This window comes from Meriones unguiculatus, chromosome 3, assembly GCF_030254825.1.
Source record: "Meriones unguiculatus strain TT.TT164.6M chromosome 3, Bangor_MerUng_6.1, whole genome shotgun sequence".
NCBI lineage: Eukaryota > Metazoa > Chordata > Mammalia > Rodentia > Muridae > Meriones > Meriones unguiculatus.
The window spans coordinates 105,192,671-105,439,708 of record NC_083351.1 but is presented as its reverse complement, the minus strand read 5'-3'; the positions used below and the strand labels follow the sequence as shown (position 1 = coordinate 105,439,708).

General features: G+C 42.3%; 2 protein-coding genes, 1 non-coding gene and 3 pseudogenes across 4 annotated transcripts; 4 read left to right on the top strand and 2 right to left on the bottom strand.

Moving 5' to 3' along the window:
• Window positions 1-4,141: 4,141 nt before the first annotated feature.
• Retreg1 (reticulophagy regulator 1) lies at window positions 4,142-132,285 on the top strand. Of its 2 annotated transcripts, XM_060380413.1 has the most exons (9): window positions 4,142-4,610; window positions 46,148-46,254; window positions 51,980-52,010; window positions 123,155-123,281; window positions 125,309-125,393; window positions 126,979-127,116; window positions 127,838-127,902; window positions 128,995-129,121; window positions 130,190-132,285. In XM_060380413.1, the coding sequence occupies exons 1-9, from the start codon at window positions 4,321-4,323 to the stop codon at window positions 130,681-130,683; spliced, it is 1,464 nt and encodes a 487-aa protein (XP_060236396.1). In that variant the 5' UTR covers window positions 4,142-4,320; the 3' UTR covers window positions 130,684-132,285. The 2 variants fall into 2 exon arrangements, with proteins under 2 accessions (XP_060236396.1, XP_060236397.1); XM_060380414.1 differs by lacking the exons at window positions 4,142-4,610; window positions 46,148-46,254; window positions 51,980-52,010 and adding an exon at window positions 98,516-99,059.
• On the bottom strand, window positions 86,352-87,042 carry LOC110566380 (GTP-binding nuclear protein Ran-like; annotated as a pseudogene).
• LOC132653269 (U6 spliceosomal RNA) lies at window positions 97,611-97,713 on the top strand. The gene has a single exon (XR_009591049.1). It is a non-coding gene; the product is annotated as a U6 spliceosomal RNA (small nuclear RNA).
• A 6,911-nt stretch (window positions 132,286-139,196) lies between the features above and the next one.
• Window positions 139,197-151,512, top strand: Znf622 (zinc finger protein 622). Its single transcript, XM_021629190.2, has 6 exons — window positions 139,197-139,985; window positions 141,587-141,838; window positions 141,952-142,114; window positions 144,179-144,291; window positions 150,229-150,372; window positions 151,255-151,512. The coding sequence occupies exons 1-6, from the start codon at window positions 139,355-139,357 to the stop codon at window positions 151,380-151,382; spliced, it is 1,431 nt and encodes a 476-aa protein (XP_021484865.1). The 5' UTR covers window positions 139,197-139,354; the 3' UTR covers window positions 151,383-151,512.
• A 25,560-nt stretch (window positions 151,513-177,072) lies between these two features.
• On the bottom strand, window positions 177,073-177,432 carry LOC110542638 (small ribosomal subunit protein uS10-like; annotated as a pseudogene).
• A 47,875-nt stretch (window positions 177,433-225,307) lies between these two features.
• LOC132653296 (U6 spliceosomal RNA) lies at window positions 225,308-225,408 on the top strand (annotated as a pseudogene).
• The last annotated feature ends 21,630 nt before the right edge of the window (window positions 225,409-247,038 follow it).

Sequence of the window (247,038 nt, the reverse complement as noted above, 5' to 3'; positions counted from 1 at the left end):
TTTCCCTTTCTTGTGCTCTGTGACCCTCTAATATTGGATAACACAACTAGAAGGCACTTGCCAGATGCTTTTGGATTCCCTGATTCAAGAACTGAGACAAAAAAAAAATCACTGTTCTTTATTAAATACCAGTCATCAGGTACTTTGTTACAACAGCAGATGATGGCCTGACAGTGTGGTCTCAGCTCATATTAGTTTTTATTATTTATTTATTTTTTTATAATCACAATTAATGTATGCCTGTGTGCTCATACAGGCACACATATAAATGTGCAGGGAGGTTGGAAGGTAGCTTGCAGGAGACAGTTCTCTTCTTTAGCCACATGGTTCTCACAGACCAAGCTCAAGTCATCATGGTTGCTAGCCTGCACCTTATCTTGCAGAAATACCTTGTTATCCCCACTTGTTTATAATTAGCCATTTTGAGGCCTTTAAAGAAAATCCATACTGGACTTGGGGCGATGGTTCAGTGGCTAAGAGCCTGCATTGGTCTTGCAGACAATCTGAGTTCAGCTCCTGGTACCATGCCAGGTAGCTCACAGCCACCTGCAGCTCCAGAGGATCTAATGCCCTCTTTTGGTTACTACCAGTACTTAACAATAGCATGTGCACCCCACCCCCAACAAACACACACATATGTGATACATACTTTAAAAGTAAAATTCTTTTAAAAAAGATCCTTTTGGAAGACAGACGAATGACCTTGTTAACTGGAAAGTGACTTGGAGCAATAGACAGTGGAATCACTAACCAGTGATTAATGTGGAACGATTCTTTAGTTTCCAGTGAGGCCAGAAGGGCAGGAGTCCTGAATACAGCAGGAACCAGCCACAGCTCACGTCTGCTGCCCTTCTTCCCTGTGAGGTGCTACCACCAAGAGGATTCAGAGAAGCTGATAAAGAATCAGGTACAAAGAACCTTTAAACCAGACCTCTAGGAGTTAAATGATTTTGACATTGGTGTGAAGGATGAAGGAAAGCACAAAGAAAGGATGGTTACCTTGGGCAGAAGATTCCAGGGTTACTTGAGAAATATGGAGGCTTTCAGAGTAGCCTCTCAACTCTGAACAAGCAGACTGGTAGGGCAAATGATCACTGATGGACAGTCAGGCAGTTTCTTCAGAAGGACATCTATGGAAGGAGTGAAGGTGAAACTCAGCCTGGGCTCTGTTCCCTGAGCTAGCTTCCTGCTAGGGGGCTGCATCTGCTTAGAGTTAAGGCTACCTTTCCTGATTTGCACAGTCACTGTGCACATGTGCAGTGGTCCCGAGAAAGCCTTTGTGTTGCTCCAAGCATATGATCTGCAGATAAGGCCTCTTCTCTGACAGGCAAGTATGATCTCTCTTTGGTGTTCGGTAGCAATAGGTACCCCAACAGATGTCTGAGAGGCCAGCCCTTCATATGAGACTGTTTGTGTAAACACACCCCTTAGGAAAAGCAGGACAGACAGACACTTCTGGCTTGGATAGTCCTGGTTTTTACAAGCACCACATATATTCAGCTGAACATGGAAAGAGTATTCTTTTTGCGATTCAGGTACTAGGTTAGGAAATGAGGTCAGAAGAGGCTGTGAAGTGGGGATGGATCTCCTTTTCCATTGTTACTGTTAGGTGATGTTCTTATTGATCTGTGCTTCGAGTGAGCGACTGGGGCTCTTGGTTTGTGACTAAAATGTCCAGAAAGTTAGGAAGAAGGAATAGAAAGCATGGTAAGAAGATAAGATAGAAATGCTTGAAAAATGTTAACCCACAAAAATTTTATCTGGGACAATGATACAATATGCACAATGCTCCTTTTTCTTGAGAATGGTGGATTCACTGAATGATTCCAAAAGGGAAAATAGAAAAACAACAAAAACAAACAAAAAAACATCACACAAACAAATAAAAACAGTCTTGTTGGCATGTTTCTGGCTCTTTAGTTTGATTTTGCCCAATGAGGCTTAATTAATTATTCATTTTCTTTTTCTTTCTGTTATAAATTTTCTATCTAGTTTTAAAGGAGAAAAACAAGAACCCTCCAAGAATCCCTTTCTACTAGGTTTTTCAAGATCTGTTATTTTTTGAACTGTTTCTTTTTTTTCCATTCAGTAGGTACTTTTTTTCTTCTCTCTGTTTTTTTTTTTGGGGGGGGGTTACCTTCCTGGCTTCCTTGCCCTTTTCTCCTATATATTGTCTAATTGTGTAGCTCATTAGTATTCAATAACTCTGTTCCCAGCACACATCAGGGTCAAAATCAGAAAAAAAGTCACAAGACTCATTTTTAATTCTTTACTTATTTTGAGTCAGGGTCTCGATGTGTAGCTTTGGCTGGAGCTTGCTATGTAGACCAGGCTGGCCTTGAACTCACAGAAATCTGCCTCTGCCTCCTAAGAGCTAGGATTAAAGCCTTACACCACCACTCCTGCACCACAATGCTTTTAAACATCAAAGTTGGGACAAGCAGTGAACAAGATTTATTGCATCCACCCAACCTTAGTTTTCTGTGCTCAGGGCTGGATAAATTACTCAGGCATTATGAAGATAATTAGGCAAAGAATAACTACCCAGGAGTACGAGTCATGTCTCTCCACTAGTGTCTACTCTCATGCTGCAAGTTTTCAGTAATTATTACAGGCCAGAGGTAAAGACAAATATAGGGCTAGAGCAGTTAATCCAGCCTTCGTCTAAGCAGCCTTTTCTCTGTAGCTATTTGGAGAAAGGGGCAGAAAACCCTTCAGAAAGCAGAGCTGTTGTAGAAAGATCTATCATTAAAGGGAAACAATGAAGACTGAAAAGCACACAGCAGCCAGAGCTTAGCCTTTTGGCGACTCCCCTTGCCAGAAGCCTTTACGCCACCCACAGATGCTGAAGACAAACCATGAAGAATCTTGTAAACTTGTTTTGGAAACCTTGTTTCTGAGTTTGGACCGCAGGGATACCAGTTGTGGAATCCCACTGCCCTGCATTCCCAGCTCAGGTCTGTGTCAAGTGCTAAACAAAGCCCAAGTTACACCAAAAAGAATCTTTTATCTACCCAAAGCATCTCCAGCAAGGCCAAGGAGACAAACTTTGTCTCCACCCTGGACAAAGTTTTTGGGGTGGTGGTGATTGAATTGTTCCCACATTGTCTTTTTACTGCTTCCAGGACCACTTTGCATGGAGTTGTCACCTGGATGCCCCTAAAAAAAAAAAAAAAAGAAAAAAAAAAAAAGTAAAACAAAAAACCGCAAGTTGTCCCTGATGGGTAACTGAATGTCTTTGAAGAAAACAAGGGCTGATTTCTTCCTGCATCTCTCATCTAGGCCCTTTCTCAAGCTCAACTCCCAGCAGAAAACATTGCTTCCTCTGGCCACGCCCACTGTGTCTCTCTGGGCTTTACAAGTCAGGAAAGACGTCATCTACTACAACCCAAACACTTTCGACACCTGATTTTGGATGCGGTTTAAAGGAGGAACGTCTTGGCACTGAGGATTTCCATCTGAGGCTCCTTGTGACACGGAGAACAGATCCACTGAAGCAACCACCTCCAAAGCTCCGCACACTAGCACGGTCGGGTCACAGGCTACCCTCTGCTTCGCTGTTTCCTGATCAGTTCTCTGACATTCAGCAAAGAACAAATCTCACTTCCGAGCCAACAGTTCACTTAATCCCAGCTTCGGAACCAGCATATGCCCTTTACTGCCTTCTTGACCAGTCCTCACTCCTAAAATCAGAGGGCCAGATCACGGTCCTTTCTTGACTCAAATGTACTTTTCGTCCTTTCCCAAGTCATTGTTTTTTGTTTTTTTTTTTTTAATCTGACACAGTTAGGCAGGGTGTTCTTGCAAGGGCCTTGGATAGGGTCGTGCTGAAATACAGGACCAGGAGTATCCGGATATTTTCTTCAATACTGAAGGATGGACGACTGCCTGCTTGTGGCTGGAGAAAGAGAAAATACTCTCCCTTCCTCCTTTTAAAATCCAAAACCCAGACTCCCCTTGAGATGAGTCCTCTACCTGGCCTCCTCAGCTGGAAGGGAAGAGGAAGCGTTTTCCGTTGGTCCCTAGCTCCCTAGGGACGCCGCCCAGCTCGCACTCCCCCAGCAAAGCGCAGGATGTGCAGCCAGGCCCAGGGCGGCCCCGCCCCTACACGAACTTGACCGCACCCTCTTCCCCGGCGCGGCCCGGCCTGACGTCACAAGGCACCCAGCCGCCGGCACCCCGCGGTGCGCACCCCGCGCCCCGACCGCTCGCTGCTGCTCTCCGGGCGCTCACCGCCAGGCGCGCGCGTGCCCGCTCTTCCTCCTCCCCCTCCCCGTCCCGGTCCCCATCCCCGTCCCTGCCAGCAAAGCACCGCTGAAGATGGCGAGCCCGGCGCCCGATCAGCACGCCGCACAAGGATGCCCGGCCCCGGCTACGGAGGGGCAGGCTCCGAGGCCCGGGGTTCCCGGGGAGGAGGCGGCGGTGCGGAACGCAGGGCCGGCGGGCGCGGGGCCGCAGGTGGAGGAGGCCGCGGGCAGGGTGGCCGCCGCCCTGACCTGGCTGCTCGGGGAGCCGGTGCTGTGGCTGGGCTGCCGCGCCGATGAGCTCCTGAGCTGGAAGAGGCCGCTGCGCAGCCTGCTCGCCTTCCTGGGTGCCAACCTGCTGTTCTGGTGAGCGCTTGGGCTGGGTGGGGGCGCCCCGGAGAGCAGGTGACCTTGGGGCGCTCGGAGCCCCGATGTGGCCGATGTGGCCCGGCTGGGCTGAGCTGGGCGCTGCGGTGGAAGTGACAGCTACTTGCTTGGTCACCTGTCTGAAACAGGTAGTCACCTGCTTCAACTTCCCTCCAGACGCACTTCCCTGTGAGTGGCTGTCACCCTTGCTGCGGGTGTCCAGTCTCCAAGAGGAGGTGATGGTCAGCTGACCCACGTGCTCCTGTATTTAGGGATGTTCCAGAGCTCTTGAAAACTTCGGCCTTGGTATTGTCAACTCGCAAGTCTTGACCTGTACTTCCAAGTATGAGTGTACAGAGGAGGCCCTTGGACTTGAATTAATTTTTGCACACACACATCTGAGGCATATCTGGACCAGCTTAGGTACAGTCCTATACACTGCTGCCCTCAGCGGCCACCAGAGATGGGCCGTGAATGGTTTGTTTTTCCCTCCCTAGAGGGTAAGGTTTATAGTCTTTGCTCCCAGATGAGAAAGCAGGAGGTAAACAAACAGGTGGATTGAAACAACACGCCCCGCCCCAAGGCTGCACAGGGGGGAGAGGGGCGGGGTTGGAGTGGTGGTGGCAGGAGTAATTTCAGGCGAACTCCAGAGGGAATGTGGGCGAGGGATGTTTTGAATAGCACCCCAATCAACAGGTTTGCCTCACCAGGAAGTGGTCTCCCTAGGAAAGCATCAGGCAGTGTCTGGCTCCATCGCAGAAGGATGTGTCGTATTGTCTGGTACTAGACCAGCAAGGGAGGAGGAAAACCTTTGTTTGCTAAGTGTCTTCATGACAGACATGACCTTCGCAGTTTTTCTAACATATACCTATTTACAGGATGTAGGTTCCTTAATCCCAATGTTGGGAAATAAATAAATGCACAAGAGAGACACAGCCTATCCTTTTTTTTTCTAAGTTAACTTGAGGAACGTGAAGGATTTCCTTTAGATCCCTCCCTGCTTTCTCGGTTTTCTCCGGAAACGAGCTGGGTCTTGTTGCTGCCTGTGGATGTTAATTAACTTTGGGTCTCTCAGCTATTGCTGTTTCTGGAGTTTATCCCAACGGTCTATCCTATTGTAAAGTTACCTGAGCCCTTAAATAAAGAGATTATATTATGTTGAGCTAGACTGGGCAGGAAGCCAAGTCTTAGGGCTTGTGTCTCATTTATGTACCAATAAGCAGCGTATTTTAAATTTTTTGTTTTAAGTTTTATTTACTTAAGAACACCACTGTTCCAAAGTTTGAAGGTACAAAATTGTAAACATTTGAAAATCTTTTTCCTTTGAAAATCTCTTTCCCACGCCCATCCCCAGATCCTCAGCTTCCTCCCAGAGGCTCCCCCCCCCCCCCCCCCGTGCGTCTAGCTCTCTGTGGGGCGTGTGTGTGTGTGTGTGTGTGTGTGGTGCTGGGGTTAGATAGTGCCTGTCTCAGCAGAAGCACCGCTTGCTGTGCAGGCTGTGGGCTGGCATAGTAAGGATTCCTCGTTTAAGGGTGGGTGCCTTGTTGAGCCCTCCTTGTTTTTCCAGTTCATAGAATTCCTTTCTCAGATGTCTCAGAACTTTGGACCTGCCTCCTAAGGAAGCTCAGACGTGCATTTTGAGTGCGATAGCCAACTCTTATAACGTGTGCCGCTTTGTATGTATGAAAACACTTTATAAGATGATTCCCACAAGTGAAACTGTTGAGTCAGAGGGCATGTGTCCTTGTCCTTTTAATGGCTGTCACTGTAGTGTCCTTAGGGTTCTACCAGATTATTTGCCCATCAACAGTGAGTGTGACCGCATGCTCCTCTTGCTCTTGCCAAAAAGATTTTGAAAGAAGTTTTAATCTTATAAATCTAGTAGGTGCAAAGGGTATTTTGGTATGGTTTTAAATTTGCACTTGTGTGAGACTGAATGTTTTTTCTTGTATTCAAGGCCCCCATAATTATCTTTTTTCTGCAGTGCCTGTTTACCTGAACAACTCTGGTCTATTTCTTCATTTTAGACATTGATCTTCTTATTAACTTACTTGAGCTCTTTTTATAGGATGGGTTTTAGCATCATTAATGTAAAGAGTTGCAAACACTTCCCTATGACGTATTCTTGCATATGTGTGTGTGTGTGTGTGAGGGGTGTGTGTGTGGGAGTTTATGTGTGTTCTCGTTTACATCTATGTGTGTGCATGTAGTAGAGGCCAGAGGCCCTCTTTAATTGCTCTCCTTAGTTTGTTTTTTTCAACAGGCTTTCTCACTAAACCCAAAGCTCATAAATATGGCTGGATTGGTTGGTCATTGAGCTTCAGGAATCTGCCTGCCTCTAGCCTTGGAGTTACAGAAACATGCTGTCACTCCTGGCTTTGATGTGGTGCTAGGGATCTGATCTAGGGTCTTCCTGTTCCTGTGGCAGGCCTGTTCCTGACTGAGCCACTTCTCTAGCCTCCGTATGACATATCTGTCAGAACAACTGTTGGAACTTTTTTTTGTATAAATAATTATAAACTATATTTAATATTTTTCATGAGTATTGTCTCCCATCCATCTTATTTATCACTTTGATGGAAGACAAACAGTGGCTGGTTGGAATCTTAGTTATTTTATTTTTCCTGTTTGCAGTAGCTGGATCCCATGCAGGCATTTTCTCTAACAAATAACCATTCTGTTCTCAGAATTCAGAAGTTCTTGCTGCTTTTGTGTTATAATCCATTGGACTTCACAACTCCTTTATTAATGCCATAACTTTTTTGAAATCTTCCTTACTTGTTTATCTGGGGTTAAACTATGCTTTTCACAGCCTAAAACTTAAAAAACAAGCTAGACTGTCTTCTCAAATGATCTGATCGTTGTTTTCAGTCCTTCTTTCTTTCTTCTTTTTTTTTTTTTCTCAAAAAACAAAACAAAACAAAACAAAACAGGGTTTCTCTAGGGTGTAGCCCTAGCTGAATTTCACTCTGTAGACCAGGCTGGCCTCAAACTTGCAGAGATCCAACTGCCTCTGCCTCTTGAGTGCTGGGATTAAAAGCATGAACCACCACTGTTCAACTTTTTTTTTTAATAAAAACATTTTATTATTCTGTTACCCAAACTGGTCTCAAACTTATGATAATTCCCCTGCCTCAGCTTCTTAAGTATTAAGACTAAAGGTATGACTCATCATTCCTGGTTATAGATGACTTAATTTGGTTCTTTAATATTCTATGTCCCTAGAATGCTAAAGCGTTTGTTTTATATGAAAAAAATACATTTAGTTATGTTAAAATATAATAGGCTATAGAATGAGAACTTGACTCAAAACAAAAGAAAAACCCAAATCTTAGCATAAGTAGTGGGATGCTTCATTCATTATTGCTGTTGTCCCAATCTTGTGTGGAAGTTAACTTTGTAAATACACAGTTTGCATGATTTAATCTCTGCTACTAACAATTGCTTTGAGGATTTTGAATTTGACTCGGGAAATTTGACATTGATTACCCACCCAGGACCTGCAGTAGTTAATTCATTGGAAGCCGGGGATTGAAACAGGTCCCGGAGAGTTAGGCTGTCTCTAGTACGCATTCAGCAAGCACGTGGAAGGTTTGAGGAAGGGTAATTTGCTCACATTGTCATGGCCTGGGTGGGACAGAGTCGTTGTGGGTGGGAGAGACTTAGGATCTTCACGGATAGTGCTGAAACTGGACCTTGGTGAACAGGAGTGGTCTTAGTAGGTCTTGGACCTGGACAACTGTAAGGGATACACTGAATGAAAACAGACATCTCAAAGGCACACTCAGCATTACATCTACAGCTCAGTGTAGTGGAGAAAAAAGCACCAAGGAGACAAAAGGCAGGTGAGGTTGGCTAGGTGTTGTGGGGATATATTGCTTGCCAGAAATGCTATGCTTAGTGTTTGGGCTTAATTTTTAATTAAGAAGGACAACAAAAATGACCTGCGAAATGTGCATAAATATTAAAATTGGGCAAACAAAGTGGTGTTCCTCTGTTCCCACCACAAACAGCTGCACAGCTTGAAGATAAACAGTGGTACAGGCAATAGTACAAATGAGCTTTACAAGTGTAGTTTGGGGATCCAAGAAACACAGAGTGGCATGCGCAACTGCTGGCTCTCGGGATGCTGCACACTGACTTAATTTACAGTTCTAAGATGTGTGAAAGTGAACCAAACTGACCTAGGGACACACACATAGGAGATAAAACCACAGACATAGCATTCTTTAATCGGACACACATCCACAGTCTTATGGGTTATGTGCTTATATACTTGCATTTTCCATAAGTATATAAGAAATGACAAAAAATAGATCTTCAGTCATTTTGTGGAGAAGTATGACTAAATGTAGGCTGCATGTAATGCCAGTCTCCAGGATCAAGGTTTCCACAGTGGAAACAAACAGAGCCACAGTTCAGCAGTCCTGGAACTGTACAAGGCTTTTAACTTAAAAGGAGTAAGTTTTCAAAATGATCCTTCTTAATTTTTAAAACAACTAATATAATGTCATAATTCCAGAGATTAAAAAGGAGAAAAGGATAAGCATTGTAGAACTCTTTCCCATCATGCTTGGCAACCCGGCCTCCTCGCAAGGGCAGCTAGGGTTACAGTTTAAACACAGCTTGAAGTGAACCAGTAAAACAGAAGTGACTGTTTACTTTTTAAGAGATGTTTTAATTTCTAGTGTGTGTGTAGGGGTTGTATGTGCATGTGAACACATGTGCCTGTAGAGGTCAGAGGTCACTGAATCCTCTAGAGCTTGAGTAATGGGAGGTTGTGAGTTACCTTAGGTGTGTGCTGGGAACTGAACTCAGGTCCTATGCAAGGGCCACAAGTGCTCTTAACTCCCGAGCCATATCTCCAGCTGAATGCTTTTAGTTTTAAAGAATCATTTTTTAAAAATTTATACTAAGAAGAAGATATTGTATGTGCATAGTTAAATATATGCACATGTGATCTGTGTGTGTGTGTGTGTGTGTGTGTGTACATATGTTTGTGATCACAGTGGCAATCAAGATTTAGAGTACTCCCATCAACTGGTACCTTAGTTAATTTTCTTTCGCTGTGATAAAGCACCATGACCAAGGCAACTTGTAAAAGAAAGCATTTAGTTTAGGGGCTTATGGTCCAGAGGGTCAGGGTCCATGCCATCATGGTGGGGAGCATGGCGGCAGGCAGGCAGGGACAGTGCTGGAGCTGGAGCTGAGAGCTTTTATCTGATCAATAAGCATGGGACAGAGAGAGCTCACTGGAACTGACTTGGACTTTGAAACCTCAGATCCCACGCCCAGTGACCACCTCCTCCAAGAAGGCCACACCTCCTAATTCTTCCCAAATAGTTCCATCAACATTTACTATATGTGCCTATGGGGCCATTCTCCTTCAGACTACCGCAACCTAAAAGGGTGTTTTTGGTCTGTTTCCTGTCAATCCTCACCTCAGGGTCTGATCTCCTTTAACATGATGTCAACTATCTTTTCTAAAGTTCCACATAATGATAATGTGTGGCATGCTGTCCTTTGTGTCTGTCTGACCTCACTGAGTGTACACCAACTTTGAAGCTTCATTCCTCCTTGGTTTTTGTTTTTCCAGACAGGGTTACTTTGTGTAGCCATGGCTGTCCTGTGGAACCATCTCTGTAGATCAGGCTGGCCTTTATTGTATCACCTACCTCTGCCTCCTGAATGCTGGGATTAAAGGCTTCTGGTGAATTTGTTCCTCTTCTTCTTTTTAGTTTTTGAAACAAGAGCATTTATTTTATGACTTATTGAAATCCTCAAGATGAACTGGATGCTGCAACAGCTGTCCTCTTGGGTTTAGGTGGTGTTCCTTCCTGGCGTTCAGATTCTCTGATAGACAATTTTCAGGTGCCTCCTCCGCCTGGTCCCTGTAACGTTCTGTCTCTTAGCTTTGGCACTCCAGTCATACTTCCTTTTGCGCTTGACAGGGTAGCCACGTGAGCCACAGGCCGACTTCTGAGCGGTGCCGGTACAACGTATGCATCTCAAGGATGATGTTCCTTGTGTCATCTTGCTGCAGCTTCTGCCAAATACAGAGACTGGAAGAGTTATCTGTTCTTATATTGCTGAGTGTTGTGCTACTTTGGAGGAATATGTCACCGTGGTGCCTCCATTTGCAAGCTGATATCCATATAAAGAATTTTCATGCTTGCCTACTACTGTTTACTATTATGAGAGTTATTGGAGATCTCAGGTAGAAGCCTGGGTGTGCAGCTTTGTTTTTTGGTAATGGGAAGTAAGTGGTAATTTGGGGTTTTGTTATAGATTCATTATAGTGGCCCTGGACGAGGAAGGAATGGAACAAAATGCCCATCTTTTTTTTTTTTTAAAGATTTATTTATTATTTATACAACATCCTGCCTGCACACTAGATCTTACTATAGATGGTTGTGAACCACCATGTGGTTGCTGGGAATTGAACTCAGGACCTTTGGAAGAACAGTGAGTGTTCTTAACCTCTGAGCCATCTCTCCAGCCCCAAAATGCCCATCTTACAAGTCACCTTGCTGGCCATGATTCTGAAATATATTGAGTCACATGCCTCTGCAGCTTAAACAGCTGCTCTGTTCAAACTCTGAACTCATTTGTTGGTGACTGTGACATCTAAAAGTCTATGTTGTGGAGCTTTTCTTCACATCTCAGCATTATGCGAACATAGTTCCTCTCACCTGTGGAACAATTAAAAGGCAGTGAATTGGTATTCTTGAGATGGCTACGCAGGGATCCACCTTGCAGGGACCTTCGGTCCTTTGACTTTCAAGGCATCTTGGGTACATTCTGGAATGCTGGTGGGAACCACTGAGAGACTTCAGAGTGCCATCTGTGGGGTTGGCTCAAAAAGCTGCTCATCCCAACCTCCCACTTGGCTCAAGCATGCCCTCCCCCTGCTCTGACTGCTCCCTAGCTTGTGGAGGAGCGGAACCCAGGGAGGTAAGCATGCACCAGCAGCAACATTTCCTGTTGGTCAGCCACGCAAATACCCAAGACATCTCCAAGCCTACCAAAGCAGAATCCCTGGAGGTGGGATGGAGATGCCGGGGCTTCTCCAGCTCTCCAGGAGACTGACACACACTCACGCTTGAGCACTGTCAGGGCTGAGAACCTTCTGGAGTTGTGAATCCTTCTCTGTAAGATACCACTTCTACTGCTGGATGACGCAGCTAGTATACATCCTTACTGTGGGGTAATGGCTGCATCTTGGTTGATATGTGCAGTCACCAGCATCCGAGTCGCGCCTGTAACAGACAACTCCAACCTTGGTGGCTGTATGTATATGCGTTTGCGTGTGTATCACACACTCACCTGTGAGGCTAGAGGTCAATATTGGGTGTCTTCCTCTAGTACCCTCTGTCTTAGGTTTTGAGACAGGGTGTCTCATTGAACCTGGAGCTTGCTGTTTTAGTTAGACTGCCTGTTAAATCCCTAGGATTTGCTTTGCTTATCTCTGTCCTCTAGCACTGAGGTTGCGGGCAAACAGCACCTCACCTGGCTTTTTCTATGGGTGCTGGGGATTGAACTCAGATCCTCATGCTTTACCTACCCAGCCATTTCTTCATCTCCTTGAGAAATGATTTTTAAATTATGTTTAGTTTATAAACATAAGACATCCTATGTGGCTAGTGGCCATCCTATTAGACACATAGTTCTTGATGATAGGTACAGGGATGAATCATGAAGCATTCCCATTTTCATAAATCCAATAATCTTTCTACTTCCTTACACTAGATAATACCGTGAGAAAACTTGGCTCGTATTTTCCAATATTACACAATTGAAGTTGGTGATTCCAGGACAGAATGAAGACACTGTTGTTAGAAGGTGGTTGCTTCTGCATCAGGAAGAATTACCTTTTCAGCTTACTAATGGGTCCAGTCCAAATTCCTTGCTCATCTCTAGTGATAAGAAATATTCCCCATAGTCTCAGGTATTTGAGTATTCAGTTTGCAGTTGAATATTCAGTTCCCAGTTGATGCTACTGTTTGAGACTTAATGGGTGTGACCTTGTTGGAGAAGGTATGTCACTGGGGGGCTGGCTTTGACAGTTTAAAGATTTATGCCATTTCAGCTTTGTCCTCTTTGCTTTTTCTTTGAGGTTCAAGATTTGAGCCCTCCACAGGGGTCTTTTCTGAGACTGATACTCCAACCAAGGACAGTTCATTGAGATAACCTAAAACCCCTGCACAGATGTAGCCCATGGCAGCTCAATGTCCAGTGGGTTCCATAGTAATGGGAACAGGGACTGTCTCTGAGAAACTGATTGGCCTGCTCTTTGATCACCTCCCCCTGAAGAGGGAGCAGCCTTACCAGGTCACAGACAGTACGGCCACTCCAGATGAGACCTGATAGACAGGATCAGAAGTAAGGGGGAGGAGGACCTCCGCCTTCAGTGGACTTGGGGAGGGACATGGGTGGAGAAGGGGAAGGGCAGGTGGATTGGGAGGGGAGTTGGGAGGGAGCTACAGGGGGGATTCAAAGTGAATAAACTGTAATTAATAAAAATTAAAATTAAAAAAAAAGATTTGAGCCCTCAGTTTCTCACTCCTGTTGCCATACCTTCACTCTACCATGAGAGACTGTAACACTTGGAACATAAGCCAAAAAAGCTCTTCCATAAGTTGTCATGTTTTATCGAAACCATAGAAAGAAATAATTAGCTTTCTCTTTGACCTGGGTTACCAGAAGAAACGGCTGAGCATATGTTCAGTTTGGTGCTGGGTCCAGGGATGGGGCAGGAGTCCAAGGGCTACACTTGCCCTAGAGCTTTCCTCCTGCTGGACATGGCACAGCTGGTTCACCAAGTTGAGGCAAACAGCACATCCTGGCTCTGAGTTGCATGTCAGAGTCTCCAGGACTTCATAGCTTAGGGCGAAGTGCAGATCTGTGGAGTTCGGCAGTGCTGGTGAAAGCTTTGTGCAGCATGTTTTATAGGTTTAAAAGGAGGAGTTCAATTTTAAGAGTGAGGTTAATGCCATGAGATTTTGACATACGATTAACTAGGAGTAAAGAGGGGGGCAAGCCCCTTTAGAGGCTCTCACACTAGGGAGACTTACCTGGATCCCCCAGTGATGTGACTGGGGGAGTTGGAAGTATAATATGGTATATATAAATGAGTAGAGGCTCTGAAAGGCAGATGGCCAGATGTGATGGTTCTAGGGGAGCCGGATAGTCTTCCTCTTGCCCCGGCAGGGTGGACCTTTAAAGTAGAAAGGACTTGGTCCACTAAAACAACTCTAGCCCTTTAGATACTGAGCCTGCGGGAAATGTTTCTTGAGCAATGGCTTCCTGATGGACAGAGTGGCTCTCAGGTGAAATGTCCTCTCAGCCTCACTCAGTACCAGCAAAAGCAGGGCTGATTTCAGCAGACACGTGCTTATCCTTTAAACCAGTCGGGGTTGCTTCTGTGCTCTGGCAGCCATGAACCTCAGGGCCAGATTTTAAGGCAGCTTCACTGATTTTTTTTTTTTTTTTTTTTTTTTTTTTTTTTGCACAGATATAGTAAACACTTTACCTCAAGTCCATTTCTCTTGTCTGTCTTTTTGTCTTGTTCTGGGAATGAATGTTCTCAAGCTGCCTGGTTGATCCAAATGAGTATAAGTAAATGAGGTGTGTCATTACTCCTTCTGCTGGGAACAGGGTGATGATGAAGATAGTCTGATCCCTGGGAGCTGGGGACGAGGAGAGAAACGAGTTAGTGACCATGTGTAATGCTAGGTTATGCTGTGAGTACCACACAGGAGCCAGTAGGAAAGCAGCAGGGATTTTTAGGCAGTGAATGACGAGACGCTATGGTTTTAAAGTGTCCTCTAAAAATTCACACGCTGGAAATGTAATCCCCGAATTCATCTCAATGGGATTTTAAAGTAGGTACTTTAAGAGGTGGGAATTAGGGTTAGGTGAGGTAGGGCACAACCCCAGAGAGGGAGAGAACCCCAGAGCTGGTGTGCTGCTCTCTCAGCAGCCTCAGCCTCTTGCTGCATCAAGAGGCCCTTGCCTGCTGACGGCACCACATTCCTGCACTTCCCAGCCACTAGCAGCTTAGCCAAGCAACATTTTATTCTTCAGAAATTTCCTTGTGTATGGTTGGTTATTCAGTTAGATCAGCAAAATAGACCAAGACAAGAGGGTATCGGGATTGAGGGGGGTTGGGGGACACAGGCTGATCAGTATGTAGAAAGTGCAGCTGAACTACTATCAGGTGTCTATTTACTCTTCGGCATGAATCAGGGGAGCACGAGCCAGGAAGATGGGGACCAGCTAGGACACTGCTGCAGAACGCTTGATGGCAGGAGAGCTGAATGAAGGTGGTTTCAGTGTGGGCGGGAAAGAGGAAACGCATTCAGGTAAAACTGAGGGTAAAAACTTGGAGGTGGGAAGTGGCTTGGATGACCCCAGTATGTGAGAAGTTGAGGGTGCACCATATTAGGACTGCGGAAAGGAGGGGTTCTGTCCCGTTTTGGGGATTTTGAGTTTGGTGGGCCTGTGCCCTCCCAGGGAGATTACTCATATGGGCGGCTCTGGGGTCAGATCCACAGACTTATGGCCAGGTTTTGGGCTGAGTGGAAGTGCATAGTCAGGTATGTTGGGGTTTAGTTCTTGCAGATTTCTGGGTGTGTGGTATTTCTGGGGAGCATTTGTTGGGAATGATGAGAGGGAGAAGGTGCTGAGGAAGCTGGTATTACCGAGTTGGGTGACTCAAAGAGGCAGCGTGTGGAGAGGAACATTGTGGGATAGGCCGAGACTTAAGTTGCTCCTGAGGAGCCAGCAGAGGCCAGCGCTGAGGAGAGCGAGCACTTGCCTTCTTCAGCATCCCCGGCCTGTTCAGCATCTCTTTCCACAGAGACCTGAGGATCCCAGACCCCACTTGACGGCACGTGTGTGTGTGTGTGTGTGTGTGTGTGTGTGTGTGTGTGTGTGTGAGTGAAGATAGCAGGGCCCAATTGGAAGCATGTTGAGCGCAGACCACTCACTGCCACCCACACCGCTGACACTGGCTGCAGACATGGAGCATCTTCAGGGCTTTTCAGAGTTGTCAGTGTTCTTATTCTGTAACAGTCAAGGCTGAGAACACCACGTAACAAAATGACAGAAGTGTATTTGGGGCCATTTTAGAGGTTGTTAGAAAATCTGTCCTAATCCCTAGCCTAAATTCATTTTTTTAAAAAATGAAACTGGAGCCCCCAATCCAAACATCAAATTAAAAAAAAAATCAAATGTTCTAACATAATACAGCCCCCAAACATATAAAATTGATATGTACAGCTGAGGAATGGTGGTAGGAAAATGTGAGAAATCTTTGTTTTCAGTGACCAAATCGTTAAGTTCCTGTAAATGTAGGAAACTCTCCACAGTAGAACTCAGATTCGGTGATAGGATAATCTGGGGTCCGCACTGAGACGTTTCCAGAGCACTTGCTGACATGTGTTAGGGACGAAGGCCAGGAGGAAGTCGTGCAGTGCATCAGGGGGAGACTGCTAGGGACACCTCATTACGCCTTTAACTCTGAATTGATTTTTGGTCACCGTGTGTTCAGAAATCCTTCACTGTTGCCAGATTTTTCAGGTCCCTCATGTTCAATCGCGTAGCACCCCGGTTTAAGAATCGATACCTTAGAAGGCAAAGTCAGCTCACTCCTCCATCGGAAACCCCAGCTGCCTCCCACGTAGCTGGCTTTTCCTATCAAGCTTTTAGAGAGGGAAATTGAGTTTTTCCTAGCATCCACAGGGACTTCATTCCCACAGGGACTTCCACACTCCCTGCCACTGAGGGATTTCCCGTTCCTAAGGGACCGCCCACCCTCACAGAAGTCCTCACTCCCACAGAGGCGACCTTTGTTGTCTGCTTCGGGCCTCAATTATCCAGACTGGGTCGCATTTTTTTTGAGTTGTGACCTGGTTTCCTTGTATTTCACTTCCTTTTTGTATTTGCCCTTTTGACCTAGAAATGGCCCTTTGTGTACAGGTAAAGTGTCTTGTGGACTCGCTGGTCCAGATGCCTTTGCTGCTCTGTGGGGTAGGGTGGGGGTGTTTAGGACGCTGCCTTGGGTGACCCGGCCTTTAAGGAGGATGTTTGGAACACCGTGGGTGGACTTGGAGGGCTAGGCTGCAATTCAGGTGCTTGCGTTACAGGGCACAAGAGGGTGTTGGGAGATGTGCTTCTCCCTCGCTGGGCCCCATGACCATGCTGCTGTTAGGGCCCCATAGACCATATCTCCTGCTTCAAGGCTCTACCCCATCTCTATCTTCCTTGCCGAGACTCTTCTCTGTCACAGTCACCTGCTCAGCCAAGATGTTTCTGGCCACCTGCCATAGGGCTTGCTTCTTGCATATGTGATTTTCTGTTGTTTAAGTATTTATAAAGAACAGCTTTGTTTGTTTTGTTTGTTTGTTTGTTTGATATAAGGTCTTACTATGTAGCCATGGGTAGCTTGGAATTCACTTGGTGACATAGAACAGGTTGGCCTCGAACTCACAGAGATTCACCTGCCTCAGTCCCCCCCAATGCTGGGTTGAAATGTGTTCGCCACCATACCTGGCAGTATCATGAATTTATTGATGTCATTCTGGAGTCTGGGAAGAACAAGATTCTGACAAACGCTGTTCTGCTGTCTAAGAACACGGTGGAAGGGGGAAAGGCAAGGAAAAGGAAGAGCAACAGAGAGGAAGGGGCCACATTTACCTTTGTAAGGAACCCAGTCCTGTGATGACCAGCTACTGCCCAGATAGCAACATTAATCTAGTCACAAGGGTGGAGCCCTTAACCTAAATCAGTTCTATTGCCCCATCTCCTAACAGTGTTGCACTAAACTGCCAGCATATGAACTCTGAGGTACACATTTGAACAATAACATCTATGAGTTTCTTTCTTTCTTTGCAAAAGAAATATATCTTATTTATAATGTTTATGGGTGATATACTAATAAACTAAATTTGCCAAAAACATATTTTGTAGAATTTATAAATACTTCAGAAATTAGCTTGGCAAACAAAGTTGTTTGAAGTTAATTTAAAGTCACATTTAATAACGAAGGTAAATAGGAATCTGGAGAAGTGCTTCCTTTAATCTAAATTACAATATTTAAACCCAGCATCCGTTAGAACTGAATATCCCAATAAAGGCCAGTGAGGCTTCTGCCTCTTGTGTGTTAAGTGGGTGAATGGAGGACATGGTGGATAGGATATAGAATTTGTACTGAAAATGAAATTTGACCTCATGAATCAATGTGATGGCCCTTGCCTAATGCAGAGGGCTGTCAACTCTTTAAAATAAAACCCTGCCCAAGAACAGTAAGAAACCTTGTTTGTGTTCAGATCTTGGTGCAGAAGGGCGCTTTCAGAATAAGTGGTCTCTCTCACTCACTCTGTCCAGAACCCAGATGACTGGAATAAGGCATGCCAATATCTTCTTTGAGGGTATTTTTTTTCCCAATCAAATATAACTTAGGAAAAACACACACCCATTAAGACTTTGTTGGCCTTATTGCTTATTTTGTACTTTATAAAAATTTTGTACTGTAAAATATATTAATTTTTTGTATATATATATAAATATATAATTATTTTGTACTGTAAAATATATTAATGCTATGTAAGGCCTTTCAAGGTGAGTTAGAAATAGATTTGGGGGAAAGAAGTCGAGACAGACTAGCCTGGAAGTTATGTCATAACCATTGTCCTATCCAGAATTTCAATTTCATGAATTTAGTGAATTTCAATTTCAGCTTGCTTCTGTTCTTCAGAAAATTTGGTAAAATTTGAAGACATTTTATTTATTTCTCTGTGTGCTTTTTTTCCCCTAAGTTTTGGAGACAGATTTACAAATTCTGATAACTTGATTTAGATCAAAGGCAAAATTAAAACACAAACATGTACATACACAGACACATGCAAATACACGTAACACAGGCATTTACTAAGATGCACATGCACACATACATACAGAGACACACATTTTACATAGCTGACTTCGCTGGCCATCTTCTGTTGTACATCACTTGCCCAGTCCTGTTTCTCTCAGCTCTCACATGCTCAGCTCTCTGTAGACTTTCCTAATAATATTCCTGTGATCTTCTTAAAACACCACATCTTGATTTAGCAGTCTAAGGGACACCCAGGCTGGAGGTCGGGAGAGAGTGGGGGTCCCATTTCTTCTGGAGAATAGTGTAAGTGCTATTTTTTTTCTGAGTTCTTTGTTTTGTTTTGCTTTCCACATAAACTCTTTCTGCCATGCTTCTGTTTCTCTGGGGTCTTCCATCTTGTTTTCAGAAACAGGGTCTTTCACTGGCCTGTAGCTCACAGCTCACCTAGTAGTCTGGGTTGGCTGGCCTTGGAACTCCAGCTCTGCCTCCCCCAGGGCTGGAATTCTAAGTGACACCTCATCCTCTGGCATTTAATTTTTTTTAAATTTTATTTTATGTGTGAAGGTTTCAGATCCCTTGAAATTGGCATTACGGACAGTTGTGAGCTGCCATGTGAGTGCTGGGAATTGAACCTGCGTCCTTTGGAAGAACAGACAGTGCTCTTAACCATTGAGCCATCTCTCCAGCCTTCACTCTGGCATTTTTAAAGTGAGTTCTGGGGATAGAATACAGGTCTAAATACTGCACAGAGCTATTCCTCCAGCCCTTTACCTCTTAGACCAATTTGCACTGCTGTTACTCTTAACATTTTTGTCTAGTTGATCTTTTAACCTCTCCAGCATACCTGGAAAATTCCTTCAGATAAAAAGCGAGTACCTGGCTGACATGTCAGACACGCCAGTTTCTCCATTATCACCACCAACTCCCCTTGGAGTCAGCCTTTGCATTCTGAGTTGTCAGTGTCTCATAGAGGAGTGGAGCTTGAGGCCCCTTGTTCTGATCTTGTCTGGTGGTCCCCTAGTGGCCAGCTAGTCCTGCTGAGAACATCACTGTTTTCCTCTCTAGGTCTCTACTATGTTGGGGACTCTTACTGGACCCAAGCTGCACCTGAGGAGCTGGAGAGGGCAGAGTCCTCAGCGGTGGCCACATTCCCCTTCCACCCAGAGAGTATTGAGCATGATTTAAGACTTCCCTGTGCTTGTTTGTTTATATTTCTGTTTGTTTTTCACTGTACTGAACTCATTTTTGATGCTCTTCTCTGCCTGGAGCACTTGTCCTCCAGTTCGGAGAGAGCACAAAGGAACCACATGTGTGCAGGAAATATCTTTAGCTTTGCTGATTGCTGCTTTGACTTGATTTAGAATTCTGGGTCAAAAAAACAAGTTTCTCTTCAAACTGGAAGTATTTCTGCTCTCTCTCTCATTCTGTGTGTGTGTGTGTGTGTGCATGCTCATACATGAGAATGTATGTGTTTGCTTGGGCACACACTTCATGGAGTTGAACCCCAGTGGCTTTGCACGAACTGATCAAGTGTTCTGCAACTGAGCCTCACCTACACTTCTCCCATGGATATTTGACCTTCAGGCAGGGTCCTGCCATGGGGTCCCAGAAGTCCTGAAACTCATTATATTCCTGCTGCAGCTTCCCAGGTAGCAGGGATTAGAGCCTGTATTGTTCTGCGTCTTCCAGAGGCCTGGATGACACTTGGCTGAAGGTGCATGCTTCTCCCGAGGGAAGGTCCTACTGTCATTGGCTTTCAGGTGAAAGAGGGTGAAGTGCAGGATCATCCGTTTCTCCTCTCCCAGGAATAAGGGTCTCCACGTGAGAAGGGTGGAACACGAAACTGAGATGTGGAGGAGCGGGAGAAAGATTTCTCTGCAATGAGTGGTACTGCTCTTTTAGCTGGGCTGCCAGCACCAGGCCAGTTGGCAGCTAGGAGCTCAGGGCTCCAAAATCTTAGGGCTCAGCCTTTCTTGAGCAAGTCGGTGGCTGCTTTGAGAACAGCTGGTAACTAGTCTCTGAGCTCCTAAACTGAGAGACAGTGACAAGAGCCTGGTTTGGTTCAAGTGGACATCGATGTGAGAAAGATGGTGGCAGAGATCCAAGCTGGCATGTCGTGTCAGGCAAATGACTCGTGCCATGTCAGGCACGTGGCTCCCTAACCCCTGATCAGCAGTCAAGCCTGGGGGTCCAGCAGCAAATCCTTTGGGGAGAAAGGGAGCCCTTCTTTCCCCAGAATAAATGAAGATCATGGTGGCAGAATGGGGAGAGAGTGTTTACTTCATGTAAAACAGACTTACAAGCCTTGGGCAGTGGGAGGAGTTTCAGGGATGATGTGTTTGAGTCATTGAAGCTAGGATTGCCAGGGATACTTGATTTACATGCAGCAGCACAGTCCTATCATAAGAAGGGGGTGGGTTGAGGGATTGGGGGAAGAATTCATGTACAGTTAGAGGTATGAAAAAAGGTCATTGGCTGAGAGCTAAGGTACCAAGACATCACATTAGCATGGGGGAGGGCATTTCCTGGAATTCCCCACGTGCACACTGAACAGGTTTCTTATCAGGGAAAGGGTGGGGCCTGTAATACTAGAGAATTTGGGGTTCCCCAGATCAGGTAGAGAGGAGAGAACCCAGCTTGAGGAAGGGAGTCCATCATTTTAGCACAGAGCTCAGGAGCTTTCCACTAATGTCAGACTTCTACCTTAATAGCAGGGTCTAACAGGCCTGAGCCACTAACCTGGCCCGGTTTGCATTTGGATAGGAAGGCTTCCATTGCTGAATTTCTTGATTCTTTTTTTTTCCCCCTTTGAAAACTTATAGCAATTCTTTCTATCCTTGGTTTCCTGACATTTCATCCTAACAGACACTACTTGTTCTCTTTTAATTCCTCGGTCTATGTTTCATTTGCAAAGTCAGCCTTAAGTTGCAGAAGGCTTTCTTAAAACATTGAGTTGGCTTCTGTTATTATTTTATTGTGTTTTATATTTTTGTTCTTCTGGAAATTACATCAGTCAAACATTGGATTTGGGTGGCTTCTGATTTACTTGACATTTGTCTCTAGGTTTATCTTTGCTTTCGGTTTTCCACTGGGATTCTATCTTTCAGTCACTTAAAACTTATTGTCTCGTTAAATATCTTAATTTTAAGATATTTTTCTCATTTTAGATTTCTCCTTTTAGAATGTTTTTGTTTTTGTTTCTGAATTTGGGCTTTTGGCTTTTTCCCCTTGAGTATTTCAGAGGAGCTGACTTAGGTTTTCCTGTGTTTATTCAGTGTTTAGTATACCTATGTGTTTTGTACTCTGTTAGAGGTTGGAGGCTTTCTCTAAATATTTAATAGGGAGCCTTAGACTCCTATTCCCATTTCACAGCGGATGATTCTGAAAAGGGGCGAGGTAGGTCAAGCTGTGACCTCACCCTGTGGTTTATTGTGGCTCATCTGATGAAGATTCTTTCTGCATTCTGAAGCAATGCTTTAGCTTGCGGACTTTTGGAATGGGCTGACTCCCACATGCCTCCTTTGGCAGAAGAGCAGGGTATAGAAGTAGTAGAAGCCTGGCTATGTTCTGTGCACCGAGTTTGAGAGATAGAATGGGTAAGGATGGGGACTCGGGTATAAGAGTGATAACTGGTACCTGCTCCCGTTTTCAGCATGATCCTCATTCCTGCTCTCCTCTTCTTGGAATGTGAAGCCTAATTTTCAATGTCGTTAGAGAACAGCCCTCTATTTCTGTAAGGGGTTAAGAGAGCATTTTTCCTGAACTTGTGATGTGGATAGTAAGAGGAAATGTGGAGTTCTAATTCTTCATTGTAAAGATTTTGGTGCTTCCAACCTCATTGGCCCTGCTGACTCAATTATCTTCTTTGCTTCCTTTCAAAAGACTCTTTCCTTCCTTTTTTTTTTTTTTTTATTTGGTGACATCTAGGTTTCTGTTCTTTGGTCTTCTGCTTGTACACTTTGGTTCCTGTTTTTCCTGTTTTACTTTTGACCTGGTGTATTTGGGAGAGGGAGGGACAGAAAGATGCACTGTTTGGAGTGCCGTATCTAACTACAAGTCAGTCCTTCCCCACTATAGAGCTGTCTGCAGGGGATGGCATAGTTGTCTGCAAGCACTGTGATATGCAGTAGTTGCTCAATAATCATGTAGGTGCAGCTCAAGTGTTGGCTTTCATGAATGTGGGAAGAAGTGTGTGTGCAAGACTTCTGCTTATCTCCCTGGAGGACACATTTTATTCCTCCAGTACTGGCTTTGCTCTTATGAAAAATCTTTCCCAATCAGAGTATGTGACACTTCATATACTTTTCATATACTTTAAATTAAAAATTGGCCCAGCAGTCACTCAGCTCTCAGTAACTCGTATCCATGATTTGAAGGTTTCACAAAGAATAATAATGAGTATGTGGGTAACTTTCATGTCTATGACTAAATACCTGACACGAAGCAATGCATGGAAGGAAGAATTTATTTTGGCTGATAGTGTGAGAGGATAGAGTCCATCAAGCATGGAAGCCATTGCTGTAGGAATGCAAGGCAGTGTGTTACACTGAGTCTATAGACAGAGTTTAGCGAGATAAAGGCTGGAATTCAGTTGACTTTGTCCCTTCTACCTTTTATTCTATCCAGGCCTCCAGCCCATGAGGTGGTGTCAGCCATATTCAGCATAAGGCTTCATTAAACCTCTGGAAATGCCCTCAAAGACATGGCCAGATGTGCATGTCTTCTAGATCCTTCAAAATCCAGTCACAGTGAAGATTAAGCACCACAAATATAAGATGTATTAGGTTTTTCCTGTTAGTATTAACTTGAAGATGATATTTTATAGATCATAAAGTTTTATTTCTAAAAAACTTTAATAGAGCAAACTTCGTGGATCTTTAGGTCATTTAGATATGACATTGAATTAAAAATTATTCTATTTATGTTTTGCTGGCATCTATGTATGTCCATATTGATGCTGGGAATTGAACCTGGCTCCTTAAGAGGAACAGCTAGTGCTTTTAACCTCTGAGCCATCTCTTTAACTCCAACATTGAGTTATTAGGTGTCAATAGGTTTTGATAACCTAGTATAGTCTAGGAGGAACAAGTAGTTTGGGTTCTCTTTACAAACGTAGATCCACTAGAATCTACAGATCTTAGCATTTGATGCTAACATTGGGAGAAAATACAGTAAGTAATAGGTACCTTGGCATATGAAGCATGCGTATAACATGTACCATAGGCTGGTAATGGGAACAGAGTTTCTATTTTGTAAGTGGGATTCTCTTGGGATAGCTACACCATAGCTGAGTTGGTAATGATAAATAGAAGTGCTTTGGGTGAGAAGGGTCTTCCAAGGCTATAAGAGTGCCATGAAGAATGCAAAAGGGGTGACAATAAATGACTAATTCATTCTATTAGTGAATGTCTAGTGGGGACATATCAGGTAGAAGTCACTGAGTCTGATATTGGCTGTGTTGTGCATTTCCTGAAACTTTGAGAAGAAACTACAGAGAATTGTAGATATCTTCTAGATAATTCTAAATCTGGTCACAATGACGATTAAGCAGCACAAGTATAAGGTGTATTTGGTTTTGATGGTTGTGTTAACTTGAAGATGACATTCTGATATGGTCCTTTCAGGGTCATAGGACAGTATATAAGAGGGTAACCACATGGCTGGTAGGATCTAGATATAGTGATGGTTTGGCAGAGACCTTAAATGATCAGTAGAGCTGGCTGGGTCACCAGGTGTGCAGCAAGAAGGAATTGTCCCAAACAAGGGAAGCAGTGTTTGCAACCGACCAGAGAAAAGAGCATGTGTATGGGTGTGGGGCAGTGGCAGGGTGAAGTGACAAAGACAGAGGAGGCATGAAAGTCAGGTCAGCCATAAAAGGTCTCTGTGGTAGAGGGAGCTCCAGGCTTTTCCCTGTCTGAAGCAGGGTCTAACCCTGGTAGCTTAAGTATCTCCTGCTTCTTCCTAAGGACATAATGTTTGAAGTTAGCAGGAGATGAGGTGGAACGAAGCCAGCTTGGATCCACAAGGCCCTATGTACTTGCTCAAGTATGGGGGCCAACCCTTTTTAGACCTGGTGAGCCTGTAGGGGATTGCATATATGTTTGGCACTGACATGAGGCTTTCTGTGACAGAAAATGCTCAGAGGTGAGAAGGTGGAATGTGTGGAGACCATTTAGAGACTAGAGAATGGGGAGTGAGGAGGACATCTGTGAGGGCCCTTAGATTTCCATCAGGGTACACTGGTTGGAATAGTCTGAGGTCACTGTATCATGATGAGAGGTCGTGGGGCAGAGCAGGCAGATACGCAGTGACCCTTCTCTCCAGGTAGGAGTGGGAATGTTCACTGACATCCCACCAAGTCTGAGGCCCCGCTCAGACCAGCCCAGAAAGGAGCTGTGTGAGACCCCAGGACCTTTGGAGGGTGCTCATATTCTAGAAGAGAAAGGTAATGTACTTTTCATTGTTCCAAGGTTAGGGCTCATCATTTGGGCATTAATAGAGAGTTGGGCCTTAATGAAGTACACGGTGAATGATAACAATGTAATTCACAACCAAAGTGTGAATGCTTGTGCCAACTCTTTTAGGCAGCTTATCCCATATACGTAATGACCAAATGAGAAGCCTTAGGTATCATTACTAATACTCCCAGTTTATGGATGACCCCAAGGACCAAAGAAGCTAAGTGTCTTGCCAAGGGTATACAACTTGTGTGTGGTTAAGTTTGCCTTATAGTGCTTGCCCTTGACTTTTGCCCTTTGTGTATCCACGACAGTTTGCCAACCTGCTTGTCAGTATTCCTGGAATGTCACTGGTATAGACTCCCTTCTTTGTGTTTGGTCTTCCTGCTGACTACAACTTTTAATATTTAGGGAAGCAGACATCAGGTGAATTCTCATTCTTTAGGCTTTCTGGGCAAGCTTACAGCATTTGCCTTTTGCCTTTTGTAGTCCAATGTTCAGTTGGCTGGTTTGAATGGAACTGCTGTGTTGCATGTAAGGGTGATCCATGAAGTTATGCTGGAGGGCTACCTGGCTTACAGTTTTCTTCTTCTTTGATTTACTGAGCCTGCGGGGTCAAAGTAAGGCCTGGCAACTGACCTGGCTTTTTGAGAGCTTTAAATGATTCTAAATTAAGTTGTTCTTGAACACCCTATAAGGCAGAGAGAAAGTCATGCCCAGTCTTGGTTGTATAATATTCAAAACAAATATTCCAATCTGTCATTGTCTAGGATACATTGAGTTGATGGAAGGTCATTGCTGTTGATATTCTTGGTTTGGTTTGAAACTTAGTGTCACAAAGGAGCAGTTTACCCTTCTGGGCTTCCAAATGCCATGTTGGCACTTTAGGCTGTTTTGCCAGTCTGTGTACCTGAACAAAATATATCTGAGATGGACAGATGTCTGCCAAGGAATCACAGACTTACTGGGGATATCGAACTGTCCATCACTCTAAAGGCACCAACTTGCTTCCAGTCTCCCGACATGTGGGTGGTACTCCCTCACTGCTGTGACCAAGTTGCACCAACAGTGACCTAGTAAAGTGGCTGTTTGGCTGGCAATTAAATCTCTCATGAGAAGGCATCTCTGTGATGAAATAAAGGGAGAGGGAGTTTTTGTCTGAATTTATGGACGAAGAAACTGAGTCTCCATGTAACCACAGGAAGCCACTAACAATAAGACCAGTGTCTCTGTAAATTGTGCTGCTAAGTGTTGAACCAGTGAATGATACAAAACTCAGGAAGCAAAGTAAGAATGTTCTAGAGTGCTCAGATCACTGGCTATGTTTTGCGGATCTGTGTGGGAACTTGACTGTGTTGACCCAACTATGTCTCTGGGACCTTTTTATTAGCATATATTTATTATACACAGTAGTGTATTTATTATGACATTTCCATGCATATTTATAAAGTATTTTGATCATATTTACCTCTCAATATCCTCTCCAATCCCTTTTCATTCCTATTATAATTTTTCTTCTTCCTCAGGTAACCTCTTCTATTTTCATATCTTTTTTTTTTTTTTTAATGACCTAGTGAATTCAATTAGGGTTGCTTATAAGAGACCAGGCACCAATGGAGCCTTTTGAGGGTCTTCCATGGATTCTCTCACAGATGTCTCCATGCTCAACCAGGACCTTTGAAAGCTTTTAGTTGTGCCCTTCAGGCCTTATCCTTTCACTTCTCCTTCTTGCTTCCGGACACACGAACCAGCTTGTTGGAAGTCACTTTGCTAGAAGCACACAATGGAGGGCATTATCTTGCGCGCAGTAGCAATGGCTTGAGTTTGACTACTTGAAACAAGGCATTGGGCTCATTGCGATGTGTCCTTCTTTCAGATGAAGAGGGGGGCTCCATCCTTCACAGGCCTTCTATCTAGGAAATTCTTGGCAGCTGAACCTGCACACTTACTACCCAAAGGAAACATTTTCCCTTTCTAATTATGAATTTACATTGGTGTTTACTAAAGCAACTTGAAGACCTGTTAAGATGGACACAGTCATTTTGATGGCTCTATTAGTCATCAAAGCATGACTTAATGAAATTTTTGTAATGGAATATTTGCTACGTCTCATGTTGCCCTTTCTTAGTTATTACACATCATGTGACTTTCATGAGTCCGGCCAGAGTGTCCAGCTCACAGCCTGGAGGGTGACATAACAGCACAGGAGAGCTATGAGTCTGTCTACTACAAAATTCATAAACCCACCGAAACATTATGAGACATTTTTAATGGTTTTGTAACTTGACTGTGAAGTCTGTGACTAACAGTTCTTCTTTGTTAACGTGACCCAGAAAAACCAAGAGGCCGGACACCCTTGAGAACTCCCATATATACCCAGTGCCTTAAAACTTTGGCCTTTTCTTTTGAAACAAAACCAGAACAGAACAAAGACCAGAGACCGGAGAAGTCCGCCAGAACACACGTTTTAGGGGCAGAGTGTACGAGATGTGATTGCTGTGCATTTGCACGCAGCCAGAGCTTGACGGGGTATTAAACCATGAGCCAGAGATGGCTTCATATCGGGGCCATCTGCTCATCAGTTGCACAAAATCCCAATGCGTCTTTTCTTGTGAGGAGAAGTGGCTCCTAAGTGGAAGGAGGGACATTATAGGGACACTCTTTCTGCAACCTGGTGGGTGTTGCTAGAGGTACTGACTGTGCGAATCTTTATCCATGTCTTCTAAGGAATGGATGTATATCTTGTTAGCATACTTTAGCCACGAAATAACTTAAAAATGGGATTTTTATCATGGAATTTTTAGTGTGAGAATTTTGGCCTTCCTTTTTCATTGTTTGTGAAAAATTAACAATTTAGATTTTTTATTCTTTTCATTATAAAAATTGTCTAAATATTTAAGGACAGTAGTGAAATTTCAGTTTGGACTCACGTGCTCTGTAGGTTTTAAATACTGTTCAGTGCAAATAAAGGTGGAACTTCAGAATTGCTTTTGTGTTCTTTCAAATCCAATAGTATTAGTGAATAGTAGCTTTCACTAATCAAAGTGGGAATTGAACCTCAGGGCAACTTATTTCATTAGTTAGTTTTGGTTGTTTGATCCCGAGTTACACATAGCTCAATCTGGTCTCAGTTTGGCTATGTAGCTGAGGCTGCCTCTGAACTTCATCCTCGCACACTCACCTCTCAAATATAGAGATTAAAAACACGTGTGGGTTTATTTTTACTAGCACCACTGAACACATCAGTTAGGTTTTATATATATCTGACGCCCTGTGTGACTCAGGTACTGGCCTATGTTTTCAGTCTGAAGTTGCCCTGTGAATGTTTTTTGTGTGAATTTTGCTTATGACACCACAAGGCATCCCATTCTTGCTATATTGCCTCCTGCATTCAAGAGCATGGCTGTTGAGCAGCAGCCGTCCCAGGAGACCACTGAGAACCAGTTTGGGGCCAAAATTCCCAACAGGCTAATGATGACTTAAAAGTAAAAGTACGTCTTCTACAGAGAATCGCAAATACATTATTTGGTGGTCAATAGCCTTTGCTGTAAACCTAGCTGCCTTGCCTTGTTGCAGGTACATGGGCTCCTGGTCCACTGGTGATAAAGAAGTGCAAAAGGTCCCTCTTGTGACCTTTCCCACTCTACATGGTTGCAACATTGCTTTAGCTCACGGCATGTTATAAGAACCTAGAGTATTGTCCAATGGATGGCGCTTTGGTTTGACTATAGTTTTTTCTTTTTTTGTCAACATGACATAAATTGAGTCACCTGGGAGGAGGGAACCTCAATTGAGGAACTGTTTCTATCAGATTTGTCTGTGAGGAATTTTCTGATTGAGTGGGGCAGGGAAGCTCTCTGTGGGCGGTGTCACCCTGGGCAGGTAGTTCTGGGTTACATGTAAAGCAAGCTGGGCATTTCTCCATGGCTCCTGCTTTTGTTCCTGCCTCTAGCTCTCATTCTGGCTTCCCTTGATGGACGGAACCTGTGAGCTGAAATAACTGCTCTTCTCCCCAAGTTGTTTTTGGTTGGAGTGTTTTGTCACAGAAACAGAAACATAGCTAGAACCCACCCTCTGAAACTCATGATGGAATTGAATGCCCATCATAGTACTATAAGAGGCCAGGCCTGTTTCTGCTTCAGGAATAGACTAACCTGCTTATACGATGAGAGGTTTCATGGGTTAATAACCATCTGGACAGTAGTCAGTTCTTTAAGTTCTCAGTCTTTGCCTGGAACATATGATGTCTGCGCTCCTTTGGGCCTCTGTCAGCAAGAAGGCCACTCAGCCCTTTGACCTTAGGTGTAAGGTCTTGGGTGTAAGCTAAAACAAATCCCTTATCATTACTAGCAGTAAAAGATGTACTAAGGCAGAGAGGCTATCAGAATCCAGGTCTTCTACTGAAGAAATCATCTAAGCCAGATCCATGGGGCTCTCATACTAATCATTGCTTCTTAGAGCATCTTAAAAATGATATGGACGTAGTAATGGTCTCTGCATATTTTTGTTTAGTTCATTAAGATGTTACTGTTATGACAATGTGCTACAGGAAATTCAAGATTGATCATTACATTGGTCATATCAGTGATGGATGTGTTATGTTGAGTCAATCATTTGACAACTGTTGAATAAACTCCAACACCAAGCAAATAGCTATTGAACACTGCTATTGGCAAGGCAGTGCTAATGTTGGGGAGATGCTGGGGAACAGGGAAGAGTGAGCTCATCCTGTGTAGAGCTCATGGTTTAAAATGGAGGACATGGTAAAGAAATTTTCAAGGAAATAAACATGCAGTGAGGAACCATGAAGAGCACTGTGGGAGAGGCAAACATACTCTGGGGGAGCAGTGGGCATCTGACTTGATTGCAGGTGGCCAAGGAGCCTGGTTGGCTTTTCCTGGCTGTGTCACTGAAGAGCGTACCCACTGTGTGCATTTGGTCACAGTGAGTCACGAACTCCCAACTTTGCCTTCGTCAGTCTTTGTTGCATGGTTAATTGCCTTTTGCTAGAGAGTGTGGGTATTTATTCATTGGTCAAGAGAGACAATTCTTTCTGGATATATGGATTTGAAGTTCTCATGTAACAGACTTTGATTGGGTTCTTTCAACAAACTTTGCTCAATGGCGGACATTTCTCTTTAGTATTTAAAAGCATAGATTTGCCTCTCATTTTCTCCTCATCTGCTGAAAATGGAATGGAGGCTCTAGGTTCACCATGCTGATTGGAAATGGAAGCCACTGGTTGGTTGAGGCGTTTTCTTTTCATGTTCGTGTTTGATGTCAGATGTTACCAACAGAAGCTGTGCCACTCATCTGGACAGCTTAAAGAAAGGCTGTTATTTCTCCTCATTACATATTCTTTTATTCTTACTCCATACCGTGTGTTCATGGGCTGTATCTGTCTTGTTTGCAAAGTTAATATGGTGCTGCCACTCTCAGGTGGAATTACCAGGAGAGACATATGTTTTCCACTGGAGCGTGGGGAGGACTGGTGCTGAGGGAGGGCTCTGTCTCCCTGTTTAATTAGAGAGTTGTTAGGGTTGTTTGTTCTGCTGTGCACTGCACATGTATGCACACAGAGGGAGCAGGCAATGAGTGAGCCTGCTGGGTGGAGGCTCCACTCTGGCACACCCATGTGGGCTCTTACCACGGTGTTTACTGGAGGTGTTGGCTTTGCTCCCTCTTGTAACACCTTTAATCATTTCTTCTGTCTTTCTAGTTAGTCACTGCTCTTTGGCAAGAAATGAAGAGCATAGGCACTAGCACCCACAGAGATTCATGGTGGAGGGGTCTGGGTGGTGCTGTTCTGTTCATTGTTCTGGCTCACAGATGCTCAGAGAGCCTGAGTTGGTCATGTGCTGGTTGGACAGAGTCCATCTTGCTAAAAGCCAGTTTACCTGTTTCCAGAATTTCTCCTAGCTACACACATGTGCTTACTCATGCACGCACGCATGCATGCACGCACACAGGCACATGCACTCGGATTCTAGGGTTTCTTGCCTTTGTTCATGGATTCTTTTTTAATGTGACAAGACAGGGATAGTTTCCTGTGATAGTTTGACTTCTCCTGTTCCGTTAAGAATGCACCGCACTAGCAATGAAGTTTAACCCTGAAGGATTCGTCTAACTTTGTAGCTGTCTTCATGCATTTCAACTCATGGTTTGGATTATTGTGGATTATACTGTTAAGAGTCACCTTCATTTCTGTGCTTGGATTTTCCTTTGCCCAACATTTTTATCTTTTATGTTTATGCTGTGCAATAGATTTTTTAAGCTCTCTAAATTATTGTTTGAACAGAGGTATGGAATGCTCATGGAAGCAGGCAAGTTATGTGAATGCATTTTTGTATATGTGCACGTGTGTGTGTGTGTGTGTGTGTGTGTGTGTGTGTGTGGTTAGGAGAAACTCTGGAAACAGGTGAACTAGCTTTTTAGCAACATGGACACAGTCCAATGACTATTTTTCTTAGCTGCCATTGTGTTGTTTGTAAATAAAAACAAAAATAATAACAACAAAGATAAATCTAAAACCAAACCAAACAGCAAACTCAAAGAAACATGTAAGACTCCTCACAGCTGTGGCCACCCTGTGGTCACAGTCCACTTCAAAGTGTGTGGCCTTCAGTAGCCTTGTCCTGTGTTACTTTCAGTATATCCTGGTTTTCTGCTTCAAAATGTACCATTAAACCTCATATTCTGTGATTTTGAGCCATGTACTGAAGGTTATGCTTAGAATGATAAGATGTGAAATGGGACTGTAGAATGTGATCTCAAACACAGACATCCATCCACCTGCAGGAAAGCCTGTTTTACAGCCTATTGTTCATGAAGCTGGAGATTCAATTTCTTCCGTGCAAGCTTGTGGTTAGAGGGTGTTTGCTGAAGTGGAGCCAGACCCTGCAGGCTTGCACATTGCTTCTGTCAGAGTGGAAGCGTAGCCTGGGTGTGTGTGAGGACTGGGACAGCAGAACCCGGAGAATTGACATTTGGAAGAGATTCATTCTTACCCATTCTTATCTCTTAAAATACTATGTTCTAGAAGTCCACAAGTCCACAAAAATTAGAAGTGTGAGGTCCTGGAAGCAGCTGTCAGTTTTCTCCCTTTTCCCGTTCTTCATCTCTCTCTTTCTCTCTCTCAAGTTAAAAAAACCAAACTTAAATGCTTTGCTGATTTTGGAACGTTCTTAAATCACACGCGTCCATTATACAGCGTGCTGTGGTACACGGGGCAGTCTCACACACGTGCACCTTGCTGGTCTTTAATTTTGACCCTTAGGAAAGAACAAGAAAAGGTCTTCCTTCCTAGGGTGAGATAACTTGAGGCAGGCCTGCCAATCAAAGACCAACTGAGATATAATGTGTCCGCTGGCACCAAGTGGCCATTCCTGAGATGTAATATTAGTGACCAATGTCTGCCTGGTTTTGTCCCCTGTTAGGTTTGGCTGGAGAGTAGTCTTCTGTCTGTGTGCAGTGCATGGAGTGCCGTGCCATGGTTCCTCTCTTCCGTGCTAACAGCTGAAAGAGTGCCCACTGAATGTGCTGTGGCTGTTTTTGTATTGTTTTCAGACATCACTTCTCACAGTGTGTTGGTTGGGACAGCTGCTCCAACAGGGATTAGCTTCAGTTTTGAATTCCATATCCTAGAGCTGCCTTGCCAGGAAAGACTGTGACCCAAGAGGGCCATCTTGATACTGTGCCCTGAATTTGATGACAAGTTTCTAAATCTGATTTTGATGTCTTGTTTCTTGAAGATTTTGTCACTGAATGAAAAACAAAAATGATATGATTTCCAGAGCAACTGGTGGATACGTTTTGAATATTAAAGGCTGTCTGTGAACACAGCCCCTCATACACCCAAGGATATTGTGACCTTAGACCAAGGCCTGTGTACATAAGCAGTGTGACCAGGTCAGTTCTGCTAAGAAATACAAGTTTACTACAAGTAAAAGATACTTGATCATGGCATTCAAATAAGGGTCCTCCAGATAAGAGTTAAGAGTTCTCTCTTCCATATACTTTATCTTTGGGGTTTTGGAAAGAAATTAGATAGTTGCATCTCTTTGTGGCATACATTCTTATGGACTCTGAGTTGGATGTCCTAGAACTTACTGCCTAGCCCTAGGTAGGCCATGACTGTGTGTAAACTAGACATTATGGCCTCAGGTCTTAAGCAAACTGTTCTGTTCAGCATAGTTTCTTGTGGTTTGTTCGGATCATCTAGTTTTGCTTTCTTTGTAGCAGCCTAAGCACCCTCTGCAAAATGGATGGCAGTGCCCATTACAGGGCTAGTGAATGCTTTGGAATTGAAGCAGATCTTAGAGCAAGTAGTTGACTGTCCAAGCATTTGGTGTCATGAACTGAACCATATCCTTCCAAATGGCAGACACGGAAGTCCAAACTCACAGCATACCCCGGGGATGTGGTTGACCGTGTATTTGGAGCTAGGAATTTTAGTGAGATTCTTAAGGTTAAATTAGGTCATATGAGTGGACCATCACCGAAAGCAAGACACCAAGGACTCTGAACAAAGACCCTGTGAGGACACCACAAGAAAGCATCCATGTGCAAGCCACGACACAGGCTGTAGGGCAAACCGGATCACCAACACTTTGATCTTAGACTTCTAAATCCCCAAACTCTCAGAAAACGCATGTTAAAGTCATGCCTACTCAGCTTAGCATCCAGGACTCAATTGATTCAAAGCCTCAAAGCGTGTTCTGGAAGGGAGAATCGTGGCACTAGATTGGGAAGGAGGGTTTGGTAGTGCAAAACCTTATTTTTGAGTCTACAAACTTGGCGAGGAAGACCATTAACAGAGGTCAATCTGTATACGGTCATGACCTTGATAGGGGATTATTAGGATCCAATCAAGCTTCAATTTTCTAGAAATGGGTTACCAGGATCCCCCACCTCCAGAACCCTGAGGAGGAAATCTCTGCTGTTTATGAGTTACCTAGACAATGGCGTTTTGCTGCAGTAGCCAGAATGGACCTGAGAAGAGAGTCTGTTCATTTACTGACTTGAGTTCCCCAGGGCTGCATTTGGTGTTTGGCCTTTTCCATAGCACAGAATGTTTGAGTGGAGGAACCCCCAGGAACATGCTGGTCTGCATGCTCACAGGTAGACCGTACATCTCACCCATCATCCACCTGACCCAGAGTGGCACCGAGGAGTCTGGATTCTTAAAAAGTGCTTCAGGTAATTCCAATGATAAAAATGCACTTTGAGGAATGATCATTTCATCAGGACCCCAGTTTAAATATGAGAAGTCTTGGTCAGATGCTGTGCATATTTCTGAGCTGTACTGGCCTCTGGGCTCCTGGGACTGTTTGCACCCAACCTTCAATCAGGTGAATGTCCATGAGGTAAAGTTTCCTCATCTGTTTTATTTAAAAAAAAAAAAAATTAACCCCCCCCTGTGTGTGTGTGTGTGTGTGTGTGTGTGTGTACACTCAAATGTCTGTGAGTGCCCAGGAAGACTAGAAGAGCTACCCAAGTGGGTGCCAGGAATTGAATTCTGGTCCTCTTGAAGAGCAGCCAGAGTTCTTAACCACTGAGCCATCTACCTCCCAAACCAGATGTTTCTTTTCTTTTTTCTTCCCACTTTCTATCCCTCTTAATGCCCTTCTTCCCCCTGACCCCTTCCTTACTCCATTGCATGTGATTTTGAGTGATGTTTCCCTCCTGTTAGCTCCTCCCATGACTGATCTGGTGGTTAGGATTGAACTTGCTAGCAACCCAGCCAGAGCAGGTTGCAGAGCGTCTGACCTCCCACCCTGGGGACTCCTCTTCCTCCTCTTCCCTGTCTTCACCAGGCCATATACGAGGTGCCAGTTCAAATGTGTTGTCTGACATTCAGCTAAACTTATGGTGCTTGAAGGAGCCCACCACACTGCTCAAAGCTCCACCTGACTTCACTTTCTTGAGACCTTTTTTTTCACAGTTAGAACACAAGGTGGTTGCCAGGGAGTGATGCCCATTGCCTTAGTGTCAGATGGCCAGGAGTTCACTGCAGCTGCACCCTGGCTTCTCCCTCAGCTTAGCTGGACCCAGACTGCCTGCTGTCCCCCTCCCCCACCCCTCTGTTTCTTCACCGGCATGCCTTGCTGACAGGGCACATTCCCTGAGCTCACTGGATTGCCACAGCCTGTGTCACCACTGTGAGCCAGTTCTCTCCTCTTGGAGGAGGGAGCAGCTTCACAGTGCTTGCTGCTGCCCAGCATTTCCTCATTCTTCAGGTATCAGAATTCCTCATCTTCCTAGAGAAAGAAGTCACCACCCCCAACCTCCATTTCTCCTCTTATTCACTCTTTTGGCCATTACAAGAATGGCTTCTCAGAAAAGATCCCTTTGCCCAGATTTTGGTTTTGTTCTGGTGCTGTCCTGTGGAGTTTCTATCCCCTCCAGGTCTTTCTATCTCCCCCTTCTTTCATAAGATTCCCTGCACTCTGCCCAAAGTTTGGCTATCTCAGCATCTGCTTTGATACCCTGCTGGGTAGAGTCTTTTAGAGGCCTTCTGTAGTAGGTTCCTGTCCTGTTTCCTGTTTTCTCCCTCTGCCTTTCTGAATGACAATTAATCATATTACCCGTGGTCCTCCTTTTTGCTTAGTTTCTTTGGGTGTACAGATTTTAGTGTGTTTATACTCCAACCAAGGACCATGCATGGAGATAACCTAGAACCCCTGCACAGATGTAGCCCATGGCAGCTCAGTCTCCAAGTGGGTTACCTAGTGAGGAAAACAGGGGTTGTCTCTGATATGAACTCAGTGGCTGCCTCATTGATCATCTCCCTCTGAGGGGGAAGCAGCCTTACCAGGACACAGAGGAAGACAATGCAGCCAGTCGTGATGAGACCTGACCTGATAGGCTAGGGTCAGATGGAAGCGGAGGAGGACCTCCCCTATCAGTGGACTGGGGGAGGGGCAAGGGAGGAGAAGAGGGAGAGAGGGGGGGATTGTGAAGGAATGAGGGAGGGAGCTACAGCTGGATACAAAGTGAATAAACAGTAATTAATAAACAAATAAAAAATGATAAAAAAGAATGGCTTCTTAGGAAAAAAAAAGTTACCCAAGTCTGAATCTGTGATTAAAATTAAAACTGTTACTTGGGCCTAGAGAGTCGGCTCTGTTGGTGATGCCCTAGGCACGCATAAGCTGAGAACCCAGCACCCACACAAGAAGTGTAGCAGTGAGTGCTGGGAAGTCCCAGTGCTGGGGAAGTGGAGGCAAGCAGATCCTTGGCTCTCTTTGGCTAAGCAGATGAGCAAGACTGATGGGTTCCAGGTTCAGTGAGAGCTCAAAAACTCCATCTCAGAAAATAAGATAGAGCGTGAGAAAGACTCTTGATGTGGCTCTGCAGACTGCTCATAACATGTAGAGACATTACCCCCACCCCTGCCACCAAGAAATTATTACCTTATCTCATCCCTCTCTATGACTAATCTCTTGGCAATTATTTGAAACACTTTTTAAAGTACTAGGTAGGGATCAAACCTTGGGTCTGAGGCATGGTAGGCAAACACCTGACCACTGAGCTTCCTCCCCACATAGGTTTCAAATCAATCTAAAATGGGACTCATGTTATAATTTAGAGCACCTGGTTTTATTTGGTGCCCCCTTCTCTCTCTCTTGTTTTTTTGAGACAGGGTTTCTTTGTGCAGTCCTGGCTGTCCTGGCATTCACTCTGTAGACCAAGCTGATCTGGAATGCAGAGATCCACCTGCTTCTGCCTGCCAAGTGCTGGGATTAAAGGCATGCACCACCACCACCTGGCTTTAGAGATTTACTTTGTTACTTAATTCTGTGTACCCTTGTGAATATGCTCATTAGTAGCAGATGCCCAAGGAGGCCAAAGGTACCAGCTCTCCTGATGTTGTAGATGGTGGTGAGCAACCTGATGTGAGTGCTGGGAGCCAGACTTGGGTCCTCTGTAAGAATAGCAAGTACTGTTGACCACGGAGCCGTGTCCCCACCGCCTGTTTTTCTCTTAATGGCATGCAATGTGATTTCATGTGGCATTTTCAGTCATTAATTTTGCAGAATCAATATGGAAGATTCAGGATTTTCTGATATTAAGGCAGATGGTGCCTGTGTGCCAAACACTTGGGAAAATAAGTAATCATTTTTCTGGTGGGGTGATTCGGGCTTTGAATGATGCTTGGTAAATTATTAGGCTCTTGAGATCTTCACTTCCCCTCTCCTCCTCCTCCAACACTTCATCCTCCTGTACTTTCCCTTGGGGTAATTGGAAGTGAACTCCAGGCCTCATGTATGGTAGGCATTTGCTCTACCACTGAGCAGCTCTGCCACCCTCCTGCTTATATCATGAGAGCTACTGGAATGTTAGATGAAGCTGGCATAGATTGAAGGCTGTGTCTGCGCCCAGTCTGCAGTCACATGTATTTCAGTGAAGGGGAACAAAGCTCTGCTTTTAGACCCCTGGTTCGAAAGATATTCAAAGCTAAAGATTCCTCGCAGTTTCCACACCAGAGCCAGGAAGGCGTCCAGTGGTCTCTTTACAGACCTTTCTTTCAGCTCTTGACGCTATTCATCTCATGGTACAAAGTGGGGTAGCGGAGGTCAAGCTTTTGCACGTGGGAAGAACCAGGCCCTTCCATTCATTATTTAAAAAATGTGTCCTGGCACCCCCCCCCCCTTTCTGTGATCCTTCTCTTGGCCCTATAAGAAATTTATTCAGTGTGGCTACTTAATTTGACTTTGCAAAACTTGCCATAGAGTAATGGGGGGAAAAATGCAAGTTTTCCTTGTCAAAGGCTTATAGAACTAGCTGAAATAGTTTTTAATCATAGCCACCCAGTGGTGCTTTTTTTTTTTTTTTTTCTCATCTAAGTTGTCCACATAGCCTGAGGTCTATCTCCCTCTCTGGCCAGCTTGCCTTTTGGTTTGACTTTATTTCCAGCCTCTGCAGCCACCCAGACCCAGGTCTATGAAATACTTTAGACATCAGTTTAGTGGCAGGAAGGGCTCGGGTCTGAGTGATCTGTGCACAGAAAGCTAAGCCTCTGGACTCTCATTTCCTTGTTGAGTGTGGAACAAGTGCCTCAGCTCTCTTGTGGCCTGTGAGCATCAAGTGCAGACTGATATTTCTTACCTACAGGATTTTTTCCTCCTTAAAAACTATGGTGTGTAATCCCAGCACTCACGGAGGCAGATCTCTGTGAATTTGAGGCCACCCTGGTTAAGGACAGCCAAGGCTACACTAGAACCCCTGTCTCAAAAAGGTCAAAAAAGCAACCAGCCAACCAACTAAACAACAACAACAAAACCTCAGAACAAACAAACAAAAACTATGGTGCATTCTGAAAGGGAAATAATGTGACCATTACCCAGGTTTTTTATTTCCTCAAGGAAAGTGTTATTTTTGCATTCTTTGAGTCTTTCTGTGCACCTTTCCACATTTTCTTACATTTGTATTGGTCTACAAGCATGTGAGTTGGGTCTCATTTCTTTCATATTTTTTGAGACTATAATATAATCATAATTTTCCTTTTCCCTTTCATTCCTCCAAACCCTCCCACATACCTTTCCTTGTTCTCTTTCAAATGCATGGCTTTCTTTCCTTTAATATGTAAACATATAGTTTATATATTTAATGTATAAATTTGCTCAGCATGTATAATGTTACACACCACACACGCATGCACGCGCACACAGCTCTTTTAGAGCTGATCACTTGGTACTGGATAACTAGTTGGTGTGGTCCTCACTGGAGAAAGACTATTTCTCCTACTCGCAGAATTCCTTAGTTGCCTGTAGTTCTTTGTCTAGGTTTGAGACCTTGTGAACTTCCCCCTTCCATATTAGCACACGTGTTGTTGCTCTTGTTCAGTTCATGTTTAGGTGGTCATGTTGGTGACACTTCATGGGTGTAGCTTCTCTGACATTTCTAGGAGAAACAATCTGAAAGCGAACTGCCCTGGCTCTTACATTCTTTTTGTCTCCTCTTCTGCAATGTTCCCTGAGCCTTAGTTGCAAAAAAGTTGTGGATCTCATTTCTGAACTGACTCAGACAACTGAACTATCCCAATGATGGCAAGTGGGAGGAAACAGTTGGTTCCATGGCAACCATATTAGAATTCAAAATGATGTTAGTGATTCTGGGAGTGGCACAGAAGTGAGGATAAAAGGAAAAAAAATCACTGGGCTGGAGATACGGGTGTCAGGAGGTGTTTGTGTAACAGGCAAGGAACCCAGGTGTCCTTCTTCAGCACTAAATAAACTAAGCAAGGTGTTACACACCTATAACCCCAGTCCTCAGGAGGTGGAGGCAGCAAGATCAGAAGTTCATGGTCATCAACCCTGTCTCAGAAGTTTGGGGTGGGGGTCAGTTAGAATAAAGCAAGTAGACAGATTTATTTAGTACAAAAATAAATCTGAAATCAGGCCAGAAGTCATCTGTGGGTGGGGATCCTGAGACGAGTGAGTCACCTGGGTGATGTGGCGTGCTTGCTCTTAAAGCCACCATCGTGTTGGGGTGGAGAAGTAGGTCTCTCACTGAATTTAAGTACATGCGGCGATTTACAGAACTATCCACCATGGCAGCAGCTACACGACACGTAGTGTGTCTTTATGAGACTAACTGCCTTTTAGTGCACACGGATAACTTTGTTTTATATGTAATGTAAATATATATATGCCTTATGTAATGTTTGCCCGAGACATACACATGCTCGTCGTATTTGTCATACATGTTTGCCTTTGTCTCCAAAATATGGAATATCCAGTCAGATAGCAGTAATAAATATGTCAGCTAAAAGACGATGGGTTTCCTTTTGTAAATAAAACACACATTTTAATTACGCTATAGTGGTCTTTGGGTATCGTAGTTAAAGCTTACAAGAAGTTCACTGACATCTAAAGATGTTCCTGGTTGCAGGGATTAGGGATTGGTGAGAATGGTCTGTCTGGATGTTCTTGCTTCTAGGTCCCTAGGCTAAACATTATAAACACAAGAGCTAACCACCTTTAAGAAAGGAACTAAACTTTATTTTTTAAGAAGAAAAGACTTTGTTGGTCAGTGAGTGAGGGTAAAGCTTATGTATGCCCTGCTACTTGGGGCCTGGCCCTGCCTAACTCCCAGAAGGAAGCTTGTGTTCCACTGTGGTGGTTGTCCTTCAAGGGGATGTGGGGACAAGGCACTGTGCTCCACAGCCACAGACAGGCACTGGTAGTCCTCTTCCTAGAGGTCAGTGACGAGGCTGGGCACAGCAATGGGGCAGAGGTCTTCTCCTCTTACCTAGATCCAGGCCCCAAAGATGTCCTGGAGTGTAGACCACAGGAAGTAATGCATCTCCCCTTTTTGGTTGGAGTGACAGGAATCCAGGAGCGGCTGTACTGACGTTGTCAACCATGCAGCATGCCATCATTTTCATTTTACCCTGGGCCTCGATCACAGTGAGGCTTCTGAGTAAGGATGGTGTGTGTCCAGCTGGAGATCCTTCCTTTACACTGCACAGTTTACCTGCTCTTATGATCTCTGGAGTATGCGCTGAGCCCATCCTGTGATAACTGCAGCATGTTAGAATCAGACAGCCTGCTTATAACTGTCTTCACCCCAGCATCCCATCATGGGCCAGGTGGTCGCTGTATGGTCCTGGGAACTATTTGACAGGGTGGACCAGTGGAGTCACTTGGGCTTTGCTCAGGCTTTGCCCCATGAAATCCTTGGGATGGTCTGAGGGTGTGACGATGGGCTATCTGATGGGTCTTCTTCAGAGGACAGTCGAGTGTTTCATACTGTTGGGTATTTCATAGTGTCAAATATCTCATAGGTTCCCTACAGTACGCAGTGAAGTGACTAATGGACACAGAGACCTTAGGATGCAGTAGTATTCAAATCAAGGTGCTCATGAAAAAGTCTCTCATGATGGAGTGATAGGGACTACCACACAGCAGTGAACTGATGGCCTGCTGAAGTGCTGGCTACTAAGTGGGAGTCACCTTGCTGCTGGGGAATGGCAAGACCCGAGGGGCGTTTGACACCTGTGATCACTAATGTGGGTGAGGACTGCTGATACGCAGATATTAAATGTGCAGGTGTCCTGTGGCCAGACAAGGGAACAGATGTGATTGATGTCACCATCAAGGTCTGTCAGTGTGAATGATGGCCTATGTCAAACAAGAACAGATTTAATGTAGTTAGGCTCAAACATCATCTGAAAAATAGAACCCCTGGGGTTTTTGAGTGTCTATGAATTTGGCACAGGCAGCATGCTGCTAAAAAAAAAAAAAAAAGGAAGTTCACCACAAATTCGTCATACAAATCTTTTAGTCTTAGTAGCTTCTGGTCTGAATTGTCAAATGCTGGAAGCAACCAAGGTCTTGTTAAGTGAATTTTAATATATTATACAATATGGCATTATATGCAAAGGATTAAAAGAAGCATGCTGTTAATCCACAGAAATACAGTGTGGAATCTTCTTTCCGTGTTGCTACGTGAAAGAAGCAAAATGGAAAAGCTACTCGTTAAGTGAGTCCACATAACTGTGTGTGATGTTCTGGGAAAGGCAAAACAGTGGAGGCAAGAATAAGAGTAGCTTTCCGGGTCTTGAGAGAGGGAAGGATACAGAGGGGATTTTTAGGTTAGTGAAGTTGTTCAGCATCATCCTGTGATGGAGAATACAGCATGCATTTGTCAAAACCCAAAGCATGTGAACCACAAAGAGCAGAGCATTAGTAACTTCAGTTAATGTCACACACTGAAAATGGTTTGCCCTCTGTAACGAATGGGCCACCTCCAAAATGCAAGATGTCTATGATGGGTGACATGGTAATCAGGGGAGAGGGAGTGTATGGGAGCTCTCAGTATTCTCTGCTGAAGTCTTTTATAAACCCCAAACTGTTCTTAAAGATTATTCATAAACTGTTGACAGCGCCTCTAATCCTTTCCACATGAAGTGGCATGATGATAAGGCTGACCTAGAACTAGGCAACTGGGGTTCACATCTCAATGCCACCTACCTCGCCCTGGAGCCTTTAGGCAAGTTCCTGACCTCTCTTTGCTCATCTGTGTAATGGGAACAATGATCATACCTTCCTCACTCAAGTGACTGTGAAACTCTGGGGACAGAGCTCTGCTCATTGCACGTCAGCTATTTCATTCATCTGGAAAACACCCTGCCCTGGCAGATGGAAGGGTCAAAGGCTTAGGGCACACCTCCTAATTCTCAGGTTTCACATGCTCTCATATACATGGTGCTCCTCAACCTGGAACATGCCTCTCCTTCTCACCTGGCTAAAGCTGACTTCTTTCGGAAGACACAATTTTAAAGCCATTTTTTGCCCTAGACCTCTCTATTTCTTATGCAGTTAGGAGCTCTCCTCTGCTCCTACAGCAGCTTGAGTGGTACTTTGGTCCAGCGTGGTGATTTACCTCTGTGCTTTCTTGTATTTGTTGGGCGGACCCGGGATTCGATATAGTGTCAGCTGCTAGCCCAGGACCTGGCACATGCTCAGCAGCATGAAAACAGTAATGATTACCTACTTCAGGAAGTTGGATGATACAGGATGGTGGTCCTATTAGGTGAGATGTATTAAACAGAGATAGATGATTGCATCTGAAGGTATTCAGGGCCCAATGGAATGAAGAAGGTTCCTTTTACCTTAGTTGTGCTATGACAGTGACCACATTTTTCAGAGGGTTTGGCACAGTCCTGGCAGCAGGGTCATGCATGCACAGGTGATGGGGACTGCTGTTTTCATGTCCATTTTCATGCAAGGATTAATTGAAAATTATTTGCTTCAACACAAAATCAGTTATATTATTCATGAGTATTTATCTGAAGGAATCAGACAGCATATCATAGACATGCTGCACAGCCATATTTATCATAGGATTGTTTACAGTAGTAAGGTTATAATATTGTTCTAAATGCTTTTTGGATAAACGATTAAAGAAAATGTCACAACACACACCCATACACACACACACATACACAAGCACACACACAGCTGTTAAGAACAAAACAATGGAGTTTTCGGGGAAGTTGGTGTAAATGGGGAGATTATTATCCTGTTAAACAAAATAACCCAGACCCAGAAAGCTAACCAATTGTATGTCTTCCCTTACATGCTACATCTAAGCAGAAGAGGAAAGCAGGGAAGGACACGGAAATGAAGGTGGAAGGGGCACTATTAAAGAACAGGAAGGGGATCAGTGGAAGGGCAGGAAGGATAGGAGTGGGGGAAGCTGAAAGAGGGATATAAAGTACCATTATATACATGTGTGAAAATGTCATATTCATTCTATTTCACACAGCCTGTACACATGAATTTAAAAGCAAGCTGACTTGGTTCATCTTCTTTTAATTGTAAATTTGATTTCAGTGGACCCTAAGATAATATCATCTGGATATTACATAGTCATTGTGTTCATGACAGCTGTGATTATTTACACAACATCTATACAAGCTTGGACCTGTCAACATTTCGTCATAGGTGGGAGAGGGTGTCAAGAGGTGCTATCCCTCTCTGTTGGCAGTGGTTGCTAGGGGTCATTTTTTCAGTAGTCTGGCCACGAAAAGGCAGCCATGATCCGGTAAATAACTTCTCATGCAAGCAAGCTTAATCGAATGCACGCACGCACACACGCGCACACACACAGACTTGAAAGTAGGCTGGGGACTTGTTGGGATTAAAAAAATGTTTTTCTTAGAAGAGGATGGGGGGATGGAAGCTGATAATAGGGGTAGAAACAGCTAAGAATCTCTATATACAGTCATGAAACTGTCAAACAATAAACATTTTTTTTTATTTTACAAAGTTACAAATTTAAACACCCTCATTTTTCTTTGCTTTCAATTTAATTAATTTTGTGGTTTTTTTTTACAATTTTGTTCATATGTGCATTGTTGTGATCATATTTGACCCGCATTACTCTTTCTTCCCCCCCCCCCAGACTCTTGCCTACCCTTTCTCCCAGCTCCCGCCTCTACTTTCATGTTTTTAATTTTTACGCACTGAATTTTATTAGCGGTGCTTGTGTGAACACCAGCGGAGGGTTATTTCCTGGTGTGTGCCACTTTCAGCCTCTGGCCTTGTTGGATCTTCTGTCTGTCCATCTGAATCTGCAAAAGTGGGTTCGCAAATATGAACATTGACAAGGTATGTAATGACACTGAGGATTAAAGCAAAGGATGGAGGGAAGGCAAGCAGCAAAATGGTTCAGCTGGTAAAATTGCTCACCACAACGGCCTGGTGACCAGAATTCAGTCGCATGTAGACTGGTCCATTTGGCTCAAGGTCAGGAAGCGGTGGTGAATGTTGGTGTTCACTGCACGGTCTCCTTGTTCAGTCTAGGGCTGCTGCTTCACTGCTTTTTGCTCTCTGTTCTCATTCTGGTTTCTCATTAAGGCCTGGCCTTTGTTAGCTTTGAGTGTGTTTGTCTGGTAATAAAGTTCACGGAAAGCAGTACACAGTACACATAATCATTCTCCTCTTCCCCTTCCTCCACCCTCCCACTCCCTCCCTCTCCCTCCCTGCCTTGGTTTTGTGAAACAGGTCTGTCTCTTTTGTCCTAGCTATCTTAGAATTCATTATGTAGACTAGGCTGGCCTCAAACCGACAGTTTTGGCATTAAAGGTATGTACCACCACATCCAGCACCTTTTCTGCTTTTTACAGCTTTGCCTTTACATGTTTGCTTGTTTGTTTGTTTCATTTACTACGTTTAATATCACAAGAGAAACTGGACAGTTAGTAATGGAGGGCACAGGACAAACATATAGACAGAAATCCCGTTGGCTTCTTCCCTAGGTCGAGGAAACCTTGAGCCCTTCCAGAGTTTGCTTAGGTCAGTGGTTTCTGAACTGAGTGGACTCTCTAGGTTGGTTGTTCCTGCACAGGGCTTTCCTGTGACCCAGTCGATAACTCCGCCAACTTTGTTAAAGTCACTTTTCTAGTGATCTCTGAGTACATCCAACCTATCCAAAAAGGAGTCTTGCAGGTATTATATGTTCTTTATGGGAAGGGAATTTGAGTTTGTTTTTCTCCAGAGAGGAGATGGGCAGGTGGACTAGAGGGTGATCCTAAGAGAGGAAGTGCTAACAAAGGGGATCTTTTTTTTTTTTTAAAGAACTGTGACCTTTTCATTATTTATTATTATTTTATGTGCATTGGTATTTTACCGGCAAGTATGTCTGGGTGAGGTTGACAGTCAGATCCCCTGGAGCTGGAGTTACAGACGGTTGTGAGTTGCCATGCTGGTACTGGGAATTTAGCCTTGGTCCTTTGGAAGAACAGCAGGTGCTCTTAACCACTCAGCAATCTCTCCAGCCCACAAATTGGATCTTAATACCATTTTGCATGTGTGTATGAATGTGTGTATGTGTGTTCCCTTGTGTACCTCTCTCTCTCTCTCTCTCTCTCTCTCTCTCTCTCTCTCTGTGTGTGTGTGTGTGTGTATAAGCCCAAGATGATGTTCAGTGTCTTCCTCAATTGTTCTCTACTGTGTATATCAAGGCAGAGTTTGTTTCTGAAACCAGAGTTTGCGATTCTGGCTAGTCCATCTTACCAGCTTATACCAAGGATTCCCTGTTACTATCACCAGACACCTAGGAATATGGCAGCTACCATAGCTGCTTGGCTTTTACGTGGCTGCTGGGGATCCAAACTATGGTCATCATACATAGTACCCAAAAATTACATTTATTTTATGTGGGGGCGGGGCATGCCAGAGCACATCTACAGAGGTCAGGCAATGTGTTCCCCATGGGCATCCCACAGCTCTCATGCAGATCATCAAGCTTGGCACCAAGTACTTTTACCTGCTGAACCATCTTGTCATTCCCTCTTAATGCCAATTTTAAGAGACAGGGCATCTCATATGCATGTTCCATGTTGGTAAAGCGCCCTGTAGCTGTGGCTCTTTAGTCAGTCAAAACACAGCTTCTAGCCACTGCCATCTCCACCTGCAGCAGCCATAGATGCATTTGAGTCAGACCCAAGAGAGAGAAGCCTCTGTCAGCATTAGAGGCTAGAGCAGAAAGCCTAGTGCTGACTACTCATGGCCTGGAGGTGTTGATTTTTCTGACTTTAGTGCAGCAATTTTCACTGGGTTGGTTTTCGAAAAGAAAAATTATTATTGAGTGTAGTTTTTGTTTCCATGAGAGAAAGCCAACTTATATTTAAAAAAATAAAAACCTTCACATTAAAATGGTGATTTGTCTGTTTCTTTTGGTCGTAGGTTCCTGGCATTGACCCCATGGAGAGTTTATCATCTCATTTCTGTCATGATACTTGGTCGTGTTATCATGCAGATCATCAAGGACATGGTGCTATCCAGGACAAGAGGTGAGAAGACTCACATCCAACTTTTATGGATTTTATTTCTAGAGCCTAAATGTTGAATCTTTGTGCAGACATACTCATTTTTTTGAACCTGGAGACAATGTCTCCCCCCGACTTGTTTTCTTTTCCTTCTTTTTCCTCCATCCTTCCCTCCCTTTCCTCTAGGTTTTTGAGATGGGGTCTTGCTCTGTACCCAGGCTGGCCTGGGACTCTCAGTGATCCTCATGTTTCAGCTTGCTGACTACTAGGATTATAAACATGAGTCACCGTATTGTCTGGGTTTTATATATACATAATTATATGTAAATATAAAATAAATATCTAGAAATGTATAGAATAAAAATATAGTATTATATAAATAAACATATAAAATATATTTACATATATAAATAAATATGTATAAATAAAAATTTCAGTTCTGGGGCGAACAATGTGCCACTGAGCTACATCCTAGCTTATAATGAATTTCAGAGTGAGTAAAAAGTTTATGTCTTCTGGGCTCTTTCTTAGTTTTAAGCTCTTCACAAACCAGGGTTTTCTTTGAGTAGGCTGCTATGAGAATAGCAGTTAAATATTGCCTCCACCCTACAACCTATGCTGGGCATCTGGAAAATGTGCTAGTTTATGTAGTTTTCTTTCATCTCAGTGAAGGAAAGCAGTGAGCTTTAAAATCACTGAGAGTTACATAAATGCTTTGAGTTTGATTAATGCTGCTGAAAACAAGATCAGCTGTAAACATTACATTTTAAAGTGAGAGCCTGAATCATTTTTAAAGATTGCTTCAGTTTTTTAAGAGCTATGTACTATATTTTTCCATTCATCTCCATGCCTCTTCTACTAGTGTTTGAGCTAGTTTTGTAAGTGGGCAAAAATATCTCATGAACATAATGAGCCCTATGAGTGTACATGTAGCAAGAGCCATTTGATCAAAATCACAAAGGGAGGCTTTGGTTAGGGTTCACATGAACTGCTGTGTATAAGAACTGCCCAGATATGGGGACATATTATGAGAAGGGAACCATCTCTCAAACAAGAACTTGAGCTCTGGACTGAAAGTTATGGCGATTTTTACCATCATGGTGTTCTGTGAGTTGGCCTTTAAGGCTGGTTTATGTTTAAGTCTGTCCAGTTCTTAAAGCAAACCACCATAGAAATGATTTTTTTTTATAGAAATGATTTTTAGTGTGTTCAGGTGTGGAGGTAAGTCCTTCATACCTAGCCTTTCTGGGAAGGTAAACAAATTAATTTTTGTTTGGTATTTCATGGATCCACAGATGTAAATTATATTCTTATGTACAGAAACCCTTTTCGCCTTCTCTCCCCTTTTCTTCCCTCTAGCACCCACTTTTCCAAAAAAAGATGCCCAGTTCCTCACTTCCAGCCCCAATAACACTTGCTGTTGTATTCCAGTTGCACAGAGACTTCCTGAGGCCAACACCACCTCACACCTCAGGTCCTGTGGGGAACTTGGGTAGGCCCTGGAAGTCCCGTGTATCTGCCTTGATTCTTAGCCAGAAGAAGAGGGCTCTTTGTTCTTGAATGTGCTTTTGAGCAGGTTCTTCCCTCAGGAGAATGCAAGAAGGCAGAGACATTCGTGCATGTGCTCAGCAGCCTAAAAGCAAGTTGGGGCCCAGGAAGCTGAATACCTTAATATTTTTATATCATATGTTCACTTTGGCCCTCACCTAGATGTGAGTTAAAAAGAACAGATGAAAGAAGAGAGGGAAAGCTGGAGATCTTGGCTTTTGGATGTGCGGCCAGGATTGGAAGCAGAGCTGTTTGGAAGCCTTCAAGCTCTAATGCTCAGGACCCATCAATGTTTTCAGTTTTTAGCTCAACCAGTTATTGGGTAGTTACACAGTGGAGAACTTATTTATTTGCAAATAATGTCCTTGAAATCCCTCTACATGGCAAAATTGTCCTTGAAAACACTGAGGAGGTGGAGCTGAAGGCTGCCAGCAGCCTAAAGTCCCTAATTCAACGCCAGGTTAACAGAGCAGGCCTGTAATCTCACCAAGGCTAAGGCAGGAGACCAGAATCTGAGGCCCCCAGGGCTAGGGAGGAAGTGCAAAGCCACAGTAGGACTGCTCATTGAGATTCTGCCTTAAAATAAAAAGGTGATCTAGCTCAGCAGTACAGGGCTCACCAACACACACTAGGCCTTAGGTCCGGTCACTAGTGGTGCAGAAAGAAAGAAAAGTGACATGAGGTGGAAAAGAATAATTCTCAAGCTAGCTTAAGGTCCTTTCCTAGCTGTGGAGAAGCCGGATGATAGATGGTTTCCTGTGGCTGTAATGGATTACCACACACTTGGTGGCTCAAAACAACAGACAGCACTTTTCTCATAGCTGTGGAAGCCATCAGCTCAGATGGCACACCAGCAGGGCTGTCTTCATCCTGGAGGCTCTGGTGAAGGGCCCATCCCTGCTTCTTCCTGATGTCAGTTGGTACTGTTGGCTTGTAGCTGCATCATCACAGCCCTGTCTCTGTGGTCACATCAGCTTCTCTTGGACCTCCTGAATTCAACCCCCCCCCTCCAGCTCTCTGCAAAGAATGCTTGTGATTGTAATTGGTGCCCACCTGGATGACCTAGGGTGATCTTCATTCTTCACCTGATGGCACCTGCCAAGTTCCCTTTTCTCTATGAAGCAGCATTCACAGATGCTCTGCCTGCTCTAGTGATGGAACACGTCATCCTGTAACAGAAGAGAACCCATTCTTAAACCACGGAATGGAATTTGGTTCAGGTGAAGGGCCACAGTGAGTGACAGTCCATAAACTGGCAGTCTCCCCTTTCAGCTGGCACAGTCAGGGCATCTGGGTCTCTGTCTTCTCATTGGTCAGGCTGTGCTGTGTCTTTTTGTGCCAAAGCTAGTTATAAACACCAGCTTCTAAGGGGGATGCAGAAATACTGGCCTTTGCCATCATTCCTGCCCCCTTCCCCAGGCCACTGCAAAAGGCCTATCTTTCTCTTAGGCTTTTCACTGAATGATATTGTTCTGAACACAGCATTTCTTTGCACGAAAAAAGATTAAAAAAAAAAAGTAAAGAAAAGAAAAGAAAGAGATGGGCTTCCTTCTGCTGCTTTCCCCAGTCACTGGCTGGAGAAACCTTAGGGTTTCTTTGTCCTCCCTTATGGAGTCTTTCAGGACAAAGACCCAATTGAGCTCGTGAATAGCTGGCTGGAGATGGCGGCAGGGTTTCCAGCCCCACACAGTACTGGCTGCAGTAGGCTGCTCTCAGGGAGATGTAGACTTCGTTTTAAACTCTATCAAGAAGCAGCTGTGACATCGCTATGGCTCTCATCAGAACCATCAGTCACTTTCAGACACCCCCCACGCATGCTGCCACAGCAGCCAGGGAAGCCTCGCTCAGCTCAGCAGAGCTGTCTGGGACCTTGTGCCTCTTTCCCCCCTCTCAGCTGCCCGCTTTCCACATCCTTGGCTAAATACATGAACTTTGCTGGTTACGAGCTTAGTTGTATATCCTCCCCCAGTGTTTTTTTTTTTGTTTTTTTTTTTTTTCAGTACGCTTCCCACATTTTAAGTTGAACATCCCTAGGAAGTAACTCTGTGCACATTACTGAATAGCTGATCGTGAAGTGTTTTTTTTTTTTTTTTTTTTTTTTTAATCTTAGGAGACAGGAACTCTGTACCCACCGAGAAGCAAGCAAAGCCCTCCCCACTTCTCCTTTCTACTTCCCATCATCCCCTCTGATACACTCTCAATACTTCACGGAAACAAATGGAGAAAAGGGAAGCAGGGGTCCAACCATGTGAATTAGCTTTTCTCTGTGAAACCTGCAGGTCCCCAGGCCTTTGGTTAGTGAGTCATTGCGACCTCCAGCTGCAGCAGACTCCTGATGTAGATGTCAGAAGTGTGCACCCCAGATTACTGATTACTGCTGCTCACCCACAGGCTCTGAGGCTGTCTTTTGTAGCATGTAAAACTCCCCCTACATCCTCAAACTGGGCTGTGAACCTTTTCTCCTCTACCCCCATGCTAACTAGAGTCAGCCATCTCCGCCTCAGGCTCTAAGGTCTTCACATAGTACCTGTGAGGAAAGAGGGCCCAGTAGGTGTCCCTAGCTGCACTGCACTCCCACAGCCGTGTGGCAGGGGTTGGTCCTGTAAGCTCTGGGTCTTTCTGTCTTTCCACCCATGAATCCACGCTATCTATTTATGCCACAGCTCAGCAGTCTCTTGCTCACTGAGATTAGACCTAGTTGAGGTTGGGCCTGTGGTCTCTGGTCCCTCGCACACTCTCCCATTACTGTTATTCTGACTTGGTTTATCTCAGGCCTGGAATCAGTAGCCTGTGCGGTAGCCACTTGCCCACACTTAGCCCTCCCAAGGAAGCTGTCAAGCCTCCACGTGCAAAGCCCCAGTCCTCGGTACACTGTAATCACCCGCTAGGTCTCTGTCCCTGTGGAATCAGCTGACAGTTTACTCGTTCCCTCTGTAGCCCTTTGCTAATTGTGCTGTGCTTGGAACCCATCTTGGTCAGAACTTCCCCCTCTATACAAGCATCACCGGATCTCTGTTCGGTGGTAGTAGCAATTTCGGAGTTGCCCAGTTCTCTTGTCCTTCAACCATAATACTTTCTCCACTTCTTAACAATAAGACAAACATCTCAAGCCAGCCTCTCTTTTCTCCACTGAAGACTCCAGAGTCGTTGGAGAAACTGTGAAGACACAGGATAGGCTAGTATGAGGTGAGGGCGAGCCAGTGTGTTTTCTGGCCATATCTCTAAATCTAGGTGAGTCTACAGTATTGCTCACAGTCCCCTGCATTAAGTTAATTTCATTTTATATGCTGGTCCACTCGAGAAGGCTTGGGTCAGGTACAGGAAACACAATTGTTTCTGAGGCCTAGGAGGAGCAGTCTCGTACCATAACACCTGTGAGGAAGGGTTCATCCCTTTGCTTAAGCAACCACAACAATGAAGGAAACCAGATTAATGGCATAATTCAGTTGTTCGAAGAATCAGAAGCTTAAGAATTTTGAGCAACTTTTTCCTACAGTGAATGTTAAGAGGAATTTGACAGGGGATGTTCAACCAATAGCGGATATTGAAGATCATACAAGGCAATACCTTTGATCTTTGGTTCATTGCAAATGCAGAAAATGTCTCCTGGTTGTTTCTTACTGAGCTCTTTTAAGTCTGGTAGCTGGCATGTACTTTCAATACTTGGTCCAGTAAAGATAGTCCCTGGAGTTTTGATAAGTAGATCTGTCTGTCTGTTTGTCTATCTATTAATTATCATCTATCTGTCTATCTACCTACCTACCTACCTACCTACCTATAATCTATCTTCCTCATCATCATCAAGTAATTTTTTTTCTGTTGGTTTCATTGGAGCTTAGATGGAAGTTTAAACTATCTGAAGACTGTACCATGTCTATCTCCCTTTCATTACCACTTCCATTTGTCCTACTTGTCTGTCCTTTCTGAAGTATGATGGTTTGCATCCCTTGTCAAGTCTTAAACTGATTCTTTGACAGCACTTTTTCTGAAGTGCACATGAGGCAGATATTGGGTCCTAGAGTGTCCTACCTTTATGATACTCAAGTGTTTTGTAGACTGTTGGCTGCATCCATCGTAGTGTTGATATAGTCTAGCATTTAAGAGATGTAAATGCTGGAGAAGCTTGGGATGTTGCTAAGCTGGCAAATGCCCCCGGAGAGTGACAGCTTGCTTATGTTTCACATTTTACTTCCTGTTGCAGGTGCACAGTTGTGGAGAAGCCTCAGTGAAAGGTAGGGAATTTTTCCATCAACGATATGGCGCATGGATGGTAGGGTGGTGGGGAGGGTAGGTGACTTGAGCTGTGGAGGTGTATCGCTGACGTTACATCTTAGCAACGGGGACCTGAGTCCCTATAAGGATCTGCAAGACTGTGGAAAGTGAAGCTGAAGGAGGGGACAAAATGGGGAAGTTACTGCAGGAATACATGTGTTTCCCTGAGTAGCTGGGCAGTGGTTTGTGGCTCACTTGTGTGAGGATGCAGCCATGAGGAGGAGGGGCCTTTCTGTTTCCTTTCAGATTCAGTTTTGGAGTGTGAATGACAGTTGTTGCAGAGAAACGGTGAGGGCAGCAGTGAGTTATGTTCCAGTTATGTTGGAATGTTCCAGAAGGGCTGGATATGCTGACAGTTCAGAGGGCTGGAGAAAGGAGGAGAAGAAAAGGAGAAATAAAAGCTTCAGATACTGATCAGCCATTTGGCTTCTGTCCCACTAGGGCTACATCAGCTTCTTGACCATCATCTGCACTGCAGGGAGGTGGCTGTTTCCAAATGGAAGAAGGACAAATTAGAGCAGTGATGAAAGGGCACAATTTACTTCATCCATTGTACATATGAGACATAAAAAAGATGAAGAAAGTTTAATTATTAATATTCCAGTGAAGCTAATGTTTGTTGGAACTGATTTTTTTTTTTAAAGAATGGATTTGGCCATATATATTTGTGTTACTTAAGAAAGGATGGTGGGAATACATGACTTGTAATGGAGGTGGCATTGAGGAAGGGTTTATGCCATTTTCATCCTGTCAGCATGATTTATGCCTGCTGTCACCATGAGCCACTTGGCCTGAGACTGTCTCCAAGTTAGCTCTCCTTTAGAGACTGACTGTTGGGAAGCTGGGTAGTCAGGAGACTGCTGATGAGAACACAGTCAGACAAGGGGATCTGGGTTCCCAAAATAGCGTTCTTGAGGCACTCAAGTGGCTCCTTGCACATGCCTGGGGTTGAAGGGGTCTAGTCTTGGCTACATGTTGGGCCACAGCAAGTAGCTTATGCTTGCTGTGCTTTCTATACACTGGGAGAAAAGAAGGAGGGTTGCTTTCTAATTGTAGTTGCTGTAAGATCGGACCAAGGATAAAAAAGTAAGCAAGGTCATGTGCTGTTTGGCCCAGAGTTCTCTCTGATCAGTCCGACTATCTTTCGCTCTGCTTTGGAAAGTGTTTGTCAAAATCCATGAGTCAGATGACAGTGGCTAAAAGAGCATGACATTACATTGTTCGCTAGTAGATGGGTACAACTGGAAATAATCATATTACATGAAGTAAGCCAGTTTCAGAAGGACAGATGTCATATGTTTTCACTCATCTGTGGTCCCTAGATCTTATGTAGTTACTTAAAGGCATGTATGCATATATAAAATGGAAGTAGAAGTGAGAGCATCTGTGACAACAAAGGGGAGAAACAGAAAGAAGGTGAGGGTACGGCAGGAAATATGTTCAGTGTACAAGGTATACTTGTATGAAAAACATTTGACACAATTAAATGAAAAGCTAAAAGAAAACCTGCATGTCAGAAATGTAATCCCCAAAATAACAGTGGTTATTTTTGTGCTATTTTAATGGTGGGTCATAGTGGGAAGGGCCTAGGTCACAAGGACTCCTCCTCATGAATGGACTCTGGCTATAGAGGGGGTTGCAGCTGGGAATTACAGCTCTTGCTGTTCTTACAACATGGTGCCCCTGCCCAGCAAGAAGGCCGGTATCACACAGGCCCCTGATCTCGGACGATGTGTTTGTTCTCCGAAGTTTCCAGTGTAGCATGATATCGGGACTTTAGTGATGGGAATTTCTAATATTTCTGCCTGAGTTTCATAGGTGATAACTTGGCATACATGTTCTGTGGTTCTCAGCATCTGGCCTTGGGTAATGCTATCTTTAACAGTGAAAAAAAATTGAAAAAGAAAACAACTTACAGGTTAAAATATGTGATGGGAAGCAGATCACTGGAGATAGAAGGGAAGGTACTCTATGCTCATGGCAGCCATGTGGGATTAGGATCTTTTTAGTCCGAGTACATGGGCACAAACCTTAACCAACTCTAGCCTGGACTCTCACCCTCTTCCCTGGCAGCGTCTGGTCATTGTCCCCACTGTCCTTTGGTACAACAGCTGAGAGACTCAGATTACTCAGCAAGGGTTAGTTTTCCCTCCGCCAGTGTCTGTTTTCAGTCTGGGCTTGGTCTCAGCGTGAGCCTGCCTTCCTGTCTGTGGGGCTTTCTTCGCTGTGGGTAAAGTGTTCAGCAACACTGGCGGCGCACATGCACACAGAAGCACGTGCACAAATACTCGAGACGTTTAAGGACTGTCTGTAGACTCTGCAAGTGTTGGCGCTGCAGCAGTTCATACTGCCAAAGCCTGGCTCTGATCTTCAGCAGCATCAGCAGTAACTGGGAAACTTAGCTCAGATGCCACCTCATGTCTGCACAGGTTCCCAGAACAGTTGCTTGTGCAGATGTGATTCTAGGTGAGCACGCTTTGAGAAAAGCTCTTTCTTCAGCTGTTTGACAACTGCAAGCTCTATGCAGGGTTTACACTGAGGTAGGTTGCTGTCCTCTGGGCTAAATTAACAACTCCTATGACTCCTTCCTAGCGTTGGGTTGAGGCCCACTCTAGAGTCTCATGTTCTCTTCTGGTTTCTGCAGAACTATGGCTGTTGATTTAGTAAAATCCTCTGTTAACAAGTGGTAATGCATTCTATCTTTTCCTGCGTATGTGCCTTCCTTTTAAAAACAAAGTGGCCTACTGAGTTGATCTCAGTAGATATGGTAGGAAGAAGAAACCTTACTTAAATTTTTGCCACTCAAGTAGTTTTTTACCTAGCTCTTTAAAAGTGTGTTCATTATAACCCAAATTAAAGGTCTAGGTTTTCTTCATCGTAAGTCATCTTATTGTTCACTATTGATTTATCTAAGGTCTATTTCATTTGTATTAAAGTTGTAGAAATTGAGACTGGCAGGCCCTGGGGGATTTCTGACAGAGCTTCAGGGATGCCAAGGAACTTTTAGCAAGGAGCTGTCTGTAGCAGGCAGTGGTGGGCCTTGGATTCAGCTACAGCTGAGACCTGTACCAACTTGACTCACCTTGAGGCAGAGCACAGGTCATCCTAGCCACAGGGCTAAGCAGGAGTCCCAGGGTTTTGCCCCTGTGTGACCAAATCACAGATTCCCCCTCTTGTTCTGCTTTCTCCTCCTCACACACCCAGAGCAGCAGCGTGGGCACTGACACTTGGCATTGGCCTGAAATGCTCTTTTGTGCCACAGGCTTCCATATAGTTCCCACAGTAGTTGCTCTTGCTACTCTGTATTTTGAGGGACAGGGAGTGAATCTTTGACTGTTAAGTCCAAATTGTGGTATCCATCCAGCTCACCAGCTGGACTGAGTCAGAGAACTAAGCAGATGCTAGGACGTTAATTCCTAAGACAGTATTCCTCTTAAAAAATAAATACTCACCTAGTGTCTCTACGTTCTTGTCTTCCCTGACAAATGGAACATTGTTCAAAATTGTGTGTGTGTGTGTTGCTAGGAATTGAACCCAGAGCTTTTTGCATACAAGGAAGTGTTTGTTCTACCACTGAGCAACATCACCAGCCTGAGAACCATTATTTAAAATGCAATTATAACTCTTGCTCATATACAGTCTATAGGCAAGATTGGCAGATCCAAATTCCCAAGCGTAAGGTTGGTAGCTTAAATGTGTAACCTCTCCCAGTGACAGTTAACTCCCATGTGTCAAACTCTCAGACCTCACAGCTTTAATTTTACTTCATGCGTTGTAAGATTTCTTCGTTCTTTCTGCATTGTAACCAGGACTCCCCCCCCCCCCCCACACACACAGGAAAGTGTGGCATCTTGCGCTGTAGACATGAATTTCAAAGGAGTATCTTCTGGTGAAAGGTTCATTTGGTTGGGTGAAGTGAAGAAGAGATTTTCCTTTTCAGAAAGAAAATCAGCCTCAGCCCAGAATGTGCTGGATGCCTGTGTAAGCCTATTTTGGCTGATGACACCCAGGCAGGCCTGGTAACTGAGCTGCACAACTTGAAAGCCTGTCTTTTGCCAAAATGAGAACTCCAATAGGCCTTTTATGCCTTAAAAAAAAAAATAACAGTTGAGCACAATTCTGTAGTTATCTATTGTTCAGTGGGGATCAAAGCCCCTTTCTTCCTCTCCTGACAAAAGAAGGGGCCCATTCATGGGCAGAACAAACCCTCCCAGGGGCTGCTGGGCTGGGTCTCCAGGCGATGCACAGGGCTCCCCTAAGAGTCCAGCCAAGTCGATCATGTTGTTCCAATTGCACTTTGATATTGAGACTCTTCAAAGTCAACTACAAAAGGGGACTCAAATGTGAAGTCACCCTGGAGGAAAAGACCTGGAGAACTAGGCTCACTGTCTCTCACCACCAGTGGTATACTTACCTGAAAATTATTTATGAGCCTTTTTTTTAATATTTAAATCTCAAATAGTTTATTTGTTCCTTTTTTTATTACTAGTTACATTTTATTAACTCTGTATCCCAGCTGTATCCCGCTCCCTCCTTCCCTCCCAATCCCACCCTTTCTCCCTCATCTCCTCCCTGCCCCTTTCCAAGTCCACTGATTGGGGAGGACCTCCTCCCCTTTCATCTGATCCTATCAGGTATCTTCAGGACTGGCTGCAAAGTCCTCCTCTGTGGCCTAGCAGGACTGTGGGGGGTGGGGAGGTCAAAGAGCCTGCCAATGCGTTCATGTCAGAAATAGTCCCTGTTCCCCTTACTAGGGAAACCCATTTGGTTACTGAGCTACCACGGCCTACATCCAAGCAGAGGTTCTAGGTTATATCCATACATGGTCCTTGGTTGGATAAACAGTCTCATATAAGACCCCTGTGCCCAGATATATTTGGTCCTTATGGAGCTCCTATCCTCTCCACATCATATTAACTCCCCCTTCTTTCATATGATTCCCTGCACTCTGCTGAAAGTTTAGTTTTGAGTCTCAGTATCTGCTTTGATACACTGCTAGGTAGAGTCTTTCAGAGGCCCTCTGTGGTAGGCTCCTGTCCTGGTACTTGTTTTCTCCTACTCCAGTGCCCATCCCATTTTTCTTTCTAAGTGAGGATTGATCGTTTTACCCCAGGTCTTCAACAAGGACATTTGCTCAACCATGTTTGTAGCAGCTTTATTTGTAATAGCCAGAACCTGGAAACAACCAAGATATCCATCCACGGAGGAATGGATGCAGAAATTGTGGTATTTTTACATAATGGAATACTACTCAGCAATTAAAAACAAGGAAATCATGAAGTTTGCAGGCAAATGGTGGGATCTAGAAAAGATCATCCCGAGTGAGATATCCCAGAAGGAGAAAGACACACTTGGTATACACTCACTTATATAAACCTGTAAGATATGATAAACATAATGAAAGATAAAGAAGATAAATATTTATCTTTAAATAATAAATATTAAATATTTATCTTTAAACACCTAAAGAAGATAAATATTTATGAGCCTTTTAATGTGTCCTGTACTGGATATTTAAGGCCCACACTCTTCTTTCGGGAGACTGTGATGAAGAAAGTACCATCCCAGTGTGGAACTCCGAGCCCCTGGTGTAGGTGTTTGCCACTGCAATGAATGTTTTTTTTTTAAAGTGTTAAAAATAAAACTCAGGGTATTAAAAATAAGGTTGGGGATGAGGACGCACTCAGCTGGCAAAGTGCTTGTCTAGCATGCACGAGGCCCTGTGCTCAGTCCCTAGCACCTTATAGATACAGTGTGGTGGCTGTGCCTGCCCACCTAGAGCCCGAGTTCTAGGGAGGTAGAGGGAGGTGAATCAGAGGTTAAGGCTTATCGTGGGCTATATAGCGTGTTGGGGGCCAGCCTGGGATATAGGACATACTCTCTCAATAAGATATTATAGTTGTGTTTCTGTCTGGCTGTGCTTCACTTACGTCTTAATGCTGTGAAATGTTCCATCGTATGCCTACAGCCCAACTTTTTAATCCCACCTATTTGCACGGCCAATAGTTTCGGTGAGTCTCTGAACTTGCTACATTGCAGTGCAAAAGCTTGAAGGAAGGGAAAAGGGAGGAAAGCCTGGTGCATAACGTGAGCAGCTGCTGAACTGAGGAAGCTGCATCCACGGAAGGGTGTGTGAAATCGGCAGTGGTTTTTGGGCCCAGACAGAATTTAGAAACATTGCATGCTTTCTGGATAGTTACCCTTTGTGGTTAGTTGAGTCCGCTCAGCGCTGCTTCTCCTCTGGTGGTCACTAGGGGGCGGTAGGAGGCGGGACCTCTCAGCTCTGAGAAACGGAGAAGTAACCCACTGCTAGGGAAATGAAGCCGCCCACTCCAAAGCAGGGTTAACACCTAGGCGGTCGGGCAAGACAAAACATTCGTGCTTTCCCAGTTACAAGAAGAAAAGCCAATTAAAATTTACATCTGTCTATGTGTGTGCAATGTAAAGAAGAGTAAAAAAGAAATAAATGAACATAGACTAAGAGAAGTGATAGGACAGTGTGAAGAAACACGTTCCCACGGAGAGTAAGACAGACTGGGCGAGGACACTCACAATGAATGGCAGACTAGGGACAAATGGCCGTAAGACGTAGTTTTCAAGGCTAATGGTTTGCGAGAGCGGAAGAACTCAGAGTTCTGGGTCGTTTTGCTACTGTTTCTACCCTCTGTCAGAATCTTCTGAATCGCTCTATTGTTGCTGTAGGAAGTCTTTCCTTCCCCCTCCCCCATATTTGATTTGTTCCTGAATCAAAACACATAGACAACCCTCTTCTCCCTCCCGATTCCAGAACCCTACAAAAAGCCAAATCACAAACCCCAGAAAATACCTTATTTTTTAAGCAAATTGTGTAGAAAGAGGATAAATTGGTGATTCATTAATTCTGGGTATAAAATAACCATTTAAACGTATAGGCAAATCATCCCTGTTTGTTCGTAACATACCCATGTCCACGGTGCCGTGGGATGTTTCCAGAACCTTGATGTGCTTAGAGTGGGCCAGGCAATCCTGCTCTCCCCACTACATCTGCAATCCCTCCCTATGGCAATAGGGACTCTGCAGATGTGGGGTGTAGATATTTTCTGGGTTACATGGACCCAGGGTCACCACATGGCCCTGTCCAGATCAAAGCGGGATGGGGTGGAGAGGAGATGCCACGGTGGGCCGGGAGGTGATGGAGGGGAGTCGAAGAGCGTGGGCAGCTCCAAGGTGCCAGGAGAGGCAGGCCTTAGCCTCCGGAGGGGAGCCGACTAACAGGCCACAGCTGTAAGACTGCTTGTGACAAGCTTTAAGCCATTAACCCGTGGTGGTAGTGCAGCAACCGTGGGAAGCTAAAAGAATATTCACGGTGATGTGAGTCAGTCTTCACTGGAAATTGTCAAGGGCAGGTTGGTCAGGGCGCAGCTCCATCCACCAGAGCAATGCAGTTTTACCTGGTTTGTGCGGTAGTTGCCTCCTGACGGGGTTTGACCCAGTTGGTCCAAGAGCAAGCCCCTCATGCTGGAGCAGCAGTGTCAGGGCTGGTGGAACAGAAAGGCAAGCATTGCGAAGACAGCCAGCCAAGAGTGCACCTGGGAGGATATTGCCACTGGGTCAGAGGGAAAAAAATGACGATTGCAGAAGGAACTAGTGTGGTCAGGAGGGTCCTGAGTAATAGGACTGCGCCATGCTGGGAGCCAGGGTGGAGCATTGCTTGGGGCAGGACAGCGCAGTGTGTGTCCTGAGAGCCAGATGGAAAGCCCCGGGGAGCATCAAAACATTGGGAGACCTCCAGGAATAGCTTTCTCTGAGTTTCATTTATGAGACTTCTAGGACTGAAAACAAATCCAGGCAGGGGCTTAAAGACAAGAGGAAAGCTGAGAAAATGGGGGTCGCCATGATGAGCTACATCCTGGGAAATGATGGGGTAGTGAATGGAGAGTCTTAGCTAGTGACCAGAAGGAAAGACTGGCGTTGCTCTCTGGTTCCAGACTGTTTTCATTCCCCTCAGGGGGAACCTCACCACTGTCAGGGAATCGTTTCCATGTGTTTCCATCACTTCCTCTTGCTCTAGACAACCACAGTCTGCTGCTCTTTGTGCGTTGGCCTCTGAGTATTCGTCTAAACAGCCATATGTCCTTCATTAATTTTGTCTGGCTTCTATAGCTTTGCATAATCACTTCAGGATGCACCCAAAATATAACCTTTACCATACCTCATTCCTCCTCACAGCCGAGTAATACTCCTCTGCCTAGATATGCCACATTTTGCTCTGCCATCACTTAATGGTCTCTCTGGCTTTTTCCATCTTATGGCTAGTGAGAAGTTTGATTTCAGCTTGTTTGATTTTGTTCTAAACACAGAGCACTAAGGTCATTTGAGTAAAGAACAGGTGTGCGTGTATAAGGACGACTGCACGGGACTTAACGGGGGCCTCAGCCCTGTGTATGGCTGTGGTGGGCTCGGCTTCTGATGGACTTTGTTAGAAGCCTACAGGTCTTTTGTGGAAAATTGGAGCTGACATGAAGTACCTCTGCAAATGCTGAATTCTAGGCGGTATTTATCTGCTTCCCTCCTCCAGTCCATGAAGCCAGAGCATCCCCCCTATGGAAAGAACTTGGGGCCATAGGGGCTGTTCATCTGTCCTTTAAGTCATGCTGCCTCTTAAATCTGTATTTTAACAGTAGCAGGGAAAAGGGAAGTGCAGGGTCAGTCTTGTTGGAGTTCTGCATCAAGAAAAGGAGCAGGTCTGTGGTGCCATCCCTGACTGGAGAGCATTGCTGTATAACTCATGTGCTGGTCATTCGTTATTTTGAAGGCTATTCTTACTTGTGTCTGCTTTTAATACCTGGACAACTGGGAGAGGACTTATAATCCTGCAGCCATTTGGCTTGTATTCTTCAAGAGTATTTTTAAACTAAAACATCCAGAGCTGTCTCTTGTCACTGAGAACACAGGCAGCACCCTCTGTACGCTTTTCTTTTCTCATTTAGGTTTCAAATAATATTTTGAATTACGCAAATCCCCACACACATATACTTAAACAACATTTCCCTTGGTGTTTTTATTGTTAGTTGATGACTATTCTTATTAAAATGAGCAAGGAAATTTTAAATCATGTCTCTGGAGCCATCTGCTATGGAAAGAAAACTGCTGTTTTCTAAACAGCACCGAGCTGAACAACCTCAACTCAGATATGGACATTGAATTTCAATAAATTGCACATGTAAATATTTCCCTCAGTCTTGTTGTAATGTTTAAGGGGCTTTTAATGAATGTACCATGTTCAGTATGTAATATTACCTAATTGGGAGGAATTTAAACATTTTTTAATTAATTTCTATTTTGTGTTTTTATGTGTATGAGTGTTTATCTGCATGCTTGTCTGTGCACCACATGGATTCAGTGCCCTGGGAGGTTGGGGGCAGAAAGAGGTATCAGCGCCCCTGGAACTGGAGTTAGAGGTGGTTGTGAGCTGCCATGTGGTGCTAGGAACTGAAATGTAGTCCTTTGTGAGGATAGAAAGCTCTCTCAGCCTTTAGCCTCTGAGTCTTCACCCTATCCCTCAAGAGGCTTTTAAATGAAATTGAAACGTGTTTTTAAATTGAATGCTGGGTCTCAAATGATTTTGGGATTTAAAACAAGATGACCTCAGGTCCTTTCTCATAAGCAGAGAAGGAAAAATTTGGCATTTTCGTTGTTGTGATAACATCGTGGAGAAAAGTTAAAGGATTCATCTGGCTTATAATGCAGACACTTTAGAGAATGGTCTCTTGACTTTGCTGTGTCTGGTCCCTTGCATAATGAGCTGAGACATCATGGTGGGGACCATGTGTAGGAGCAAAGTGGCTCATCTCATGATGGACAGGAAAAAGTGGGAAGAAAAGGAATAGACCAGCGACAAACTCTGCGTTTCACAGACGTATTCTCTGAAGGGCCTGCTAGTCATCTACTTATCTATGTTCTCATTCATTAGCACCCTCACAGTTTGCTCTTACTAGCACCACCAGAGGGGAGCCAAGCCTTCAACATGTGAACACTTTATGGGGACATTTCTCATCCAAGCCGTAGTTAACATTTATAAACGAGTTATCTGGTGGCGATCAAATCATACCCCCCTTTTCCCTAGTGGAAGGAGGTAGTGGTTCTAGGTTAAAGAATCTGTGTTGTCTGTGTAGGAATCATGGGTACTAGAAACCAATTATCAGTTTGTCTTTGGTTCCTCAGTCAAGGCATAAGAGCTTTCCAACAGTGAAAGAAGATATGACTTGCAATGGATAAGCGCCTCTTGCCGATCATAATACGGGGTTCATATGTAATCAACAGCTGAAAGGCAATTGTAAATTCCAGAGGAAGCCTTCCTGCGTGACTGCTGCCAATGGATTCTGGGAATAGGAGAAAAACTATTCTCTGGTAAGCAAGTGATTAAAAGAAACAGAGAGAGGCCAGTGAGAAGTGGATTGACAGTTGTTCAACTCTGATGCCACATCAGCAACACTTTCGCTCTTTGCCACCTTGGCTTCCTATGACCTGTTGGCTCAGACTCTCTGTTTCTTGGTTGGATTGTTATTAAAGAACGCTATAGACTGGGCTACTTAAAGGGCAAGCATTTATCTCTCACTTTGCTGGAGGTTGGCAGTCTGTGATTATGGGCTCTTAATATGATCCCTCTTCTGGGTTTAAGAGCACCATTTTCTCATTGCATCTTCACATGGCAGACAGAGAGCACTCTGGCCCATCACCGCCTTCTAAGGCAACAGTTCCACCATGGGGCTCCATCTCATCAGCTCACCAAAACCACACTCAGCTCCAGAAGCTTACTTTTGGGAGTTAGCGAGTTGCATGTAAATTTAGGGTTTGCAGATGGTCATCCCAGGACTCTCCTTCATCAGCCTCTCATCTCTGTCCTTTTGGATATGGTGAGGGGGGACGTGGAGGGATGGGAGGGGTTGAAAGAACGCCTCAGAATGCAGAATTAGGGAGTCAGGTAAAGTCCCGGGCAATCTAGACCCCGGAAAGGATCGTGATGAGGCAAGAGCTGAGAGGCGGTCTGCTCTCACTGTTTCCGTGGGAGGGACTGTCTAATGCCTTCTGGTTACATGGTGCTGGTGTTTCACGGCTCCCTCAGATCCCCAGTGGAAACGTTCCTCACATACTTTTAGATGCTTTCCCTTGCATACAGGCCAACTTCATGGCCTTTTGTCTTCCTTGCCTCAGAGGCTGCGCAAGGTGTATCATACTCATAGAAGAAGGCAGGAAGAACATGGGGACTCAGATGCAGTCCATCTCTTCCTCTTCATACCCAGATAACCAAAGTGTATCACCTGGCCAAGACAAAGCCAAGAAAGGGAAAATACTTATGGACACTGTGAGGTCATGACCAGCATAGATGTATAAACTACAAGACAGACAGCAGCAATTGTGTCTCCATAATGTGATCTGTTGTTAAATTTTTAAGTGGAGATGCTTTTCACATAGTTTCAGGGGTTTTTATTCCTTCCTTTTATGCCTTCCAAAGCTCATTAGAATGATTACTTTTGAATATATGTGTGTGTGTGTGTGTGTGTGTGTGTGTGTGTGTGTGTATATATGAGAGGTTTGTGATATATATACATTTCATTTACAGGATAAATGGATAAAATTTCCCAAGTGTATCTGTTCATCTAGATACCTATCTATTATATATTTATCAGATCTATCTATCTATCTATCTATCTATCTATCTATCTATCTATCTATCATCTATCTACCTGTCTTTCCTTTTCATTCATTCCTTTCCTACATTACTCCCTTCCTCCCTTCCTTTCTGCTCTTCCTGTTCTATTCTTCTTGACTTTGAATTTTTGGGCTCTAGTAAACCTTCTGCCTTAGCCTTGCTGGGAACTGTTCATTTATTTATTTTACCTGTTTTTTTGATTTAGGATCTAATATAGCCCAGGGTGTCCTCAAACTAATTGTGTAGTAGAGGATGACCTTGAATTCTTGATCCTTTTGGCTCCACTTTCCAAGTTTAAGGACCATGTGGAGCTTACCCTTTCAAATATTTATTTACATACATACTACTTACCTATATTTTTTTTGTTTACTGTTTGAAAATTTCACACATGAATATAGTATGTTTTGATTATATCCATCCTTCTCTGCCTCCCACTTCCCCATGCTCATCCACTGGCGTCAGACAGACCTGCTTTTGGATCCCTGCTTACACTTTGGGGCCACCTTCCCCGTCATGTCTGGCTCTGTAGCCAGTAGATTCATTTTTCCCTTGAACACTTGATGTACGTGAGGCAGGGTGCCAGTGTTAAGATGTTATTACATTTTCTCTGAAGTTAGAACGGGGGAAACCAGTCAAGTGTCAGAGTACTGCTGAGAGAGCAGGGTGTGGTACGCTGCTGGGCTCAGGGGAGCTGTGAGAGCTCACCTATCAAAGGATTCTATCGAGGGTCTAGCTCATAACTGTAAGTAAAGAGGAGACTGTGTTGCTACGTGAAATCAGATGGGAGAAATTTCCATTGGTTGAGATAGGATTATGTCACTGTTAGAAGTTTTCATTGGTTCAAATGGGAGAATTATGTCGCTGTTAGAATGTTTCATTGGTCCAGATGGCAGAATTATATCACTGTCAGGGATTTCATTGATTCTTTAAGGCCTTGAGGAGACCAAGTGAACAATTACATTTAAACCAATGCTGTTTTGATCAAAACATGCTCACTGAAATGATAATTTCAAGACAAAGTTAAAAAAAAAGGTAGACAGGAGAGGGGTGCCTGAAGGAATGCTGGTAAATTAATTGTACTCACATGCTGTCAGTGCTGGAGCTTGCCATTAGCTCCTTATTTGGAATCTGCTTTGTATTTTCTTCCTGTTTTCCCACTTTCTGTTGACTCTGCTTCCCGTTCAGGTCAAAGGGAACTTTGGTGCAACTTGCAGATTCTAGAAACTGACTGCTTTTCAGAAGTTTATTGTTCATCTCAAGAATATGCGCTTTCGGGGTCTTTGGACAGGCAGATATGCCACAGACACTTTCCTCTCAGGGTTTTAATTCTTCGTGTTTCCATCCTTGCATGCCACTGGTTTGACGTGAGTGACGACAGTGCAGTAATGGGCTTGTTCAGCGGCCCCAGTGGAGGCAGTAGGACTTTCAGTTTAACAACCATCCTGGTTCTTGTCCTGGTTCTGCTGTGCACCTGGCCCCGTGCACCCTCCCAGGCCAGCTGGAATGACACAGGAAGTAGAATGAGGGGCCTGAAGAGCTAATTAACCTGTCTCTTTGAGGAGGTTTCAGTGATGACAAAAATTAGCAACACTTTATTTCCTTCTGTCATGGAAATGAAGTGAAATTGTCACTTGGACTCTGGGTATGTTCTGGCAGCCAACAGTATTAAATGTGAGGGAGCACAATGGAATCAGGAAGTTAAGAGGAACAGAGGAGGACGGGAAACTTGCAGTGAAGTGAGCAGCCATCGGTGGAGGATGGCCACGGATGACGATGATGGTGGTGGTGGTGGCAGTGGCTGACTGTCTCCTGTTAGCGCTTGCCCTCTCTGTGCTCATTCCTTTCTGTGTATTCACTAGTTCATCCGCAGGACAGGGCCTGAGGTGGAACAAGGAGCCTCATTTAGAGAGCTCTTACCTGTTGTCTCCTCCATGCCAATGGCTTTAAGTAGTATATTCTCTTTAGAGCAAAATCTCATGTTTTCATTACATGCCCATGTTAACAGGCAATGATATTAATATTATCTGTATTTGGGAAGTAGAAGTAGTCAGAACCCATGGGGGTGGGGCTTAGCTGGGCAGAAATAGCTCTGACCCTTGGTCCCTTCCAGATGCTGAAGAGACAAGGTAAGACATTTTTTTTTTAATTTTATTTTTATGGCCAAAAGTGTTTGCTTGCTGTTAAAAGTTTTATGTAGGAGGTTTAAAGGTTGCTCTAGTCATGAAAATGAGGCTGTGCTTTTACTAGGGGCCCAGTGAAAGCAAGCTTTTGAATGGATCAGCTCAGCTGCCAGGGCTTCAGTTTCCTTACTGGCTAAAACAAGCTGAGCAGACTTGCTATAAAGCTGTGGAAATCAAGATGTGGTCCCAGCAGATGGAATGGTAGCACCCATCATTCCAAGAGTAAGTCTTCCCAACTTGATTAGCCAGGTGTAGACATCTGTCACAGATATGCTCAGAGAATTGTCTCTTGCATGATTCTAGTCCTGTCCAATTGAAAATGTTAACTATTGTAGTGCAAACATTGACACAGCCACACTTGAGTCCTATGTCGAGTTTACTTGAGGGTAGCCTTTGTCCACTGTACTAGCTTCCTGTCACTGTGACATAATACCGCAAATAAACAACTTCCAAGGATGAAGAACGTATTTGAGTGTTTTAGAGGTGTCAGTCCAGGTTGCTTGGCCCTGTTACTGTAGATAAGTAAAAGCTCTGTATATAACAGTGGAAGCTTTTGGCACAGGAGGCTTCTCATGTCATCCAGTTGGGAGACAAAGAAAGGGAAAAGGAAGGATCCCTTTGTGGGGTACACCATCAATCACCTACATTCCTTCAACCAGACACATGTGCTAAAAGTTCTATCATATCTCTATAGTAGGAGGGACCAATTCTCAGCCCTTGAGCGTGTAGGAAACAGTCAGACTTTTGGTTTTACTAACGGCGAGAAGAAAAGGCTTTGAAGACTGAGTCTGAGATTCTTATTTCTTCCAAATTCTTACTTTTCTTGTGTGTCTTTTCCTTAAAAAGAAGAGCAGTGGCCTGAATGAATTGTTTCCTCCATCCTGGAGGCCCAGGTGACAAGCCAGCAAAGCACCCTGAGATGAGGGGTGGGTACCAAGTTGGAAGTGTTCTCTCTCTTGCTTGTGGTGGTGATTTAATAGGTGGAAATATGTCAGACTTTTACATTTCAAGGGGGTAGTTTATTCTTTGTAAAACCTTTGTCTGCGAAGTCTACACCTTTCTTTCTTCAGCCCTGAGCCCCTAGCTCTAGAACATTCTGGCCACTGAACACAGGTAGCAATAAAATAATTATATTTCCTGCCTGAGTTTTTCTCAGACATACAACCAAAACTTATTTTTCAGTTATTGTCTCAGCCACAGGCATTGCTGTGATACATGACTTGTCTCTGAAAGATCCAGGTCTTGGAGGCTGTTCCTGAGCTGGGTCTGGTTGGAAGTATTATTATGTAAATATTATAATAAAAGTACCAATAACAAAATAAGTTAATAAAAAATATATATTTTTTTGTTTTAATCATGAATATATGTATATATTTCTATAGTGATAGCTGAATTCTATGTCTATCATCTGTCATTTCTAACTCTGTAGCTATGTATCTATGTCTATCTCTGTATCTATCTATCTATCTATCTTCTATTATCTATCTAGTCTGTGGTTCTAAGGGAAGTGTGAAGTGTGAAATTGAGGCAGTGTATTTTCAATAGCACTACTGTATCAAAATGCCTTAGACTGTGGATATTTATAAAGAGGAACAATATACCGATCAGAGTTTTGGACAGGGGGGAGCTCAAGGTACAAGTGAGAACCAGTGTTTGATATGGGCTCATTCCTCCCCTCTATGTTCTCACATAGTAGGCGGAACAAGACAGCTCCCTTCAGCAACTTTTCAGGAGGGCACTAATCCTACTCACAAGGGGAAGCCTTAATGATATAGCCAACTTCTAGATGGCCCTACCTTTTACTACTGTCATGTTAGTCAGCAGGGTCCAGCGTATGACTTTAGGGGGACACAAACACTTAGGCTGTGATATTAGTGGATTGCGAGCTATGCTTTCTTTGTTGTGGTGACTGGAAACAGCCCAGGGCCCCAGACAGCGTTTACCCTGCACCCCTAGTACAGTGGGCGCATGTCAATACTAGGTACTGTACAGTTGTCCGACTGTGTGCTTTTGCCTTGTCAGTTCGGAATAACCCCAGTACCTTGGGGCAGGTCACACAGCCAGTAGCCATGCCTTCTCATGTCCTGTACCTTCTGTCTTGTTCCTCATTGCTCTGTCAACATTAGGTAGCCTGCAGCTGGCTGAGAGGGCCATGGATTTCCTGCCTGAGTCTGTCCAGGGCGGCAGAGGTGAGAACACTCAGAGCCTTGTTAGTGTAGACTGGGTGCCGCTCTATCACCCCCTTCCTTTCTCTTTCACACAACCACCCACCAGTTAGTTCCAAGTTACTCATTAACAGGCCCGGAGCTGTACCAGACTAGGTTTTCTTAGTGAATCATCCACTGGGCTGTGAATGAAGTCTTGAAAGGGACAGAATGAAAGGATTTGAGACGTTCAGTCACTCAGGCCCTTTTCTTCCCCGGATTTGTGATAGAATGGAATGTACGGCATCACTCCTGGGTGACAGTGACATCTGTCCAGTGCTCACTCCTGACGTTGCAGTTATGCCTTGGCAGGTATGTTCTGCTGTCTGAACCTTTCCAGGCACCACCAGCACCTTTGTTGACGTGGCCAGACTCACTAACTAACTAACTAACGGTGCCTGAGAGGCTGCAGGTGCGGATCCCCCACCAGCAACTCCAAGGTCATCATCACAAAGAACCTGACAGGCTTGTTTTGCTGCCTTTTTTAATTTTTATTTTTTTATGTTGGTAAATGCAAGCTTGAGTTAAGAAATTCCCTTTGGATTCCTAGAGCCAAATCAAAAAAGTTCCAAAAGTGCTGGCGGGTTGGCCTACAAGTATGGCACTTGCCTGGCTCTGGGTTTGATCCTTTGCACTGTAAACAAAACACAAAACAACAAGCCAAGAAAAAAAAAATCCTGAAGAACTGATTTTGCCAGCAAGATGGCTCAGCAGGAAAGGGCATATGCCACCAAGGGTGAGGACTCCAGTTTGAATCCTGGGATCCACATGGTGGAAGGAGAGAAAAGACGCCTCAAAGTTAACCTCTGACCTCTGTACATGTGGCAGACACACACACACACATCATACAGGCATAAATAAGGAATTAAAAACCCCCAATTTTTGATAAAATATGTATATTATGAGCCATATTCTTTTCCTGACCAGAAAGCACAGAGGAATATGAACACAAGAACTTTGCATTGAAAATTGTTTGATCATGTAAGATCGTTCAAGAAGAGCTCCTCTCTGCTCACTCCGTGTTATTCCCATTTTTTTCTAAATACAAAGCTACATTACCTTCAAAATAAAAGTTATTTTTAAAACACGTCATTCACTTCAGTCATCTTTGATAAGTAGAGTACCAGTAATTACTTGACATTAACTCTCTGGTGAATAAAATTATGCTTAACATCTGACAAATACTCCAAACACACTCAAGGCAAGTGCAAGACCCGATGGTTATAGCTGCCCACGATTTGCGAGCTCTGCTTCGGATGGTGAAGTGTTGGTAGGATCCTAACACCATGGAGGGTGGTCATAAGGCACATAAGGGCCCAAGACATGACAGCAAGCAGAGAGAGGCTGGCTTGGGGAGTTGGGTGGACGCTTGAACAGGCTGCAAGGGCCGGGCCGGGCCAAGCCTTGACCTTTCCTTGTCTCCTGGCTCTCCCGAATCGCAGCTGGAGATTACGAAATGTGCTCTGGATGTTGTTTCCAGAGGGCACATGTCCTTTCGGTGACAGCTTATTTCTGGATTCCCGGTGCAAATGCCTGAAGTCTGATGACATTCAGGGGTGTGTTTCCCAGCCCAGCATCTGATTAGTCACCAAATTCCAGGGACTCTCCCAGCTGGCTCAGAGTGTAGCACGTGAGTGCACAAGTAAAACAACTTATTTCCTCTAGTCTCATTTTAACAGTCCCTGAAGCCAAGCCTTGTTCTTTCCCTGCTCTCAATCTCTGTGTGTCTCTAGAACCATTTATAAATGAAACCTTCTGTCATTTGTGGACAAATAGGGTTGCTAAGGCTGGATGTGGGGCCTCCTTATATTTTATATCTGAAAAGGTGACTTGAGTCACATCTGAAAAAAAAAAATCTTAGAAAGTAGAGTGAGACTATGCCAGATTCTTACAGCAGATTCTCGGTGTTACTTTAACAAATCATGTGCCTGTCTTCCCTCTCCATTCCCCAGCTGTGTCTGTGATTCCCCTGTGAGGCTCAGGGGCATAGATCAGGTCCGTTTTATGCCAAGAGGAAAGGCTCTGTTAGTTAAGGCCATGTGGGTCCTCTGGATCTTGCTCTACTATCTTTAAAATGAGGATAGTAGGAGAAACAGAGCCCCAGCAAGGATGGGAGGTGATCACAGATGGGATTTGACAGCAGCTGGGCTAGGTGCACACTGGGCTCCTCTGGTCTCCACTGTTGTCTCTGCTGTTACCTTCTGATTTGAGAAGAGCCACTGATCTGAAGCTGCGTTTACGCCAAGCCCAAGACACCACAGGAGCAGAATCCAGCACTAATCCTGCAGCTGCCTGGATCCCTCACATCACAGTCTCCTACCATCCAAGTCCATCTCTTCATCTGTCCCCTGGGGTTGGCGTCTGGGTCTTCACAGTGGGAGCCAGGCGCCATCTGCTCTCCACTTGAGTGGAGGTAGATGTGTGGCGGGGTAAAGTTTCCTAGCTTTCTCCAAGACACACGGTTGCACCATAGCTCTGGAAATCTCTTCGGATTTGGGGCCCTCTGAGATCTTAATGTCCGACCTTGCAGCCACCATTTCCCTCTCTTGTCTAGGCTATGGTAAAATGAAGTGACTGGGCCATGCTGATCTCAAGTTCCAATGCTTGGTGAAATCCCACGATTCTGTTGAATATAGCTGAAGGCTGAGAGTTCCTGCTCTAAGTGGGCTTCCCTGGCACAAAGCCTCTCTCTGAGCAGAGCTGTTAGATTCATGCAGCTAAGTTATTATAGGTCGTTGTGCCAGCAAAGGATGAGACAGACAGGGTGATGATGACTTGGGGCCGGTCATGGGAAGAAGGAGGAAGGGAAGTCAATTGTCATTGGACCTTTCAAAAAATTTTTATTGTATTTTTATTTATTGTGGGTGTGGGGCTTGGGTGCCATGGCACACATGTGGACATCAGAGGACATCATGATGAAATTGGTGCTTTCCTTCCAGCCTGTGTGCCCTGGGGATTGAACTCAGGTTATTAGGCTTGGTGACAGGCATCTTTACCCACTGAGCCCTAGTATTGAACTGTTTTGCCTGAACCTTTTGGCAGTGGTAAAGGGTGTAGTTTAAAATATTCCTCAGAAGGTTCATGTGTTGCAGATTTAATCCCGAAGTTCATTTGTTAATGGCATTTAGAAGTAGAACTTGTAAGGGGTGAGTGTGATTAGATGTGGTCATGATGGTGGGATCTGCATGTCACTAGTGTGCTAAGAAGAGGAGAGACCTAAGCTGGCAAAATTGATGTCTCATTGACACATTATAATATTAGACGGGGCCTTCATCAGATGGCAGGGCCCAGTGTTCACCCATTTTTCAGCCTGCAGAGGTGTGTCCCAGGACTTACCATCTTAGGACTATTATGATAGGAAGTCAACAAAGAGTCCAGCCTTGCTGCCTTGGCCTCTAAGCATTCCCTTCCCCACTCAGAGTTCATCTCTGGAAATCCTCAAGGAGATCCTTGGTTTGTTTGTTTCTGTCTTTCATTCTTTTGTCCTTCCTTCCCTCCTTCCTTCCCTCATTTTTTCCTTCCTTCCATTTTTAGACAAATCCCACATTGTGTATCTCTGGCTGGCTGGAACTTACCATGTAGATGAGGCTGGCTCCAAACTTGCAGTGGAATCTCTGCCTTTGCTCCCCTTGTACCCGTTATACATGGTGAAAACAAATCCAGGTTGGAAAGCATTGTCTTCTTCCTCAAAGAATTGCTGTAAGACAAGAGAATGAGGTAAATTTTGAACCCCATTAGCTTATGAAACACACCTACTCTAATTTGTTCTCAGGCATTCATTTATTTTGGCATTACCTACTACCTTGTACCATTTTTCAGTCCTTTAACACCTTATCATGATCTATGAGTTTTCATCTGATACAGTCTGGCATAATAGTTAATATTTTGTATTGGATGAGACAAAGACTAAATGTCAGAGTGTGAAGAAAACAACAAAGAAAATGGGTTTGGTGGTGCAAAGCTGTAATCCTAGAACTTGAGCACCATAGGGACCAAAACAGAATTTCCTGGTTTTGAGACTGAATGAGTACCAAGCTGGCTAAGGTTGTATAGTAAGATCCTGACTCTAAAAACAAACAAGCAACAACAAACCAAACCAAACCAAACAAACAAACAAAAAAAGGAAATGGGACATAGGGCCATGTTTCATGTCCTTGAGTTGTGAAGTACGGGCATTTTCTTGAGATGGGGGATAAACTGGGGTAAGTCAGTTTGGAGAGGTGATTTCCTCATGCTGAGACCACCTCTAGCAAGCAGGTCATTCATGATTGCAGGGGTAGGGAGTAAGTTTGGGCTGGGCTCTTATTGACAATACTGCTGGGCTCTAGCATATTATGTGGGAGCTTGCCTCAGAAGAAATCCTTGCACTCACTGACTTTAAGTCCACTGCTGGTAGGAGACAAAATTTTGCTCCATGAAAACTGGCTGCCTCATCCATTTCAAGAAAGAGAAGTAAAGTGGGTGAGAGTTCATTAGTTTCCTTCCAAGGACAGGCTCCAAAGGAGATAAAGGGACTCAGCCAACTCTTGCTGTGTGTGTCTCCTCTGAGCTGAGAGTATGCAGATGCACAAGGTGGCTCTTGCTGTAGCCCAAGACAGCATGTACCTAAGGGCCACAGCTCCCATCCTTGCAGCATGCTCTCTGCACTTGTATCATAGTGATGAAGTGTAACATTGTGATCTTTTGAGGGCTGACCTTGACCAAAAGCCTAGGAGTGGACAGACAGAAAAAAGATGATATACAGAGAAAAATGAAAATAGAGTGAGAAGCATTCTGTGGTGTGAATCTACATATTTAGATTTTTGTTTTGCTAGAGTCTTGTTATATAGTCCAGGCTGGCCTGGTTCCCACTCTATATCCCATGCTTGTCTTGGCCTCTGCCTCCCAAGTGCTGGGATTCTGGGTGTGTGCCACCATACTCAGTAATCTTTTTGTTTAATAAAATTTATTAGGAACGCAGATTCCAATTGCAACTTCTCATTACTTTTAATAAGAATCTTCATTAATTTAATATCTACCCTGGGAGGTAGGGCCACTGCTCTTTCATGCCATGAATCTCCAGGCTTTGCTGTAGTGCCGGCAGTTAGTATGCACTCCATAAAAAGTACTTAATGAATGGATGATTTGACTCTTATAATAGAGGTTATTGGCCAAAGACAGCTCTTGCTGAAGTTTGGCAGGGGAGTGCTTACAGTGGCGCAGTGTATGGTACACAGCAGAATTCTGACCGCATCCCTCCCAAGCCAATAAATCAGAGGATAGGAGTCCCACATAGAAAATGGCTAGCGACAGCTCAGGAGAGGAAAGCTGGCTGGACCGGAGGTGTGAATGTTGATATGGGTTCAGAAATACCCGGGCTACCCCTTTGGATTGATTCACACATTATCACATGATTGCCTTGGCCTTGATAAGGTCGGCTGGCGTGAGCAAGCGTGGCAGTCTCCCTTCCGCACCACTCTTGATGTCCTCGCTCTGCAGTGCGGTAGGATGAGGGAGGAGCCCTGAGCCCTTGAGCGTGGTAACCTTGGAAAGTTCCCCTGTTAGCCATGGGTAACTCATAACTTAGAGCATTTGTAGACAGGAAGAAGCAGACACATAACTGAGGTCTTAGCTCATGTGAACATACTTTGATGGTCTGTTTTTGCATATGGTGAGGGTGGGGGGGTGTCTTGATGGCTATCAGGGTCTTTTGAAGGGGTTTTCCTGTATACGAGTCTAAGCCTTTCCAAAAGAGAGGGTGACTTTAATTTCCTACCTCCACGGAAGAGTGAAAGCCTGCAACTGTGTGACCTACTTAGCACATGCATTCTGGCCACACTTCCCAGTCACGACTGGGAAGGGAAGAAGCAGGCTTAAAGGATCCACCCATCATAGCAAAGATGGGGTCAACACATCCTTTTCTCAAATGGTGGTGCTGGGGGCTCTAGCATCAGCAGGGCCTCTGTGAACTGAACCCTGCATGACTGCTGCTGTTTCCAGTAGAGTACTGTAGTCTTTGGAGTGATTTGGGTCACATCTGCCAACTCGGTCTTTGGTCTTCTAGAGATTCACATGGCCCCTTAAACAATTCCTTTCTGATTAAAAATTTTTGCATTAATTTGTTTGTTTGCAATTTATCGTATATGTATGCATAGTATGCATGTGGAAGTCAGAGGACAATGTGCAGGACTCAAAAAGGATGCTTTCCTTCTAGCAGGTGAATTCTAGGGATAGTCTTGGGTTTGGAAGCAAACACTGTACCCGGTAACCCACCTCACTGGCCTCAATCGCTTTCTGTTCAAACAAGCCAGGGTAGGTTTATCTTCTGTGTTACTAGAAACTGCAGCTGAACTTGTAGATAAATCAAGTTTAAAAAATACGGTTGGCCTTCACATGGGTCCTCTGCAAGTTTCCATGGAGGGTTACCCATTCCTGAGTATCAGCTGAGAAGGATTTAGACCTGCACACTCCCAGGAAGTCCCACCTTTGGATATTCCTTCTTTCTTTCTTCTTCCTTCCTTCCTTCCTTCCTTCCTTCCTTCCCTTCTTTCTTTCTTTCTTTCTTTCTTTCTTTCTTTCTTTCTTTCTTTCTTTCTTTCTTTCCTTCTTTCTTTCTTTTTCTTTCTCCCTTCCTTCCTTCCTTTTTTACAGGAACAACAGGAATTTTACTTAATCATTCTCAGATAATGTCTACTAACAAGTTAACAGTTAACAATGCTCTAGATCAGAGTTTCTTATGCTGTGGGTTGTGACCCTATATGTAGTATATAATTGTCTGTTGGTGTTACAAATAAGTTTGACAAGCGTAAAGGGTTTTCTGATTGTACAATGAACAAGAGCGAATTAAATATGAAACACCAAATGACGTTGTGGTGTTTTGGGCAGTGTTAATCTGTGTTGCATCCCTTGGTTCTGGGCTCACAGCATGTGCACTTTGCATTAGGCATCTGCCCATACCTTGAAATAACAATTGACATTGCATGAAACACCTGAGAACATATTACAGACTGTTGAATGTTTTTTTGAATTGCAATATTTATATTACAAATATACATATTTCTTCTTTTACAGAAAACTTTTTATTATGCAACATAAAGTTTTAGTAATTTCCTACCATTACTTCTTAGAATATCTATCACAGCTTTGAATTATATTTTTTAATTTTTTATTAATTAGTTTATTTACTTTGTATCCAAGCTTTAACCCCTCCCTCATCTCTTCCCATCCCTCTCTCCAAGTCCACTGATAGGAGATGTCTTCTTCCCCTTCCATCTGACCCTAGCCTATCAGGTCTCATCAGGACTGGCTGCATTGTCCTTTTCTGTAGCCTAGCAAGGATGCTCCCCCATCAGGGGGAGGTGGTCAAAGAGCCAGCCACTGAGTTCATGTCAGAGACAGTCTGGATATACTTTCTTGATGTTGGAACTTGGGTATTTTTCTTGAGAGATGAGGGGAAAGGGATGAGACTTGCAGGTTAAGCATTTAAAAGAATCTTAGAGGATTTAAGACATTTGATAGTCACCCTATCAACTGCCTAAGTATGTATTTGAGTTCCTTGCTAATTTCTTTCAGTTCTAGAATTTGGGACAAACATTTTCCTAAAAGACTTTTCTTTATTTTTATAGTGCCACATACAATGAATTCATTAAGCTGGTATAAATTTCTCATGAGTCTTTTACATAAACTGCATTATATCAATTCTAACAGTTTACAAAGCCTTTGCTTTTTCTGATCAACCATGAAGGGTCCCAGCTGGTTTTCCCAAGACTGATTTACACTTTGGACACTCACGCTTCGAGTGGGGAACTCATGTAGGAACTCAGAGAATCAGGAGCAGCTTTTCAGAGATATGCAGTTAGTAGGAGCACACGGAAAAACGTCAACAGTGTGATTGCTTCAGTCAGTCTTCCTCTGAATTGTCTTCATGAAGACCCAGCATTGGGCAAAGAGAGAGATGGAGAGGAAGAGGGAGAGAGAAAGAGCAAGAAATGGAGAAGGAGGGAAAAACAGAAAATATTTGAAGACTAGCAAATTAAGAAATATCAGTAGTCCAGACAACTGCAACATACATGGTGGGCTGCCAGATGTTGAGTGCTAACTACTAGAATTAAATGTCTTTGGGTCTGTATCGGAGACTGCCTTTTTATGTGTTCAGAGACCATGGAGACCCTGAGTCTGTTCCCTCTGTGCAAGCAGGCTGGGTGCTTTTCTAGCGTAGGCACAGGACAGACAGAGGGTCTACCCTTCCTGAATGCCACTGGGGAAGAAGCCTGTAGTTCAGAGGTAAAGCATGTGCAAACCTTCCTAAACTCTCTAGGCTGTGAAGGAGAGGCAAGCCAGTGGTGACCTGTTGGTGAATGGGTCCTCCTTGTTCCCTCTCAGTTCTCTTGTGTCTCTTTGCTCACATCAGATGTGTTACAAGGCGTCCGACTTGTGTGTGAATCTCTGCTCCTTTAACATCCCTGGGCATGCCTCCCTTGGAAGGCCTCTGTGCAGCCCCAGTCCTCAAGGCTCATTCCTGGGCTTGGTGTGGGCTTCCAGGTCATGCGGTACTTTCTATCCTGTAATAGCCTTTATCATGCTGCTCCTTAATTATTGATTGGTTTGTCTCTTTTCCACCAGACATAAACGTGGTAACAGCAGGGACCATTTCTAATCTTTGCCCCCCTGGGGCCTGACTTGCAATTGGCAGCAAATAAACAGTTGTTAAATGAGTTATTCATTTAACCAGACGATGTCATTAATAAGCACGTTTGATGCATGCGTAGCTGTTGCTATAAGCAGTAGGTGATTCCAGGATAAGAAAACATAGCCCTGGCTCTGCTGTTTACCAGGTCTGTGACCTTGGGCGGGATGCTAGGCTTCTCTTGACTTCATTTTCTTTAGCTCTGGAATGGCCTAAGAGCACCTTCCTCAGGCAGCCCCAGGGTTCTGCAGCCAGCAGAGGACCTGGAGTCTAGTAAGAGCACCCTGGCTGCTGCTCTTATTACTTGCCATCAAGCGTCAGTAAGTGAACAACTAAAAAAAAAAAAAAAAAAAAAAAAAAAAAAAAGGCGCCTAGGACTCAGTCTTTCTTTCTTTTAAAAATATTTATTCATTATTTTGAATATGTGTTGTGTGTATGTATGTCTGTGTGTGTGCGCGCGCGCGTGTGCTTGGAGGCCAGAGGTCAGTGTTGTGTGTCTTCACTCTCTCATTTCTTTAGACAGGGTCTCCCATAGAACCTGGAACTCTATTTCAGCTAGTCTGGCTGGTGAGCAAGCCTCCTGTGTCTGCCCCTCTTGCACTGGAAATACAAGTTGTGTGCCACAGTACCCAGGTTTTATGTGAGTGCCAGGGATCCAAATTCATGCCCTCATACTTTAACCACTGAGACAGCTCCCAGACCCCTTTCTTTCCTTTTGGCCTTGCTTTCTTGGAGAGATTTTTGATAAAAGAAAAAAGGAAAGGTCATTGTGATAGGGGACAGAGGTGAGGAACTCTTTGTCACTCTTGAATATTTTTATTGAATATATATATTTTAAAAGTGTATTTTATTATACTTGTGTGTGTGTTTGTGTTGTGCACATGAGCTGGGGAGGCCAGAGGTGTCATGGGCCCTCTGGAACTGCCGTTATTGGTGGCCATCTCTCTATAGTCTTATTGAGTATGTCTTTTAACAGACACCTGTGTAGGAAAGCCAGCATGCTAGGCATTGTTGCTTTGTGTATGATTACTCTCATTCAGTCATTACTTTGTCTAAGCCAGTCACACACAGACTCTTCCTTGTACACATTTTTCTTTTTACAGATTCTTTGAAACAGCTATATGAAATACTGTTTTATCCCCATTGCACTGGGGAAGAAAGGGCCACAGAGCGGTAAACAACTCACCCAAGATCACAGAGAACCCGAGCAGTTACACTGTAGAAATCGCTCAGGAGAAATGCCCCCCTTGAAAGCATATGTACTGTCCCACCACAGTGAGGTGGCACCAGTGACACAGCCCTTTAGTGGGGTCCTGTTCAGCTAGCGTTACAGATGCACAGACTAGTAAACCCAGTTTAGGGGGGTTGCAGCCAGGTGGTCTCTGTGGGAGATGCCTGTAAGATGGAGATGAACACTGGGTCCATGCCTGGGAAGGTGGAGGGGCATGAGGAGACCCTGGAGGGGAAGTAGAGATGAGGTTGCATGGCCTCTGGGGACAGCAGGACTGGTAAATGGTGTGGAGAGTTGAGGGCACAGCACTGTAGGCTCCTGTCAGGCTTCCTCGGGGTTTACTTAGAGTTGACTTACTCTTTGAAAAACACAAAAACCTCACCCATTGACCATACAGGCTAGACAAGGCTGTCAAGAGCTTGAGCTCTTTGCACCAAAACAACAATTACAACTCATTCTTTGCCCCATCCAGTGGCCGCTGGATAGATGAAACAGGCAGCTAAGCACCTGAGAATGTGGAGGAATTAGCCCCAATTGGCTGGCAGCTAAAACCTTGACATCCAGGTGTCAGATTGACAGTGGGGTACGGCTGCTTGCCACGGACTTGTAACCACCCAGTGCATCTCTGGTGGGGCGATGGAATAAGCAGTGAGGTACCAATCCATGCAAAGAGTTTCTTATAGTTGAATTACCACATTAGCAGCGAATGCTACTCTCTTGATCAGCACCTGATATGATAAGAGGCTAATTATATGACAGGGTGACCCACGTGGCAGGGCAGTGTAGGTCCTAGCAACACAATATTTATCTGGACAGCAAAGGCAAGCTGCTAATTCAAGAGGCAATCTTTTTTCCAGAGACTCAGCCAATGCAGTAAAAAACAACCTTCCCTGTTTCTCACACAGGCACTCCCCACCCCCACCCCAGGTCGTCAACACCCAGCTATAAGTTATTTCTTGACACTACTGACTTGGAAATTGCGATTCAGTGACCTTCCTTGTATTTTCATACTACATAGCCCATAAACAAAACCAGCAGTCAATGGAAGGACACTATGCATGACTCGCAGACTTTGTTTTCATTTGTTGAATTTTTGAGGACAGAAATTCAGACTTATTTTTTCACTGGAAGATTTTTACCTGACGTAACAGGATACAGGGCGTTGTGTGACACTATTACTGTGCAAATGGGAACAACTGTCTACTCACCTAAGATGGGCAGCTGATGGCAGAACAAAGTAAGGACATCACTAATGTCTGCCTTAGGGAAGTGATGAGTTTTGTTGGGGTTACAGGATGGTGGGTGAAGTATTACTTACAGGAGTAGCAATGACGCAAAGACATCTGTGTAACCCAGCATGGGTGACAGCTCATGAGAGCTGGAAACCTGGAAAGTCCTGCACAACCTGCAGGCAGCTCAACGGCTTGGAATGTGCCCTTTAGAGGTAGCTCAGGTGGTCTAGCCTCTTCCAGGCAGTTTGACTAGTCTGACAAGCTTCCAGGCAGCTCAGCTCATCTGAGAGTATCTCTTATAAGTTCTTACCACTTATATAGTCATGGGGAGGGAGGAACATAAGGGAATTTTATTGGTTTCAGGGACTTCCTGAAACCTTTGAGTTGTTTATTTCTTGAGCTTAAGGAGCTTCCTTCTAGGATGGAGGATTTATCTTGAAGGAAAGTGCTACACTGTGAAGGACTGGGAGAAGACTCAATGGACAAAAGGCTTGCTTTGCAAACATGAGGATCAGAATTTGAATCCCCAGAACCCACATAATGGCAGATGCAGTAATATGTGCCCATAATCTCAGCCCTCTATTTGTGACATAGCGACAGAGATGGAAGGAATCCTTAGAAGCTTGTGGGCCAGCTAGCCTGGCATACACAACTGTGAACCAGAGACCTTGTCTCAAACAAGGTAGAAGGTGAAGACTGACTCCCATGGTTGCCCTATGACCTCCACATGTAGTTCATGGCACATGTATGACCACATTTACATATACCCCACAAAGACAGAGTTGGGGGTGTTAAAAATATACGAGGAAATATGAGGAAACTGTTAATGTATATCAGAGTAAAGAATCAAATTAAAGCCAGGTGTGATAGCACATACCTAACACTGATCAGGCTGAGGCAGGCAAGTTGCAAATTTGAGGCCAGGCTAGGCTATGTTTTGGGGCACTCTTAAAACATACATACATACATACACACACACACACACACACACACACACAAAATATACCAAGGTACTTCATGTTATTAGTGGCTATTGTGATGGGTGTAGTTTTCCTAATTTCTTTCTCAGCCCTTTTGTCTTTGGTATGCAGGAAGGCTACTGATTTTTTTTTTTTTTTGAGTTAATTTTGTATCCAGCCACTTTGCTGAAGGTGTTTATCAGCTGAAGGAGTTCTCTGGTTGAATTTTTGGGGTCACTCATGTATACTATCATATCATCTGCAAATAGTGATACTTTGACTTCTTCCTTTCCAATTTGTGTCCCCCTTGATATCCTTTAGTTGTCTTATTGCTCAAGCTAGGACTTTTCAAGAACTATGTTGAAGAGATATGGAGAGAGTGGGCAGCCTTGTATCCCTGATCTCTCTAAGACTTTAAACATGAATGAGTGTTGTATTTTGCCAAATGCTTTTTGTGACATATAAGGCGATGATCATGTGGTTTTTCTCCTTCAGTTTGTTTATATGGTGGATTACATTGATTGTTTCTGTATATTGAACTACCCCTGCATACCTGAGATGAAGCCTACTTGGTCATGGTGAATGATATCTTTTATGTGTTCTTGTTTGTCAGTATTTTATTGAGTATTTTTGCATCAATGTTCATAAGAAAGATAGGTCTGAAGTTCTCTCTTTTTTTTTTTTTTGTTTTGTTTTGTTTTGTTGGGTCTTTGTGTTGTTAGGTACCAAGGTAACTGTGGCTTCATAGAATGAGTTTGGTAATGTTCCTTCTGTTTCTATTTTGTGGAATAGTTTGAAGAGAACTGGAGTTAGCTCTTCTTTGAAGGTCTGGTAGAATTCTACGCTGAAACCATCTGGCCCTGGGCTTTTTTTGGGAGGAAGATTTTTGATGACTGCTACTATTTCCTTGGGAGATATATGACTATTTAATCTGTTTACCTGATCTTGATTTAATTTTGGTAAATGGAGTCTATCAAGAAAATTGTCCATTCATTTAGATTTTCAAATTTTGTGGCATAGAGGCTTAGAGGAATATAGAATGGCAGAGAAACACTTAAAGAAATGTTCAATGTCCTTAGTCATCAGGGAAATGCAAATCAAAATGATCCTGAAATTTTGGCTAAGATCAAAAACTCAAGTGACAACACATGCTGGAGAGGATGTGGAGAAAGGGGAACCCTCCTCCATTGCTGGTGAGAATGCAAACTTGTATAACTAGTTTGTAAATCAATCTGGTGCTTTCTCAGAAAATTAGGAATAGTGCTACCTCAAGATCCAGCTATACCACTCCTAGGCATATATCCAAAATATGCGCAAGTATACAACAAGGACATTTGCTCAACCATATTTGTAGCAGTTTTATTTGTAATAGCCAGAATCTGAAAACAACCCAGATGCCCCTCAACTGTATTCCATTTGCACAATGAAATACTACTCAGCAATTAAAAACAAGGAAATCATGAAATTTGCAGGCAAATTGTAGGAACTGGAAAAGATCATCCTGAGTGAGGTATCCCAGAAGCAGAAAGACACACATGGTATTCACTCACTTATAAGTGGATATTAGATATATAGGATAAACATACTAAAACCTGTACACGTAAAGAAGATAAGCAAGGAGGAGGACCCTGGGTAAGATGATCAATCCTCACTCAGAAAGGCAAACAGGACAGATATCGGAAGAGGGAGAAAACAGGGAAAAAAAACAGGAGCCTACCACAGAGGGCTTCAGAAAGACTCTACCCAGAAGGGTATCAGAGCAGATGCTGAGACTCATAGCCAAACTTTGGTCAGAGTGCAGGGAATCTTATGAAAGAAGGTAGAGCTAGAAAGACCTGGAGGGAACAGTAGCTTCACAAGGAGAGCAACAGAACCAAAAAACTCTGTGCAAAGGGGTCTTTTCTGAGACTGATACTCCAACCAAGGACCAGGCATGGAGATAACCTAGAACCTCTTGCTCAGATGTAGCCCATGGCAGCATAGTGTCCAAGTGGGTTCCCTAGTAATGGGAACAGGACTGTCTCTAACATGAACTCAGTGGCTGGTTCTTTGATCACCTCCCACTGAAAGGGGAGCAACCTTACCAGGCCACAGAGGAAGACAATGCAGCCAGTCCTTATGAGACTTGATAGGATAGGATCAGAAGGAAGGGGAGGAATCAGTGGACTCCTAATCAGTGGACTTGGGGAGGGGCATGGGAGGAGATGAGGGAGGGAAGGTGGGATTGGGAGGGATGAGGGAGGGGCCATGGCTTGGATACAAAGTGAATAAACTTTAATTAATAATAAATAAATTAATTTAAAAACTTAAAAACACAACAAACACATAATACCCACTACTAGAGACAGTATCGAATGCATTAGTGTATAAGTGTAATTAATGACATGAAGAAATTAACTAAAGAAGCTGGCATCAGGAGCTTAATTAGCTAGGTATGGGAGCACACATCTTTAATCTTAGCGCCTAGGAAGCAGAGGTAAGTAGATCTGAGTTCAAGGCCAATCTGGCCTACAAATTGAATTCTAGCCCAACTAGGGCTACATAGTGAGACCTTGTCTCAATAAACAAACAAAGAAAAAACAAAAATATCCCAAGCAAACAAATAGAAAAGGAAGCTGAGAGGTTGTATCCCAGTAAACACAAAGCAAACTGATTAGAAGTGGGGCAAGGGCTATGAATTCTCAAACCCTGTTTTAATTTTATACTTCCTTCAGCAAGGTTGCACCACCTTTCCAAACAGTGCCATCATCTAGGGACCAAATGTTCAAGGGTGCACCTAACGGAGTCATTTCTCATTCAAACCACCACAGCACTTTATTAAATTATGAGAAGTGTAGAAGTCCCTTCTTGTGGATGGTATTTTAGAACTGAGTTTTCAAATAGGCAACGTGTTCTTTCATAAGTTGAGTGGGAAGTGTCTCTCTCTCTCTCTCTCTCTCTGTATAAAACACAAGAGTTTCAAACTCTGGCCTACACTCCTGTTTACACAGTCTGTGCCCCCTTCTTGTGATAATTGGAACCAAGTGGTTGTGACAGAGACCATCTGGGCTGACACAAAGTGTTTACTGTCTGGCCCCTCCTACAAGTTTGTGGTCTCTGTTCATAATATGTCAAGCATCCCACAGTATCAGATGGTCCCCTTTCAAGTGCTTTCAAGGACTTCGTAGTGTTCTGCTGTGTGAAGCTGTTGATTCCCCCTGTCCTGCAAAACACACCTTCCTCCTTCAGCAAACCCTCTTGGCTCTTTCTTCTTACTGTGTCCCAGGTGCCTCTGTCTTACCTTGGGTGGTCAGAGCTTGGCTCTTAGCCCTCTTCAGCCTCTGCCCTTCTCTTGAGCCCAGTGAGCCTGGTCCCCTCACCATCTGGAGTTAATCTGATGGAGTTGCACCAGATGCAATGCATGTCTGACATAAAGGGGTCTGGAATACCCACCTGTATCAGATGACCACGGCCCCCTTTCCACTGCCAGTCTCTTGGGAAAACTGTTGGCCAGCTTAAATGTATGATACCCAGGAATGTAAGTTTAAAAGAGGTACATTTTCTACTAAACGTTAGTTTCTGGAAAATCATGTCTTGGCTACATGGTACATACAAAATCACATTTCTTTGTCTAACGTATCAGTTCAAGCATGCTCTGTTTGCTATTCTCCCCAGTTTCAGTTTTACTGACTGTGGCTACTTTTTGAGACTGACATGTTTTTCAGAAGAGTTATCTTCACCATTATGCTGTGGCAGAGCACTTTCGAAAACTAGAGTTGCTCAAGTTTTTATTAGGTTTACAATCACGTGTTCTCTATCATACGGCTACGAGCTATACTAAAGAAACAAGTTTGTTTGACACTTGGCCTTTTTGATGTTGAGTGTACCTGAGCCTTATGAAATACGTGATAATTTTTTGTTTTGAGTATCGCTGTTGCTGTTATTACTGTTCTTACCTGTTATTACCTGTTCTTACTGTTATTACCTATTTTCTGTGGTAACTTCCAGGACATCTACAAGCTCCCAAAGTAGCATCAGTTGGTGCCATCTCTACTATTTTTCCTTCCCCAGTACCATTCTATTCAACATACACTGAATGGGACAGCTCTGGTTTAGCGTAGAATCTGCAACGTCACAAGCTCCCGAGGCTACACTGCACTTTTGGTTTTTGGTTTTGAGAAAAGGTCTCACTCTGAAGTTCAAGTTGGCCTATGGCATCCTGTGTAGCCCAGGCTGCCCTCAAACTTAGGCCATTCCTCCTGCCTCTGCCTCCAAAACTCTGGGGTTACAGTTGAGAGCTGCTGTTCTTGATGTACGTCCTAGTTTTGAGGGCTGCCTTCAGACAGAACGAAGCAAAGCAGATTAATTCTGTTCACCTTCTGTAAAAGATGAACTCTGGAGTTTGAAGTCCGCCTGGCCCTAAAATCCCTGCCCATGTGACCTGCTGAGCCTTGTATGGGCTGGTGGGTGGTTTTTTAGTTCTACCCAGAGCCTGCTTGTCTGGGTTAGAACTGCAGCCCTCCCATGGACCAGCGCATCCAGCTTGAACCCTGGTACATGACTTGGGTGCACTGTTCTCTTTAGGGGCCACCAGAGCCTGATGCTGAGTTGGAGAGGCGTAACTGTGAGGCATACTCTAGGAATCACCATCAGGGAGGGGTGGGTAAGAGCGAGAAGTCTAGATGAAAGCCTCCACTGATACCACAGAACTTTCTAGAGCCAGGACAGCCATACAGTGCCATCCCAAACCTGCAGTCCAAGAAGACGAAAGCTGGCATTTTTATCCCCGGACTGATCAGCCACTAATGCACTGCTATTGGGAGAAGCAATTTTCTTTAGCCAAGCTGGTCCTGCATCCTTCCCTATAACTGGCCAAGTAAGTCTTTCTTGTCCACAGGGGATGTGGCAACACAATACAGAATGAGCAACTTGCTGGTAGTTCCTTTCTCATGCAGTACCTGGTGGGGCATTTATTTGGGCATGGTATCTGTGAGCCTCGTTTCTGTCTCAGATCCTTGCAAGCTGAGACCACTGGCACTTCCATGGCTGACATGTGATTGTAATGCCACATGGCATCTGTAGAGGATATGTTTACAGAGCTTGAGATTTTCTTGTCTCTTTCACAGAGCCCAAAAAATTATTATTTTTTTATTTTTTTTATTTTTCTTGTAAACAGAATGTATGCATCTATGTAATCTTCTTGTTCCATCTGGCAATCAGAGTAATAGCCCTCCACAAACACTGGGAGATTCCACCAGTGCAATGCTTACATTGTTGTAAAGTCGAGGGGACTGGAGAGATGACTCTGTAGTTAAGAGCACTTGGTGCTCTTGCAGAGGATCTGGGTTCATTTCTCAGCACCCATGTGGTAGCTCACAGCTCTCTGCAACTCCAGTTTCAGGGAATCTGACACCATCTTCTGGTCTCTGCAGGTACTGCATGAAAGTGGTGTAAAGACATGTTTATGCAAAATACACACATAAAATAAAAACAAACAAATGTGTTAGTTCATCTAGGCTACAGTGTGTGGTCATTTGATCAAACACTCTTTATGATACCATTGGGAAGGTATTTTTATATGTAATAAACTCAACAATAGACTATGAATAAAGCATATCATACTTCATAATTGTGCAGCCAGTCGAAAGCCTTGAGAGTAGATTGAGGTCCACTGGAGAAGGAGTTTGGCCTTCAGACTGTGTATGGACTCCATCTTGGGGCTTCTGTCCAGTCTGCTGCCCTGTCCTGTAGATGTCAGCCTTGTCAACCCTCTCAATTACATGAACATTTTTTTCTTTCTTTCTTTTTTTATTTGAAATACAACTTTATTCTGATTCTAAACAAAAAGAACGGAAATGACAGTAACAAACAAGATTTCACCAGTGAGTATTGTGATGTGACTGTAGCAGTCTTATCTTTGAAATTCAGGACGGAAACAACTCTGTTCCAAACAGCAAAATATGCAAGTCCAAAAAAAAAAAAAAAAAAGGTATGTTTTAACTGCCACATTCACTCCAAAGCACATGCATCTCCTTCAGCATCCCAATGAACCTCACGATCTGTTAGCTAAACACAGTGGCACACACACCATACCGCTGACATCACAGGACACTTGCCTATCAAACTAGACTTCTGACGCAGGGCTCCAGCCTCTCTTTCTCACAGGTCATCATCCTCATCCGGGAGGGCAGTCGACTGAGCAACCTCTAAATCACGCTCATGCTGTGCTGCCACAGGTGGGTCCATGACCACCTCAGGCAGGGCAAGAGCAGGCATGGCAACAAACTCCAAATTAGGATCGCCAGTGAGCTTTCTGGTGAGATGGAGGAAAGGCTTTTCAAAGCTGTAGTTACTTTTGGCAGAAATGTCATATCATAGTCCTGGAGATTGTCCTTTTGCTGGAAGACAATAGATTTTGCCTTCACTTTCCTGTCCTTAATATCCATCTTGTTGCCACACAATACAAAGGGGATGTTTTCACACATTCGTACCAGATCTCTATGCCAGCTAGGTACGTTCTTGTAAGTAACTCTTGATGTTACATCAAACATTATAATGGCACACTGGGCTTGGATGTAGTAGCCATCGCACAGGCCCCCGAACTTCTCCTGGCCAGCTGTTCCCACACGTTGAACTTGATGGGTCCCCTGTTGGTATAGAAGACAGGTGGGTGTACCTCCATGCCCAGGGTGACTACATACTTCTCAATTTCACCCATCAAGTGGAGCTTCACAAACGTTGTCTTCCTGGTGTCGCCCACCAGGATGAGCTTGAACTGGACTTGCGGCTCTCCCTGAGCCATGGCCATCACTGCGATCCTTCCAGAAGAGCCTCTGCGCCTGTCTCTCACTGGAAAGATGGCAGAAGTGCGACTCAAATCCATGAACATTTTTCCAAGTCAGCCTTTCTATGTGTTCATCCTCTTGGTCTGTTTCCCCAAGAAACCTAGCTAATGCTTCTTGGAACCCAGAATTGCGTTAATCTCCATGCCCAAGTCCCACCCTGACTGTTGCCATGCGTAAGTCCAGGAGCAGCTCCATCTATACTAGCCTCAATTGTAAGCAGACTGGCCCCAGAGTAGCCTTCCTCTGTAGCTACAGGGCTTGGTCCCTCTGTGTCATCACAAAGAACTCAGAAAAGGCTGCTTGTCACCGTTGACAGGAACTTCCTGCCTGTTTTCGCACATGAGGCCAGCCTCACAGCCATGGGGAGAAGGGACATCTATTACCCTTCCAGGCAGTATAAACATGATGTCCTTGCTTGCACGTGATGGGGACTCATGTTGTTTTCTGGCCTCTCGTAAAGCTTCTGACACAGGGTGTCCTTTTGCTTTCAACTTATATTTAGGTCTGAGGTGATACTTACATTTTAACTGCTTTCCTGGCCAGAGAAGCTAGGGCAGGAGGAGTCTGAAAGCAGGTCATTGCACTTTGAAATTTTCGGTATGGTTTGCGATTTTGTCTCAGGAAACAAAATAATGTAGTGTCGAGTTGAATAGGAAATATTCGTGTTGATTATGGGTATGGCTGAAGGCCAAGCCTCCCGGTGGGAATCCAGTGTGAAAACTTCTGAGGAACTGTGTGTGAGGTTGCCATGGCTTGGTGCTAAAAGTAGGTGTGTGCAATGGAGCCAAGTTTTGTTTTATTTTTAAACCATGGGCTTCACCTAATAGTCTCCAGAGAAAAGAAACAAGGAAGGTCTGGACTGATGACCCACATCGCAAGGAAATCTGGGCTTGGTGTATTACATTTTGTCAAAGTTGGGGGAAAGTAACAACTTTTTAGTCTTGGCTTCAGAAGAGCACAGTGGAAAGGGTTTGTGGTGCGGTTCTGCGGACACTGCTCAGACCCGGTGCCTGCCATCTTTTATCACATGCATTCTTAGGGGTAGATATATATGGGATGTGGACATTCAGTGCCCCTCTGTGCCACTCTCCTCTAACTTCTGGCTACTGCTGTTGTCTCTTAGCTGTGCTGATACGGGTGGAAGGAGGTCGGGTCATTTTGGAGGTAACTCGGTGTCTTGCCTGTCATGAGGAGTTATGCTAGGTGGGCAGGAGTGACAACCACAGAGGTGGCCTCTAGCTGGTGAGGGGTTAAGAGGGTGAATGTTCGGACAGAGGAGGTAGAAACAACTCTGTGGCTGGAACAATTGAACTATGGTTAATACCATAATGTAGAATGAAGACAGGAGCCCAGGATCATAAATGAGTCTTTAAAGAAATGGAAGAGAGAAGAACCCCATGTGTGCCTGTACTCCCTTGCTAGAGTAAAGACTTTGGTCCCTTGTGGTCCATCCATCTTTCTTTGAGTGAAGGTTGGATTAAGTATGGGAACTTTACAATGTGCCTATCTGAAAACACTGCTGTGGCCAACTGATCTAGTTGACATCAGTGGTAAGTCATGTGGGTGCTTAAATACTACATGAGCCTGATACACTCTGCTTCAAGGTTTTCTTGCTGTCTTTCAGTCTAATTCCGAGAGAAATCACAGATGAGTCCAAACAGAAAGCTCTCTACAGAATACTTCAGAACTATTGAGTTCCTAAAAACCCATGAGAGACCCCAGCAGGTCTCATCATCCCCAAGTGGCAATGTGTATTTAATGCTTGAATGCAGTGTACTGCCCTGAATGGCACCCTTGAAGGGGAAAAGTGTCGGTGGGATGCAAAAGGAATATGGAGTTTAGCTCATGGGATGGACCCATGTTGGCTTTTGGTTCTGACATCTTTTGAATGTGGGAAACTGGCGGGGGAACATTGCAGGGTCTGTAGCAGTCTGTATGTCTCTGTGGCTGTTGTGTGAAAATTAAAGTGATTCAACATAGCACATTATAAAAAGGTTTGTGTGTGTTCCTGGAGTACAGCCTTCCAAGGTGTATGGTCAGAGAATTGTGAAACAGCACTAGAATAGCCTACTAGACTCAGTTTATTAAGATTGAAATTTTGGGGTTGTTTAACTCCGATGATACATTGAAGGGCTCTGTGATTTGGATGTGAACCAAGTTCCTGTGTTGGAAATTTGACTCCCAAAGTCAATGTTGGAAGTGACCTTCAGGGCTGACTAGACCATAGTGGATGAATGCTGCTGTCATGGGTTTGGCTAGTTACTGTGGCAGGACTGTCCTGATGAAAAAAGGTGAGTTCCACCTACTTTTCTTGGATGCATCCTCTTGCTTTTCTGCCTTCCACCATGGGATGAGATAGTAAGATGACTTTCATCAGATGTGTGTGCCGTGACCTTGAACATCCCAGCCTTCTGAAATATAAGAAATAAAACTTCATACTTTATGAATTATCCAGTGTGCTGGCTAGTTGTATGTCAACTTGACACAAGCTAAAGTCACCTGAGAAACCCAATTCAGAAAATGTCCCCATAAGATCAAGCTATAGGTAAGCCTGTAGGGCATTTTCTTCATTAGAGATTGATGAGGGAAAGCCTAGCCCATTGTGTGTGTTGCATCCATGGTCTTATGGTTCTGGGTTCTATAAGAAAGTAGGCTGAACAAGCCAAGATGAGCAAGCCAGTAAGCAGCACCCCTTCATGGCCTTTGCATCTAGGAAGGCTGTGCTCCAAGAACGCAGGCTCCTGCCTCCAGGTTCCTACCCTGCTTGAGTTTCTGTCTTGATTTCCTTCAGTGATGGACTACAAAGTGGGAGTGTAAGCCTAATAAGCCATTTCTTCCTCCCAAGTTGCTTTTGGCCGTGGTGTTTCATCACAGCAATAGACACCTAACCAAGACACCCAGTGCCGTGATTTTTGTCAGTGCAGCAGGAAAAGGGCTGAGACAGAGAGGGTTTTGTTCTTAGCCTGCCAGAAACAAAGCTACATATGGGATCCTTTCAGGCTGTCCTGTTAGTGGAACCTTAGCTGAGCCATCCTACTGAGCTGTGTGGCTTATCAGCAGGCAGTTAGAAGCCGTAAGTAAACAGCAGCCTTTCGGGTTGTCGGTGGAATCGTGCCTTACGTGGAAGTTGTGAGGTGGCACCATAAACCAAACTCTTCTTTCCCCACTTCTCAGGGTCAGAATGGCACCAGCCTCCCTTGAAGAAAATCCCTTTTGAAGCGACTGTTTTCTCTTCAAGAAGGCCCAGAGGCTGGAGGATGCTGGCTAGTAATGTGGTTCCCCAAACCCTAGGGCCTGAGGAAAAGTTCCTGCAGTGTCTGAGGACATTTGTCATTCTGGGCCAAGGCTGGGTCATGGTAGAGCTCGCCTGGCATAGGCCGCTGCTTTGCCACATGGCCCAGGACAAGGTAGGACATGGAGGAAGCTTTCTGTCACCAAAGCCACAGCTTGAAAAATGACAGTAGAAAGAAGGAACTATCATAGTTGTGTGGCTGGTCACTTCCAGCTCAGCGTGGCGTCTTTGCGAAAGAGCTGAGTAAACATAGCCAAGAAACATCTTATCAGCTGTTGTTCAAGTGCAGCAAATGTTTAGCGCTAACATAAGTGATATATAATAAGGAAGATCAGCGTATCACAAAAGTCATTTCACAACCTCATTAAACAGGTGCTTATGTGTAAATTGCCTCTGTGTTATACTGTGCCTTTAAACTCTGGAGATAAAGTTTGTTTTCAGCTCAGCACCACCCCCATCGAGTCATTCTGCCTTCCCTGTCCTCAAAGACCTCTGGCTCCACCCTTTGTGGCCTTGGAAAGTTTCCATTGCCTCATGCTAGTGAAGGGCAGGGAGGCTTGCCAGGGTTTCCTCACGTTATGGCTGTTTGTTCTAAATTTCTTGGAACTAGGGTTTCCCTGTCAAGGAACTATACCACTCAAATACACACGCTGCCTCAGAACAGAGTTGTGTGTGAGTGAGCCAGCAGCAGCCGCTGAGGCCTTTGGAGGACCTATGATGCTCCTGGGTAATTTGACCCCTCAAGAATTAGACTGCACAAGTGTCTAAATTCTAGTGGGAATTTTGCAGGAGCTTTCACGAGGGGCAGTATAGAGGGCACAGAAGAGTGTGTGGCTGGAGGAAGGATGGCAGAGAAGAAGAAGAAATTGATTTGGTAGCAGAAGCTCATCAAGTAAAGGAGGGTGGAGATGAGGAACTGAGAAGGAACAACGTTAGTCCCAGGGGATCAATAGCTGCCCCCCCAAAAGACAGCCAAGTTGCAGAGAGCATGTTCAGTGTTATGAAATGGCTCTCAATAGTGGCTGGACACACAGGAGAAATCTGTGTGGTGGGGTGATATGATTCACAAGGTAGGGGCCGGGGGATGCCTGCTGTCTTCCTGCTTCTTCTCTAAGCTCTTGCCAGAAAGCCACCTCTTCCTCACACAGCTCCTCAGGCTACTCCTGCACTCAGGATTCCCTGCCAGTTCCTGCTGCTCTTCTCCATCCACCATTAAGCGTGGCAGCCTCCCATGTTTCTGGCTTCCTCACACCCCTCCCCTTACTCCCTCCTCATCCTCTGCAGGTTCATGTACTATACCTCTGGCTTTTAAGACCCCACTAGGCTCTGGTGGTGCTTCTTCAGCATCCCTTGGATGGCTGCTGCATTCTCTGCAGAGCATTCTGCAAAACTTCACTTTGACAAATTTTAGGATTAGACAATAGATGCGGCTTAAACAGGACAGAAAAAAAAAAGTATGTGGCTCAGTTTACCACTGCCAAATTGAATTGATTTGTGACAAGGAAGTAATTCTATTTTTTGGTCCCAAATGAGGCCATCAGAAGTTGACAAAATACAAGTTATGGGGTCAAGAAAATAGGGATTATCATGCAATTTATGTCTCAGATAGCGGCGAAGGTCATGGTGGAAGAGGCCGCTGATAGTTATACAGGGCAAGGGGTGCAGCCGGGGACTTTCTGCCTCAGGCTGACCGGAAATGGGACCTCACTGATCATCTGAGTCTATAATATTTGACCATGAGAGAACACATAGGTTTGATAAGTTGGAAAGTATTTAAGTCAAGGTTCTGGAAGTTAAGAAGTTCAAGGATATGGCCTGTGTCTTAAGCCCACTCTTGTGCTAACTAACTTATTCCTGCCGAAAGGAGATGGACTTATTGGTAGAACTTCCATCCTCAGGCCCCATCACTGATCCCCATCCCCAACCATCACCAAACTGGAGATTAAGCATCTAATAAATGAGTTTCAGACACATCCAAAGTGGAGAGATTTGTAGAAAACAGATAGGAGGAAGGGGACAAAGCTAGAAGTTTGGAAAGCTAATGTATTGGTTTTTACAGAGTTGCTGTTTTTGGCTGAAAAGAACTTTGGGGAAAACCCCCCTGTGTGATGCCTCCAGAAAGGCTGCACTGGGTTGAGTCTGGTGGGATTATGAGAAAAAACAGAAGGGAAAGTTCCCGTTTTCTCTTTTTCAATGTCTAGCAAGGTGATCCCACTTTTCTCACACCTGTATCTGGTATGTGGGTACACAAGGAGCCCTGTCAAGATGCCCTTAGACTGAGGCTCTGTAGCACACCAGTCCCCATGGGGATTTCATGAGCACATCTTCTTTGTTTATGTTTGTCTTGATTTTTGGAGACAGGGCTTCTCTGTGTAGCCTTGGATGTCCTGGATCATGAACACGTCTTCTTTTTGCCATTACTGTATCTTCTCTGTGTTAAGGTTTGGCATAGCATTGCACTTGAGAGAAAAAGAACTTGGTGTTTTTGTCAGGGCCACTAATCCAGGGTGGGCCTCAGTATGACGCCATCAACCACAGAGCAGGAGGGAGGCCTGCTTGACACACCTGATTACCCAGCAGGCTGATGGCACTGCCTGGTATTGTTTGTGCCACGAACATAAACATGCAGGTTGGGTCCTTTGATTTAATTTGCTTTTCTTTCTTTTTTTTTTAATCCGAGAAGAAAAATGTTCTCTTTCACTTAGCTCCAGAAGTATACTGGCCTTAATACTGATGCCATTCCTCAGTCCACAATTATAAAATGTATGCTATGTACTCTGAACTTTTCTAGTAAATGAATTCTGTATTGACATCAGTGGGATATGGGCAGGAGGAGAAGGGCCACTCTTACCCTTTGAGTCAAGCTATTGAGGGTGGAAATGTCCTGTGGACTGTTCTCACTCTCACCTTGTTGGCATGTTTTGTGATCTCTACTTTGTTCCTTCGGCTGAAAAGCAATTCTAGAATGTTGTTGAAACAGTTGCTAAGGTTGTGTTAGCACTGCAACTTTAAACTTTTTTGCTTTTATTTTATTATTTTATTTTTTATTTTATGGGTGGTATGCCTGCAGGTATGTGTATGCACCATGCCAGCAGAGGGTGTCGTTGGGTCCCTAGAACTGAATTTACAGATGGCTGTAGCTGACATGTGGATGCTGGGAATTAACCCAGCTCCTCTGCAAGAGCAGCATATATGTGCTCTCAAATGCTGAGACATCTCTCCCGCTCTCACTGCAACTTTTTGCTTTATGTTTCATTTGGACTAATTCTGATAGCTAATTAAAGCTCTTGAACAGTTCTAATAGAACCCAATAGCATCATCTATAGTAGACATATCTTTAAAAGGTTAAAAAAAAAAGCAACAAGTGAAATTGCTTTTCATATGTAATTAGCCAGTATATTCAAAGTAATTCTTTCAGCACGATATCCATTAACAATTATTAATTAATTAATTATTTTTACTTATGTGCATTTGTGTTTTGCCTGCATGTATGTCTGTGTGAGGATGTCAGATCTTGGAATTACAGACAGTTGTGAGCTGCCATATGGGTGCTGAGGTTTGAACCTGGGTCCTCTGGAAGAGCAGTCAGTGCTCTTGACTACTCCTTCATGTAACAATTATTAATGACATGCTTGACATTCTGTTTTTCATTTAATCTTAAAAGCAAAGCATCATGTATATCTACAACACATCTCAATTTGTATTAGCTACATCTCAAGTGTTCAAGGTCATGTATGGTGCATTTCTGTGCATTTTGTAGCCCTGAATGCTAATATAAGAGATAGTATGGTTCCCAGTCCTGACTGATACATCTACAACACAGTAGTTCCTGCACCTAAGGCTTAGGGAGTATGACGGACTTCAGCCCTCAACAAAGAGCTACAGACAACTAAGGAATGCTGAGAGTGGGAGAAGTCTTCTCACTTATTAAGAGCACGGATTAGTTTTCCAATACCAAGTAGTTATTCCTGAAGTCATATGTATGTGTGTGTGTGTATGTATGTATGTATGTATTTATGTATGAATGTATGTATGTAATAGATGGGTAGATATGGATGTGTGTGTGTAACATTACATGGACTGAAGAGGTTGTAGTTATATGTTTAGGAGTGTGTGCATCTCTCTTTCTCTATGTGTAACAAAAATTGAAAAAAGGCTATAAATTTGCAGGACACAGGTAAATGAGGTGAGGGTTGGAGTGAGGAAAGGGAAGGAAGCAAACAATAGGATTGTGGATCACTAGGTAGTGTTTCTTTGTTCTAAGGGCCTCCCTTAGCTCAGCCACAAACACCCCAGACAGAGGTACACAAGGTATTACCACTGCAATAAAGGAATGCAGAGAGAAGGCAGCAGTGACTGGCAGGCTGCGCTCACCTAAGAAGGCCCTGGCTGAGGGATCCGGTCTGCTCTGCAAGGTGACAGGGGGAGCAGATCTGAGATGCAGGGGTGAGGAGTAGATGGGAGTAAAATACTGAAGGCATTAAGACCCTGAAGGGACCCTGGAAAACTCTGGCAATGACTGAGGAAGATCCAGAAGGATCCAGAAGGGATCCAGCTGGTAGATGGAGGAAGAAAGGTTCCCATCCAAGTCATGCTTCTAGACCTCCCTCTGAGACCCAGGGAAAGGGCTGACAGTCTTGGTATTGAGGACTTGTGGATTATAGGAAATCCTTTAGCTACACCAGCTCAGATTTCTACCTATAAGAAAGCTTCTGGAAATCCCCTGATGTTACACCTACCCCAGGTCCAGCCATGAGCCAATCCACACCTCCAGTGGAATGTGGTGCGGAGGTATGCTCAGAGCTTACTTGGCTGTAGACCACTGAAGGAACTGTGAGGTGGGCACAGATAGGGCCTCTGAAATAGAATGAGCCTCCCCCTAAATCAGCCAGGACATCTAGCCCCACATCAACTGGAAAGACCTCTGCCTCTCACTTTGTGGCATGCCTATTCCCAGCTGCCTGAGCTAGCACTGAATGATGCTACTCAGACATTACTTCCTTGAGCTAGGCCCTCTTGTTTGGTTTCACTGCCATGTAGGTGTGGGCCAGCACAGTGAGAACACAGAGATTGAGAGCTTCCTACAGCCTCTGAGATGGTGATAGACGCCTCGAAGCTTCAGCAGCTGTCTAACACCCTCAGCTGAGGTGTGGCTTTGAGGATAATCAGGCTCACAATGTACAAGGAAGGCTTGTTCTCCTTGTAGCCACATATAGTACCCAAATTTGAGTGTAGTGACATTATCAGGGATTTTGGTTAATGTTCCTCTAGGCTCATACTTCTAGGGAAATAGTCAGGGTTAAATTTGGGTTGAGTATGGTAGTCTGTCCTCATCCATAGGGGATACATTCCAAGACCGCAGTGGATGTATGAATCCATGTGTTAGTGCTTTATGCACTACTTTTGAAAAACATCCATGCACACTTAGGATAAAGCTTAATTCATGAGGTAGGCATAGTACAGATTTGTAATGTCCTATAGAGCGCAGTAACCTTAGCATAGTTTTCAAAATTTTATTAAACCAGGAACTTTCACCTTATTGTTTTAAAGGAAACAGCTTATGTTTTGCTTTTTGTGTGTCTGGATTGCCAGAATCATTGATCTTATGCTTTTACTGTTGGTATTGAAAAAGGGTGTTCCCCATGTTGGGGTAAAAAGAGAGCCAGGGCAGAAAAAGTACGACAGCACAGGATGATTTGAGATGAAAATTGGTGATTTGTTGATTCCGAGGACTCCCCACTGGAATTTTTGTGGCTAACTGAAAGCATAGAGAACAAAACCATAGGTAAGAGGAGACTACTCTAAAGGTAGCTCAAAAAGAAGAGTGCCATTAAACACATTTTATTTCTGTCTCACTTGGAATTTCCAAAAAGTAAAATGTTATTCATGGCTGTTGGCTGCTCTCGGTGTCCCGCGCGGCAGGCAGCTTCTTTATCATGAGGACGCTGCCATGCTTGGCCTGTTCCACAAGTCACACCTCACCCAAAGTGGCTTCTGGAGATCCAGCTGAAGTCTCCCTAGCAGGCGGTAGGAGGACACTGGGATGTTGTACATGTCCTTTAGTGAAAGTCCCCAGAGCTTCAGTGGATTTGCTGACACCCTCCCAGTCAGAACTTAAACACGAAGCCTCATGTTGCTCAAATGGGGTGAGTAATCTGGTTTTTATCCTGGAAGGCAATGCATACAGCTAACCCAGGTTTTCTGCTATCTGGTGAAGCTGGAAGGGAACATGAGAACACCCATTTCCACAAGAGCCCCGGCTTTTTGCCCCTCATTGCTCAGACTGCTTTTTAACCTCTAAGAGAAGCAGTGTTGGGAGGGAGAGGAGGGATGGCTGTCCTATTATCCGTGGTGGAGTCAGAGCTTCCCTCAAAGCTGCTGTTGAGGATGTAGCAACAATATAAAACTTTTAGACTGAACATTGAGTGAAGGGGCAATAGATACCATGGAAAGAAGACAGCATTGAAATGCTAAGTTTTTAAGGCCATACAGAATGGCAAAGAGAAAGTGAAGTATATTACTAAAAGTAAAAGCACACACATTTGAGGACAAGGTAAACAGAGGCTATGATGACATCTGAAAATCTTGGTGAGAGCTTCCTTGGGTTGTTTCAAGTTCTGGTTGTGTATTAGAGTTTCAGGTCAGTAGCGATGAAGAAACCCATTGCACGAGTTCCCAGGACAGAAGGCGACAGGTAAAGTAGTGGCACTCGGAGTCTCGGTAGTGACGGCCATCAGCCATGTAGCTCCACTCTGGGATCTGTGGCTTATGCTGTCCTTGTTTTCCCTTCTTATCTTTGTGATTTTTACAAAATGCCTCAAAAGTGTGTCAAGGGGAATCCAGCTGGAGCAAGGAATTTGGAAACACACAAAGGCTTCTACTCCAAAGAGGCGTCACTATTTCATAGTAGCAGCTTGTACTCTGCTACAGTGATAACCACTGGATTCTTGTTAGAAGTGAGAGACAAGTTTCAGGGGTCTCTGGATCTGTGATAACCAGAAGCAGAGATCCCTTTAGCTATTTAATGAATAAACGAGAGCTTGGAGAAAGACAGGGTAAAGTTAAGGTTATACTGGTCAGAAGTGAGTGAGACAGCCTTTTGTACTGTCTAAGTTCAGCGCACGTGCTGACATCGTGGATTTCAGCATTTTAGCGTCTTAGTTCTTACAGGGCTGCAGTTTCTAGCAGTGTAGCGTGTTGCTTTGGCTCCCTGAGGCTACTGCTGCTTTGCTCTACACAACTCTGAACGTGAGTTTACTTTCAAGTCATGCATTTGAGAGTGCTCACTTTGGCAGGGCATACATTAAAGATGGAATAATACAGAGAAGATTAGTATGACCCGTGCAAGGATGACATGTGGATTCCTAAGGTATGTCGTATTTAAAAATCTGAGTTATGCATTTGAGTGCGTCTACCACCTTAGGTATATGTACTTCAGACCTTAGGACTGACGTACCATTGTTTGTGTGAAATACTGTATCATTTAAGTACATCTATTTTAAAGTATGGCATGTATGCCTCGCAAAGTGGCCAACATCTCCCAAAAGAAAGCAGATAATTATTTAAAATTCTCTGACCTTTTAATTTCTCAGTGATCTTGAAAACCATTTTTTAACAAAGATGCCATGTGAAACACCACTTAAAAGGCATTTTAGAATTAGCTAATACAACAAATGGAGCACAATACTTCCAAAGGAAAAGACATTATTAGATCTTGCTTTGAGTCTTCCCTTATGTTCTTAGTTAGAAAAAAAAAAAAAAGAAAAAGAAAAGAAAGTGGGCTCAGGTTTTAACTCAAAGCTTTTATGAGAGAGTATTAAATGATTCTCTGGCATTTTGCAAGCAAGACACTGGAGGGAGGAGCAGCTGAGAAATGGACAGCCAGGAGCTGAAGTATCAAGCCTCCCAGCTCCTGTGGCCACTTCTCAGGCCACTGTGAAGCCCAGGAAGGGAGGACGCCTTTTGGTCGCAGGGACACACAGGTCCATTCATGTGCATGCTTCCTGTGAGTTAGGAACCTTTTCTTGCAAAATCGGTGTCCCTCACAACTGGATTGTTCCAGGACTTTGTGTTTTTCTCCTTTTGGGTAAGAGACACTTCGCTGAGTGGCAGGTATTATGCAAACAAACCTCCCACTCTCTTCCCGGGACAGCCCCTGTTCTTTTTCCTCCTCCCTTCTCTCCTCCTGTCTCTTTCTGCCCTCCAAATCCCTACTGTGACTCAAAGGAGGAGATCTGATAGCTGGAGTGAGGTTTCAGTGTTCCTGTGGCCACTCCACATTATGGTAGCTGCCTAGATCTTGCCAGGAAAAAAAAAAAAAAAAAGGAAAGAGGGCAGGCAGGTGCTAGGTGAAGTCATCCCTGGTGACACCTTCTCACACGACTTCAGGGAAAATGCTGGGCCCCGGGCAGCACTCCCGCCCAGCTGCCTGTCACAGTGCTTGGAGTGAGAGGTGACCTCTTTATTTTTAGCAGGGGGCTGTCATAATAGTCCAGGGCTCGCTTCATTCAAGGCACTTTGGAAGTTTGTAAACAGCAACTTTCTGAGTAGAGGAGGAGCACTTTTCTCCAGAAAGGGAAGAATTCCCCTGCCGGGATTTCCCTCTTCAGAGAGTCTGTTGTGGACAAGACAGCATTCTCAGGTTGTTTTAGCTGTGGCTAGCAGGTGCGGCTGCTGTCATTCTTAAAGGGCAGAAATGCCTGAAGGCGACGACTGTGGACCAGGCCGAAGGTAATTACAACATTTTATTTTTCTGGAGTCTGTTTCCTTAGCTGTTCATTTAAAAAATATTCTGACAAGTTTAAATATGCTTAAACTAAATTATAATCCTAGGAAATTTCCTTTGGCAGACACTGACAGAGTCAAAATTAGCACTATAAGCTTAGAAATACATGCAAAGGAGTGTTTGTTTTTTCCTCAAAATAAGGAAGTAGTGGCCTGGAACTTTTAAAACTCATTTCTCCACACACAGTTTGAGTCTACTCCAAGCTTTTGATGTTTCTTTTTAAGTTGAGATGATGGTGGTTGAAATCTAAGCTCCTGGAGCTTTTTTTAAGTTTGCATTTTGAAGATTTGATGGACAGTTGTGAGTTAAATGTTACGCCAGTTTATCAATTTTGACAAACACTTAAGCTATCAATGTTGAGACTGTGTTCATCTCCCTGCTATGTGGTACATGGTTTTCATTGCTTTGTTACTGCTAAGCAGTGGGTAGGAGGAGGGCAGCGATGCCGGTAGGTTGTGTTCATTGACTGGACTAGAGCTGCATCTATGCAGTCTCCCATCCAGCCCAGACAGACGTTATAGGAACCAGCTAGACATACCCATTGGGCTTCCAATTGAGATCACCAAAATTTGGATTTGAAGAAGTAGAAAGAAAATTATGAAACAAAGATATTGTGGTTCATCTTATTGCCAAAGAAAAAGAACTCTCTTGGAACAAGACCCCTCAGACTATTTCTGTAAACCACAGCCCTGTGGCATGGTTTGCGTGGAGTGATTTAGCCAATTGTGATACTTTCCTTAAAGGCTGCATTTCTCTGTGGTTCCCTAGTTTTCATCTTCCCCAGTCGTAGACCCCTCCCTCCTCTCCTCCTGATCCCACCCTCCTTCCCTCTTTTTTTGTGTCTCTCCTTCCCTCCTCTTAAGATAAGGGAATCTACCCCTCCCCACCTACCCATCCCAGCACATCAGGTCATATCAGGACTGAGCGCATCCTCTACCATGGGGGCCAGGCAGGACCGCCCTGCTATCCAAATTCTTTTAAATGAAAAGAAGCAGATTGATACTGTATTGAGCAACTTTCTGCATAAAATGAGACTAGGCCAAGCACCTTACTGTGTCCCTTCTAACAGTGCTTGGCACACTATATGGATTAATTAACTAGCTTAGAGAGCAGTTTTAGAGACATCGAAGTGGCTGTACTTCTTGATCGATTGCTTCATGGGTGTTATTCGTTTCCTTTCCCCTACACTTGAACATCCCCGAAAGCAAGGCTTTCTCTTCTGTAACAACTCGGCAATCCCTGGGCAGTGTTTTGGACAACCAGGCATTTTAAACAAGTAAAATGCACTGATAAACCATTTACACCAGGGGCCCAGGCATCCTACTTGCTCTATAATTCAAGGAGAGGGACTTGGCAGAAACGGAGGAAGGGCTGCTCTCATGAGAAGTGGCATTATCAAAATCAAATTAAATGGTAACTAATCGTTGATAAGGGATATCTTGAACTGTTTGCGATGTGAACCGAGCAAACTAGATTTTTTTTCTCTAAAAGTTTCACGAATAAAAAAATAAACAGATCAAAAGTAGCATGTGTAGACACACACAGGTGCACACATATGCACATGATAATGACTGCCATCTCCCAGGACTGTAACATATTTAATGCGGGTGAAAACTTACCTCTCTCATAACTCTGAGGTAACATCTTCCTGTCTCTTGTTTTTATTCTGACGAAGTAACATTCATTCTCTAACACTTGGCAGATTTTATTCTTTGTTTTTCTCCCATGTTCTTGTTTGTTTTTCCTTTCTGTGTGTAGAAATGGTGAAAGATTAGAGCTAGGCTAGAAATAAAATATTTATAACTGGGGGAGAATTTTCCTCTTGCTAAATATGAGATTACGTGTCTTTGGATAAGTCCTTTGGTGCCATGTCTAAACAAGAAATAACTATTATAAGTCACGAATCTGCTGACAAATGTGTTCTCTGAACTTCATTGCAGCAGCTCCTAATTGCATCTCACATCAAGGCTGATTATGTTACTTGACTCTCATTTTGGAATTTGATGTCCTGGATTGCTCTGTAACTGCCAGGGAGCTAAATAAGAGTTTGGTCTTTGATAGAAAGGAAACTTGAAAAACAGCAAAGCTCATGATAGGGATGCCTGCTGTGGGATGTGGGCCTTAGGCATCACGGGCACCCTCTGCTAGGTGGCATACAGTCCAGTGGCTCTGGGTACCATTTTACAGTCACCTGATGGAAGAAGAAACCTCTTTCTCTTTAGCCAGTGGTAAACACTCTTAGTAAGAACACTGGAAGAAGCAGTGCCAGTTCCAAGGTCAAGAGCTGAGGGGGAAGGGCAAAAGCCCTTTTCAAGCAGGCTCGGAAAGGTAGATAGATATCTAAGCAAGGAGCACCAGATGCCAAAGAAGAAGGGGGAAAAGCAGTAAAGTAGACTAGTTTCAGGCATGTGGGAAAGTTTATAGGGTAGCCTGGGGCTTGGTGCTTCCTTATCTGACCTCCTTTGGTTCCTGCCTTGGAGCAGCAGCCAGGCTGGCCCTGTGAGGTGCCCCTGTGAGGTGAGTGAGACAGTCATCCCTATTCCAGATGACATGGAAGGGGATGGGCCCGTGGCATGAGGATGGGGCCCATCTAAACTCAAAACCCACTTTACACTTCTAGTGTGTCTTGCCATGAAAGCACCTTAACCGTGTAATTGTGTTCGCACATTTAGTTGTTCAGCCAGTAGAAATTTGTTAATCTGGAGCTAGTTGCTGTACCACGTGATGGATTGACAGGTACAGACCCTGCAGTCCTTGAGCGATGGCACAGGGTGAGCAATCAGCAAGCAAGGGCTCTGGGGTCATAGGGCTAAGGACACAGTTTAAAGTGCGACATGAGAGAATACATAGTGTATGTGCTAAAGCTCAGGTGTCTTCACAGGGAAAATGTGCCCGTTCTAGACTCTGGGGCAGTGCTGTCACTCTACTTGCAGCTCAGTGAAGACAAACACAGTTGTTTACAAAGGCCACCCAGACTTATGTTTCTAGCTCTTTTGTTGTTCTCTGCTCTGGAGTGGTGAGGCTGTTGTATCACCTCTCTGAACTGCCTGGGTTTCAGGGTCTTCCATCTCTTCTCTAGATTTTGGCCTATTTGCATATCTGTAATATCTTGGGGATAAGATCCATGTCTAAACCTGAAACCCACTAAACCCACTTATGTTTTACACATGCTAAATTTTAATTTCCTACACTGATTTTAGCATGCTTATGTTGTGACTATGACTTGCATCGTGACCATGAAATCAGGGATGGGAGTTTTCACTTGTGTGTGGTATCATGTAACTTAAAGAGCATTCCAGACTTGTGGTTTTCAGATCAGGGATGTATAGCCTGTATTTGTTTCTGGGTTTAAGAAAAGCTGTTGTGTTTAGGAAAACCAAGGCTCTTTTAGACATACAATGGGCTAATTAGTATGAAAATGTTATTAGCAATTTTATTGAATTTTAGTTTTGGGAGGTTAAAAGAAATTGATTTAAATACATTCTTGAGTTTCCATTGTTATAACAGTTCAGACTGGCAGGATTTTAGGTACAATTTTATATTGCTGATCAGGCCCATCCATTAAGAATGCATTTCTTTAGAAATCTAAGGCGTAATACAGGGATATAGGCTAGGTACCTCAGACCCAGTTTTGTGCACTTTGCTTGTAAGTTGAGGTGAATTTCTACAAGCAACCATATTTGAGCTTCTATGTCCTTGAATGTCTTCATGCTGTCTTTCATTTGGAAACCAATGCTGAGAGGTGGAAGGAGTTAAGTTCACACAGCTCTTCAGAGAGGGGGTTCTGAGATCACTGCAGATAAATGGGAGGGGCATGTGAAGAACCCCTTGTTTGGCCTGGGTAGGAGTGGCACTGGTAGATATACAACAGTCACACTCTGGGGGAGGGGACCCCCCATATTTTAGCATTTGCTGATTCTTGTGGTTAGAGAATTAGTGAGCCTGTGGAGGGCAGCTCCAGTATACAAATGATTGTAGGCCAAGGTCAGGGTCAGCCTTTACTTTTTACAGGGCTACGTCTTCTCTACTTACGTATCCTGAAGCCATCACAGACGTTTATCAAGTTTGGTTGAAGGAATTAGTCCTTTATCTTCCTCTATTCTCCCATACAGTCATGGAAAATATTTATTACTCTTGAAATCGTACCTAGACCCAGCTGGGCTAATATTTGAAGCTGATTAAGGACATGTAGAACAATACAGCCTGTGCTTATTGCAGCAGAGTTTGTTTTGTGGGTGATAGCTTAACCAGCACTGAACCAGAAACCTGCTTCCTAAACCCTGAAGTGCCCCAGTAGATTTCTGGCATTTCTGCCTCTGGAGAAGCTGATTTGTATTTTATAAAGACAGAGTGATAACTTCTTTGCTGCCATCACTAAAACATGATAAAGGTCTCTAGTTACAGTACCAAAAAGCCACAGGGTATTTGTGACAGGCTATGGGCAGATCTATCCTTGGTGACTGATAGCACAAGGTCCTAATTGGGTGGGCCATCCCCCTTTTGGCCCTGTGTGCCTTTTAACCCTTTATGGCAAGTTGGCATCTAAATACATTTTACTTTATCAGTTCTTGATGATGTGTTTTCTGGGTCATGCGGAATGTGTGGGGGCACTACTCTTTCCTTGAGGGGTCAGTCTTGCTCACTGTCACGAGTATGTATTTAAAGGACGTCTTCCTATTGAAGATGCTCCACTGAAGGGTGATTTAGCTATTTGTTTGGGGACATAAAAATGTTATTGTAGAAACAGAAGACTAAAGCAGAAAAGATCAGTTCTAATTTCACGATCCAGAAAACATGTAATTATAGTATAGTTCCTTGATTAATTTTCTTGACAAAGTTATGATAGGCATATGGTATGCATACATACACATACATGTATATTCTATATTGATTTTTACTCATAAGCACTTTCCAGTGGCATCTAAATGGAGACATTTAAAAAATGCCTGCTAGAATATCCCATCCACTGTATTTTTCTGTACCTACTAATCATTATTGAAATTAATTATGTCACTTCTAAATGAGATGGGATATATACTGTGGCTTTTCTAAATAAGAAATGAGGAGGTTGAAAAGTAGGAAGTATCAACTGCCATTTCCTCAAGACCTGGGCTCAGAAAATGGTACAATGTCACTATCATCACACTGTATTAGTTGAATGGCTCAAGAGCCCCATTTTGAGGGGAGGGGACAAACATTCTTCCCTTTACTAAGAAGCTTTCAAAGTGTTTGAGTTTACTCTCTTAAAAATTCTATGCTTAGATCTGTACCCCATTTTTTATTGGAGTATTTGGACTTTTCGTATCTAATTTCTTGAGGTTTTTAAAAATGTATTTTTAAATATTCTCTATTGGATGTGGAATTGGTTAAAAAAAAATCTCATTCTGTAGGCTTTACTTTGTCCATTGGCTTTGACATTGTCCTTTGCCTTACAGAAGCTTTTCAGTTTCATGAGATTCCATTTATTAATTGTTGATCTTAGTGCCTGTCCTAACAGTGTGACGGGCCATTGTTAAGTTCTCAGAAGTAGCAAATGATAATATTCATGACACACATCCTTGAGCAACACTAAATGGGTCACGCCTGAGTTCAGACCTCTGTCACTGTGGTCTAACCCTTGTGCACATCCCATTGGCAGACAGAACGTGAGAATCCGCCCCTCCCTTGATGGTGGCACAGTTGTATGGCAGGGGTGCAGAGTCACCAGATCTCCAGCTTCCCAAACAGCTCTGGAAAGGTCTCCTGGAGGATCTAGTGTAGGTGGTTCATGTGTTCTCCCTGTTTCCAGTGGGACTTGGGGGCTGTGTTTAGCTTACCTTCTTTTGACCCTCTATAGTTGTTTTAACCCATGTGTGTGTTAGTGTAATGCCACAGACTACATTGAGTGAAAAGCACGGCTATCTCTCTGTATCTACAAAGGATAGTTTCCAGAGCCTCATGCCCTTAGTACTGGGTGACAGAATCTGCCCTGTACAAAGTCTGTTCATCCACGGGACAAGTATAATCTTCTCCCCGACTATGATCAGCCTGAGTTGGTAGCATTCGTGGACATGGATCTTGTCAGTCTGAAGGGCCAACAGTACTTCTGGGTTCTCAGGGGAAGCAAGGATGTCTACACAGTCCATCTTGTGAGGCCACAGTTCATGGTGAGAACATGCCTAATGCTCATAGGCATTGGGTTGGTTGCATCTTATTGGCACTGTGAACATTCTGATTTCTATTTCCAGATCAAGAGGTTTGAGGTTTTCTTCTGTGAATAAAAACTACAGCCATCTCTTCTTATTACAAATACTGATGCCCGTTCCCCCACAGACACCAAAGTCTTCTCTAGAAATTATATGTCCCTCCTAGACAGTAACGAGGGTATTGGAAGCACTTCTGAATGTTCTCTGGCATGGCATAACCATTGTCTTTCCCTTCTAGTCTTTCAGCCTCAATCTCTCGAAGGCTACCCTCCCTCCATGGGTACATGGTTATGTTCCCAGGCACTAGGTATGAGAGCCAGGGTAGGGCTGGGACTCAGGCAGCTTACTCTGCTTTTGGTACTCATGTCCTGGGTGACGGAATGAAACTTTGCGTGCTCTACAAATGCATTTTATGTCCACAGATCTAATAGGGGGTGTGCACAAATTTAACACACAAGCACACAGAGAACATCAAGTGTTTTAGTCACCTGATTTTTGACCTTAAGACTAGAGAACAAAAGGGCTTCTGTTCTAACGATCGGTTAAGGGCCTGGGATTTGAGTACAGTGCCTCAGTTCTCATCTTTGTGTTTGAAAATGTAGAGTGTTACCATCCAGGGCAGAGAAGTTGTTTTAAAAATTGATATTTTTCTTCAGCCACCAAACTTCTTTTTCAGCTAAAATCTAGATATTTTAGTTTGTCTATGTTTGGGTGGCATGGCTGCAACCTAAATTCTTTACATATAACAAGAGCCAATAAGGATGGGAACTCAGAGGAAGGATTTCTGAGTTTTTAAATTCTGCTTATGTTTTTCAGCAGCTATTTGTGATGCCACCAGAAAACCAAAGAGGAAAAATAAAAATGACTTCATGAGGGAATGCTGTACTCAGGCTCTTTGGTCTGGATAGGAATGGCCTCATCTAGTGACTTGTGGGATAGGAGGAAATTGAGCAAGACCATCTGTATTCACAGACCCTAACACACACACACAGCCTCAGGCTCTTCCGGCCAGCCAGCCTCACTCTAATCTTTCTTCGCTTCTCTCCTGTCTTCAGTGACCTCCCTTCTCAGACACCTGCTGTCTCAGAATCCCAGACTGAGAAAGGCAAGGGGCAAACCCCGGATGTAGCAATCTCTGTAGTACATCTGGGTCACAAAGTGTTCTGATGCTGAAATTGGGCAACCAGGGGGCAGGAATGTCCCAGCTGTCCCTGGAGACACATAAGGAACACAGTGGCTAGAAAGGCAGTTGTGGTGCCTTGCTTCTGATGGAACAAGTAGCCCTCTCTTTTGGGATCAGATTAAACAACAACCTCAAAGAGAGGCTCTGGGGATCATCCAGATCTACCTCTTCTCTACTTCAGCCTTAGTTTTGAGGAGTTGGCATGCTCTTCACTTGCTAGGTGAATACCAGCCAGGGCTATTAACGATCTGGCACGCAGACCTGTAGTGATGTCTCCAAGAGGCATCACCAGACTACAGCAGACTCCTTGCTTAGGGAGGGAGGGCTGCAGTTGTCCCTAATATGGAAAGAGGTAATGGAAAGAGTGAAAGCCCAGAATGTTCCTTCTGCCTGGCAACAGCGAGCTATGAAGGTTCCCTGAATGCTCACCCTCATCGTGCAAGTGTTTCAGGGGTGGAGACTGGTGCTCCCAGAGCTGGGCAGACTCCCCCACACAATGATGTTAATGAGTGCCACACAGTAATTACCATGATGATGATGATGATGGGACATCTTGCTAGCCATGTGAACAGAGGAGAGGCATCAATGTACAAACATTCCTGACTCAGAATGTGGCATTTTACTCTGAGCTGTTGGAACTTCTAAAAGCTTCAGTTTGAAAACAAACCCACTTCCAGTGGGGACTCTTAAAATTATGCCATAAAATTTATAGACTCCACCCTCAGATAAGGAGAGGGATTAAAAAGAACTTATGAAACTTAAGTTCTCAGAAAAGCAGGTTCCTGCTTTGCTGAGAAGGCTCTCAAGGATCAGATCCTATGGCGTATGCTCAGTATTTCTGGGGTAGCTTGGATCACTCTCCAGTGGCTGATAACATTTCCCTCCAGAAATGGCTAAACAGAACAGATTCTAAATAGCCCTGTCCTTTTCGTTTTGAGACATTGGGGGAACTTGCTTATAGGAACCCATTTATTTGTGCTAAGAAAGGCTTTGAGATACAAGTTTCAATATAAAGCCAACACAGAGAAATTACAAACCTAGATTTAATGGACTTGCTTTCCAGTTTGTCTCGGATATAACAAAATCAGCATTGACTAGAAAGGAAAGAACTTATACCCCTTCCCCCAGAGGGGAGGGACAAGAGATGGGAGTTGTTATGTCCTAAGCACCAAGGGTTTGATGGCAGATAACGTCATTTTCCTGTGCCAACTCTTAATAAACTGGAAGTGGTGCTTGGGGCCCTGATAAGGATCATGAAGCCTTGTCAGGAAGTTTCTGGAAAGAGTGCCATAACACATTGACATAGTCAGCCTTGTGTGGGAAGCCAATGGTATGTGTTTGCCTCAGAGCAAGATGAAGAGTGATGACAAGGGATCAATGCCCTCCTCTGCCTCTCTCAGCTTTGGAAGACCCTGCAAGTATTCAGTGACTGGGATGGAACCTTCACATTTATAGGCCCTCATTAGTTACCAAGGCTCCAGCACGTAAGACCTTGGCAGTTGTTACCCAGGCAAAGCTGAAGGGTAGGTGCCTCCTTGTGAAAGCTGGGAGAAACCTCTAGCACAGGGTTATTTTAAGCTTTGCTGTTGCGATATGTTGCATGTTAAGCCTGGTAGAGCTGCTTTGCCGGTGGTACAATAGGAGTTCGTGTGCATGTGTTTTACTCACAGTGCACTGCAGGAGAACATTCTTTTATCTGGAAGAAAAAAAAAAAAGGCTTGGAAGCTGCAGGGATGGGTTCTAATCCAGGTGCTGCCTTTCTTGGCCGTATCTGCTTGCCTTCTGGAAAACGGGGTCTTTCCTCATCCTGTTAGAAGTGAGGACAAGAAGTAATATAAACAAAGCACTACCCGTAGCTTCTAGCCCTTGGTACATTCCCAGTAAATAGGAGGGCTCTCCTACTTGGTTATGGTTCCTGGTTTGCCCCGGTAGCCATGTTTCTGAAGCTCATGACACTCTGAGGTAGTACATCACTCTGGGTTGTGGGACAAATCCATTCTGTTGCCTGTTTTTCAAAGTCAAGTTTTATTGGACCACTACTCTGCTCTTTCATATAAATAAATGCAGGGAAGATGCAAATGTGATCTTTCTGGACCTTTACAGGTCCAGAGAATGTTTGCCTACCACCATGTATAGAATGTATAGGTACATGGCTTTAGAGAGAAAAGGGAAATGTTTTACTGACACTGTTTCTTCTTTATGTTGGTGATATGAATGAGTTAATTGACTATATGAAGTAACTGTCTTGGACCATTTGAGGAAGTGTGGTTTGAGAATAACTGAGCAACAAAACAGAAAGGGTCCGGGTTTCTAACACTGTGGGTGTGCCTGTATCACCCTGGACCTTTATGCTCAGATGTCATATAGAGAAATGAACTGTTTTCTTGCTTAAGCCTCTGTTACTTTGATATTTGATATAGCAGGCAAACACGTCTTACCAAGAATAGTTCTATATTTCTATGAAAATAGTTCTATATTTCTATGAGGGCATTTGGGAGAGTTGGCAAGAGTAAGTTGCTATGAAATTGGGTAGGGAAGGATTTGGTAGGAATTGGGAGGGTGAATTATCAAAATACATTGTATGAAACTCAACAAGAATTAATAACAACATCATTAAAATAGAGTAGACAGAACAATCACAAAGGGTAGAGATAAATATTTCTAAAGTCCCTATTTTGATTGTGCCATTAAGTTTTTACCCATCTACAAATAAGTGAAGTTAGAAATTCAAAGAATATATTTTTAAAATTCTTATATTGATTTATATATGAAAATTAGTCTTTGTCCCTAGCTCTGAATCAATTGATGACCTTCAAAGTCCCTAGAACTTATACATATGCTTCCTCCTTCCTGGATTGAATTGGATATCTTCAAGGTTGTACTTGGTTCATTGATGGTAAATTAGCCTCCAAGTTAAAACATAAGCCTACAAATATCCATACCAGGTTCCCATGAACATGATTTAGAATTAATACATAATCTAGATCACAGTGAATAAGAGGAGCTGCTATATAATACTAAAAACCAAAATGAAACAACACAACACAAAACAAAACAGCTTACAAGTGACCATTGTTGGTAATATCACAGCATAGGAGATCATAGTCTTTTTAATGAAACTCAAGGTGGTTAATGCCTGACGTTTAGCTGTAGCCAGTGTTTTGGTATACTTTCTCTTTATACCCTAATTATGCCCTAATTTCAGTTTCTGGGATCTCCAGTACCATGTTTGCAATAAAGTCCATGGTCTTTGCCCTAATCACATGTAGAGGTTTCAGATCTGTATTTTACCAACTTTGTCAAACAAGGAAAAAGCACTGGGGAAGACAGTAGTTTGTAGGTGGCCCTCGTAAACCCTGCTGGCTCTGTGGGAGGCAAAGCAGCAGGGCAGCTGTTTCAGATCAGAGTTACCAACAGCCTGATAATTAGCTGAGACATCAGAGCAGCCAGTCCATCAGAAATAATATGTTTTGAACTTCTCTCCATGGTAGGACCACAGACATCACTATAACCTGATTGCAGCATTTTATATTTTAATATTCTTTATAACGCCAGAAAGTGAAATTGTCTCAGTGGGTGTTTTTCCCAGCATAGTAGGAGGTCTGCTGTCTGGGAACCATTAGGTTGTAGATATGACATTATGATGGTACTTGAAGGGCCACTGATGGTTGCTGTCCAAGATGCCCCCACCCATCTGTATCACCATCGATGTTTTAAGCAGTATTGTTAGCATGCATATTATTCCCCTCTTAGACAAAGTTCTAGGTCCATTCTTCATAAGAAAGTAAATATCCATTGCATAGAAATATAGGGCTTGAATTATTCAGTTTTCTCCAACTTCAGACTTTAGAAGACCTTCGAAGTATGTAACCCAGGGCCCGAAGATATTTCAGAAGAGGCCATGATTTGAAAATTTAGTTGAAAGCTATTTATGTGCAGGTCCTAGGACCCATAAATATTTCAGAGGGAGCCATGATTCCAAACTTCAGTCAGTGTCTCTTTATGTATAGCTCCAGACTTACCATGTGGGACAGTCAGACTCCTGAGTACCCTAGCTAGTGTGAGTCATGCTGTAGCTCTACTAGTCCCTTTCTCTCACAGCCTTAGTGGTGCATAAAAGAACACTACCTTCGCATGCTCTTATAATGCCAGCGAGTTATTTTAGAGTTTAGAGAAATGTTTCATTCTTCTACTACTCATCCATTTGTATCTTAAAAATATCATATTGGAAATTGATGCAAAAACCTGGATGAATCCAAACATATATGTAATCTTTGCTTGGGGTATCTTATGGCTGTGACGGGTAGAGGGGTCATTCTAAACCTGTTAGAACTGGACAGTTTCACTTGTATATCCAGGATCCAAAGCCCAGGGAGTGATGCTGCCCACAGTAGGCAAATCCTCTCCTCTCAGTTAACGTAATTCAGGTGATTCCTCACAGGCATTCTTAGAAACCCTTCTCCCAGGGTGACTCTATATCATGTCCTGTTGCTAATTAAAACTATCACATCATCAAAAAATAACCCAAAGCACAGAATAACTAACAAAAGAATGACGATCTCTCCCTGTTTCTTTTATATGTTGTTTCTTCAAAATAGTTACTGTTTGTTTAAAAAGAAGTGGTTTTCTGTCGCCCAGCAAGCCCTGTTAGTCTTATTTGTCTGTGTCTGCATTCCTAAAGACTGCATTCCTAAAAGACCTTTGTAGTTTTCACCTAGGGATATGGGTTCCCAAGTCGGTTGGGATAGAAATGTTTAACACCCTATTTAACTGATCTACTTGCCTGTGTGAAAAGAAAGCTCGGGATGGCCAGACTCAGTAAAGGAATGCTCCACAGTAGTTTTATTTTTGTAGTTCTGGGTGCTTCTCACCCAGAAAAAGTAAATGGTTGGGGTTGATCAGAGAGCCATTTCTCTATATTAATTTTCCCCCAATCTTGTTCATGTAAGTAACATAGCGTAGAAACGGAAAGCAGAATAGTTATTACTTCTTATTAGCTGTGTATTTTCTCATCTGTATGTGTCTGCTCACCAAACAGAAGGCATCTAAGGTCATTTCACTACCAGGCATGCCCAGTAAACCGTGCCCCTGATGGAGAAGAGAAAGGGGCCAATTTCCTGTATTCAAGGGGCTGTGGTGGGTGGGCATGTACATACAACCTCCTTGTGCCCTCTGATATCTCGAAAGTGATTTCCTGAAACTGATTTTGGCTAGTTGGTGATCTAAAATACTGCTTGACATTTTACACACACACATATAAATCGCAGGTGGCGGTCATTAAATTCCCCTGCACACCGCTGGCAGAAACTTGAGCCAGCTGAGAACTCCAGTGGCAAAGATAAGTATCTGTCACCCACAGGTAAGAATGAAGGAGGACTTCAGAAGAGCAGGCGCCTGTCACTGGTATGGTTCAACTTAGAGTGTTTCAATCCCTTTAGTTACACTTATTCTCTTTCACTTGTGGAATGCTCATTTTTAAAAGAGAGGCATCTCAAGTAGATTAATAATGTGCATGGAAATGAAGCAATTGAGTGGCTCTTTATATAACTGTTTGCAGGCAGCCCTTCATATATATATATATATATATATATATATATATGTATATACATATACATATATATACATACCTGCTGACTTCTGTATTATAATTCAGATACACTGAAGGGCTAAGCTTTTCTATTCATAAGCAAATTTCTATTGCTATATGTGTGCATAAGGAAGTAGAAGAAGTATGTTCACATAGAAATGTCCTCTACACCAGGCAGGAAAATTTTATATTTATAGTTTTGTTTTACTGTAGGACTTATGGACTTGCTTCTTTCCATATTTCTGGCAGCATTTAAGGGATGTCACCTTTCATCATCCTCTTTCTTGATTATGCCTTCCACACCCCCAAACTCATACTGTACCCATCCTCCCTTCATGCTGCTCATTGTTATTGCATTGTACCTAATTTACCATGAACACATGCAGTGTTTAAACCATATCTTATTTTCAAAATCTGCTTGAGTTAGCAAAGCAGAGATACCACATTGAGAATGCAGTTGTTTTTATGACTGGTGGGGGTGTGGTTATCTTGGTATGGCTGCATTCTGTTAAAAGCTACTGGTTATGTTATTCGACTGCTGGCTTACCTATAAAGAGAAACAAATAAATGTTCTCTTTAAAGGAATGTGACCCACAGTCAAACAGTCCAACACGCTAGTTGGTAGTTGATATCTGTACTATCCATGAGAGTCACCAGGTTTTGTCATAACCTAGGCTATCCTTCTTTATCACATACAACAAAATTAATTTTCATTGGCCTTTAGATTAGACACACTTTGGAATGACTCAGTAATTCTGTCCATTTGGGCTGTATGTGGTGCTCAGGCCCAGTGCAATGGCTCTAGCATCTAAAGAGCAAAATTGGGAATTATGCTGTTAACTTTTTAATTTTCAGTTCTAAGAAACATAACCACCAGGTTCATACAGCTAAACCAAAGGTCAAAAAGCAAGGACAGAACACTTACTTTTGAGCCTGGCTGCAGTAACCCCTGGGCTGTAATTTGTTGGAAACTGCAGCTCAGATAGAGTGCCAAGTTAGCAAACTCCCTCCACCATAGCAGCTTTCCCTGAAGCCGGGTTCCTGACTCTGATATTTATCTGCCCTTTGAGGATAGAGGGGAAATCTTTTCCTGCTTAGGGACAGTGAAGTGATTGAATCAAATCTTGGCTGTGGTATTCCAGAAGGAAGGGCCTTTTAGTCTCCTATGTGTCTCAAGGAAGTGCTTGCCTTGGGCTTGTAAAAAATGTTCCCTTGCCCAAGCCATTGGTTACAGAATCTAGTTATTAAACACTAACAGAAGTGGAAACGTTGAAAATGGCTGGCATCTTGTCCTCGGGCACTTGACAAGAATACCACAGCTAGGAGAAGAAAGCATCCTTCTAGATGGTGGGTTAAATAATCGATGCTTTTCCACCCCAAAGAGGCAGTGCTTAATTTGAGATAGAAGGGCAGGGACCATCTCGGGGAGGGGGCATTCCTGTACCTTTTCAAATTAAGGAGGGAGGGAGAAGGGGAGAGGGGTGTATGTGTGGTGTGTGTCTCTCTGTGTGTGTGTTTGCATGTGTGTGTCTATATGTGTGTATGTATGTGTGCATGTGTGTCTCTGTGTGAATATGTTTGTGTGTATGTGTGTGTGTGTGTCTGTAGGTCTGAACAGAACACTAACTGGCCCCCAGAAGGAGGGCTCAGCTTCCCTGGGTGGGAAACACAGGCATGGTGCCTCTTTGTCCCTGGCCGTGGGAGAAGCTGCTCCTTGGCTAATTGGTCTGAGAGAGTGAAAGCTTCAAATTGAGTGCTATGTAGTTTCTTAATCTCCGGCTTGCTTGTTTAATCCTCCAGTTGACACATCCCATTTGCTTTGTCACGGCTCTAATTCTGTGTTCTGGAGAGAGACCTTGCCTGCTCTTATTTTGTTTCTCTCCCTGCTTATATCACTCGTAGAGGGCAGAGTAAGTCTCCAGAGGATTAAAAAAAAAAAAAAAAAAAAGTCCGACACATTACACTAAGAAATGTTAAAGTCCGTAACCGGATATTAACTGACCTTTCTAAGAAAAATTCAACAGGAATTAGCATCAACAGATGGTCACTAGTGGTGAGCATGGGGCCCTGAGTCACTAGCTGAGAATGAAAGGTCTCTAGGCCAAAACATATTTATAGGTGTGAGGGCTGCAACAGATGTTTGTCACAGTCGCTAGGCGACAAATTACTACAAATCCCTTTTTAAAAGTTCCTCACATTGTACAATGACATGGCTAACTTTCTAAAAAATAGTTTAGCTTCAGTGTATATCTCCTATCTATAATAAAATCACACTGTGAAAAAGTCTCCAACACTGCTCTGCCAGGAATCTTCTAAAGGTGATTTTAAACGATCACAAATTCATATATGAATATGAAAAACTACCAAGTTACCAGGAGCGTGCGTGTGGCAAGCGCTGTACCAGCTGAGCTAAATGCCTCGCCCTTTCTGTGTGCCTTAGAGAGGTCAGAACAGTGTCCGCACAATTTTTAATGTGATTGAAAGTCTAATGGGGAGTTAGCATTACAACAACCACAAACCCATCACAACAGAATTTCTGCAAGGAAACAATATAATAATCATGGCTCAGTAGCAGATCTCCTGGCTCCCATTTTCTGTTGGGTCAAATGGAGATCACAACGCCAGTCTTGACTTGTAGGGTGTTGTGATGAGGGAAGGGACGGGGGTCGTGTGGAGACTACCTGAGACAGTGCTCACCGACGGAGCACTTAGGAAAGCGCAGCTGTGGCCATGATTATACCGCAGGATGTAATTTAGTCTGAGAAGCTACACTTGGATTATAGGATAGCTTGTGAGGACTGCATAGAAACTGCCAATGCGCTTGAAAGAGAAAAGAAGATCCCAATTCCTTAGGCCCGAGTTTTGCCTGGAACCAGGGTTGCTCTTTCCACGTGTCTGTTTTGACTGGTTTAGCTTGTAGTTAGGGATGGACGTCCTTTGCCATTTGTCTCTGTATGTTTCAGTGTGGACAGTGGGCTTCCCCTGCTGGTTCGTCCTGTTCCGTGCCATGACCTTGATCCCCCTAGGAGAAGAATCTGGACCTCCACTTCTTCAGCAGTACCCTGGGCTATAATAAATCAGACATGATGATTAAAGGGGGTCACTGAGCTTCTAGGAGGCAGAAGCATGCCTGACCCCTGGAAGGAGTTGCCGGTTGTAGTTGTGGTGCTGTAGCACCCTGTACTTGAAATGGTTTACTGCTTTTATTTGAATTGTTATTCAACCGCTTTGGCTCTTCTCAGCTAAAAACTGCGGCCTAAATAAGAAGCCTTGCTTGTGTAATCTTATTCGGTAATTCTTTTTTAATAGTTCTGTCTACTGTATAATTTAAAGTGCACAGCTTTTCATTACTTCAGCTGAAAGATGTTAGTACTCTATTTTGTTACAAATGGCAGAAATAAAATTGAGAAACAGCTCTGTGCAAAAGGAAATTGGCTTCAGTCTGTGGATGGCTTTGCTTTGCACATCATTTCTTGCCATTTGGTCCTAGCAGTACCAAGAATTCAAACTGGACCTTCAAGATTCATTTATAGCCTGCCTCCTCCCCTCACATACTTAGTACTTGGTTTTTCCTCTCTCTCTTCCCCATATATTCTCTTTGGTAATTCTCTCCTTTAACCTAAATTTAAAAATATGTGAAAGAATTTGAGTTTTGATATATTACAAATAGAAGTTTTGTTTTGAGAAATAGTCTTCAGTTTTAAAGGTACTTTTCACTTTGGGAAAGTCTGTAACCACACAGCTACAGTTTTATTAGAGTATACAACGTGAACACTTTGTGTTAACAAGTTTGTCCCTCCCATCCAGCCCCAAAGATAGTTTTCAAACTCATTTTCTCTAAAAGCCTGAGATTAAAAGCTATTTATAACAGGGGACTTTCATGTGTGAAGTGTGTGTGTGTGTGTGTGTGTGTGTGTGTCTGTGTGTCTGCGTGTGCGTACTACGTGTGAGTGAGGGTCGGTGTTCTCAGGCACTGTGTCATCTCGTGTACGCTTACTTAGTGACCGAGGGCTCTGCCTCCTCATTTGAAGTCTCCGGAGTCAGGCATAGAAACAGGACGCATCTCTGGTGTGTACTTACTGGACTAGCAGAGATGAAGTGCAGACAATGAGAGATGTTACTTTTTGAAAATGACACCAAGGCTCATTTGTTTCAGTGTCAGTGCTCTTAGTGGTCAAACACTAGCTAGTGCGTTTCCCCTCTTTCAGAATGCCAGTTTATTTTAAAGGAGCACTGAGTGTCATGTTCCCTAATCTCAGAGACCCCCCTAATGGAGAATACTGTGTGCTGCACCGTGAGGCCACAGACAGGTTAAATGCTTACACTACAGCGAGCCCTTTTTACTAAGCATTGCGGCACATGCCTATAATGCCAGCACTCTGCAAGTAGAAATCTGAGAATCAAGAGTACTTACTAGGCTAGCTTTAGCTACATAGCAAGACCATCCATGGCTACTTGGATTTTCATAGCTTTATATATATTTAAGATTATCTGTTATGGTGTGGACCTGTGCACATGACGGCAGTTATCCTAAGAGGCTAGAGTTGTTGGATTCCTCCTGGAGCTGGGATTTCAGGCAGTTGGGAGATACTTGAGGTGGGTTCTAGGAATGAAACTCTGGTCAGTGCCTGCTTTTAACTGCTGAGTCATCTCTCGAGCCCTGATCACTGTAATTTTAAAGGGAAAGAAGTACAAAATAATGCAATACACACACGCTCAAGGTGAAAAACAAGCAGTTCAGACCCATTTGACCTTTTGAAACATTGAATGACTGAATCAGGGTGGTCCTTTGGGAGCCTTTCTTGTAAAAGTTGCTCTGGGACCAGAGCAGCTCTTTGTTCAGAGGTGATTTTCTTGGCTGTTAAGTCAAGACCCCACTGGGTGCTCTGTTAATGGCTGTGGATTTTGAGTTTTTTCTAGTTGAGTTCATGGGATGAGGAGTTGTCCTGGCACAGATACTGCTCTTTATGGGCATTCCTCACAGCCCTTTTCTGTTGCCTGTTTCTGTTCCTCACAAAGGCACAACTACCAGTCCATCAAAGAAAATGTCAGGGATTCCCCTGCAGACCTACTAAGTGCTCTCCTTTTTGTGTAGCCCTTGACTCCCCCACTCTGGCCTGCAAACTCCACCATCTTGGATCAATTCCGAGTGGCGGCAGGTTCCTCCTCCTTGCTCTGGGGTGTGGAGTGAGCTGGGAAATCATTAGTTTCTTGGTGCTTCATGCCATCCCTTCTTTGCCTGATGTCCAGGGAATGGAGTAAATCTGGCCCCTGAGACACCAACTTGCCCAACCACTTATCTCTGTCTCTTATTCATTATTTATTTATTCATTTGTCTGTTTATTCATTCATTCATTTATAAAATAGGACTTCCACATAATTTTCTCACAGTGACTCAGGGTAAGAACCAGGAATGCCTGGCACACTTATCCTTGCAAATTTCTGAGTTTCCCCCAAAACTGCTCTGCCAGAATCTTCTGAAGTGAGGCCCAGGCCCATTTCAGTAGCCGAGGTGCCATACACCCCAGTGAAGAGCTCTGAAGGGTGGACCTCAACACAGCACGAAGTCTAAAAGGACTGTTGAGGCAGAAAGCAAGGATATTGCCTTGAAATTCAAATCAAAGCTCTTTCTTGTTGGAAAAGGTGCTGCTTGTCCAAGGAGCCATCATATTATGTTTGCAAGGGAAACCATATATCTTCAACTGTTGACAAAGGACTTTGCGGCTAACGGCTCATCAGTAACCTGCTTATTTTGGCTGTAGAATGTCACTTGTATAAAACCACCAGAGTATTTTCCTTTTGAAGGAGAACCTAAGCAAATGGCATTTAGCCTTTTTCTTTTCCTTTGGAGAGAGGAAGATTTGCAGATTCCAGGGTCACGCCTCTTTGAAAGCTGGAATGGCTACAAGGGGACTGGGATCTGAACCTGGGAAACTGAGGCTGATAGGAATGGGGACGGGGCTGATGTTCCAGTGGACCTTTGCTGGTGGGTGCAGTGTGCTGCTGGCTCAGTGCCTGAGGAACGTGGATTGGGAGGGAGGCATGCGACACCAAGAGCATTGACTTCCTTTAAACCTGGAGTTCGTGTGTCCTGTCTGAAAGGAAGGAAGTGATATTAACAACGACACTGGTGGTAATGAAATTTTCTCCTTTAGAGAAGCTTTCATCATGGATGGTATATAGTCTTTAATCAAGAACTTAGTAAAATCTTGAACTACTTTGAAGGCTAAAGTGTGTTTCACCTCCCTGTATCATAGCTAGGCCTTGCCTTGAATATTGGTTACAGCCATGGAAAAGATGTTGCCCAAACTTTGTCCAGTATTCACAGAGATTACGTCTCTGTTTCATGTTTCCCAGGCTTTCTAGGAAAACCTAGAGTTTTGTGATGGAGCAGCTGTGTGTGCACACGTCACTTGTACTGAGCAACCCCCAGCATCACACTTTGGTCTTAGTTTCTGCTGAGCATTTGGATTCTGCACATGACATGCTCTGCTTTCCTGGAAAGGGCTGGTCTTGCGTGAGCCCAGCACTGTGTGGGGCAATCACAGCTCCTTTTCTTCATTCCAGGAAGCAGGGAAACAGGAATGTTCCTTATTCTCAATAATAACATTTTGTTAAGGGTACCACTGAACTTATTTGTTGTTTGAAGAGTCATATTGTTTAAGAAGAACTGTATTGGAAATCAGGAATCTTGTTCTTGGGTCTTGACTCTGTCCTCAAGTAGGTGAGACTACTTGGGTGGTTTCGTGTTTATCTACAGCATGAAGGAATGTGAGAAACTGACATTATGTCTGACATTTCTGTATAATTCTATGTCACCCATCAAACTGGTGACATAAATTAATGGTTAACTCACTTGGAGAATTTATATGTAGGGGTGTTTTCATGTATGTATATCTGTGGACCACATATATGCCTGATGCTTGTGGAGGTTAAAAGAGGTAGTTGATCCCTGGAACTGGAATTACAGATGGTTGTGAGCTGCTGTGTGTGCTGGGAAACCAAGCTTGAGTCCTCTGAAAGAGCAACAAGTGTTCCTAACTGCTAAGCTATCTTTCCAGCTCCTCACTATATAATTTTTTATCAATTAAACTCCACTCTTCTTTGGGTCCAAGTCATATTTAAATGTGAAGATATACCCTTTCGTCAGTCCTAAATTAGGTTTTTCTGTTCAGCTCATGTCTCCATAAATTTTTATTTTGTTCAATCTGAACATTATTCTTGTCTCCAACATTTATTGCATTTTTCCCAAAATTGTTTGGTTAGATAATATTTTCGACCTGTGTACTATGGATTTCTGTTTGGGATTATAACCATTCAATTGTCAATGAAAATTATTTGTCATACTAATATCAATGTTGGAAACAAAGGGATATGTTTTTAAAAATATCACATGAGATTTTTTTCAAAATGGAGAGATTGAGTGGTTTTGCACGCCAATGAAAATAAGTTACAAATTGAGTATTTTTGCCTAAGCAAATGATGCAATCCATGGATGTAGTAAGAAATGAGTATTTTTCCTAAGCAAATGATGCAATCCATGGATGTAGTAAGAAAAACAACAGTATAGGTATTCGTGCCTTAGAAATAGTGTATTCATCATAATGAAATGCACAAAGGGGAAAATTGATCATATTTTACTGAAAATGTAAATGAATTAACAGATAATGCCCACCTGAAGTCCATCAGAAAGATCCTTTTCATGATCTCTGCACTGGTAATTTACTATTTTACCAGGCTCATTTCCAATGTTAGGGCATTACTTACTAAATAAAATATATCATGTCATCCTTGAGACACAATGCTAAAGGCAGCCTTCGGAGCAAAGTTCTGGCAGTTTAACAAAGTAACATGCATTTAAAAATAATTTTCTTTTTATTTTTTACTTAACAGAAGTATTATCTTTACTTTGCAAGTAAGTAAACTGAGGAAAAAGCTAGAAATATTTATATTTAGGCAATAATGTATAAAAACAGCATCAACTGGTGTGAGAAAATGATTCATGAAATGAAATATGAAAGCTTAAAAAATAAAATGCTTATATATATATACATATACAGACACATGTGTACGTGTGTGTGTGTGTGTGTTTGTGTGTGTTTAGCCTTAGTAGTCACATTACATTGATTTCCACACCACCATTGCCCAAGTCAAGAAGCAGATTGTGATCAGTACCTAAGCACCTCCCACCTGCCTGGCTCATGTCACCCTCTTCATGTCATCATCCCCTCTCTGAAGTAACTGTCTATTTTATTTTATTTGTTTTAAAAGTTCTACTTACATTTATTCCTTTGGGAGGAGATGTGTGTGTGCTCATGCAGTGGCACAAACGTGGAAGTCTGAGTTCAGCTCATGAGAGTCACATCTTCCCTTTCACCATGTACATCCCAGCAACTGGACTCACATCAGGAGGCTTGGCAGCAGGTGCCTTTACCAGCTGCCATCTCACCTGTTGCTCAAGTACCTGTTCATTCCACCACACTGCATGTATCCTGGGATTTTTTTTCTATTGATATTATCATGGTAAAGTTGATACACAAACTTAGGGAGTTCAGTTCATTTGTTTTCCCTGCTATTTTATCTTCTCTTGTTTGAGCACAACTCACATTACTCATTCTTCTGATAAAAGTATTATTCTCCTGATAAAAGTATAGTTTGGCCAAAATATCAGTTTTTCATTTCATTTCAATATTTAACGACCAAATACTCAAATCATCATTCTGTTATGTTTTGATTGATTTGGTAGAATTCTATTTGCCAAACAGTTCAACCATACCCTTAAATACAGATAGTACAGGAAAAGAGAAATGAAAATGTGTATTTGTCATCCTCCTGATCTCACTAAGCTGAGCCGTGGTCTAGCCTGTGGCAGCAGCAGCAACTTTGCCATATCTGATAAAATAACCCCAGTTGAGCAACCTTGTAGTGCTTCATATACTGATTTGGCTTTCTTGTGTAAAATCTCACCCGATTAAGCAGACATACTGGATTTTGTTATAAATAATGGCTTCTTTGCCATGTGCTTAGTGTTCTTATAGTAGGTCTGGAATCATGAACCAGGTATTCATACCTGGTGCATGATTTGCTCACTAATGAAAACCAGCATGCTCACTGGCTTAAGACAGGGTGATGCTAATTGATGTCTGAACGACTCCCTGAAAGCCAGGCATTCCCACACTTGACATGCATGAAGTCATTTGGCAGATGTCTATCTTCTTCAGAACTTCAGCTTGACAACTGACATTTCTTGATTCCCTGGCAGAGCATTAGTTGAAGCAAAGAAAAAGGAAAAAAGAACATGGCCTCCTCTTTTCAGCACTATGACATTCATTTATGCTTAGATTGTAGTAATGGAGCCTGAACCTAGGGCCTTGTACTTGAGGAGGTAATCATTTTTTCACTGAGCTATCTATACCATTATCTCTCTTGCATGTGTGCTCTCTAATGCTCCCATCCCTCTGCTGCTGCTTATTTTCTTATTTTGAGACAGGGTCTCACTAAGACCTAGGCTGGCCTTAAATTTACTCTGTAGTCCAGTTAGGCCATTGACTTAAATTTTTCCTGCTTCATCCTCCTGGTTAGCTGAGATTACAGGCCTATATCACCAGGGACAATCAAACTTTATATTTAAAATGCTTTTAATTAATCAAAAATTTGCCTTATTAGGCAAAGTATTACATATATATATATATTCTGTTACTCTATATGTACATAATTTCCTTGCAGTTGAGCAAAGAGGGCTGACGTTTTGTTCTGTTTTGGGGATACTGGGGTTGAATCTAGAGATCAGCCTCACCCTTCCTGAAAGTTCACTAATGCCATCTGCTGGAATCATTGCTGCATTTCTTTATTGCATGTCCATGGCTCCGCGATAGCACAACTTCGACTTGGTAGGACTAAATTATCTCTCAAATAATGAACTTGAGACTGTTTACCAGAGCTTGTGTTTCCATGAGTTAGGCATGTACAAGTGATTTTTAAGGGGTTGAGGCCAGATGAGGGAGGGAGGGTGGGATTGGGAGGGAATGAGGGAGGGGGCTACAGCTGGGATACAAAGTAAATAACCTGTGATTAATATAAAAAATAAAAATTAATAAAAAGAAGAGCTTGAGGTCGCCATCATTTCATGGAATGGTGTGTAGTTTTCACATATCTCCTTCCTGGAATGTTTCTAATGTTCATCTCCATGAGGTTCTTGTAAAAGGCAAGAACATGGCACGCTGCTGGCCTCTGCATCACCCATAACCCATCTAAAATGATGGGGAAAGGGGCTTCAGAAAAATAGGGAGACTTGGGCTGGTGAGATGGTTCATCAGATAGAGTCATTGGGACCAATCCTCAGAATCCATTGAGAGCTGGGAAGAGAGAACACACTTTATAGAGTCTTTGACTTCTACTCACACTCTGTGGCATGTTTACACGTACGTGTAACACAGCATGTGCATATGTACCCACATACATACTGATTTTGTTTTCCATACAAAAGGGGGCTATTGTAAGACACCATACTAGCTACCACATATGTTGAAAACATGTTCTTGATGTTATTAATATTTACATGTCCATTGTCCCTGCCTCTACAGCTGAGCTGTGGCTCCTATCCTTCAGGTTTAAGTTTTCAACAAGTGCTGAAAGGCCCAGAATGAGCTATGCCTCCTCCCCAGAAGCTTTATACATTGTTTTTCTCCTTGCTCATTTTTCTGGTGCTGCACTGGGGCTAAAACAGGGCAGAACTTTCAGCTTTCCCTATGCTAGGCTCTCTCTATATAGTGTGATGTTCATAGTCAAGTAGCTTGGGTAAAGTACTAATTCATTCCAGGTCTGAGCTAAACAATGAGTTCTTTAGGAAATATGTTCCAAAGTCCCAGCCCTGGCCTTCCTAACATGTCCCATCCTATAATCAGATAACTACTCATGTTGCTAGTCATTTCTCTCACCATTTATGCCTTTTGAGTTGGGTATCTGGCTGGTTTAGCCTTCTGAACTCAGAGCGTAATGAGGCCTTTAGTGTTTAATAGATGAACACTGTTGTTGGTGTCACTATTATTGTTGCTGAAGTTCAATTACATTTTTTTCTCTCTTTAGCTGGGAAGTCATCAATTCCAAGCCAGATGAAAGACCCAGACTGAGCCACTGCATTGCAGAGTCGTGGATGAATTTCAGCATATTTCTTCAAGAAATGTCTCTTTTTAAACAGCAGAGCCCCGGCAAGGCAAGTTTTGAAATACTCAATGTAACTTGGGAACAAACGAGGTGACTTGTTTTAGCTGGTAAAGACTTTTTAATTTGAGCATTCTATAGCATAAAAGCTGCCTTCAACAAGGCTCAGACATGGTCACATGTGAAACTTGGGCATTTATATAAAATAGAGATTTATTGAGCACATTACTTAGAAGGAATTGAGATTGGGCTTTTCCTTACTTAAAACCAAAAGGGAACGGAAAGGGGTATCATTAAGAACTTTGGTTTTCATCTGTGGTCTGTTTCTGAAATCAAAGGCAGTTGAAATAAACACACAGCTTTTAGGGTGTCAGAGGTAATCAAGTCTCACTTGCAATCTAAAAATGTAGTAGAGGCTATGGTTTGACTTATTTTTAAAGAAACTTTCAGAGTGTGGTGATCACAGTGATTTCAACACCTGGATAGGTAAGAGGATCATGAGTTCAAGGTTAGCTTGAGCTACACAGCAAGGCCCCCCATCCTGGAACATCAAAAGAGAGAAAGAATGAAGAAACTAAACAAACTTTGGCAAGAACATTCCTTGTGAATACATAACTGGAATAGGATAGGTTTTGTTTTTTTTCTGATTAAGATAAAAACCCACTCATGGAAGAGTCTCAAGTGATGAAAGGGATTACATGGAGAAATGCACATTTGAAGACTGTTATCTGTGGCTTTGTTTGGGTGAGGCGTAGGGCCATCAACAGACCTTGCTGGTTTCCAGCACTGCTTTTAAGTTTAAATTGTCCACCAGTACTAAATTGTCCAGACAATTTAGTAGAGCTAGAAATATCCACTTTAAGATATGCTCCATGTACTATGTACAGTCTCATAGCTTCACCAATATCAACTATAAAGGAGCACTTGGGAAGGCATATTGAACTGGCAGTTTTAGAATGGACACACACATGGGGACATGGCAGATTTTAGTGCTGATTTGACCATCATGACATGACTGTACATATTTTTGGAAGATTCTCAACTTAAAATGTCTGCTTTGTTTTGCATTGATATGCTCCAAGGCCATTAGCTAAAGCTTACGATACTACAGAACATAGGCGACTACAAATCCCTTTGCAGAACTGCCTTCTGGGTGTAGTCATGTCTTTCTGAGACACTTCTGAGACATCCCTCCATTTCTAGAATTACAAACTCTTTCAAGGGCCCATGTTGTTTCTGAAATAGGCTCCTAGCTTTGTTCCACACATTCGTGTACACTCTTCCTTAATGGCATGGCATGAAATAGCAGTTAATGTGCAATTGAGAGTCCTTGTTCTTTGCCTTAATCAGTTTTTGGTCAGAGATATGTATCTCTTCCTATTTTTGGAACGACCCCTCAGTGAATTTGTTTGACAGTTAGGCACCAGTTAGGAGAGTGTAGGAAACAAATGAAGATTTAAAAGAGAAAACTTCTCTCTCTTGACGTTTCCCATGTGGATCAGGATAGGTTTCTATGGACTGGTTAGAACTCTAAGACAACCAAAGACTTTGCATTTGCTTTGTAATTGAGAGAGGGAGGGAGAATAATTAGATTTCACTGCAGAAGTTTCATTTCACTTGCATTTAGTTTTGAGGTAACCTAGATGTGGGCGGATACAGTCTGGAAGGGTTAAGAAGCTATGGGTGCATGCCAGTGGTTTACAGATTACATCGGATTCAGACAGGTGCTCCAATAGCATGTTTGTATCTCTCTATGGAGTTCAGCAGTTTCTTGGTACTGGCTCGAAGGTGCAGATTTACTTAGCTGAGTAAAAGTTGTTTCTGGGGACATGTTACTATTTGAGTCTCTTGCACCTGGCAGCAATACATCAACACAGCCAAGTAAGGGGAGTTGTCATTCTTAGTACCAGAATTAGCTCCTCTGCCTGCAAAATGGCTATTATGAACTAAGTGTAAAGAGTGCTGCTGGAGAAACATGTGACATACATAATGGAACACAAAGAGATACATACCATGCGTGTATTTTACGGTGTCTCGCTGCTGTGCATGACTGTCTCATGCTATTTCTGTTACTTCTAGTTTTGTCTCCTGGTCTGCAGTGTGTGCACATTTTTTACAATCTTGGGAAGTTACATTCCTGGGGTCATACTCAGCTACCTACTGTGTAAGTATGGTTAAAAACACTTTGCTAATTTGTGTGATGCATATAGCTTCCTCATTGCTTATGAGATCTTCCGTTGTTTGGAAAAAGGTGAGCTCTGAATTACCAAACAAGTCTCCTGAACTTGTCTCCTAGAGACATTTATATTTAAACAACTGGAAGAACAGATGCACAATTACAGGATCACAAAAATAATGTTAAATTGTACCCTCTTGCTTGTTCATGGTTGGTAGGTAGAATCGTGCAATCATTTCAGAAGACTGTATGGCTGGCCATCCCAAAAGTTGGTATTTAACCAAGAGAATATATAGAGACATCTCTGCAAATATTTCTACACAAATGTTCATAGCATGCTTGTTTTTAGTAGCACAAAGAAATACAATTCATCTGAGCCTTACTGAGACAAGGATAAACTGTGTTATATCCATATAAGGGATTATTACCCAGCACTCAAAATTGATACATGCAATCCTGTGGATAAACTCCAAAGTAATTAGCCTGAATGGAAGAATCCAGAGCATGTACTGTATGGTTCTATTTATACATAATTCCGGAACATTCAAAATACTTGTTAGTGAAAAGTAGAGCAGTGGTTGCTAGGATGAATTGGGTGGGGTCAGGGAGAGGCCAGAGGCAAAAAGGAAGCATTAATAAAGGCATGCGAAAACTTGCTTGCAGTAAACTGTTTACTGTCTCGATGGCTCCAAGGACTCTTAGTTGTTTACGGATCAGAACTTAGTAAATTGTGTGCTTTGTGTCATTTGTTATATATGAATTATAACCCTAAAAAGATCTTCCAGCTATAGACTCTGCTTTTCCTAAAGCACATGAAGATCTGGCGCTGCTAGCTTTGCAGGGCAGTTACCTCTGCTAACCCCACATTTCCTTCCTTATACTGGCGTTTGTGTTTCACACGCTGTCCACTGGCCTCTAAAGATACCTGCGTAAGGGAGGGTAGTGCTCCACCACAGCAAAACAACCACCGCTGAAGAGACCCCTCTCTTGTATTCCTGAGGCACGGCGCACCTGGTAAATGGTTGGAGCTCAAATTCTGCCGTTCAGATGGAACTTGTAGTAGTTACTTGATGTGCGTTATGTAGGATACGTGAGAAAAGTCCTGGCAAAGGGGAAAGAGGAGCAAGGCATCCTTCCTCTTGTTTGTGCTGAGCTCAGCCCGGCAGCCCCACAGGATATCATCCCAGTATCACTGAAAAGATGCTAATAATGGGTAATCACTGTCTCATGGTGAATGGCGATACTAAAGGAGGCAAGATTTTAGCCTAGCACAGAGGATATAACTTCTTAAGTTGTAGAGAATTAAGAGAAGAAAATCAACCTAATTCCAAGTTAAAAAAAATAGCTGTGGTATAGTGTGTGTGTGTGTGTGTGTGTGTGTGTGTTTGTGTGTGTGTATAGTAAACTGTGTTATCACCAGAGTAAGAATAGAAATTAGGAACTTACTTTGCAGATTACCCTAAGAACAAAGTGGCTATTTTCCCCATAAATTAAACAATGTCTTGTAAAATACTAAAATGTAAGCATTCAATGTGAACACTTTACCTGTATTATTTTCTATTTTATTTTTCAGTACTGTTCGCTTTTTTGTGTCCATTGATTAAATGTAATGATATTGGACAAAAAATATACAGCAAAATCAAGTCCATTCTATTGAAGCTAGATTTTGGAATCGGAGAATATATTAACCAGAAGAAACGTGAGAGATCTGGTAGGTCAAGTTTGAATGTTAGTTGTGTGTGTGAAAAATGAGACTTTTGCTGAGAGGTACTGTAAGAGCTCCCAGCAAAGTGGGATCTGCGTAGTTGTTGTTTTTTATTTGTCCTTATTTAGCCTTATAGTCTTCTCTCAAACATACAGTTAAGTAAATGCATGTTTCTAAATGAGACATGGATAGAATCACCCCACCCTAGCAAGGGCCGATGACCAGCAGGCATGGGTAGATCTTGAGAGACAGAGGTTGGGGTGGGGGATGGACTGCTGAAAAACAGTGTCTGCTGAAAATGACCCGCCAGCTGCAGTCATGGGTGCACTTACACAGAGGTAACCTGCACCAAGACACACAAGACCCTGCCTGTCAGTGTCTCCTCCTTTACAGTTTCCCAGACTTTAGGATGCATCAGGATGACCTGGAGACAGTGTACCGCATAGAGTACAGTCGAGAACAGCACCTGAGAATCCGCATTGCCACAGTATTCCCAGGGCTATATCTTCCTGGTCATGCTGAGAACGCAGATGTCCATATGTCCCCTGGAAAGCAAACATTTGCAGACAGGCGAAGCTCCTTCAGTACGAACAGTTACAGGAAAGCACTTGAGCGACATAGATTCCAGTGATCTAAGGAGCATATATATTGAAATAAATGCACCGCGTCTGAGCTTGGAAGGAAACTAAATGCATCCCCTCCCCCAACCCCCCTTTTTTCCTCACAGAAGCAGATAAAGAAAAAAGTCACAAGGATGACAGTGAATTAGACTTTTCAGCTCTTTGTCCTAAGGTATTTTGGGTCAATTTGTTTCTGTGTGGTTTGGCCATTTATTTACATAAAGTAGAGCGATTGTCCTCATAGACATCTATAACATGCTTATCTTATTCTGTTTTACAAGATGATTGAATAATCTCCAAGGAAAATGATCATTGTTTTTTTCTTTAACTTTAAAATTTAGGGAGTTAGTGTGGATTTTTAAAAATGTCATTTTATTTTATTTTTAATAATTTATTTTATTTTATGTGCATAGTGTGAAGGTGTCAGATTCCTTGTAATTGTGGTTATAGAAAGTTGTGAGCTGCCATGTGGGTGCTGGGAATTGAACCTGGGTCCTTTGGAAGAGCACATAGTGCTTTTAACCACTGAGCCATTTCTCCAGCCCCAGGGAGTTAGTGTGGATTTTTTTGTAATTTCTTAAACTTTTATTAATTACACTTTATTTACTTTGTATCCCCCCATAAACTCCCTCCCCTCCTAATCCCACCTTTCCTCCCCCTTCTTCATGCATGCCCCTCCCCAAGTCCACTGATAGGGGAGGTCCCCTCTCCTTCCTTCTGATCCTAGTCTATCAGATCTCATCAGGAGTGGCTGCATTGTCATCTTCTGTGGTCTGGTAAGGCTGCTCTCCCTTCAGGGGGAGGTGGTCAAAGAGTAGGCCAATCAGATTATGTCAGAGGCAGTCCCTCTTCCCATTACTATGGAACCCACTTGGACACTGAACTGCCATGGCTACATCTGTGCAGGGGTTCTAGATTATCTCCATGCATGGTAATTGGTTGGAGTATGAGTCTCGGGGAAGACCCCCGTGTTCAAATTTTCTGCTTCTGTTGCTCTCCTTGTGGAGTTCCTGTCATCTCCAGATCTTACTATTTCCCACTTCTTTCATAAGATTCCCTGCACTCTGCCCAACAGTTGGCCATAAGTCTTGACGTCTGCTTTGATAGTCTGCAGGGCAGAGGCTTTCAGAGGCCCTCTGTGGCAGGTTCCTAGGTTGTTTCCTGTTTTCTTCTTCTTCTTCTGATGTCCATCCTCTTACTAGTGTAGATTTTTAAAAAGAGTTTTTCAGTTTAAAATGTGCCACTGATATTTCTTTTGACACAGATTAGCCTCACAGTTGCAGCCAAAGAGCTATCTGTGTCAGACACAGATGTGTCAGAAGTATCTTGGACTGATAATGGGACCTTCAACCTTTCAGAAGGGTACACTCCACAGACAGACACTTCTGATGGTAAGCTGATACTTCTGGGTTCTCTTACTTTTATTGGTATTGAATACACAAAAAACCTATGTAAATTGGGTCAACTACTGAGGGGTCAATAAAATGTGGACTATTTGCACCATGGCATATTACTTGGATTTGAAAGTGAGTGGAGTCCTGATACTTCCTATAGCATGCATGAATCCTGAAAGCACTGTGCTAAGTGAAAGAAGCCTGCTACAAAGGCCACCTATTGTATCATTCTACTTAAGTGAATTCTGCAGAATAGCCAAGTCCACACAGAAGTATGTTACTGGTTCCTACAGACTCCTAGGAAGGAATGATGAATGATTATTAAATGATACAACTTTCTTTCTGGAGTGATTGAAATATTATGGAATTTGGCACCTGATGCCAGGCCTGATGACCTGAGTTCAATTCTTGGGTCCTACATGGTAGACGGAGAGAAACTACTCCCCCAACTTGTCCTGTGACCTTCACACTCGCACTGCGGCATCCCTCCCCCATACACACAAAATAAATAAAATGTTTTGAAAGCAGAAACAAAATCAGTCTGCATTTTAATTTCACACTGCTTTCAAATGTCTAGAATGTTGGTATTATCACTGATGGATGTACCAGAACTCACAAATACCTTTAATTGACCATGTTGAGGGTGGGTCTTCCCAACTCGGTTAAACCTTTCTGGAAACATCTTCACTGATATGCCCAGAGGTGTGTCTCCTACATAATTTTAAGTTCAATCAAATTGACAGTGAAGAATATCAGAAACACCAAAATTTCAGTTAAACCCCATTAGCTCATACTAGACAAAGCTCAAGCTGAATGTCCTTGCATACACTAGTTTATGCTTAATTAATTAATTACAGGGAAATATATAGTATTATTTGTCCACCTGCAGGGAAAGTTGTCATAGATTTGGGAAAGGCCCAACCTGTGGTTAAGGTGATTCTACTAGAGTGAGGAAGCCAGGTGAAGGCCTGGTTGTGCAGAGGGTGCAGGTCAAAGCCATCTTAGACAGCTCTTGCTTCAGTTGTCTTCTAGCACTCACACACAAACCTCCTACACATTTTACAGATCTTGACCGGCCCTGTGAGGAAATCTTCTCTCGAGATCTCTCAGATTTTCCATCTCTGGAAAATGGGACGGGAACAAATGATGAAGACGACTTAAGCCTTGGCATACCTGCTGAGCTCACGAGAAAAAAACAACAGTTGGACAACGGTCACAGACCAAGCAAAGACAGGCAGTCATCAGCTGGGCTCTCCCTTCCTCTGAACAGTGACCAAGCCCTTCACTTGATGAGCAACCTGGCAGGGGATGTGATCACAGCGGCCATGACTGCTGCTATCAAAGACCAGCTAGAAGGGGCCCAGCAGGCACTGGCTCAGGCTGCACCCACTCTAGGAGAAGACACAGACACGGAAGAAGGGGATGATTTCGAACTACTTGACCAGGCAGAGCTGGATCAAATTGAGAGTGAACTGGGACTAACACAAGACCAAGAGGCAGAAGCCCAGCAAAGTAAGAAGTCTCCGGGCTTCCTTTCCAACCTCCTTGGAGGCCATTAACTGGGAATCAGCTTGCAGCAAAGCACAGATAACCATCCAAAAATTTCAAACAAGCAGGGGGAAAAATGAAAAAAAAAAAAAATTGAATTGTAAGCTTTAATTACTTTAGATTTTTTTTTGTTCTCTTTTCCCTTCTATAGTGAGTTGGATATGTATCGACTGATAATGATAGACTGACATTTCTGATAGCTATTTTTATGTAATAAGCATGGAAATGAACTTTATAGCTACATATAGACATACTGTGGTGTCATAAGTGATTAGGGGTTGTTTTTAAAGTGAAGAGAAAATAGAACACCAAAAAAAAAAACCCCATCAAACTATTAAGATCTTTCTATGAGTATTCTTTTTCTTTATAATTTTTAAGCATGCAGAGACTTATCCTAACTTGTTGAAAAGTAACAATTGTGAACACATGCTCTATCAGCTCCCTTATACTTGGAAGCAGTTTATCAAACTTTAGTAGATTTTAATGTAAATTGGAAAAATTATCAAAATGTTTGTAGTTGAAGGGCTATGGAAATGCTATAAAAATTAATTTTCTAGGAAAAACTTCAAAAGTAAGTACTACCTATAGGCAGAAATATTTCCGTGTTGTTTCTACAGTTGTAGACATAGGCTTACTTGTCAAGTGGCATGCTCCACTGATTGCCACATCTACTCTTGGAAAGAGGTGGTACTGACTCCCAGAAAGCAAGTGGTTATGTATCCCATAATAATGCTCTTGTCATGTTTGCAATGAGGAGGTTGTACGTGCAGTTGTATTTTGCACGCTCAGATGTAAGTAAAACCTGATGTTTTTGTATTATGTTATAGTCTCCTAAGATTGTGAAAAACTAGCTACTGGTATATCCTAAGAGTGATGTGGCCTTTGGTGATATAAAACAACTTTTTTTTTTCTGGTTTACAGACACAGAGGAGAGGAACTTTCTTGAACTTTAAAGTTCATTTCTTTGCCACTTCAGCCTAAATATGTAAACTGTTTCTTACTGGGAAGCTAGAATATTTTTTTCCTTTAAACTTTTTTTGATCACCTTTACATAATCACATTTGACTTAGAGTGGAAACCAAGATAGTTGTTTTGTGAAACAATTTTAGCAGTACGGAGGGACCATGTCCACAACTATCTTAACCTTCAGTTTTAGCTGGCATTTCTGCACAGACATGCGAGACCCTTAAGACTGTAGACATCTGTGTTCTCTTTCACTTTCATCCCTTTTATTTCTAAAGAGGAATTACAGCTAACTTGAAATTTTAATGTACTATCTCTTATTTATGTTTTTTTGGAGGTATTAAAATATCTAGACTGAATTTTGCCAAATGAAAAGGGAGAGAAGTTACTGAAGACTCTGAATACTTGCTCTTTTTGATTGACCTATGCTTATGTCATTAGTGCCTCACAATCGTGTTTGATGTCCTTTATTGATTTAAAGTGAGCCTGTGCCTTCATTCTTTTGCCCAGTTTGGTAGCAATGTAAATCTGTGTTAGAAAACCTTGGAACTGTGTGAGTCTGGGAAGAATCTATCTGAATTCTATTCAATGCATTTGCTGGATGTGAAGAAAAATACAGCCACATATTTATAAAATAGTTGTTACCAGTACTCTTTTTAATGTGTATGTTTCTTCATTTAGAAAGTATTCTTAGTCGCGGCATTATAAAAACAACACCACCACCACCACCAACAACAACAAAAGTCATCTCAATTTCTTCACTGAAGAAAAAACAAGAATTATAATCAATAATCAAAGAACATGTTTTAAGTCACTGGAAAAGCTTATAAAAGAAATGTAGACTAAAATGTTACTAGATACAAATTAAAAGAAAAATTGGTAGGGGAAAATAGTCACCGCTGTGGGGGAGAACCAGAGAGTGCACCGCAGTTGCTTGCGTTTCAGGGTGACTTGCACAAGACTCTGTGATTGTCACTACCCACAGGACAGTAAGGAAACAGCGCTCAGACGCAGGATGTTGAAGTGCATGTGTGCTTCCTGTGGGAACAGTGTTTCCACTTTTAGGCTTTCGTAGTAAAATGAACATTAAGACTGATTTAGTGTAGATCCATTGCCATGAGAATTTGCACAAACTGCAGCATTTTCTCAGTTAAGACCCAGATGGGATGTAGTCATTAGAACACAAACTATTTTAAGGTTTTCTCTTTTCCTGTGGAAAGGGTTGAGAAAACCATACCACGGGCCAGCCACACTGATCATGTATTTTGGTAACAATCAATAAAGCAGTGCTCAGGAATGTGAGGTCTGAGAGGGAGGGCTAACCCAGGCTTGCATATCCTCATCCTAAAACACTTTTTCCTGCACTAAAAATCTTCAAAATGGATTAAATTTCTTCCTGCCTACCTTCATAGACTATGGGAAAGACAAACTGTTATGAAAGTTTTATAATTAGCAAATTTCCCCATTTTATGAATTACGTAGAGACTTATTTGGGGGAAGGGTCTTACTGTGTTACTTAAAGTTGGCCTTGAACTCATGACAGTCTTTTGACTCAACCTCCTGAGTGCTGAAATTAAGGCACATCTTTGAATATGATGTCTACTTACTTTAAAAAGCACAACTTTCTCCTTTTCAAAACAGGTAAATGTCAGCATCCTACTGATTTTAGGCTACAAGTACACAGAAATTTACGTAAATTTTAATATTTTTTTGTAATTATTGCAGGAAGTTATTGTGAACCCCTTAGAAATCTGTTGTACAGATCATGGAAGTCCAAGAACTGTGCATTCTGTCCCTCCGTTTTCACTGCAACCTTTGGGTTAGGATTCATTGTAGAGAGCTGTCCTCTGGGCCTGTCACCATCATCATTGCCCATGGAGCAGCTGTGAAAACTCACAGGCAACCCTTAAACTTGGGCCTGTTGACATTTTCTTACAGAGGAGGGATGGGAAGGGTCATCAGATCCTCATCTGAGATCTTTGCTCCCTCCTGCTGAGCCTTCCTGCCAGTTCTACAGAATTGTGCCCTAACTATATGTGGCCTCATGAGGTGCTAGCCTATACAGAGTGTGGAAGGTTAGCCAAAGTGTGTATGTGGGCCTCTGTCTATACAGCTTGCAGAAGTATTGTCCGGAAATTTCTTTTTGGTGAGTTTTTTGTGTTTTTGGTGATGTGGGTGCTTTGGGCTCACCACACTCTTGCATAACACTCTTGCCCATGCTCTGTAAGTAAACTCAATAATCTCACTGGTCTGCCGAGCTAGACTTGAACAGTATTGTACTTTGGTCTGTCATCAGTCCCTATCCATGGTGATTAGACATCTGTTTGTATTTCCCTGGGAATGTCCTAACATTTTTATGGCCCTAAGACATGATGTCCAAGTCATATGATGATCTTTAAGCAACAGCCTGGTAGCCTTTCACCCAGACATATTTTGAGAATGAATTTTAAAAGCAACTTGAAGCACATTAGAGGAGAATCCTCATACCATAAAATCAAGACACTGATATTTTTTTCCTGCCTACATAGTATCTAAGCCTTTATTTTATATCTTAAAGGCAACTTATAAGTACCTGTTTACAGGAAAACTGTGAAATTCTCCTAATGGGTTTAGAGCTATAATGGCCTTATAGTTCAATAAACGCCTGTGAAATAAACAGATGAAAAGTGTTTTAAAAGAGTATATTGCTTTAGTTATCATTGTGGACCACGTATAATGTTCTATACTTGTTATTTTTAATGGCTCTAACACTACTTGGTTGTGGAGCTCTGGTGAGGTCACCTAAACCTTTGTATCTGTTTCCCTCACAGACAATGATTAAAATAGCAGGGGCAGGATGGAGAACTATGGCATGGTAAATACAGGCTGCTACCTATTTATACATAGGATGTATACTAAAAATAATTTTAGCTCCCTGAGACAGGGTTCTCATTCTTAGCACAGGCATATCTTGAACTCATGGCAATCTGCTTGCCTTTGCCACATAAGTGCTGAGATTTTACGCATGATCCATAATGTCCACCTGTATTTTAAATTATTTTTTTTAAATTCTGGAACCTGTAAATAAACTTTTATTAGATATAACTGTGCCTATTGTGATTGGCTGCTTTTATTTTATTGCAGCAAACCCGAAAGGCCTGAATAAAGACTAGAGACTAAAAAGCCTAACGTTTTTACTACTTTATGGTAATTATTCATCTAAGTAATAGGAAATACTAATACGATTTTGTTTAATCTTCAAGACCCATACATTTAATAGATGACTTAGTCTATTTCCTGTTGGTATGACAGAACTCATGAGGCTGGTAAGTTTATACATAAATATATATAGCTCTCAAATCTAGGGGTCCAAGACGATGGGATTGGCATCTCTTGAGTTTCTGCTGATGATTGAAATGCCGCTCCACATGTGGAAGAAAAGTAGATGTGAGAGTGGATGTATGTGGAAGATAGGCGTCACATGGTTACAGGGGAGGCTGACCAACTTTCAAGGGCAACTGTTGTAGTAACCAATCAAATCCCAGTTTCTTTTTCTTTTTTTTGTAGGGGAGAGATGAAAACCTGCTAGCTCATAGAGGCAGAAAAAGCACCCAGCTGACATTTCTTCTCAGCTCAGTTCTGGATGGAAAAAACCCCCAAAGGGCTCACTAGCTCAACTGACAATGCAGGAGGAAAAGGCCAGAAAACCCAAGGCCAAGGGCTTGCTAGCACAAAGCCCCAAAAGCTAGGTGTCTGAGGAGCTGAAGCCTTAGCTAAAGCCAGTGCTTAAACTAAAAGCTTTTTCTTTTGCACTCTGTCTTAAATACCCCTCAATTCAAAGTCTCCCCTACTCTTTAATACCTGTCAGCTGGTTTCTTGCTCTGCCTCTTGACCTAGGGTTAACTTTATTAAATCCTGTGTACAGAAAGCTCTTTAATCAAAGGTGTGTACTAGGCTGAATCACACCATAATCACTTCTTTACAATACACAGAAAGTTCTTGGGTTAAAGGTGTGTGATAGGGCTCAACCACACCAAACAGGAAACAGGGTTTTACAGTTCACAATTTTGGGGTTTGTCGGGAGCCGCATTCGCCATTACAAGATGGCGCTGGCTTCCTGCTTCCTGGTTCTTCTTGCCAGAACTCGCCTTACAGCGGCGCATGCGCCACATGATGCTAATACGGATTTGAGTGCTCTCCCTATCAGAGAACACATGCTAATTGGGTATTGTGCGGAGCACCAATTACAGACGAGCACGTAGCCCTGCGGGCTATTTAAGCAGAGCACTCACAAGGCTTGAGGTCCTTCTCCATCTACCTACAAGAGCTTCATAATAAAGATTCTGCTGGACAAATCTTCGGTTGCCGCGTCATCCTTATCGGCGAAGGCTGCGCACGACAGGGGTTCACAATGGGATCAGATATCCTGCAACAGTCCCACCAGCGGGAAGTTATTGAAAAGCAGGCAACAGAGTCCATGTCAGAGAAAGCCCCTGCTCCTCTTTCTAGGGGATCCACATGTTGGCCTAGCTACCAGTAGTCTACACATGTGTAAGGGACCTAGGTTGAGCTCATGAATGGTCCTTGCTTGATGCTCCGTAAGGCCCCTTGGGCTCTGGTTAGTTGTCTCTGTTGGTCTTTTTATGGAGCTTCTGTTCTCTCTGGTTCCTTCTATTGTTCCCTCATTCTTCCACAAGACTTTCTGCACTCTGCCCAGTGTTTGGCTGTGAGTCTCAGCATCTGTTCCTATCTGCTGTTGGATAGAGCCTCTCAGAGGACAGCTATGCTAGTCTCTTATCTGCAAGCACAGTGGAGTATCACTAGTAGTGTTGGGTTGGAGCTCTCCCTTGAGATGGGTCTCAGATTGGGCCAGGCATTGATTGGACACAGTTTTTTTTTAATACCTGTTTAATTGACTTATTAGATTTATTGAAAAAATTTTAAAGTGATGGGTTTCTCACACACACCATCCAATGGGTTTCAACAATCATTATGAGCTCAAGTATTAAACTCTTATGAGCTCATGTATTTAGCATATTTATTGCACTAGTTCTAGTTTCTTGACTAAAACATTAATCCACTCATTAGTGCAAAGCTCCCATGACTTAATTACCTCTTAAGTGTTCCACTGCCTCCCAACACTGATAAACTGGGGAACAAAATTCTATCACATGAATCTTTAAGGGCCACACCATACCTAAATAATGGCAAGCACAACTAACATATTGAAAAAGAGTGGTAAATAAACTAAGGCCACACTGCAAGCAGATGAAAAACTAGACTGCCTACAAAGCCCAATTTTTCAAGTTCTCTACAGAATTAATTGAGGCAGCAATATTGCTTTAAAAAGAAAAACTAGAGAATATTGAGAAGCCAAAGATGCAGAACTAGGATTGTGACAAACAAGAGCAAGAAGAGAGTTAATAAAGATATGAAGTAAGTACAAAATCAAATGGGAAAAAAAATCCAGAAATGTTTTAAATATAGCTTTAAAAAAAAAGCTTCAGGGAAGCTTTGAAAATACACATATTTTGCTCAGTTCAGTTGATGACTAATACTAGCTACAGTTCTCAAAACAGAATCTGTCTAGAAAGCTCAGTCATTGCAAAATTTTTAGATAATCTTGAAATAAAGCTTTCTGCAACAAAATTATTAAATTTCACTTTTGCGCTTCAGAATTGTAGATTTAAGAAATTTTGAATAGTCTCTGTCTTGGTATTATTCTAATGTTGGGTATGCAGCAATGGAAGGAAAGCCTGTTTTCATGGAATTTATACACTCAAGATGACTAACAGGATGTGTGAGTAGGGCTTCTGATTTGTCCATAACTGTATGGTATCCTCAGATGCAGGACTTCCATTGTAAGCTCAGGAAAAACAATACAAGCTAGGAGGAGCCACTCTCAAAGCAATCCATAAAGTCCACTTGGCCCCACTCCCCTGTTACTCATGCTCTTATGAAAAGTCTTCTCATGTTAACTGAGATGACACACATTAGAGGATATTGTAAAAGTACGTAGTCAATGCTTGAGAGTCATGGTGGCTCTACTCTACTTTTTCTAAAGGGAAAAGAGAAACTAATTGCCATCGTGAGAAGACAAATAGTTGTATGGAGAGATTCAGTTGACAAGGAACCAAAATCTCTTGCAATTAGCCATTTCTGATGAGACTCTTCTAGCCATAGTAATACTTAGACCTTGTGGTGACTTCAGCCTTGGCCACAGGTTCACCACACAGCCATAGAAGAGAGAGTGCACAAGAGCCATCTAACTCAGCTGCAGTTTATGCTTGCCTTACTGAAACTGAGATGTTTTGATGCCAAATATTAGAGTAATACAGTACAGCGCTTTAGATAACTAAACAGGAAGAAAGAGAAAAGCAATCCCTAGTAAGAAATTGGGCGCAGGCACTATTTTTGACTAAAGGGTCTAGAAAAGGCCCTCTTAAAGGCATTTGGGCAATGACCTAAAAAAGGGAGAGAGTTGGCAGAAAGATGTTCATGCAGTATAGCAAAGGATCTCTAACACAATGCCAAAAATGTACTTGCTTAAGTGTTAGGACAATTGCCGCCATGATTAAAGCAAGGTGAATTATGGTTCAGGGATAGAAGAGATGAGGCGGTGGGACGGATGCAGATCCTGTAGCTTCGGAGAATGCTTGGTTTGGATTTTTTTTAGAATCAGAGGAAAGCCACTTGATGATTTTGGGCAAAAGGAACACGATCTAATCTGAGTAATAATTATAAACTCTATCGGAGGCTTCGACAAGGTTCAGATCTGGGTTGAGCCAGGCAGTGCAGATGAATCCATGAAGTCTTCCAGATTCATATTATCCTACGAAACACTGCTGCATATATATGAAGTTATTCAGGCATACTGAGCAAATGAAATGGGACAACTTCAAACTGATATGGATTGTTGCTATTATACACACAGGATCGCCAAAATTGAGTACCAACGAAAGAATGTAAAACTTTCTCACAAATTTTTTAGCTCTGAGATGCTGAGATAGTATTTAGAACATTAAAAGCAACTTCACATAGTTTTACTTTTTATATGGCTACTTGGATTTAAAGTTTTACATGTGGCTCGGATTATAATTCTGTCGGACAGTGGCTAGGCTGTGCTTTTGGCACCCAGCAGGAAAACTTTTCATTCAAGAGTTTTGTTCACTCCCTATGCTGCAAAGGCGGACTTGGGTCTGGGACTCGTTTCAGGTCATTAGCACAGCTGGCCTGAAGTAGACTTCGGAAGTCTCACGCTGTCGTCGCGTTTGGTCTTCCATTCCAGAGGAGCAGGAGACTGTCCTGACGGAATCTACCTCAAGCGAGAGGCCTTGCGAGACTTGCCAGAGCAGCCCCAGGCGCCCACGCCCTTCATCTCCCATAGCTATCACTAACCGCGTCACAGCACACGACACAACCGCTAAACACCGTTAGTCATAAGGAGGTGACAGCTTCCTCCAGGAACACCCACTTCTGATTGACAGGGCGGATCCATTAGCACCTGGACAGAAATGAAGCGCCACCACTTCCGGGGCGTGGCTAAAAGGAGGCGGGACTTCCCTCCCAGCTGGTAATAGCTTCCAGTACGTAGCGGAAGTTCCCTCAGTGAGACTCCGAAAGCCGGGGTCTAGTGTGGGTTTTGGTGGCTGTGGGCGAGGTGGTGTCTTAGGCTCTTGTGGGACTAGAAGGCTGATCTTTAGGTTCTTGGCTAGGTCGTCTCTTCCTTCCGGCCCGGCCATGGCGTCGTACACCTGCATCACCTGCCGGGTGGCGTTCCGCGACGCGGAGATGCAGCGCGCACACTACAAGACCGACTGGCACCGCTACAATCTGCGGCGCAAGGTGGCCAACATGGCCCCGGTGACGGCCGAAGGCTTCCAGGAGCGGGTGCGGGCGCAGCGCGCGGTGGCCGAGGAGGAGAGCAAAGGGACGGCCACCTACTGCACCGTGTGCAGCAAGAAGTTCGCCACCTTCAACGCCTACGAAAACCACCTCAGGTCGCGGCGGCACGTGGAGCTGGAGAAGAAGGCGGTGCAGGCCGTGAACCGGCAGGTGGAGATGATGAACGAGAAGAACCTGGAGAAGGGCCTGGACGTGGACAGTGTGGACAAAGACGCCATGAACGCCGCCATCCAGCAGGCCATCAAGGCCCAGCCGTCCACGTCTCCCAAGAAGGCGCTCTCGGTGCCCACGGAAGAATCCAGGAGGGCGGCGGGCGCGGGCAGGCGGGGCACTCAGGAGCGAGACCCCGCGGAGAAGCCGCCCCGGCTCCAGTGGTTCGAACAGCAGGCGAGGAAGCTGGCGAAGCAGCAGTCGGAGGACAGTGAAGAGGAGGGAGAGGAAGAGGAGGATGAGGATGAGGAGGAAGGTATTGGCCCTGTCGGGGTTGGGGTGGGGCTCTGGCTCCCAGGAAACCTCCTGGTTGAGATTGAGTTCTGGGCCGGGCTTAGCGATGGCCCCCCACTGGAGATTGAATCAGGGGAGATTGTCGGGGGAGCACTCTACTGACGCCCAGCCGGTCCTTTCTGTCATCTTTCCCAGGCTGTCCTTGACTTTCTTAATCCTTTTACCTCAGCTTCTGCGGGAGCTGGGTTATAGGCCCCCGATATCCTTCCTGGATAGAACGTTGTTACCTGATTTATTTCTTTCAACTATTTCGGCAGATGGATTGTGGGCCTCCCATTTTTATGCTTGCTCCCGGCCCCACCAAACTCACGGTGGACCAAGGGAACAGTGCGATTGTTTAAGCATTTTAATTATTGACAAGACAAGGTTTAAATTGTTTTTTTATTTATACCAAGTCTTCTTTATATGTTTTGAAGGAAGTAGCATGTATTCATTGTATAAAATGATTGGCTTCATTATGACATTTTAGAGTGATGGCCAAAAGCAATTTAAATGTCTGCTTCTCTGTTGTGGATACAAGACCTAAAGTGTTGATTGAAAAAAGAATAAAAGAACAGGTGGAATATGCTACTTTTAGTTTGGATGAGGAATGGTTACACCTGAGCACAGAAGGACAGACTGTTGACACACTCCTGTAGAATTTGTCATTATAGTGGCTTCTTAAGAGTTTGCATTTCACTTAGTTGATTAAAACTGAGTGAGGGGTTCAAACTGCCTGTAAGCCTGAAATGTGGTCTTCCAGCCAGCAGCCAAGGCTTTTACACTTTATGAGCCTTTTATTCATTCACCCCTACAGCACTGTTAATACTGACAGTGTTTGTGTTCATATATTGGTCTGTTTATGCATCTATAACAAAATATCTTAAGCCTAGTAATTTATAAGCAGTATGAACCTATTTTGCCACAGTCATGAAGGCTGGGAAGTAAAACATCTAGCTGCTGGCAGCTTGATTATATGGTGAGGACCTGCTCCATGGAGGGTTATTTTTCTAGGGCTTTGTTTACGATGGAAAAGGCATAGAGTTCTAGGTAGTATACTCATGAAGGATGAGCAAAACGCTAAAAAACGGGAGGCTAGCAAGTTCACCTAAGTCCTCTTCTTAGGATATGAGTTCAGTCCTGAGGGCTCCTAGAGGTCTCACTTGTCACATTGATGATTAAGTTGAACTTGGAAGGATATGATAAAGCATTCATATAACACCCCTGCACACACCATAGTATACACTAAAGTATTCCTGTGAAGGGGAAATGGTAGACACTGCCAACTAACCAGGTAGGAATCCACTTAACTCTGTCTAGTACTGCGCTAGGGGCTGTGAAGCACAGGAAGCAAGTTAGAGACTACTTCAAAGAGCTTACCATGAGCTGGAAAGGAGCAATTAGTTTCTTATCATTCAAACTTGTCTGAGGGGAAATAAGTAGCTAAAATTGATGTCTTGAAAGAGAACTTGGCTTCAGGGGGACAGGCAGGGCTTGTACTATGTCGTGAAGCATTTGGTATCTGACTGCTTGCTTAACCACACCTCTAAAAGTAAAATTGTTTTTCAAAACTCTGGCTTGAAGATTGGGAAGATATTGATTCAGATGATGGATTGGAATGTGAGAACCCTGGAGTAGACGACGACCAGGATGCAGAAGATGAGGAGGCTGGAGAGAGCCCACCCCTAGGTGCCATCCCAATAACAGACTGCTTATTTTGTTCCCATCATTCAAGCTCCCTCGTGAAGAATGTGGCTCATATGACTAAAATCCACAGCTTTTTTATTCCTGATATAGAATATCTTTCAGACTTGAAAGGACTGATTAAATATTTGGGTAAGTTCAATCATTTTGCTTTTGATGAAGAAGTGTCTTCAATTTGTGAGAGTAAATATTGAGATTTAACCTGACTTCAGAAGATTGATTTCATATTTTTCCCATATGACCAGGAGAAAAAGTCGGTGTTGGCAAGATTTGCTTGTGGTGTAATGAGAAAGGGAAATCCTTCTACTCCACAGAAGCTGTCCAGGCACACATGAATGACAAAAGCCACTGCAAGCTCTTCACAGATGGTGATGCTGCTTTGGAATTTGCAGACTTCTATGACTTTAGGTAAGATGAGTTTGTGAAGTGATTTGAGATCATATTTATACTGGAGTGCTAATGGATGATATCTGTCCTTTTCTTTTGGAAATGAGTTGGGCCCACCATGCTGTGAGCTGTGATCTCTCACTCAGCTTTGTTTGATATATTCTTAACCCATATTACACGTATCTAAGCTAAAAGCTTACTCAAACTAATCTAGAAAAGTGGAGACCGCCAGCCCAAAGTGAGTATGAATAACTTGGTTTTGTTCTTTGTGATTAAATAGTCAGAACTTTAATTTTGATTAACAAAATTACCTTGTGAATAGAAATACAAAAATTAGGTTTCACAGTTGGGTTCCCTGAGAGACTTTGAATCACAGACTAAAGAAATTGAACTGCTTGGTATTTTATGCCAGATCTTGGCCTTAGGTAGCTCTAACAGTAATCTTGAGCACTTCATACTTATGCAACAAGTAGGTTAGATGTTCATGAATAGTTAGTTAAAATGTCAAAATTTCTGTGATACAGCATAGTGTATGTGCGTGTACCATGCCAAGCAGCCACAGCTTGAGTAGATGGTCAGAAAATTTTTAATCTTTTAGAACTTGCTCTGCCCTCTCTTCCTGATGTTGTAGTTTGCAGTTGAGGGTGGCAGTTGGATTGCATAATTAGGAGAGAGGTGGTAGCAGATAGAAGACAGATTTGAGTTTCTGCTGGAGATAGAAAGCATCCTCCCCCAGGCAGTGGAGGCAGGCAGATCTCTGTGAGTTCCAGGCCAGCCAAGTCTACAGGGCAAGCTCCATGACAACCAAGGCTACACACACACACATTGTCTCAAAAAAAATTTGTTTTGGAGTATCACTTTCAGTGGACTGGTGGAGAGGGATGGGGGTAAAGTGGGAGGGAGGAAGGAAGGGACCAGGAGGAGATGAGGGAAGGAGCTACAATCAGGATATAAAGTGACTAAATTGTAAAAAAAAATAAAAATAAATAAATAAAATAAAGCATCCTCCCCAAGCAATAAAATAATATCCCTTTTTAGTTTCCTGCCAGATAGCAGGGTTTGACCTTTAGAACGAATGACTAATTGGGAGTAGGCTAAGCAAATAAGTCAAGAGGCCATACTGCTGGAAATATTGAAGTATAGATAAATGTGCTGACTTTATCTACATCTGCTTCTTGTATATGTAGGTTCCTACTCAGTCTTATATTTCAGTGCCTTCTATAGACTATGACTGCCACTTTATACCTTCTTACCCTCAAACATGGAAGGTCTCTTTAACATTATTGTATTGTATTGCATTCTGCTATACAACCCAACTTCCTCCACCTTATATTAACGGTAATTCTGTCTTTCTCATTCAGCTAGACTGGCTGGCCAGCAAGCTCCTTAGGTACTAGTGTCTTCATGCCCCTAGTGCTATGCCTTGTTTTTATGTGGCTGCTGGAAATTGAGCTCAGGTCTGGTTTCATGTCAGGTACTTTATCCCTGAGCCATCTCTCCATCACTGTCTATAGTTATTCACTTATTTTTGCATGTCCAGTTAATATGAAAATTTGGAAATATTTAGAAACAGATTCTTCTATAACTGTAATTACTGTAGTAATTACTAGGCATATTCTTAACGGCCACTTAAAAGAAATGAAATAAAAGATTTATATTAAAAATTCAGTGCTTGTGCTGAAAAATTCAGTGATTTAGTCACATTACCTGCATTTTAAAAAGTCCAGTACTTAAAGGCCTGTGTATCTAAAGTGAACATGTGAGAGACATAGAAATGTGTTTTTCTGTCATCACAGAATTCTGTTGGGCTGAAGTTTTCTAGACCTTGTTTATCTTGTAAATGGTATGTAACTGCATGTCTAGCTCTGGGCTCTTATCTTCTGCATTTGGTGACCTTTCTAGAGAGAGGGAAACATCCTCTTAAGGGCCATTTGGTTAGTTTGTTGCAGAGAAATTTTGGCAGTAGTTTTATCCTTCAGTCCTTCTAGTGGTCATTCCCTGCAAGCAGTTGGCAGTTTGCTCATTTACAATTGCATGTCTCTCTTTCAGGTAAGTCTGTTTATTACAATTATTTCACTGTTACAGGAGTAGCCACCCAGATTACAAAGAGGGGCAAGACCCTGATAACCTTGAAGAGTTGTCCTCAGAAAAGATACTGGAATGTGACGATGAAACCATGGAGCTGATACTTCCTTCTGGTAAGTGTATTTGTCAGAAAGAAGTAGCTGGATGCTGGTTTGTTGTGGAGAAAGCATGTCTTCATCAGTTACCTGCCATACTGAGGGTAAAGAACATGAAGCTTAAAGTGTTTTTGTGTGTGTGTGTGTGTGTGTGTGTGTGTGTGTGTGAGTGAGTGAAGTGAATGCATGCATGTGCTCTCAAGTACTTGTAAACTTTAAATGTAGCTACTTAGCTCTAAGTTGGCTGTTCCATTAAAATTGAGTCATTGTTTTTCCTTGTTTCTTTCCCGATTTAGACTATTTTGACTAGGTTTTTAAAATTTTTTTTAAAATATGTACACTGATAGATCCCTCATCCTCTATCTCTCTGTATATGTATATATGTCTTTTTTCTTTGTGTCTAGTAAATCTGTGTATATATGTTTATAGGTACATGTGTGTGGAGGTCAGAGGTCAATGTTGGGCATCTTCCTGAGTTACTTTTATTATTGCTCCATATTATTTGGTAGTTTCTCTCTCATTTGGCTAGACTGGTGAATGAGCTTCAGGGATCCATGGCTCCAGCTCTGGGGCTACAGAGGTGTGCAAACATTCCCAGCTTTTGACCTAGGTTCTGGGCATTTGAATTCAGGTCCTAGTGCTTACATGACAAGCACTTTAGCAACTAAGCCATCTCCCTGGCTTTTCTCTGAGGTTGATATTCCTCTCCCTCTTTGAACTGATTCCTCTGATACCTGTGTCCATACATAGCTCAGGCTATATATTAGTTACCTTTACCCTGGCTTAAACAAAGGATTTATCTTGGTTCATGGTTTCAGAAGATTAGGTAAGAATAGGTAAGAATATCATGGCCATGGGACTACGTGGTAGAGGAGACTGTTTACTTCATAGCAGATAGTAGGGACAGAATGAATACCGCCAGGGACCTGGCTGTAGTGATGCACTTTTCTTAACTTGGTCTTACCACCTAAAGTTTCTAGTTTCTTCACTTGGGGAGCATCTCATATTCAAACTGTAGCAAACTTCTAAAATAGTTTCGTATGTCGATATTTGAATAACAATGCTTGGATTGCCTATCTCTAGTAGTTGAGGGGAGGCACAGAGGATTAATTCTGCCTTTTCCCTTGGAAAACAAGAATTTCCCAGGAATGAGAAGATGAAACAGTAATGAATATGAGAAGCATCCACTGCGGTTTATTGTGTAGGAAGAAAGAAATGAGGCAGTGAGGAAGAACCTCTGAGGCCATTGTTTGAAATGAAAGAGAAGGGAGTGTAGAGATGATAGTAAAGTATTAATAGATACTTCCTGCTTACTGAGCACAGAGCACACTCAGACTATGCCAGCTCTGTAAAGTAGATCCTCTTGTCTGATATATGAAGCTGACACAGTACCAAGCAGTTTCTTCAGGACCTTATACCAAGCCTTTCTTAAGTCTCTGCATGGCAAAGGAGTTTTGCGTATATAGCAGTAGTGGCATCTTCCTGCCAGTGAAGGTATCTGATGAAGCATTATATGTGTGGAAAGTCTTGCTTTTCTGTTTTAATGTACCTAAGCAGCAAAACATATCTAGTATCACCATGGCATACAGGGAGCTAGTCTAGGCATATTAGCTCCAATGAATAATCTTTTAATGCCTCGAGCAGAGAGGGTGTGTTGAGGATAAAATTCCTCCTACATAGTGAGGAAGTTTTATTGTAGTGTATTATAGCCTACAGTACACAATACACAGTGGTAAGCGGGAGAATATAATCCCCCAAACCTAGTTTTCATAGAATGAGAAATACTGCCAGTCTTCTCTGTTCATGGTTTCTGTACCTGCAAAATTAGCCAATTAAGAATTGAAGATGTTAGGGAAATAACATTGTCATGTACTGGTTATACTTGAAACAGTATAGTATAATTGTGTTCAGTCTACAACAGTACAGCATATAGGAAAATATGTGTGGGTCGCATGTAAGTGCGGCCGCTTTTGTTTTTATAAGGAATTTGAGCATATTTGGATTCTAGTATCTAAGTGAATTATGGAACCAGTGTCCTTACACGTACTAGGGGCTATGCAGATATTTAATTCGTCTTGTGAGATAATCTGTCCCCATTTTGCTCATTCCTAGCTCTTACCTGGAGAGTAAGTTAACAACAGATCTTAAATAAGCTGACTAAGGTGATTCTTACAAAGCATGTCTGAAGAACACTGTAATTCTACTTCATTTTGTATCGAGTTAAGCATTATATCACAGCCATATCCTATTTGAGAATCACTCTCAATTTGGGTGAAGTTCTCATTTGGACTTGACATTTTTGAAAATTGGTAAGGAATACTTAATTATGTAGAAAATACTTCTTAGGGTCGTTGAATATTCTAAAGTTAATCAAAGCCCCAAATGGGTATCTCTTTAGGAATTGTCTTCTCCCATTCAGATAATTGAGTAATTAATGTCTTTTGGATATTTTTCTTCTTAGGTTATTTGGTCTGTGTCACAGTTCTTCTAGCCATCATCTGTCTGGTTTGGTTTCTTTATAATGACCACCACCTTCTCCAAAGCATGAGTATATTTTCTTTACCCTGTATGGTTCCATACTGGGAACCATTGCCTTCAAGGAATATGAAAGCTTATGGTAACCTCTTGCCACACACCGGTCTCCTCTGGGTCTCTGTATGAGTGGTTCTTCTGGTACTCCACCATAAGACTCATCTTGGTTTTACCCCGTTGAGAGTACTCCTGAACATCTCCTCTGCTCCTGGAATACTTGTGCATCTGTTTGGTAGTTCACTTTACTCTTTTATAACTGTTGTCTTGCTTGTCTGTGTTCTACCTTTTAAAAACATGCATATATTTTAAGTGAATGCATATTAATTTTACCTATTTATGAGATACAGTGTGGCAATTCACTACATGCATATAATATATAATGATTCTGCCAAGATGACTAGCATATTTATCATTGCATACTGTACCATTCTCTGTGTTGGGAACACTAAAATTCTCCCTATTGGCACTTTTGAAATAATTGTCCTCTATCATCATTAAGGTATGTACATGCAGAGCTATAAAGCAGTAAATGTGATTCCTCCTCTGCAACCTCTCATTACTTTTGAGAACAGACTGCCTTTTCTCTTTCATCTTAGTAATGGGTCTCAGACACATTAAAACAGGATGAATGTTTGTTGACTGAGAGGGTGGAAGTGACTTTCAAAGGGAAAGCAAGCTTGAGTCCTTTCGTTCTGTAGTAGTAAAGGCAATGTGAGCAGAGGAAGCTTGTAAGAACTAAGAATCATACTTGATTTTCTCTTGTGCTTCATTATAGGCTTGTAATAACTCAGAAAATTGAAATCTCTGAACAAACATTGTATAAAAATGTAGTGGCAGCATGTGGATCAGCTAATTGTTTCTCAATAAACAACCTCGGAAATTTCTGGGTATAGTCATTTGTTTGCCATGGTTAGCATGGCCAATTTGGAAAGGATCATACACCTAAGGGCCTGCTTTTAAGCTGGTTTCAAAAGCGTTAATTGTGTGGCACCTTAAATGTAGATACATACCCAGACTGTTAATTAGTAAAATCAGCAGCAAGACAAATCCAGAGACTATGAAAAAAATATCCAGTAGAGGGCACTCTGAGCATTTCTCTGGAAGATTGTAGCTTGGCTCAGTTCTTTTACATTTCCTTCATTACTCTTCAGTTCATATGGAGGAAATTGGTGTGAAAGATACATTGATTTATTTGCCAACTGGCCAGATGAGACTGCTGTTACGTTCATGAGAAAAGCACAATTAATCTTAGGAAATTAGATTTGGAGATTCTTATATCAGTTGCATTGGTTGTCCAGCAGGAATAGACAGTTTTATAAACAGCTACATGATGAAAGCTAGATAGACAGGAATTTCTTAAATAGACATAACTGTTGTTATGGGGCAGTCACAGTGTTCTAAAGCTAATCTGTTCTTCCCACGAGCCTTCAGGTTGAGCTGCACTTAGTACTTTATATGATATTAATGCCAAGTTCTCACTGTTAACTGACAGCAAGAGTAGCTCACTTCTCTTCTGACTCTGAAGCTCTCTGAAGCTGTAAGATGTATTTCTAGTATTGCTTACATATTGACTTACTATATACTAATTACCAACATTATCATTACTCAGTTAGGGATAATCATCCATGCAAATCTGGGCCATCCTCACTTAACGTTGTAATTTGGAAATTCCAGTAAATAATCCTGAATTTTTTTCTGAGAGGACTTTCATGTATATATGGTTCTTTTCCCATGAGAAATTAATCTCACACGGATGTTCAGAGAACATGTTTCCCTGAATTGAGGCATGGGTGTAAACCAAGGTCTCGCCACAGAAATGTCTAAATCAACACCTGGCTTTAGAGAGATGTGTTTTATCAATTCATAATGGTAACCAAAGAACATGAGATTAAAATTGAAGTTTCTTTTTGTCAACACCTGAGTCTGATGAAAAAACATGACATCTGGGTGGCAAGTAAATATCTTTCAAGTGTTATGCCAGGTACAGGGACTCAAATAATTCAATACTTTTCATGTCCGTTATAGGTGTAGATCTTAAAAGCAGATAATGCTTTCTACAGCTTCTGTGATATACTGTTTCATGTTTGCATATTTGTTAATGGTTTTACTTAACATAGGTTGAAAACTACTTTAGAAACTAGACACAGGATTTTACCCATCCATATTTATTTATTTTCAGTGGGAATGGCTATTTCATGCCATGTTAAATATCTTGTGTTTTTCTATTTGGAAAGGTATTTGATTGCTTATATCCTAATTAATATTTTTCTTAAAAACATAGCCTGCTTTTATTAGTAAACCCACAGGGGGTTGATGCTACTGGCCTACGGACCAGTCTCTGGTTGTAGTATGGGAGAATCACCTATTGAAAAGCATTTCTCTAGTGGAGCCTAGAGTTAGCCATCCAAAAACCACGGCAACTAACAAATACTAAAAAAATATGGTAGTATTTGTTAATTTCTGTGATCAGAAGTCAAGCCGTACTATTTGGTAATTTTCCTATAAATGACCAGAAAGCAAAAATTTAGGATTTGTTTGCCATTCTGTCTCTAGTAGCTGTTCATTGTAGCACAAAGGCTGATATCTCTATGGATGAATGTGGCTGTGTTACATTAACAGACTACTGGAATAGATTTTGGACCTCTAGCAGATATAACTAACCCTTAAATAGCAACCTCACTCAAATTGTTCCTCTAGCAAACAACTTCGCTTATGTAGGGATTTATTAATCTAATTATAGAAGTTCAGACTTTACATGGCCAATACTGTTGTCCCTTAGTTTTCTGATTTGAAACGTATGTTTTCTTTTCTTTGTTTAAAATTTTTAATTACTCTTATTGTGTGGGAGTTGGGGCATTTGTGTGAATGTGCTGTGGTATGTACGGGAAGGTGGGAGGCCAACCTTGTGAGGTTGATTCTCTCTGTCCACCTTAATGTGGTTTCTGGGGGTGCTGGGTTAGTACAGCATGCACCTCTGCCTGCTGTGCCCTCTCACTGGCTCTGTTGGTGATCTGCCTGTGCCTTTTAATTTGTTCAGTTGCATCTCTTTCAGCCACTAGATGGCAGTAGCACTCCACCTGTAACAATGAAGATGTTTACAGCAGGTGCCAGGTGTTCTTGTGTGGTAAAATTCGTTCCTGTTGGAGGAATGCTGGAATAGAAAACTGAACCAGAAAAAAGATGATTTCATTTTTGTCCTGCTCCAATTCTCTTAGGGATTTTTGGCCTTTATCTGTACATACATATATATTTTCATAATACTGGTGTATTTTTCTGTTATTAAATAAACATTGTCCAGGTTACACCTCTTTTTCTACTAGAATCCCTAAGGCTTGGTGCCCTTGACGATCTTTTGGGAAGCCTTTGGCTTATAGCTCTCAATTGAAAGAAGAAGTATTTGAATATTGCTCTTTCAAAAAACAGGTGCCAGAGTGGGTCATCGCTCCTTGATGAGATACTACAAACAACGATTTGGCTTGCCAAGAGCTGTGACGGTTGCTAGAAATCAGAAGGCTGTGGGCAGAGTACTCCAGCAATACCGAGCCCTGGGGTGGACAGGCAGCACAGGTACACTGATGCTTACATGCATGGACTTCATGGGGGCTTGGGTGCCGTGTTATCATTTGTTGTTCTTCTGGGTCGTTTCCAGGAGATGCTTGACTTCTTAGCTCTGGGACTTCCATTACCACATGATATTTAGTAATAGTAAGTCTGAAACGCCATGATTTAAAAAAAATTAATGTTTCCAGCCTAGTAACTTAATATGCATCATCAACATTTCCAGAAGATAATAGTTATTAAAAGAATCTTAGAATTTATGACAAGCTGAAATTACTTGGAGGTAACAGAAATTAAATAGTATCTTAAGGTGCTGTGGAGACATGTGTGGTCTCATAAACTCATGAGAATTACTAAGTTTTAGTTTCTCTTTGCTCATTCATACAAAGAAAATGATTAACAGTATCTACCTTAGAGCTGAGAGGTTGACTATCATAGTGCTTGTATGATATAATGCACGTTACTACAGGTCTGTCGTCAGTCTTCTTTGGTAGCTTCTTTCATTATATGTAAAGCTGACAACTGAAGGTACTAAGCTTTGAAAGCACACTCTCATAGTGTGCTGTATAAAGCTGTCTTGTTTGTTCTTCTGGGAAAGAAAGTCTAGGTGGAGATGGTGAAGATTAGGGAACTGCCTTTCTGGTCCCAGAAAGCTCTGGTGCCTAAAAGCATTGCACATGTGTATACTGTTTACAAAGTTCCTGTACACAGTTCTGGATACATGTGGATATCTGAGGTCTTTTGCTTGGAACTCCCACATTAGCATCTGTCTTTAAGTATAAGAATCCACTTACCCTAAGCCAGCTTTGGAAATTCTGTACAAAGATTCGACTTTCTCTGACAGTAAATAAGAGACCCTTGCCTCATTTCTTACCCTTGTTCCAACCGCAGGAGCAGCTCTCATGCGTGAACGGGACATGCAGTATGTCCAGAGGATGAAATCAAAATGGATGCTGAAGACGGGAATGAAAAACAATGTCACTAAGCAGATGCACTTTAGGGCCCAAGTGAGATTCTGAGAGGCTGAGACTGAGATGTATCTCTCACTGCACTTCCCTCCTTGTCTGAGGACCAGTGAAGCCAGATTGCAGAATGGATCTTTTGCTGCTACTTCATTTGTTCTGATCTAATAAAGTCAGAATCATGTTAGTCTTCAAAGTGTCATTTTTGAGCAGTGTTTAAAGCTTTTGAGTGGTGACGTGTTTGTTGGGCTCTGGGACCTACATTACTGCCTGACAGTTGCTTTATTGCCTCAGCTTTCAAATGCTTTCTGGCTGTCAACATAATGCAGGAAACATAAGTGATTTGTCTATTCCAAAATTAGTTTAAAATCTGGAATAACTCATCACATGTTAGAGAAACCTACGTCAGGGGCTTTGAGGAGCAAACCTGAATGTCACTGCCAATGTGTTTGGCTGAGGAAGTAGTCCAGGGCTCTGGGCACATTGATGAAATGCAGGTAAGGAAAGAAGAGAGCATGCCAAGGGCTTGCTGTGAAGGTTTTTATTTCTAAATAAGAATGAAGGCTGACTGCCAGCTTGTATGTAGTTTTTAGGACTGGCTTGCAGTTAAATCTCTGAAGAGATTCTTACTTTAGGTCGCTTAGGAGAAGGTGCTAATAATAGATTAGCAGAGAAGCTAAGCTCAGTATTCATTGAGCTTACATTGTGACTTTGGAGAAGTGAGGCAAATTTTGCATATTTTGGGGTTGTTCTTACAACCCTTTTATCTCACAAGTGTGAGGGTTCAATAAACCAGTCAAAGGACCCATTCCATAGTGCTCCCAGCAGTAGGTTCGTGGATAAAGTCTCCTTCAATATAGAAAATGCCATGCCAAGGTCAAAGCTCGCATGGTACTATGCTGTAGTGACTGAGGATGCCAGTAGGCTGCAGGAACCTGAGCCCTGTGCTCAGTGACCTCTGTCAGTCCTTTTTGACACTTAAGAGTACAGAATTGAATTATATGTTGCTCAGGATACAAATTAACTATTATTTAAAAAGAGAAATTGCCTCCCTGGTTTAAATTTTGTGCCTTCATCTCTTCTAGCATCCTCCTACAGAAGTACTTAGTCTCTTGACATCTCTGACATATACTTAACTCTATACCTTTGTAATGTGTTTCAGGTGGTGTGGTTTTAATTTACACTCTACTGAATATCCGTACTAATGGTGTTAGACCTCTTCCTGGTTTATTGTTCAACAGGTATCAGGCATCTAGCTCATTACTTCTGACTATTACCTGGTGTTCTACTACATTGTACTTTCTCCTGCTCAGCTGATAACTTAGTTGTCTCTAACCCATTAATACTGTATCAGGACCTGAAGCTTGTACCCCCACTTTGTACTTGGTTATGTACACACATTGTTGTATCATCTTTTCTTTTCCCTCCTCTTCCTTTCTTCCTACCCCTTCTGCTTCTGGAGTAGGAGACAGTGGTGGTGGTACTTACTAACCTTTCAAAAATACCAATACTACCTCCATGAGAGCCTTTGTTCTCATTTTGGGTTTTCAATGCAACCTAGTTTTCTACTTAAGTCCACATAATTTTATTAAACTTAAATTTGCCATTTTGGTTTTTGTGGAGGCTTTCCTTATGGGATTAATGTCCCCACCAGTTTGGCTTGTCTGGCTTTAACTTGAGACATCAAGACTGTATCACAGTTGAAAGAAAATAAACTTGTTCTTCCCTTTTCTTGTTGCAGAGGCACGTGGTGTTGGTGTGGTTTTTCACTGCCCATCTCCAGAATAGACTCTGTGTTCATGTATTCTTTTTGCGTTCTGTTCCATAAATTCATGTTTTACTGAGTATAAGCACATTTTATAAATTTCTATTGTAAGGTATATTATTGCTGTTTCATAGAGGAGGAAATGGACTCTGAGAAGTTCAGTAAATATTTTTTTTTAGTATTTTATTATTATTTATTACAATTTATTCAATTTGTATCCTGACTGTGGGCCTCCTCCCTTGTCTCCCAATCCTACCCTTCCTCCCCCTTCTCCCCCTGTGCCCCTCCCTTAGTCTAGGAGACATTGATAGAGGACTGACATGATTTCTTGCCCAGGCTTCCTAATACTGCTGTACTGTTGGTTCCAGCTGGGCCTGTTTTCCCAGATACTTCCAACAGCAGGTTGCAATGGTGTGACTGAATTTGTGCCCATGGTGTACAAAGAGAGGGTGGTACAGTTAATTGCAGGTTAACCCTGAAATAAACTGCTTTGGTTCTGCTTCTTATTCCCCACAAGCTGGAAATGAAGTGTGTAGTCATCCATACAGATAAGGATGATGCCTGTAGGATGGCAAAGCAACAGCATGAATGGGTTTCCAAGTGACAGGGAGTAAAGCTGTCTTGCCAGTTGGATTGGCTGGGTTAACCTGAGAGAAAGTGAAGCCATAATGCTGTGGAGTTTGTATTAGTGGCCCCAAGTGTTGATAACAAAAGGGTATATGCAATGCAAATTTGTTTAAGATACAGTTGACAGTAAATGTTTCTTCCCATGTGACTGTTCTCAAGCTGAGGTGGGTTTAGTGTAGAGCTTGGTTTAGAGATAGTGGGAAATAAGCACCACTTAATATTATTAATGTTATTAATATAGCAATATTAATATACAACAAAGTAACAATATTAATATATTAATAAAATTAATAATATTAAGGATCGTCTCAGGGCCTATCTCCTTCCTGGCTTGACCTTCAAGGCTTGTTCAGCCTGCTTTCTTGTAGAACCTGGTGCTACCAGCCCAGAGGTAACACCACCCACTGTGAAGCGGATCCTTCTACATTACTCATCAAAAAATGCCATAGGCCAATCCAGTAAGCCTTTTCTTACTGGAGGGTCCCTTTCCAAAATGACTCCGGCTTCTGTCAAGTTGATATAAAACTAGCCAACACATGGGTTAATTGAGTTTTTTCACTAAGTTACAAAGGAAAGCCTGTGAGGCCAGGCAGTGTGTAGCAGGATCAGATTCCCCGTGTGACTCTCCAGGGTGGGCGATTTATGAATCTCTGAGGATGAAGCCTCAACTACAGTGGAAACCCCAACAATTAGTAATCCAGGGCAATGATTTTATAGTCTCATTTTTCTTCTTTGATTTCAGATAGTACAGACGAAAATATTTTCATTAATTGAATAGCAACTACATATCTGCTTGCTCCTTTGATTCCTCAGTCTGCCTTCCCTTCCCTTGTTGATGGGCTGGACCTGCTTACTCTCATAGTAAAATGTAGAAGCAGGGCTGCCAAGTTTCCAGGGATAGTCATTAAAAGCAAGTTGGCTTCTATCTTCCTTTCTTATACTCTTGACCAGGCAAGAAGTCTGGTTGTCTTGAGGAGGTCATACTGCGTGGAATCACAGGCCCTGTGATAGTCTCTGGTTGATAGTCCCAGATGAAATCCCAGCTCACAGCCAGCATTACCTCTCAGCATCTGAACACCTTTCATGGCATGCACATGACTTCACATAATGACAGTCCCTGCCAGTTTCCAAATAAACTTAGAGCCAAGCAAAAACAGCCTGAGAGCCTTTCTCAAACTGAACAATGGAACTGGCCATTAAAGCACAGTTGCTTTACATGACTGAATTTGCACATTGGTATCTACAATGGATTGTTGATGAAGTCTTTGCCTTCCACTTCCCTTCTAGTGTGGGGGTTTCTTTGTCAATATGCTTCGAAGGTCCGAGGTTTACACATATTTATCTTAGCTCTTTCTGTTACCCTTAAGAAGTAGATAGTTACAATTTACAACTGAGGACCTTCTGGAATTACTGAACTTGAATTTTGGCCAAACATTGCATCTGGTTTAAGTCACTACCCACCATTTCATCCTTCAGCCTCAGGTTTTGATTACATGTGAAAATCTGTACTGTGGATGGTACAATATAATTTGTCTGTGGAACACATTAGTATTTGACAGCAGGAAGAAACATTTCTCCAGATGTGTCTGTTTGCTAACCACTATTCTGGAAACTGTTTCCAACTAGTAAGGTGTGGTTTTGTTTTTGATTTGTTTACTTTTCTGCAGAGTGTTGTGCATTACGCATGCCTTTTGCCAGTGGAAGTCATGAGAGGGTGTCGGGTCACCTAGAACTGGAATTACAGATAGTTGTGAGGCAACATGTAGGTGCTGGGAACCAAACCTGGGTTCTCCACAAAAGCAACACATGTTCTTAACTGTGGACCATTTCTAAAGCCCAAGTTTGTTTGCTTTATTATTATTTTCTGAGTAAGCACAATAATGTTTAGAGGAATGAAAAAAAACATTTAGCATATACCTATATTTAATACACCTATATTAAGATAATCAAAACTACCGAAATCAGCCAAGTTGTATTTCTTCAATCTGTAATTTTGATTTTGTTAAGAATTCCAAACATTGCCCCAGAGAGATAGCTTAGTGGTTAAAGAGCCGTGGTTGCTCTTCCATAGGACCCAGGTTCAATTCCTAGTACCATGGTGGCTCATCACCATCTGTAACTCTAGTCCTGGGGGATTCAATGCCCTTTTTGGTCTCTCCAGGCACTGTATGTATGTGGAGCAGGATTCAGGCGAAACACTTACACATAAAATAATTTTAAAAAATTTGAAGTCCTGAATTACTCATTATCATACCACTTGTGTTTTTATTAAACATAAGTCTAGCATTCCAGTCTCAGTACCATTACAGTTGGAGTCAAATATCTCAGTATGTTGGGTGGTTCATTTCACTGTCCACACACAGTGTCTGCACATGTGGAAAGTAAGAGTCTAAGTGAAGGATTTGAGAGCTTGTGAGGGTATTATGTGCTGCATGAGAACAAAATTCCTAGATTGACAGTAAATAGAATGAAGGGAAACTTTGTGTTTGTGCTCAGAATGACTTGTCCCAAGATGTCTTGTATTTCTACTTCAAGCAAATGAGATTGGGACAATTTAGAAATGTTTTCTCCTTCATCTTGAAACTTGGAGCCGGGATTCCTGGACATACTTATATGTGAGTAATGTGAAAAATCAACAATGCTAAAACTTACTAAGATGCTCCATGTGGTTTGTATAGGCAAACTCATTTAATTTCTAAACAGTTCTGTGGATACAAAAAAAAAGTCTACATTTAGTAAGTGGTAAGGTTGGGATGTAGACCCAGGTATTTAGGCTATACAGACAGCACTTCACGTTAGCAATTGTAAAGCAGTTTGTTTGGGTTATATTGTTCTTTTAAGCTCAGATCCTATTAGTGTACTAAGGTCTCTTAAGAGCTGTTGTTGGTGATATCTGCATCTGTTAGTTATAAGTTGTGACTGAGAAATTTAAAAATGTTTATTTATTGAAAAGTAATAAAATCAGGGCTGGGATGTAGCTCAGTTGCTAGAGTGCTTGTCTACTATGCAGGAAGCCTTGGGTTCGATCCCAGCACTGAATAAACTGAGTATCATGCCTCATATCTGTGACCCAAGTACTCCAGAGGTAAAAGAAGGAGGATTAGGAGTTCAAGGTCAGCCTCTTACTACAAAATCAGTCAACCTAGGAGGCATGAAACTTTGTCTCAATGAAATAAAATCAATATCATTATTTTTCATGAAGTATCACCTGAAGCTATAGCAAGATGAGCAAGTTTAAATTGCCTTAATCTGTTTTATGATGCTACAGCAATGCCACAGACCAGTGGGTTTTTGTTTTGTTTTGTTTTTTGTTTTGTTTTGTTAAGAATTTTGTTTCAGCTCTGGAGGCTGAGTTCAGTACTAAAGTGCTAGCAAGGCCTTTGATGAAAGACCAAGAGAGAGCCAAACCTGCTTTAATCAACTCATGCTTGTGATAGTAAACCCTCTGTGCCAGCAGTATTAATCAGTTCATAAGGGCAGAGCCTTGTAATGGTCCCAGTCTCAACACTTGCACTGGGGACTCAATGCATGAATTTTGGAAGGCACATTCAAATAGTACATGGGATTTCATGGCCAGCCCTGCCCCAAGTTTATGTACTTAAACAGTATACAATTATTCCATCCAAGTAGCTCCCAAAGACTTATCCAACAGTTTTTGTGGGATGCAGCTCTCCCAGACTTCAGCTGCCCGATTGTGACTGTGCAGATTTGATCTCAAAGGCTGCCTGACTCCTGAGAGTACTGGATATTCACCCCAGGGAATGTTCTGTATTAGCTTTGTTTGCTCTTACGGATCTCTGAACATTGCCCTAATTAGGGCTCTCCGCAGTGGCTCTGCCACTATGATGTTTCTGCTTGGAACTCTTAAGTCATTTGAAATCTAGGTGAAAGTTACCACAAACCCCACAGCACTTGCATTCTCCATGTTTGCAAAATTAGCATCACATACATGTCACTAGGTTATGTATTTTCCAGAGTAACGGGTCAAGCGACACCCTTGAGTTTGGGACGACTTGAGACAAGATGTGGTGACAAAGAAACACTGAGTTTGAAACTCAAGAAGCAGAGGCTGCTGGTGGTTTAAGAGAACAACTGTTGTTATTCCGCAGACACCTCTGGAAATTTGACTTACTTTGCCTCAGAGATTTCTGGAAAATGCCATTGCGGTTACTCCCCTGTTGTTTTGTTGAAACGAACCTGTTTTCTGTTTACACCAGTCTCTTGTAAGAAGGTTGACCACAAACTTGATTTTCTTGCTTGAACAGAATGTTTTATTCTTAACATGGTTAATCTAAATCTTACAAATCTTCCATTACACACCTCTTTTGATTGTAATTCCCACCCTGAAATCACTTCTCTTGTCTCTCATCTAATTGTAAATAACCAAGAGAAACTATGTGCTATCTTAGTCTCTTTCCTGTTTAGATAATTCAAACTCTTTTCTCTTAAATTTCATTTTCTACGAAGACTTAGAGCATGGACACAATTCCATCAAGTTCTTTGCTAGTTTAAGGCTGAACTTGAGTTTCTAATACTTAGTTTTTCATTTCTCTCTGATGCCTCATTATAATGTTCTTGCCATCCATGTTTTTATCTGTAGTCTGATTAGACCATTTTCTTTTATCTTTTGTCTTTTGAACAAAAGGTCCCAATTCCCAGATTTGCTCTCAGTGCACCATTCATAGCAATACAGGACACTTCTAGCCTGCTATTTCAAGTTTTTCCAGCCTCTGCCCACTGATCATTCCAAATCATTTCCCCCACTTTTAGGTATTTTTTATAGTCATGGTTCCTCATTTCAGTACCGATTTTCTTAATCTGTTTTGTGTTGCTGTAATAGAGTCCCACAAACTGGATAATTTATAAAGAAATTTATTTCTCATAGCTGTGGAGGCTCAGAAGTCCATGTGAAGGTGTAACTACCTAGTAATTATCCTGCTGTGTCATCATATGATGGAAGAAGGACAAGGAAGAAGCAAGAAGAGATAGTGGCTCTTGTTTGTAATTCTATTACTCAGGAGGCTGCAGCAGGAAGACTGCCATGAACTTGAGACCAGGCAAGGCTGCATAATCCATTACATAGCCTGAGTTAACATGTATGGTCTTGTAAAAAAACAACAAAATGAAAGAGGAGGAAGAAGGAAGACAGGGAAGTGGAAGAAGAGGAAGGAGGAGAAAAAAAAACAAAGGGTAAGGGCTAGCAAAAAAGGGCTGAACTCACAGGTAGTTTACAAACATAGTAGAGGTATTAATCCATTAATAAGAACAAATCCTTGGCTGAGGAGATGGCTCAGTGGGTAAGTGTTTACTTGGCAAGCCTGAGGACCTAAGTTCAGATCCCCAAAACTCATGTGGCAGACAGTCTCTTGCTAAACCTTGTGCACATTCCAAAATCCACTCAACAATAGTCTCAGTGAATGCTAAGATACAGATGATGCCTGATCAAGGTTAGTTCTTACTTCAGATTGGCTAAATGATAAACAAGATCACACAAGCTAGAAGGGGAGGAAAAAGAGACTCAACAAGTACAGATTCCCAACTCTTGTTTAAAAACCTTTGAATTGGTTTACAGATCCATACACTTGGGATTCTAAAAACTTTATCTGGTCCATTAAGTGTACATGTTAGACCTAGGACCTAGAGGACTGTCAAGCAATGCCTTGATTTCTCTAGAAAAGAACATATTCCACTAACACCAAAGCCTTGGTATAGCCTCCTGTCTATCACAGTACACATTAATTTTTTTGTCCTTCAAAGCTGTGGAAATTTAGATTATGGATACGAATTGACAGGCCTTCTCTATGTTGTGCTAGTATAAAATGAGAGCTAGTGACCATGTTATTTCATCTCATTCTCTCAACTCCATGAGTAAGAAACACATGTCTAAGGATCTAGAAACCAGGAAGTTAGATGTGTGGTGTCCCTAGTTGCATCAATAGATGTATTAATGAAGGCATAAACACTTTATATTTGTCTTATTGAAAATATCCCTGCCCAAGACCGTAATACCCCACAGAATAAATATAACATGAATGGAAACAATAAGCTTATTAGTCACTACATTCCAAGTAACAGAGACTAATGAGGCGAAAGCACATAAAAAACTGTAAATAAGAACCCAAACACATTGCTCGTGACTTCCAACATACAACTATTCACAGAATAATTAACCCTGGAGTTGTTTGGGGATAAAAGTTCTGCTTACAAATGAATGTTGGACAAAAAGAATTATAGGACTTGAAATAACACTTCTGAAAAATTTATCAGAATTTGAAACTATACAAGTGTTACAACAATGCTTTGAGTCTTGAAAATTTTTGAATTATTAATTTCTGTAAAATTTAATAAAATTGTAGTTTCAAAGTTCAAATAATTTAAAAATTTTTACCTACAATTATTTTGTAACTTCTGGAGGAAATAAGTTACATCTTTTTGGTATCTGCACACACCATGGCAATTTAGCTTTCAACCAACTTAAATACATATCTATTTTAATTTACAGTAGGCCCTCTGAGCTTGCCACTGTCACAAATTCAACAGTATGACACTTCCTCTCCCATGTCAAAAAGTAGAAAAATATTGTTTGTTAAAAGGTGGAGGAATAGAGAGGCAGAGACTGTTAAGCTATGTGTATGTTCAGTTTAAGGAGAGGTGGCTGCTGTGCTGAATTGGGAGGATATGGTTTTTTTCTCTCCTTTCACCCCTTCCTCCCTCTCTCTGTGTCTCTTTTATTATTTTGCCCTTCAAAAGTTGACATTTAATTTTCCATATACACCAGACCATGCTGCTTCTTGCCTTTCTTGCATAGAATGTCTTTAGGAAAAAATTCAATTAGAACAATTAGATGAGCCCAGGGCTTCTGCCAGGATTCCTGGTAACAGGTGTGACTGCTGTAGTGGGCTGCCTATCTGTATTCTTGCTGAAGCCATTGGCCGTGTGGCCCCATCTCCCTCACAGACCATAGGAACTCTCCCTCTTAGGAGTGCTGGCCTTTGCTTTGCACAGGCATGTCCACCAGCCTTGTAGAAGGAAACTTACTGCTCAAGCCCACACCCCAGTCTGCAGTTTGGCGATGGGGTGGGCCAGTCTGCACTCCATGTCTGGCCTCCTTCCTTGACTAGAACAAATCTGACAGCAATCCATAGGATTGCACAAGCCTGTGTTAGCTGAATTACAGGTAATTTTCTCCTTCTGTGGAATTCTTTGTCTTCTGTTCTCATATAAAAATTGATTCTGAAAACATTTAACAATAAAAGTTCTTCACAGAAATCTCTTATTCAGAATTCACTCTCACCTAAAACTATGAGGGCTAGAGTCAGGCCATGGAGGGGAACTCTAATTTGAGACTGATTCCCCAGCTGCCTAGCATGGCCGTCAAGGATTCCATAGCTGTGTGGTTGGAATACTGATGGTGTTAGCTGGCTGCAGCCCTACAATTACTGCAGCTTTCACTGGGATGAGATGTGAAGGCAATGTACTTGTGGGTGCAGTGTCCAGAGTCCTTAGGAGGTCCAGGGCCAGTGGTAATTGTTGGTAAAGTGCAATTTGATGGCAACTGCTTAGTGCTAGAAAATGAATTAGAGGAAGACAATGAAGGCTACAGTGATTAATCACCAACTTCAGACTAAGTGTGAAGGCTAGAAGGCCTGTGGTCATTTATAAAGAGACTCCAATTTTCCACAGCCAGAAGCAGAAACAAGCTGGGTCACCCTTTGTACTTAATTCTAAGATGAGCAGAACTCCAGAGAAGGGAAAATTCCTAACTCCAGCATGTCTGCTATAGCAGAGTCAGGGACCTGGCTTGATTCTGAGACTAACACAATCCCCTCAGCTCAGTCTCTAATTAGGAACTCCTTTTGCTCACTCAAGTGAAGACAAACCAGAAGGCTTTGCTTTATAAAGCAGCATGCTTCCAACTCAGGATCTGCCCTGATCCCAAACACCAGACCAATAACTAGAATCAGCAAGGGTGGTCTCCAAGCCAAATCCAGCCTGAGTCTGTTGGGAATAAAATGTTGCTGGATTCCAAGCACCACACCACTAATGCCATTTTTGTCTCTGAGTGCTTTCATGCTACATTGGAACTGATGGGTAGTCTCAACAAGAGGGCAATTGGCCTACTTAAAATATTGCCAGTTGGTTATTTTAGGATAAATCTGGTGGCTGATTTATCCATAAGAAGTGCTGGTTCTAATAAGGAAGAAAAATTAATATATACCAAAGATTATGCAAGACCTAACATGAGATCACATTCTGAAGAGCCTGGATTAAGTAGGATGGTATATAGAGTTGGACAAGGTTTGTCTATGTGGGAGCTGTCCTTGGTTTACTTGAAGAATATATTAGCAGACAGTGATAAAAGAAACCAAAATGTTGAAAGAACCAGACATGCTACCTAGAATGGATATGCTCTATAAGAAAAGAAAATCTCCTGGGCATAGTGGCCCATGCCTGTAATCCTAGCACTTGGGGAGGCAGAGGCAGGCAGATCTCTGTAGGTTTGAGGCCAGCCTGGTCTACAAAGCAAATCCAGGACAGCCAAGGCCACATAGAGAAGTGCTGTCTCAAAAAACAAAAAGAAAAGAAAAGAAAAGAAAAGAAAACACACAAATTCACTGATTAGATGACAAGCCACTTACAAAAGCTAAAAAAGGCATGAACTGGTAAGGAGGACCCTCGACCACTGAGAAATTTAATGGTGACTGTTCTCTATCGGGCAGTGATGGTGCCATTGGCGATGCTATTATGGAATTGGTATCTCTATCAGCAATGGGGATAATACAAACCGAGTATGATAGGAACCACTTGACAGAACTTAGGTGGAGAAACAAGAATCTTGCAATTATTTGAATGAATACCAAGGCCAAAGTGGTAGTTAGGAAGCCCCCATCTGGAAAGAGCTATTTAGATGCTTACGAAAGCCCTTCTTAAGTAAAGTAAAATAAAAAATAAAGATTGGTGGCTTTGACTTCCTTAAAAAAAAAATAGCCCTTCTTCATCTGTGGCATGGACATTCTGAGACTCCAGAAGGTTTCTGAAAACATGGATAAAACCAAATCCTATATGTGTTGTGTGTATGTATGTATATATAGATATATGTATGTACATATATAGATATATACATATCTATATTATTCTCATTCTCCTTGTAATAATAAAAGATGAAACTCCCTATGTGATGATGTGAAGTGGGGTTAATGACATAGTACTGTGATATAAAAGTGGGCTACTGTGCAAGGTATGCCCGAACAGAAGCACTGTGATACCACAACAGTGGATTTTACACCTAGGATAGTCATTGAGTGATTAACTTTGTGCGTAGGTCACATAGCATGAATATAATGAACAAAGAATAAGTCATGTCCAGATCAGTACAAAGGGAGATTTTTATCATGCTAATCAGAATGCTGTGTAATTTAAAACATGAATTGCTACTAGAAGTTTTCCATTTGTTATTTTCAGACAATAGTTGGCTAGGAATAACTGAAACAGAAAAGAAAATACCAGACAGGGGGAAGGGTATTGTATTAGACTATAGTATTCTCAGGAGCAAGAAATGAACAGATTGCAAGGTAATAATGATACCAATTATGGTTAGATGTAAGATGTTACCTGCAGGATGAAGTGTTTGAACACTTGGTCCTGACTGGTGGTGCTATTTTAAGAGGATATGGGACATTTAGTAAGTAGGGCTTTGCCGGGAGAAACGGGTCTCTGAAAGCAAGCTTTATGGGAAATAGCTTGGTTCCATCTATCTCCTCCCTGCTTCCTGATCAGCCAAGATTTGAACAAGCAGCTTCCTGTTCTTTCTATCACAGCCACTGTCATGCCTTCCTTCTCATGGTGGATTATACCTTCGAAATTCGAGGAAAAGTAAATCTTTCCTTAAGTTGCATCTTATCAAGCATCTGATCACAGTAATGAGAAAAGCAACAAATATACATCAAGATTATACTGAAAATCCATGGCTAATATAGAGACCTGGATCAGACCTTTGATGCAAGACCTGTCCACTAAAACTGAAGGTGGTTGAAGAAGCGTCTTGCTCTTTTATGACAAGTGCTTAGATAATTATTTCTCCAGTCTATACCAAAGGGAATATGTGGACATTCATTGGGATAACTGTACAATTAAAACATTTGTAAATCCCAAACACTTAAAAAGATCCTTCAGTATGGCAAACTCAACTGATGTGTGAGGAATTTTATTTTGCATAATGAGCTGTGGCTAAAGTGAAGGTTGTAGGGTGTAGATACCCTACTTCCCAGTGGGTTCTTTGACTGGAGATTCAGCTGGTGACAGTTTGCTCCATTTCTGGTTGTGTAATTGGAAGTATTATCCACGGGGTTTGGCAGAATGCCCTCGGTAGCACTGAGGTGTGTAAGATGACCTCAGAGTTCAGGAGGACACACAGAAGCTTCTGGAATTTCTCCGCCATGGCCAAGAGAACACACTAAAACTAAGCGTCTCTAAAACCACAGTGGCAGATCTCTCTCTGCCATTCCAAAAACACCCAGAAGTGCAAGAAGTACAGTGTCTTCACAGTACCCTCACTTAATTCACTATCTAGCACCCTTCCAAACCAAAGGAGGTGGGGAGTTGTGGGAGAAGTTGGGGAAGAGAGAACCATAATCAGAATATATTGTATGAAAAAAGTTTATTTTCTGGCTAAGATCAAAAACTCAAGTGACAGTGCATGCTGGTGAGGATGTAGAGAAAGGAGAGCTCTCCTCCATTGCTGGTGGGAATGCAAACTTGTACAACCACTTTGGAAATCAATCTAACACTTTCTCAGAAAATTGGGAATAGTTTAAACCTCAAGACCCGGCTATAGCATTCCTAGGCATATACCCAAAAGATGCTTAATGATACAACAAGGGCACTTGCTTAGCTATGTTCATAGCAGCTTTATTTGTAATAAAGCTAGAAACAACCCAGATGTCTCTCAGAAGACTGGATAAGGAAACTGTGGCACATACACAATGGAACACTACTCAGTTATTAAAAACAAGGAAATCATGAAATTTGTAGGCAAATGAATGGAACTAGAAAAGATCATCCTGAGTGAGGTAACCCAGACCAAGAAAGACACACATGACAGGAGCTTAGCATAGCTGTCTGTTGAGAGGCTCCATCCAGCCTCTCCAAACAGATGCTGAGACTCACAGCCAAATATTGGCCATAGCACAGGGAGCCTTGTGGAAGAGTGGGAGGAAGAAGAGAAGGACCAGGAGGAAACAGTATCTCTACAAGAAGACCAACAAAGCCAACTAACCTGGGCCGGGAAGGGGGCTTGAAGAAACAGAAACACCAACCAAGGACCATGTATAGACTGGACCTAGGCTCCCAACACATATGTACATGATGGGCAGCTTGGACTTTATGTGGGTTCCCTAGCAAGGGGAGCAGGGCCTGTCTTTGACAAGGATTATTTTACATGCCTTTCAATCGCTTTCAGTCACTGCCAGGACTGCCTGGCCAGAGCACTGTGGTAGAGGATTCACTCAGTCCTGATATTACCTGATGTGCTGGGATTCCTAGTGAGGGGAGGGGGGTCCTCTTTCCTTAGAGGGAGGGTAGGGGGACTATGGGAAAGAGAGAAGAAGAGTGGGACTGGGAAGAGAGGAAGGAGAAGGGTATGATTGGGAGGTAAAGTGAGTAAATAAATTTTAAAAAGAAAAAAGTATATTTTCAATAAAAAATAGAGGTCTATAAGAACTGAATAGAGTTATAAAATTCAATATAATTTATAAATCATACAAAACCACTGTAGGCCTGGATAATTGAAAGTAGGTCACCATAAGAATCAGCTAATTGCCTATTTTATCTACTGCTGTCACTGAATATTCAACCTAGAAGCAATGGAAACTGACACTGGGCTTCCAACAAACACGGTTTCCAAGAGGGAACAACCAGTCATCTTTAGAAACTTGCTTACTTGGCTGCCTTGCAATCTGGAAGTGGCAATCATTTGTCCTGATTGGAGTTGGTACATACTTCACAAATGGCTTTCTCCCTTTGGCTTATTGATATTCAAGTAGTACCCTTACCCACCAGTTTACAGATTACTTGATAGACTGACATATGGCCCTCTATAATGTCTCTCTTTAAACAAAGGAAGATGAATGGGTGTAGGACCATGAGGTCCACTACTCTCAGCAGATAGAGCCTACCAAGAAGCAACCAAAGCCTTTTGAAAGCATGGCTAAGGCTTCCAGCTTAGAGATGAAACTACGTGAAGATGGAGTGACTTTAAATCAAGGCCCACTATGTACTACTATGTCTTCAAGAGATGGACTGCTATGTCTGTAAAACAAGGGTTGGGATTAGATCTGGATCATTCACCATTATTCCCTATGGCATCTTAAATGAATATGCATTTCTTTGTTCTTATGTTGTTAGTCTCTGTGTTGGATAATCTTGCATCAACTTGACACAGGTTGGCGTCATCTGAGAGAAGGAAAGCTCAGTTGAGAAAATGCCTCCATAAAACCCAGCTGTAAGGCTTAATTAGAAGGAAGAGGGCCCAGCCCGTTGTGGGTGGTGCCATCTCTGGGCTGGTAGTCCTGTGTTCTCTAAGAGTGTAGGATGAACAAGCCATTGGAAATGAGCCAGTAAGCAGCACCCCTCCATGGCCTCTGCATCAGCTACTGCTCTGGGTTCCTGCCCTGTTTGAATTCTTGTTGTGACTCCCTTTGATAATGAACAGTGTTGTAGAAATGTAAGCTAATTAAATCCCCTCCTCTCCAAGTTGCTTTGTCTTCATGTTTCATTGAAGCAATAGAAACAGCTGTCACCTAATTGTAGCCACACATAGGTGGTTCACAGGGTAGTCTCTTGTATCCCTGTGCAAATTTTGATGGTATATAAGAAAGTACCAAAAATATGACTGGAATTTGCCTATTCATCAGCACAATCATCCCATCATGGCGAGCCATGGCTAACGTTCTTTAGGAATCAGAATCTGAGTTAATGTGTGAAGAATCTAGAAGAGAGTAAAACAGGAAGATCGTTTTCCCAGCTGTGATTTAGCATACTAATTGTCCTTTTGTAAGTTTCCGTAGCAAAAGAGAACATCCAGAATCACATGAGGTTAATCTTAGATGAAGATGAACTTGTGGTACAAAGATACTAGATATGCCAGACTCAGTGAGTGGAGCAATGTACTTATTTCCCAAGCAGTAAGAAGAGCTAGACCCTAGTTGGGCTTGTGAGCAAAGGCTTCATCCAGCACTACTGAAGAACCTGAAGCATGAGGATTGCAATTTTTTTTTTTATTTTTTATTTTTTTTTTCAATGCAGTTTATTCAGGAACATTGAACAATCCTCGGACCCCGGGGAAAGCCAGCCCACAGCTTAAATAGCCTCTGGGTAGCCAACCCAGGCGTGCCACGGGGGCAATGCAGATAGGTCCACATACATGGAAGCAAGCCAGATCCTCGGCCTTAGCCAAATGTGGAGTTGTTCGTGACAGAGAGCACTCACCATCGGGAAGGTGGAAGGCGGAAACCAGCTCCATCTTTAAGGCATAGCATTCCGCAGCTCTCTACAGTTCTCCCTTTTTGTTTTAGACGCATCAGGCAAGAGTAGAGGTCTGATCTGATTGCAATTTTAAGGCTTGCCTGATAGACAGAGTTTGAGGTCTCTCTAGGCAACTAAACGAGAACCTGTCTTAAAGAAAAAAGGTTTTCTTTTTTAAAGTATTAATAAAGCATGAGGGACATAATAGCTCAGTGGTAATGTAGTTGTCCAAAAGCATGAGGTCCTAAGTTCAACTCCCACTACCAGAAATGCAAGAGGAGGAGTAGGAGGGAGAGGAGGATGGAGCTGGTTACTCCAGTGACTCTCCCTGATGACTATTACTGAGTCTACTAAAAAATGGACTTTGGTGAGTGGGAGCTGCCTCATCCTTGGTCACAGCTGACCTTTCTCAACTACATGTTTATATGTCTTTATAGAAACTCTGAAGGACAGTTTCCACCCAGTCTCCCTGTGGAATTTGCTTAGGCTTCTCGTAATATCATCCCAGTTCAGCAGATCCCCATGCCTGGCTGCCCTCACAGGTGATGCTTCTGAAGATTCCATAAAACTCCTGCCTATTGGAGCCCAGTTCTTCTTAAAAATAAATTGTTTTTAAGAACAAGTAATTGCCCTACCATAACAAATTGAAAATGAAAATATTTAGTCATCTAATTTAGTTCAAAATATTTTACCAAACACAGAGAGCTTTGTTTCTATGGGAAGGCTTCATCTTATAGTGTCTTTTCTTCTATGAGCCTTTGGTGCTAAATTATTTATATTTCAATCAAGTCCTAATCCATTGTTTAGATAGATGTTTCTGAAATATTTTTAAAATGTAGTTTGTTTTTTAACATGATATCTCCATCTGTCATTGCATGGAATGTGTGGGGTAAATAGACTTAATTTTAACCTCTGCAAGCCATTAGCTTGGTTAACTGCATTCTTGAAAAAAGAAGTACCTTATGAATTTGTTCATCTCGTCACTCATGTTTAAATCTGCTTTGCTTTGTGATCCACAGTGGCAGATTTTGAAAGCCCAAATCGTCACGTTAGCCTTTAAACAGGACCAAAGACATTGATCTGCATAATTTATGTCTGCATTCCCTCTCCAAATTACTTTTTTTTTCAACAAGAAAGATGTGTTCACTGAGCATAACATAAACCTTTTGAGTTTCAAAATTCCTATCTGAGATTGAGAATTTTGATATTCCTACTTAAATCGGTGATAGTGTTAGGTTCCAAAAGAGTGTGGAATGTGTTTAATCTTTTAATTAATCATCAATTTCAAAACTAATTGGATAATGCCTAGAGTGGTTCCACTTCAAATATAGATAAGAGATCAGCACGTAGCAAATGGAGCAGGGGTTTCTGATAGGTATTCTTTCAGTTATTTATCCTATGCCTTCCAGTTTTGGTCATATGTAGAATTTCATTTATCTGTACTTTAATATCTTTTTTTTTGTTTTGTTTTGGGTTTATTTTTTTCAAGACAGGGTTTCTCTGTGTAGCTCTGGCTGTACTGGAACTTGCTTTGTAGACCAGGCTGGCCTTGAACTCATGGAGATCCACCTGTCTCTGACTTCCTAGTGCTGGGGTTAAAGGCGTGTGCCACCAGTACCCAGTGGTATCATTTTAAGTATCATTCCTGATGTTACTTTTTAAAACTGTAAATTCCAAACATAGAAAGGTAGAGAAAATGGTACAATAAGTCTTTATGTGCCTATTGCTCACCTTAAACCATAACTTTTTGCAGCTTTCTTCATTTATTAATTCCTGCCTCATTTCTCCTCTATCACACAGACACACAGACACACAAGGCACACAGATACACATTCTTTCTTCTTGGAGCATTTGAAGCCAATACCAAACGCCATGGGACTTCCTTCATACTTTGTATGATATTAAGCAGCAAGATTTAAATATATGCATGTGTATATACTTATATAATCACATGGGTATCAGAAGTAATAGTGTCTAAAATATCGTAATAGTTCATCTTCAAGTGTATCTAACTTTCTCAAGGCAACGGTCAGCGCAATCAAATGCTAAACAATAAAATCTCACAAACTACGTGGTAATCATAGCTTAACTGCTTAATATACAATGTCTCTCCTCTCTTCAATTGTTTCTATGTTTTTTTAATTTATTGAAGAATCCAGCTTTCATACCTTTTAGGTCTTGTATTCTAGATGTTTGTGATCCTTTTTTTTTCTTTTTTAAATTAATTTTTATTTTTTAATATTAATCACTGGTTATTTACTTTGTATACCAGCCTTCGCCCCTTCCCTCCCATTCCCACCCTCCCTCCCTCATCTCCTCCCTGTCCTTTCCAAGTCCACTGCTAGGGGAGGTCCTCCTCCTATTCCATCTGACCCTAGCTTATCAGGTATCTTCAGGACTTTTTTAAAAAAAACTTTGTTCTCCGTTTGTATTTTCTACAGCAAACAAAAAGAGTCTTGAAGTGATTAAGGTTCACTTGCTGCGTACCTCCGAGATCTCATGAAGTCTGTTTTCCTTACTTTGAACACTACTGATAATCAAATGGGTAGGGTCCAATGCTCTGCCCTTTACAGCACTCTATGAACATTCACTGCCAAGATTGTCTCCACCCAGTGTTTCATTAAGGGTATAAGCCACACTTTTCTTATTGCACCCCCTGATTCTGAATGAGTTAATTTTTCTTTTACAATAAAGGCTTCATTAATAATTTGGCTCCATTGAAATCTAGTTAATGCAGGAAGGGAAAGCCAATTCTGGATTTTACATACTTACCTAATTTCATGGTAATGAGCTGATGTTCTTATAAGTAAGTCTTCTTTACAAGTACCGTTGTGGGCACATCGATCTTTTTATTTTTTTTTCAAAGAGTGTGATTATCATTTTTTTTTTTTAAATGATGGTCGTACTGTGTCATTTTCCTAATGGAATTTCTTTTAAGGTAGCTGTTTTTTTTATTTATTATTTTTTTAATGACTTCTCTAGTTTTTAACAAATTCCTGATTTTGACATTGCAGCGTGCTCTCAGATCATTTCACACATTTGGGATCCCACATAGATTCCTCAAAGATGATGTATTGGTCGAACGCAACAGTTCTTTTAAGGTCGTTGGGCATAGCAGAAAGTCCATGCATGGGCATTCAGCTCAGGCGATTAATAGAATGCCAACCCTATTGCTGACCAGCTCTGTGGTACCAGAAAAGGCTTCACCTCACACTAGGATGCAAACACCTTGCACAGGAAAAGAAGAAAAGCTATAATAAAACAGGAGACTGTTTTACTCTGGTGCTAATTGGAAAAAGCATAATTTGTAGTCATGTAAAACACACAAAGATCTTTTCAATTAAGTATGCTGAAATGATAATGGTGGCATCATTGGTGGGCGGACGACAAGCTGTGCTTCTCTTCCACGTGCCTCATTTTGTACATTTATCACTTAACCCAGAACGGAAAGGAGATAACTTCATTCAAAGGAAAAGAAGCCTCTCATGTAAAACCCAGAATGTTGATTACAATGCATTTGTGAAATGATTCATCACACACTCTCTCTTTTTTTGTATCTCTCATGGTCAATTTAATTCACTTATTTCTTAACAGAATTTAATATAGATTACAGAATAAAGAAAATATTGATGCAGCTATACTCTGCCATCTGTTTCCTCTCTCTGCGCCATGCCATATTGATTTTAATAGATCAGGTCAGAGCTGAGTGTTTCCCGCTTTCAAGGCTGACCCTGAAGGCCTCACACTCTTCCGCCTCCCCCTCCCAGGGGAGCGTGTCTATGGTCCTGGTTGACAGCTGCAGGCAGAGCAGTAAAAACAGGAAGTGAAATAAAATCTCTGTCTGACATGCTTCTACATCAATATTCCCACAGGATAGAATTGTTAGTGTTGGGAACTCATCATAATAGACTCATTGATCAGAAAGCTAAGTCAATTGATTCTTTATTCAACTAAAATTCAGGGCAACTTGTCAAAAGCGAATTTATCTAGTAACCCTTTAATTATGGAAAATAACTTCAGAACTCATTTGTGGAGCCAGTAGAAAGTTCCAAACAAAGATTCAATATGATTTTAAGGGATGGTGCTTTAATCTGAGTTGAGAGTTAATAGGTGATAAAATTCAACAGACACTTGAAGTTATAAGCAAGGGACAAATTTTCTTTATGCTTTTTAAAAATGTGAATATATCTTACCTCAAATGGTAATTTCTGACTTTTGTCTTGAGATGGTGTGGGCTAAGCAAGCCTGGGATTGAGGACATTTGACCACAGTGTATTCCTTCAGAACAATGAACTGCTCCTGGCAGTTCTTCAGGTGGCAACCTGGGAAGAAGCCTGTAAAATAACCTGTTCCTGGTTGAGAGCAAATTCCAGAGCTGTCTTCACCTTTTGGTCTTCTTTCTCTTTGCACTCTTCCTGCTGCTCTGGAGGCTGGCCTGTACAGGGACCAAGCCCAGCACTCACTAATGTGACAGCTGTCATTAAAAGTCTGACTTCCTCCTTATGGAGTATTTGTTTCTGGTTTAGGTACTCTGTGGATATCAGAATACATCCATAACAGACAGTTGTGCTGACTCACAGTGACCTAGCCAGCAGGGCCGAATATACAGGTGCTAGCAAACAAGAGGCCAGCAGAGGCTACACACAGGATGATGTATGATGAATGATGTGTGATAGAAGAATCCATCCCTATGGATAGGGTATTTGTCAGGGATTCTCCAGAGAAAGAGCAGCAGAAGCAATAAAACTACCCTGCATTCTTCTCAAGAGAGAGCTATTTTAAAGAAAATGATTTGTGCAGTTGTGCCCAGAGAGTCTGAACTATGCTGAAGAGGCCAGAAGGGTGGAGAGCCAGGAAAGGTTGCTGTAAAGATCCTGGTCTGAAGGCAGTGTTCTTGCTCTGGGGATCTCAGCCTTATTCTCTTAAGGCTTTCAACTGATTGAATTCTGGGAAAGAGGGATCTACTTGACTTAAAGTCTAGTGAAATAAATGTCAATTTAATCTCAACAGTGCTTTCGCAAAAACATCTAGACATATTTAGCCACGTGTCTGAGCTATAACTTAACCAGAGTGACACAGAAGATCAGCCATAACAGGGACACAGCTTGTGGGGGAGGCAAAGCAGTATCCAGAAAAGCCCCTGGGATCTTCAGAGCTCTGCACATAACGGAGGTGACTGCCTTCAGCAATTAGGAGTCCATCTGGGGCAACCACTCTTTCCCAGAAACAAGCACAGGAATATGTGCCACATGGCAAGGAAAGGGTCAGGGCCCTGCCAGGGGATGTGGTCGGCATGGGCAGGGCCACACTGTCTCCCCGACAAATGACAACTGTCTGCATGGGGACTGGATCAGTGTGGCACCAATTGCTGCATATCTTTCTATCTCTTTCCTTTTCACAAACCATAAACATCTCAAACACCTGCGAAGGCATCGAGAGTTTGTTCTATGCGATTTAGAGTATTTTTCTTTCTTGTCAATGATTCATTCTTGTGCCATAAATGCAAAAGTTCCAAAAAGGCATAGCGTAAAAGTAAATATCCCTCTCAACAATGACTGCAAGCCACCTGACATTGTTTCCCAGAGGCAACAGCTCTGGTCAGATTGTCAGGAGAAGTCTGTGATGACAGACCCACAGAAAGTAAATACTTTCACAAACCATAGCTATAGGCTACTAGTCTTGCTTAACAAATAAGGTAGATATTTTAAATTGAGATTTAAAATGGAGCTATTCTTATTATATTACGTGGTTGTTTGAATGAGATGCCCCCATTGATGCTCTTGATAGGCTCAGGAGGTGTGCTTGTTTGAAGAAGGTACGTCACCTGGGGTAGGCTTTGAGAGCTTAAAGACTCAAGCTATTTTCAGTTTGATCTCTCTGCTTTCATGCTTGCAGTTTAGGATGGAACCCTCAGTTCTCTGCCACTACTGCCATGCCTTTGTTCTACCATCTTAGACTTAAAAAAACAAAACAAAACAAAACAAAACAAAACAAAAACAAACCACAACATCCTCTGGTACCAAAAGCCTAAACAGACTCTTTTATAAATTGGCTTGCCCATGGTGTTTTATCATAGCAACAGAAAAATAACTAATACAATATTTTTGTCTGAGTACTGCCAGAAATTGAGTCCAGGACCTTGAACATACTATTGATGCCTTTTTTTATAGCTATACAATATTCTATTGTGCAAATGTAGTGTAATTTAGTTAGCCAGTCCTCCATCTGGACTGTACACTATTGGGCTAGTAAGATAATAAAGAAACAAATATCCCCAGACACACACTTATTTTTCATTCATTACTTTGTGTGCATACTTGTTTGTGTGTGTTGTACACACACATTTGTGTAAGTTTATATGCAGGTGAGTGGTTGATCATGGGTATCATCCTCAATTACTGTTCAGCTCATTTCCTGAGACAAGGTCTGTCACTGAATCTGGACCTCATCAGTTTGACCAGACAAGCTGAACAGCAAGTCCCAATGGTCTTCCTGTCTTTGCCTCCTCAGTGCTGGGGACACTGGCAGTCACTGTCATGCTTAGCTTCTTACATGGGTGCTGGAGATCCAAACTTAGGTTGGCTTATTTGGCCATCAATTTACCAACTTAGCCATCTTCTCGGTTCCATTCTTCAGGATAAATTCCTAACAGTAGAAAGCCTCAATTAACGTTTTGATATATTAGCCAAGTGTCCTCCTAGGACTGTGCTTGTTAACACAGCTAGAGTTGGTTATCTCCAACCCCGATTTACTCCAGACGTATGACCATGACATTCCCTGGAGTTGTGAAGTTTTATTTTGACTTGCTTTTCCTCGTGTCCCAGGTGACCACTCACCAGCTTCTACAAGTCAGCTGCCCAGGGACAGTCTGAAGCAAGGAAATGGGGATGAGGAAAGCAACAACAGGGGCAAGGGAAGAGATTCACCCAAGGAAAAATTGACCCCAGAGATTGACATTGTTGTTACTTGGATCTAGTTTAAGTACAACAGGCTAGGTTTCCTCTTTATGCTTTCTGCAAGAGTCAAGCTCCTAGGTGCTCCTGGAGGTCATACATATGTCACCTTGACCACATGAGCTAATGTATGTACATTATCTAGGGCACTTACTAGTACGTGGAGACATGCAGCAAAGCCATTTAGTATCCTTGCTTGTACAACCTCCTCACTCCTTCCTACTGCAATTCAAACCGTGTCTGAGCACACTGGTAGCAGTGCTTGCGCCACTGGAGAGATGAGCATTATTCTTAATTGAGCAGGAGCTAATGAGAGCTGCATTGCTTTGACTCTGCCCATTGGATGAGAAAAACACTAATGACCACTGGGCTGGAAAGGCTAGATACAATTCACCAAAACGAGAGGGCATCGTATCCCATCGGTTATAAAACAGTGTGCCGGAGACCAGGGCATGCTTTCCAGCAGCGGAAGTCCATCAGTGGTGACACTGTTAAGTACAGAGTGAAGGCCTCATAAACTGCCATCCGTGCATGAAGCAATTACACATGGTGTTGCCCCTGAAGCCACACTCCGACACCAGCCGCTGTTAGAGCTTTCAAGGGATAAGCAACTCAGAGGACGACAGAAGAATAGGAACTGAGGAAGCTGAGGGGGTGTGGGGAAGAAGTCCAGGTTTGAATTGAAGCAGGATGCACAGGGTACCTTAGGGGCACGCTGCAAGCCCCTTTGCCCAAGTGCCCTGTATGCTTGCTGGTGACTCAATTACTGGATATTTGACACGTCAGGTGGAAGCCAGACTGTGGGAAAGCAGCATCTCCCTGTTTTGTACTTTCTCCCCCTCTTTGGCTTTAACGTGTGCTCACTGCTCATTATTCCAGGTCTGAGGTCTGTTCCACTCAAAGTCTTGTTCTCCTTTCCGAGTTTGGCAGCCTGGGGTGGCGTGCAAGCCACTGGGATTCAGTGAGGACTGCACTTATTCCAGATAGGGTTCTGAGATGGTGCCATTCCCCAGGTTTTTGATAACAAACAGCTTGTACCTGTCCATGGAGTGTTACTAATTTGAGGATTGAGGAGGTTGGCATTAAAAGTGCTGCACCGGGATGTATGGGCTTGGAGGAAGAGAGGAAACAGAAATGCTGCCAGGTTCCTCTTCCTGCTTTTTCATTACCCTCTGAAGCTTGCAGCAGGAGCTCTGATGACACCAAAGCCAGGTTTCCCCCAGGAGCCTGCTTGACCCTGGGCCTGACGCGGTGTGTCTCTATGTGGGGGATTTTCTGCCTAGGGGCATGGCATGTTGGCCTTGACTGCTCTACGTTTTTGACTTGGGAGCTATTGGAGCCTCTGCTCCCTGGAGTGCCTGGCCACTCCTAGGTCCTAAGAGGTGCTAAGCACCCGCATAGGTTTTTGAGAAGAGCAAGTCAGAAAGGAGAGAGCTTTGAGTCGGTTGCTCCTATGTCACCCAGGCCCCAGACTCCTCATTGCCTGTGTAGCTGTCATTTCACGTTGACCTTTTTGCTGATGCCAACTGTTTTTTAATCATTATTTTAAGAAAATAGCACAAAGATGTTTCAGGGAAGCAGTCTCAGAGTCTGATGACAAAAATTCATATTTGCTGTGACTTAATGTAGTCCAGAAGGTCATCAGCTTCCATCCCACCCCCCACCCCCCCCTTGCCATGCAAGCGCTCTGCAGCTGCTGCGCATGCCTGATCTCTTCCAGTATTGGAGCGCCTCTCGTGTCTACTGCTGGAAGCTACATCTGCACTAATTTGTCATTCCTTGGGTGGGAGTTTTACAATGACTTGATTTTCATGAAGCAATAGTGATTTTTTTACTCATGTCTTCATTTTCAAATAAGGTGATTTCTTTTAGTCTTCATTTTTTCATTCTTTTAAAAATTATTATTATTTATTACAGTTTATTCACTTTGAATCCCAGCTGTGGCCTCCTCCCTATCCCCTCCCAGTCTCACCCTCCCTCCTGCTTCTCCCCATTTGCTCCTCCCCTAGTCCACTGGTAGGAGAGGACCTCCTCCCCTTCCATCTGACCCTAGCTTATCAGGTCTCATCAGGAGGCTGCATTGTCTACCTCTGTGGTCTGGCAAGGCTGCACCTCCCCAGAGAGCTAATATCCAGAATATACAAAGAACTTAAGAAGTTAATCCACAACAAACCAAGTAATCCAATTAAAAATTGGGATACAGAGCTAAACAGAGAATTCTCAATAGAGGAATACTGAATGGCAGAGAAACACTTGAAGAAATATTCAACATCCTTAGTCATCAGGGAAATGCAAATCAAAACAATCCTGAGATTCCGCCTTACACCCATCAGAATGGCTAAGATAAAAACTCCAGTGACAACACATGCTGGAGAGGCTGTGAAGAAAGGGGAACCCTCCTCCACTGCTGTGGGAATGTAAACTTGTACAACCACTTTGGAAATTAATCTAGTGCTTTATTCTTCATTTTGATGTATAATGTTTCCCCTAAAACTTTGTAATGTTAAATTATTTGTTTGCTTTTATGTAACATTATTTGTGTTTTTCAGTAATAACAGAATGCTATTGTTCACCAAATAAAAATGGTCAATAATTGACACATGGAGATTTATTTATAATAGCTTTTATTGAAAAGTAATTGATCAATATACTAATCTTATTTTGATTCAAGCACAATCTTCACTCAAAACTTTTTTAGTTTTGGCCTCGCAAGATGGCTTAGCAGATAAAGATGCTAGCCACCAAGCCTGTTGATTTGAATTTGATCCAAAGACCATGTAAGTATGCACACACACACACACAAACGAAACAATTTTTTATATTTTTGTACTTTTAATTTTTATTTAATAACTGATTAAGTCAATTTATTAAAATAGTTGACTTAGGCATCTGCAACGGTGACTTAAACCTCCACTCCTGGCTCAGTATTGATGGAAGTAATCTGCTTACCAATTTCTGAAAGGCTGTGTAAGTCAATGAGCTGCTTGTGGATTCTCATTTGGAAACGATCCCATGGTTTGGAACATTCACCCCATGGTGTTTTTCTTGGAGTGATTCTCAGTATCTTGGTAGGCACGCGTACTGGTCCTTTCACTTTCAGATTCTTTTCCTTTAAGCCTCTGATCAAATGGCACACTCCTTCTCTAGTGACTTCACGGTGTAGCTGGTGAGTGTGATTCAAATCCTTGCGAATTGTAACCTTGGGTTCCATGGGCGTCTTTCTGTTATCTTTAAAATCCATGGCTGAGGCGCAGCTTCCTGACAGATGTGTTCCTCAGCAAAAGCCAACAGCGGTGGGTCAGGATGGGAGCAGACTGAACAGAGCCCCGCTGCACTCAGCACCATGTCTCAGAAAGACTGTACTTTTTAAGCTTGTGCATGTGCGTGTGTGTGTGTGGGTTTATCTATGTGGTCATGCACATACTATAGTGTTTGTGTGGAGGTCAGATGACAACTATTGGGAGTTAGTTCTTTTTTCCCACTGTGCAGGTTCCTGGGATTGACTTAATTGCAAGTGTCTACTGTCTAAACCAGCTCACTTGTACCAATCTCCATTTTAAAATGGTGTTTGCAGAAACATACACCTATCTGAGCTTATTTCTCTGTCTGTCTGTCTATCCGTTTGACCATTTTTCTCTCTCTCTGTTTCTCTGTCTTTGTCTCTCTCTGTGAGCTTACACATGTGTGCAATTGTGTTTACATTTGTGGCATGGCTATGGAAACCTGGGTGTGATGTCAGATGTCTTCCTCAATCACTTTTCTGTCTTACTTTTTGAGACTGGGTATCCCACAGAACTTAGAGCTTATGGACTTGACTGGGCTAGCTGGCCATCAAGCCCCCAAAGATCCCCCGGTGTCCTCCCCAGCACTGAAGATACAGACAGGAGTCACTGCCTGGCTTTGTTTTAAAGTGTGGGTTGGTGGGTGCTGGAGATGCAATAACATGGCTCTTCCTGCTGGATTGTGCAATCACTTTACCAATGGAGACATTTCCCTAGCTTTGAGAAATGATACTTCGTATCCTACAAAGTTACTTCCAGAAGCCCCTATATTCCACTCTCTCTGCATCCAGTAGATGAGGGCTCCAATTTATGGTGGTGATAAAACCACAAGCAACAAAAGCAAGTGGCTCATTTGCATACAAATAGGATGTTAACCAGCAGATGTTGATAAGCCTTATGAGAAGCAGGTTGGGCTGTCAGGACCATTCCTACAGAGATGGCCAGACAGTGTGAGACAGGCAGAGGAGTTAGATTAAGCAGAGAAGGTAAACAGACATCACTTATCAGTGGTCCCAGTGTATGCTTCCTCTGGCTTCAAGAGCTGACCAGTGCAGCCCTTATCTCTGTAAGGCTGGAATTTTGAGTCAGTGTCTGCTAGAGCAAAGAGATTACAAATAATGTGAGGGTCTAATGGACAGTAGCAAGCAGTCAGTCACATGAGAATGGAGGGTTGGCAGTGGAAGCCGGTAGGCCAAGGCAGATGGACAAACACATTACTAAGGAAAGTTGCTTAGGCATCTTTGTAATTGAGGTGTAATTTTCATTTTGTATATTCTTACCATGTTGTTACAAGAATAAAACATAATAAGTTTATAGTAGCTTTTTGAAAAGTTGAAAGTCTGGTCCATCTAAACAGCCAATTTTCAAACAACTTATGTTCAGAATTTAACATGTGTCCAATATGGTCTCACTTTATGTGTTATTTCCATAGAACATTATCACTGTGATCTGCAATTGAATATGTTTTGTTCACTCTTAAAACCTGCAAGATAGATGACATCATGATTTTATTGTGGAGATTAGAAAATAGAGATAAGGTAATTTGTCATAGATCACAGTGGCCAGCTAACTAAATTAAACCTTCAAGTTGCTTTGCATCCTGTAACCTTCTTTAACCACAATGACACACACACACACACACACACACACACACACACACACACACACACTCACCTTCCAACCTTAAACCTAATTATGATAATCAGCCTCATTTATAAATACAATATTTTTCAGTGAGGCAGTTCCTCAGGGAGATGGGAATAGATCTATCTCAAGATCTAACCACATCACTCTTGGGCATATGCCCAAAGGAGGCTTTATTCTGCTACAAAAACATTTAAGTGTTCAACCATGTTCATTGTTGTTTTATTCAAAATAGCCAGAAATAGGAAACAGCCTAGATGTTTATCAATGGTTGAATGAACAAAAGAAAAATTATGCTACATTTATATAATGGAATATCACTTAGCTGTTAAAAATGAAATAATGAAATTTGCAGGAAAATGGATGGAACTAGAAAAATAATCCTCAGTGAAGTAACCCAGATCCAGATAGCCAAATATGGTATATATTCATTTATATTTGGATGTTAGTTCTTAAGTCTTTGATATGCAATCAACAATCAAGATAACCACAGAGGTTAGATACATCGTAAGAGAATGGGGGTAGGGAGGAAAAATAGAATAGATATGACTGGATTGGGGACCATAAACAGGAATGGGAGGATCAAATGGGGAGAGAGAAGAAAAAGGGGATGAGGAAATCTGGAGAGAAACAGAGAAAATAAAGAGCTGTTTAAAGGGCCATATGGAATATATGTACATGTATACACACACACACACACACACACATATATATATATATTTGAAACTTCAAATAGATATATTTCAAATATATCTATTTGAAATTGCCCAATAGAAGGGAGATAGACCAGAGCCCCAACTGGACATCTAACCATCAAATGAAACTTCACATGCCAGGACTGGGTTATATCTAATTGAGTTGTTGACCAAAGGGGCCCCATTGGAACCCTCAAACAACCTAAGCTAATGTCAAGGCTGTTGGTTGCTCTCCATAGGCTGACAGTAAGGCCCTATTGCTGAAGACAACACTTACACAACTCATTGAACATGGAGAAGCCAATCTGGTGCCTACAGACCAGTGTTCATGGTACTGGAAGGTAGTCTTCACACTATGAAAGGAGAAAGATAAACACCAGTATGCCTTAAACTCTTTGATCTACAATGATGACCTGCCTGCAAGATGGGCTAATGCAACAGTGACACATAGCTTATGGGAGTAACCAATCAATATCTGAATGTATCTAAGGCCTACCTCATGAGATGGAATCCATCTTTGACACTGCTAGGGTAGCTAAGACCCTGAGCCCAAATAAGCCAGAGACCTGAAAAGAAAATGAATACTACTGTTGTGCAAAAGAAACATGGCCATAAAATGACTTCTAATGACATTCTACTATACTCATAGATCAGTGCCTTGCTCAGCTATCATTAGCGAAGCTTTACCTTGAAGTATATGGGAACAAGTAAAAGACCCACAGCTGGATACTGTACCAAGAGTGAGAGACCTTGGAATACTCAGTTCTAAATGGAATGTCTCCAACAAATCCCTCCCCTCAGGGCTTAAAGAACTCTGTGGTAGAGGAAGCAAAAAGATTGTAAAAGCCAGAGGGGATGGTGTTGTGCAGTGTCCACCAGAGGAGACTTCTTGGATATGAGTTTAAACCAGTAGAAAGCCTTTATTAGCCAATTAATGGCTACACTAGGTGTTTGGGATTCCAGTGTGACCTCAAACTTTTCTAAGGCTGAGCTTTTAAGCGTAAAAATCATGTCCTCGGTTGATATACTTCAGTTAACAAGAACAATTAGTCAGAAGCCAACTACTGAAGTTAAAAAGCAAGGCTAGCACATTTAGAAACTTTTCCAGAACTATGGACTTCAATAGATTAGGTCTTTGTTTAGTTTAGGCAGATGGTTCTATGTGCTGAGTTTTACAGCCTAAATGGTACTTCCATAATGGAGACAGTTGTATTCATGTCTGGGGCCTACTAAGGTCTGGGGCCCTGTTACAATGGCAGACATCAAGGAAACATGACTGACATATATATGACTTCACAGAGACTATGGCAGCATGCACAGTCTTCGCACAGGCCCAAGCCAGCTGGGATCCCAGTGCTGAGAGGAGACGGGGAATTGTTTCCCAACAGTGCCTTCAATATTACTGTCAGAGCTAAAAAGTGAGCACTCATGTTTTCATTGCCAAATGCTCCGTTAGTTTACCTTTCTCTGCCTTGCACTGCTAAATCAGTATTCATATAAACGACATACACTGTGACTGACTACCAGAGTAACAAAGGATCTCCTTCTCTCTGAGTCTCTGCATGGGTTAATTTTCTTAAGGTCCTTCCTGCTGCAACATGCATCTCCAAAGCACATAGCATCTTTTTTCTCTTGCCTCTTGTAAATGAGTTAGTTATTAGACCTAGGCTCTTGCTCAGGTTCCTGTCCTCCCAGCTTCAAGCTTCCTCTCAAGTTGGGAGATGTCCTGAGATTGAAAAGAATGTAAGTTAGGTATTCACAGTGCTTAATCAAGCACGGTGCACCCCCCTGCTATGCCAAATGAAATTATCCTGGCTAGTCTGAAGAAGAAGGAGATATAAAACCATGTTGGATAAGAACGTGAAATGAAACTTTTTTCCCCTATTAATTTATTTATTTGTACATTTTACATCTCAAGTTGAACTCCACTCCCTCCTCTCCTCCCACTTCCACCCTCACACCCACTTCCCTAATGGTCCCATGCCCCCTGCCCTATTAAAAACCCACCCTGGCACATCAAGTCCCATTAGAAGTAAGTACCTCCTCTTTCACTGAGGCAAGACAAGTCAGTTCTGCTAGGGAAATGGGCTCCCGAGGGAGGCAACAGAGTCCAAGTCGGAGACATCTCCCACTCCAATTGTTAGGGGACTCATTTGAAGACCAAGCAGCCCATCTGCTTCATATGTGTAGGGGGCCTAGGACCAGTCCCTAGGACCAGATATTTGGTTGGGGGTTCAGACCCCTTGAACCCCCATGGGCTCAGGTTAGTTGGCTGTGCAGGTTAAGTAGAATATGGTAGCCAGATGTGTTACTTGGGTTTACTTGTAAGATTGGAAGAACCTAAAATCACATAGGGAGAAAGTATCAATGAGGAATTATCTAGGTCATGTTGGCCTGTGGGCATGTCTGTGGGGGTTGTCTTAATTGTTGCTCGATGTAGGAAGCCCTAGGCCTTTGTGGGTGGCACCATTCCCTGGAAAGTGAACAGAAGAGGTAGCTAGCTCAGAGCAAGCAAGGACCCATGCATATATTCCTTCTGGTCTTGGCTATTGATTTGATGCTTTGAACAGCCCACAGCAATAGGCTGTTACACATACTTGTAAGCCCCAAGCCCTTTCCTCATCTGTGTTAATTTTTTTTCTCCACACAAAGGAAGCTACAGCATCAGACTTTTTGATATAGGCCTGTAGTTTTCAGGTGCTTTGGAGATTGAAGCAAGAGGATTGCAGACTACATACCTATTTTGGCTACAAGAGCTAGCTCAGGGCCAACCTGACTGACTTAGCTATCACTTGTCTGAAAAGGATAAAGGGGAGATGTTGAAGTGGATGTTTCTGGTTTCCTTGAAGACTCGGTTTTGTCCTGTGATATTTTGCTGCACGCTAGGCACGTGATGTTTTGCTGGAGGTTGGCCTGTGAGAGGGCATGCGATGTTTTGCTGTGAGCTCTCTCATTTGAGGCACATGACTTTGGCCAGCTGAGAATATTCTTGGGTGGACTCTGAGGAGAGGAGATATAGAGAGAGACCTATACCCACTGAGGCATCTCTTTTTGAATCAAATTTACTGTGCTGATCTTTGTGCTTCAACACTTGACTTTGCAGGGAGAAACATTCCAGAGAACTTCTCAGGGCAATCCAAGTGAGTCTTGTGGTTTTAGCTGACTTTGTGTTGCTGCTTCGTATTGGCCTTTGGACTGGACTGCTGGTATCCTGAGGACTGAGTTTGGTAATCCCCTAAAGACCCATCGACCCTAATCAGCAGGAAGTAGATAAAAGAGGTCTATAGTCCTTTTCCCTACTAATCTCATACCTATGGTCGGGCTTGGAAGCGAGGTAAAGGCATTTAAGAACCCTAAATAAAGTAGGTTTGGTGAGAAATCTAAGCCTACAAGACGTGCTGGGGATAAAGCTCGTTGGTAGCACTTGCCTGACCTGTGTGAGGTTTAATTCTGAGCACCTTTTAAATGCACAAATGCACGTGTGCACACACACAGAACATGCTGTTTTAAACTGCACACAACATGAACGAACGCCTACAGGATCAGACTAGTGACTACTTGCTGGTCGGCAGTGACCATGCAAGACTATAATAGAGCTTGAGAATAGCCATCCCCGAATGACACTGTGGCAGTCACAGGGTTCTACCAAAACACATTATCAATGTCTGTGGTGATTAGGATAAAAAGACACCACTACTCTGCCCATCTTATAAAAGTACAAACACAACTAGATGTAGTAATGCTTTCTGGTTACATTACTGTTCTATTTATTATACTGTTTTATCATTAATTCACAATGTGTTCTCACTTAAAAAATGTAAATATACTGGATTAGGGATGTGGCTTAGTTGTACAATGCTTATCTAGCAACAATGATGCTGTGGGTGTTTTTGTTAAAAAGTTAAAATTTGAGATTATAACATAATTATATCATTTACCCATTCCCTTTCTTCCTTACAAAACTCCCCATATACTAACCCTCAACCTTCCTTCTTTTTTTAAAAAAATCATGGCCTCTTTTTTCTTTAATTGTTGTTACACCGGTACACATGTGTATCATACATAAACACAATTTGATCAATCTTTATAATGTTACTTGTATGTACATGTTTTTAGGGTTCTCCAGTATGGTATTTGGATAATAACTGATGCTTCCACTCTCTAAATTCCTTAGATACCTGTAGTTTTTTGTCAACAGTTGAGGCTTCCTGAACTTTCCTCCTTTCTGTTAGCAGTCTATTGGTGTCATCCTTGTTCAAGTAGCCATGTTTAAGTAGCTGTGTTTGGAATAACTTTTGACATTTCTAGAAGACATAGTCTCACAGTAAACTCCTTGTTTCTCTAGTTCTGACATTTTTGCCTCCTCTTCTGCGATCTTCCCCTAGCTTAGGTATGGGAATGCTTTGTAGATGTGTCCACTGGGACGGGGCTCCTCAACTCTGCATTTGTGTGTGTGGAGGGGGGTGCAGTGAACCTTATTGATGGTATTCAAGAGAGTTGAACTTGCCATGGATAGAATCATACTGGAACAATAAAGATGTTATTGATGGCAACAGTTTCCACTTTGCCAGATGAGCAGGCAGCTCTGGTAATCAGATGCCAAATACAGCCAAATTTGTTTACTCTGGCCTTCACCATTGTGTCTAAGGGACAAGGCTGGCACTGCACAAGAAGATGCAGCTGTCTCTGAAACAGGGAGGAACAGAGAGGCTCAACCCTGCATTTTGCTTGGCTTTGGTCTTCTGTAATGGTGTCTGTCTACTGCAAGAAGAAATTTACTTGATGAGGGGTAGGGCTATACTTACCTGTATGTATAAGGACAAATGTTTATATATGGCTTAAGAGATTAGCTAGTTTAGTAAATTAGTTGTTGTAGATTATTCGCCAGTTACATCATTAGCACTGAGTTAGCTTTCCAGTACCAGGCATGAATTTCTCTTGTTAAGCAAGTTATAAATCCAATTAGAGAGCTGTTGGTTACAGCCAAGGTATGTATGCCTCTAATGTGCCCTTAGGACTATTGTGCCTTGCTGGTCATTGTTGTGGTCCATAAGCATCACAGCTGGGTAGCTAATAATTGATTCATCCTTTTGGAAGCTTTGATGTCATCTTCTGGTATCATAAAAGCTGGTCCTTAGGGAGGAGGCTTTCTGGTCAGATCTAGCTCAGGGAATTCTGGGCCCTATATGTGGTGGCTTCAGCAATAGAAAGGACTAATCTTCTACCTCCAGAGGAGCAATCCAGGAATGTCCTGGATTTTATCCCTAGTATTATATTAAAATTAAACACAAATATAAGTATACTGTAAAATAGTTACCCTTGGTAACTTCATATGGATATCTGACACAGTTGAGAGTCATCCAAGAAAGTCTCATTTGAGGAATTGCCTGGGTCAAACTGGCTGGTGACCATGCCTGTGAGAGATTATTTTGAGAGATTAAGGTAGGAAGGCCCAGGCCACTGTGGGTGGCACAATCCCTAGGCAGCTGGGTTGTGTTGTGTAAGAAGAAATCTGGTTGAGCATGAGCTACTGAGTAGGCCAGTGTTTGAACCAGTAAGTTTCTTTCTTCAATGGTTCCTGCCTCAGGTTCCTGATCTCTACCCTCATTGATGGATTATAATCTGGAAGTTTAAGATAAAATAAGCCTTTTCCTCTACAAGTTGCTTTTGGTCAGAATATTTTATCAGAGAAACAGAAAGGAAAATAGAATATATATATACACACACACACATACATACATATATACATACATATACTGTGTCAGGCAAACTCATAATCCTCATGATGGCTATCTGTTCAACATACCCTGAGTCTATGTTCAGGGACTGACCCATATTTATGTACATAGGCTTTATGATGTCCAATATCATGGTGGGCACATCCAATGACACATTTCTCAGCCTAGTTCTATTGTCAAGTCAAATATATTTGTACTTACTTTCTTTTCAAAGAAAATTTAAATTATTATCATTTATTACAATTTATTCAATTTGTATCCTGGCTGTGGCCCCCTCCCTCATCTCCTCCCAATCCCATCCTCCCTCCCTCTTCTCCCCCTATACCCCTCCTCTAGTCCACTGATAGGGGAGGTCTTCTTCCCCTTTTATCTGACCCTAGCCTAACAAGTCTCATCAGGACTAGCTGCATTATCTTCCTCTGTGGCCTGGCAAGGCTGCATCCCCCTCCCCCCCGCCAGGGGGAGGTGATCAGAGAGCCTGTCACTGAGTTCATGTCAGGGAAAAACCCTGATTCTCTTATTAGGGAACCCACTTGGAGAGTGAGGCTATGGGCTACATCTGAGCCGGGGTTTTAGGTCCTATCCATGCATTGTTTTTTTTTTTTTTTGATCTGCTTTCTTTTTTCTTTTTTATGTTTTTATTATTATTATTAATTACACTTTATTTATTTGGATCCCCCCATAAGCCCCTCCCTCCTCTCCTCCTGATCCCACCCTTCCTGCCCTTTCTGCATGCATGCTCCTCCCCAAGTCCACTGATAGGGGAGGTCCTCCTCTCCTTCCTTCTGATCTTAGTCTATCAGATCATATCAGGAATGGCTGCATTGTCTTCTTCTGTGGCCTGGTAAAGCTGCTCCCCCCTCAGGGGGAGGTGATCAAAGAGCAGGCCAATCGGTTTATGTCAGAGGCAGTCCCTCTTCCCATCACTATGTAACCCACTTGGACACTAAACTGCCATGGGCTACATCTGTGCAGGGGTTCTAGGTTATCTCCATGAATAGTCCTTGATTGGAGTATGAGTCTCTGGGAAGTTCCCTGTGTTCAAATTTTCTTGTTCTGTTGCTCTCCTTGTGGAGTTCCTGTCCTCTCCAGCTCTTGCTATTTCCCACTTCTTACATAAAATTCCATTCACTCTGCCCGTCAGTTGGCCATCAGGCTCAGCATCTGCTTTGATAGTCTGCAGGGCAGAGGCTTTCAGAGGCCCTCTGTGGTAGGTTCCTAGGTTGTTTCCTGTTTTCTTCTTCTGATGTCCATCCTCTTTGCCTTTCAGGATGGGGATTGACCGTTTTAATTAGGGTCCTCTCTTTTGCTTAGTTTGTTTAGATGTACCGATTTTAGTGGGTTTATCTTATGTTGTATGTTTATATGAGTGAGTATATACCATGTGTGTCTTTTTGCTTCTGGGACAACTCACTCAGGATGATCCTTTCCAGGTTCCACCATTTACCTGCAAATTTCATGATTTCCTTATTTTTCATTGCTGAGTAATACTCCATTGTATAGATGTACCACAATTTCTGCATCCATTCTTCAGTTGAGGGGCATCTGGGCTGTTTCCAGCTTCTGGCTATTACAAATAAAGCTGCTACAAACATGGTTGAGCAAATGTCCTTTTTGTGTACTTGAGCCTCTATCCATGCATTGTTCTTTGTTGGGGTATTGGTCTCTGCAGGGACCCCAGGGCTCTTTTTTTTTGTCAATGCAGTTTATTCAGGAACCTTGAACAATCATCTGACCCTGGGGAAAGCCAGCCCACAGCTTGAATAGCCTCTGGGTAGCCAACCCCAGCATGCCACGTGGGCAATGCAGATAGGTCCACATACATGGAAGCAAGCCAGATCCTCAGCCTTAGCCAAATGTGGAGTTGTTTGTGACAGAGAGCACTCACCATCAGGAAGGTGGAAGGCGGAAGGCGGAAACCAGCTCCATCTCTCCATCTTTAAGGCGCGGCATTACGCAGCTCTCTACAGTTCCCCCTTTTTGTTTTAGACGCATCAGGCAAGAGTAGAGGTCTGATCTCTGATATTAGAAATAAATTGGGGCTTTGTACTGATGTTCATTTAGGTGTCATCCACCCAAAGAGCATCAGACCCATCTGATACCTTTTTCTCAGAGGCGGGACCTGGGGCATCAACCCGCATGCAATCAGACTTGCTCTTCTCTGGGTTGAAAGCGGCTGACCCTGAGTGCAGTGCTTAGCCTCGCATCCTGAGCATAACATTTTAGCTTTTTATGGTAGCCAACCATGCTTGGGGAGACTGTCCTGCTTCAATGGCTGTAAAGGCCTGAATGATCATGGCTGCATTACGCTGTTGTGAGACTCTAATCTTGCATATACACCACAGGCAAACCAAGGAGACCAACACCAGAAGGTCTGCTAATGCTCCCATGCCCGCCCATTCCTTTAGATGATTCATGGCTGCAGCAATCCATGATGATAATCCTGTGGCTAGTCCTGCATCCGCTCTGGTAGAATTTACCGTGATAATGGCCACTCTCAGCTGCTCCATTGTAGTATCGAATTCTCCAGTCCAATTACCTAAAATATAGCTAGACAATTGTTTAGACAGTTTTGCAGCACAGGAAAAATTCTCATGTTGTATGCTAGTGGCACAAAGTCCCCCAGGGCTCATTTTTATTGGCTCTGTTGGTCTCCTTTTGATGCTCCTGTCCCCTCCAGGTCTTTTTATCTTCCCCTTCTTTCATAAGATTCCCTCTACTCTGCCCAAAGTTTGGCTATGAGTCTCAGCCTCTGCTTCAAAATCTTGATCAATAGAGTCTTTCAGAGGCCATCTGTGGTAGGCTCCTGTCCTGTTCCTGGTCTTTTCTTGCTTTCACTATTTATCACATTTGTCCTTCTGAATGAGGATTGAACAACTTCTCTAAGGTCTTTCTTGTTGTTTAGCTTCTTTAGCAGTATAGATTTCAGTATGTTTATCCTATATTATATATCTAATATCCACTTATAAGTGAGTATATACCATGTGTGTCTTTCTGCTTCTGGGTTACCTCATTCAAGATGATCTTTTCCAGGTCCTACCATTTGCCTGCAAATTTCATGATTTCCTTGTTTTTAATAGCTGAGTAGTATTCCATTGTGTAAATGTACCACAATTTTTATATCCATTTCTCCTTTGAGGAACATCTAGGTTGTTTCCAGCTTCTGACTATTATGAATAGAGATGCTATGATCATGGCTGAGCAAATCTTCTTGTAATGTTGAGCAAATTTTGGATATAGGCCTAGGAGTGATAGCTGGATCTTGACGTAGCACTATTCCCAATTTTCTGAGAAAGCGCCAGATTGATTTCTAAAATTGTATAAGTTTACATTCCCCTTTCTCCACATCATTTCCATCATGTGTTGTCCCTTGAGTTTTTGATCTTAGCCATTCTGATGGGTGTAAGGTGAAATCTAAGGGTTGTTTTGATTTGCATTTCCCTGATGACTAAAGACTTTGAACATTTCTTTAAGTGTTTCTCTGCCACTCTAAATGGAGATAAATTTAAATTAATCCTACTGAAATCAGGGACAAGGCAAGAATGCCCATTTTCTCTGTATCTCTTTAAAATAGTACTTGAAGTCCTAGCTAGAGCAATAAGACAACTAAAGGCAATCAAGGGAATACATATTGGAAAGGAAGAAGTCAAAGTATCACTATTTGCAGATGATATGATGGTATACTTGAGTGACCCCAAAAATTCTACCAGAGAACTCCTTCAGCTGAAATATGCCTTCAGCAAAATGACAGGATACAAAATTAACTAAAAGAAATCATTAGCCCTCCTGTATACAATAGACAAAAGGGATGAGAAAGAAATTAGGGAAACAACACCCTCACAATAGCCAAAAATAACATGAAGTACCTTGGTGTGCCTCTACCCAAGCATGTGAAAGCCCTCTATGAGGAAAACTTCAAATCTCTGAAGAAAGAAATTGAAGAAGATATCAGAAGATGGAAAGATCTCCCATGCTCATGGCTTGGCAGGATTAACATAGTGAAAAATGGCCAATCTACAGATTCAGTGCAATTCCCATCAAATTACCAACACAATGCTTACAGAACTTGAAAGGACAATTGTCACTTTCATATAGAAAAACAAAAAACCCCGATTGCTAAAACAATCCTGCACAAAAACAGATTGTCTGGAGGTATCTCCATCCCTGATCTCAAGCTGTACTATAGAGGAACAATACTAAAAACTGCATCGTACTGGCATAGAAACAGGATGTTGGATCAATGGAATCAGATAGAAGACCCTGAAATAAACCCATACACCTATAGATACTGAGTTTTGACTGTTGTGACTATTAATATTTACTATTGATTTATCTTCTGGTAATGCTGCTGTTAGTCCTAATCAGTTGTATACCCAAATCACCACAAAGAAACTGGGTTTATTTAGTTAACCTAGAACATATGCTTGGCAATAGTTACTCCATCCTAAACCTCCAAGCCCTCATAGTTTCCTAACATTTAGATTTCCCACATTATACTTGTGTTTTGTGAAATCTTAGGTCTGGTTCATGCTCTACGTCCTCCAAGATCTGTTTTCCAGCTCTGTTCTTCTACCTCTCCTCTCCTCTCGCCCCTTCTCCTCCCACTCATTTCTTGCCCTCTGGCTCCTCCCCTCTTTCCTGTCCTCTGGCTCCTCCCTTTGCACAACATTGTGGCTAGTTGTTTTATTTTGGCATGTTTACACACAGTTGTGACAAGTGCTCTACAAGGAGAGCAACAGAACCAAAAAATCTGGGCACAGGGGTCTTTTCTGAGACTGATACTCCAAACAAAGACCATGCATGGAGATAACCTAGAACCCCTGCACAGATGTAGCCCACGGCAGCTCAGTGTCCCAGTGTGTTCCCTAGTAATGGGAACAGCGACTGTCTCTGACATTAACTTGGTGGCTGCCTCTTTTCCTTCTCATTTATCCTCAAAATGACATGTCAATATTAATATCACAATATAAATCATAGGTAACTTTCAAAGTCCCAGTCCTTGTCTCTGACGTGAACTCAGTGGCTGGCTTTTTGATCACCTCCCCTTGAAGGGGGAGCAGTCTTACCAGGCCACAGAGAAGGACAATGCAGCCAGTCCTGATGAGACCTGATAGGCTAGGGTCAGCTGGAAGGGGAGGAGGACCACCCCTATCAGGAGACTGGGGAGGGTCACAGGAGGAGAAGAGGGAGGAAGAATGGGATTGGAAGGGGTCCAGGGAGGGGCTACAGCTGGGATACAAAAATGAATAAATTGTAATTAATAAAATATAAATTTATTAAAGAAAAAATGAATTGTCTTGGTCATAGTGTTTCTCCACAGCAATAGAAGAGTGACTAAGAAACACAAGAAGACATACTGTCTTTACAAAGCAGTTCATCCTGATGTGAATACAGCTATGAGCTTGAGGTCTATTGACAAAAGCAGGCATTGCTCATCCAGGTAGCTTCCTGGTGCAATGACAGCTTTTATGGAAAACTCTACATATCTCCTGGTCACATTTCATCTCCTCCCTTTCTCTTTGTTCATTACGTGGCATCTCCCAGAACTTCCAAAGCATACAAGCATGATGAAGATAAATCTTAGCATTCCTTTAGTTTTTTTCTGGTTGGAAATGAGTCTGGGCAGGTAAGAACAGGGAAAGGTACTAAGAAAGAGAGACCCTTTGAGGCCGAGTTTCATATAAACATTTCCCAGAAATGTTGAGAGAAGTGAGTGTTATTTAGAGATGTGTCACATTGCACTGGGGACTCTCAGGTAGAGATGTTGTGATTTAAGGTTTTGTCTCTGAGTTTGAACATACATTTATTAGTTTAGAGGGGCATAAAAAATTGAAGTAGAAAGCAGCCTCTGACATCTGGGAACTTGCCAGATGTTCCCATGTGGACTGCAGCATTGCTGCAGGCTGGCCTGGAGCCCTTATCTAGACCTGTTTTTCTCCTGTTCAAATAAACACTCTCAGAGCATCCAACATCAGGCAAGGTTACTCTGAGACTGTGATGAAGTGAGACCAAACAAGGCCACTGTTCATGCAGTCAATAAATTACCGAAGGTTCCCTCTTCAAAAAAAAATAAATAAATAAAAAGTCACTGGTATCGACTCACCAATTATAATTCAGTCTCAGCTTTAGTCTGCCTTTATATAGATAAAGGTTGCTGGTAAACATAAAGTATACATAGACTCATAGACTCCTTTCTACTTCCTGACAACACCATGCCTAGACCAAGCCTCCATTTTCTCAAAACCCGTCATCACCTATGACATAACCAAAGTCCAAATGATTCTCTTTTATATTCTTTTACTGAGGCACTTCTCGGATCCTTGTGCTGTTGCCTTTCTTGCCCAGTGTGGCTCTGTTTCTGAAAGTCTGTAGGTGAGGAGCACTAACTAGGTACATTTACAGAACATTTCACCATTTTTTCCTGTGGATCCACTATGATAGCAGAAAGAAGGACCCAGAACACACACCACAACCACACCGTTTTGCTTCCTTTTGCTCTGCTTTATCGCCAGCCCCAAGACATAGATATTTGGGCAAAATCTTAGGTGGTGTCCCAGTATCCAAAGTGGACTAAAGGAAACTTTCTGTTGTGCTCATAGCAACCCTGGGCACTTCATAATTGCAAACTCTCCATTTTATTTAGTGGCCATATAGAGTGAGCGGCTGAGCACTCTGCCTCAAATGTGGTGGGCACTCCACTCCCTGACCTGTGTTCCCCACTGTCTGTGCACCCATGCCTGTTTTTGCAGTGTCTTTAAGGCATATCTGCTTGTCAGAGGGACCCACATCAAAACCACACGTCAGTTTAAGTCTGTCATGTCGTGCATTAGGTGTCTGTATTACCTACTTCTCTCATTTTCTCTGATAAAACACTGACAAAAACAACCCCAAGAAATAAAGGTTCACAGTTGGCAGTTCATCACAGTGGGAGAGCACAGTCATGCGTACAAGAAGCAGCCGCTCACACTGTGTTTGTTGTCAGTAAGCGGAAAGAGAGTTATACTAGTGCTCACCCTGCTTTCTCTAGTCCACTCATTCCAGAGCCCCACCCAGGGGCGCCACTCACATTCAGGATGGAGCTTCCATCTTCACCTAAACCTTTCGGAAATATCTTCTTCCTAGGGGAGTATGATGATGAAGGTCAGTCACAATAGCACCTATTAGACCAAGATAGACCAAATTCTGTAAGGCCATTCTATTTAGTTGAAAAAAAAAATGGCTTCCTGATTACAAGTTCAAAGACAGAATTCTGTGGTGGTGCCATGTTCACAGCTCAGTGTGGTCTGTGTGCTCACCAGCTCTAGTGACATGCTCTGGGCTATTTATGTAGATGTGCTGATCAAAACCTCTGCCAATAGTGCCACTGTATTGGGACTTGAGGCCCACAAATGTGCATTGTCCCTGCTCTTGCATCAGTCGCTGCCATTTTGTGACTAACTATGTGAATCAGGATCACCCTGATGTGTAGCCAACACCATGGAATTGGCACGAAGATTATGAATGGGATTCTTAGTTAAAGATGTTGGATATTTTAAAATGAATACTAATTAAACTTAACCATTGAGGTAAGAACACTGGTGAGGGAACAATAGAGGCTCAGGAACCATGGTCTCAGTGGAATTCTTGGGTTATCTCACACACAAGTGAGATGAGGTCTGTGTTTGTTTTGCACAACACCTACGTTTGTCGAGTGGAAGAGGCAATACATCCTCTTGACTGTTGCCTGGGGCTGTGTTAAATGTTAGTATGATGATGGCAAATCTTGGTTGTTAACTTGAAACATCTGGGAAGAGGGAACCTTTGTTGAAGAACTGGCTCCATGAGATTAGCATGTGGACATCTGCCGGGGAATTCTATTGAGGGCTAACTCATGCCAAGTCCACTGTGGGAATACCATCTCCAGGTACAGGGGCCTGGCCTAAGAAAGGTAGTTAAATGGGAGCCAGGGAGTGAGCCATCAGCAGTATTCCTTCATGCTTTCTGCTCCAAGCTCACGCCTTGAGGTACCACCTTGGCTTCCCTCAATCATGGACTTCGACCTGTACAATGAAATTATTTTTTCCCAATATCAAAATAACATACAACAAACTGGGGTAGGTAGTTATGATGCACTGGTTTAAATGCCTGGAGACAAAAGGCTGCTGAGATACATACACATTGTGTGGTGATAATTGTCAGGATTTCTATTATATTCGGAGGAATGCCTATTGTGATGTGGGTGGGACAGATAAAAAAGTGTAGAACTTTTCTGTAGGTTCCGGTTCAAACGCAGCAAGGATTTAGCCTCAACAAGGTCGGCAGAATTCAGACAAAACTGCTCCCACAGAACTTGTTCTGAGTTTAAGACAAAGGTCTATGTAGAGACCAGGCAAAGCCTCTTCCACCTGGATGCAGCCTGGTTATTTTTTAAAAGTCTTTCTGGGTAAGGCTGTGCCATACTTCAGAATGTGAGTAATGGCCCAGAAATGGCAAGAAAAGGAACTGTGAGTGGACTGGTACCTGGAAATGTAAGCTGAAATAAACCCTTTCCTCCCAACGTTTCTTTGGTCATGCCATTTCATCACGGCAATAGTAACCCTAACTAGGAGACCTGCTTTGGTAGTACCTTCATATTGAAGACAATGGCGTCAACATATACATTTGAGCTAGACACACTCTTAAGGCCTATTAAATCTTTGCATTAATCCAATGAGGTATTGTTTACTCATCACTTTCTCTTTCTTTTTGTTCTGTTCTCTTTGAGATAAAGAATAGTTGTGTACAGAAGTGTCAGAAGTGGTCATGGCTGACAAAGATTTAAAATTAGGATTTGAACCCAGATCCTCTGACTTTAGAGCCTGCACTTATATCCTTTTTGACACTATTCTTCTAGAGCAAATGCGTGATAATTTTAATTGTGCAAACTACGACACACAGAAGAGAGTGCAAACTTAGGAACAGCAGAGTCCTCCCACAGTTGCATTTTCCCACACGTAGACATGAGACATCCATGGAAATACAAAAGAGAAAGTGATGGGACCCTTCTTGACCCTGGTTTAATTAGTTCCTCTCTTGATGGACAGGTCTTAGGTGGCCTCTCAGCTTTTAAAGTCACACTGAATACAGAGAGAAAGTTTTGAAGAACGTGTAGGTAAGAGGCGGATCACAGAGAATTATGAACATCTGGAGTAGGAGGAGCAAGGTTAGTACCCTCTCACCCCCATCAAATTGCCAGGTAATTGAGAGCTGCGGGTAGGGCAGTGACTGAGCAGAGTATGTGAGCAGCGATGGAGAGGTGCAGAAAGCCCTTCAAAGGGATGCTGCCATGTAAATTTGTTAGAAATGTCGAATTCTGTGGAGTACAGTTTTCATGAGTGACAGTGAGTGTTCCACTTACAACTTTTGACTTCTGACTTCTAACACATTTGCCTGTGTCCTCTGTTTCGGAATACTTCCCTTTTTCTCCTCCTGCTGACTCAGCATGCCCCACATCATTTACAGTGTGTTCTGGTGTCTCTTCGACATCCGGATGGCCTTGTCCAAGGTTGCATCATGATCCATGGCCAGGATTTGGACTCAAGCCCAGAACCTGACTTTTAAGTCTCTGCTGTAGCCATTATTTGCTGACATTCCCTGTTCATTCTTCCTATCCACAAATTTGCAGGCTTCACAAGCTTGAAGAATGAAATTAATTTATCTAGTAGTTTGTGCCTTCATTCAATGTATTTGGTTCAATTGCCCTCTGTGGAGGCTTGGTCAGTCTCAGACACTACTCAGCATGCCTGGCAGACTCATCACTCACTGTTAACCTGAAACTGAGAAGTGAGTCTAGGGTCCTCTTCTTGCCCCTGTTTCCTCTTCTAATTCTTACTTCACTTCAGAATTAAAATCTCTGTCGCTCTGAATTCACCTGTTGAACCCTCAGTCCCCAGTTTAATACACTTAGAAGGTGGGGTATTTAGGAATTGGTGCATTTATAAGCAGAGACCAAAAAGAGAGAGAGAGAGCTAAATCTCTTTGTCCCATGAGTGTGGAAACGACAGGAAGATGTCCAGCTGTAAGATGGTCCTCACCAGATCAGCCATGTTGGCACCTGGGTCTCAAACTTTCAACTTCAAGATCTCTGTAAAATAAATACCAGTTATTAAAGCCACCCAGCCTATGGCACCTTTATTGTGTCAGACTGGGGTGACTAAGGCAAGCCTGTATAGAAGTTGTATGTCTGTGTGGTATATAAACCCAAGGTTAAAATGTTTTTCCAAATTCTTTCCAGTGTCCAGAAACATGAATAATAACACTGATGTTGTTTTGTTTGAGACATCTCACTGTGTGATTTGGGTTGGCCTCAAATTTGCAATCCCCTGTCTCTAGGTATGTGCCCCTGTACCTGTCTAAAAATGGCCTTGAGGCTATATTAGTTACTTAGTACTGTGACAAAAGGCTTTAGAAAAAGCAACTTAAAGAAGAATTGAAGTATTGGCTAGTTTTATGTCAACTTGACACAAGATAGTCATCAAAAAGGAGAGACCCTCAATTGTCTCAAATGTCAATTGAGATATGGCTGTACACCCAAGATAAACACAGATAAAGGAGAACAGAAAGAAAGGAATGCACTTGCTTAGAGTGAAGGTGGGACAGAATGAGTTAGACTTTTCATGTCAATCTTCTATGACTAACACCACAGACTGCATAATTTATAATTTATTTATTTATTTATTTATTTTTTCAATGCAGTTTATTCAGGAACCTTGAACAATCATCTGACCCTGGGGAAAGCCAACCCACAGCTTAAATAGCCTCTGGGTAGCCAACCCCGGCATGCCACGTGGGCAATGCAGATAGGTCCACATACATGGAAGCAAGCCAGATCCTCAGCCTTAGCCAAATGTGGAGTTGTTCGTGACAGAGAGCACTCACCATCGGGAAGGTGGAAGGCAGAAACCAGCTCCATCTTTAAGGCGCGGCATTATGCAGCTCTCTACAGTTCCCCCTTTTTGTTTTAGACGCATCAGGCAAGAGTAGAGGTCTGATCTCTGATATTAGAAATAAATTGGGACTTTGTACTGATGTTCATTTAGGTGTCATCCACCCAAAGAGCATCAGACCCATCTGATACCTTTTTCTCAGAGGCGGGACCTGGGGCATCAACCCGCATGCAATCAGACATGCTCTTCTCTGGGTCCAAAGCGGCTGACCCTGAGTGCAGTGCTTAGCCTCGCATCCTGAGCGTAACATTTTAGCTTTTTATGGTAGCCAACCATGCTTGGAGAGACTGTCCTGCTTCAATGGCTGTAAAGGCCTGAATGGTCATGGCTGCATTATGCTGTTGTGAGACTCTAATCTTGCATATACACCACAGGCAAACCAAGGAGACCAACACCAGAAGGCCTGCTAACGCTCCCATGCCCGCCCATTCCTTCAGATGATTCATGGTTGCAGCAATCCATGATGATAATCCTGTGGCTAGTCCTGCGTCCACTCTGGTAGAATTTACCGTGACAATGGCCACTCTCAGCTGCTCCATCGTAGTATCGAATTCTCCAGTCCAATTACTTAAAATATAGCTAGACAATTGTTTAGACAGATTTGCAGCACAGGGAAAATTCTCATGTTGTATGCTAGTGACTCAAAGTCCAGCATACTTTCATTGACAGCCAAGTTGAGCGATTTGCCATAGGGTATCAATTTGCTCCTGCATGAGGTCAATCCTCTGATTGAACACCATCAAGCCTCCTTTTAGTTGAGCATTAATTCCTTTTTCTACATCTAAGGCATGAGCTACATTGGCTAAACGGTTATTCAGGGTCTGAGCAGTCTGCACAGTATGACTCCTGGCTAATGCCGCGGTGGTAGCTCCAACAGCCGCCAATGAGATGGCAGTAACAATGGCGGCTGTAATTCCAAGATCCCTTTTCTGTCTGAAGAGAGTCATAGCGTGAGGGGACTGCATGATTTATAAAGGATAGAACCTTATTTTTTTATGGTCTGAAGACTGAGAGAGAAGCCCAGGAGCAGAGCATTCACACTCAGTGTGTGGTGAGAGCTTTTTGCTGCACATTCACATGGCAGAAGAACAATGTTATAATTAGATATGAAAAGTTCTTCCAATGGCTCAGGTATTTAAGATTGGTCCCAAGTGCAAGTGGTAGTCAGAGATGAGACTCTGCAGAACTGACCTGGTCACAGGGCTCTCGACTCATCAGTAATGAATCCATTAATGGATTCAAAATTTGACTGGGGGACTTGGAGAAACTATGGCAGGTAAAGCCTAGTTGGAAAAAGAGGGTTACTAAGGGAACACCCTGTCCAGGTCCCTTCCTATCACCCTATTTGCTTCTTGGTCACCGTGGGGTAACAGCCTTCTCTTCTACAAGCTCTCATAATCATAATGATCTGTCTCTCTTCATGCCCAAAGTGATGGAGGAGTTGACCATGGTCTGGAGCCTCTGAAACAATGAGGTAATAGACATCTTTCATCATTAGAAGTTAATTCCCGAAAGGTGTTAGTCACAGTGAATAAATAGTCTGGCTACCACGTGTAGAAAGGCCCTGAGCTTGTTCTCTCTAGTCCTTGTAGAGGGCTCTAATCCATTCACAAGAGTAACATGATTTAACAACTGATCCTTACAGCCCCCATTCCTAATATCATCTCAGTGGGGTTTAAGCTTCAACATGAATATTAAAGGAGACACATTAAAGCCACCAAATGGAGCATAGGAAAATAGGGACAGAAAACTAGAGAAGACTTAGTGTTCCCATTTGGCATCATTTATTCATCGCTTGTTCATGATTAGTTCCATAATTACAGCTCAGGCCCTTTCCACATCTTTTCTTGAGTTCCAATTTCCCTACTGTGAAATTTTCTCTTCTTTTCTGGAAAGGTCTCACATCATGTCTTACACTCATGCCCTTGAACACTACCTTCTTGTCACGTTGACAAGATGACAAGAAGTATTTCCTTAGTCCTTTCCACCTGGACATCTCTTAGATGATCTTGTGGGAGGACATTGAGAATGTAGAGCAGACTGTTGGATTTTGGAAGAAGGTGGGGCTGCTCTGAGGGAGACTGTATCTCTTTATTTTGCAGATAAGCCTTCTCTAGTAGCCAGAGAAAGAAATGATTTTGTCTGTCACTAGGGGACTCAGGCTTTTGTTGTTGTTCTGAAACACCTAAGAAGCAACCTACGGGAAGAGACCTTATTTTGGCTCATGCTTTCAGTGACTGTATTCCATCCAAGGCCAGCTTGACCCATTGCTTTAGGCCTGAGGTTGTTTGAATACTGCAGTACTGGTAAAGTAGAGAGAGGGGTGCAGACAGGCACAAAATACAACTGTCAAAGGCAAAACATGGCACCATTGGGTTACTTTCTTTAGCCAGGCCTTGCCTCCTAAACTTTCCATTAACACCCAGCCTCCCCAAAGTAACACCACATGTTGGGGGTCAAGCATCTAATGGTGAGCATCTAATGGTGGGACATTTCATGTTCACACCAGAGCACTAAGCAAAAGAATCCACAACTAATTAGTTTCTTTTTTTAAATATCATTTTGATCTCTCTCTAGTCTCTAGTTTCTACAAAGAATCATGAAACTACTGATAGCTGGAAGAGAAAGCATCTCAGTGTATCAGAATATATTTCTGAAACACTCACCCTTTTTTCTTTTTCTTCATTTTTGTTATTATTATTATCATTATTTTTATTACATTCTTTTGTGAGATAGGGTAACACTATCAAGAACAGGCTGGCTTTGACCTCATGATCCTCCAACATGGATCCTGCCAGTACTGGGACTGTATGTGTGCATGACCTGCCTTTTTAAGCATGGATACTCGGGGGGCCCAACAGACCAGGACCCATTAAGCCATCAAAGGAAGAAGAAAAGTGCCAAGGCAAGGAGAGCTTTCCTATGTGACAATTTGTAGTGTAGGAAAAATAAACTCTGGATCTAATCATTTTGTAGTTTGCCAATTAACAGTAAAAACTGTGTTCTTTAGGGTTCTGCAATAGACATTTTAGACAGCAGTGAATTAGACCTTAAATTAAAATAGCAATTAAAATATTATGCTAAGTATTCTCTTATTTATAACATACTAATTTATTGTAAAGCATTTGCCTTCTATGGTAGAGTTTAATGAGTTTCTTTCTGAAGAACCATAAAATTATGCTCAGAGAAAAGAGACTCTTGTTTTTTTAATAAGCAATGTAGCTGTCACCAGATTTATAAAGATTGATTACTAATGTATTTTTAATGAAAATAATTTATTAGATAATAAGGTTTTTTTCTTCCTTTAAATTTCTAGTAGGAGGAAATCAAGTTTCTTTTTTCCATTTTAAATTAAAGGCCTTTTGCAATTGGTTTTTCACTAAGCCTTAAAATGGATGATCAAATGCAATTATGTAACTTAAAGTGAGGCCTAAGCTGCTCTTTCATACTTTCATATTTGCTTCAATCCCATCAAAAGCTTTTTAAAGCAAGAAATAATACACAGCCTGAGAAACACGCCTAGATGAAGGCTATTATATTTAGTAACTGCTCCATAAATGTTTGCTGAATGAATGAAAATTTATGCTACTATTTTTATTAGAAGCATCAATTCAAAGATTTCTCCTGTTGAGTATGCCAATCACAAGCTTGTTTATCAGTGATGAATTGCTATATAGGATCACATTTCCTAGGCTATTTCTTCCAGTGACCAGGGATGTGGACAAGTTCAGAGGTTAAGAATGTGTTAGACCAAATGTGGACTGTTTTCTTCACTGAAGGAGTTGAAGCTGTCCTGTCCTAGTAATGCTAAGTCATCAGTGTGTGGTTCAGTGTCAGTGAAGCAGCCTGTAGAATGTCTTATTCAAGATGGTGAAGCGATCCAAGATGCACAGGGTGAAAATACTTCCCAGATTTTTGTTAAAGTTTCCTATCTAATGGCAAAAAAGTATACAATAAGAACTGTTGAAAGAAAGGGGGAGGGGCAGAGAGACAGAGACAAAGTGAGACACACATACAGAGAAAGAGAGACAGAGAGTAAGATGCAGAGCTCAAAAAGATTATGGAAAGAAGCTTCCCTTAAAATCTATCATTATTTTGAAAACATGCAAGTTTGTGTTGTAAGTCATTATACAGCTCTTTGTTATACAATCTTAAAACAATGTAGATTAGGAGTTTCTTACTTCTCATTGGCTAATAGAACTCCAGGAACTAAAGACTGAGTTGGAGAGAGCTGGCACTGAATAGTAGACTCAGAACCCATTTAATGTCCTGTCATCCCTGGCCTCTCATTTTGGAAGCATAGACTTTCGTAAAAGAGGTGACAATGTCTTTAAAGTATACTCAGCCAGGTCAGGGACTTATCCCTGAGGCAGCCGTGAATTAGAGTAAGCCACTTAACTTAAATCATGTGATGATTACTTAAAAAAAAATATATATATATATATTTCATTTATTCTTTGACAACTTTGTACATGCGTTCGGTTTGGTGTCTGAATCATATCTACTCACACTTCCCCTAGACACTCCCCAACCCCCCAACTTCATGTTCTCTCCTGTTTTGCTTTTTGCTATTCACTGAGTCCCAGCAGTGCTGCCTGATGGAATGTTGATTGATATTGTTGGTTTGATCTTGTGAGGCTAACCGTAGCAATAATGGTTTCTTAGGTGCAATGGCTGTATAATGTCCAGAGGTTCATATCAACTCTACCCATCTCATGGTTCTTACATTCTTCCTGCTCCCTCTTCCATAATGTTCCTGGAGACTTGAAAGAGTGATAAAGACATCATTTTTAGGGCCCAGCACTCAGTTGCTGCTCTTCTATGTACAATATCCTTATCTGTTACTATATTGTGTGTTTTCATTATAGGAAAAGGAAGATTATTTTTTGAACTTGTCTTCTGTTCTCAGCTCTGGGAAAATTGTTTGTTATGATTCCTTTAAGATTGTTTTCTGTAACTTTAGAACTAGCTGCTGCTGCTGCTTTTTCTTTCTTCTTTTTTCTTCCTCTGCCTGCTACTCATAGATTTGGTCTTTTCAGACTGCCATCATATTTTGGAATCCACACTTGTGCCTTAGTTTATCTTTGCCCTTGCTAGATTGTTCCATTTCCCCTAGCAAGTTTTCAGTCTCAGACATTGTATCCTCTTCTTTGTCCATTCTCTTGGGGAGACTTTTTCCCCTATACCTTTCATTGCCAGCATTTTAGATTGGTTTCTCTGTTGAATTCTTCTTTCATATCTTGTATTCCCCTCTGTATTTTGTATCTATCCAGCTGTTTCTTTGTGTTTTCTATCAGGAACTTATTTCATTGAACATACTTAAAATCATTCTTTCAAGTTCTTTGTCTGGGATTTCATCTATCCCATTCTCACTGTGGAATTATTATAAGATTACTAATTTCTGTCTTTTTTATGTTTCTTAAATTACTGAATTTATGATTCTGGTAAAATTTTATTGCTTGCTGTATATTTTTTATCAGCTATGTTCTTTCAGTTGAAGTATTTGTAATGTTAATATGGAGCTTGGATGTCGTAGAGTTGGGTGTGCATTTCAGATAATAGTTCCTCAGTCCAGGAGTGTAATGTGTGTGCTATAAACTCTATATTATTTCCTGAGCAGAAGATTAACTACAAGGGCAATTACAACCACTACGCAAATATTATACTAGTCAATGAATAACAGTAGCCTTTTGACTTCAGAAATATTTGATGATAAACAGCCAAAGATATTATGTAGTATATTTAGATTTTAACAAATAATATTAGGAGTGGGAAGGAAAGTTGTGTGGTTAAGGTTTAAGCATTAGAACAACTTTGAAAATAATTAATGTAAGTAAAAGAGGTAAGAGAGGAAAGTTGGAATACTGTTAGAGTCCATAGATTTTACAGATTGTTAAAGCTATAGAAGATTATAGTTAAGAAGTAAAAAAAAAAAGGAATAAAAGGGAGAAAAAAAATATGCAGAATAAGAGGGAGAACTATGAAATATGGCTGGGGAATAAAGAATGTCTTAGTTAAGCCAGGTGGAGAAGCATAAGTGATTGTAAAACCACTTCTTTTTCTTTCTTTTTCTCTCTCTTTCTTTCTTTCTCCCTTTTTTCCTTCCTTTTGTTCTTTCTTTCTTAATGAGAATAACATTTAAACCAGAGGACTCTGAATGAAGCCAATTCCTTGCTATCATGTGGCTGTCTGGCCCCCAGCTGAAGTCCTCAGTAGAGGAACACTGACCTTCTTTGGGGAGGAGAGAGTTCTGGCAACAGATGTTTTAAGCTGTACCCCTTTCTAGATTTCCAGCTTCAGCCCACTACGCAGATTTTGGACTTAATAATTACCATGACATCTGAGCCAGTTCCTTAAACATCCCTCGCTACAGACATTCTATGTGTTCCTTATCTCTGGAGAGGGGTGATTGGTAAGAGCCATTCAGTAGACTGAAAAGGTTACTGAGACATCTGTCCTAAGAAAAGAGTCACCAAAGATCCTGTCACTGGAGAATAATGAACAGCCGTAGTGTTCTGTGCTTACCAGAGAACTTTTGCTTATGTATGTGAACTGTGACACAGAAGTTGCCTCTCCTCCACAGTGATGAACTCTGCAGAGTTCTAAACCACATGTTCACTGTGTCAGTGTCACCACTGGGTGGTAATGCACAGCTGTGCTTTGACCTAGATGTCAAGTGAAGCCAATCAACAACAAAGCCAACAAATGAACATCAATCACTTATAATGTTCTCAAGGTTCATCTATGTTGTTGCCAATGGCAGAATATCCTTTGTAAGTCTATACATAGAAACCAGAGAGAGGAGGATCAAAGTGGTCAGGATAAAGGGAGAATGCTGATGCAGTGTTTTAGTGATAAACTGATTTCCACCCGTGACTAGAGTTAATAATTAGATATTATATATTTCAAGATTCCTAACAGAAAGATTGCTAGGAAACAAATTTTTATGCGCTTTCAATCTAAAATATATATGTGAGGTGATGAGTGCGTTATGGGCTTTATTTAGTCATTCCATACTGTACATACATCATAACATTACACTGCACTGTATTTCATAAATCCACCATTGCCTTTGTTCATCACTGAGGGCTTCTTCCCAGGACCCCTGCGGATATCAACATCTAAGAATATTACAGTCCCTTGCACAAATAATATGGTATTCATATGTAACTAAAATATAACTTCATTTATATTTTAAGTCATGTTTAGATTACTCACCATATTTAACTTAATATAAATTATTGTGATCCAGTAATATCATTTTTGGGAACAATGATAAGAAAACAAAAAGCTTGTATATGGTTATTTAAGAGACAGTATTCCCTCAATGTTTTCAGCCTGTGGCTGGTTCCGTCTAAAGAGAAAACCACAGAGACAGAAGACCAACTGTCTATAATTATTTGTCAACTATAAATGAATCAAAGGAGGAGGGAAAGGAGATCATTTTTGAGTTTCAAAATTCAGCTTGACAACTCCTATTATAAAAATGACCTCATTTCCTGAGATAGGAGAAGTTTTAGTTATATGGAACTTACAATGTTAGAACTGGGACATCCATTATATTGTGAATAGTGATCTGCTCATTTCTCTTTGTGATAGACAGTGTTCCCCAAACATACTTTTTTATTCCTAATTACTATAAAATTATAACACTTGAGGTCAAAGTTTATTGACTTGAAAAAAAAATCACTGCAGTGAACATAGGAGATGGCACACCATCTCCTATGTTCATCTATGGACTTCCTGTTTATTCAGCAGTTCTCAGTTAACACCCTGTGAATTCCCCAGCAAGCCCTACTTTCAGGTAAAACAACAGCAACCACGAGGAGGCTCAGGAACATTTGCATACTCCATTCCTTCTGGAGGACTGTTCTCCAGACAGCAGTATTCACACCCCATTCACTGGTAACACAAGAGAGACAAATGACTCCACCATTATTGCTCATTTAAGCTTTCAATTTTGTCTTATAAAAGACAGTGTATTGTTCATCATGAAAATGTGAAATTCTTCTCATTATACTACAATTTGGATCTTAATCACACCCCTAGAGACCAAATGCATAAGGCCAGAGTTTCAGGGCAGTAGATCCTTTGGGATGCAATCTGGTCATGAGACCTTTGACATCAATTCATAGATAGATTAATCAACTTTGGATTCATTATTTACTGGGCTACTGGGAAGTGATGAAAACTCTTGAATATAGGTGTAGAAAGAGCAGGCTTTGGGGGACATGGACTTTAAGGCCCTATTTTGTCCTGGGTCATCTTTCTCAGTGTCTTTCATGGCTTCCATGAGGTCAACAGCTCTCTTCTACCATGTGCTTCTGTCATAACATTCTGTTTACCATGGGTCCAGAGACAAGACAGCCAAGGGACAACAGACTAAAACCTTGCAAGCCAAGTCACAGTGCACATTTTCTTCTTTAAGTTGTAATGATGAAAAGCTAATAAACAACTAGTTTGCCTTTTTAGACAAGGATTTCAAAGGTTTAAGTTCATGTAGCTGATAAAATCAGTGCACATGGAAATGATGATGGCTGAAGAGAGCTAAAGAAAGCTCTCAGTAGGTCTTAAGAATCAACCTTGTGAGGAATGGGGGCGGAGCCAAGATGGCGACTAGCACACACAGTTTTTGAGCGGTGGGATACCTGAACTTCTGAGTTGGTGAATGGAAGGACCTCTAACCCAGGAAAACCACGGTGAGGCTTTCTAAACCACAGGGAACATCGCAGGAGGTGAAAACTTTGGTCTCGGGTCACCCGGGACTTGTTTGGGGAAGGAGAGAAACGATCCTTTGTTCTTGCTGCACTCCCTTCCCCCAGACCTCCTTCCTCCTCAGCACAGCGGCACAGCGGACTCATCTTTCTCAGCGCAGACCTAACTGCCTGGGGTATACAGCCGCTGAGGCGGAGCCCCAAGCCCTTTAGCGGCAGACAAAAGCCAGCAGTACGTGTCCTGGAGTCCCAGATTCGCGCGGTGGCTGCACCATCCTCCCCGGGTGCGAATCTGCTAGACGCCATACTAGCTCCACAGGATCACCATCACGGATGGTACGGCCTGCCCAATCCCACAGTGACAGAGAATACGCTATATACTCACCAAAACCAGGCAGAAACGTCATACAACCTGGACACACCAGGCGCTGGGCCTCCCAAGCTTGGAGAGCACAGTGAAGAGACCCCAGGACTTCTCAGAAAGCATTGAGACTAGTGACCCAGTCTCCAGTTACAGCGGGACTTGGCGGTGGAGCAGCACTGAGCTGGTGGGGCACAACAACCCTCCAGTTTAAGACTAACCAGGGCCAAACCGGAGAACAGAGAGCCTGGTTACCCCATCCCTGCTGATGTGACCACCCTGAAATCTCCAGCTGCAGCAAGACCTCAGAACCTGGCAATGACAGCAGCACAGATCTGGCGGAGCACATCAAAGAAGCAGGGCTAAACCAGAGAGCAGAGAGCCCCAGATACCACGATCTCTGCCAAGTGACCTGCCTGTAAGTGAGTGCACCCTTGAGAATCAGCAGTTCCCCAGATCCTGGGTCCTCCTAAAGCAGAAGCCAGGCATCGAACCCCCCTCCCACCCACATACCCACTTTGGGAAACAGAGGGGCACTAGGGACATTGAAGGTCCTGCCCTGTGGGTCTAACTGAAAAGTTAAGGCAGTTAATGCCAGAAATTGCGCTGCGATCATCATTAGCGCCTGTGACATATACAGTGCAGAGCCCCTCCCACACACTCAAGGGTTCAACATTAGCCATCACTCAGTCCCTCGAGACACACATCCACGCACACTTACACACATACACACACACACACACACACACACACATATGCTTGCATTTGCCCCGTTTGCGCCTGCATACTTTCTTCCCACAGGTACAGCTAGTCCTCAGCACACGCTGAGAGTTCTCAGCTTCCTGAAGAACTCTCCAGATACCAGAGAGAAACAGCACCAGTCTGATCTGCAGAATCCAAAAACAAACAGGGAAAGTTTCAGATAAGCCAATGGCCAGGGGTAGGCGAAAGAACACTTCTAACATAAATCAGGACATCATGACTTCACCAGCAAACCCCAAAATTGATGGATACTCCAATTCAGCAGAAGCACAGGAAAATGATTTTAAAGCCATGCTTGCCCAATTATTTGAGGCTCATAAGGAGGAAATGAACAAGTCTTTCAAAGAGATGGCCAGTCAATTGGAGGCAAAGAAAGAAGAAATAGACAATATCCTTAAAGAAACACAGGCAAACATAGACAAACAGATACACAAGTAGAGGAAAAATTAGTGGCATATAAAAAGGAAATGAAAAAAGAAATAGAGGCCATCGTAGAGAGACAGGAATCCAAATTCAAACACATGAAAGAAATGGTGCAAGGCATGAAGACAGAATTAGAATCAATAAAGAAAACACAAAATGAGAAAACCCTTGAGCTGGAGAACTTGGAGAAAAGATCAGGAACCACAAAAGTAAGCATCACCAACAGAATATAAGAGATGGAAGAGAGAATCTCTGGAGCTGAAGACACACTTGCAGAAATGGATACTTCTCTCAAAGAAAAAGTAAAATCAGAAAAGTTCCAATCACAAAATATCCAAGAAATCAAGGATGCTATGAAAAGACAAAATCTAAGAATAATAGGAATTCATGAAAAAGAAGACTCCAGGCTCCAAGGTCCAGAAAATATTTTCAAGAAAATCATAGAAGAAAATTTTCCCAACTTAAAGAAAGAGATGTCCATAAATATACAAGAGGCCTACAGAACTCCAAATAGACTAGACCAGAAAAGAAACACATCACGTCACATCATACTCAAAACACTAAATCTACAGAAAAAAGAAAAGATATTAAAAGCAGCAAGGAAAAAAGGCCAAGTAACATATGAAGGTAGACTTATCAGAATCACACCGGACTTCTCATCAGAAACTATGAAAGCCAGAAGGGCCTGGGCAAGTATCATGGAGACTCTAAGAGATCACAAATGTCAACCCAGACTACTATACCCTGCAAAGCTTTCAATCAACATAGATGGAGAAAACAAAATATTCCATGACAAAACTAAATTTACACAATATCTACACAGCAAACCAACCCTACAGAAGATACTAGAAGGAAAACTCCAATCCAATGAAAACAAATTCACCCAAGAAAACAGGGCATACAGATACTATCCCAACAAAAATGAAAAGAAAACAAGCAATGAAACAGGGTTAGATCACCGACTCCATTACAAAAGGAACTAACATGCATTGGTCACTATTATCTATCAATATCAATGGATTCAACTCACCAATAAAAAGACACAGGCTAACAGAATGGTTAAGGAAACAGGATCCAACATTCTGTTGAATCCAAGAAACACACCTATGCAACAAAGATAAACACTACCTCAGAGTAAAGGGCTGGAAAAATGTTTTTCAAGCAAATGGTTCCAGAAAACAAGCTGGAGTAGCCATCCTAATATCTAATAAAATAGACTTTCAACCCAAGTTAATCAAAAAAGATAAGGAGGGCCACTATATTCTCATCAAAGGAAAAATCCACCAAGAGAACATCACAATCTTGAATATCTATGCCCCAAATACAAGAGCACCGACATTCGTAAATGAAACATTATTAAAGCTTAAATCATACATTGATCCTAATACCTTAATAGTGGGAGACTTCAACACTCCACTCTCACCAAGGGACAGATCAACTAGGCAGACACCAAATAGGGAAATAAAAGCACTCACAGAATACCTAAATCAAATGGACCTAAGAGACATCTACAGATCGTTTCACCCAAACTCAAAAGAGTACACCTTCTTTTCAGCACTGCATGGAACCTTTTCCAAAATAGACCATATAGTGGGTCACAAGCAAGCCTCAACAGATACAAAAGGATTGAAATAATCCCTTGTATACTATCTGACCACTATGGACTAAAGCTAGACATAAACAACAACAGAAACAACAAAAAGCCGACACGCACATGGAAACTGAACAACTTACTACTCAATGACAGCTGGGTTAAGGAAGAAATAAAGAGAGAAATTAAAGACTTCCTAGAATTCAATGAAAAGGAAGGCACAACATACCCAAATTTATGGGACACTTTGAAAGCAGTGCTCAGAGGAAAATTTATAGCACTAAGTGCCTGCAAGAAGAAATTTGTAACATCACATACAAACAACTTAATGGCCCAACTGAAAACCCTAGAAAAAAAAGAAGCAGATACACCCAAGAGGAGCAGACGGCTGGAAATAATCAAACTAAGGGCTGAAATCAATCAACTAGAAACAAATAAAACTATCCAAAGAATCAATGAAACAAAAAGCTGGTTCTTTGAGAAAATCAAGATAGACAAACCCTTAGCCAAACTAACTAAAAAGCAGAGAGAAACTATCCAGATCAGCAAAATCAGAAATGAAAATGGGGACATAACCACAGACACTGAGGAAATCCAAACAATTATTAGGTCATACTACAAAAGCCTATATGCCACAAAATTTGAAAATCTAAATGAAATGGATAATTTTCTTGAAAGATTCCATCTACCAAAACTAAGTCAAGATCAGGTAGAAAGACTGAATAGCCCTATATCTCCCAAGGAAATCGAAGCAGTCATTAACAGTCTCCCCTCCAAAAAAAGCCCTGGACCAGATGGCTTCAGTGTAGAATTCTACAAGACCTTCAAAGAAGTGCTAACTCCAATTCTCCTCAAGCTATTCCACAAAATAGAAACAGAAGGAACACTACCAAACTCATTCTATGAAGCCACAGTCACCTTGATACCTAAACTACACAAAGACCCAACAAAAAAAGAGAACTTCAGGCCTATCTCTCTTATGAACATTGACGCAAAAATACTCAATAAAATACTTGCAAATTGAATCCAAGAACATATCAAAGATATCATCCACCATGACCAAGTAGGCTTCATCCCAGGCATGCAAGGGTGGTTCAACATACGGAAATCCATCAATGTAATCCACTACATAAACAAACTGAAGGAGAAAAACCACATGATCATCTCCTTAGATGCCGAAAAAGCATTTGACAAAGTCCAACACCCATTCATGTTTAAAGTCTTGTAGAGATCAGGGATACAAGGCACATACCTAAAGATAGTAAAGGCAATATACAGCAAGCCTATAGCTAGCATCAAACTCAATGGAGAGAAACTTAAATCAATCCCACTGAAATCAGGGACAAGACAAGGCTGCCCATTGTCCCCATAGCTCTTCAACATAGTAGTTGAAGTCCTAGCCAGAGCAATAAAACAACTAAAGGAGATCAAGGGGATACAAATCGGAAAGGAAGAGGTCAAAGTGTCACTATTTGCAGATGATATGATAGTATACATGAGCGACCCCAAAAATTCAACCAAAGAACTCCTTCAGCTGATAAACACCTTCAGCAAAGTGGCAGGATACAAAATCAACTCAAAAAAAACAGAAGCCCTCCTATATATCAAAGACAAAAAGGCTGAGAAAGAAATTAGGGAAACAACACCCTTCACAATAACCACTAATAACATAAAGTACCTTGGTGTGACTCTAACCAAACAAGTGAAAGACCTGTTTGAGAAAAACTTCAAGTCTCTGAAGAAAGAAATCGAAGAAGATATCAGAAGATGGAAAGACCTCCCGTGCTCATGGATTGGTAGGATTAACATTGTGAAAATGGCCATCCTGCCAAAAGCAATCTACAGATTCAATGCAATTCCCATCAAAATACCAACTCAATTCTTTACAGACCTTGAAAAAAAGATTCTCAGCTTCATATGGAGAAACAAAAAACCCAGAATCTCCAAAACAATCCTGTACAACAACAGATCATCTGGAGGTATCTCCATCCCTGATCTCAAGCTGTACTACAGGGCAACAGTAATAAAAACTGCATGGTATTGGCATAGAAACAGAAAGGAGGATCAATGGAACCGCATAGAAGACCCAGAAATAAACCCACACACCTATGAATACTCGATATTTGACAAAGAAGCCAAATCCATTCAATGGAAAAAAGACAGCATCTTCAACAAATGGTGCTGGACCAACTGGATGTCTACATGCAGAAAAATGAAAATAGATCCATATTTATCACCCTGCACAAAACTAAAGTCAAAGTGGATCAAGGACCTCAACATAAAACCAGATACCCTAAATCAATTGGAAAAAAAAGTGGGGAACAGCTTAGAACTCATTGGCAAAGGAGACAACTTCCTGAACAGAACACCAACAGCACAGGCTCTAAGAGCAACAATCAATAAATGGGACCTCATGAAACTGAAAAGTTTCTGTAAAGCAAAGGACACTATCATCAAAACAAAACGACTGCCTACAGATTGGGAAAGAATCTTCACTAACCCTTTATCTGACAGAGGACTAATATCCAGTATATACAAAGAACTAAAGAAGCTGAAAAGTAGCAAACCAAGTAATCCAATTAAAAAATGGGGAACAGAGCTAAACAGAGAATTTTCAACAGAGGAATATCGAATGGCAGAGAAGCACTTAAAGAAATGCTCATCCTCATTAGCCATCAGGGAAATACAAATCAAAACGACCCTGAGATATCACCTTACACCCATCAGAATGGCCAAGATGAAAAACTCAAGCGACAACACATGCTGGAGAGGTTGTGGAGAAAGGGGAACCCTCCTCCACTGCTGGTGGGAATGTAAACTGGTACAACCACTCTGGAAAGCTATCTGGCGGTTTCTAAGACAATTAGGAATAGTGCTTCCTCAAGACCCAGCTATACCACTCCTAGGTATATACCAAAAGTTCGTTCAAGTACACAAAAGGGATACTTGCTCAACCATGTTTATAGCAGCTTTCTTTGTAATAGCCAGAACCTGGAAACAACCCAGATGTCCATCAACGGAGGAATGGGTACAGAAATTGTGGTATTTTTACACAATGGAATACTACTCATCAATCAAAAAGGAGGAACTCATGAAATTTGCAGGCAAATGGTGGGATCTAGAAAAGATCATTCTGAGTGAAATATCCCAGAAGGAGAAAGACAAACATGGGATATACTCACTTATATAGACCTATAAGATATGATAAACATAATGAAATCTATATACCTAAAAAAGATAATCAATTGAGCGGACATGGGGTAAGATGATCAATCCTCATTTAGAAAGACAGATGGGATGTGCATTGAACGTATGACAGGAGTCTACTGAGCGCATCTGAAAGACTCTAACTAGCAGTGTTTTCAAAGCAAAGACTCATGACCAAACCTTTGGCAGAGTACAGGGAATCATAAGAAAGAAGGGGAGTTAGTGTGATGGGGAAAGGATAGGAGCTCCACAAGGACCAAATATATCTGGGCACAGGGTCTTTTCTGAGACTGACATTCAACCAAGGACCATGTATGGATATAACCTAGAACCTCCACTCAGATGTAGCCTGTGGTAGCTCAGTAACCAATTGGTTTCCCAAAGTGAGGGGAACAAGGACTATTTCTAACAGGAACTCAATGACTGGCTCTTTGGCCTCCCCACCCCCAAAGGGAGGAGCAGTCCTGTTAGGCCACAGAGGAGGGCTTTGCAGCCAGTCCTGAAGATACCTGATAAAACAGGATCAGATGAATGGGGAGGAGGTCCCCCCCTATCAGTGGACTTGGAAAGGGGCGCGGTGGAGATGAGGGAGGGAGGGAGGGACTGGGAGGGAATGAGGGATTGGGACATGGCTGGGATACAGAATTAATAAAATGTAACTGATAAAAAAAATAATAATTAAAAAAAAACCTTCAAAAAAAAAAAAAAAGAATCAACCTTGCAGTCTGGTTGGTTGTCTTCAAATTTAGAAATGGAATGAATACGATATCTGTTCAACAAGGATACAAAAATGACTGTGCTTATGCCCAAGATTTATTAATCACTGTGTGTAGTCACTGGTAAATTAAAGTGCTAAAGGCAAGAGAGATAACAGAGGATTAACAATTTTGGCCATTAATCTCTATAAATAGAGGGAACACTTCAAATGGTTACAATTTCAACCAGTGTAAGTAATTGATTGAGTCACTTACAGACTACAAAGTTCCTGTTCATACATCTTTCTATTCCCTTAACAACTCATACAAAGCCCTGAACTAAGGAGATAATCAATAAGAGTGGTTGACATCTTGCCAGAAGCTTTAATTTGTATAAATTAATGAAAAATAAGTGTGAAATCTTTTCTTACGCTTCCTCTATATGTTGGATATGGCCATGGGGATGAGGCTAGCAACAGTCTCCAAAAGCACTTAAAACAAACTCAAGTATTTCTTTACCTCTAAGGTTCTTCTTTTATACACATGATACCACTAAGAGAATTCACTTAATTGGCACAGTGTGAAGAAGAAAAACATAGCTGGTTTAGACAGTCATTCCTACAATCCTGGAGAAACAATGGGTTATACATGTGGAGCCATGGAAATGTTTATTGGAGAAAAACGAAACATCACAAATTTTACCAAGCTAAGACTGAGAATCTACTGGGATTTGGGGCATAAAAGATAAGAAGGAATATATAAGATGACACCAAGTGTTTAAATATTGCTCATTTAACCTTTAAAATAGCTTCACTTTTTTTCCTCTTGGTGAAACTTATGATCTAGTAGTCTGGGCTAGTTTAGGTAACTTGATACAAGCTAGAGTTTTTGGAAAGGAGAGAACCTAATTTGAGAAAATGCCTCCATAATATTTGGCTTATGATATTTTCTTAATTAGTGGTTGATGGAGGAGGACACAGCCCATTGTGGGTGGTGCCATCCTTGGGCGGGTGGTCCTGTGTGGAAGGCCAGCTTTGACAGATCAGGGTAAACTGAGGTGGGGCATAGAGCTGGTGAGTGATCACTCAGCAGACTTTTCTCTGAGGGAACAAAGCTTGACTCATTGAGGCTGGTGAGAAACTCTTTGGGGACCAGAGACAAAAGGGGGAAAAGAATCACACACACACACATACTTGGTGGATGAAGAAAGCTTCAACAACTTCACACATGCACATACATACATTACATACATACATACACACATTTTTGTGGATGGAGCAAAGTTCCAACCAAATTTACATATATACATATTTACACATATTCACATTGGGTGGATGGAGAAAGGCCCCAGTAACTTTACTTTTTCCTACAGCTTATATAATCTCAGAAAATTCTCTCAAGTAGTGTGAAAATTACAACGTGATTATATTCTGTTTTTCTTCAAGGGAATGATTACAACGAGTATCCGTTGAAGTGTGGGCACTGGAGAAATCAGCATGAGGCTACAGTGAGGTCGACGTGTCCAAATCCTAAAAATCTCAATCTTGAGACCAGTGGAGTAAGAACTCCCTCCCCCCCCGTTCCGTGCCTGCATGCCTGGTGCACATAGCCCTGTGGCCCCACCCAGGCAATTCTCGGGGTAGTCATGTAGCCTGGCATCTGGAATTTCTTTCCATGCAAATAAAGCATCCACAGCATCTCAGCCCCAACCAATGATACACCCCCACCCCGAAAACCTCTTCCCACTCCCCAAGTCCTTATTCACCCCGAATAAAGTGTACATGCTGTTTCACCGAGTATCTCCTAGGAGCTGCTATTACTGGAAGAACTCTGAGATGTAAGGGCTGTGACACTTGAAGGGCTGTTTTGGAGAAGGCTCTCTCCCTCCCAGCACTCACCACCAGACTGGGATCCTCAAACCCACCCACCTGGCTAACTGCATTCCTTCAGGTCCAGTGTCTGCAAGCTCCGGTGAGTGGACACTCCGAGGGGAAGAAGTGGATTCCAGGTTCTGGACTGATGTGGAAGAAAAACAAAACAAAACAACAACAAAAAAATCATGTTCCTCAATACTTCACATGTTCAAATGCTTTATGTGCTATGGATGAAAATCAAATTGTTCTTTTTTTAAAAAAAATAATTATTTTATATTCACTTAACATCCCATTCCTCCTCCTCGCCCAGTCCCACCCTCCCTCCCACTCTTTCCCCCCCTCACCTCTTCCTCAGAAAAGGGAGTTTTCTTTCCCATCCGCCCCAGCTCATCAACTTGCATCAGGACTAAGCATGTCCTTTCCCTTGTGGCCTGGTAAGGCAGTCCGACCGGGGGAAGTGTTCACAAAGCTTGCGAGTGAGTCCATGTCCTCACTTCCCTTACTAGAGGACCCGCATGAAGCCTAAGCTATCCATCTGCTACAACTTTGTTGCGGGCCTAGGTCCAGTTCCTGCATGGCCCTTGGTTGATGCTTCAGTCTCACCAAGCCCCTCTGGGCCCTGATTAGTTGGCTCTGTTGGTCTTCTTGTGGAGCTCCTGTCCCCTCCAGGTCCTTTTCCTTTCCTCCCACTAAGCGTTGTCCAATGTTTGACTCTGGGTCTCAGCATCTGTTTTGAGGCACGGCTGAGTAGAGTCTCTCAGAGGATAATTCTGTCAGGCTCCTGTCTGCAAGATTAGCAGAATATTGTTCATATTGTCAGTGGTTGCACTCTCCAAAGGGGTCATGGCGAGCAGACGAGGTTTGCCAGTGGTGTGGCAGGTCTGGAGTCCCTGAAGAGAGCCCAGGAGAGGCTATGGGTGGAAATGCAACACAGTAGCAACAGAAGACCACAGAATTTTGGAGATGCTCGTGCTGTGGAATGACCTCCAAGAAGAGCAGAATCAGAGAGTACAACCAACTGGATCCTAGAAAACAAGCTGTGTGTGCTGCAAAGGGTGGAGCTAGAGAAGTGACCCAAGCCATGGGAGATGCCCAATGGAACAGATTTGTCAACGAATTCCTGACAATATAAATATTGACTTATTTATACTTTTGGAGTTTGGTTTTGTTTTGATCTGGTTGTGACTGTGCCCTGGTTCTTTCCTCCTGAAATAAGAAAGTATTTAATTTATTTTTGATTTTATAAGAGTCCACAGTCGAGAGATTTTCAATTTTTTTTATATTTTCACTTTTATTTATTTTTTATTAATTACACTTTATTCATTTTGTATCCCCCATAAGCTCTTCCCTCCTCCCCCTCCCGCTCCCACCCTACCTCCCCTTTCTGCATGCATGCTCCTCCCCACAGCCACTGATGGGGGAGGTCCTCCTCTCCTTCCTTCTGATCTTAGTCTATCAGATCACATCAGGAATGGCTGCATTGTCTTCTTCTGTGGCCTGGTAAGGCTGCTCCCCCCTCAGGGGAAGGTGATCAAAGAGCAGGCCAATCAGTTTATGTCAGAAGCAGTCCCTCTTCCCATCGCTATGTAACCCTCTTGGACACTAAACTGCCATGGGCTACCTCTGTGCAGGGGTTCTAGGTTATCTCCATGAATAGTCCTTGGTTGGAGTATGAGTCTTTGGGAAGTTCTCTGTGTTCAAATTTTCTTGTTCTGTTGCTCTCCTTGTGGAGTTTCTGTCCTCTCCAGCTCTTGCTATTTCCCACTTCTTACATAAAAGTCCATTCACTCTGCCTGCCAGTTGGCCATCAGGCTCAGCATCTGCTTTGATAGTCTGCAGGGCAGAGGCTTTCAGAGGCCCTCTGTGGCAGGTTCCTAGGTTGTTTCCTGTTTTCTTCTTCTGGCTTTCGGAGGCCCTCTGTGGCAGGTTCCTAGGTTGTTTCCTGTTTTCTTCTTCTGGCTTTCGGAGACCCTCTGTAGCAGGTTCCTAGGTTGTTTCCTGTTTTCTTCTTCTTCTGATGTCCATCCTCTTTGCCTTTCAGGATGGGGATTGACCGTTTTAGTTAGGGTCCTCTCTTTTGCTTAGTTTGTTTAGATGTACCAATTTTAGTGGGTTTATCCTATGTTGTATGTTTATATGAGTGAGTATATACCATGTGTGTCTTTTTGCTTCTGGGACAACTCACTCAGGATGATCCTTTCCAGGTCCCACCATTTACCTGCAAATTTCATGATTTCCTTATTTTTCATTGCTGAGTAATACTCCATTGTATAGATGTACCACAATTTCTGCATCCATTCTTCAGTTGAGGGGCATCTGGGCTGTTTCCAGCTTCTGGCTATTACAAATAAAGCTGCTACAAACATGGTTGAGCAAATGTCCTTTTTGTGTACTTGAGCCTCTTTTGGATATATGCCTAGGAGTGGTATGGCTGGATCTTGAGGAAGCGCTATTCCTAGTTGTCTGAGAAAGCGCCAGATTGATTTCCAGAGTGGTTGTACCAGTTTACATTCCCACCAGCAGTGGAGAAGGGTTCCCCTTTCTCCACAACCTCTCCAGCATGTGTTGTCACTTGAGTTTTTCATCTTGGCCATTCTGATGGGTGTAAGGTGATATCTCAAGGTTGTTTTGATTTGCATTTCCCTAATGGCTAATGAGGTTGAGCATTTCTTTAAATGCTTCTCTGCCATTCGATATTCCTCTACAGAGAGTTCTCTGTTTAGCTCTGTTCCCCATTTATAAGTGGATTACTTGGTTTGCTGCTTTTCAGCTTCTTTAGTTCTTTATATATACTGGATATGAGTCCTCTGTCAGATAAAGGGTTGGTGATGATTCTTTTCCAATCTGTAGGCAGTCGCTTTGTTTTGATGACAGTATCCTTTGCTTTACAGAAACTTTTCAGTTTCAGGAGGTCCCATTTATTGATTGATGCTCTTAGAGCCTGTGCTGTTGGTGTTCTGTTCAGGAAATTTTCTTCTGTACCAATGAGTTCTAGGGTATTCCCCACTTTTTTTCTAGCCGATTTTAATGTGTCTGGTTTTATGTTGAGGTCTTTGATCCACTTGGACTTCAGTTTTGTGCAGGGTGATAAGTATGGATCTATTTTCATTTTTCTACATGTAGACATCCAGTTAGACCAGCACCATTTGTTGAAGATGCTATCTTTTCTCCATTGTATGGTTTTGGCATCTTTGTCAAAGATCAGGTGTCCATAAGTGTGTGGGTTTATTTCTGGGTTTTCTGTACGGTTTCATTGATCCACCATTCTGTTTCTATGCCAGTACCATGCAGTTTTTAAAACTGTTGCTCTATAGTACAACTTAAGATCAGGGATGGAGATACCTCCAGAAGATCTTTTATTGTAGAGGATTGTTTTAGCAATTCTGGGTTTCTTGTTATTCCATATGAAGTTGAGAATTTTTCTTTCCAGGTCTGTAAAGAATTGTGTTGGCAATTTGATGGAAATTGCATTAAATCTGTAGATTGCTTTTGGTAAGATGGCCATTTTTATTATATTAATCCTGACAAGCCATGAGCATGGGAGATCTTTCCATCTTCTCATATCTTCTTCTAGTTCTTTCTTCAGAGACTTGAAATTTTTTTCATACAAGTCTTTGACTTCCTTGGTTAGGGTTACTCCGAGCTACCTTATGTCATTTGTGGCTATTGTGAAGGGTGTTGTTTCCCTAATTTCTTTCTCAGCCCTTTTGTCTTTTGTATACAGGAGGGCTACTGATTTTTTTGAGTTAATTTTGTATCCGGCCACTTTGCTGAAGGTGTTTATCAGCTGTAGGAGTTCCCTTGTAGAGTTTTTGGGGTCACTCATATATACTATCATATCATCTGCAAATAGTGATAATTTGACTTCTTCTTTTCCAATCTGTATCCCCTTGATCTCCTTCAACTGTTTTATTGCTCTAGCAAGGACTTCCAGCCCTATGTTGAAGAGATATGGAGAGAGTGGGCAGCCTTGTCTTGTCCCTGATTTCTTTAAGTTTCTCTCCATTGAGTTTGATGTTGGCTATAGGCTTGCTGTATATCGCCTTTACTATGTTTAGATATGTGCCTTGTATCCCTGATCTCTCCAATACTTTAAACATGAATGGATGTTGGATTTTGTCAAATGCTTTTATAGCATCTAGGGAGATTATCATGTTGTTTTTTTCTTTCAGTTTGTTAATATGGTGGATCACATTAATGGATTTCCGTATATTGAACCATCCCTGCATACCTGGGATGAAGCCTACTTGGTCATAGTGGATAATATCTTTGATGTGTTCTTGGATTCGGTTTGCAAGTATTTTATTAAGTATTTTTGCATCAATGTTCATAAGGGAGATTGGCCTGAGATTCTCTTTCTTTGTTGAGTCTTTGTGAGGTTTAGGTACCAAGGTGACTGTGGCTTCATAGAATGAGTTTGGTAATGTTGCTTCTGTTTCTATTTTGTGGAATAGTTTGAAGAGAATTGGTGTTAGCTCTTCTTTGAAGGTCTGGTAGAATTCTGCGCTGAAGCCATCTGGTCCTGGGATTTTTTTGGATGGGAGAGATTTTGAATTTTAAAAGACTGGATTTTAAAGACTGAATTTTTAAGTTTCTGAATTGTTTAAAGATGATGGGACTTTTAAAATTTGAAATATTTTATATTATGATGTTCATTTAATATGAGCTATTGGGGATGAACCAGGAAGGGAATATTTTGTCAGTGTGTCAAGTTTACAAGGTGTCAGTTTTATGTAAATTTGACACAAGCTAGAGTCACTGGAAAGGAGGGAACCTGGATTGAGAAAATACCTCCATAAGATCTGATTGTAAGACATCTTTAAAATTAATGATTAAAGGAGGAGGCCCAGCCCATTGGGGGTGATACTTTTTTCTGGGTTGGTGGTCCTAGGTTCTGTCAGAAAGCAGGCTGAACAAGCCATGGAGAGAAGCAATAAACAGCACCCTGTCATGGCCTGTAAATATAAGCTACTTGAGGGTGTTAGTGAGGTGGGCACGAGTAAATGATAGTTTTACTCAGATATTAACAAAATTTTCCTTTGGAAGTAGCCTTCCTGTTGATTCATTAGTTGTATTCCATATATTTTCAGATTGTGGTTTATAAGATGCCTTCTCCCTAATTAAAGCATTTACATATGCTGTATATAAATGCCTCACCATGAGTTATATCCTTACCTCTTTGTTTGTAAAGAATATATATTTGAGGATTTACATACATAAATATGTAATCACATATGTGTGTGCCTTTTTATGTGTGTGTGAATACACATGTGTAGATGTGTGAATGTGCCTGTGCATGCATGTGTGTGTATGTTAGGTCATTAGGGTTACACATTATCAAGTTTACTAGATTAGGAGACATTTTCAAGTTAACTGAGACAGAATATGTCTCATGCATAATGTCATGCATAATGCTGTTATTAACCATAATTTCACCTTCCAGGCACTATTAATGTATTTAAAATTTGCCAGATTGGCAAGAATATAGGAGTAGATTTGGGTCTTCCCTCTTGCCTGGCTCCCTTGTTAGTAAACTCTCTTTTGCAAAAATGAAGGACATGTAAATAATAAACAATAATAAACTTCTGACTTATTTATACTTATATTCAATTGATTACTGTTAAGATCTCCTCAGCACATGTCTGGCTGCTTTGATATTATTATTGTTGTTGTTGTTTTTCTGAGATAGAGTAATTTATGTAATCCTGGCTGTCCTGGAGCTCACTATGTAGAACAGGGTGGCCTCACACTCACTGACATATGCCTGCCTCTCCCTCCCAAGTGCTGAAATTAAAGGCCTGCATTACCATGCCCAGGTATGGCTTTCTTGTTAATAAACTTGGTTTTACAAAAATAAATCCATGAGAAGACTCACTATTTACAGTGGCTAAATTATTATAAAGTATAATTATTTTTAAAAGATGTATTTTAAGTTATAAATATAAATTATTTATAGTAGGAGTCATGATTGCCCTCATTATATATTTTGCAAATCTAAGATTTTGAAGATTTACTTCATTTTGAAATTATTTGTATGTGTGAGTCTAGCCATGTGTATATAAATGCCCACCGAGGCCCGAGGCATCAGATCATCCTAGAAATGACGTTATGGGCAGTTGGTATTAGCCCAGCATGAATTTGGGGGACTGAACTCGGGTCATTTGCAAGACCAGTAGATGCTCTTAACTGCTGTGCTATTTCTCCAGCCCTGTAAATGTCACAGTTTCTTCAAGCATTATTAATTAATTTAATTTTAAGGAGCATAAATTATTTGAGAGGAGAGGCTTTCTATGGAGCATGATCACATCTTCACGGAGTGTGAAACTCGGAGGCAGAACTCTTTCCCACCAGGATTCTGAGATTTCCTTAGGGTACACTAGTCTTTAAATACATTAGTGTTGCATAGTTACTGGAATGGAACACAGACTGAAGTGTCCCTTGCTGTCATCACCCTCAGAGCCTAGTTGCTGCCACATTGTATATTTGTTGGAGGAGCACCCATTGATACTGGGAGAAATGCCTGGGCATCGGGAAGATGCTGGGTAGGCCTGTCATCTCTGGGAAGACCAGGGCCTTCTCAGTCCGTGTCCATCCTTTCCAGGCTCTTTACTACAGCCACAGTGAGAACCCTGTCCTTCCTGCTCAGTGACCCAGGGTTTACCTCAACAGTGCCCTTGTGAGAACTCACTTCCCAGCCTCTCCCCCTCCTCCTACTCTTTGTTCTCAGGCAGGATTTCTATCTGCATTTCCCCACACCCACCCTGTGCTCTAACACACCTAAGTGAACACAGGCCCTCTCTTGAGTTTTGAGCGTGTTAGAGCTAATGAGCAAATTTAGAGGTGAGGCAGAGAGTGTGAATGCTCGACCAACACAGCTGTGAACTTCATCTGAACACCTTTCTAAACCCAAATAAGACGTTGAGCCTTTATGCTCACATTCGAATCTACCGAATTCAAACAGGCAAATTGTTTCTGAGATGATGTGGCTGAGTTAGGGGAGAGACGTGTTTGTCCCTTAGGCGTAGGTGACCCAATGACTAAGGTGGCATAAGATTGCAGCTTGTGTCTTCTGCCCATGAGTCATCATTCCGGTGGTGATGTCATTCTGGTAGGAAAGTAAGATTAGAAATACTGCTGCTTTCCCAAGTGATTTGAAAAACAGATTTATGTTTCACCAGGCACGTGAATTTATGCTCCTATCATGTTATTTTTATTTGTGTCTGAAGCCAAAGAAGGCATGATTTAAATGGGAAACTCAGAGGGCCTAGTTTTAAATGTAAAGATTCTATCCTTGCTGAAACAAAACCAACCAACACCCCACGAAAACAGGAGTTTTGTGAAGAATTTAAATTTATCTGACCTCACAAAACCATGGCTCTAAGTAATTGGCTTATTTGAGAACAAACAGGACTCCTCTCCCCATCCTTGAATAGATGGCCATCTTTGCTGAAGAGATTTTCATGTATGAACCCAGTTGCTCTGATGTTGGGAAGTGCCTCCCACTGCCTTCATGTAAGGATGTTTCCAGAGATACTTAGACAGATGTTTAACTACTGGCACATTGGCCATGAAGACTTTAAAGTTGTCCATGGATCCATCTTGGCCAGAATAGCAAGCAAAGGGATCAAGGAAAGAATACAAGGATGATGGGGTGTCCCCTCTTTCTATTCTCTACACTGAGAAAGTCTCTCATAGATTCTGAAACTGGTCAGGATGCTAACTTTTCTCTTTTTGGCAAATATTCACCCCTTTTCTAGTCATTGTCTTCCTTTCTCAGTTCTCTTTCTCTGTGGTTAAGTAAAACCAGAAGTTAGCACCATTGGCGGCTGAGGTCATTTCACAGCATATACTAATTTTCCCTGCTCTATCTGTAAAGTGTTTTGAGATCCCAAGTGCAGTGCATATTGTCTCTGGATGTTCCGAAAAGACCATTTATAACATGGGCTGTCACTCCCGTGGCAGATTCTTTCTAGAAGTGATAATGAACCTGGCCATGGCTACACAGAAGGGCGAAAGTCTCAGTAAGTCACAGCTTTCCTCTGGCACGCCATTATCACCATCAAGCCAGTCTTCGGTACCTGCCGATGCCGATCGGGCGAGAACAAAAACATGCTTCATGGAAGTCTGATATCTAACTGCAGAGTCCTCATCCCCCTCCCCGCACCCTGAGAATGAATCACTTGTCAGAGGAGATTATGCTGAAAACTTTCACGCAGCTACACTGATAACAAATTAACACTCGGAGTGGCTGCGCACGTTGCACTGATGCAAGCCCATGTTCCTGCTGCTGTTTAATATCCTTCCGGGTAATAATGACTTCCAGCACTGTGCAGAGGCACCAGGGAGGCCCTTCTCGCCGTCTGGAAAAGGACACCTTTGTTTCTCTGTTTTCAGTTCCCTCTCCTCGAGCCGGAGTTGCCGTTCCAGTGTCTCACAGCAGCTTAGACCATCACTGCTGAGGGGGTAATGATTCTTTATTGATTATGTGTGGTTTTTATGGGATTGCAGAGGTGGCTAAAGAGCTACCAGTCTTGGAAAGCTAGGACGGTGCGGAGAGTAGGATCCAGGTCTACTCTCCAAGGCTAACTTGCTTATTTTCTAAGAGGCCCTAAAGGCAATCCAGTCAGGAAACTGGTTTACTGAATTTTATTAGTCTCCCTATCTCATTTAATCCATTGTGTTTGCAAATCATCCAATTTGATTTTTACATAACCATAATCCCAAGAAGCTTTTGTTTTTTTCTAGCAATATCTTTATTATTTTAGTCTCACATACGAATCACATTGACAGCTATGTTGATAGCTGTAAACTCAATTACCAGCTTGGCTATTTTTTTTTCCAGACAGCATATTCGTAAATTTGCAATTAGCTCACATCTAGAAAATTGCTTGTATACAAAACCAAACGGTACTGTTTGCAGTTGCTCTATAGCTCTATGATGCTGGATGGAGGTGAGGCTATTGCACTGGGCTGGGGCTCAGTGGGGAAGTTCCGGCTTTACCATATTAGGGCCCTTGACGCCATCACCAGCACTAACAAAAGAAAAGAAGTCTTTCAGAGGACATCTATGGTAGGCTCCAGTACTGTTCCCTCTCCTCAAGTGCTTCTGGCCTCTGTTCTTGTCCATCTGAAAGATAATTAAGCATCCTCTCTAGAGTCCTCATTGTTACTTAGTGTCTTTAGGTCTGCGGATTGTAGTATGGTTATCCTGTACTATTTGGTTAATATCCACTTATGATTATACACCATGTGTGTCTTCCTGGGTCTCTCAGGCTCTGAGTGGGTCCTATAGTATGGGGAGCAGGGGCTCTTACTGACATGGACTCTGTTGTCTGCTCCTGGATCAAGCAACAGTTTTGCCAGGCCACAGAAGAAGAGGGTGTAGATAGTCCTAATGAGACTTGATAGGCTAAGTTGGTAAAGGAGGAGAACTTCCCCCTTTCTGAGGACTAGGGAAAAGGTATAGGGGGAAGAGGGAAGGAGAGTGGGATGGCAGGAGATGAGGAATAGGGCTATGATAAGAATGTAAAGTAAATAACTTAAAAAATTAAATTACAAAAAGGGAAATGAAAAAGCAAAGCAAAGGAGGCAAGGCTATTTAAGTACTTTCTTTCTTTCTTTCTTTCTTTCTTTCTTTCTTTCTTTCTTTCTTTCTTTCTTCTGATTCTCAATGTACTTGAACTATCTCATAACAGGAAATGTCATTTGGGGCAATTTAATTCACATTAACTAATGTGGTGAGCATAACACATTTGGAGAGCATAAAAGAAGGATTTTTTTTTCCTGGCTTTTAATTTTCTGTAATTTGGGGCTTGACAAGAAAATGTCATCAAAGCTTGGCACATAGCTCCTGAATTCTCATATTAAATTAAACTCAACTGTGTATTAAGAATAAGAGAAGAGAAGAGGCAGGACATACAGCAGAGAAATCCCAGCCAAAGGAGTTGGTCTAGTTGCTGGAGGATGACTGTTTAGGGTTAGACCTCCTTGGAAGAGACTGCTGGATCAAAGGCAGGCACTATACTGAGGAATGTAGAGGAATTTAGTAACAGTGTAATAAATACAGAATGCAGGAGAATCTGGATACATTGAAATTTATCCTTCAAATATTAATTATAAGACCCTGAACTAAGGTAAGGAACACCACGATCATCTCCACAAAATTAAAACGAGCAGACTCATTTACTTTATACATACACTCAATGTCTCCCGTTACTTGTGATTCTTTTTTTTTTAAATTTGTTTTATTTTTTAAAATTTTTATTTTTAAATTTAATTAAATTTTAGTTTTACAATTTATTCATTATATATCCCGATTGAAGCACCTCCCTCAACTCCTCCCAGTACCACCCTCACTTCCTCTTCCTCCCTATCTCCTTCCCCTAATCCACTGAAAAGGAGAGTTCTCTTCTGCCATCTGCCCATAGCTTATCAAGTCTCATCATGACTGCTTGGATCCTCTTCCTCTGCAGCCTGGTAAGGCCACTTCACCAGGGACAAGTGGTCAAAGTGCAGGCAACTGAGTTCATGTCAGAGATAGCCCCTGCTCCCCTTACTCGAGAACCCACATGGAGGCTGTGCTGCCTATGTGCTACATCTGAGTAGGGGTCTAGGTCCTCTCCATGCATGGTCCTTGGTTGGTGCATCAGTCTCTGCAGGACCTACTGGGCTCAGATTTTTTTTTTAGCTTTGTTGGTTTCCTAGTGGAGCTCCTGTCCCCTCTGTGTCCTTCTGTCTACCCTTCTTTCATAAGACTCCCTGCACTCTGCCCAAAGTTTGGCTGAGTCTCAGTATCTGTTTTGATCCCCTTTTGGGTGGAGCCTTTCAGAGGACCCTCTATAGCAGGCTCCATCCTATTTCCTCTCTTCCAGAACTTCTGGTGTCTATCCTGTTTGCCATTATGGGTGAGATTTAAGCATTCTCCCTAGGGTCTTCCTTAGTGTTTAGCTTCTTTAGGTCTGTATGTTTTAGTATGGCTATCTTATATTATATGTCTAGTATCCACTTATAAGTGAGTATATACCGTGTGTGTCTTTCTGTTTCTGGGATAACTCAGTCAGGATAATCTTTTCTAGTTCTACGCATTTGCCTGCAAATTTCATGATTTCCTTGTTTTTAATTGCTGAGTGATACTCCATTGATAAATGTGCCACAATTTCTGTATCCATTCCTCCATTGAGGGACATCCACATATAACTGGATGATAGAAGATTAGCATGGCCCCTGCTCAAGGATGGCACGCAACCTTGTTACTATTACATGGTCATTCAGGCAAAGAAAACTCTACTGTGTTGGCCTACTAGTTGAGTTACCACCTTCAAACACAGAAACCTTTTTTTTTTTTTTAAGAAGGGTAAACACAGATTTATTTAGGGAAATAGAAAAAAAAAAAGATGAAAACTCCCAATGTGTATACATGTGTTTGTGTGTGTGTGTGTGTGTGTGTGTGTGTATCTGTATGTGTGTTATTCCAAGAGAGAAATAGCACCCCAAAATAGGTTTTTGAAATCTGAAATCCACACTTGCTTTTCTCTCCATTTATGTTTTTCAGCCTTGACTATAGGAAGTCTGCTGTAGGGATGGATGGGAGCAAGACATAATGTTTTGGTTCCCCCAGTTCTGATTTCAGTGATCATGATCTTCCTACAGGAACTAAGGGAGAGCCTCTGGAGGACTTCCTTATGTGGTCACTTGCCGGGTAACCCTTTCATTGCCACTTCAGAATGTTTTCAAGCTTTCTAGGATTGCTTTAAAGGCTATTTGCTTCTCAGTGGTTCTTACATATCACTACTAAATATACCTCACCGGATATTCTCATTTATCATCATATTATAATGCACATTAAACTTCTCAAGTCATGAGGCACTTAATAAATCCACCTTCTTGTCTTCAATCTCTGAGCCATTCAGGCAAATTTACTAGCTGATCTCCTTGCTTCCTTTCTGCCTCTTTGGAAACCATCTTTTTATTCCAGCTGTCTCTACCCCCCATTGAGATGGCATGTCTCTTCTGACAGCCCTTGAGAATTTATGCCCCATTCCTCTCTCTCCAAGTAAAGACAGAATTAGGTTAGGATCTATGAAGAGGAAAAGGTTTGGTTAAGACTGATAATCTTGTATAATGCAATGAGTTATTACCTCGTACACAAAATGGCATCAATGCCCCCATTCTCTTAACTGATATGACGAACTAGATGAGGTTCAATGAATCATTGGCATTCTTCAATCTGCAATTCACCCATGTGCAGAAAAACCACACATGGCTGCCACTCATCATGGTGGCTGACTGCCTGAGTTAGGAAGGCAGATGAGCAGTCACTAGTCGATATTCAAAACCAAATCCAAAGTTATGGTTACAATATCATTCTGTCTGGCTGAGCAACTCTTGATTTAAAATTGAGTAAAAATATACTGTAAATGAGTCAGTCAGGCAGCAGCCACACACCCAGCTGTGGTCTTAGTAGTGGGCAGTTAATGCTAGTCAGAATTGTTTCTTGCTTTTTGTTTTGTTTTGAGATTGGTGTCCTTGTCCTCAGGCTGTCCTTGAACTTATGCTGCATAGTCAAGGCTGTCCATGAACTCTGGGTCCTCTGGCTCAGCCTCTCAGTTATTGGGATTACAGGCATATGCTTATCTTGTCTTTTGTGTGTCTATTGTTTTCCTAAGTCCTCTGACAAGTGGCTTCAATATTAGGCCATTCGCTAGATATCTAGTCTCTTAAGACTGCCCCAAAAAACTGTTCAGGCTGGGTTCCTTAAATAGTGTAAGCCAATTTCTCACATTTCTGGAGAATGGGAACCCAAGATCAAGGTGATCATGTTTGGTTTCTTTGAAATGTCGCCCTTGCTGTGCAGTGGCTACCCTTTCACTGTGTCCTGTGTAGTCATCCATTGGCGTCCATTAGTGTCTTTACCTCTTTCTGTAAGAACTGAGGCACATTGGATTAAGGCTCACTGCAGTGACCTCATTCAGCCTTAATTAGTTTTGTTGATACTTTATCTCCAAATATAGCCACATTACATGGTTTTGGGATACTTTATCTCTAAATATAGCCACATTACATGTATAAATTGTGAAGGAATACAGTTCAACCCATAACAGCAGATAAGAAAGCTAAGGCATCTAAGAGGCAAATTAGAGTTTCTAAGCTCTAGGGCTGTGCCCACAGGTACTATTTAACAGTTTATTTAAAATTAAAAACTAATGCTAAGACAGGTATTTTTAGCATCTCTAATTAGAGTTTTCTCACTGTATTTTAATTTCTGTATACTTGATATTAATGACAATCATTAAGAAGTGAGGTGTTTGTGTTTATTTTTTTCTAATCCCAAGCATATCATTTTTATTTCCCACTTTGTTTAAAAATTTAGGCTGCATATCTTCTCTCTTGATTTTCTATACAGACTGTCGTGGAGATTTATATCACTTTTTTGTGATTGATGATCATATTTTATGATTAGTGAATAAAACATCTTCAGCATTACTCTGAATTGTACACTGACGAGGCAGGTGTGAGGGACTGACTCAACTGTCAGCTTTTGTCATTGCTTTTGCTTCCAGATTGAATAGCACATCATGGATATATGTACAGCCCCTCCGTAGATGCCACTGACACCATACATATCTACATACAAACATACATACACCATACCACACCACAGACCCGCAGGCCTATATAATGATATACCGTACCCACATCATACATACATATACAATGCAAACACAAAACATCATATACATAAACCACACGCAGATCACACACATATCACACACACACAAATGCAACACACATGCATCATACATACACACACCATAGATACTGCCTACACCATACATACATACTTACACATATATATTTATATACTGTGTGCACATCACACACACGTACACCATATACACATGAACCATTGCACACAAATATACCATACACACATGACACACACATATACACTATAAACACACACACATCATTACGGCACTATACATATACTATAAAGTCATATATGCTACACTCTCCTCCCACCCCCTTACACGCACACACACGGAGCTAATTGAGGCAGGGGCAGGTTTATGTTCATTTGAGGATTTTAGCACTTGCTAAAAATACAGAGATTTGGACCCCATTGCTGAAGAGATTACACATTTTGGACATGAGATGTAGAGAAATCAAACGGGAACTGAGCTGGCAGCTTCTGGAAAAGTGCTATGGCTGCTGCTGAGGAACAAAGTCATTAATGGCCTTACTCAATAGTTGACTCTGCATGCTACTCTGCCAGCCAGCCAGGCGAGACATGCCTGGTTTATTAATAGCAAGGCTGTTTTGAGGGTATCCAGTGCCTTTCTGATTGGAGCCGAGGCCTGTTTTACAGCAGGAAATAGATGCCCAGTGCTGTAACCTGGACAAAAGTCACAGGTCACAGGCCCTCGGGGAGGAACATGCTGCTGCTGATTTGCAAGCTGGACATGTGACTACACTGCATTCTGAATACTGACGTCCGTGCCCACAGACCAGTGCTCCCTTAGCTGAGGGCACAGAAGCCTCTGTTCATCAGTGGACAGCGGTGGATGCAGACACTTGTGACTGGTCACTGTGCTGGGGGCAGGCGAGTGCTGATGTTCATCTGTAAAGGGAACATCTGTACGACCCTCTGCAATGTGAAGGAACATCTCAGAAGATGGAGCAGAGACAGTGAGAGCCAGGGCACAGACAGGAGTGCGGTGAAACAGAAACACTGGTTTCAGGGTATGACATGGCTATTGCAGTCACAGACACGCAGCAGACCTGCCGTTACCTGCACACACAAAAGATATGCAAATCTTGAGGAGGAAAATGGGGCTATCAGGAGTGGGAAAAGATCGGGGAAATATGGTCACAATATATTATATATGTATATGAAACTTGTCAAACTCTAAAATTTTATTAATGAAAAAATCAACTTGAAAAAAAATTGATTCTTCAAATGACTAAGTATTTTGTGACATTTTCTATTGCCAATAAGATTTCTGACATTCTTTTTTTTTAAAAAAAGGCTAATGACTCTGTAACCATGGTAACAAGTAGCCACCAAAATGAATTTTAAACTTACTTATTTCTTTTCAGAACTATAATTTCATAGCCATGGGTCAAGGAGAACCAGTTTAAAGCTTATTTAATTAGTTAATATGCTTTTTGAAGCCAAGTAAAGAGAATCATCCTTGCCTTCGAGGTTCAGAAAATGGGATGCTGACCCAACCCACAGACAGGCTCACCTTCAGAGCTGCTGTTCTCTCCAGCTTCCATCACTCAGTTTTGCCTCTGAAAACGCTGGTTCCTGAATCTACACTTTTTCACACCCTCTGTGAGATCAATAATCTGGCCTTTTCCAAGAGACTGTGCCCATTCAGACTTTTTCCATATAATATATTTGGATCATATTCATTTCCTTTCCCCAGCTCCCGTAAGTCTTTATCACATCCCTATTGTCAAACTTCATGTTTTCTCTCTCTATAAAAAAGTCAAAGCCAGTCCTGATGAGACCTGATAAGCAAGGGTCAGATGGAAGGGGAGGAGGATCTCCACTAACGTTGGACCTGGGACCTGGAAAGGGGCAGGGAGGAGATGAGGGAGGAAAGGTGGGATTGGGAGGGAATGAGGAAGGGGGCTACAGCTGGGATACAAAGCAAATAAAATGTAATTAATGTAAAAAAATTAATTAAAAAAGTCAAAGCAAACTAACAAACTAACCAATAAGACAAAACAAACAAACAAACAAGAACAACAACAAACCCCCCCCAAAGAAAACAAAATCTCCAGGGACTCTTTCCTAAAATATATACATAATTGAAGGAAGTTTTAATGGTGTCACCACATAAAGGGAGAGACAATTTACCTCATCTAGATGTCTTATGCCACCAAATCTTTATTAAACTGTTTTTTTTTTTTTTTTTTTTTGAGATCCTGGCCAGCCTGGAACTCGTTAAAGACCTGCCTCGGCCTTATTAATGGCACACACTACCGCAATTGGCCTCTTTCTTACTTAAGGAAACGGTAAACCCAATGTTGTGGGCTTTCTTGTTTACAGTATTAAAATACAGTCTTGGCCTTGATATTTTATTTCTTTCTTATGACTTGCCTAGCGCCCTTCAGGCTCTTGACTCCTTTTGGTAATCATGTAGAAGAAATGGCCATTTGGTCTTCTCAGCCTCTTTAGTGAGCTCTGTCTTGCCTTGATTAGTTTGCAAGCTTTGCGGCACCACATGAGGCTACAGCTCTAACTTCTAGTTTCTGCAAGGTGGTGATGGCGGGTAGGAGAGGTGCTGGATGGGGATGTCTGCATGAGGAAAGTCCAGCGCAAAGCTAGCGTTTGTACACTCGGTACCGGTTCCTCCACTCGAGGCGGTGGAACTGTGTGGAGGGGGTGGATCACTGTGGGTGGGCCTTGAAATTTTATAGCCCTGCCCGATTTCCTGTTTTCTGTCTGCTTCTTGTTCTGCCGAGATGGAAGGAGCCCGCTGAGTCTAAGCAGCATGCTCCTGCTAGCGTGATCTGCCTACGACGTCTTCCCCTCCACGACGGACTCCAAATGCGGCCTGCTTGACGCTGCCTTATGCTAAGGATTCTGTCCAAATAACAAGCTAACGTACTGTGGCATAGTTGTGTAGTTATAACTTCGAGTTTCCACAAAGTGGCATCTAGATGGTCAGAGGATCTCTCCCCGTACAGCACACCCAAGAAATTTGAGTAAAAGCCAGAATTCATATCTTATTTCTTTCTCCTTTTTAAAAGAGAATTTCCCACTATAGCCCTGCCTGGTTTGGAAATTGCTATGTAGAACAGGCTGCCTTAAAACTCAGAGCTCTCTTAATAACAACTTACTTTATAAAATTTAATCACTGTATTTGTTTTTAATTAATTAATTAAATTTACATGTTGACTGCAGTTTCTCATCCCTCCTGTCTTCCTAGAGCCAACAATCTATGTCTAAATAATTAGACTTTACAATTCAAATAATTAATGTCATCCTCAGGTGTTTTCCTTAACTTAATTGTTAGTAAAAGTAGAAACAAGTAATTTACCTAATGACACAACTTGATGAAAGCATTAAGATTTCATGTCTCTGATAAACCTGGATTACTAGCAATAATTTGCTGCTTTTTGGTACTCATTTCAATATAATTTCTAAAACCTCAAGCTGACTTTAGATTTAATACTGAAGTAATTAGTTAATTGTCTCAATTTGTCATTTTTAATGTAAAACAAAACAACAACAACAACAAAACAAGCCCCAGAACTCCATCTGCCTCTGCTCCTTAAGTGCTGGGATTAAAGTCACATACAGTCATGCCCAGCTCATATACAGCTAGATGTGGGAGAAAGCTTAGGAATTTCTCAGACCTTCTAGAAGCTTCATGAAATGCAAACCCCACAGAATGAATGAAGTAGGAACAGCCAGCCTCTGACCTAAGCCAAAGGGTAAGACAGTAAGACAAGGGGACAGTTTTCAGTGGGACAAATGCAGATGGCTAGTAAACTAATCCTGGACTCCAGGCACAGAGGTCACATTGGAGATTCTCTCTAAAGGAGGAAACATGACTCAGTGTGCTGAGAAAGCCTGGCGATGATACGATGATACTAGAGACAAAGTGTTTGTCTGGATCCAGGCTTCCAGTCAATCAGAGGAAAAAGGATTTCCTTTTATAATTTCAATCTGTGGCCTTAAATCATAAGGTTTTCGCCATCATCAAGATCCCCTTCCTGCTCTCTGATCATCTCCCCCTGGAGGGTGCAGCCTTGCTAGGCCACAGAGGAAGACAAAGCAGCCAATCCTGATGAGACCTGTTAGGCTAGGGTCAAATGGAAAGGGAGGAGGACCTCCCCTATCAGTGGACTAGGGGAGGGGCATAGAGGGAGAAGAGGAAGGGCAGAGAGATTGGGAAGAGATGAAGGAGGGGTCCACAGCAGGTATACAAAGTGAATAAATTGTAATAAATAATAATAAAACATCAGTAAAAAAAAATCCACAATTAGAAGCTAAGTTAAGCAAACTAAATTGAGCAACCGAAGCAACAGAGATGCAAAGCCAGTAGACAACAAAGAGATCATGAACTGAATGTGATAAATGCTGAAAACACAATGAAGAAACAAGAGATAAACATTCACTAGGTATGTTGGAAAATAACTAACTAGAACTCTTTGGTGTGAAAAATAAAGAATTTGGAAGACAGGACACCATTATCATCAGAGATTAAATAATCTTTGTGAGTAGGGGAAAAGAACTGGGAGGTAAAAGTACTTCTTGTATAAGCCCAATGACACCAGCCCAGTCCCCAGAAGCTGGATAAAAAGCTATATTCAGTGACATCTGCAGTGTGAGTGGTGTGATAGAAAACAGAGATGGGAGAATCAAAAGCTTGCAGGCCAGCTACTCTAGTGAACTCTATTCACAGTGTCAGAGAGACTCTGCTTTAAAACAAACTAAAAGAGAAATCAGAAGAGAATCCCTTGATATGCCCATGTACCATCTTTCCACAAAACAGATAAATTAAAAAAAGTCAAATGTATCTTTGTGTGTGAAAAAATGGCAAATCTCCTGGCATATGTTTCTATGGTAAACAGATGGTTAAACAGGTCTCCTTAACTCCCTTTCCACACTGCTGTTGTCCTACTCCAGAGACCCTCTGTGTTCTTCCAGCAATGCAACAAGTGGTTTCCCAAAGCTCTATTACCCCAGACTCTCACGTTGATGAAATTGTTCCTGTCCAAAGCTACGAGAATGATCTATGTAAAATAGAAATAAGACTGTTCCGGTGCTTTTGACAATAAAACCCATGTATTTCCCATTGTCTAGACCCTAAGACACCTGACCCTCCACAAGGGACTCTATTCACTTGTCCCACCACCTTGCTGTGAGCACTTCAAAGTCATTCTGTGACATAATCCACGCCAAATTTTACCTTCATGCCTTTGTCCTCAGCGCCTGGCTGATTCTAAGTTAAGGCTGAGGTTAGGTACCACGTGTTCCAGAAGCCTTCTCTTGATGTTCCTCAAGCCCGGCCAAGTTAGCGATTCTTTGCAGCCTTTCTGTTTACAAAGCATACATTCCTATCCCTGCACTTCACATTGTATTACAAAATGTGTTTACTTGCTGGGTTTCCTCCTTGTAGCAAATCCCCGAACACACTGAAGGGTCTGCAGGGCCAGCATGGTTTAGGAAGTGTGCAATGAACTTTGTTCGGTAAATAAATTACTTTTTCTTTATGTCTCTTTTACCTACAAAGGGAAACTTTATTAACTTAATCTTTCCTGAAAATCTAGTTGAATCTACCAACACAGGACATTCTGCATGTAACTATGATGTATCAATGAAACTTGTCGTTTGTTGTTCTGGTATTATTGTCACATATCACTGATTTACTTAATTAGTGCTGTTGGGGATTAATCTAGGCAAACCACCTACTATTGGCTATATCCCCAGCCCTGCTTTTACATTTGAATTTTGAGACGAAGTCTGACTAGGTTTCCCAAACCGGCTTTGAATTTGTGATCCCTCTATCTTGATTTTTTCCAAGCAGTGAGATCAACAAGCCTGCACCAGCATCCTGGGTTCTTTTTCCAGATAAGACTGGATGAAGCAATAAGGTGTGGCAGCCAAGATTTAAGCAGCTCTCGCCAGTACCCACTTCCTGTTATCCCTGGCTGTCTTACTCCTTCCTGCATCAAATAAAGGTAATATAAAAACTCTGTGACTTTTGAGCCTGTCATTAAAAATCTTTTGCAGCTGGTAGGTCATGAAGACACATAATTAGCACACAGAGAGGTCCATGAGGTGAAATGTGGCAAACCCCTGCTTGCAGGTGTGTGATAAACACGTCTGGGAAGCAGTTTTGCTAACCCAAGTCAAGCTTTTGGATGATTACAGCGCTGGATGCCCTATTGACTGCAGCCTCACGAGAGATTTCTCAGTTATATTCTATCAGTTAATCACAAGTCCCCTCCTCACAGAAACCGGGTCAGATAATGAATGTCTGCCATTGTTTTAAGCCAGTATGTTTTAAAGAATGTTTTAAATGGCACTCCAGTAACTAATACAGAAACCACCCATTGCATTTTTGCAGTTTTCCATGTATTTTTCCAACATGTCTTTGTAACTAGAAGGTGATTAATGAATATTGTTTTTAATATACAAACTTGCAGATAGTGAGCCAACTACTCGTGAAGTGCCTAGGGTAAAAATTTATATTCTGCAGATTATGGCCAGAGAAGAAAAGTCTGTTGTTACATCAGCAATGGCTGTGTGGGATTCAGATCTGTGGACACCTGGAAGTTTTTAAATGAAGTGAATTAGTCTGGAGAGAGATGACATTGCTCTGATGGCTGCTTCTATCTTGTCTCAGCATATGGTGAAATTCTATCTCTCAAAGATGTATTAGTTACTTTTCTATTGCTGTGATAAAAATACCATGACCCAAACTAACTCATTGTAGAAAAGGATTCATGATAGCTTCCTGTTCTATAGTGGATACAGTCTGTCACGGTTGGAAGCCAAGGTATCAGGAACAGCAGGCAGGCCAGCCTAACAGCCGGGAAGCAGAGAAATCACACTTCATCTGCCTACAGGAAACAGAGAGAGAACAGGAAGTGGGGCCAGGCTATAAAATCTCACAGGTATCACTTACCCTCGGTTTATAACCCCCCAAAGAACCCCACCAACTAGAAACCAGGTGTTCAAACACATGAACCTACGGGAGACATTTCTCACTTAATAGCAAAGGCCATTTATCTTCTTAACACAAAGACACTAAGTTTGGATTTATCCCCCTTATTTACTTTATCAGTGGTTTTTGTTTTCAATGCTGTAGGTTAAATGTAGGAGCAGAAGCATTCTAGCACTGAGCTACATTCTTTAGACTTTTTGCACTTCATGTTAACAATCCAAATCTGCAAGGGAGGACACAAAGTTGTGATTTGGATTTTGCTTCCAACATAACTGGCATGATAGTAATATGCCACCATGCTCAGACCAGTATTTAATTTATAGTCCTTTACTGAATTGAGAAATATTCTGCTTATTTTAAAGAATAAGCTAGATGCTAGGACATTTATTAGGTGCTAGTATTTATTTCATTATCATCCATTCTGCAAATATATTGGTGAAGGCATTTGTTTTAAAGCAGAACAGAGGGTGCTAAGAACATGACTCCTGGGATCTAATGGACTTAAATGTAATCTGTTGAGGTCATTCAATCAATAAGTTCTACTTCCTGCCTGCATTTTGAGCCACCCAGGAAGTAAGAAAATAAAGCAAGATTGTATAGAGGAGACAGGGTACCACTACTTTGGAGATGATTCTGGAGAAGTTGGCTTCCACCTGCAAGCAAGCTGACTTCTGCTATGGTTTAGATGTGAAGTGGTCCTCTAAAAGGCTCAGGTGTTGAAGCTTTGAGTGCTATGTTGGGGGATTACGGAGACATTAGGAGGTAAAGTCTAACTGAGGGAAGAAGGTCAGAGAGTTGGAGGGGTATGCGCTTGGGAGCTCTGTCTTTTGCAACTCCTATCCCTGTCCCTCTCTGCTTCCTGCTGGCCACAAGGGGAGTAGCTTCTGCCACATACTCTTGTTGTCCCAATGGGTGTTGTGCCTTTCTGCAGGTCCCAACCCAACAGAGCCACAACCCTAGACTGAATCCGCTGAAACTGTTGCTCAAAATATGTTGTTCTTTTCAGTTTTTTTTTTTTTTTGGTCAGGTATTTTGTCATGGTAGTGAGAACTTCCTAATTCTGAACATGAAAACCAGGCAATGTTCTGTAGTGGTTGCTCATCAGGTGATGAAGGTGTAGAGTTACCACATGTGGGAGAGAAAACTCCTGGGATGGAGGAAGGACGCCAGCCAGTGAGCCCTTTGGAGGTATGGCCGCTCTCAGCTGGCTGTAAGGAGGGGACTCTTCTCATCCTCTCAGCGTAGCGCCCATCTCCATCATGCATTCACATGTCTCCAGACAAGGGGAGAGTTTGCTCTCCGAAGTGTCAAGTCAGTCAGGAAGCTGGATTAGTGAAATCAGAACCAGAGCCACTCTAAAATCAGGGAAATCAAAGCCAACGCAGCAATTGCAATCCTCCCATTTCCACTCCAAATTATCATCAACCACATTGTTCAGTTCAGCTCAACCCAGTGTCTCCATTTCAGAGATTCTGAGATGAAATGAAAGCACAGTACTGCGGCCCAGATGCCCCAATGCCGATCCCAAGTCCTCCCACATTACATAGTCATGAGTGAGAAATCATATTTCAGCGACTGATCTTGTATAGTAAAGAGAAAGCATATGCAGGAATTAACAGTTGAAAGCAAACTCCATTTTCTGTGTGAGTAAACTATTAGAAGTTATTCTCGTCTTTTAATTCCTCATTTTCTTTCCTGTTCTGGCTATTCCAGCCAGGAGATCTTTGTCTACCTCAGCAATAGTCAAGGTTTTAGTCTCAGGACTTTTCAAAACCCTAAGCTATTTTTGAGACTAAGACACTACTAATTACTAATTTTTTTTTCACATTGGACATTAAAGCTGAAACACTGGTAATACTTGTTAATTTATTTAAACATTAAGAATTAAAACTTACGGTAGATAAAGTACCTTTATAGAATTCAGAAAGGGATTTTTTGTTTGTTTGTTAGAAGGTAGGATTTGATCGTATAAGAAGAATTAATCTTAGGGGTCTATAGCACCAATGGTACCACAGTTAGCAGGAATGGCTTACATATTGCAGACTTGCTAAAATTATGGCTTCATTTTTCTCACCATAAAAAATGATAAGGAGATGAGGTGGCTGATATGCCAATTATTTTGATTTACTAATCCTACATATATTATTATATATATACCTAATAAATATAGCTGTGTTCCATAAATATTACCATTTTTTGATTAAAGTGTAGTGAAAATGGCCTTTCTCTTTTTCTTCGTGTTTGCAAACCTTCTTTTCACACTTGGCTTAATTGAAGACAGTTGGTTTCCATATCAACGTCTATTTTCAAGCCCCAGTGATATGCTCTTCTTGGTGAAAACTCTGAAGACATTTCAGCTCCTTGTGGGAAATGTGTTTGGAAAAAGAGAGGTGCATTTAGCAATTATTTTGTATTTGTTTCAGATACTTGTGGGTTTTATTCTTTGGTCTCAGGTTAATATTTGAGAAATAATAGTTTCTCAATGATGAGTTTCGATGTTGAATCTGAAACCTTATCAGTAATTGCTCATGCTTCATTATATCAGCATCTATTGGAGTAATTCATAGTTTGAAAGGTTGTTTTATACCTTCAGCAAAGTGGCAGGATACAAAATCAACTCAAAAAAATCAGAAGCCCTCCTATATACCAAAGACAAAAAGGCTGAGAAAGAAATTAGGGAAACAACACCCTTCACAATAGCCACTAATAACATAAAGTACCTTGGTGTGACTCTAACCAAGCAAGTAAAAGACCTGTTTGAGAAAAACTTCAAGTCTCTGAAGAAAGAAATCAAAGAAGATATCAGAAGATGGAAAGATCTCCCGTGCTCATGGATTGGTAGGATTAACATTGTGAAAATGGCCATACTGCCAAAAGCAATCTACAGATTCAATGCAATTCCCATCAAAATACCAACTCAATTCTTTACAGACCTTGAAAAAAAGATTCTCAGCTTCATATGGAGAAACAAAAAACTCAGAATCTCCAAAATGATCCTGTACGACAACAGATCATCTGGAGGTATCTCCATTCCTGATCTCAAGCTGTACTACAGGGCAACAGTAATAAAAACTGCATGGTATCGGCATAGAAACAGAAAGGAGGATCAATGGAACCGCATAGAAGACCCAGAAATAAATCCACACACCTATGAATACTCAATATTCGACAAAGAAGCCAATTCCATTCAATGGAAAAAAGACAGCATCTTCAACAAATGGTGCTGGACCAACTGGATGTCTACATGCAGAAAAATGAAAATAGATCCATATTTATCACCCTGCACAAAACTAAAGTCAAAGTGGATCAAGGACCTCAACATAAAACCAGATACCCTAAATCAATTGGAAAAAAAAGTGGGGAACAGCCTAGAACTCATTGGCACAGGAGACAACTTCCTGAACAGAACACCAACAGCACAGGCTCTAAGAGCAACAATCAATAAATGGGACCTCATGAAACTGAAAAGTTTCTGTAAAGCAAAGGATACCGTCATCAAAACAAAACGACTGCCTACAGATTGGGAAAGAATCTTCACTAACCCTTTATCTGACAGAGGACTAATATCCAGTATATACAAAGAACTAAAGAAGCTGAAAAGCAGCAATCCAAGTAATCCAATTAAAAAATGGGGAACAGAGCTAAACAGAGAATTCTCAACAGAGGAATATCGAATGGCAGAAAAACACTTAAAGAAATGCTCATCCTCATTAGCCATCAGGGAAATGCAAATCAAAACGACCCTGAGATATCACCTTACACCCATCAGAATGGCCAAGATGAAAAACTCAAGTGATAACACATGCTGGAGAGGTTGTGGAGAAAGGGGAACCCTCCTCCACTGCTGGTGGGAATGTAAACTGGTACAACCACTCTGGAAAGCTATCTGGCGCTTTCTAAGACAAATAGAAATAGTGCTTCCTCCAGACCCAGCTATACCACTGCTAGGTATATACCCAAAGTTTGTTCAAGTACACAAAAAGGACACTTGCTCAACCATGTTTATAGCAGCTCTATTTATAATAGCCAGAACCTGGAAACAACCCAGATGTCCATCAACGGTGGAATGGGTACAGAAATTGTGGTATTTTTATACAATGGAATACTACTCAGCAGTCAAAAAGGAGGAAATCATGAAATTTGCAGGCAAATGGTGGGATCTAGAAAAGATCATTCTGAGTGAAATATCCCAGAAGGAGAAAGACAAACATGGGATATACTCACTTATATAGCCCTATAACATATGATAAACATAATGAAATCTATACACCTAAAAAAGATAATCAATTGAGCGGACATGGGGTAAGATGATCAATCCTCGTTTAGAAAGACAGATGGGATGTGCATTGAACGTATGACAGGAGTCTACTGAGTGCATCTGAAAGACTCTAACTAGCAGTGTTTTCAAAGCAAAGACTCACGACCAAACCTTTAGCAGAGTACAGGGAATCATAAGAAAGAAGGGGAGTTAGTGTGATGGGGAAAGGATAGGAGCTCCACAAGGACCAAATATATCTGGGCACAGGGTCTTTTCTGAGACTGACATTCAACCAAGGACCATGTATGGATATAACCTAGAACCTCCACTCAGATGTAGCCTGTGGTAGCTCAGTAACCAATTGGTTTCCCAAAGTGAGGGGAACAAGGACTATTTCTAACAGGAACTCAATGACTGGCTCTTTGGTCTCCCCACCCCCGAAGGGAGGAGCAGTCCTGTTAGGCCACAGAGGAGGGCTTTGCAGCCAGTCCTGAAGATACCTGATAAAACAGGATCAGATGAATGGGGAGGAGGTCCCCCCTATCAGTGGACTTGGAAAGGGGCGCGGTGGAGATGAGGGAGGGAGGGAGGGACTGGGAGGGAATGAGGGATCGGGACATGGCTGGGATACAGAGTTAATAAAATGTAACTGATTAAAAAAATAAATAAATTAATTAAAAAAAAGAAAGGTTGTTTTATGCACATTTTATTATCAGCACACACTGATCATTTGAGAAATGTTTCCTAATTTGATAGACCTCTCCATTCTTATCACATTTTATCATACAATATAAACAAATCCTGATTTTTATTTTTTGTTTTTTAAAATTTATTTATTTTGGGGCTGGAGAGATGGCCCAGAGGTTAAGAGCACTGGCTGCTCTTCCAAAGGTTCTGAGTTCAATTCCCAGTAACCACATGGTGGCTCACAACCATCTATAATGTTGCCTTCTTCTGGCATGAAGGCACACATGCAGACAGAATACTGTATAAATAATAAATAAATCTTAAAAATATTTATTTCTTATTCACTTTACATCCTGGTTGTAGCTCCTGCCCTCCTCCCATCCCAGTCCTTCCCTTCCTCCTGTCTCCCTCCTCACCTATTCCTCAGAAAAGGGGAGCTCCCTTCCCCACCACCTCAGCTCATCAAGTTATATCAGGACTGAATGTGTCCTCTTTCCCTGAGGCCTGGCCAGGCAGTCCCACCAGGTGAAAGTGATCTAAAAGCTTGTAAGTGTGTCCATGTCCAGTGCAGTCCCTATTTCCCTTGCTAGAGCACCCACTTGAAGCGTAAGCTACCCATATGCTACATCTTTTTAGGAGGCCTAGGTCCAGTTCATGCATGGTCCTTGGTTGATGCTTCAGTCTTAGCAAGCCCTTCTGGGTGGGTTAGTTGGCCTTGTTGGTCTTCTTGTGGAGCTCCTGTCCCCTCCAGGTCTTTTTTTCTTTCTTCCCACTATTTCACAAGACTCCCTAAGCATTGTCCAACATTTGACTATGAGTCTCAGCATCTGTTTTGAGGCATTTCTGAGTGGAGTTTCTCAGAGGACAACTCTGTCAGGCTCCTGTCTGCACGCTGAGCAGAGTATTGTTCATAGTGTCAGGGGTTGGTACTCTCTCGTGGAACAGGTCTTTGGTTGGGCCAGGCATTGATTGGGCATTCTCTCAATCTCTGCTCTATCTGCTCTGTCTTTATCCCTGCACATCTTGTAGGCAGGGTAAATCTAGGGTTGAAATTTTTGTGGGTGGTTTGGAGTTCTTCTCCTTCTGCTAGGAGACTAGTCTAGTTAGTGGGTGTCTTCTTCAGTCTCTATGGTCTCTGCAAATAGGAGTCATTGCCTAAATCTCTTTCATAGCCTCCCAGGGGCCTACCCTGACTTAGGTCTCCAGCTTGTCACAGAGATAGCCCCACCCTCCTTTTCTCTTTTCTCTGTCCTCTTACCCTTGCTCTCCACCATTCAGATCTCTACCCTCTTAACTCTCTGCACCCCCTCTCCTACCTTGTTACCTCTCTTCAACCACCACCTCTGTCTATTCTGTCTCTCTTTCCAAGAGAGATTTATGTATCCTCCCTTGGATCCTCCTTGTTATTTATCTTTAGGTCTGTGCCTCCTAGTAAGCTTATATGGCTAAAATCCTCTTAGAAATGAGTACATAACATGTGTGTCTTTCTGGGTCTGGGTTATCTCACTTAGGATGATCTTTTCTTGTTCCATCCATTTGCATGCAAATTTCATGATTGCTTTCTTTTTTTTTTAATAGCTGAGTAGTTTTTCATTGTGTAAATGTGCCATAGTTTCTTTATCCATTCCTTGGTTGAGCTACATATAGTCTGCTTCCAGATTCTGGCTATTATGAATAAAGCTGCTAATAACATAGTTGAGCAAGTGTCCTTGTTGTATGGTGGAGCACCTTTTGGATATATAACCAAGAGTGCTATAGCTGGGTCTTGGGGTAAAGCTATTCTCAATTTTTTGAGAAAGCACCAGATTTATTTCCAAAGTGGTTGTACAAGTTTACACTCCCACCAGCAACGGAGGAGTGACCCCTTTCTCCACACCGTCACCAGCATGTGATGTTGCTTGAGATTTTGGTCTTAGCCATTCTGACTGGTGTGTGATGGAATCTCAGAGTTGTTTTGATTTGCCTTTCCCTGATGACTAAGGAAGTTGAGCACTTCTTTAAGTGCTTCTTGGCCATTTGAGATTCCTCTGTTGAAAATTCTGTTTAGTTTGTGCCCCATTTTTCAATTGGGTTATTTTGTTTATTGGTGTTTGATTTCTTGAGTTCATCATATATTTTGGATATTAGCCCTTTTTCAGATGTAGGATTGGTGAAGATCTTTTCCCATTCTGAAGACTGTCCTTTAGTTCTATTGGCAGTGTCATTAGCCTTGTTGTAGCTTTTCAGTTTCATGGAGTCCATTTATTGATTGTTGCTCTTAGAGCCTGTGCTGTTGGTGTTCTGCTCAGGATGTTGTCTCCTGTGCCAATGAGTTCAAGGCTCTTTACCACTTTCTCTTCTAGTAGATTTAGTGTATTTACTTGGAGTTCAGTTTTATGCGGGGAGATAAATATGCATCTACTTGCATTTTTCTACATGTAGACATCCAGTTAGACAAGCACCATTTGTTGAAGATGCTATTTTTTTTTCATTGTCTGGTTTTGGCTCCTTTTCAAAAAATCAAGTGCCTTTAGGTATGTGGGTTTATTTCTGGGTCTTCAATTAGATGCCATTGATCAACCAGTCTATTTCTATACTGGTTTCATGCAGATTGTTAATATGATAGAACCACCTTTTTTTATTTTATTTTTTTTTATGAGTTACATTTTATTAACTCTGTATCCCAGCCATGTCCCGATCCCTCATTCCCTCCCAGTCCCTCCCTCCCTCCCTCCCTCCCTCATCTCCACCGTGCCCCTTTCCAAGTCCACTGATGGGGGGGACCTCCTCCCCATTCATCTGATCCTGTTTTATCAGGTATCTTCAGGACTGGCTGCAAAGCCCTCCTCTGTGGCCTAACAGGACTGCTCCTCCCTTCGGGGGTGGGGAGACCAAAGAGCCAGTCATCGAGTTCCTGTTAGAAATAGTCCCTGTTCCCCTCACTTTGGGAAACCAATTGGTTACTGAGCTACCACAGGCTACATCTGAGTGGAGGTTCTAGGTTATATCCATACATGGTCCTTGGTTGAATGTCAGTCTCAGAAAAGACCCTGTGCCCAGATATATTTGGTCCTTGTGGAGCTCCTATCCTTTCCCCATCACACTAACTCCCCTTCTTTCTTATGATTCCCTGTACTCTGCCAAAGGTTTGGTCATGAGTCTTTGCTTTGAAAACACTGCTAGTTAGAGTCTTTCAGATGCGCTCAGTAGACTCCTGTCATACGTTCAATGCACATCCCATCTGTCTTTCTAAACGAGGATTGATCATCTTACCCCATGTCCGCTCAATTGATTATCTTTTTTAGGTGTATAGATTTCATTATGTTTATCATATGTTATAGGTCTATATAAGTGAGTATATCCCATGTTTGTCTTTCTCCTTCTGGGATATTTCACTCAGAATGACCTTTTCTAGATCCCACCATTTGCCTGCAAATTTCATGATTTCCTCCTTTTTGACTGCTGAGTAGTATTCCATTGTATAAAAATACCACAATTTCTGTACCCATTCCACCGTTGATGGACATCTGGGTTGTTTCCAGGTTCTGGCTATTACAAATAGAGCTGCTATAAACATGGTTGAGCAAGTGTCCTTTTTGTGTACTTGAACAAACTTTGGGTATATACCTAGCAGTGGTATAGCTGGGTCTGGAGGAAGCACTATTCCTATTTGTCTTAGAAAGCGCCAGATAGCTTTCCAGAGTGGTTGTACCAGTTTACATTCCCACCAGCAGTGGAGCAGGGTTCCCCTTTCTCCACAACCTCTCCAGCATGTGTTATCGCTTGAGTTTTTCATCTTGGCCATTCTGATGGGTGTAAGGTGATATCTCAGGGTCGTTTTGATTTGCATTTCCCTGATGGCTAATGAGGATGAGCATTTCTTTAAGTGTTTTTCTGCCATTCGATATTCCTCTGTCGAGAATTCTCTGTTTAGCTCTGTTCCCCATTTTTTAATTGGGTTACTTGGATTGCTGCTTTTCAGCTTCTTTAGTTCTTTGTATATACTGGATATTAGTCCTCTGTCAGATAAAGGGTTAGTGAAGATTCTTTCCCAATCTGTAGGCAGTCGTTTTGTTTTGATGACGGTATCCTTTGCTTTACAGAAACTTTTCAGTTTCATGAGGTCCCATTTATTGATTGTTGCTCTTAGAGCCTGTGCTGTTGGTGTTCTGTTCAGGAAGTTGTCTCCTGTGCCAATGAGTTCTAGGCTGTTCCCCACTTTTTTTTCCAATTGATTTAGGGTATCTGGTTTTATGTTGAGGTCCTTGATCCACTTTGACTTTAGTTTTGTGCAGGGTGATAAATATGGATCTATTTTCATTTTTCTGCATGTAGACATCCAGTTGGTCCAGCACCATTTGTTGAAGATGCTGTCTTTTTTCCATTGAATGGAATTGGCTTCTTTGTCGAATATTGAGTATTCATAGGTGTGTGGATTTATTTCTGGGTCTTCTATGCGGTTCCATTGATCCTCCTTTCTGTTTCTATGCCAATACCATGCAGTTTTTATTACTGTTGCCCTGTAGTACAGCCTGAGATCAGGGATGGAGATACCTCCAGATGATCTGTTGTTGTACAGGATCGTTTTGGAGATTCTGGGTTTTTTGTTTCTCCATATGAAGCTGAGAATCTTTTTTTCAAGGTCTGTAAAGAATTGAGTTGGTATTTTGATGGGAATTGCATTGAATCTGTAGATTGCTTTTGGCAGTATGGCCATTTTCACAATGTTAATCCTACCAATCCATGAGCACGGGAGATCTTTCCATCTTCTGATATCTTCTTTGATTTCTTTCTTCAGAGACTTGAAGTTTTTCTCAAACAGGTCTTTCACTTGCTTGGTTAGAGTCACACCAAGGTACTTTATGTTATTAGTGGCTATTGTGAAGGGTGTTGTTTCCCTAATTTCTTTCTCAGCCTTTTTGTCTTTGGTATATAGGAGGGCTTCTGATTTTTTTGAGTTGATTTTGTATCCTGCCACTTTGCTGAAGGTGTTTATCAGCTGAAGGAGTTCTCTGGTTGAATTTTTGGGGTCGCTCATGTATACTATCATATCATCTGCAAATAGTGACACTTTGACCTCTTCCTTTCCGATTTGTATCCCCTTGATCTCCTTTAGTTGTCTTATTGCTCTGGCTAGGACTTCAAGTACTATGTTGAAGAGATATGGGGACAATGGACAGCCTTGTCTTGTCCCTGATGTGAACATTTTTTTTAAATTCTAAATTTTCCTTGAAAGATGGATATTTTATCAGTAACAATTATCATCAGTTATCCTGAACTGATATTTCTTGTTCATGTTTTGGAAAAATATTTCGCAAATATCCAAGATTGAAAAGCCACAGTAAAAAAAGTAGTGGGAGGAGAGGAAAAGGACGAGAGAAAAATTTGTTTTCCCTCTTCACTGCTATTTTGTTTTTTGACACAGGATTTTTTTTTAAACAAAGTCCACTTTGAATTTTATTATTTATGTGTCTTGGCATTAGTAATAAAAGCAATGAGTATTGTCATGAGTGCTGTGTAGTGTGCTATATTTCATATGTGTTCATTTAATCCACAACATGTAAGGAGAATGTTGCTGTCGCAGCTGGACACTGGGGGACCTTGGCCACCCGTTTGGAGTGACATGGCCACTGAGCATGGGGCACTGCTGGTGAGCCAGGAGTGGTAGAAGCAGAGGCACCAGCAGCTCACGCCTTGTTTGATGGTTACGCTTATTTAAGCAGCACTCCGAGAAGAGTGTCCTCAGTCCTCAGTGGAAGAAGGAGCTTAAGTCACACTTTTTTGCCGATGAGCCCGCAGGTGACTTGCCCTACCATACACCTCAGCTCAGGGCTCTGTGAGATTCCATCAGCTGTGGGTGCTGTCAGGATTCATTTCAAACCACTTCAGTGGGTCTCACTCCGTCCAGTTCCCTGGGCTGTTGACGCACCAGAGACGATACTTAGGAAAGCCATCCATGTCCTTGGCTGTGTTGACACAGGATTTTATAGTGTAGTGACAGCTGGCTTTGGGCCAATGGTCCTCCTGCCTCAGCGTCCCAGCTGCTGGGGCATACATGGGAACCCCTGTGCTCATTTTTTGTTCAGCCCTTACTTCAAACAACTGCACTTTGCTTGCCCTCAAGACAACCTTCATACTTCGGCACACTGTTAAATTAATTTATGTAACCTTCACATTTTGTTGCATTGAATATTAAAAGGATGTGTACTCAGTAAATGAGATTTAATAAAATTAATTTTTCAGAGTTTCATTAAGGACGTTCTCAAGGAAAAGTAGCCTATTTTTATTTCAGAATTTTGTTAGTGCTAGTGAGGAATTCAGTGATTCTACATGCAGTTGAAGGCTACAGAGAGAACAGCAGCATCTTTCCCTGTAAGACCCAACTAGGAGGCTCCTAGGTTAGAGGCACATTAACAAGAGAAAAGTCAGCATACTGATTTAATGTTAAATGTAACATCAGAGCCTTCACAGGAAAATGAAAGTCCAAATAAATAGACAAAGCTCTGTTTTAACGCTGAGCTTGAAGAAGTAGGGGATAATGTTGGAGAAGTTACTGTTGACTGTTGGAATGAATTCTGATGCTACTAAGCGTAGAGGATGTTCCTCTGAGAATGGCATATGCATCTTTCACATAAGTGTCTCTGGAGAGCAGTAGAGGGAGATCAAAAAGTTCTTTCCAGGTTTTATTACTTGTTATAAGAAGGTCAGAGAGAACGTTGTTTTGCTTCCTTTTCAAATGCCAAGGTGCCCTCATTTCAGGCAGTATATTAGCTACTTATCACAGTGGCAAAATGCCGTAAATAAGAGAATGTTTGAGCCTGAGAGATGCCCCAGTGGTAACGGTGTTTGTTTTTCTTGCAGAGGACCAGAGTTTGGTTCCTAGCAGCCTCACTCAGCAGTTTACAACTGCCTGCAACTCATGCTCTCTCTTGCATCTGTGGGCATTCACACACCTGTGAGCATTTAGACACAGGTATACACATATAGTAAAGATACATTTCAAAAACGGAAGGCAGAGCTGATTTAGGCTCATGGTATGAGAAAGTAGAGTCCATCATGGGGTTGGGAATGGGAGGTGGTTGGTCACAGTGCATCTGCAGCCAGGAAGCAGAGAGACAGGTGTTGGTGTTCCAACCACTCTTCTATTCATGCAGCCCAGGACTCCAGCCAGTGGGTTGGTGTCCTCCACATTCAGGGTGAGTCCTCCGTCCTCAGTGAAGTCTCTTTGGAAGCACCATCACGGTCACATCCAAAGGAGTGTTTGCTAGGTGACTCTAAACC

Bases quoted from the DNA above. Each gene is read 5' to 3' on its own strand.
- Retreg1 (XM_060380413.1), top strand. From the start codon at position 4,321: ATGGCGAGCCCGGCGCCCGATCAGCACGCCGCACAAGGATGCCCGGCC. The intron at 123,282-125,308 runs GCAAGTTTTGAA...TGTTACTTCTAG, and splicing joins AACAGCAGAGCCCCGGCAAG to TTTTGTCTCCTGGTCTGCAG. The intron at 127,117-127,837 runs GTAGGTCAAGTT...TTTTCCTCACAG, and splicing joins GAAGAAACGTGAGAGATCTG to AAGCAGATAAAGAAAAAAGT.
- Znf622 (XM_021629190.2), top strand. From the start codon at position 139,355: ATGGCGTCGTACACCTGCATCACCTGCCGGGTGGCGTTCCGCGACGCG. The intron at 144,292-150,228 runs GTAAGTGTATTT...TTCAAAAAACAG, and splicing joins GGAGCTGATACTTCCTTCTG to GTGCCAGAGTGGGTCATCGC. The intron at 150,373-151,254 runs GTACACTGATGC...TTCCAACCGCAG, and splicing joins GGGGTGGACAGGCAGCACAG to GAGCAGCTCTCATGCGTGAA.